At 57.0% G+C, this 250474-nt stretch overlaps 73 protein-coding genes and 1 non-coding gene across 74 annotated transcripts; 39 read left to right on the top strand and 35 right to left on the bottom strand.

Moving 5' to 3' along the window:
• Nucleotides 1-9691: 9691 nt before the first annotated feature.
• Nucleotides 9692-10668, bottom strand: N0V96_003497 (uncharacterized protein; the record flags this gene model as incomplete). The annotated part of the gene is made up of 2 exons (XM_053196124.1): nt 9692-9980; nt 10067-10668. 2 exons carry the CDS (start codon nt 10666-10668, stop codon nt 9692-9694), a joined length of 891 nt encoding a protein of 296 aa, XP_053046548.1.
• Nucleotides 10669-13716: 3048 nt separating this feature from the next.
• N0V96_003496 (uncharacterized protein) lies at nt 13717-14937 on the bottom strand (the record flags this gene model as incomplete). The annotated part of the gene is given in 3 exon segments (XM_053196126.2): nt 13717-14747; nt 14764-14770; nt 14929-14937. 3 exon segments carry the CDS (start codon nt 14935-14937, stop codon nt 13717-13719), a joined length of 1047 nt encoding a protein of 348 aa, XP_053046550.2.
• A 2008-nt stretch (nt 14938-16945) lies between these two features.
• Nucleotides 16946-19049, top strand: N0V96_003495 (uncharacterized protein; the record flags this gene model as incomplete). The annotated part of the gene is made up of 9 exons (XM_065756855.1): nt 16946-16983; nt 17049-17213; nt 17404-17425; nt 17671-17731; nt 17829-17916; nt 17987-18095; nt 18220-18781; nt 18847-18918; nt 18970-19049. 9 exons carry the CDS (start codon nt 16946-16948, stop codon nt 19047-19049), a joined length of 1197 nt encoding a protein of 398 aa, XP_065614622.1.
• Nucleotides 19050-20152: 1103 nt separating this feature from the next.
• On the top strand, nt 20153-21185 carry SOU1 (Sorbose reductase sou1; the record flags this gene model as incomplete). The annotated part of the gene is made up of 4 exons (XM_053196129.2): nt 20153-20396; nt 20452-20835; nt 20885-21017; nt 21071-21185. The coding sequence occupies 4 exons, from the start codon at nt 20153-20155 to the stop codon at nt 21183-21185; spliced, it is 876 nt and encodes a 291-aa protein (XP_053046553.2).
• A 1425-nt stretch (nt 21186-22610) lies between these two features.
• CNA1 (3',5'-cyclic-nucleotide phosphodiesterase (PDEase) (3':5'-CNP)) lies at nt 22611-24550 on the top strand (the record flags this gene model as incomplete). The annotated part of the gene is made up of 4 exons (XM_053196130.2): nt 22611-22779; nt 22911-23500; nt 23557-24473; nt 24526-24550. The coding sequence occupies 4 exons, from the start codon at nt 22611-22613 to the stop codon at nt 24548-24550; spliced, it is 1701 nt and encodes a 566-aa protein (XP_053046554.2).
• Nucleotides 24551-25088: 538 nt separating this feature from the next.
• N0V96_003492 (uncharacterized protein) lies at nt 25089-26572 on the bottom strand (the record flags this gene model as incomplete). Its single annotated transcript, XM_053196131.2, has 4 exons — nt 25089-25342; nt 25541-25723; nt 25852-26111; nt 26283-26572. The coding sequence occupies 4 exons, from the start codon at nt 26570-26572 to the stop codon at nt 25089-25091; spliced, it is 987 nt and encodes a 328-aa protein (XP_053046555.1).
• Nucleotides 26573-27140: 568 nt separating this feature from the next.
• N0V96_003491 (uncharacterized protein) lies at nt 27141-29168 on the bottom strand (the record flags this gene model as incomplete). Its single annotated transcript, XM_053196132.1, has 4 exons — nt 27141-27324; nt 27372-28951; nt 29023-29034; nt 29094-29168. The coding sequence occupies 4 exons, from the start codon at nt 29166-29168 to the stop codon at nt 27141-27143; spliced, it is 1851 nt and encodes a 616-aa protein (XP_053046556.1).
• Nucleotides 29169-29821: 653 nt separating this feature from the next.
• Nucleotides 29822-30569, top strand: N0V96_003490 (uncharacterized protein; the record flags this gene model as incomplete). The annotated part of the gene is made up of 3 exons (XM_053196133.1): nt 29822-29974; nt 30031-30219; nt 30279-30569. The coding sequence occupies 3 exons, from the start codon at nt 29822-29824 to the stop codon at nt 30567-30569; spliced, it is 633 nt and encodes a 210-aa protein (XP_053046557.1).
• An 842-nt stretch (nt 30570-31411) lies between these two features.
• N0V96_003489 (uncharacterized protein) lies at nt 31412-35820 on the top strand (the record flags this gene model as incomplete). Its single annotated transcript, XM_065756854.1, has 5 exons — nt 31412-31588; nt 31641-32328; nt 32611-34676; nt 34725-34886; nt 34939-35820. 5 exons carry the CDS (start codon nt 31412-31414, stop codon nt 35818-35820), a joined length of 3975 nt encoding a protein of 1324 aa, XP_065614621.1.
• Nucleotides 35821-36518: 698 nt separating this feature from the next.
• Nucleotides 36519-37492, bottom strand: COX6 (Cytochrome c oxidase subunit 6; the record flags this gene model as incomplete). Its single annotated transcript, XM_053196135.1, has 4 exons — nt 36519-36640; nt 36778-36895; nt 37006-37051; nt 37290-37492. 4 exons carry the CDS (start codon nt 37490-37492, stop codon nt 36519-36521), a joined length of 489 nt encoding a protein of 162 aa, XP_053046559.1.
• A 2270-nt stretch (nt 37493-39762) lies between these two features.
• ELO2_2 (Fatty acyl-CoA elongase/Polyunsaturated fatty acid specific elongation enzyme) lies at nt 39763-40948 on the top strand (the record flags this gene model as incomplete). Its single annotated transcript, XM_053196136.1, has 4 exons — nt 39763-40188; nt 40237-40306; nt 40358-40570; nt 40617-40948. The coding sequence occupies 4 exons, from the start codon at nt 39763-39765 to the stop codon at nt 40946-40948; spliced, it is 1041 nt and encodes a 346-aa protein (XP_053046560.1).
• Nucleotides 40949-44285: 3337 nt separating this feature from the next.
• On the bottom strand, nt 44286-44975 carry N0V96_003486 (uncharacterized protein; the record flags this gene model as incomplete). The annotated part of the gene is made up of 2 exons (XM_065756853.1): nt 44286-44566; nt 44690-44975. The coding sequence occupies 2 exons, from the start codon at nt 44973-44975 to the stop codon at nt 44286-44288; spliced, it is 567 nt and encodes a 188-aa protein (XP_065614620.1).
• Nucleotides 44976-46369: 1394 nt separating this feature from the next.
• HEM3 (porphobilinogen deaminase) lies at nt 46370-47428 on the top strand (the record flags this gene model as incomplete). Its single annotated transcript, XM_053196138.2, has 1 exon — nt 46370-47428. One exon carries the CDS (start codon nt 46370-46372, stop codon nt 47426-47428), a length of 1059 nt encoding a protein of 352 aa, XP_053046562.1.
• A 248-nt stretch (nt 47429-47676) lies between these two features.
• On the bottom strand, nt 47677-48306 carry GCV3 (glycine cleavage system H-protein subunit; the record flags this gene model as incomplete). Its single annotated transcript, XM_065756852.1, has 2 exons — nt 47677-48080; nt 48219-48306. 2 exons carry the CDS (start codon nt 48304-48306, stop codon nt 47677-47679), a joined length of 492 nt encoding a protein of 163 aa, XP_065614619.1.
• A 3439-nt stretch (nt 48307-51745) lies between these two features.
• TEM1 (Ras GTPase tem1) lies at nt 51746-52748 on the top strand (the record flags this gene model as incomplete). The annotated part of the gene is made up of 3 exons (XM_053196139.2): nt 51746-52480; nt 52528-52602; nt 52650-52748. 3 exons carry the CDS (start codon nt 51746-51748, stop codon nt 52746-52748), a joined length of 909 nt encoding a protein of 302 aa, XP_053046563.2.
• A 2188-nt stretch (nt 52749-54936) lies between these two features.
• On the bottom strand, nt 54937-58637 carry N0V96_003482 (uncharacterized protein; the record flags this gene model as incomplete). The annotated part of the gene is made up of 6 exons (XM_065756851.1): nt 54937-54971; nt 55047-55121; nt 55186-56712; nt 56761-57027; nt 57078-57212; nt 57266-58637. The coding sequence occupies 6 exons, from the start codon at nt 58635-58637 to the stop codon at nt 54937-54939; spliced, it is 3411 nt and encodes a 1136-aa protein (XP_065614618.1).
• Nucleotides 58638-61295: 2658 nt separating this feature from the next.
• N0V96_003481 (uncharacterized protein) lies at nt 61296-64124 on the bottom strand (the record flags this gene model as incomplete). Its single annotated transcript, XM_065756850.1, has 7 exons — nt 61296-61857; nt 61937-62172; nt 62258-62737; nt 62787-63088; nt 63146-63683; nt 63951-63974; nt 64038-64124. The coding sequence occupies 7 exons, from the start codon at nt 64122-64124 to the stop codon at nt 61296-61298; spliced, it is 2229 nt and encodes a 742-aa protein (XP_065614617.1).
• Nucleotides 64125-66072: 1948 nt separating this feature from the next.
• N0V96_003480 (uncharacterized protein) lies at nt 66073-70280 on the top strand (the record flags this gene model as incomplete). Its single annotated transcript, XM_053198481.2, has 8 exons — nt 66073-66180; nt 66232-66419; nt 66472-67128; nt 67181-67607; nt 67655-69135; nt 69186-69301; nt 69352-69539; nt 69603-70280. 8 exons carry the CDS (start codon nt 66073-66075, stop codon nt 70278-70280), a joined length of 3843 nt encoding a protein of 1280 aa, XP_053044017.1.
• Nucleotides 70281-72290: 2010 nt separating this feature from the next.
• On the top strand, nt 72291-74554 carry N0V96_003479 (uncharacterized protein; the record flags this gene model as incomplete). Its single annotated transcript, XM_065756849.1, has 6 exons — nt 72291-72816; nt 72867-72889; nt 72938-73122; nt 73171-73249; nt 73298-73971; nt 74020-74554. The coding sequence occupies 6 exons, from the start codon at nt 72291-72293 to the stop codon at nt 74552-74554; spliced, it is 2022 nt and encodes a 673-aa protein (XP_065614616.1).
• Nucleotides 74555-75930: 1376 nt separating this feature from the next.
• Nucleotides 75931-76626, bottom strand: N0V96_003478 (uncharacterized protein; the record flags this gene model as incomplete). The annotated part of the gene is made up of 1 exon (XM_053198483.2): nt 75931-76626. One exon carries the CDS (start codon nt 76624-76626, stop codon nt 75931-75933), a length of 696 nt encoding a protein of 231 aa, XP_053044019.2.
• Nucleotides 76627-77556: 930 nt separating this feature from the next.
• On the bottom strand, nt 77557-79977 carry N0V96_003477 (uncharacterized protein; the record flags this gene model as incomplete). Its single annotated transcript, XM_053198484.1, has 2 exons — nt 77557-79754; nt 79806-79977. The coding sequence occupies 2 exons, from the start codon at nt 79975-79977 to the stop codon at nt 77557-77559; spliced, it is 2370 nt and encodes a 789-aa protein (XP_053044020.1).
• A 1359-nt stretch (nt 79978-81336) lies between these two features.
• Nucleotides 81337-82087, bottom strand: N0V96_003476 (uncharacterized protein; the record flags this gene model as incomplete). Its single annotated transcript, XM_065756848.1, has 3 exons — nt 81337-81420; nt 81473-81811; nt 81866-82087. The coding sequence occupies 3 exons, from the start codon at nt 82085-82087 to the stop codon at nt 81337-81339; spliced, it is 645 nt and encodes a 214-aa protein (XP_065614615.1).
• A 372-nt stretch (nt 82088-82459) lies between these two features.
• ORC2 (Origin recognition complex subunit 2) lies at nt 82460-84329 on the top strand (the record flags this gene model as incomplete). Its single annotated transcript, XM_065756847.1, has 3 exons — nt 82460-83634; nt 83691-84161; nt 84215-84329. 3 exons carry the CDS (start codon nt 82460-82462, stop codon nt 84327-84329), a joined length of 1761 nt encoding a protein of 586 aa, XP_065614614.1.
• Nucleotides 84330-84592: 263 nt separating this feature from the next.
• Nucleotides 84593-87310, bottom strand: SEC59 (dolichol kinase; the record flags this gene model as incomplete). The annotated part of the gene is made up of 2 exons (XM_053198487.1): nt 84593-86688; nt 86737-87310. 2 exons carry the CDS (start codon nt 87308-87310, stop codon nt 84593-84595), a joined length of 2670 nt encoding a protein of 889 aa, XP_053044023.1.
• A 4298-nt stretch (nt 87311-91608) lies between these two features.
• Nucleotides 91609-93038, top strand: N0V96_003473 (uncharacterized protein; the record flags this gene model as incomplete). The annotated part of the gene is made up of 3 exons (XM_065756846.1): nt 91609-92346; nt 92566-92638; nt 92755-93038. 3 exons carry the CDS (start codon nt 91609-91611, stop codon nt 93036-93038), a joined length of 1095 nt encoding a protein of 364 aa, XP_065614613.1.
• Nucleotides 93039-94020: 982 nt separating this feature from the next.
• Nucleotides 94021-94608, bottom strand: N0V96_003472 (uncharacterized protein; the record flags this gene model as incomplete). The annotated part of the gene is made up of 2 exons (XM_053198489.1): nt 94021-94155; nt 94264-94608. 2 exons carry the CDS (start codon nt 94606-94608, stop codon nt 94021-94023), a joined length of 480 nt encoding a protein of 159 aa, XP_053044025.1.
• A 1296-nt stretch (nt 94609-95904) lies between these two features.
• On the top strand, nt 95905-97847 carry N0V96_003471 (uncharacterized protein; the record flags this gene model as incomplete). The annotated part of the gene is made up of 2 exons (XM_053198490.2): nt 95905-96939; nt 96987-97847. The coding sequence occupies 2 exons, from the start codon at nt 95905-95907 to the stop codon at nt 97845-97847; spliced, it is 1896 nt and encodes a 631-aa protein (XP_053044026.1).
• Nucleotides 97848-98762: 915 nt separating this feature from the next.
• FDH1_1 (formate dehydrogenase (NAD+)) lies at nt 98763-100460 on the bottom strand (the record flags this gene model as incomplete). Its single annotated transcript, XM_065756845.1, is given in 4 exon segments — nt 98763-98996; nt 99010-99652; nt 99702-99856; nt 100218-100460. The coding sequence occupies 4 exon segments, from the start codon at nt 100458-100460 to the stop codon at nt 98763-98765; spliced, it is 1275 nt and encodes a 424-aa protein (XP_065614612.1).
• A 2111-nt stretch (nt 100461-102571) lies between these two features.
• Nucleotides 102572-102664, top strand: N0V96_003469. Its single transcript has one exon. It is a non-coding gene; the product is annotated as a tRNA-Ala (tRNA).
• Nucleotides 102665-105621: 2957 nt separating this feature from the next.
• N0V96_003468 (uncharacterized protein) lies at nt 105622-106761 on the top strand (the record flags this gene model as incomplete). The annotated part of the gene is made up of 1 exon (XM_053198492.2): nt 105622-106761. The coding sequence occupies one exon, from the start codon at nt 105622-105624 to the stop codon at nt 106759-106761; it is 1140 nt and encodes a 379-aa protein (XP_053044028.2).
• Nucleotides 106762-108736: 1975 nt separating this feature from the next.
• Nucleotides 108737-110461, top strand: N0V96_003467 (uncharacterized protein; the record flags this gene model as incomplete). Its single annotated transcript, XM_053198493.1, has 1 exon — nt 108737-110461. One exon carries the CDS (start codon nt 108737-108739, stop codon nt 110459-110461), a length of 1725 nt encoding a protein of 574 aa, XP_053044029.1.
• A 9066-nt stretch (nt 110462-119527) lies between these two features.
• N0V96_003466 (uncharacterized protein) lies at nt 119528-121767 on the top strand (the record flags this gene model as incomplete). The annotated part of the gene is made up of 3 exons (XM_053198494.2): nt 119528-119744; nt 120064-120494; nt 120541-121767. 3 exons carry the CDS (start codon nt 119528-119530, stop codon nt 121765-121767), a joined length of 1875 nt encoding a protein of 624 aa, XP_053044030.2.
• A 2626-nt stretch (nt 121768-124393) lies between these two features.
• N0V96_003465 (uncharacterized protein) lies at nt 124394-127189 on the bottom strand (the record flags this gene model as incomplete). The annotated part of the gene is made up of 1 exon (XM_053198495.2): nt 124394-127189. One exon carries the CDS (start codon nt 127187-127189, stop codon nt 124394-124396), a length of 2796 nt encoding a protein of 931 aa, XP_053044031.2.
• A 2424-nt stretch (nt 127190-129613) lies between these two features.
• Nucleotides 129614-131032, bottom strand: FMO1_1 (monooxygenase; the record flags this gene model as incomplete). The annotated part of the gene is made up of 1 exon (XM_053198496.1): nt 129614-131032. The coding sequence occupies one exon, from the start codon at nt 131030-131032 to the stop codon at nt 129614-129616; it is 1419 nt and encodes a 472-aa protein (XP_053044032.1).
• A 680-nt stretch (nt 131033-131712) lies between these two features.
• N0V96_003463 (uncharacterized protein) lies at nt 131713-137446 on the top strand (the record flags this gene model as incomplete). Its single annotated transcript, XM_053198497.2, has 2 exons — nt 131713-132114; nt 132167-137446. 2 exons carry the CDS (start codon nt 131713-131715, stop codon nt 137444-137446), a joined length of 5682 nt encoding a protein of 1893 aa, XP_053044033.2.
• Nucleotides 137447-143740: 6294 nt separating this feature from the next.
• Nucleotides 143741-147456, top strand: CTF1BETA (Cutinase transcription factor 1 beta; the record flags this gene model as incomplete). Its single annotated transcript, XM_053198498.2, has 4 exons — nt 143741-144117; nt 144294-144652; nt 145178-145740; nt 145837-147456. 4 exons carry the CDS (start codon nt 143741-143743, stop codon nt 147454-147456), a joined length of 2919 nt encoding a protein of 972 aa, XP_053044034.2.
• A 2254-nt stretch (nt 147457-149710) lies between these two features.
• Nucleotides 149711-151228, top strand: N0V96_003461 (uncharacterized protein; the record flags this gene model as incomplete). Its single annotated transcript, XM_053198500.1, has 2 exons — nt 149711-150089; nt 150135-151228. 2 exons carry the CDS (start codon nt 149711-149713, stop codon nt 151226-151228), a joined length of 1473 nt encoding a protein of 490 aa, XP_053044036.1.
• Nucleotides 151229-152393: 1165 nt separating this feature from the next.
• Nucleotides 152394-153692, top strand: N0V96_003460 (uncharacterized protein; the record flags this gene model as incomplete). Its single annotated transcript, XM_053198501.2, has 1 exon — nt 152394-153692. The coding sequence occupies one exon, from the start codon at nt 152394-152396 to the stop codon at nt 153690-153692; it is 1299 nt and encodes a 432-aa protein (XP_053044037.2).
• A 684-nt stretch (nt 153693-154376) lies between these two features.
• N0V96_003459 (uncharacterized protein) lies at nt 154377-156119 on the bottom strand (the record flags this gene model as incomplete). Its single annotated transcript, XM_053198502.2, has 1 exon — nt 154377-156119. The coding sequence occupies one exon, from the start codon at nt 156117-156119 to the stop codon at nt 154377-154379; it is 1743 nt and encodes a 580-aa protein (XP_053044038.2).
• Nucleotides 156120-157848: 1729 nt separating this feature from the next.
• Nucleotides 157849-159111, top strand: N0V96_003458 (uncharacterized protein; the record flags this gene model as incomplete). Its single annotated transcript, XM_053198503.2, has 1 exon — nt 157849-159111. The coding sequence occupies one exon, from the start codon at nt 157849-157851 to the stop codon at nt 159109-159111; it is 1263 nt and encodes a 420-aa protein (XP_053044039.2).
• Nucleotides 159112-159578: 467 nt separating this feature from the next.
• N0V96_003457 (uncharacterized protein) lies at nt 159579-161560 on the top strand (the record flags this gene model as incomplete). The annotated part of the gene is made up of 4 exons (XM_065756844.1): nt 159579-159921; nt 160168-160482; nt 160539-161206; nt 161438-161560. 4 exons carry the CDS (start codon nt 159579-159581, stop codon nt 161558-161560), a joined length of 1449 nt encoding a protein of 482 aa, XP_065614611.1.
• A 530-nt stretch (nt 161561-162090) lies between these two features.
• N0V96_003456 (uncharacterized protein) lies at nt 162091-164412 on the top strand (the record flags this gene model as incomplete). The annotated part of the gene is made up of 5 exons (XM_053198506.2): nt 162091-162201; nt 162258-162773; nt 162818-163531; nt 163576-164208; nt 164254-164412. The coding sequence occupies 5 exons, from the start codon at nt 162091-162093 to the stop codon at nt 164410-164412; spliced, it is 2133 nt and encodes a 710-aa protein (XP_053044042.2).
• A 60-nt stretch (nt 164413-164472) lies between these two features.
• N0V96_003455 (uncharacterized protein) lies at nt 164473-166728 on the bottom strand (the record flags this gene model as incomplete). The annotated part of the gene is made up of 1 exon (XM_053198507.2): nt 164473-166728. The coding sequence occupies one exon, from the start codon at nt 166726-166728 to the stop codon at nt 164473-164475; it is 2256 nt and encodes a 751-aa protein (XP_053044043.2).
• A 409-nt stretch (nt 166729-167137) lies between these two features.
• Nucleotides 167138-167758, bottom strand: N0V96_003454 (uncharacterized protein; the record flags this gene model as incomplete). Its single annotated transcript, XM_053198508.2, has 1 exon — nt 167138-167758. The coding sequence occupies one exon, from the start codon at nt 167756-167758 to the stop codon at nt 167138-167140; it is 621 nt and encodes a 206-aa protein (XP_053044044.2).
• A 555-nt stretch (nt 167759-168313) lies between these two features.
• cut9 (anaphase-promoting complex subunit Cut9) lies at nt 168314-170229 on the bottom strand (the record flags this gene model as incomplete). Its single annotated transcript, XM_053198509.2, has 2 exons — nt 168314-170082; nt 170133-170229. The coding sequence occupies 2 exons, from the start codon at nt 170227-170229 to the stop codon at nt 168314-168316; spliced, it is 1866 nt and encodes a 621-aa protein (XP_053044045.2).
• A 1611-nt stretch (nt 170230-171840) lies between these two features.
• On the top strand, nt 171841-172986 carry N0V96_003452 (uncharacterized protein; the record flags this gene model as incomplete). Its single annotated transcript, XM_053198510.1, has 3 exons — nt 171841-171872; nt 171927-172766; nt 172815-172986. The coding sequence occupies 3 exons, from the start codon at nt 171841-171843 to the stop codon at nt 172984-172986; spliced, it is 1044 nt and encodes a 347-aa protein (XP_053044046.1).
• Nucleotides 172987-173681: 695 nt separating this feature from the next.
• ubp10 (Ubiquitin carboxyl-terminal hydrolase 10) lies at nt 173682-175322 on the bottom strand (the record flags this gene model as incomplete). The annotated part of the gene is made up of 1 exon (XM_053198511.2): nt 173682-175322. The coding sequence occupies one exon, from the start codon at nt 175320-175322 to the stop codon at nt 173682-173684; it is 1641 nt and encodes a 546-aa protein (XP_053044047.2).
• A 547-nt stretch (nt 175323-175869) lies between these two features.
• Nucleotides 175870-178640, top strand: N0V96_003450 (uncharacterized protein; the record flags this gene model as incomplete). Its single annotated transcript, XM_065756843.1, has 5 exons — nt 175870-176968; nt 177019-177166; nt 177214-177838; nt 177941-178561; nt 178611-178640. The coding sequence occupies 5 exons, from the start codon at nt 175870-175872 to the stop codon at nt 178638-178640; spliced, it is 2523 nt and encodes an 840-aa protein (XP_065614610.1).
• Nucleotides 178641-179924: 1284 nt separating this feature from the next.
• On the bottom strand, nt 179925-182694 carry utp13 (U3 small nucleolar RNA-associated protein 13; the record flags this gene model as incomplete). Its single annotated transcript, XM_065756842.1, has 2 exons — nt 179925-182392; nt 182502-182694. The coding sequence occupies 2 exons, from the start codon at nt 182692-182694 to the stop codon at nt 179925-179927; spliced, it is 2661 nt and encodes an 886-aa protein (XP_065614609.1).
• A 298-nt stretch (nt 182695-182992) lies between these two features.
• Nucleotides 182993-184621, top strand: N0V96_003448 (uncharacterized protein; the record flags this gene model as incomplete). The annotated part of the gene is made up of 2 exons (XM_053198514.2): nt 182993-183028; nt 183074-184621. The coding sequence occupies 2 exons, from the start codon at nt 182993-182995 to the stop codon at nt 184619-184621; spliced, it is 1584 nt and encodes a 527-aa protein (XP_053044050.1).
• A 199-nt stretch (nt 184622-184820) lies between these two features.
• MHF1 (MHF histone-fold complex component) lies at nt 184821-185271 on the bottom strand (the record flags this gene model as incomplete). The annotated part of the gene is made up of 3 exons (XM_053198515.1): nt 184821-184999; nt 185060-185183; nt 185239-185271. 3 exons carry the CDS (start codon nt 185269-185271, stop codon nt 184821-184823), a joined length of 336 nt encoding a protein of 111 aa, XP_053044051.1.
• Nucleotides 185272-186116: 845 nt separating this feature from the next.
• Nucleotides 186117-186569, top strand: N0V96_003446 (uncharacterized protein; the record flags this gene model as incomplete). The annotated part of the gene is made up of 1 exon (XM_053198516.2): nt 186117-186569. The coding sequence occupies one exon, from the start codon at nt 186117-186119 to the stop codon at nt 186567-186569; it is 453 nt and encodes a 150-aa protein (XP_053044052.2).
• Nucleotides 186570-187347: 778 nt separating this feature from the next.
• On the top strand, nt 187348-189686 carry N0V96_003445 (uncharacterized protein; the record flags this gene model as incomplete). The annotated part of the gene is made up of 2 exons (XM_053198517.2): nt 187348-187545; nt 187596-189686. The coding sequence occupies 2 exons, from the start codon at nt 187348-187350 to the stop codon at nt 189684-189686; spliced, it is 2289 nt and encodes a 762-aa protein (XP_053044053.2).
• A 2021-nt stretch (nt 189687-191707) lies between these two features.
• Nucleotides 191708-192870, bottom strand: N0V96_003444 (uncharacterized protein; the record flags this gene model as incomplete). Its single annotated transcript, XM_053198518.1, has 2 exons — nt 191708-191873; nt 191921-192870. 2 exons carry the CDS (start codon nt 192868-192870, stop codon nt 191708-191710), a joined length of 1116 nt encoding a protein of 371 aa, XP_053044054.1.
• Nucleotides 192871-196074: 3204 nt separating this feature from the next.
• Nucleotides 196075-197422, top strand: N0V96_003443 (uncharacterized protein; the record flags this gene model as incomplete). Its single annotated transcript, XM_065756841.1, has 5 exons — nt 196075-196142; nt 196191-196258; nt 196308-196313; nt 196362-196993; nt 197042-197422. The coding sequence occupies 5 exons, from the start codon at nt 196075-196077 to the stop codon at nt 197420-197422; spliced, it is 1155 nt and encodes a 384-aa protein (XP_065614608.1).
• Nucleotides 197423-198005: 583 nt separating this feature from the next.
• N0V96_003442 (uncharacterized protein) lies at nt 198006-198951 on the top strand (the record flags this gene model as incomplete). Its single annotated transcript, XM_065756840.1, has 2 exons — nt 198006-198607; nt 198747-198951. 2 exons carry the CDS (start codon nt 198006-198008, stop codon nt 198949-198951), a joined length of 807 nt encoding a protein of 268 aa, XP_065614607.1.
• A 199-nt stretch (nt 198952-199150) lies between these two features.
• On the bottom strand, nt 199151-201257 carry UBP1 (ubiquitin-specific protease ubp1; the record flags this gene model as incomplete). Its single annotated transcript, XM_065756839.1, has 2 exons — nt 199151-199610; nt 199636-201257. 2 exons carry the CDS (start codon nt 201255-201257, stop codon nt 199151-199153), a joined length of 2082 nt encoding a protein of 693 aa, XP_065614606.1.
• A 418-nt stretch (nt 201258-201675) lies between these two features.
• Nucleotides 201676-202303, top strand: N0V96_003440 (uncharacterized protein; the record flags this gene model as incomplete). Its single annotated transcript, XM_053198522.1, has 2 exons — nt 201676-201709; nt 201759-202303. The coding sequence occupies 2 exons, from the start codon at nt 201676-201678 to the stop codon at nt 202301-202303; spliced, it is 579 nt and encodes a 192-aa protein (XP_053044058.1).
• A 380-nt stretch (nt 202304-202683) lies between these two features.
• N0V96_003439 (uncharacterized protein) lies at nt 202684-204156 on the top strand (the record flags this gene model as incomplete). The annotated part of the gene is made up of 1 exon (XM_053198523.2): nt 202684-204156. The coding sequence occupies one exon, from the start codon at nt 202684-202686 to the stop codon at nt 204154-204156; it is 1473 nt and encodes a 490-aa protein (XP_053044059.2).
• A 147-nt stretch (nt 204157-204303) lies between these two features.
• POL12 (DNA-directed DNA polymerase alpha subunit pol12) lies at nt 204304-206379 on the bottom strand (the record flags this gene model as incomplete). The annotated part of the gene is made up of 3 exons (XM_053198524.1): nt 204304-204474; nt 204521-205841; nt 205889-206379. The coding sequence occupies 3 exons, from the start codon at nt 206377-206379 to the stop codon at nt 204304-204306; spliced, it is 1983 nt and encodes a 660-aa protein (XP_053044060.1).
• A 277-nt stretch (nt 206380-206656) lies between these two features.
• On the bottom strand, nt 206657-207852 carry N0V96_003437 (uncharacterized protein; the record flags this gene model as incomplete). Its single annotated transcript, XM_053198525.2, has 3 exons — nt 206657-207035; nt 207086-207585; nt 207634-207852. 3 exons carry the CDS (start codon nt 207850-207852, stop codon nt 206657-206659), a joined length of 1098 nt encoding a protein of 365 aa, XP_053044061.2.
• A 2343-nt stretch (nt 207853-210195) lies between these two features.
• N0V96_003436 (uncharacterized protein) lies at nt 210196-210960 on the top strand (the record flags this gene model as incomplete). Its single annotated transcript, XM_053198526.1, has 1 exon — nt 210196-210960. The coding sequence occupies one exon, from the start codon at nt 210196-210198 to the stop codon at nt 210958-210960; it is 765 nt and encodes a 254-aa protein (XP_053044062.1).
• Nucleotides 210961-211086: 126 nt separating this feature from the next.
• N0V96_003435 (uncharacterized protein) lies at nt 211087-211566 on the bottom strand (the record flags this gene model as incomplete). Its single annotated transcript, XM_065756838.1, has 1 exon — nt 211087-211566. The coding sequence occupies one exon, from the start codon at nt 211564-211566 to the stop codon at nt 211087-211089; it is 480 nt and encodes a 159-aa protein (XP_065614605.1).
• A 7-nt stretch (nt 211567-211573) lies between these two features.
• Nucleotides 211574-212137, bottom strand: N0V96_003434 (uncharacterized protein; the record flags this gene model as incomplete). Its single annotated transcript, XM_053198527.2, has 1 exon — nt 211574-212137. The coding sequence occupies one exon, from the start codon at nt 212135-212137 to the stop codon at nt 211574-211576; it is 564 nt and encodes a 187-aa protein (XP_053044063.2).
• A 642-nt stretch (nt 212138-212779) lies between these two features.
• N0V96_003433 (uncharacterized protein) lies at nt 212780-214120 on the bottom strand (the record flags this gene model as incomplete). The annotated part of the gene is made up of 1 exon (XM_053198528.2): nt 212780-214120. One exon carries the CDS (start codon nt 214118-214120, stop codon nt 212780-212782), a length of 1341 nt encoding a protein of 446 aa, XP_053044064.1.
• Nucleotides 214121-215320: 1200 nt separating this feature from the next.
• Nucleotides 215321-216990, bottom strand: N0V96_003432 (uncharacterized protein; the record flags this gene model as incomplete). Its single annotated transcript, XM_065756837.1, has 5 exons — nt 215321-215803; nt 215864-216107; nt 216153-216301; nt 216353-216624; nt 216798-216990. 5 exons carry the CDS (start codon nt 216988-216990, stop codon nt 215321-215323), a joined length of 1341 nt encoding a protein of 446 aa, XP_065614604.1.
• Nucleotides 216991-217977: 987 nt separating this feature from the next.
• On the top strand, nt 217978-221039 carry CYM1 (Mitochondrial presequence protease; the record flags this gene model as incomplete). The annotated part of the gene is made up of 2 exons (XM_053198530.2): nt 217978-218264; nt 218312-221039. The coding sequence occupies 2 exons, from the start codon at nt 217978-217980 to the stop codon at nt 221037-221039; spliced, it is 3015 nt and encodes a 1004-aa protein (XP_053044066.2).
• Nucleotides 221040-224609: 3570 nt separating this feature from the next.
• Nucleotides 224610-226019, top strand: SPE1 (Ornithine decarboxylase; the record flags this gene model as incomplete). Its single annotated transcript, XM_053198531.2, has 2 exons — nt 224610-224904; nt 224953-226019. The coding sequence occupies 2 exons, from the start codon at nt 224610-224612 to the stop codon at nt 226017-226019; spliced, it is 1362 nt and encodes a 453-aa protein (XP_053044067.1).
• A 1276-nt stretch (nt 226020-227295) lies between these two features.
• Nucleotides 227296-230916, bottom strand: N0V96_003429 (uncharacterized protein; the record flags this gene model as incomplete). Its single annotated transcript, XM_065756836.1, has 1 exon — nt 227296-230916. The coding sequence occupies one exon, from the start codon at nt 230914-230916 to the stop codon at nt 227296-227298; it is 3621 nt and encodes a 1206-aa protein (XP_065614603.1).
• Nucleotides 230917-232782: 1866 nt separating this feature from the next.
• Nucleotides 232783-233344, top strand: N0V96_003428 (uncharacterized protein; the record flags this gene model as incomplete). The annotated part of the gene is made up of 4 exons (XM_053198533.2): nt 232783-232791; nt 232857-232870; nt 232948-232973; nt 233028-233344. The coding sequence occupies 4 exons, from the start codon at nt 232783-232785 to the stop codon at nt 233342-233344; spliced, it is 366 nt and encodes a 121-aa protein (XP_053044069.2).
• A 676-nt stretch (nt 233345-234020) lies between these two features.
• Nucleotides 234021-235838, top strand: N0V96_003427 (uncharacterized protein; the record flags this gene model as incomplete). The annotated part of the gene is made up of 3 exons (XM_065756835.1): nt 234021-234170; nt 234289-235180; nt 235534-235838. The coding sequence occupies 3 exons, from the start codon at nt 234021-234023 to the stop codon at nt 235836-235838; spliced, it is 1347 nt and encodes a 448-aa protein (XP_065614602.1).
• Nucleotides 235839-236663: 825 nt separating this feature from the next.
• RTS1 (serine/threonine-protein phosphatase 2A 56 kDa regulatory subunit delta isoform) lies at nt 236664-239026 on the bottom strand (the record flags this gene model as incomplete). Its single annotated transcript, XM_065756834.1, has 6 exons — nt 236664-236714; nt 236838-237165; nt 237214-237512; nt 237559-238515; nt 238579-238929; nt 239003-239026. 6 exons carry the CDS (start codon nt 239024-239026, stop codon nt 236664-236666), a joined length of 2010 nt encoding a protein of 669 aa, XP_065614601.1.
• Nucleotides 239027-241499: 2473 nt separating this feature from the next.
• On the top strand, nt 241500-243717 carry TFC1 (tau 95 subunit of transcription factor TFIIIC; the record flags this gene model as incomplete). The annotated part of the gene is made up of 4 exons (XM_053198536.2): nt 241500-241745; nt 241796-242132; nt 242183-242260; nt 242315-243717. The coding sequence occupies 4 exons, from the start codon at nt 241500-241502 to the stop codon at nt 243715-243717; spliced, it is 2064 nt and encodes a 687-aa protein (XP_053044072.2).
• A 300-nt stretch (nt 243718-244017) lies between these two features.
• Nucleotides 244018-246121, bottom strand: N0V96_003424 (uncharacterized protein; the record flags this gene model as incomplete). The annotated part of the gene is made up of 4 exons (XM_065756833.1): nt 244018-244511; nt 244549-244887; nt 244941-245526; nt 245579-246121. The coding sequence occupies 4 exons, from the start codon at nt 246119-246121 to the stop codon at nt 244018-244020; spliced, it is 1962 nt and encodes a 653-aa protein (XP_065614600.1).
• Nucleotides 246122-250474: the final 4353 nt, after the last annotated feature.

The following is a 250474-nucleotide window of genomic DNA, read 5'->3' as shown; positions in this document are numbered from 1 at the left end:
ACCGAGTTCTAGGCTTCCCGGTCGTCGGAGCCATGTGGGTTGAACTCTGGGAACATCGTGGCAAAAAAAAGAAAAAAAACATGAAACCGCAAGAACCTTGGTATTGGTGTAGGTTGACGAACTTGCGGCTGAGATGGTTATCCACAAACCACTTTACACATTCCTGCACTGTCTTTTGGGCTTTCCTCATGAACTAGGTTCCGCGTTTTTGAAGCCTTTGCACGTCTAAAATTCGGGCCCAAAACAGTGTTTACAAACAGTAGTCTATTCCAGACAGACGGCGCTTAGTTTGGCATTGTAAGTGCCTGGGATTACCTAAGGTCAGGACCAAGCTATGGGGGCATATGCCAACACGAGCCTTTGTTTGAAGTTGAGCAGAACAACTCAGAGTCATATTGGATACTTGGTACCGCGCACTATACACGAAGCTGCCAGCTCGGCTACGGCGCCGGACACGACGTGAGGCTAAGGTTGCGCTTACACGCACCCCTGGTCTATTCTTTACCCTACCGTTCGGTGCTGCTTGTTCATGCGGTGTAAGTCTGCAGAACGTTGTGCGACTCTAAAACGTCATTGGCTTGTTGAACGTCAGCATTCTTTTTATTCCCCTTTTCGGGAAAAAAAGACCCTTCATGTAATGTCTTGCAGATCCCGTTGCGAGCGAGAAATTGATGACGTTGGACAGAAACCGGACCGAAAAATTCTGACCATGCCGAATGGGTTGCAAACAGACGGAACACCGACCACCGGCCCGGACGACTGCTACGGGTACTGTCTGACTGCCGTTGCCGGAAGGCTGGTCACGCAAGCCCGGAGATGGTGATGATCGGCCCCTCCTCAACCTGATGGTTCACACCCCTCCTCCGCCAATCTGGCAAATCTTGGAGTTCGCAACTTCGCATGCACGTTTGTGCGACGGTGGCTTTTTCTTAGCGCGGCTTTTCTTGGTTCATCACCATTACCTTCGTCACGTCGCGAGCAAACTACCGCTAAAGTAGTGAATCCGGGGACCTGCCTGTTACCTTTTTGATTGTTGCTTCCGGGATGATGGTTGGGGTTTTTGTGAGCACTGTGAAGACTACCAAGGACGATCCCAGCTGTGAAGGATAGGCTTTGGGGCTCCAAGGAAATTGGTTTACTGTCTTTTCTGGCGCAGATGTTTAATCAATCATAGAGCAGCTCCGGCCATCACAGGTTGGACTTTCGATCTGGCATTCCCTGGTGTCACCAAAATAGATCGAGACAACCAGTGACTAAATTGACCGTGTATTCCGTTTGCGTTCATTATGCGAGCGGGGCGAACGAACAACGTTGGGCGATTTTTGATGATGCCATCACCCATGGAAAGGAAGGGGGTGTGTGTGTCTTGGGACCAGGTATTAGAGTGATTGACTGACGTTTTGATAGGCGACACCGAACAAAGTCACGCGGATTTTAAGCTTTCGAAATGTATCTCAAACATTTTGGCGATCTTTCTTTAGAAGATTTGCAATCTGCAGATACGACGCTGCGCTTGTTCCTCGTTGGATTACATAAACAAAAGGACTAACATACCTTACTGTGTAGATAGGTACCTACTCGCGCACTTACACCCCCTCCGCACCGAGGTGGGAAATTCACGACTCGAGCTTCGGCTTCGCAAATTTGGGCAGACAAAGACTACAAACCGCGCCGAGGCTCGCGATAATATAGATATAGAGACATTACAAGATTCGTGCCATCTTGCTATTTCCGACGCTTCCTAAACAAAAAAGTCAATTGAGGATAGACTGATGGAGTTTCCGTAGAGTTCATAAAAAAGAAGAAGCGTCGCCAAGCAGAACCACCGAGTCTTGATTGAAAGTTCTTGGCCTCCCTCGGTTTGCCCGCAAATTTAACTAGGGCCGCAGGAACTATCCTATTCCTGAATCCTAGCTTCGGGCCAACCCCACATCCTATCTATGCAATCAATCTGAAGCAGCAAGAATCAAAATCACCAACACCTGTAGCACAGTAGCACGTCTGGGTCCCCGTTCAAGCTAATCAGATTATATCAGCGTTCGGTGCTGGGGGCTTCCCGGGAGGACGACAAGCACCAACAAGACTCGATCACGCGATTCCCAAAGAGGAATCCTGCAGAACGAACCACCGCGAAGCCACCTACGAGACTACTCGTCTGAAAAGTCACGGGCCGTTTCGCCGCAATTTCTCGTGATGGCGAATTAGGCTAGAAGCCTGCTAGGCTTTCTAGCTAGTCGACGATAGATATATTGTACGAACTTTAGCGGCGTAACAGAAAAAGAGCCTCACCGTCCACCAAGTGATGGAAGCCTCGGGACGAAGGCACTATCTCGCCGTCTGAGATTGCGAACGCGTCTTGGCGTCGTGCGAGGTAGATTCCGATCCGCGGGCGGAGCTGGGGGTGTTCGTTTGCCTCTCTCTCTCTCTCGGTCCAAGATTCAAGCACCTCAACTTCTCAACACCAGTGGGAGCTGTGAAATGAGGTTCCATTCGGAAACCCTGGGGATGGCAGATAGCCATCGCTCATGATCCCAGCCTAGTGTGGCTCTGGGTGTGGTGTGGCTCCGTTGATCCCGTCCTCCGTGCCATTGCCACCATCTTTTTCCTACCCCCTTCACCGCCGCCTCCCCGCGATTCTTTAACATTGCGATGTTCATGAGTCCGAGTGTGATGGCGTACTTTGCCGTGCGACGCAAGGCGAGAGAACCCTCACCCCTCCAAAAAGACCCTGACTTGTCATATCATCGTCGTCGGGATGTCGCGGCTGTTGATCTCTGTGTGAGAGGCAAGGTAAGGCAAGGTAAGGCAAGGTCAGGCAAAGCAAGGCAAGCTGTAATTCTCTCGCGCTTTGACCCGGTGGAACTACTAACAAGACCCTCTCTTCATCATGGGGAATTTCACGGTGATCTGTCTACTTCAATGTCGCGTTTGCTCTCTGCTCATACGAATCCTTAGTCAGAGTTCAGAGTCGAAGAGGACCCAGGAACCCAACCCCGAGTCAAGAAACAAAACACGGACCGTCAGCTGGGGAGCGTTCGTTTCGTTTGGCATCCCGTCATCTCAGCACTGGGCAACCCAGAGTCAGTGAGCCTTGCCTGCGGGTGTTGTGCATCTCTAGCGGCGATTGAATGTGCGCGTGTGTATCCGTACGTGCCCCTTGCGTCCTATGTCTGTGTGCGAAATGTGAGGGTAAGAGTTTTAAGATCTCTGGGGAAGAGAGAGAGAGAGAGAGAGGAGACTCGAGTATTGATTCTCGGTGAGGCTTCAGCCAACGGGCTTACACCGATTGCTACGAGCCTCTTGAGCCTGTGTCCGGTACCCAGCAACAAGAAATGGGGAGCCCCTAACATGAGCGGTCTGCACTGCAATTCTGCAGAGCCTTTTTCGAGCGTGAATGTAAACGTCAACGGATCACATTTCCGACGCGTTTACACTACCATTTGCGTTTCTTCCCGCTCCATGCTCAGTACGAAGTACAGTCTATCCATTCAACACACCCCTCCCATGTCGTTGTTCATGGCCTCCCCCAAAGTCAAGAAAAAAATCAGCTTCCCCTTGTCGTGCCGCCCGATTTCCTCGCCATTTCTTTTTCCATCAGCCCGTCAAAACGTCGTTACCGCAGATACATGAGTCCCCTATCCTTGCGCCCGTGTGGGGAGCGAAAAGAACAAGAGCGACAGAGAAGAAGAGAGACAGAGAGACAGAGCTTACTGTGTATCCATATAGAGGAGCCCACACAGTGAAGAAGGCTAAGAAGACCTCGGGCGGACGAACCCAGGCACGACAGGGGATTAGGGGACCAGGGGGGGGAACCATGAGATCTCCATACAGTGCCTCTCGCTTCGTGTCGCTCACCGACTTGCAGATCTACGATTTCCTCCGTCTTCCGCTCTTGAGAAAGCTCTAGGAGTGGCTGAAGCCTGGAGGTCAAGAGGGCGATGGGTGGCAGGTTGCTTGGCGGTGTGCTCCCCTGGTGTGTCTGCTCATTTCGCTTTGCTCTCTGAACAGAGCTAGGTGGACTGGGGTTCTGGCGTCGCAGGTTGAGCAGTCCACATGGGGAGAGGTAACTCAACACTGGAGGAATTATACGCTGCATTGCATTGTGGGGTCCAAGACATGTCCAAAGTCAGGTCAGCCGCCTTGGATGGGGACCCCTGGATCTATTCTCTTCCGTTCGTCTCTTGTTCTTCCCGCGCCCCATCTCCAATTCTGATGGTGGTTTGTGGCCCCCGCAACACGAACATTGGCCGGCTTGACCGTGGGCGGGAGGAGATGGGATGGCATGGCATGGTGGTAATGGATATATCAAGAAACTGATCAGTCATCCAGCAGACGTCGGACGACAACGACTTGGCACTACAGATGCGGGAGAGTGGCACACGCACAGATTGACAGGTTTCGAATCGCCAAGCTATGTTCGTACTCTATATCCGTAGTCTACGGAGACAGCATCAAGAGCAGCGTCGCAACCGTACTTGGCCGAGCCTGTACCTGCAGAACGCGCCATGCACGCTGCACCCGCCCTCCACTCATTTAGAACTCCCCGTCGTTTTCCCCTCCCCATCTTCGGAATACCCCAGTCGACGTCGTGTTTCATCTTCATCTTTTCGTCGTTCGACTCTATCTATCGTGATGGCTCAAAAGAGTAACTCGACTTTGGTGGACCTGTTCAACGGTGATGGAGAAGCCGAGCAGCGAGGTCCATCCACCCATCTGCACGACATTGCAGGAACAAGGAAACTTTTTTCCCTTCCGCCCACCCCGAATAATGACACGACTTTTCTGAATGATGCCCACACAGTCTGCTGTCTTGTTCAATGTTTCGTTTGATTTGATTTTGGGTTGACTTGACTCTCGGGCGCTCCATCATACGAACTCGGCCGAGGTCCCCTCATCCTCCAAGGATCATTGTGCAGTTCTTCGTGGAGAAATCTGTCAAATGTAACCGTACTGAATGGAGACTCTGGAGCCAAAGAGGCATGCTCTCTTTCACAATCGAAAGATGCGGGATAGCATCAGCCAATGTCGACGTTTGCCTCACATAGACTCGCCCACCGGGGGGAGCCACCAATCATTTCCCAACAAGCAGGGCCCTTCGGCTTTTCCCTCTCGCTACCCTCGCATCACATCTCATTGCCGTCGCGTCGTACGGAGTAGTCGTCGTCGTTATCATCTCAGCCTTGCATTGCATCGCATCCATGATCCGCACATCCACCGACGACTGCGACAATGACAAGGACTGTCAAATGGAATGGCCAGAATACCTTGCCTTACTCCGTACAACCCTTACAGCGCCATGTCATTGTTGTTAGATCAGGTCTTGAGAAGGGAAAGCCTTTCTCCAAGCCCTTGAGCCTCTATGTCTTGGCCCCCTTTGGCCCCCTTCCAGCGCGTCGGCCTCTGTATCCCCATCCGGACCTGCATCTCCTTCGAGCCCCCTGCAAACGGTCAGAAAAGGCGCCCATGCCTCCACAGCCCAAAGAAGGTAGGTAGACAGGCACAAAAGGGCAAGAAAAAGAAAGAAATAAGGGGATGGATGCAAAGTCACGCATACATCGAAGAAAAAGGGGGTATGCATTCGGTTGCAACAGTAGCGAGCCAACAACTGCGTTTCTCCCACCCGTTCCCCAGACCTATCTGCTTCAGCTTCCCTGAGAAGGGAAACTTAATACGTGCCCGTTAAGATCGTCTTCAGGTTCTCTCGCCCCCCACGGCGGCGTAGAGTCGCACCGGCCAACGGGATAGGTCAGTTTGCACCTTTTCCCCCTCGTGCTCCTCCACCCCTCCGGCTCGTCCACTTGCACCTATCAGCGTCCGCACCGTCCTCCGCACCCGTACCGGCCAACCGCCGAACCAAGGAGGATTAGTGGGTCCCCCCGTCTCCCGTCCCCGATCTCTCGTCCTCTCCTTTCGGTGCCCCTTTTCCTACCTCACGCTTAAGATGCTTGCGATATTGTGTGACAACGGTCACGCATCAGCGCACCCGCGCTACAGAGCCGGCTACCTCTTAGCTCCATTGCGACCGCCAGCCAACAAGCTCCTCATGAAGCCATGGGAGATGGGGTACATGCCCTTAAGTGCGTGTACTGTGCCTTAGCATGCTCATCTGTACACCACGACGGGAGGCTAAGAGCCCGCTAGCCTCACGCCCGTCACCATTTGCGACGCTGGCGCACATTGGAAGGCGTGGTCACGAAGAGCGAGAGAGAGAGAGAGATGGAGAAAAGCCACCAGCCGCCGCCAAAAAAGATTGTGCGACGCAAGCGTCCTGAGCTTCCCAGCTCAGCGCCATCACGCCCCCAGGTTGGTTCAGCCAAACAACTTGGAGCTGTCTTTACCGTTCGTAACCTTTTTTTTTTCCTGCTGCTCGCCCGTTGCTCCTATCCGGCAGCTCGGAAAGCTCTAAATTGCTGGTTGCGGGGGGCGCAGAAGCAACCCCAAGCTAAAGTCTTTGGTCTCCCAGCCAGCATCTCTGCCCAGTGGGAGAAAAGGGTGGTGGTGGCTCTTCTAGCTGAAGCCTTCTCTTCCTTCCACGCGTTCGAATCCGTCGCGACTCAGTTGGGTCGTCGGGCCAGAACCCTGCATTAGCCGCGATTTGTCTCCGTCTCTTGTTCAACTCTCAATGTGCACCACATGTCGTGGCTGGCATGGCTGGGAGTCTTGCGTGATGCCGGGACAGTTGTTGTGTGACCTGATGGCTGGGAGCAGGCAACACGGGGACCTTGTGCCCGTGATCCTTTGATGTGCTCGTGCGAGACATGGCAGTTTGGCTTCCACTTTTACCAACTTCTCGTTCCCAGAACACCGGATTCTGGGAAAGGAGGCGTGAATGGCAACGCCTGACTCAAAACGGGACTTTACAACCCTCTACCAGTCACTCATTGCTGCACAGGCGTTGGACGGATTACGCGGGCGGAGATTTGAGCCAGAAAGCACACGCCGTGGAGATGAGGAACGATTGTATAGTAGCGAACCGGTCCTCACTGTCCAGAGGCCGTCCCCGTCACCAGCCCACGCCTCCGGGTCCGAGCCCAGTATAAGTCCGGGCTCTCTCTCGTTCTCCTTTCGTAACTTTGCCCACCACCCCCCTCGTGCTCCCCTTTTGCGGCCGAGCACTACCGCTAGCCACTGTGTTTAATCAAAAGTTGGGATGGCACCTCTCAAGGCTGCCAGATTGCCATGCCCACAAGGCGGCTTGTTAGCGCGCGCAAAGACGCCGCGCCACGAGACGAGAGAGGCGGCCTTCTGCCCATCGTGGCGCGGCGTGGATGGGAAGGGGGAGCTGTCTAAGTAACGAAATCCTCAAGTTGGCTGTCGTCCGAGCAAATGAAGAGATGAGAGAGGGCTTAATTTCTTACGAAGGATGAAAAATCGGATCCGGGAGATCAGTCAGGCAAGCGGGCGCCGAATCGACGGACGGATGCGAGTGATCTCTTTCGGGCGTCCGCGGAGATGGGAGGAGATCGGGAAGCAAGTTTCACGAACATCTCTTTGGCCCTTTTGCTAGATGTGGCTTTTCCCGTCCGAGAGTCGACGGGGGTGGGTTGGAAAGCGTTATGCCTTGTAGTAAAGAAACACTGCATCGCGATAACCTCATCTCATCGTGGGAAAGGCGTTCGCCTCCGACAAGGGCCTACTCGTGGCTTTTGCATCCTTCCGATCAGTGGAGAAGATCTCAAACAAGCCACCACCCCGATGGGTCGGGTCCTTGGACTCGAATTTCGAAACATGTCCTGGTCCGCCTCCCGTCGTCTTGAGGTATGGACAAGCGCCCGCCGATGATGAACGGTGGGATCCAGCCACGGGATTCAGCCTTGCGACAGTGTGAACGTTCAAAAATTGAAGATGGGCCAGTATCCGATGCTGTGGCTTTTCTCGATGGAAACGATCGCTCCAGGTCATACACTTGGACCCCTGTAAAGAGGCTCTTTTTCTCAAACCCCGATGTTGTCCATCATTCAGCCTCATGACGATTTACCAACTTTGGATATTGCCCGCTATGAGACTCAATGACTTCCTTAGTAAGGTACTTCCATGTCAGCACAACCCGTCTCTTCCTTCTCCGTATGACACAAACCGCCTATGGCGCCAGACTCGCAGCACAGATATCTCCCAAAGCCCAGACTTTGAGCATGTCTGACAAGTCTCTACCTCAAGCTGGCATCTTCCCGCCGGGATCCATTGCCCGGCTCCCACGACGCCCGCGATACCGCCCAGACCGCGAGAACCTCGGACGCACGCACGTACACAGTCAGAGGGGGGGCAATATTCTGTCATTGTGAGCGCCTAGCCGGGAGATGAACAGCGCAATGATCTCGAATGCTCACGGCCGTTCTTGTCATGCAAAAGACTTCACCGGCACTGACGCCTTTCAACTCATGCGCTGGCTTGGTTGGCATTTCGACGGGTGTCCGGGAGGTCCGAGTTTCCCCCCCTCCCAATCCTTCGTTATCCGCGAGACTCGGGAGGAGAGGAACTTTGACCACCTGCTATATCAACTTTGGCTGTGTTGTCATTTGCGGGCTCTCGGACTGGTGAGGTTTTGCACTGACGCTTTTTGAGTTGCGCGGTTTTTCCCCTCCCTCGCACCTCCTCTAGGCTCCCTCCTCTCTCTCTGGCATGGCTGGTAAGTTATGAGGGCATATTGTGACCTGCGGTCAGTAATTTGAAGTGCCAGGTAGCTAAAGAGAGCACGGTGGGAAAGTTAAGCTAATAGGAAGGGGACGTGCGACTTGACTCTTGTCTATGGGAATTGGTCCGGCGCGGCAAGTCCATATGGTTTCTCGTCACACCCTGTATTGCATGGGCTTCTCGATCGCCGGCCTCCCGGAGATGTCTAGTTGTCATGAGCGGTGTCTAACAACCGGGCTGCCGCATTGTTTTCGTGATGGAAGCCGACTTAGGACCCGGACCTCCTGGACAACGGAACCGGGATTATGATACTGGCTGCTGTCGCCGCCTTCTTCCGGCCCGAAGTGTTTTCCTAAAAGTCCTGATACCTGATGGATCGAACGGCAGTCGAGATTCTGAGCAACATGGAATTTGGAGCAAGAGGCCTATCGACTGCATTGGTTGGAAGGCGGCACTCCACAGACGACCATGGTTTGGTCTGCTGCTTTGACAGCTCTGCTCTGTTTCTGTCCATGTGACTCGGCCCTGGGACCTTACTGTCGGCCTAGACTCATCCTCGCTCTTCGTAGATACCTTGATGAATACGCTGTTGTCAATGGGGAAGCGCATGAAGAAGGTCTGCTTGAGGTTGAAATTGCATCCAGCTATAACTTAGTTCTATGCCTAGCACATTGATAGCAAGAAGATGTGCCGATCGCTGCCGGAGACGTCTGAATCTGCGCTTTCATGGGCAGGCTGAACGGCCAGGCGACCAATCCCACATTGTCGCTTTTGGGACGTTGAACATACCCTTGCCGAAAGATGGGAGCTTGTTAAGATCGAAATACTGTATGTCACCGACTGGCCGCCTGGACACACATCTTGCTCTTGCACGCAGACTTGACATGGCAGTTCACCATCGATCAAGCTGGATATACTCAGCCTTAGACCAGCCTACACAGCACACCTCGCGAACAACGTCCAGGAACTTTCTGAAACACTGATAAGCAGAGTCATAGAGATGAAGGCGTAGCCTATCTTTGATAAGTAAATAAAGGGCTGTAAGATAGACCCAAGCTGATCAAGCTCGCTGTCCCCAGTTCCACACGAAATCAAAGCCAACTCGACACCCCTTCTCCTCCACATCACGCCTCAACTCCGCCTCGATGCGACTGACATCCTCCATCGTCTTGACCGTCTCCTCCCCGCCGTCTTCTACTATGGACGCCAACGAAGGTCGAATGAGACGCATGATCCCCGAGGTGGCTTCATCTCGAACGGAATCATCTGCGGCCCACGAGTTGAAGATCCTTTGCTCGCAGTTCTGAAACCCAAGCTTTCGAAGCTTCTTGAGCAGGCCCATCGGCATTCTAGTAGAAGTGTGAGCAGTGCTTCTCCCCACGACTGGAGGCGCAAAAAGGGGCAAAGCAACGTAAGGGCGGTGGGAACCACTCACAGTCTATCCCTCCCAACCTTCGCATCGTGCTGCATAGTCACCCACCAAAACTCCTCATACGCCCTGCTCAGCGGATAAAACCTAATGAGCAGGTCACTCATATCCTCCCATAGAAGCCACCCGCCCGGCACCAGCAACTCTCGCATGTTCCCAACAGCGACATCCCAGTCGTCCTTCTTCAGCCCCAGCGCGAGTAGTCTTACATGGACGAAGTCGAACGTACCCCTGAGCTCTACCGGAAACGGCTTGAGAATGTCGTGCTCCATGAAGTTGAACGACATTTCTGATCTATGCGAATGGGGCATTTTGAGCCCGTCGAGATCAAAGCCATAGAGCTCCGAGCCCTGCGGGACGATCTGAGCAAGGGATGCCAGCCAGACGCCGCTTCCCGTTGCCACGTCTGCGATGCGAGGGGCTCGGTCTCTGTTGTGGGGTTCGAGAGATGAGAGGATGTGCCGAGGGAGGAGGTCGACGGTGAGGGGTAGCCAGACTTTGAAGTGGTTGTCGGCTAGGCGCTCGCGCTCGCCGTCAACGTCCCCGCGGTTGAGGTTGTAGACTGTATTGGTCCATGAGGCCTTGTTGGATGCCTGTCGTTCTGCCATGTTGAGCGTTCATCCGTAGGTGATGTGTGCAACAATCGCGTGCTCTTCTCTAGGCTGAGTTGTGAGATATGTTCCTCTAGGTAGCTGGACGTACTATATTAGTCATTCCGTGGTCTCCGAATACTCCTTCGTCTTCTGGTCTGCCTGGTGCACGCTTCATGCATGCCATGCAATTGGATTTGGAAATCTATTGGACATCGAATCTTGATAGGTGGACGGAACCCAATGTGGTGTGATGCTCTGAGCTTCATCCTGGAGCTCCGGGTATCCATCTACCCCTCATTCACAGCTGGCAACTCAAATCTCCAACAACTGAACACTCGCTGCGTGGTTGATCCCTCTCTCAACTGTCTTAACTCAGACGGAGACGGTGAACGATCCGGGGAAGAGACTACGGAGCATCTGACCTAGCATGAACCCTAATCAAGGATTCAAGATATGGTAGCTAAGAAATCAAAAAGCGCGTACATCTTCCATGTGAACAAGATCAATAGATAACAAGACTCTCCTACGAAACATGTCTATTTCGCAACATCACTATCGGTCTCATTGGGTGATTCTGTAAGCTCTACAAGCTTGATAAGCCACTGCCCCGCGTCGTCCGAACTGCAGACCATAACGACATCACCTCTATCCTCAAGCTCCTCCCCAGATGCCACCTTCTCTTCGTCTCCCTCGCAATGCCCCAGGAAAGGAAGAGTACCATACTCGTGACTTGTGTGGTCGAGAGGCTGAGTGCCCGTAAAGTTGTAGTCTGGCATGAAGAAGACATTGGTCTGAAAGTCCGTCATAAGACTACGAGGTTTCCCACGGCTGTCAGAATCGCTGGCACGAGAGTCAGTGAAAGAACGACGCATGAAGTTGCCAAAGTCGGAAACAGATTGACGGGCGTTTTCATACAATGTTAGTTCGCGTCCCGGGGGGATCCCCATCTCATCAAAGGTTTTACTACCGCGGGCTGACAGGGCAGGGGAAGAGGGAGGAGGACGCGAAGGAGACGAAGAAGAGGATGCATCAGCACGGATAGATTGATCACGTACCTCGCCTTGAGCGGGTTGAATGGGAGTTGCGGGCTCGTTCGGTGGCGTTGGAGCCACCTCGCGAATAGTTGGTCCCCTGTTTTTGGCAACGGTCTGGCCTCGCGCTCCTCGAATCAGGGGTTCAGATTCGAGCCGGTCGGATCGTCGACTTACAAGACAGGCGTGATTCTCGGTAGCTCTTGATCCCTCGATCGATATTTCATCTCCGAGTGGTGGCCTGTCTCCTTGCGCAATGTTCAAGGGAGCGGGCTGGTCTGAGTCAGCCCAAGAGGGACTCTCACAATTTTCACGAGCCGCATTCACCTTCAAAGATGCCCGCGTAGCAGAGTCCAAGCTCGTCGATCTGATTGAAGCAGACCTAGGTTCTGGCTCGATGTCTTGGTGTTGATCTGGACGGCTGCGATCTACCCGTGAACGACCTCGCTCATCGATAACCTTAGAGGCGTCTCCAGAACGACTACCCCGAGCAGGTCTGAGAAGATTCGATGCTCCCCTCGATAGCTGGTCAGGCCGGTTAACCCGCGAACTACTCAAGCTCGAGCTGCGCTGCCTTCGAGACGACGTTTCAGGGACCGAGTTCCGGAGGCTGGATACGCGCTCAGGGGGTTCGGGTGGTTTCCCTATCATAGTCCTGGGTCCCTTCGGCCGCTGTCTTTGCTGAACAGGGCCGGGGACTGTTACGGGAGCAGGCTGGTTCTCGGGAACGCCTGGTCGTTTCTTCCATACGTTCTCTAGAGGCCCAGATATCTCGCGTCCTTGCTGTTGCTTCTCTACCTGTTGCTGCCTACGTTGATCTTTTCGTTGCTGCGCTAGCTTCTTGGGTTCTTCCTGTGGCCCCCCTTGATATGCTCCAGGGGGCGATTCGGGATAAGGCGGCTCTTTAACGTATGGTTCATGGTCTGTTAGTCTTTGATGGGACTCTTGCTTTCTCTGTTCCTCCTGCTTGTATTGCACTGGGGCTTGGGCTTCTGCTTGTTGACCTCGCTGCCGATCCCCGTGTTGCCGGTTCTGCTGTTCTTGCTGTGGTGATAGTACCTGCCGGTAAGACTGATCCTGCGGTTGTGAGTGAAGTTGAAGTTGCGGGGGAAAACCTTGCGGCGGCTGATACTCTTGATATTGATTGTTCTGCGGCCGGTAAACCCGTTGATGCTGCTGCTGCTGCGGCTGATGAAGATGGACCGCGGGGGGCACCACCACATCAACAGCCGCCTGCGGAACCTGCGCCTGTGGCATAGCCATCGTCGTTGCCCCGACCCCAGTCGCGATCCCCGTCAGAGGAAGAGGCATAGCCAGAGGCGGGGGCGTGACAGCCTGCGCGCCGCGGCAGTACATGACGAGGTGTCCCAACAGCCACAGCCCCGAGACACCAAAGACGATGCCGGCAAAGGCAACGGCGGCGTCCCGGGGCACGGCGGCCTTTTCGCCGATGCTGTAGACCAAGACAACGACAGTGAAGATGACGAGGGTGAGGATCATTGTCGTGGGGAGGATCTTTGCGGTGTAGTCGTGGATGACCCTGTCTGTTGTCGGACGAGGCATATTAAAGGGGGCCAAGGGGGAAGGTTGGCCCTTCTTCTCTACGTTTCGAGCTGGTGCTGAATCTAGTTTTTAAAGATGTTCGAGGTGACTGGAGTTGTACAATTTGGATTTTAGCAGGCTGGTGTAGTTACTACAGCTTCTCCTGAGACTGATATAACGACAGGGGAATCTTGGATCACTCTCATGATGGACCTTGCTATATCAACAAAATGCATGAAAGACCCGAGAAGACTTTGGCCCATACTCGCAGGCAGACGAACTCATGATCAGATTCTAGATTTTCTCCCCCCACATCTCCTAGTAGTGTACAGAAAACGTGTCTCATATCTGTCGTAACAGGTTGTTTGCTCGACAAGCGCAAGCATTTCAACACAAAGAAAAACGGTAGAACAATTTTTGGTCTATCAAAAGAGCAAAATACGAACCGCCCAAGACAAAAATAAGTCTTCCAAAAGAAAGACATTCCAAGTTATGAAGGACGCCGGTAAGGTTCATAGTGAGACCGCGGCCTCGTCGCCTCCCCTTCCTCCCGAACATGCCACTGGCTAAAGGAAACCGGCGTGGCGGGCAACTCGACAGCGAGGGCAAGCGCAACAGAAACAGGGACAGGGACGCTGCCGTCGTCTTGGTCATCATAACGACGGCTGTCGTAGCGGTCGCGGCCAAAGGAGTCCGGACTGTAGTGTTTCCACGTATAGGGCTTCGTCAACGGCGGCTTCATCTCCACGGCGTACGCCGGCGGCGGGGAGTTGTACCGCGGCAGCGACGAGACGTCCTGTTCTGAGCCGTTTTGGCGTAGTTGTTGCCAGGGGCGGGGGAAAGGGAATTTTGCGGAGCCGACGCTTTCTGAGAGGGAGCGTCTCTTGAACCAGAGGAGGCAGGTTAGGCCTGCTACCGAGGCAATGGCTGCGACGGTGGTGCCTGCGATGATGCCGCCCGAGGTTGAGTTTCTCGGGGAGGCGGCTGCTGCGGCGGCGGGGGTCTCAGTTTCTGAGGGGGATGTTACTGCTGATGGGGTAGGGGGGAGCTCGTCGCCTGGGTTTGCGGATGGCGTCGACGAGGCAGGTGGAACTGTCTCGACGGCTGCCGTCGTCGTCGTCGTCGTCGTCGTCGTCGCTGCCTGGGTAGCCGTCGTCGGTGTCGTACTTGTAGCGGTTCTTGTCTTTGTTTTTGTACTAGATGATACTGACGTGCTAGAAGTCTGAGACCCCTCCTCCTCCTGGCCGTCGTCCAAGACACAGGCAGAACCGCCTCTACAGGTGTACCCAAACGGACAGCACTTGCTTCCACACTGCGGCAGAGACTCTTTCAGTCTAGTGGTATGAATCGGGCTCGTCGGGTTCTCGACTACGTCTTGTAAGGTAACGTCGCAGGTGATGGGCGAGATCGTCTCGCACGAAGACCCCTTTGGACAGCACAGGGCGGTGGTCTTCTCGGCGAGGACCATGCATGTCGTTTCGCTGGGACAGCAAAAGTAGTCTGCCATGCCGTTGCCGCAGGCTGTGTAGCCTTTTACGGGACAGCTGGCGTCGGCTCGTAATGTTGATTTTGGTATAAGTTGGTTGTTGGCATTATGAGGGTAAGATGTTGGCAGCGAGAGTGGTGTGATTTGCAATCCGGAGACGCAGGCTTCGGTGTAGAGGAGCCAGGTTATTATGCATAGCCTCCGCCAGCTTCTTACTGGGGCCATGTTGTGTATGAAGAGATTAGAAATGTGTATCCAAAGAAGAGCGGTTGTGCAGAACGAAAGAGATATAGAATGGTAGATAGATCGTAATATCAAAGGAAATCCAACCAAGACAGAGACCAATAACTCAGGGAAAAGCCACTCGGCCGGAACGTGTACGCAGAGGACATCGTGGTATATCAATACCTCGTCTACAACAGACAAGAAGAAGCAAACCAAAAAGACGCCGTTGGTTCCAACCAACGATCGAGCCAACCGCAGAACATGCTCTGCCGCGATGACCGGGGGGTTTCGACGTTCGGCCCTCGTCGTCGCCAAGCGCGACCAATCAGACGAGCCGTCTACGCGCGAACACTTTACAATCCCAACGCCGCTCCAACAGCAGCAAACGCCAACCTGCAGGAGACGGACACAGCAAATAAAGAGGGTATAGCTTCCAATTTACCGTTCTATCGGCGCCGTCTTGGTCATGTGAGTGGACGGCCATGAGGGTCTGCTGCAAGTTGTACCCTGCAACGTCTCATAGCACGGCCAGAACGGGCAAGAAGGTTGATGTGAAGGACGATCGTGGCACCTGGCGCTTGTTGTTCCTTGTCCTTTTCTTGAGAGGGGTCTGGGTACAGGACCCGGGTGCCACGATGGTGACAACAGGACCCGAAAATCGGGTGGTTGTCGATGAGGCTGGTGAGAATAGGTGTCCCGGGAGAACGGTCACGGCGGCTATGGTGTTTGTGCGCCCCTGTCAAATCCCACCTGTCCGGGTTTTGAAAGGCGTGTAACCTGTAAGAGAGGGCCTCGAAAGACGGTCTGGATGAAGAGGGATCAAACGCGCTTGGGCGTAGCGAGGCATACTTTTGACGACGTGGCGAGATTTTCTGGCAGTAGTAATGCTGAAGGTGGTATGCCAGGAAGACGAAGCAAGTTGTGCCGTTGATCAGGGGAGCCGAAATGTTGGGCTATGCCCATGAGCGTCTGCGAGGTTGTGGCATGGCGGCGGACTGGAAAGACCGGGCACCATCCCAACACTGTCCAAAAATGACGGACTTTTCCCCGGTGGACAGCCTCTCCTGGGAGGTTACACTGCCGAGTGGAGGCTGCTCCGATCCTCCGGACCTCGCCTCTCGGGAGCGGAAGCGGGAGCCGGAGTCGAGGCCGGAGTCTGTCGCAAGCTGCACACGGCTCACAAGGGGACCATCGGACGAATTGGTCTTGGAGCATTCCTGCCGCTTAGAACGTAGCTAGAGGGGATGGCGCATAGAACATTCTGAGATCAAGCGTCAATCCAGATCAAGCCATGTTGCTGTGACTGCCTACTAACATTAGTGACTAACCTGACCCTTATCGAGGGAGTACGTGAGGAGTCTTTTGATCAATGGAGGTTCAAGTGATGGCATGATGTAGCCCATCATAACACGCGAAAGAGCATAGGCCCACCAAGAGAACACAAGACGTCATGATATATTCCCCATGAGGAACTCTAGCCAGGGCTCTTGCACCTGTTCCTCAACACAATTCAGCTGAAGTGTGCACTTTGGACCATCCAGGCCATTGTCTAACGTACAGTCAGACCGAGGCACAATCCGTCCTCAGGGCATGGCAACAAAGGACTGGGCAGGGGTACGGCAAGTACGGAGGGGCAATCAGCTGATGTCAGTGCCAAAACCACAGCATCTCTAGCGGTAGCGGTACTAATCCCGCCTGTTCTCGGCTTTCTCAGCTTTCCCCAGAGGCCAGAGCCCTCCCGATTCCCCGCGACATCCCGCCCCCCCGTCGCATTTCTCAAACGACGACCCAAAATATCCCGGTTTCCAAAATTCCCATCCGTTTCTCAGAGTTCATTCTCTCCAACTCTACCATTACCTTATCCTACATCTTCTCTCCCACCCTCCTCTCGGCCCGTTATCAGAGTTCCACCCGACAGGAACTGAACCTCACCACCCAATTGGGCTCTACAGTGCTTCTGTCCCCCCCCTTCAGTTCGTCTGGTAAGGGTACTAGGTAACTCTCCAAAATGCTCCCCTGGCGAACCATCGCACCCCGAGCCGCGAGGTATGTAGTACAGTCATCCATCACACACATGTGTGACACGTGAAGGTCTCACTCCCCCGTTCTAGGCGTGCCTCTGCATTCGGAGCAGCACAAGCACCCCGCATCACCTTCGGATCCGCGAGTAGACACCTCTCCGCAACCGCCGCCGCCCGCCAGCTCAACGCAAAAGTCGTCACCGACGGCGTGCAATTCGAGGGGCTGACGGGCTCATCTACCCGTAGATCAACGCTGTAAGTGCCCGGTCTTGAACCCCCGTGCCCGCTGCTTTCCCCGCCAAACCCTCCGATCCCCCCGTTCCCCCGTTCTCCATCCCCTACCCCGGCTCGTAGCTCCGGCTCCGGTCGCCCGGCTTATCACGAAATGGCATGCGCATATACTTCATACAACACGTTAATTAACACGAACTCTCCCATCTCGCAGCCCCCATTTCTGGCTAAGGTACGTTTTCGCCAACCGCATCAACAAAGCGCAGTACCAGATATCCATCACCTCGTCCGAAATTAACACAACCTCTGCATCAGAGATAACTGTCGATGCAGTCAATGCGTGAACCAAGACACCACGCAACGAAACTTTGACACATACGCCGTAAGCCCTCTGCCTGCCCCTCGTATCATGAACCATACACGCCTGCCAAAAGACCCTCCTGATAAAGCAGTGCCGTCTCCAAACTAAAAAAAATTGTAGATTAGCCAAGACATCCGACCTTCCGAAATCAAGTCTGAAGAAAAGGGTATCAAGTTGACATGTAAGTGCAACAACCCAGCTCACCCTCCCTTTCTCACACTTGTAAAAAAAAAAAAAAAAAAAAGAAAACACCAAGTTTAACAGTGACGCGCAACTAGGGGAGCAAGACGGCCACGAGAGCTTCTACCCCTGGCACTTTATCAAGCACTACCTGCAAAATGACCACCGCAGTCCGGAACAAGTCAAGTAAGGGAGCAATCTCACCAGCGCCCCTTTACCATCACACCACACCAGTTCACTGACCTTCCACGCAAAGCTACCACTTCTGGGGCTCCGATGTAGGTGAAAGGCGCCCTGTCGTCGAGTACGACCACCTCATGACCGACAAGGACGACTCGGGCGTCGCAAAGTTGACAAACCTCATTGTAAGCAAACTCCATCCTCTGCTACCACGGGGCGAGGCGACGATGAACTGATCGACACCCCGCAGCGCGAGTACGGTTTCGCCTTCGTCGACGGAACCCTTACGACACCCCGGCCCCGACGCAGCGCGTGCTCGAGAGAATCGCCTTCATCCGCGAGACGCACTATGGCGGCTTCTACGACTTCGTCCCGGACCTCGCCATGGCCGACACGGCCTACACCAACATCGCCCTGCCGGCGCACACGGACACGACCTATTTTACGGATCCGGCCGGCCTGCAGGCCTTCCACATGCTCTCCCACGAGGCCCCACCAGGACAGCAGTTACCAGAAGACGGCAAGCTCGGAGGCGAATCGCTCCTCGTGGACGCTTTTTACGCGGCGCAGATCCTGCAAAAGGAGGACCCGGCCGCCTACGAGATCCTCTCCAAGGTGCGCCTGCCCTGGCACGCGAGCGGCAACGAAGGGATCACCATCTCGCCCGACAAGCGGTACCCCGTGCTCGAGGTTGACCCGCAGACGCGGACGCTGCACCGGGTGCGGTGGAACAACGACGACCGCGGCGTGGTGCCCTTTACCGACGACGTTTCGCCGACCGAGTGGTACGCGGCGGCCCGCAAGTGGGATGCCATTCTCCGGAGATCCGACGTTGAGTTTTGGTGGCAACTGAAGCCTGGCCAGGTTTTGAGTGAGTGGTGCCATGTCTTGCCTTGAAACGAGACGGGAATGGGACAAATGCTAACCAGTGTCCAGTTTTTGACAACTGGCGTGTGATGCACGGTAGGAGTGCGTTTGAGGGCAGGAGACGCATCGCCGGTGCCTATAGTGAGTATTTCGACTTCGAAACCCACCGTCGAACGCGACTAACACCGATAGTCAACCGTGACGACTTTGTCTCCCGCTGGAGAAATACAAACTTCCCCCACGAACAGGTCCTGAACCAGGTTGTTGGCTAGACGGGTCACGGAACGCATGACAGGGTGTCAAAGGTTTTGGACAGAGTTGCATTGGCATGTGAAGGAGCAAATGGTTCGCGAGTAAAGGCGCAAAGAGGAAACAGTTGATATCATCTCATCCCGTCAATCGCTGCGTTTTGGCCGATGACCCGCGCCGGTTTGGCTTCGTTTCGTTTCTGGCAGCCCGGGTCTCGTGTCATTGTGTGCCCCCGCGATGTCCCCTGTACCTATTGCAAAGCGGCTGTAGTATAGAAGCGCGCCAGTCGAGTCAAGGCGGGGGATGTGCGTTTTAGCCCCGATGGCCCCGCGATTCATGCCCTTGGCCCATTGAGCAAACCCGCCGTGGACACTGGGAATTGACATTTCGCATCTCTGGAGACTTGGACACGGCCCAGTTCAGGAACATTGCGACCCGAATAGCCCCGAAGGCCGGGACCCCATGGCACCAGGTTCCCCCCACAAGAACCTGGAAGTTCTGGAACCACCCCGGCAACGACCGAGGATGAAGAAGACTTGAGACATGCAGCAGAAGCCTGGAAGGGAATGTTGCGACGACGGCAGCCATGCATAGGCATATCCCTAGTGGCCGTCTTCAGGGTCAATGACGGCTTTGAGACACCTCATTGACCCCTCCACCCGTCCTAGCGTGAAGCGACACAGCGTGGAGCAAGACAGCTTCCCCCTCCGGAAACCTCCCCATGAGCCCCACAGCGTCACCTCGCTGTCGATTGTTCCGGCGCATGAGCCAGGGACTCATTGCCGCGGCGCGCCGGCCATACTAGTATTAGTATTAGCTCCTCCCTCGAAGGGGCCGCTTCGTGGGACATCGTCGAGTGGAATCCTCAATATCTTTAGAGCGCGGTGAAGCTTTCTCCCTAGAACCTTGTTTGAGTGAATTAGCAAAAGAAAAAAGAGACCCTCTTGCGGCAATATTCCTCCCTGTCCTGTCGAGTCGACGCTTGTTAAATATGTTCCGCCACGCCCTTCGCGCTGCGGTCTCGCGGCCCCGAGTCCTTTGTGTTCCTCGTGCCGCAGTCGCCAGCAACAGTAGCAGCAACAGCAGCCCCGCGAGATTCCAGCCCTTTTCCACGACAGTCGCAAGAATGGCCGACATGAAGGACGGTGCTTTCAAGCACGATGCCACGGCGGCCCCGCAAAGCACTCGTGTGCTGCCTCTCTTCTCTCTCAAGGGCAAGACGGCTATTGTCTCTGGAGCTGGTGCTGGCATTGGATTGCAGATCGCCCATGCCTACGCCGAGGCGGGTGCCAATGTCGCCATCTGGTACAACAGCAACAAAAAGGCCCTGGACCGTGCTGCTGAGATTGAGAAGGAGTACGGCGTCAAGTGTGCGTGGATGCGCCATAGAAAGACATCCGAGTCGTGTTGCTAATCGTTCCGCAGGCAAGGCGTACCCGGTGAACGTCACCTCCCACCAAGCTATCCAGGAGTCGATCCAGCAGATTGTGTCCGAGTTCAACGGCCGTCTCGACATCTTTGTCGCCAACTCGGGCATCGCATGGGAAGAGGGTCCTTTGATCGACGGGCCCATGGACGTTGCCGACAGGGTCATGGCTGTCAATGTCAATGGCACCGTGTACTGCGCTCAAGTTGCTGGCGAGCACTTCCGCAGACAAAAGAAGGAGGGCACAACGCTCGACGGCAAGAAGCTCGAAGGCTTCACCACCGGCAGCTTTATCGCTACCGCCAGCATGAGCGCTCACGTCGTCAACATTCCGCAGGCGCAAGCCGTGTACAACGCGTCCAAGGCGGCCGTCGTTCACCTCTGTAGGTGCTGTAGTTGTGGAGGAACCAAATGGGGCTGACCAGTGCACAGGCAAGAGCTTGGCTGTTGAATGGGTTGATTTTGCCCGCGTCAACACGGTGTCGCCCGGATACATCAAGACTGAGATTACCGCTTTTGTCGACGAAGAGTCCAAGAAGCAGTGGAGGAACAAGACGCCAATGGAGTAAGCTGACGAGATGCATCATGTGTGAGTCTGTAGGCTGACTTGACAAACAGACGCGAGGGAGAACCCAGCGAGCTCAAGGGCGCATACTTGTACCTGGCATCGGATGCCGCCTCGTACACCACCGGATCCGATCTTGTCGTCGACGGAGGCTACTGCTTGCCGTAAGAAGCGGAAGAGAATGATACCCATGAGGATGCCGTAGAGATGGAAAATTACGATGACGGAGCTGGAGGAAACAATGGCCGGCGAGCAAGGGGGTCGGAGGCTGCATGATGAGCCGATAAGCCGAGCCGGAGCTTGCTTCCGTCTCGAGGTCACTGGCTCGAGTGCTGTAGCGATAGCAGGCTGTGAGCACCTTCAAGGTCGAGTCTCAGGGATGCCATGCCGATAGACAAACGTGCAGCCGATAGATTGGATAGAAGTAGAACGCAAGCCAGCGCAGAGGGCTGCAAATGATGACAGACTCTAAGACAATTGGGGCCGTGTCCGTGTGGTGAGAAAACGCGGAGGAGGGGCAGGCGAGCGGATTGCGTCCAATGCGCGTCGTGATATTGCACTTTTGGCTGGCCAAGTCCGAGGTGAACCGTGCTGCAGGCTGCGTGCACTGCAATTGGAGGCGAACCGAAGTGGAAAAAGTGCTGGTGCTTTTTTGCTGTGGTGCTGTGGTGCTGTGCTGTGGATGAGGGGGAGGGGAAATGGAAGGGAACGAAAAAGGGTCTACAGTACGGAGTAAGAACCTAAGGTACCTAGGTAGGTAGGTAAGCTGCGAAGCATCATCCAAAGTAGGTACGTACCGGTACGTTCTTCTCCTGGCGGAAGGAAGTGGGGGGAAGAAGGGGCAGAAAAGGCAACTTAGGTGGGCGCCTGTGGCTGCCTCTCGTTGCCTCTCGCCACGGAAGAGAGGGGTTAAGTTGAGGTACTTCTCTCCTCACCCAATTTAGCTCCGGGTGGGATGTATACGCAGCTTCAATGTCCCGCCGTCCGCGGGCATTTGGCGTCTGCCACCTGCCAATTCGTCTGAGGTAATGAAGGTGATGTGTGCGTGTTCCCCAGCTCCCAGCTTACCTGAGCCACGAGCGATAGGTAGCACCAGCACCCCGAATGCCCTGGATTGATAAGGTAGGCATCACTGATCAATGGAGGGCGCCTCCCGTGGTACCTAACGTTAGTAAAGTGCCCGCCTGCGTAGCGAGCCAGAAACTGGAGACTGACAACCAAGTCTCTGCCAGACACTGGACTGAACTGACCTGGCCAAGTGCATCCCATCCGTCCCAATTCCCTTCACCCAACTCCCCCTTCTCAGCCCTATCTTTCTCACCTCAATTTTTACCCCTCGCATCGCATCGCAAAGCCTGGCCTCGTCTCTTGCCGTCTCGTGCCCAACGACCTCGCTCCAACCCAGCTCGCCTCTTTGTAGGCCCCCTTTCCCATCGCGACTTGATCCAGAGCTGGTTCTCGCCTAACCGTTCCCCTTCACCGCTCTGTTCTCTGCCACCCGAGTACCCTCGTATCCATCATAGATACCCCCCCGGCCGATTAGTACCCCTTTCGATTTCGCCGCTTCAATCTTCACACACATCACCAGCAATCATGGACCCCGAGGGAGCCAGCACGCCTGGCGAGGGCAGCCGCACCCAGCAGCAGGTCGACAATGCCATCCGCGCCATTCGCGAGAAGAAGCCCCTGCCCGAGATTGATTTCACGATTCATACCATGGAAGATGGCACCCAGGTCAACACCATGGAGCGAGTCTGCAAAGGTACGCTTGATACTCTATCTACGCTGTTGCCAGCCTCGTCCTCATTGCGAGTCTCGAGCGCCATGAATACCCTCGTCTCGAGACTACTCAATCAACAACCCTTTGGGCGCTAACCTATTTCCTTGCCACAGATGTTCAGGCCCCCGCCATGTTCACGCCCTCTGACGAGCAGTTCTTCGAGGACGAAACCCACACAAAGCCCAACATCAACTTCCTCAAGCAGCACTTCTACCGCGAGGGTCGCTTGACCGAGGAGCAGGCTCTATGGATCCTCAAGACCTGTACCGAGGTCCTCCGCGCCGAGCCCAACCTGCTCGAGATGGATGCGCCCATCACCGTCTGCGGTGACGTCCACGGCCAGTACTACGATCTTATGAAGCTGTTCGAAGTCGGAGGCGACCCCTCCGAGACGCGCTATCTCTTCCTCGGCGACTACGTCGACAGAGGCTACTTCTCCATCGAGTGCGTCCTGTATCTCTGGTGCTTGAAGATCCACTACCCCAAGACTCTTTGGCTGCTTCGCGGCAACCACGAGTGTCGCCACTTGACCGACTACTTCACCTTCAAGCTCGAGTGCAAGCACAAGTACTCCGAGGCCATCTACGAGGCCTGCATGGAGTCCTTCTGCTGTCTGCCCCTGGCTGCTGTCATGAACAAGCAGTTCCTGTGCATTCACGGTGGTCTGAGCCCGGAGCTTCACACTCTCGACGACTTGCGCAGCGTGAGTACTGCTCTCGCCTTTGCGTGCAACTATCAGCTAACGATGTGCCTTCGCAGATTGACCGTTTCCGCGAGCCTCCCACCCAGGGCCTCATGTGCGACATCCTCTGGGCCGACCCTCTCGAGGACTTTGGCCAAGAAAAGACAAGCGACTACTTCTTGCACAACCACGTCCGCGGATGCTCCTACTTCTTCTCATACCCTGCCGCATGCGCATTCCTCGAGAAGAATAACCTTCTTTCCGTCATTCGTGCCCACGAGGCGCAAGACGCCGGCTACCGCATGTACCGCAAGACTCGCACCACGGGTTTCCCCAGTGTCATGACCATCTTCTCCGCGCCGAATTACCTCGATGTCTACAACAACAAGGCTGCCGTGCTAAAGTACGAGAACAACGTCATGAACATTCGCCAATTCAACTGCACGCCCCACCCCTACTGGCTGCCCAACTTCATGGACGTCTTCACCTGGTCGCTCCCCTTTGTCGGTGAAAAGATTACCGATATGCTCATCGCCATCCTAAGCACGTGCTCGGAGGAGGAGCTCAAGGAGGACGCCACCCCGTCGTCCACATCCCCCGGCCCTATGTCGCCGCCCCTCTCCGGCGCCTCGCAAGACCCCGAGTCGATCGAGTACAAGAGACGGGCTATCAAGAACAAGATTCTGGCCATCGGCCGTCTCTCGCGTGTATTCCAGGTGTTGCGCGAAGAGTCAGAGCGTGTCACTGAGTTGAAGACCGTCTCCGGTGGCAGATTGCCTGCCGGTACCCTGATGCTGGGTGCCGAGGGTATCAAGAACGCCATCAACACATTCGAGGATGCTCGCAAGGTCGATTTGCAGAACGAGAGACTTCCCCCTAGCCACGACGAGGTTGTGAAGCAGCAGGATGAGGACCGGAAGCAGGCGTTGGAGAAGGCGGCCGAGGATGCGGCCAACGACAAGAAGCTGCAGCAACTGTCTAGGAGATTGAGCACGTGAGTTGTTGTGCATCGCCCCTTGAAGTTTCTTTGACTGACATATTAGCAGCGACCGTAAGAGTCACAAGGGATGAGACGGCACTTTCTCGGGGTAGAGGTGTTGGCGATAGAAGGCCCGCGGCGGATGATAGCACACTAGGGCGTCAAGGCTTGGTTTGTTTCAACAAATTAGCTCAGCTAGGAAAGCTGGCATACGAATACAATTAAAGCATTTCAACTTCACGAGGGGTCTCTGGGGGCGTATCGGGGCCGTGTTCTTGATTATGTGCTAAGGCGTAGGCTATCGTGTACAGTGTAGGTTGATGATGGACAGCGTACGTCTGGGCTTTTGGGTGACCATGTTGATTATTTTACCACAGACACCCTGGACAATCTTCCTTCTCAAGCTGGCGGCAAACATTGCACCTCCACCTCATTCATGTTCTTCAGAGTGTTTTTACATTGGCTTATATCAGACAAATTTGTGTACGGTGTGTCAGGGGGCCAGGGAGCTAGGGAACTCGATCCTGCTTTCAAAAGATGGCCAGAATATTGGGCGGGCTTATACACCATGTTAGCCAAAAGCAACGCAGACTCAACACAAGTCAAACAGGGAGACCTTTTGAATCTTTCTTACCTCGCAACACCGCCAGGAACATTACACGGCTCGCTCACGACGAAGAAGCTCCACCTCTTTTCGCGCTTACACTGCGCTGCCAGCGCCTCGAGGTCGAACAGCTCGCCGATGGGCATGCCCCAGCCGGCGAGGAGGACCTCGTGCATCCAGTGCGCCGGGTCGCGGTGCGGCCAGCACTCGAAGGACGGTTGGTCGCCTGCCACGGCGGAGAAGTTGGACCAGACCCAGCGGAGGGTCTCTTCGGATTGGGCTACGCCGGAAAAAGTTTGTGGGCTGGCCGCGAGGTGGGTGGTTAGGGTTTCGGGGGAGGGAGGCGTGTGTTGCTGTGAAGCCTGCGGTTTTTGTTGGTGAGTTATGTGCTGGTGAGATGGGGAGTAAGGGATAGGGGGTTAGGGGAGGGAGAGAAGAAGGAAGACAGAAGAGAGAGAGAGAGAGGAGGGAGAGATACCTGTGCGGGTGATGAGTATATCGCCAAACTTGACCTCGGTGCCCTGCGCCTTGAGACAGGCCTGGAGGTCCGCGACGGGGATGGAGTCGCGCGCAAAGGGGTCGTAGGGCATGTTTTGCTCGAGGCGCCAGGTGTGGTAGTCTACGAGGATGCCTCTGCCGACGATGCCGTGCTTTTGCCAGGCTTTTCGAGGCTGTCAGTAAACTGATTGGAATCTAGGCACAACGAGGTGGACACACGAGGTGGACTCGACAGAGGAAGATGTTGTGGTAAAAGGGGGGAGAACAGAGGGGACAAAGGGGCTGGCTCACCTTGAATCCCATTTACGGTCGACCGCCTCCCATCCTCGTCCACGGCGTGGACCTCGTCCATGGAGACGCCGTTGTAAAACTTTTCTTCTTTCTGGTACCCAAAGTGCCGGAGGCCGTCCCACTGCGACGACGACTGCGAATTAAAGGTCCACTCGTCGTCGTTTACGAAGCGCGGGTGCTTGCGGTAGAGGTCGTGGTGGAAGGCGCGGCGGTTGAAGAAGGGGGCGGTTTGGGCTGTCAGGGGCCAGTTTAGGGAGACTCTGTGTGTGTGATGTTGTCTTTAGTTAGTTTCCATGATTCGCCTTTTTGAATCCCATTGATTTGCTTCATTACATGGTTTCAGAGCTTGAGTATTCTGAACTTCACACCAGGATCGGGACGGTGATGATGTCGTTAGAGTAAAGACTCAACGTGAGAATTGTCAATTTTACCTCGCGCCCGTCTTAATCTCCTCCCTCGCAGCAGCAGCGACGCGCTCGTCCGTCAACCTGTTCAACGTCCCCAGCTCGTCCTTGTCGCCGTAGAGGCCCCAGGCCGAGAAGCGCGGGTCGTCTTTGCCGAGGGGCAGAGACTCGAACGGCGGGATGCCGTTTTCGTTGAGGGCGAATTTGGAGTCTGCGGGTGCCATTGTCTCTGCGTCTGGTTTGGAGGAGGAGGAGGAGGAGGAGGAGGAGGTCTGTGTGAGCTGGTTGCCGAGTTGTTGTAGGCGCTTCATTGCCATTGCTCTTGTGTTTTATACCTTCCTAATTCAAAGTCTGAAGTTTTGCAAGATTTGATGATGCTCAGAGACACACGCTCTCTGTGGAAAGACGAGTAGTTCATTTATTCGATGGGGGTAAGTTATGTTATCTTGGCTTGGAGCTCATGCAGGTGCTTCTCCGCACTTTTTGGTGTGAGGCAGTCAGTCCGATGTCATTGAGGAGTTGCGTAGTAGACCGTCATCCGGTCTCTTATTCCCGGGCCTGGACAACATCGTCCGGGAGAGGGGGTGCCGTAGCGCAGCGCAGGACGCATGCCGGTGTTGGCCAAACGTTGCCCCTGCGATTGGCCAGCGGTGATGATGCGAGGAATTTGATGTTCCTGAGAATAAAGTCTGCGACAGCACCAGTGGGGTTTACACAATGGTGAACGAGAAACGCCGGGACGCAACGGTTCTATAATGCTTCCTAGCCGGTGCGGATGAAAAACCTGCGCCAGAAACGAAACAGGGACTGTTTATGCTTGAAATGATGTGTGATTCAAATTCTGATGCTGGAGACCATATCACCTCCTCTATCTACCCGTTTATCCTAGTTTCCCTTCAACTTATCCCAAAACGAGCTGGGGGTCTTCTCGACCGGGGGTGACAGGATGATCGTATTCCAAACGATCTCGCCGTCAATGTATAGGTTGTACTTGAGAGAGCTCTGCTCGCCCTCCGCCAGGTTCTCAATGGTCAAAGAGCCGAACTTGGAGTTGCCAGAGTGGATGTACCTAAGACTGTTAGTATCGTACCTCTGGTTTCCAGCGACTGCACTTACTTGAGAGACACATCCTCATTATCGGTTTGTCTGTAGCTGGGCAACGGCGATGCGAATTGGTTCAGCGGACTGCACGAGAACTCGTACGCGGCGGCGCTCTCTTGCCATCTTCCATCGGCGGGAGGGGGGAACTTGGTGGCCGCAAACTCGTGACGGTCGCCAGAGACGACGACAACACCAACACCCCTGGCACCAGCATCCCACATGGCCTCGAGAATCTTGCGCCGCTCCACCAGGAAACCTCCCCACGTATCCTTGCGGTTGATGGGCCAATTCTTGGTCAGAGGAATCGACGAGGCAACAATCTTCCACTTGACGCCCTTGGGCTCAGGCCGATTCAGCCACGCGAGGAAGTCCTCCAACTGCTCAGCACCCAGCATCGTCTTCTCCGGGCTGTCGGAGGGAACGTCATTGTCGGATCGGTACGAGCGCGTGTCGAGCATGAAGAAGCTCGCGGGGCCCTGGACAAACTCAAAGTAGGTGGCGCCCTGTCTCCGGAGGTTCGTGGTCCCCGCAACGCGAGCAGGAGGGGGGTTGGCCAGCTCCTGGTAATGGTGCCACGGCTCGATTGCGGCCCGGTACACGCCAGTGGTGTTTGACGACCAGTCGTTGCCAATCTCATGGTCATCGAGAACGTGAATCCAGCTGAGGTTCTGTCCTACGGGTGCCCAGTCTGGAGAGGCATAGACGTGGCGATACTTTTGGCGGTAGTCCTCCTCGTTCTTGCCTTGGCGTTTGGGTACGTCAATGTAGATGAAGTCGCCCAAGAAGAGCATGAACTGCGCCTGCAGACTAGGTAAAACTTTTGCCAAATGGCGCATGCCGGGAATCGCCAGGGCGTGCTCCAAGGGGTTGTACGGGAAGCGTGGGAGGATGCACGAAGTCGACAAGAAGGTGAACTTGTTGTCATTGAAGGTCGACATCTGCCCAGCTCTAGGCGGGGCCACGAACTCGCCGCTGTGGTTGTTGGACGTGCGCCATTCATAGACTCTCTGCTGGGAGTGCTTCAGAGGCACGGTCAAGGTGGTCGCAAAGTCGGTCGTGTTGTCGGTGAACCTCAACCCGCCACCAAGCTGCCACATGGGGTTGTCAAAGGGCGGCTGCGGATCCTTGATGTGAATTTCGAGCGTGACGGGCATCTTGGCTTGGTCGGGTTCGCGAACGACGAATTTGGCCTCTGTCGGGGAGACATAGCCAAGGCGCACAAAGGAGAGGTCGTCGACCGGGTGGTACTGTCGAACACGGAACAAGAAGTCGGCCGTCATTGCAACCAAGGCCAAGTTAATCAGGAAGGTCAAGATGGAAAGAATGGGGCTGGTTGAGCTCGGTGTTCCGGCAAGAAGCGTCTTCAACGGGCTGGACTTGTCCTTGACGACGATGGTCTCTTCGATTTGGATCTCCTCGGCGACGACATGGCCGTTTGTGCCTGCCGCGCCGTGGACATCCTCTGTGATGGTTTCTTTGACCGTCACGTCAACGTCGTCCTCCACTACATCGTACTTTGGCTCATTGATGTAGCCAGATACGAAGGAAGGCACGAAGACTGCAAAGAGTGCGAATATGCTCATGGGCACAGCAGCCTAAACCCAGCATGATCAGCACGATGCGCCAAGCCTGGACAGTCAAACGCTCGGGAATAAGTGGAACTTACTGGGCCAGGAAACTAGAGTTGCATCCAATGATTAGCGACCAATTGCTAAAAGAGAACGTTGAAGCACTTACCCATCGCAGAAAGAGGTACGAGACCACTCTCAACGCGATTGAGGATGTGGTTGCAATGCGCGTCTGAACCGCCATGACGCCGAGAGCTCCGTAGTGGGTAGATGTGAAGTGGAAATTGCAGGTTGTAGATGAGAAAGATTGAACTTGAACTGGTGGAGGATTAAATAGTTTGCAGGGATTGTCTGTCAAAGAAAGAAAAGAAAAAAAGACAAGAGCTGCTCCCCTTGCAGCTGGGTATTGGAGAGAAAGAACGAGACAATGGAAGAAGGTTTGATAGAAGGTGGTCGTCCGTGAATCTGAGGTGATGCCTGCCCTGTCAGAGGTGGTAGCTCAGCCAGACGTGACGTGACAGCTGAGCTGACCTCTGAAGAGATGAGGTCACTGATTAATGAAAAGCCCCGTACGCGCTGAAACACCGATAATAAGCCACCTCCCGTCTGCATGTGAGCGTGGCTGGTGAGGGAGCTCAAGCTGCTGCTGTGGGGACAGTGGACTGGAGGTGCAAAGGTGCCACCTTGCTCTCCCGCAGAACAGGTGTAGTCGCTGCTGTTGGCCCGTGCATGCTTCCTAGGGGCGTAGCGGCGCCAATTTTCCGCGCCGAACTTTCAATCGTGGCCCGTTCTAAGTGACCCTTTTGGCGACAGCTTGTCCAGAATCCCCTGCTTCACGAGTCGACGAGAGATACCCTCACGCGCCCACCTAGGACTCTCCCCACGCAACAACACATCATGAGGGTGTCCGCCATCGCCTGCGGGCTTTTCGCCTGCTTCGTTTCCCAGGTCGCTGCCACTGCATTGACCTACAAGCTCCACGCCAACGAGAAGGCCTGCTTCTACGCCAAGACCCAGAAGGATAACGAGAAGATTGCCTTTTACTTTGCCGTGCGTCCACACCCGCGCCATCACCGCTGCAGTAAGCTAACAACGATGCGTAACAGGTCCAATCCGGTGGTTCTTTCGATGTCGACTACACCGTCACCGGCCCGGGCAACAAGATGATCCTCGATGGAGCCAAGGAGCGCCAGGGCGACTTTGTCTTCACGGCCCAGCAGATGGGCGACTACGAGTTCTGCTTCAATAACGAGATGAGTACCTTTGCCGAGAAGTTTGTCGACTTTGAAATTGCCGTACGCCCCCCTGATGACTCCCCAACCCAAACAACATTGCTGACCCCTTGTGAACCCAGGTCGAGAACGAGGTTCGCGCTCAGCTTCCCGCCAAGCAGGGCGCCTCTCCCGAACAGCACTCCACCCTCGAGGAGACCATCTTCAAGCTCTCCGGCCAGCTCTCGACCATCTCGAGAGGCCAAAAGTACTTCCGCACCAGAGAGAACCGCAACTTCAGCACCGTCCGCAGCACCGAAGGCCGCATCATCAACTTCAGCATGATCCAGTGCGCCCTTATCGTGCTGATGGGAGCTCTGCAGGTGTTTATCGTTCGCTTCTTCTTCCAGGGCGCGCGCAAGGGCTACGTATGAACGGCGCAACGAAACAAAAAAGTTATTCTGGATTTCATCGCGGCGCGGGGTAAAAGGAGTCACCAGGGACTCGTGTATATCACAAGTAAAAAGAGACTTGATGTGGTTCACGGTATGAGATATCTACGACGATCAAAATTCAGCGCTGTTGTCATGAAAAGGGGAGTCCGGGGCCCGTCGCTAGGGGCATCCCTCTTGGAGCACATGTAGCACCGGTACCGCTAGTGGACTTGATGAATGGTTTAATGAGTGTTCTCCCTAGAGTCGAGGTTCTTTGTGACAAGGCAGTGGCCTCCATGATGTTGCCCCGAAAGTGTCGAAGCCGAGAGCTCGAATGTAACCGACGGACCAGATACAAGGACTAGGCGTAAGGTTCCTCGCAGACCGCAGATATTCAAATGCCATCTGCTGCCTTTCCTCGCATACTCCTCTTGCACCAACTTCCGCACCTTGAAACGTCGCAATTGTGCCGGAGACATTGATAATCGGCATCTTCCTCCCACTGCCTCTCTGAGTTAGAGGTGAGCTGTCGGCGACATCTGATTGGCTGAGACTGTGGCTCGTGCACTAGCCACGGCAGGCTGCAGGTGGACCCGCTGTGGTCTTCCCATCTCGGGCGGCTTGAGCTTCACGAGCTGCGATAGCAACGGCAGCCTCGCGTGCGACCCGTGTAGGTCCGTTCTAGCGATTTTGCTCAGACAAATCACACCTTGACGCGCGAATTCTCCCAAGAACAGCGATACTTATGGACCCGAAACCGCATACGCAAGCTCAATCCGCCGCGCCAACGGGCAACACCAAAACAACACACCACCTCTATTGAGGTGGATCGCGACTCGTCAATGCTGAGGGACTCACGCCGCAGCTCCAAACACCAAAAGAAGCACAAGGAACAGCCAAAGGAGGAATGGTACATCATTAAGGATATCCTACAAGAAAGGCGAAACGGCTCAAATATCGAATACCTCGTCGATTGGGAAGACAACCCGGAAACCGGCGAGCGATACCGTCCCACGTGGGTAAGTCTAAGTGCCCCCCTTGTTTATCGGAGCAATTGTTAACTCCAACCAGGCCCCCAGCAAGGACGTCACTTCGAAAGCGATATTCGATTGGAGAAGGAAACTCGACTTGGTCTATCAGGAGGACCATCCCGGGCCAGCAGGAGAATCTGTTTTGCGAGACGTCCGAAGTGTAGTACAGCAGGGCTCACCGGCACGTACTCCGTCCACCAGGTCGATCGACAGCAGCCAGCCCGTGCAGACGGCAAACAGACGCAGGAGACCACAGTCTAGGCAGTCAGAAGACCTGCAGGATCCAGACTCGGACAACGACTCGAACCCACCCCAGCAGAAGCGATACCCTAGTGAGGTTCCTTCCTTGCTGTCGTCGGCTTCAGAGGTTGATACCGACGCTGCCTCGGATGTTGCATACAACAACACCACGACCAGCTTCTTCGTGGCGATCCCCTCCAAAGTAGATCGCGATTTCTCAGAATACATTAGTATTTCGGATTCGCAGGGGTCAACCTCGCTCGGCTCCCAGCCCATCTCAGCCCTTGAAGACGAGGACAGCCAAGTGGTGATCACCGAGGGCCTCAGCCAAAGGACGATCCCCGACTCTCAAGAGTACTCGGCACTCGATACCCAGGACTCGCCGTTCTCTGGAAGACAAGAAGCCTCGACAAGCAACAAAGGGGACGCCTGTACCGAGCGTGAGGTACCGGATTCGCAAAAGCAGTCCAGCCTCAGGACCTCCGCGAGTAAGTCAACGGATTCCCAGGCCCGACTCCTCAGTGCGCCAGATCACCGTTCACACTTCTTTGTGCGTCGGACACCCTTGGAGTCACCTCGTCCGGCATCGTCTCAAGATCAGCCAGTGTCGTCGGGTTACATCCCTTTGACGCAGAACAGCCCTGAACCAAGCCAGGGCCCAAGCTCTGACCTCGACCAAGCCTCACCTTTCCATCGGCATTCCATTGCAGAGCCTGCAGCATCGCAGCCACCTCGACGCGCCTCGCGTGAACACGACTCCCTTCCCTCAGTCTCTGATAGGTCAATTCCATCTCATCAGGTCGACGAGCTGCGCGCAGTTGAGCAGGCTGAAAACTCCGCCATTGGAGACTATCCCCAGGACTCGCAGCTTACCAGGACGCCTATTTTCCACACACAGCCTGCCTTTGATTTCGACACGTCGACTTCTCAGGCAACTTCATCGGCGAAGAGCGCCTCCAGCAAGTCACAACAACACACCAACAACCAGGAGTGGGCGACTGAGCAAATCATTTCCTGCTCTGATTCACGCCCCAGCCAGAACACGCAAGCTGCTCAAGTCGTTGAACCTCTCCCAGGCATTTCCGCAAGCCAGAGTTCCACGGACGAGCCTGTGGTCCCTGACACCGTCCGTCGAAGACCGCGCACGATACGCTTCAGTGGCACAGTTGCTAGCTCAGAGTCGCCCCCTTTTGCTTTTCCCCAGGCAATCGCCGCTGCACCATCGCAACGCGACGAGGACGACGTTTCCGAGGCCGACAGCTTTCAGACTTGCTTCGAAAGACGGTCACTCCCTCCTCATCCCTCATCGTCCAACAAGTCTCAGGACTCTGATCGGCCGCTGAGTCTACCTCCAGCCATGGACACCTCCGGCGACGAACCACTCTCGGCGATAGAGGAGCTGATGAGGATTCAAGAAGCTGCATTGCAAGGCACATTAGGCGAGGCAGGATTGACAAGTCCGACGACCGACTCGGCTCAGATTCGTCACGATGGCCCCTCGATGGACGCAGACCTTGCGTTCTCGGCACCCATGGACCATCCATCCATCCAAATCAACTCGCAGCCGCCTCTCACAGGAGACTGGACGATGGGAGAGCCAGTGACGTCGTCTGCAGATATGCCCGGACTTGTCGGCGCCCCGGTCGAGCCAACGATGGAGCCTCTGATCCACGAAGAGCACCAAACAGCCAGCATGGGAGACATCTTCCCGAGCAATCTTATGCCGCCTGAATCAGTCGAACAGTTGCCCATCACCATATCCCCCTCAGACATTAGCAGATCAGTTGAGCCCGAAGAGACTTCGAACACACTTCCTCAGCCCGAGGACCATCCTATGGACATGCTGCCGGAAGACCAGACCACCGCGGGCGACCAGAGCACGGTCACTTCGCCGGACATTGAAGAGCCATACCTTTCAGGTCCCCCTACGACCGTGGACCAGAGTGAATACTTGGTTACGCTCTCGTTCCCGGCCAACATTCGTCCCTTGTATCGGAGCACCATCAAGTCCTATCGCAATGTGATTGAGCAGTTCACCAAGGACATGCAGTCCGAGGAAGACGTCGTCGATAAGAACACGGTGGAGTCTATTGGCCAAATGCTCAACGAGCTTCGCGACATTTGCGACATGCCTGCGCCTCTCGACGGTGCTTCGATTGATGCCTTGTCCGCAGAAGACCTCAAGAAGCATGCCATGGGCACCAATAGCAAATTCTTCTTTGTGGGCAGATTCCTCGAGCGACTCCAGACAAGCCACAAGAAGATACTCATTGTCGCGCGTGACCTCAACGTCATCGGGTACCTCGAGGCTATGGTCGGGACCGGGGAAATGGCGTATTCTCTAAAGGGTCTGCATGAGCTGGAAAGCCAGGATGAGCATTCGCTGCTCGTCGTTCTCGTGCACTCCGAGCAGGCTCTCGTCGACGACCTGAGCGACTTTGACGTTGTCATTGGATTCGACAACGGCATTTTGCAGACAGACCTCCTCGACCAATGGGGCAAAATGAACGGGAAGAAGCCAATGCTGCTAAGGCTCACGACGACGTGCTCTATCGAACATCTCGAGCTGCTGTTGCCGGCGGAATTCCAGGGCTTGGTGCGTCAGAATGCGCTATGCATCGCCGTGTGTCAGTCAAGAAAGATGAGCTATCTTGACGAAAGAGATAACCAGGGGGTAATGATTGATCACTACGCAGTATCCTTTGCCAACCAGGCAATCCTTCCCGACCCCAGCTTCGACTGGGACCCCGAGCTTATCCCCTCGTCTGTTCTCGACTTGTATTCCAGCAGCCAACCCGAGAGCCAGGTGGAGGAGCCGACCCGCAAGCGCAAGACTGTGAGTTGCCCTTTTGTCTTGCAAAACCAGTGCTAATCGGGAGTTTAGGATGGCGAGCAGCTGCAAGCTGTCAAACGCCTTCGGGTCAGCCCTCCCCCTGGACAAGAGCCGGGAGATATTGACGCGGCGGTTCGCAGCCAGCTGAACCCTCAACCGTCACAGCTGCACATCCAAACGACACAGCAGCATCTGAACGCTCTGACGGATAAGGTAGCAAGTGTTGGCCCGGCTCAACATGGCAAAAGTGCTAACGAGTGATTAGGTATCCGAACTGGAGCATCAGCTGGAGGAGAAGAACACCATGGAATCCAATCTCCAAAAACAGGTCACCAATCTTTCCAAGAGGGTTAAGAGCTATGACGAGACCACCAATTCCATCCAGGCGGCGCACATGGCGTCGCTTCGGGAACGAGCCAGGTTCGAGGCTGAGCGAGATGAAGCAAAGAGAAAGGAGGAACATGCCCTGGAGAAGAGCCGTGAGTGGCAAGACAAGGCACAGGCTTTTGAAGAGAAGTTGAAGGCCACGAGCGCCACTCTCGAAGAAGCCCTCGTCAACGCCGGCTCCGTCGCGACGGAGACTTTCAAAGAGAAGACGGCAGAACTCGAAAAGGCCTTGGCCAAGGTGGCGGAGCTCGAGAAGAAGCTTGAGAGCCGGGACGGCGAGCTAAGCTACGCAAGAGACGCGTATCAAACGGCCAACCATTCCAACAGCGAGCTCTCCCGCGAGAACCGCGAACTCAAGGAACAGGTTGCCGCGATGCAATCGTCGGCCCCGGGCAACCTGGCGCAAGTCCTCAACGTCACGGCCAATGCCGGACAGCAGGTCAAGGAGATGCAGAGGCAGATTGCCGAGACCAAGGCCATCACCAAGGACCGCGAGAGGGAGCTCGCGCGCGTGGAGAAGGAGCTGCGAGCGCTCAAGAATGGACGCAGGGAGACGAGGCAGCAGAGCGTACCCCGAAGCCCGCGGCTGAGCGTCATGAGCCCTAGAACGGGACGCGCTGCTGGTGGCGGTGGTAATGGTGGTTCGGCTAGCCGAGGGACGTCGCCTACGCCGCACGAGTCTGGCGGCGGTACACCTGTTGCGGGTCTGCAGTTTTTTAACAATTCGGCCAACAACAGGTGGCCCCATTTGCGGGATTGAGGGTCTGGTGAGTTTGAAGACTGCGAGCAGAGTCTAGAGATGTCAGGGGAGGACATTGTACTGATTTGATGTGTACCGTGTTACCGAGAGCTCGGTGATGGTTCCCTTACCCTTAGAGAAAGATACCATTGAGGTTTCGCTGTGTTTCGATGCCTTGGCTCTGAGAGGTTGCGATTGAGCTGGACAGTTAATAGATGGCTATATGCTCCAAGAACGTCTTGCTATCTCGTTGGTGATGATGAAAGTCGTCGCTTGGCAACCTGTGACTAGATGCATCGAGGCGTTGCATTCCCGAGACGTTTGGAATGCAGGTCCCAGTTGTTCCCCACTGAATTGGCTCAATTGCCTGCCCAACGTCCACGACTGCCCAGAGGCACGATAGGCAGAGTAGGGTCTGATGGACAGGTTGAACATATGAGATTGAGAAGAGGCTCTAAGATGGTACATGGGACTTTGATTGGGAAAATCACACTACCAAGAAAAACTCCCCTCCCGTTCTATCGGACTTCTCCTACAGACACAAACACACGCGGCAAGCAGACTTTGTCGGGTTTTTGCTCCTTTCTTTCCTTTCTTCTTCTTTGCTCCTGTAGAAATATACAAGTTGGTTTGATCGTTTTACCGGGCCCTGGTTCATGGATCGATGGCGCTTTCGTTTTAACCCTTCTTTTCGTTTGCTGGATTCGAGGGGTTTAAACTTAGTTCTTCTCCTCGGGGTAGATGTCCTCCTTGAGAGGGACGCCGAGCTCTTCCCTCAGGGGCTTGAGCTCCTCGAGGTACTGCTCGTACTGGCCCTTGTTCTCGACCTTGGCCTTGACGCCTGTTTTGGGTTGTGTCAGTTACAAAGTCGGTTCAATTGTGCACGGCATCCAAAATATTGCTCGGGCCTGCGGAAGACGGGAAACCGGGTGCACGTTGCACAGCTGCGACGACTTGGGGGAGAGGGGGAATGCATACCCTCGAAGATGCGGACGGCGGTAGCAAAGTCGTTGACACGACGGGCGGCCTTCAGAGCGGCGGCGACGACGGAGGGGGAGGGAACCAAGTCGTAGGCGAAGGCGTTGTTGAGGTTACGCTGTTGTTGCGGGAAAAAAAGAGTCAGCCTCGCCCCATCAGACCACTTCTCTGCCGGGGGTAGTAGGGGACTAGGTTCAGATCCCGAGGGCATAGTATCAGAGGCCGTACCTGAAGCTCGAAAACGTCCTGGACGCCATCGAATTCCTTCTCGAATCTGTGGTGCAAAAGTTAGCGGTGCCAATTGAGAAGCGAGTCCGAGGGTCGAGGAGGGTCAATGGCTTTGTCGCGCGGATGGGAGGGATGGAGATGGTGGCATGATGGTTGGCGGGTACAAAAAAAGGCCCAATCCTTCCAACATCCCTATCGTCCCTCTCGCCCGAAGAGTTTCCCTCCAACCCGCACGACCCCCCCTTCGAAACCACCCAATCCCAAGATGTCGAATTGTAGCTCACCTCGCGCTGAACTCCTCAAAGGTCTCCTCGGCGTGGTCGCCGGAGCGGAGGCGGGCGCTGGTGCTGAAGTTGCTGGCGGCCGGGACACCCGCGACGATGGGCAGGAGCATGCCGGAGCGGGCGACGAGAGGCTGGCGGATGGGGTTCGCGCGGAAGAAGCTAGTCGAGCCGCGGGCGGCGACGCGGAGGATAGAGGCAGACATTTTGTTGTTCGGTTAAGAGAGGAGAGTGTGGTAGCGGGTCGACCGAGAGGAGAGGCGAAGGCGGGAGGTTGTTGCGTCGGTGACGTTTGGGAGGATTATTTTTTTTTGTTCGCGAAAGCTACGGGCGTTTCGTTCGGGATTGAGTCGGATGATGTGGTTGGAGTTTGGTAGGCACGAAAAAGGATTGGATTCTGCGAGATTTTGATTGGATGACTAAGCCGTAGCTTTGGGCCAAAGAGCTGCAGCTCCAGGCCGTGTGAATTGTGTTTCGGTTGCGGCTACCAGACGTGTAAATCACCAGTGGATGAACACAGTGTTGACGCTGTTCGCACGTGTGTCCATCATCAGGCCACTGTGGACGATTGTTCCCCCGAATCTGGAAATGGTCATACTCATCCTCCAGGCTCTCACTGGTTCCCCAGAAACCCTGGAAAAGTTGTATGGTGTTTTGGGTGCTTCTTCAACCTTTCCCCCCCGGGGATGTGACAGCCCATTGGGACACGCGAACCACGGGGGTTTTGTTCAGATCTCGTAAGGCTCCCCCCGCCGGGGTTCCCGCAATGGACACAAAGCACCAATTCCCCGGGCCGGAGTTGGGAGCAAAATCGAGGCTCCGTTGCACCGACCGTCCCATTCTCACAAGTACGCATGCTGCACGGCTTCTCTTCCATTCAAGGGGGGAAGGCTGATTGGGACGGAAGGGGGGAGTAGACACGGGGCCGGAGGTGGCCGGACCAAGAAGCCGGAGATTGTGACGGCATCCAGCACGTCCCCCATCGAGATTCGATGATCGTGGGAGACAGCTGATTAGTCTCTGCTACAAGTGCAAGGTCAATTGGGTGCCGAGGCACAATTCTCTTTATTGACCCTCTTTCTGCTTGCATAGGCAATCTTGTATGGATACGGGATGCAGTCTACAGATAGTACAGACGAAAAGACCTGACTCTCTGTCCAAGGTCTACGCTGTGCAATTGGCAACGTAGCCTAAACTTCCGAGATTGCAATGTGCATCACGAGCAGTCGAGGTACTCGGTACATGCGGCCGTGACGGTTGTTTTGGGGCTAGGTCGAGTTGGCAGTGGGTTAGCCCGACGGCTAACTGGACCTTGTTCAGCGTAACCCAAGACTCCCGTCTCCAAGAGTAAGACCTCTCCAAACATGGAACGCATGGAACCAACCTGCAAGGTCTCCAAGACTGGGTTGCAACGGCCCGCGTCGTCTGGCAGCTGACGGTATGCTCGTCGTCTGCAGGAAGTTTTGTGGTGTTGCCAAGGGTCGAACAGGCATTGGGAAACCGCAGTATCCGAACGACGTAAGCCTACCGGAGCATCTGTCCAGTCAATCAGGACGGTGAATAAGAAACAAAGATCCGGCCTTTGACGGCATCTTGTTCCCCATACTTTGCCTACCTTAGGTACCTCAAGGTTCCCTACGTCCACTGTACTTAGTCAGGCGGTGACATAGCTGGGTCACGTGTTTGCGTACTGTGGGCAGTGTCAGTTCCTTGGAAACCTAAGGTAGGTACTCCGAACCTACGTCGAGTGGGTACGCTGGAGTCGCTGGACGACCAGGTACCCAAATGAGCATAGGCCCAGGCACGGCCCATGATTGGCTACGCTAGGGCCTGACAGCGAATCACATGCTGCACGATCAAATGAGGGCCGCGAAAAAGGCTGCGCGACAAGTACAGGGTACCTTGACCTTCTGGATCGGAATTTTCCCCTTTTGACTATCTTAACAACTTTTCGCATCGCCGCCTGTTGCTGCTGCTGCTGCTTGCTCCATTGCTCGTGTCCTTCCCCGTCCGTCCTCCTTTTTTTCTTCCCTCTCCTCATAAACCAACTCGTGCCCGTGGCGTTTTCCCATTGTCTGATCACCTCCCTTCCGACCCCTCCCCGCGTCTCAATTCTCCAGACTCTCATCGGGTGTCTTGCGGCGGGTAGCGAGAGAGAGAGAGAGAGAGCGCGTTTCTGCAATTCTTCTTTTCTTCCCTCCATTATTTGTCGTCACTCCTTAGGCTTCTGCCTCTTTTCTGGGTCGTGTCCATCGAACCGCTTTGCCGCCGCCGCTGCTGCTTTGCTGAGTAGAACACACTTATATCCTCCATCCCATCAATCCGCGTCTTCCGTGTCGAGTCCCCATCGAAAGACCCACGGTAACCGAATACCTTGTCGCAAATCTTCGCAAGTAGATAATCGCGCCACAACACGTCTTTCTCGTCTACTCCTTCTCCCACCGAGCTCGACGGAAAAAACACACCAACCACCAAGATGGCGGCCACTCAAGCACCTTCCTCGTTCTACGAGCAACTGCCTCTCCCTACGCTCGACCGCCCCTTTGGCATCCACCTATGGCCTCTTCTCGACAAGGTCTGGACTCCCATCGTGGGCTACCCCGTGAGCGAGTTCAGATTCCAGCCTGGCGTCACGCCCATGTCGACCATCAAGTCGGCCGGCATCTTCGTCATCATCTACTACACCATCATCTTTGGAGGACGCGAGTGGATGCGCAACCGCGAGCCTTACAAGCTCAAGGGTCTTTTCCTCGCCCACAACTTGATCCTCACCCTCATCAGCGCCGGTCTCCTCGCTCTCTACATTGAGGAGCTCCTGCCCACTGTTGTTCGCAAGGGCATCTTCCACTCCATCTGCCATGCCGACGGCGGCTGGACCCAGCCTCTCGTTGTCCTCTACTACGTACGTTCCATCGACTCGCGCGTCCTTGACACCATCTGACAAGCCTAGATGACCTACCTCACCAAGTACATGGAGCTGCTCGACACCGTCTTCCTCTTCCTCAAGAAGAAGCCTCTGAGTATGCGCACCTCCCCTACATTGTGTAACCCTCAAGACTAACACTCTACAGCCTTCCTCCACTGCTACCACCACGGCGCGACTGCTCTCCTCTGCTACACCCAGCTGATTGGCTCCACTGCCGTCTCCTGGGTTCCCATCACCCTCAACCTCGGCGTCCACGTCGTCATGTACTGGTACTACTTCCAGAGTGCCCGCGGTGTCCGCATCTGGTGGAAGGAGTGGGTCACTCGTTTCCAGATCATCCAGTTCATCATCGATCTCGGTAAGTTGCACTCAGCCCGTCTATCAACAAATACTGACCGTCCCAGGCTTCGTCTACTTCGCCTCCTACACCTACTTCACCTCGACCTACTTCCCCTGGATGCCCAATGCGGGCGAGTGTGCCGGTGAGGAATTTGCCGCCTTTGCTGGTATCGGTATCCTCAGCTCCTACCTCGTCCTCTTCATCTCCTTCTACCTCGCAACCTACAAGAAGGGCGGCAAGTCCCAGACCCGCAAGTCTCTCCGCCGCATGAGCCAGGCTCCCCTCCCCGACCCTCACGCCGTTGCCTCGGCTGTCGCCGGCCACTCCAACGGCAGCGCCAAGGCTAGCGGAGCCAAGACCAACGGCTCCTCTACTCCTCGATCCCGCAAGGCGTAAACCCCTCGCCAATCTTGGTGCCGTCCACCCTGTGGAGTGTATATACGCGGGTGACCGTACAGGCATCTGAGGGTCTTTGTTTGCCGATATGTCAACGGCTTAACGCGTTTGGATGTGGCGAGACACCTATTCTTTGGCTTGACGGCCTGCTGGGCCGCGCGAACACGACTTTTTTTCCAAGGCGTGGCCTTTTCTTCACAACTGTGTATTACTGCATCGTTCCCTCGCTACTGGCGAGGCAACACTTTGAAAACGAAAAAAGGAACCCTGCTGTGACCAGCAGTGGGTCTACAGTCGGACGTGTATGACGACCTGGGAGGCTGACGACGTTTGTATGTTTGTGCCTTTGGCGAACTGGGGGGGGTTGGGCATCATTGCAGAAAAAGACGAAATGATCTTCTTGGGCGACTGCAGCAAAGGGGCTTCACGCTCTCTCGCCCGGGGGAGGAACCAACTTAGAACATTTGTAATTTTCCTTGTGTTTCTTTGTGTGTCATAGATGGGAGTGGGCCGTCGCCTCGGCTTTTTGGGGACGACGGCTACTCAATGATACTAATAACTCTTTCACCACAATGCAGACCTGTCTCTGGCTGGTGTGAAGTCTGGGCTGTTGGTTGGCATCTGGCAAGGATTCCCCCTTTGGAGGACTTGGGACGGTGTGGCTACTCACACCTGGCCGTATGGTCTTTCTGAATGGTATGTTTCTCTTTTTTCTTTTTTGTCTTTTCTCTCCCCCTCCCTTCCTCCCTCCAAAATGATGAGTCCTACACGTTACCCAGCTCACTCAGACGCACCAATGTGCGGTTGCTGAGAAAACGTTTGATCACGTCTGATTTTATTGGACATGTCGCCTTATTCTATCGAGATTACTGATCTTGAACCGAGAAGCTGACTTTGTCTTTTTCCAGGGGTAAATGCGCCAAGGTGTGCGGAACATGGGCTCGGCTTTGATGAATGGGATGTAATAGGTAGAAGAATACGATAAAGATTTTACCGACTTTTGTGCTGCTGTGCCCTAGTGATGTTGACTTGGTAAACGAAGGGATCTTGGAGAGTTGCTGAGGAGGAAAGCTTGACCTGGGTTGATCAAAGGCTGGCTGACTCCCTAGTGATATATCGTCTGGAAGGGGGAAGGGTAGATTCGAGACATCTGTGGTTTTGATGTTGCTCTCCTCAAAAAACTGTCTGTCTCGTGTTTGGGGTCTTGTTCACCATTTACGAAGGTTCCTCTATGGCAAGGTAGGCTTTGGTGTTGGGGTGCCGTTGACCTTTGCCCAAGATTGACGGGGTAGATTCAAGGGGCATACTCTTACCTACTAACCCAAATCAAAAGAGAAGGGACAGCTTCTACAGTTTGACAGAAGATCGATTTCCTCGTGGCTTGGTTTCCAGGTGGGCAAGGGATCAGTGGCTGGAGGATGCTTCGGGTCGATCTTGTTCGATTTCGGGAGGGGGCAGGTGCAGCAAGATGGCGATCAAAGTACTGGAAGTCGACTTTGAAAAGGCTCTTCAGTACTTCAAGCTGAAACATGGGGATTGGAATATCGTCCTTATATGCTCAGCCTGACGCTCCGAGTGCAAAAAAAAAAGGGGGCCAGTCTCCCAAGGCCCTCACCACCACTCGCACCATCACCATCGTCACCACGAGGTTCGAATCCCGCAATCGTCTCTTGTCCATCATCTTTAGCCCATCATTACACCATCAAATAAATATCAAATACAGCCAAAAAAAAAAAAAAGAATGTTCGACGCTCAATCTCGCCCCTTTCGGGGGGAGACCCCGCGCTACCCGAGCTTTACCGCCGCAACCACAAGGCAGCATAGGACTCGAACCCCGTCGGTGGGTTATTTGGTAGTATTTGTGATCCTATGACTACGACAAGCCTGTCGCTTTTACCATTGAGCCATCGGGTGGCTCGGTCAACTTGTGGTTGGGAGGTGTTACGGTCCTCTCGCCTAAGGACCTTCCTCCATGGCGCGGTGGATGGGATATCTTGAGGGAAGAAGCCGACCGGGTTGTGTGAGGATTGCGTGATGGATGGGCACGCGAAAACAGGGCGAGGACGGGAGGAGTGTGGATCGTGGCGGTGGCTGGCTCACGTTGTGGGTGGCATGGCATGGCTCGGACGCTGCTGGATGCGATGAGGTGTCTTTTCCGCATGAGAGACAACAGTACCTTTGAGCAGTGGGTGATGCCATCGCCAGCAAGCGATGCTCTCCAAATGCCGCTCAACGCACCATCAGCGCTATATGAATGGAAAAGGGGTGGTTCAAGCATTGTTGATCTCGAGTTCTTGGCCGGTATCTTAACCCTGACAAAGCTGCTGGCCATCGAATATTGTCCCACGACTGTGAGCTGCATTCCAAGCCGTCAACCACCCCCTTCTCCCCCAGCTTCTCACATCGAACAATGACCGAATCGAAGCTTGCTCCGACCACCGATCCCTCGCCCTTGGAGCTCAAGCCATCAGGATATCGGAATTCGTTTGCGAGCCGTCTTTCCGAATCAGAGAGATGATGATGTGTGCCCCCTGGAGTGCTCTGAGACTCTAGATGCCTTCGACGGTGTGGCATCGAAGCGATACCTAGCCACAGTACTAACACAATCCGAACTTGGCGATTGATAAACAGTCGGTTCAGGGGTAAGAGGTTTTCCCACGAGAAAAGACTACTCTTGCAAGATGATGTTGCCTCTTCTTTACTTTATGATGATGCGGCCCGCGGGCAGTCAGTCAGTCAGCCTACGTTGATTCGAGGTCTCTTGAGGCTTGCCTTTGCCATCCTCCCAGGAAATTGGATCCGAGTTAGGAAGTAGGTGTAGCCCTTGAGATGTCGGTTTGATGACTCACTAGTCACAGCCGTTCTTCACGAGCCAACTAGCACGAATCTACCCCGCTTGGATTCCCTTTCCGAGAGAGATTCGGTCCATCATGATGAGCAAGGCAAGATGTTTTCCCTTGGGTCTGATCGATGAATCTGACACAATCACAAGTCCATGTCATAAAGCAAAAGACTTTGGATCCTGCTCAATCAAACTTTGAATGAATGTCCGGTATCTAGATCCGGAAGGAGAGAGACTAGTAACCCAAGACAGCACGCCTATTTGTCACGATCTCCCCCCTTTCTCCCGATCAAGCTGGAAAAGAGCGTGGAACTCAGACCCTTCATGGGGTGCTGAATTATGACAAACCCTATCTCGGTCATTGTTGACCTGCAACAAAGACGCAGAGAAATTTTGATCAAGAACAAAAAAAAAAGGGAGATAATAGGGACACGCCCGCAAATTCGTAGGACAACCCAATCAAAACTGAGCCCCAACAGCAACGGACAGAGAACACTACGACCGTCTCCTCCCAGCAGCAGGAGGCGCGGCTGGGATGGCAGAGGCACTAGCACTCGGCACCGACGGCGCAGCAGAAGCAGGAGCGGGAGCACATCCAAGGTTGCAGGGCGTCTCGCAGCGGCCGATAAAGTCGGGCTCGTCGTTCTTGCAGCGGCCCTGGCAGGGGCAGATGAGCTCGATGGCGGAGCCCGTCTTTTGCCCGGGAGGGCAGATGCAGACGAAGAGGGTGTTTTCGAGGGACTCGACGGCCGGCGCCGCGGCGGCGCAGTTTGTACCTGGGGTTGCGCAATAGCCCTGGCCTACTTGTTCGGTGGTGTAGCCTACATGGGGTGTTAGGGTTTGGGAGGGTCATATCATGGGAGAAGGGAAGTGAGAGGAGGGGGGACTGTGGACGTTACCTTGGAACCCGACGAGGACTTTGCCGCAGTAGGTTGCGCCGCAGACGCAGTGGGCGCCGCCGGGAGCGGGTGCCGGCTGTGCTGGGCCTGAGGGAGCGGGAGCAGGGACGGGGGCAGGAGCCGGGTCCGGACCGGGGTTGTTTGGGATGGGCTCGGTGGGCGCGGGCGGCTGGCCGTTGACGGTGATTGTCGTGATGGAGGTCGAGACTGGTGGCACTTGGGGGTCTTGTGGCGCGGCAGAGGCCCAGGTCAGGAGGGTGGCCAGCGATATGATGTTCAACTTCATGTCTGCGTGATGATGGGGGAGGCTCGGGAGAGTTTATATCTTGGTTATGCGAAGAGATGATTGCGGCTACTCTGGCGTTTTTGGTGATGAGAAGAACGGGATTGCGTGATTGACTGCTCGCTTTATATACACTGTCGACATTCAACTTCTTCGTCAGGATGTGATGTTTGGGCGAGAGGACTTGGAGGACATTGGACATTGTCTGCCGTTTCTTCTCGTGGACTCGGCTGATGTAGCTTACACGTTGTCCGTTGCACCCGTCACGAAGGTGATACCGCAGTTTTTATGGACGTAGAGCCAAGTCATTTCACGGTTCGAGTTGGATAAGATTGAATTTGATCTGGCCCAGTTGGTCAAAGAACCGTCGGCGAAGACATGCTTGCTTCAATAGACACCCGATTCTACCACGACTGCATACGCTGTCAACTCAAATGATGCTAGACTCATGCCGTATTGACAGCTGCATATGTTCCGCGTCATCGTGCCTCGACACTTGCCGCAATCCGACCTCGCGAGGCACAAAAACAACCCGTCACGGCGCGGGTGCAACAGGACTCGACGGCGAGGGAGGGAGAGCATGCCGACCACGTCAAGACCCAAAGCAACGGACTATCGTCACAAGTCGAGGTCGCCCAGAAAGAAAGAACACGAATTCGGTGTTCCTCCCGTGCCTCTCGATCCCCACCCAAGCTTGCTCACGTCGGGCATCACCGAGACAGCTTCCCCTGAGCGTGACGACCAGGAAACTACCTTATGTCGCAGCGTGTTGTCTCAAGGAGGTTAGGGAAATAGGAACAACTCAAAAATCATCAACATCATGGTCGTATCGTGTTCTGTGCCTCGACACGTCAGATGTGTTTGCCCTGCACGATGGCGGATGCTCCCACGCACACCCAGAGCTCTGTGTGATTTCAGGTGTTGAGGAAGGGGGTCTGCAGAGACACGATGGAGCCGATGCCGACTTTGAAAATGCCGAAGCCGAACTGGTCATGGTTTCTCCATTTGCATAGAACTAGGCTATGACGTCTGATTCGAGAAAAGACAAAAAGTTCGGCTTGAAGCTGACGGGATGCAGTCGGAGGCTCGGAGATGCGGCGGCGGAGGTGGGTCCCCGGGCCCTGAAGACACAGTGTCGGCTACAGTCCCGTCACAGTACCGAACTTGTGGTTGCTCTCGTGCTACCCCTCCATCCCCGCCATCGCTCCTACCTGCCTGCCGAGTACTCCAACTTGCCAAACTCCGAAGCCAAAATTCAATTCTCGAGTTCGACGACACACCTCACGCCAGCCCAATAACCCGCAATTGACCTCGCTCAAACCGGCAAAGAACCGTCGATTGCACAGAGAGACGAATCTTCAATCCAAACATACACACACCCCATACCACCCGTCACAATGGCCGCCGCACCCGAGAACGGCACCCCCATCCACGTCGGCACGCGCAGGTCGGCGCTGGCGATGAAGCAGACCGAGATCGTGGTGGAAGGCCTCTCGAAAGCCCGCCCCGACGCCACTTTCGAGATCCACAGCATGCAGACCCTCGGCGACAAGGACCAGATCACGGCACTCTACAACTTTGGCGGCAAGGGCTTGTGGACCAACGAACTCGAGGCAAAACTCGTCGCCAAGGAGCTCGACATCATCGTCCACTCCCTCAAGGACATGCCAACCACCTTACCCGACGGCTGCACCCTCGGCTGTGTCACCAAGCGTGAAGACCCGCGCGACGTCGTCGTCTTCAAGGCCGGCCTCGCCGAACAGCACGGCTGGAAGACGCTGGGCGACCTGCCCGCGGGCAGCGTCATCGGCACCAGCAGCATCCGCCGCATCGCGCAGCTGAAGCGCCGCCACCCGGGTCTGAAATTCGCCGACGTCCGCGGCAACATTGAGACGCGCCTGCGCAAGTGCGACGACCCCGAGGGCCCCTTTTCGGCTATTATTCTCGCCGCTGCGGGCCTGCTGCGCATGGACTACGGCGCGCGCATCTCGCAGTACCTCGACTCGGAGAACGGCGGCACGCTGCACGCCGTCGGACAGGGCGCGCTGGGGATCGAGGCGAGGGCGGGCGACGAGAGGGTGCTGAGCGTGCTGAGGGAGCTCGAGGACGAGCCCACGATGCTGGCGTGCGTCGCGGAGCGGAGCGTCATGCGCACGCTCGAGGGCGGGTGCAGCGTGCCGATTGGCGTGGAGACGAGCTGGGTCGAGGCCGGCGAGGGCAGCAAGAAGCTGCGTCTCAAGGCGACGGTGGTGCACGTTGACGGCACGCAGGGCGTGGACGCGGAGAGGACCGAGACGATTGCGACGCGGGAGGAGGCCGACGACTTTGGCAAGCTCGTGGCGCAGGACCTGGTGGATGGGGGCGCGCAGAGGATCCTCGACGACATCAACCAGGCGCGGCCGGGTGACCAGATTGCGACGGCGGAGACTGCGGCGGCGGCCAATGCTGCTGCGTAACGAAGTTTTTATGACACAAGGACAAAAAAAGACTTGGACTGTTCCTACTGGGACTACTTGATGACCATCATCTCTCATTGCTCTACGTTGGTGGCTACCACGTTGTTGAACCGCAAACCCCGAAAGTGAATACCCGCTTTGGCGTCGGTGTATAGTACAGACACACACACACTCTGCCCCGGTTGAAACTGCCGGCTACCTATATCTAAACCCAAATCCTCTCTTCCCTCTGCAAAATCATCACAACCCTAGTGATCCTCGGAAGCGGTGAAGGCCTTGTACTCCTCCTCGCTCATGAGGGCCTCGAGCTCCTGGACGCCCGCCTCGTCGACCTCGACCTTGGCGATCCAGCCGCCGCCGTGGGAGTCGTCCTCGGGCACCTTGTTGATGGTGCCGGGCTTCTCCTCGAGGCCGAGGTTGACCTGCGTGACCTTGCAGCTGATGGGCGCGTTGATGTCGGCGGCGCTCTTGACGGACTCGACGGCGCCGATGGCGTCGCCCTGGGCGACCTCTGCGCCCTCCTCGGGGAGCTCGACGTAGACGACGTCGCCCAGCGCCTCGGCAGCGTACTCGGAGATGCCGACGACGCCCGTCTTCTTGTCGGCGTTGAGGTCAATCCACTCGTGGTCCTTTGTGTACTTGCGTATTAAGCCTGTTTGTCGAGGGTTCGGAAGCAGGTCCGAGGGGTCAGTCTGGGTGGTGTTTGATACCTTCGGGTGGGGAGCCGAAGCTTGGGATTGGGGGAGAGCTCACTGCTGGGGGGTTGTAGAGAAGCTGCGCTGCGCGGGACGGGGGAAAAAAGGCGCGGGAGCGGCCTTTGTGAATTGGGAGAGGGCGGAGGGGCGGACTGCCCTCATGCTGCGTGCAATTGAGGCCATTTTGAGGTTTTTGGTCTTTTCGTGAGAGATGTGGAAGAGTGGTGGTAGGTTTTTGGAGTTTGAGAATGAGGTCAGAACGGCCGACTTTAGAGCTTCCGGGGGAATTTGGGGCCTGGGCGGCTGATAGGTTATCGTCAGGTACGTACCGCCCTACCGAGACCGGGAACTCTTCCATCAAACACCAAGCTGGTGGGCCAATCAGGAAACAGGTTTCTCGAGCCGCCGTCGCCTTAGTCATGAATGGTCGAGCGGACTACCATCGGCCCGGGGCCGCAAGAGCCAACTTGGGGTCATTGGATGCAGGGCGATAAGAGACCGCGCTGGGTTGGAGGAAGAGCGATAGGAGGGGAAGCCGAGAGCGCCCTCTCTCGAAGTTCTCCCTCCAGTCTCGGTCTGTCTGCTGCCAGTTTCTCTGCTGTCAGTCTCTCTGCTGTCAGTCTCTCTGCGCACCAAAGGCGGTCACCAATGTGTCAAGTCACAGGGAAGCCCCGCGGTCAGGAAGCCAGAGACGACGTAGAGAGAGCCGGGCATGAACCCAAGGGCTCGGACGGAGCGGGCCAGGAGTCCGTTGCGAGGCTATCCGGGAGTGTCCCGTCTCTTTTGGTCTGGGACTCTGGTTATTTTTCGGGACGGGTGCCAGGTGGACTGGGCGGACGTGGTCGACCCGTGGTGGGCTATTACAACGGCTTCATGCCGTTTGCATGAATTCCCCATTTCGTGCCAGCGAAATTGCATGGCGGAAATGTCCTAGTCTCGATCTCATCGGTCTTGCATCGATTGCCTTTTCTCCCCCCTTGTGGACAGTTACTTTTTTTTCCTCCTTTCTCTTTTCCTGATTCCTGGTGGGGGGGGTTCTTCTTCTTTTTCTTTCCCTCTGGTCTCTACAGTGGGAAAGATGAAGTCAGTATGGACATCCCTCGTGCGCCCTGCAATTGAGGTCGGGATCTGCTTCCAAGGCGGAGATAAAGTTGGCAATAGCCTCATTCTAGAATTGCGGTCAGAGGCCTGGCTTGTTTGCTGAGCGGGAGCCCGAGGTTCGAGTCTGGGCCCAGGACACCGTGCATCGTCCCATGTCGCGTGCGCTGGGCTTAAGTAATGGGAACCTGAGCGTGATGGGGTGGTTGTTGACTTTTGGGCAAGTTTTCTATTGACATTGGGGCGCTGTGCTTTTTCTACTGCGCACCGGACAACGAGCTGCAGCTGCACGAATTCATCGGCCAATGTCACGTCGCAGACGGCAACGATTCTAATTGTCAACATTGCAGGCGCTGGCAACAACAGTGGTGTTGTTCAAGCATAGACATTGATAGATGTGATTCTGTACATTAACGACTGACAACTGACGACATGAGGCTCACCGCCCTCGAAAGTTGTGCCTTGTTTGGTGAGGCTCGGCTGGTCCGTTTGAACGTTTTTGTCTCAGTGCCTTGCCCGCGCTACGGAGGCTCGCTCGTACGGTGCGTCCACCGTCGAATGTGTCCCTGTCGAGTCCCACTGACTGGTGGGTTCTTGGGCTTCTTTCAGCTTCGCCTGAAGTCAGTGGGACCTGAACAACAGGAAGAGAAAAAATGGAAGAAAATTGGCACGTATTAATAAACAAGGAGGAGTTGTGTGCGTGTGCGTGTCGATTCCATATGCCGTCGCCCGTGATGCATCATCATCCATAATCCTCGAAAGCAATAGCACCAAATCTCCCGTCACAAGGTGCTAGAGGTTGTTAGTGCACGAAAGGGAGAGATGCGCCTGTGGTGCGTGGGGCGGCTGAACAAACATTACGGACCTTGGATACTGGAGGGTACTGGAGCCTGGAGGTGCGCACTTTGTACGCAGTATTGTGTGCATAAAACGCGTCCGTCTCGCGTCTTCTCCACACAACCGTGGCCTGGTATGCAGTACTTCGTAAGGTAGTTGTTCAAATTTGGCGTCATTGCCAGTGCACGAAATGTACCAGAGTATCCATCCTGGCCATCTGACTGGCTGCTTTCTTTCCCCTTGGCCCCCTGTCGCACCTCCCTTCCTCGATCTGCCATAAGCGCCACGGCCTGGGGATGGCCCTGACTTGCCGTTTCCCTGGGCTTTCCTGCGCTGGCGTGCCTCACTAAGCGTACCTAATGCTCCGCTAAATCACCTAAGCCAAAAAGTCGCTTGCTTCCCTTTACTGGCTGTGCCCCTTCACTGGTCCAAGTTGTGCGGCGTGCCTGTCCCTGGTGGGTACGTACTCCCGCAATGTTATGTTGCACTGACATCCCATCTCCCCCCCCCTCCCTTCCCCCCCTCTCTTGCACCAAAACACGACAACGGGGGGCAGCACAGCACAACAAAGTCGCACAAGCATTTCCTCAGCATCCCGTCTATCCATACACTATCCGTACTCCGTACACAATCCGCCATCTCAAAGTGCACCCAGCACCCCCGACGCGCACAACTTCCCTGGCGCTTGACATTGACATATCCACGGGTGCTTGGTGCTTGGTGCTTGGCCTTGCCTGGATCTCCGCTACTCCATCCCCATACCCTGACTCCCTCCCCCTGGGCCCGTTTCGGTACATTCCATGACCGTCACCTCCAGCTCCTCCTGCCATCGAGTATCCGTACCGCACCGCCGCATCTCATCGCCATCCCGTCCCGTCGTTGTCGATACCTGATCCTTTCTGTCTTTCGCCCGCCTTGTCTTGCCTCACCGTCTACCGCAACCTGGCACCTTTCCACCTCGTCTCTTCGCCAGGACCACCCACCAAAACGAGGGCTTCCTGTTGTCGTCAAGCTTCAGCCCGGCTCTTGCAACTCGGTCACCCGTCGTCTGTCGATACTATACAGTACACACTGCCGGTACGTTCGTCAGGCCCATTCCCATTGCTCAGCTCGAGGTGGGCAACCCCTGCTTCAACTCGTCGTCCAATCCCCTCTCTTGTTCCCGCACCGCACCGTCTCGAGGTCCCGTACCGTCCACACCACGCTCCTGTCCCTCCTCTCTTCCTCTGGACTTGCGTGTGTGGAGAGGCTAGATGAGACATCTTTGCCTGAACACTCATTCCCTCTCTCCCACCTCACCTGTTCACCTCCACGAGTTGCGTCGACGTCGCCAATCCTAATCAGCGACAGATACCATCTCGAATAGCCCGGTTTCGACTCGGTCTTCTGCTACCCCATCGATCGCCGCGCCGCCGCCCTGGCAAGCGCTCCATGAAGCCATCGTCGGGCCTGAACTGAAACCTGCCGCCCACCCCTCCCCCGGCCCTCTCCTCGACCTTCCTCTGGGACTCGGCGCCGACTGTCACTTGTCCTCGCTCATCGGCAAGCCGGTAAACTCCAGCATCGTCATCTTTCCGGCCCCTTGCTCGACACTGAGCCTCCCGTCCCGCACCTTCGAATCTCCACGCTGGATTCTTCAACACTTTCCGCGGGGTCACCGGCCCAGTTCCACGACGCAGTCGACACCATGGACCACGACCACTTGGCTGCGCAGCCTCACCCCGACGACACCATCGGTGCCTTCGATGCTTCTCCCCAGGTGGCCCAGAATAACGGCTACGACCACCCAGAGCCCCAGCGTCATCAATCAAGTCAGTCCCTCGACCATGGCCTCCCACAATCCCCGCGACCCGAAGAGCAGCACTCGGATCGGTACAACACACCACCACTTCCCATGAACGCCCCTTCCATCTCTAGGCCTGCTTCTGGACTCTCCGGCGCCGGCGCGCAACAAGGCTACGCCGACCATGCGTCGCGCAGCAGCGCCGGTGCGGAAGCCGCCGCCAGCAACGGTCGCAACCATGTCGTCATCAAGGTCGGCATGGTGGGAGATGCGCAAATCGGCAAGACCAGTCTCATGGTCAAGTACGTGGAAGGAAGCTGGGACGAGGACTACATCCAGACGCTAGGCGTCAACTTTATGGAGAAGACCATTTCCATCCGGAATACGGAAATCACCTTTTCCATCTGGGATTTGGGCGGCCAGCGCGAGTTCGTCAACATGCTTCCGCTGGTCTGCAACGACGCCGTCGCCATTCTCTTCATGTTCGACCTGACACGGAAGAGCACCCTCAACAGCATCAAGGAGTGGTACAGGCAAGGCAGGGGCTTCAACAAGACGGCCATCCCCATCTTGGTGGGCACCAAGTATGACCACTTTGTCAACTTTCCGCGAGAGGATCAAGAAGAGATCTCGAACCAGGTAGGTCGTCACAGAGTCTCTCTCGTACCTCGGCGCTAATAGAATAGGCTCGCCGGTTCGCCAAGGCAATGCGCGCTGCGTTGATCTTCTCTAGCACGAGCCATAGTATCAACGTGCAAAAGGTGAGTCCCTTTCAAGATCAACTCGCACTCTGACTGACCACCTACAGATCTTCAAGATTGTGCTGTCCAAGGCATTTGACCTCAAGTGCACCATTCCCGAAATCGAAAATGTCGGAGAGCCGCTACTGTTGTATCAGTCCTGCTGATTGCTGTCAGCGGTCTGGTGTGGTGTACGCCAACCTCGCTTGGCCTCGCGCCAACTACAATCGTCTCGGCCGCCCATCACGAATGGATCATGACCCATTACGTCCTTATGACCTTCGATATCCATGCTGGCATCCATCAGCCGAGCAGCTACCAAAAAAGTCATCTCAGGCGACAACAACGCAAAATTCGAGTGACTACACAGAGCACCCCACACGGCTCTCCCTGGCATAATTCAGCCCCCTAAAACAAACCGACTCGCTTCTTTCTTTTGTTACCAACATGGCCACCACGGCCTGATCACAGCGCTTTTCAGTGTCACCAGTCTGGTTAATCGCGCACACATCACATACACACACACACACACACACACACACACACACACAAACACATCCCTCACTCTCTGATTGCAATCGGCGTTGCATATCTCTTCAACCTTTACTTCTCAAGATTGGTAGGGACACGGCGGATTGGCTGGAGGCGGGATGAGATGCATTTTAGGACTACGGTCTGGCGGTGGGCCTCGCTCGCTTGATCGATCCCCTCTCACAACGAAAAAAAGGAGATTGGGTGCTGAGACAGAGCAGTGCCCACCGTCTTGTTTCCAGGCGTAACGGCCGTTGCGAAACTGTTCCAGAGAGAAATCTTGGGCAGCAAAACTTGCTTTTTTCCCCATCACAATTTTTTTTGTCGAATTCTTGACACTACTAAACCAAACACACACCCACACAGTTGTTGTTTTTTTCATCTGGGTTGGTCTCTGGAGATGGGAGCGAGGGACGAACGAACCTGATACAAGAAAGTAAGAGACCATACCATGTAACAAGTAATTCCACCCACGCGTGCTTTTTACTTTGAAGGGCCCCCCTTTTTTTTTCTCTCTACCATGCGGACTATCTCCTCTTGGAGGAGACTGGGGCAAGACGGCATTTCGAATAGGGGAACGAGATGGAGGAGGATGGGGAGGGGGAAGAGAAAAAACCATGTAATGAATACTGTGAAAGGACCCTTTTTTCGCCGTTTGAGGCAAGGTCGCCAATGGAATAAAATTCCAGATGTCCGTTGAAGAGATATTTGCCTCGATTTCTACGTTCTGATATGTCGTGCTGTGACAAGTAAGGTGTCAACGTCCCGCTGACATTGCTCGTTATCAGTGCTGAACTGCCTGTTTGGGGGGGCTGTGAGATGGGTGCTCTTTTTGTCGATGCGTGTTTTCTCATCTTCTGGATTTTATCCGTCTCGCCTGCTTTGTTCGGGTCCGTTTTCTGTTGGAGCTTTCGGTTGGCGAGTCTTTTTTTGCCTGGGGAAGGAGGGGGGGGCCGGGCTGCATTGACTACTATACTTTACCCCAAGGCTTTGGAGAGAGAGGTCTGAAAAGTGTGGCGACTCTGAAAGGGAAAAACGGTGATTGTGGTTTTTGGTTTCTGGGATTTAGTGAGGAGTAACGAGCCTAGGGCGGTGTTCTTTGGTTGGGGTATCGTGCTCTGTCTGTTTCTGTCTGTCTTCCACTCGATTTGAGACCGAGGATGATGCTTAGGTTGGATGTATGACGTACAGCAATTTTGGACCTGTAGTGGGATTGGTTTTTCTTTTTCTACGGGGAGATTTTGTTGACCAAGGGCTACGTTGTGGCTTGGGGGGATTATATCGAGGCTGGATGGAGTCTACTGCTGCGGTGTGCGTTCGATGGGCTTCGAGATAGGATATCTGTCCCCGTGAAATCAGAAGTAGAAGTAGAAGTAGAAGCAGAAGCGTAATTTTGAGTCTCTGGTCGTCAAAGGGCCTCTCAATGTCTCTCTCTGTGCTATTTGACAGTTCTCCCTCCCCGCTACGGTTTGATACCATCACAGCCATTTCTCTCCCAAGTCTATCACATGTCATGTCACTTGAGTTCTTTGGCGCTTCTATTTTGATAGACCATGTATTGTAGTTCATACTTTGGCTCATACAAAACTACCGCTGCGTTCTTGGAATCACAGCATATACAAAGCGCGCTGAACTAGAAGGAAAGAAGCGAAAAGGTGGGGAGAACCGAAATAGCCAAGAGATATGTTGTTTGATGATGAAGAGCTCCTTTGTAGATGCAGCGCCTCTAGGGGAAAGATGAGATGCTTCCCGCACCAAAAAAAGATAGTTGGTAACCGCCAGAGATTGTGTTTCTTTCGCGCGATACGGAGATCTCTCTAGAATCTATGTTGCTCGGGTCTCGACGGCTGCTTTGATTGCTGTGAATGGGGTATAATTAGTACGCCGTGTCCGGTCAACAAAGGAGGTATGGAAAAGAAGGGGGAGCTACGAACCGTCGCAAGTCACTTTGGCGTCTCCAAACAGCATGCGTGTTCCGGGCATGTAGAACATGGGATTCGGCACGTCGGCTGTTTCTCGCGGGTCAGTCGGATGTCTCTATGCAAATCTCTCAATGCCTTCCCGAGAACTCACCATATCCACTGGCCATGCCCCTCTTCATCACGATAACCTGCTTGCTCTTCCACGCCTGGAGCACAGGCATCCCCGCAATCGGGCTACCGGGCTCCAGCGCGATGGGATTCACCGTATCATTCGCGCCAATCACGAGCGTCACGTCCGTCTCGCCGAAATCGTCATTGATCTCGTCCATCTCGAGCACGATATCGTAGGGCACGCTCGCCTCCGCCAGGAGCACGTTGCACTGGCCCGGCATGCGGCCGGCGACGGGGTGGATGGCGAAGCGGACGTTGATACCCTTGGACCGCAGCATGCCCGTGATCTCGCTGATGGCGTACTGCGCCTTGGCGACGGCCATGCCGTAGCCGACGACGATGATTACGTTTTCCGCGTTGACGAGCGCCTCGGCCGTGTCTTCGACGTTTGTCTGCGTCACGACGCCTTCCATTTTGTAGTCTGTTGTTGCGGGCGTCGAGGATATGCCGCCAAAGAGGACGTTTGTGAGGGAGCGGTTCATGGCGACGCACATGATGTACGAGAGGATGGAGCCGGATACCCCGATTAAGGCGCCGACGGTCGTGAGGAGGGGGTTGTCGAGCATGAAGCCTTCCGCGACGAGGGCGAAGCCCGAGTAGGCGTTGAGCACGGTGATGACGACGGGCATGTCTGCGCCGCCGATCGCGGCCGTGGTGGTGTACCCCTTTGCGAAGGAGAGGATCGTGTTGGCGGAGAGAGCCATGGCGGCGATCATGGGGGACCCGGGGGCGAGGGTGACGAAGGCGCCCATGGTGCCGATGTTGGCGGCCAGCATGCCCGAGTTGAGCAGGTGTTTGCCGGGGAGGACGAGGGGCTTCGAGGACATTTTGCCGGCGAGCTTGAGGAAGGCGACGATGGAGCCGGTGAAGGTGATGCCGCCGATGAGGACGCCGAGGTAGCCCGTGACGAGGTGCAGCGTGGAGATGTCGTCAATATGCGCCATGACGCTGCCGATGGAGGTCAGCACGGCGGCGAGGCCGACGACGGAGTGTAGTGCGGCGACGGTCTGCGGGAGGTCGGTGGGCGTGATGCGTTTGCCGATGACGAGACCCGCGATGCCGCCCAGGGCCGCGAGGCCGGCAAACTGCGTGAGCACTTCCGGGGAGAAGCCGACGGCCAACAACGAAGCCAGCACGCCGGAGCCGACGCCGAGCATGCCGAGCATGTTGCCCATGCGGGCGGTCGCCTGGGAGGCGAGGCTGGAGAGGGAGCTGATGCAGAGGACGGAGGAGACGGCGTAGCCGGCCTGAACGAGGCCCGCGACGCCGGTGGCGGCGGCGGCGATGTAGCCTCCGCCGAAGAGGGCTGCCGGCACGGCGTAGAGCCAGGGGTATTCGGGCGGGTCGGTGGGGCGTTTGAACATGTCGAGCATGCGCTTGGTCAAGACGAAGCCGCCCGAGACGTTGACGAAGGCGAGGAGGACGGAGGCGGCGCCGAGTGCTTGGGGGATCGTTTGGGGGAGGTAGCCTCCGCCTAGGATGAAGAGGCCGCCGATGCCGACCATGCCTGTGGAATGTTAGCTACGAAATTCGCTTTTCCCACGAGACCACTGACCTGAGATGGCGTTGGTGACGCTCATGAGGGGCGAGTGAAGCGCAGGCGTGACGCCCCAGACGACGCGGTAGCCGATCAACGAGGCCAGCGCGAACGTGAAGGCGTTGCCCATGAACAGCGGGCCCGTCATCTTGCCCAGGGCTAGCGCGGTGCCCATGCCGGCCGTGACGGTAGCGACCTCGCGGGAGGTCTTCTGGAATGGGGTCAGGGCGACGGCCTCGGCTTCGGGCGCGATGGTGGGCGGCGGCGGCGGGGCCGGGGGCGGGGCTTTTCGGGGCGGCGGGGAAGGACGTCGCCCTTGAGGGTGACGACGGCACCGCGGACGACCTCGTCGGCGAGGTCGATGCCGAACTCCTTGTCCTTTGGCGCCATGGACAGCAGGAACTTTGTCACGTTGTTGGAGTAGAGCGTCGAGGACTGCGTTGGCAGTCTGGAGGGGAGGTCGGTATAGCCTAGGTGTGTAAGTCACTTTCCATCCCCCGAGGTTCGGTGCCTCCCAACTTACCAATGATCTTGACGTCCTTGTACACGTACAGCTCGCCAGGCTTCGTCTTCTCGCAGTTCCCGCCGGCCTCGGCCGCCAGATCAACAACCACGGACCCGGGCTTCATGGCCTCGAGCATCGACTTCGTAATCAGCTTGGGCGCGGGCTTACCCGGGATCAGGGCGGTGGTGACGATGATGTCGACCTCGCGCGCTTGCTCGTAAAAGAGCTTCATCTCGGCCTCGATGAACTCCTTAGACATCTCCTTGGCGTACCCTCCCGCGCCGGACCCGTCCTCCTTGATGTCCACCTCGATGAACTCGGCGCCGAGCGACTGCACCTGCTCCCTCGCGGCAGGACGCGTGTCAAAGCCGCGCACAATGGCGCCCAGCCGCCGCGCCGTCGCAATGGCGCTGAGACCGGCCACGCCGGCGCCGATGACGAGCACTTTACACGGCGGGATCTTGCCTGCGGCCGTCACCTGGCCTGTGAGAAAGCGGCCAAAGTTGTTGGAGGCCTCGAGGACGGCCTTATAGCCGGCAATATTAGCCATGGAGCTGAGGGCGTCAAACACCTGCGCGCGGGAGATGCGCGGGATGAGGTCCATGGCGAAGGAGGTGGCTTTTGCGGCGGCGAGCTTGTCGACGATCGGCTTGTTCTGCGCGGGTTGCAGGAACGAGATGACGGTCTGGTGCGCCTTCATGAGGTCGATCTCGGACGGGATCGGGCTGCGGACCTTGAGCACGACGTCGGCGCCGGACCAGACCAGTTCGGGTCGGTCGACGAGCGTCGCGCCGGCGCGGTCGTAGGCCTCGTCTGGGAAATCGGCGGAGGCGCCGGCGCCGCGCTCGACGAGGACCTTTGCGAAGCCCTTTTTGAGGAGGAGCGCCACGTTTTGCGGGGTCAGTGCGACGCGGCGCTCGTTGAGGTAGCTTTCCTTTGGCACACCGACGGTGAGCTGCGCATAGGGGACGGACTGCGGTTCTGCGGCTGTTGAGTAGGTTGCGGCCGGTGTAGCCGTGGGGCCGGAGCTGGAGCTGGAGCCCGCTGAAACTACCGACGCATGGCGGATGAGCTGGAGAGGCCGGGACGAGACGGCCGGGACGAGAGCTTTCGTCTGGCGGCGGGCTCGCGCGTGGGTGGATTGCCACTTGCCGGCGACGACGACAGATGCCGGTGCTACGGCTGTATGCGGGGGGAACGAGTAGACTGCGTTAGCCAAAGCAATTGGGCGAGTTTCTTCTTCTTGGTGCTCCTGCGAGGGCCGAGAACTCGGTAGCTTACCTGCTAGACCATTCCGCCACGCGCGGGAGCCGACGAGCCGGCCGGACGAAGCACGGGAGGAGCACACGTTGTAGGCCAGAGTCGGCCTTAGGACGGAGAGGTTCGCCATTGCAGCGGCGAGGCTTCGAGCATCCAGGCTAACGAAGCCGGGGCGACGAGGATGTCGGGCAGGGCCTTTTCATCTGCTCGCGACCACTGCCTGAGGTCGACAAGGTCGTGTGGCAGGGAAGGGGAACAGCTCCAAGCTACCGTGTCGATTTGTGACAAAAGGAAGGCGACGTTACGCAATGGGGAGAGGTGAAGATGGAGGAAGATGGGAGGAAGAAGAGAAGAAGAGGAAGTTGGAAGATGTGAACTGGATAGAGTTGGGATTGACTTTTTGCGACCAGAGAAGAGAACAACGAGACAACGGGCTTGTAGGTACGGTACTGTGTCACGTTTTGGTCGGCCGTTGGACTTGTTCCATGCGCGTCCTCGTCTTCGTCACTACTCTGAGGTGATGGCTGCTGCCCCCCCCTCGTCCATCACCCGCGCATCCGGATCCTTGTTCTCTCCCCCAGGTTCGTTGCATCCCAAGACGGGAAGTGCAGAATCGGTTCAGGCGTGTCGCAGATGTCGCAGCGCGAGCTCCAAGCTCCTCAATCACTACCCGACGTGGAAGTTGTTTGGAGTAGTCTGCGTGGTCTGCCAAGTTGGCTTTACCCCCTTCCGCAGCTGTGTCCCAAGGTTCCCCTCATTGGCATGTGCGGTACGAAAATGCGGTACTTTCTGGGAGAGCAGCTGAGGGACAATTCAGGAAAGACAATGTCGCAGACGCTAGGTAGAGTACATCCTTTGTAATAGTCCAAAGGCATTGGAGAGGTACCTTTCGACGGATGTGGTCATTGGTGGTGTGAGGTGTTGGTGGAAGTGGCCTGGTGCATGCTTCCGTGCAGGGAAAGGAGCTGCAGCTTGGCCCCGTACCCCGTATGTACTCGGCCCCCCTTTTTTTCCCTTCTTCTCCAGTCTTACAGTGCGGGGTGTGGGGCTGCGGGCACTAAACAAGGCGCTAAAACACGGGGGACAGTCTTATCCCCCGCCATTTCGAGCTCGCGATAAGTCGATAAGGCCCGATAAGCCTGCAACCTGATGCTTCCAGGCCCATTGCAGGTGCTCTCCCCAAGTGCCTTTTGCCATTTTATCCACCGGGACCAGTCTTCCTTTTTCGTCCGATGGGAGATTGATAAAGCACTGATAAACTTCATGGAATCGCTGATTAATGCTCGCCCATACGGAGGCCGAGCACCCCTGGCCCATGTTTCTGTCCCGTGTTTGTTTCCCACGTCTCAGTGACCATGGAACATGCAGCTTCTTGTCTTGGGGAGTTCCCGCCTCTTCCGGGCTCTGATGTAGACGACTTCTGGCGGGTATCTATTGTTCCTGGCTGGCAAATGTGATGCCTCAAATCCTCTTCCAGTATCGTGGCAATCCAAGACTCGAGTATAGATAGATCAATATCAACATCTTCCCATCATCACTTGATCGCATATCAAAGTGTCCAAAAAGTCAAGACGAACGTGTCACATGCACGAAACACGAGGACTCTATCCGCGACTTTGCATTGCATGGCATGCATGTAGCGCACAGAAGGGAAGGCAGAGCAGACAGACGTGCATCGGCTGGTTCGGAGCGACGAAGCAGAGAGAGAGAGAGAGCCAGTGCAGATTCGGCAGGCAGATGGAACAGACAGACGACCAATAAGGCCCGACTTCCCTAGGGGGGTAGAAGATGGTTTGAACCGGTTAGTCATTGGTCAGTTGGGTGTTATAATGCTCGACACCATTTGTATCATTTGGCATCTTCTAGAGGGAAACGATCGTTCGGCAGCGTTGAAGAGAATTCCAAGCAAGCTCAATTATAACTTCTGGTATATTACTAACATCCAAATGCTATCTGCTAATATGACTGTTAGTTTTTCAATTGATAGAGTGGAATTGGTGTAGTTGCTGTTGGACTCAAATCCCATAGTCTTATAGATCTCCTAGCCGCAACCTAGCGTCAGCTGAAGTATTCTCATTTCCCCAAGAAAATTTGTGAGCCTCTTCGAATTATTGGAAGGGCTCAATTCCACTAATTGCAAATTATTCGGCGGCGTCAGATGGTAGAAATCTCGTCGACAAGTGAGTAGGGCGTTCCAAGCTGACGATGGCAGACAATCAGATCAACCAGCCGACACAACCAACTCAATTGCAATCCAAAACACAAGGGACAAAATGCAATAAAGTGCAAAAAAAAAGGAGTAGCCTGAAAGTGAAGTCGAACTCAAGGGGTCGAGGTCCATCTCCTTGGAGATATGTGGAAATCCCCCGTCCCCAGCTGAGTGTTCCACTGGGCCACAGCGCCCGAGGGAGTTGGACCCCCGTTTGCTGGTGGGATGAGGGGGATGCGTTGGTCATGAAGGCTGTGCTTGCTCGCCGTCGATGGTCGTCGAGGTTGTTGTTGGCGCTGGCCGTCGAGGTAGATGAGGCTGACCTGGATGGTGATGAGGCGAGGGAGGGGGGTGACCGGGACGGGTTGACGATGTTATGTGAGTGGGCTGGGTCTATTCCCTGCCGCACTGTATGGTATTCTTTCTCTAGTTCCACTCCAGATTGACCTTTTCCCACTGTACCCTTTTTTGAACATGATTCTTTCCTTCCGTTGGCCATGATGCCCCATCACAAAACCCAGTGTCTATCGCCATGTCCAACCCCTTGCCATTGCCAAATATGTCTGCATCCAAGACGGCTCACTGCAAAAACGAATCATCGTCCTCAACAAGCCCCATCATCTGCTGATTACTATAAAACCAGTCCTCCAGCTGCGCCGCGTTCCCCATCCACATCATCTGGTTCAGCGCCCCGGATCCCGCCCCTGCACCGTTCATCCCGTCCTCTGCTCCGCCGCTCGTCATCCCGGACATCTGCTCCGACCCCACGTCCGACGATTGCTGTGCATGCTGCTGCGGATGCCCAGATGCCGGCGGGAACCCGAGCGCCGTGAGGTACTTGTCCATCTCCTGGCCCTGCTCCTCCGATTGCTGCTGCTGCTGGTGGTTGTTGTTGTTCCCGCTGCTGCTGCCGCCACCGCCGCCACCACTGCCCTGGCTCCGCATCTCAACGTACCGGAACGCGACATTATAAAGCACCTGAAAGAGGCGGCACAGCCGTGCCGACGCCTCGGTGAACTCTTTTGCGCCCTGGATCGAGGCGACGAAGCCCTGGAGGCGGGCGAGGTCCGAGGTGTCGCTTGTTTCGATTACCTGGCAGAAGATTACGATGAAGGGGACAAAGGGGGAGAAGAGGATGGTCCTAAGCATCGCCAGTGTGAGTGCAAGATTCCGCGGAAGATGGGAAAGGGGGGGTTTGCTAGAGTGTGTTGGGAACGCACCAGTTCATGTACATGGGAAACAGGTAGTACGCATCCTTCGCCATGATGGCCATGCAATCCTCGTGCCGCTGCAGCGTCGCCCTCGCGGCGTTGATGCACTCCGTCCCAAACGTCGTCGCGGACCCGGGGGGCGAGGGGACGGCGCGGTAGATGATGGTCAGCAGGGACAGTCGCAGGACCTCATCCGACACGTTGAAGAACTCCATCGTGTTCTCTCCCACGGCCTCGATGGCCGACTTTAAATACTGTGACTGTTGGTTCACGGCATGTTAGCATTCAATTAAAAACCACCTGACAGGGATAGAAAAGAAAAAAACTTACATGCGTCTCCTGCGTCCGGTCCGTAACCCTCCTCAACTCCGCCGCCAAACCCCTCGCCCTCGCCTCCCGCACGGCGCTCGGCTGCGCAATCGCCTCGGGGCTGTACAGCTGCTCGTACGTTTTCCCCTGGATGCGCGAGACAATGACCCACAGGCAAAAGTAGCTCATGAGGGCGCCGTGCATCTTGCTGGCGCTCGAGGGATAGGGGGCCGTGACGTCGTAGTCCTGGATGGTCGAGGGGCGGCCGAGGCGGAGGGAGAGGGACTTGTCGATGAAGTAGACGGACCAGAAGAGGAAGATTTTGTATTCCTCGTCGTCTGGGTTCGTGGTGGTTGGGCCTGTTGCCGTGCCTGTTGTCGAGGAGGAAGAAGATGAGGAGGATGATGCGCGGTGGTAGCCTAGGGTTTGGCAGAGTTGGGCCGAGGCTACGTTGAGGGTCCAGGCGAGGCTTGGTTTTGCTACTTCCATTGCGTGGTAGGCCTGACGATGTTAGCTACAGACGTAAGAAGAGTGCGAGAGAGAACCTTACACCAAACAAAAGGGCCACAATCATGTCCATCGTGGCCGGGAGGTGCAGAGGCAGGTTGGCGAGGGCGGTCTGGAGGTTCCCCCGGCAGAGGGTGCCCATCTTGGCGCACTCCTCCCTGAGCTGCGCGCTCGCCGTCTTGGATTGCGTCATGTCGTTGTACAGGCTCTCGAGGCCGGCGTTGACGATGATGAACTCGGCCTCGTTGAACTCTGTCGGTGCAAAGTAGACCTTGAGGACCAGGTCCGTAAAGTGGTCCGGGTGGAGGAACGTCGTCACCCACTCGAGGCCCAGCGTCTTTTGAGCTATTTGAGACAGTCAGTGATGTTTCCTTGGCTGTATAGTGACTTTAGACTACGCACCCTTTGCTTCGCGGATGATGTTGACGGCGGACTGCACGGGCGGCATCTCGCACTCGCCAAACGCCGGCCGGGCCACGGGCTTCGCCTGCGGGTACGTCAGCTCGTGCGACGCGGGCTGGTGCCGGAGCGCCTCGACGAGCGAGTGCAGGGCGTCGAGGGTCTCGCGCATCTCGAGCACCGAGGACCCGTCGCCGACGGTCTTGCGGAGGAAGTCGTGGGCGAAGATGGACTGGGCCGTCATGGAGGACTCGCCCTCGACCATGGGGTCCGTCGTGTGCTGCTGCTGCGTGGAAGTGCTGGCTGGTGTTGTCGACATGGATGTTGAAGCCACGGTCTTGAGCTGGATGGGTGCCGGCGGGCCCCCTGATACTCCTCCTCCTGCTCCACCTCCTGCTCCTCCGCCGGGGGTGGCGGTTGATCCCGCGACCGACGGTGCTGTTGATGGTGCTGCTGATGGTGCTTGGAGGGGGAACTGGAGTTTAAGGTCCTCGAGGAGGCGGACTACGCCGTCGAGGCGGCGGTCTATTAAGTCGATCTTCTTTTCACTGGGTCATGTGTGAGTTGTGAACGGGGGACAAGTGCGTGAGGAGCGAGACTGACTATTGAGGGGTGATGAGGATGCGGGTTCTCTTCTCTTTGGGTTTCAGCCCCGATGTATTTTTACACTCGATACCGGCGTGCTGGCAGTGAGCACATGGTTCCTCTCTATCACAGCGAATCTTGGAAGCACACAGTCAGCGCTACGTCCAATGGATGGTGTCGGGTGACACGATGACACGGGCCAATGAAGAGTAAGACAACGTACTTTACGGGCACGACAAGCATCACACTAAACGTGTATGTTAGTTTCGGCGTGGTTTACAACGACGGGGTATTATGAGGGTCTACTTACCGCTCGTTTGATGGGAAGGTTGGCGCCGCCCACGCCGCCAGCAGCGGAGAGACCCGCACCAGCCCCGGCAGAAGATCCGGTGTCCATTGCGGCTCGGCTAGATATTTCCAAATTTGACCAGATAGCTTCACTTTAAGGGCAGGTCGTACCCGAGGAGCAAGGGTCCAAGACTCTCGGAGGGGGGGTCCGGCGGGGCGGGATCGGTGAGATCCGAAATCTAGAATTGTCGTTGTACAGAGAAGAGATGCCAAGCGAGACGTTGTGTCCGGGGCTGGGTGAATTCGGGGCCCGAACGAGGACGGGATCACGAGAAAGCAAGCGGGCGTAGATGGTTCGGAACCTCAACACAACTTTCGCGGCGGGATGAGGTCGCGGCCCGGGGGCAACTAAGAAGGACGGGAACGGCGCGCGCGGGTTCCGCTTCCGGCGGATTTTATGGAGCAAGAGGGCGGCCCCTGTGGCTGTGACCGTGGCTGTAACGCCGCCGCTAGCAGATTCCGCAGTTGAGGCTGGAGAATTTGGTCACCTTTACGGGTACGACGATGTGCATGCGCGATAGGATATATTTTGAAAGGGAAAAGAGAGAGAAAAGAAGGGATTCTAGCACCCATATGAGGTGTGGGATCAAAGGCACCTGTTGCAGAACGCATGCACGATTTTTTAGTAATTCAGATCCCCGTGCTCAACCCCCTGGCGATGGGCCCTTTCAGGGGTCCGGGTGACGGCACATCTCTGCGATTCAGGGCTCATCCAGGAGCAGACGCGGTGGTTCGCGCCGGATAGGCCGCTGTAGAGACGCATCTGAACTGGGGTCACCGGCTTTAGGTAGAAACCAACTAGGGGACACGTAGAGCTATGATTCGCCGGTAGGAAGTGTGCCGATCACGGAATCGCAGTCTTGTCACGTTCTAGCGCCGCCGTTGTAGTCTATTCAAACGTATCCCACCGGCAACGCCAGGGCCACATCGCCGGCATGGACGCATTTGGATCTGTGAATGCCCGTGATAGGTAGGGAGAGGCATGGACCAGCATCTCTGACGGGGACGGAGTAAGGATGGAGTCTTTCCCATCGTTCGGCGTCCGCTGGTCCTTCCGGCTTGCGGCTTCAGACGTCAGGTTGACTCCGGGCAGGACTATATGGAGGGTATCTGCCGCAATGTTCTTTTGATTCGAGCATGGCCACCTTTGAGATCAGGCGAATGAAGACGGCAACAAGGTAGCAGGAAGCCAATCTGACTGCTCAACCTAGCGCACTGCTGGTGTGGTCAGTCACGGCGACATGCTGTCCACAGATACCGTCTTTGTGGCAACTGCCCGGTGACTCGAAAGTAGCTCGCCCCGGAGCAGCGCTCCCACATATCGGCGCGGCGCCGTGGCGTCTCAGATATCCGCCGCGCCGCCCGGCGAAAGAGTCATCGGCATCATCGACGTCGGACTCGGCCAAACCAAACCATCCTGCTGACACCTCATCGCACATCAATCGGAAGGGGGACTCGTTTAGCCTTTAATGGTTTGGGATGAAGGGAAATCTGGACAATGTCTGACACCTCGCGCCCCGAGAGCACCGCGCGCCGAGCAAAGCAGCGCAGTGGGCGTCCGGGCGTGATGAACCCGCGGCCCCCGCTGCGAGCCTGCCAAGCTGGAGTCGAACCAATCGCACTGGTTCCTGCACCGAAGCGGGGGGTCCACTCTACCGGAGAGTGGGGCGCTCTCGCTTCCATGACGGCGGTCCGCGGGAGAAGCCAAGGGCCCAAGGGCCTCGCAGTAGCAGCTTCAATGACGGAAACTCTGCGACGTTGGCGATCCGTCATCTCGCGTGTGCGTGTTCCATTTTCCGAATTTCAAATGTCGACATGCGCGTTTGAAAAGGTTCTTCAGGTGCACCGCATCATATAACCTGCTCCGTCTGGTTTTCTCCATCTCATCTACAAGAGAAACCAACCCGCCGGCTCATATCTCTTGATCGCACGAACTCCCCACGCGACACAGACGAACAGCTCAGGTTTTAGGGTGAACCGCCCATCAGCCGCACAATATGGGGGCCGAAAAGAAGGAGCACACTCCGGCTGAGGATACCGTCGCCGCCATCGCTTCGCCAAACGAGGCTGTCAAGGCAGAGGGCGGCGCGTTCAAGGCCTACCTGGTATGATTGCCGCCAACTCTCACTTTTTGTAAACATGCTAACGTCTCCAAGAGGATCTTTTCCTTTGGAGGACCCTTTGAAAAGCTCTTGCAAGTTGTCGCGATAGTATGCGCCCTGGGCGCCGGCGCCGGTGTGGCCCTGCAAAACTTGATCTTTGGCAGCTTCGTCACCACCATCCAGGACTTCACCACCGGCCAGTCCACCCCTCAATACTTTCGTAATGAAGTCTCAAAGCTGGCGTAAGTCTACATCTCGCCATCCGTCCATCACATACCAAGCTAACACCCCCAGGCTCTACTTTGTCTACCTCGGCATCGCGCGCTTCGTCCTCGCCTACGGCTACATCTCCCTGACAACCTTCTCCGCCTACCGCGTCACGCGAAACATCCGCCATGCCTACCTCCACGCCGCCCTTCGCCAGGAAGTCGCCTTTTACGACATCGGCTCCGGTGGCTCCATCGCCACCCAGGCCATCTCCAACGGCCGTCTCATCCAGGTCGGCATCGCCGAGAAGCTCGCCCTGACCTTCCAGGGGCTCGCCGTCTTCGTCACCGCGTTTGTTATCGCTTTCGTCACGCAGTGGAAGCTGACGCTCATCGTGTGCTGCATCGCGCCCCTGATTTTGGTCGTGATGGGCGTCGTCTCCACCATCGAGGCCGGCCTCGAGACAAAGATCCTCGACATCTACGCCCAGGCGGGCTCCTTTTCCGAGGGCATCCTCTCGAGCGCGCGCACCGTCCACGCCTTTGAGATCAGGTCGCGCCTGGTGGAAAAGTTTGACAGGTTCCTCGAGGACGCTCACCGCATCGGCAACAAGAAGTCGGCCCTGTTTGGCGTGCTCTTTTCGTTCGAGTACTTTGTCATCTACGCCGGCTTCGCCCTGGCTTTCTGGCAGGGCATCCACATGCTGAACCGTGGCGAGATCACCGAGTCTGGAGACATTTTTACGTGAGTGGCAGTCCGTCAAATCTCTCAGAAGCACCAGCTAACAAGGCTGTAGGGTCCTCCTGTCCGTGGTCATTGGTGCAACGAGCTTGACCATGCTGGCGCCCTACATCATCGAGTTCACCCGCGCCGCCTCCGCCGCCGCCCAGCTCTTCAAGCTCATCGACCGCGTCTCCGAAATTGATCCCTTTGACAAGTCGGGCCACCAGCCCACCGAGACGGTCGGCGTCGTCGACCTCGAGAACGTCTCCTTTGAGTACCCGACGCGCCCCGGCGTCACGGTGCTCGACAACTACTCGCTCCACGTGCCTGCGGGCAAGGTGACGGCGCTCGTGGGATCGAGCGGCTCCGGCAAGAGCACAATCATTGGGCTGATTGAGCGGTGGTACAATCCAAAGTCGGGCACCATCAAGCTCGACGGCCAGCCGATCAACGAGCTGAACCTCAACTGGCTCAGGAAGAATGTCCGGCTCGTGCAGCAGGTGAGATTGGAAGCACCTAGATTTTGAACCAACGCTGAAAACCGCAGGAACCCGTCCTCTTCCAGGGAACAGTCTTTGACAACATTGCCAACGGCCTCGTCGGAACCCCGTGGGAGTCCTCTTCCCGCGAGGAGCAACTCCGCCGCGTCCAGGACGCCGCCAAGATCGCCTTTGCCCACGACTTCGTCTCCCAGCTGCCTGAGGGCTACGATACAATGATTGGCGAGCGCGGCGGCCTCTTGTCGGGCGGCCAGAAGCAGCGCGTCGCCATTGCGCGCAGCATCATCTCAGAACCCAAAGTCCTACTCCTCGACGAGGCCACCAGCGCGCTGGACCCGCACGCCGAGGGCGTCGTGCAGCAGGCGCTAGACAAGGCCGCCGAGGGCCGCACGACCATCGTCATTGCCCACAAGCTCGCCACCATCCGCAAGGCGGACAACATTGTCGTCATGAACAAGGGCGCGATTGTCGAGCAGGGGACGCACGAGGGGCTGTTGGCGCAGGGCGGTGCGTATACCCGTCTCGTGAGGGCGCAGAACTTGAATGTGGCCGAGGAAGGGTCCATTACCGAGACGGAGGAGGATGACGACGAAGCGGTGACGGCGGCGGCGGCGACTTCCGGGAAGGAGGGTATTGAGCTCACGAAAACCATGAGCCGGTACCGCACGACGGACCAGACGCGGATGGAGGCGCAGAAGGAGCGCGACAACTTTGATCACTACAAGCCCATCGGCCTCATCAGCGTCGTTATTCGCATGGTGCGCGAGACGCCTGAGCTGAAGTGGGCGTACCTCGCGACCTTACTGGCCGTGATAGTCGCCGCCGGCGCTTTCCCCGGCCAATCCCTCGTCATCGCCAACCTCGTCGACGTCTTCACGATGACGGGCTCCGAGATGATCACCAAGGGCAACTTCTACTCCCTCATGTTCTTCGTCCTCGCCCTCGGCGTGCTCTGCTGCTACTTCGTCATGGGCTGGGCCACAAACGTCATCGCCCAAGGGCTCAACCACAAGCTGCGCCGCCAATCCCTCAACGACTTCCTCCGCCAGGACCTGCAGTTCTTTGACCGCGTCGAGAACAACACGGGCGCGCTCGCAAGCCGCCTCGAGTCGAACCCGCAGGCCATCCTCGAGCTCATGGGCTTCAACATTGGCCTCATTCTGATTTCGTCGCTGAATGTCATCGCGTGCGGCATCCTGGCCATCGCCACCACCTGGAAGCTGGGCCTCGTCGTCGTGCTCGCGGGTATGCCGCCGCTTGTCAGCTCAGGTTACATCAAAGTCAGGCTCGACTCGCGGCTCGATACAAAGACGTCGAAGCGGTACTCTGCCAGCGCGGCGATCGCGTCCGAGTCCGTGACGGCGATCAGGACTGTTTCGTCTCTCGCTATTGAGGAGTCGGTGTTGAAGAGGTACACTGATGAGCTCGACAACGCCGTGAGGGCTTCGACTGGCCCCCTTTTCGTCATGACTGTTGCGTTTGGACTGACCCAGGCCATTGAGTACTTTTTCATGGCCCTCGGGTTCTGGTAAGTTTTGGATGCTGCTCATGTCCATCTCGATGCTGACATTCAACTAGGTACGGCTGCCGGCTGCTCTCGTTCAATGAGATCACAATGTACCAGTTCTTCGTCGCCTTCATGGGCACCTTCTTCTCTGGACAGGCCGCGTCGCAGCTGTTCCAGTACTCGAGTAGTAAGTCGAGTCCCCCTTTTTCATGAAATCCAGCTGCTGACTCTTCCCAGGCATGACCAAGGGCATCAACGCCGCAAATTACCTCTTCTGGCTACATGACCTCCAGCCGTCTATCCAGGAGACGCCCCAGAACCGCGACGCCGCGCCAAAGGCCGGCGCCTCGGTCGACTTCCAGCAGCTCCGCTTCTCGTACCCTCTACGACCCGATGCGCATGTCCTCCGCGCTGTCGATCTCGAGGTGAGTTCTCGCTTACCATACTCCAGTGCCTCGATAACCATCATGCCTAACACACACACCTAGATCAAAAAGGGCCAGTTCGTCGCCCTGGTAGGCGCCTCAGGCTGCGGCAAATCCACAATGATCGCCATGCTCGAACGCTTCTACGACCCAACAACAGGCAGCATCCGCATCGACGGCGACGCCGCCCTATCGGACCTCAACCCCCGCCTCTACCGCCACATCGTCGCCCTGGTCCAGCAAGAGCCCACCCTCTTCCAGGGCTCCATTCGCGAGAACATCTCGTTGGGAATCGACGCAGAGTCCCTCGACGAAATCGTCCCCGATACCCAAATCGAAGCGGCCTGCCGCGCAGCCAACGCGTGGGACTTTGTCTCCTCTCTACCCGAAGGTCTCGCGACCCCCTGCGGCAGCAGCGGGATGCAGCTGTCGGGAGGACAGAGGCAGCGCATTGCCATCGCGCGAGCGCTGATCCGGCAGCCCAAGATACTGCTGCTCGACGAGGCGACGAGCGCGCTCGACACCGAGTCGGAGAAGATTGTGCAGCGCGCGCTGGAGGAGGCCGCGCGGGACGGGGAGAGGATCACGGTTGCTGTTGCGCACCGGTTGTCGACGGTCAAGGATGCCGATGTGATTTGTGTGTTTTATGGCGGGAGGATCGTGGAGAGGGGCACGCATACGCAGCTTGTTGCCAAGGGGGGCATGTACAAGCAGATGTGCGAGGCGCAGAATCTCGAGTGAGAAGGAAAAGTTGAAGAGGTTGAAGAGTGTCGGAAATGAGAGATACCTCGTCCTAGTTGAACTGTTACATTTCGGCCTGGGAGTTGAGCGCTTGACTCCTCCTATAGAGCACGGCGTTTGGAAAAGGGGATTCCTGTATGATTATCTGACTCGCAACTGCGCAACTCAGTCGTTCACATTTGTCCTAGAGACATTTAGATTCGTAATGTTTAGACTCAAAGAGACCACTCTCATACTCTGTGAGCACGGGCACCATTGTCTTGGGAGCTGCTCTCCTCGTGATGATGTGCGATGGGCCTACCGAAGTCGGAAGCCTTTGTCACCCTCCCATCGCCGGCCCCGAAGCTCCTGTATCTCTCTCCCACGTGGTCTGGTTGGAGCCCGCGCGGCCTAGCCCGGCCAGATCATCCAGACCTAAGGGGGAAAAGTCCACTGGGCACTTTTCAGCTGCTGCATCTTGGGACGAAATCTCCATGGACCCCAGAGCCCGAGGCACCGATTGACCAGGCTGGATCACCGATTCGACGATGCCAAAGTTCGATCGTGCAGTCATTCTCGAAACGACAATGTGCTTTCTCTGGTTTGGCCAACTTCATGACGAACGATTGGCTCCTCCTACCATAGGGAACGGGTGATCACGTTTGATGTTCTTCGCGAAAGCTATTCCGCCCAAGCAGGCTGACGACGTGCCTCTCAAGCAACATACGACCCGGAACAGGAGGATAACGATCCATTGAAAAGCCAAGGAAAGCTTCTTCACATCGTGGCGAAGTTTTGGGGGTCTATCGGAGCTCGTGCCGTCGTCGTGCCGTCGTCGTGCTTGGCGTTTGCGCAAAACATCACCCAGGACACGTTCCGTCAGCACACGCCCTTCTTCAAGGATCATCTTGGGCTCATGCGATTAACCAAAAGTCTGTAAAATGAAATGGTAAGCTTGTTCCCCCAAGGCACCAAAGACATCGACACCACCAAGACCAACACCCCCCGCCGTCAACCCTGGTTCCCCGACTTACACGGGGATCGAACAGCCAATCAGAGACGCCAATCCACCCACGGGGTCGGACCCAACGGCCACGGTCAACTCTCATCTCTTGCCGGGAACACAAACTTCTCGACCGACGACAACCCGGCCGGGATTGACGAATAGCAACGAGGTTCTCAACCAGGTTCGGGAAGCTCAGCAAGCTTAGAAAGCTCATGATCCCTTCTCGACCTGCAGCGCCAAGCCAACGCCACATGACGCCGTTCATCTCTTCTGCCTTCTGGCAACCCACCCCACGCAGCGCTCGCAGGCTTCATCCCCCAATCCGCAGACCGAACACGCCCAGCTTCCAGCTTCGGAGCTTCTTCCTTCTTGCTTGCCCTAGGGCCTAGCATGATTAGCCATCATCTCCGCTTCGCCGTCAAATAACAAGCGTCTTGGCGTTGGGAAGCCCGAGATGGCCCCGACTCACCACCTCAAAGTTCGCGCAGAGACACGTGCCTCTGTCGCTCAAAACGAGCCGTGAAGTTACATTCAGCTTGCTATCCCATCCGACCCAGCACGCCGTCATGATATCGGTCTAGCCGTCTTTCTGCCCCCTCCTGCGCGGGCCAATCGTACATCAATATTGATGCTCTCGGTGCAGACGGAATCCTACCCATTACGTTGGACTAACGTTCTGCGCAGGCTGGGATGATGCGCCGCGCAATCTGCAGCTCTCTCTCACCCGGGGCTGTCTTCAAAGTATGGAACCCGCGAATGCGAGGATCCGCGAACCGACAGAATGTTTTTGTCATGCAGTAGACAGGGAACTTTTGGCGGGGGAATTAGCCTTCCCATCTCTAAAGAGACATGGGATGACTTTTCGTCCCCTAGCTGAACTTATTGGTATATAAGCTCCCGAGCCGCAGGAAAGCTTCTGCTCCAGCGTCCCGGTCAAGCTTGTTGTGCCTCGTCTTCTCATCCCACGCTTCATTGTGCTCTTTGGCTTCGCTCTGCAGCCAATTCACCCAGAGGACACACAAAAGATGGTCAAGCTCAACCCCCTCGCCGCCGTCCTGGCCGCGGCTTCGCTGTCGTCCCTCGCCTCGGCGCAGACCTACCAGCGCCTCGGGACGTGCCCGGACCTCGGCTGCGTCCTCCCGCCCGACCAGTCCGACTTCCTCCCCGGCCAGACCTTTGACCTCCGCGTCGAGGTCCACGCGCCCGTCAACGGCTCCGAGGCGTTCAACAACGGCGTCCCCGATGAGGCCTTCACGGCAACCATTGCCAAGGAGGGCGGTGCCGTCAAGAGCTTGACCGAGTTCTTCGGCCTCGAGGAGCCCAAGCTCGAGAAGTGGTCGTTTGGGTGGTACGAGGACCTCTTTGCCGAGGACGCCAAGCAGAAGAGCGTCGTCAACGTGGCGTCCAAGATTTGGCGCCGCCTCGCGCTCTATGAGCCTGGCAACTACGTCGTCACCCTCACGTACTACGACGGCAAGAAGACCACCGCCAACTGGGTCGTGCGACCTCTGGCGACGGAGAAGAAGGCCAAGAATGTCATCTTCTTTATTGGTATGTTCTCTGTGGTTGTGATGATTGTGCCCGTGCTAACTTGGACTCAGGCGACGGAATGACCACCAACATGGTATTGACCGCGAACTCGCATCTCTTGACACCATACTGACACCCACAGGTCACTGCCGCCCGTCTTCTCGGTCACAAGAGCATCAATGGAAAGTACCAGACCAGCTTGGCTCTCGACAAGTTCCCCGTCATTGGTCACCAGATGACCCATTCCATTGACAGCTACATTACCGACTCTGCCAACTCGGCGTCTGCGCTGTACTCTGGTCACAAGAGCACCGTGAACGCCATGGGGTAGGTGAACGATGATGAACTGCTAGGGTGCTCGCTGACATGTGCCAGTGTCTACGTCGACTCTTCCCCCGACGCCTTTGACGACCCCAAGGTCGAGACTATTGTCGAGCTGATCCACCGTATCTGGGTATGTCAGAAGTCCCTGGCCGCTCAGAAATCGTACTGACAAACGCAGGGCTCCGCCTGGGGCGCCGTCTCCACGGCCTTCATCGCCGACGCGACACCCATCGCCCTGACGGCGCACACCCGCGCCCGGTCCCTGTACGGGCCCCTGATCGACCAGGCCCTCAACGGCATCACAAACTACACCTGGACAAAGATGACCGGCCCGGACGTCTACCTCGGCGGCGGCGCCGAGCAGTTCTACCCGGGCAAGGGCTCCTACCAGGGCAAGGACTACTATGCCGCCTTCGCCGACAAGGGCTACAGCGTCGCCCTCAACAAGACGTCGCTCGAAGCCGCCGACCCCAACGAGCGCATCCTCGGCATCTTTACTCAGGGCAACCTCCCCGTCTGGCTCGACCGTAATGTCCTCACGGAGAACCTGGCCAAGCTGAGCAACGATCCCACGGGCAATAAGAGCGCCGCCGCCGATGTTCCCGGGCTCAAGGAGATGACGCTCAAGGCCGTCGAGACGCTGCACAACCGCGGAGGCGAGCGGGGCTTCTTCTTGATGTCCGAGGCCGCGTCCATCGATAAGCAGATGCACGCCCTCGACTACGACCGCGCGCTGGGCGACCTGCTCGAGCTCGACGACACCGTCAAGGCTACGCTGGAGAAGCTCGAGGAGCTCGGCATTCTTGAAGAGACCCTCGTCGTCGTTTCGTCCGACCACGGCCACGGCTTTGAGTGAGTACTCGTCAACATCTACTACAGTCTCGATACTGACATTAGCAGCGTCTTTGGCAACGCCGACACAAAGTACCTAGCTGAGCAAAAAGACGACCGCACAAAGCGCAAGGCCGTCGGCGTCTACGCAAACTCGGGCCTGTCGCAGTACACCGTCGAGCAGCCCGGCGTCTCGTACAACACGGGGCCCAACTTCCCGCTCAACTGGTCCCCGCGCTACGCCATCGCCGCGGGCTTCGGCGCCAACCCGGACCGCCGCGAGGACTACAAGGTCCACGCCGACGGCGCGCGCACCCCGGCCGTTGCGGCGACGAATACCACGGACTACTACGCCAACCCCAAGGACGCCGTCGACGGGTTCGTCGTGAATGGCACGCTGCCTACTAACGAGGCGCAGGGCGTGCACTCGTTGACGGACGTTGCTGTGTGGGCGAGGGGACCCTGCCAGGAGACGTTTGGTGGGACGTATAGCAACATTGATGTTTTCTACAAGATGGCGAATTGTCTTGGTCTCGCGCAGCCTAGGAACGCGACGGCGCCTGGGACTGGGTGTGCGAGGAAGGCTAGGGCTCTCCATGCTTGAGGATGGAGGTTACGTTGAAAAAAAGAAAAAAAAAAGAGGTTTTGAGACTTTGGTATAGCATGGCGAGCGGGTGTTGAGGCGGTTGATGTTTGGGTGTGGGATGGCGTATTTGCAGAGGCTGGAGAGGCTCTCTCGTAATGAAACTCGTTGTTAAAGTATAGAACTAATACTACGTTGGTCAAGAAAATTATCTTCGCCTATCACCAGCCTGAAGAGTCTGAAGTACTGATCGGTTTGCTCTGGTGTTCGTAGAGATGAACAGTCAGATGGACGGATGGAAACGCTCCCTCTCTGCTCGTCACCATGTAAGTCTCCCATGAACTCTTTTGAAGGCCCGCTTCAAGGCTATCTTCATGTACGAAATTGCACACCATTCTCTGACATTGAAAGCACCGTAGAAGGCTCGTGCTACGTCAAGAGTATAGTCTCGTGAAGTTGTTTATGCATCGGTGCCCCAAAATCAAGTCGAAGAGATTGTGCACGATACCTCAAGCAGCAGTACGAACACAAAAGAGAATCCTGATCTATGATTTCATTGATCTTTCACACCAAGGACTCTCAAAACTTGTCCGATGCGAGTCTAGGCCACAGTGCCACTCGGTGATGTTACAATGAACCCCCGGGCTCCATTCGCTCGGGCCCATCATCGGCCGATGAACTGACCATGATCCACTTTCCGTCGTCCGTTTTGTCCCCCTCTGTCAGCCCACGATGGACGGGATCAATTTACCCTCTCTGGTCGTATTGTCCACGGGCAGAGAATCTGTTCGCTTTTTCAAGGAACTAGATGGGCTAGGACGAGGGTACCGGGAAAAAGGAATAAACAGATGACCTCTGCCTTTGCCAACCTGGGTGAGCCGCAAAGCATGGTTACATCCCGGAAGACAGGCGAGGCAAGCGAGGCAGAAAGATCAGACCGCGCAGGTGTCAACTGATGTAGCTATGTCGTGCATTGTTCGTTTCTTGTTTAGATTGCTGCCCCCGTTCGGATCTCTTGCGAAGGGGGGTACAGTTCGTGTGGTAAGCAGGGTCGATCTCCCGCGCGGTCCGACTCTGTGGGGTTTGACTCGTAACCCGAGTGGATGCAGAACACCAAGAATCACAAAGATGCCACTCAGCAATCATAACCCGTGAGAACTTCACTGCTTCTTTGAAATGTTCGCAACCTGATATCGAATATGCGACCCGCACTATCTACACTAACTCCCACGGCAATCTACCCAAAACCCTAGAAAGAAAGAATTAAATTCACCTCTCAGCAAGCCTCTCCATAATCCCCATCGCCTCCTCATCATCAACCTCTCCCTCGGCACACTTGCCTGTAAAACAACTCGAGTGCGCCCAGACACGGGCCCCTCAAACCCGTCAACCGCCCCTCAACATTCTCCTTCCTCACCCCGCCGCCGATAATAACCTCCAGTCCCTTTCCCGTCCCCTTTGCCAGCGGCCCCCGACGACGCCGCCTCCCGCACAACAACCTCCAGCGCGGCCCGGTTCTCCGCCGCGTTTCCCGGCCCGCCGGACGTAAGCACCCCCTCAAACCCGCAGCCCACCAAATCCCTCACCCCCTTCGTAATCGTCTCGGCTCTTCCATCGCGAATAACCTCGTCAAAAGCCCGGTGGAAAGAACACGCAAGTCCGCCAGCGGCCTCCACCAGCCTCCGATTCCTCTCGACATCAACCACAACCCCACCATCATCACCAACATTCCTCCTCTCCAAAACCCCAAACACAAACCCATCCCCCCTCTCTCCTCTCAACACGCCCCGAAACCTCTCCACATCCCTCACCATCATCTCAAACTCGTCATCATCGTACACAAAGTCCACCTCATCTTCAGGGCGCTTCCCCCGCGGCCGGATCATGATCCGCACGGGCACCATGAGCCAGTTATTCACGCCCTCGAGGTCCGCGAGCGCGGGCGTCGTGCCGCCGACGGCGTAGCTCCCGCGCGCGTTGAGCTCGATGCGCTGCGCGCCGATGGCTTGGGCGTGCAGCGCCGAGGAAGGGGAGAAGACTGGTATCTCGAGGTGGATTGGCATCGTGGGCGGCGATTGCTTTGTGACTGTCATTTGGGTGGTTGTTTGGTGGGTGATGTTCGTTGTTTGATAAAGTCCTTGGGGTAAGGTAGGATGGATTGGATAGTCGATTGGATAATCCGTTGATGTGATAGGTTCAATCGAATTAAGGTAGCGGGAAAAAGTAACGACAACCCTGCAAGTTTCGCTCAACGTTGGTTTGACTTTAAAGAATCGAGGATGAAAGACACAATCCAGAACGAACACCAGAAAGTCAATTGCAAGACGGCCGCGTTTTAAAGACTTGACTATTCCTATGATATTTCTTGTTTATTTGCCTCTCGTCGCCCTTCTGTCCTTATCAGCCTTGCTTTTGCCCCTTCGCTCGGACGGCACTTTTAATATCAGATCATGCCACCCTTCCTTGCTTGCTGTTCGTGTCAGTTACCCCACCGGCGACATGGAGTCTTGGAGACCTGGATTCAAAAAAGTCGTTCGAGTTGACCCCCTCGGCTGGCTTAGTCATTGTGCACATCTTATTAAACCTGAGACGTGGGATAAAGGGGGGCACAATCGAAGGATGGGGAAGCTATGAATGATTGATGCTCAATTCCTATGAAGACTATGGGGAACTATCTCGCGGGGTCCTGAACGACTAGGGTCTATCCATCTCCCACTGTCTGCATCCCGAAAGCCATGATGGGTATATTTGCCATTAACCTCATCCCGACGCCTAAACCAAGGCTCGAATCCGGCCACAATGCTCAATGCCAATGTCGAAACTCGATTGTTTCTTCCGGACGCCGCCAAAACGCCCAATGCCAATGTGAAAGCCTCCAAATCCGTGATAGAGTGGTGATGTCTTCGTAATCGCTGCGTCTGTGCTTGTCGCGGGCGGGTCTACAAAGCAACTGAATGCCACTGTCACCCTGACGAAAGTCGCAATGTCCTGACCTGGAGAGCAGAGAGTACAGCGTAAGAAGCTCACTCGTTGCGCTGAGCGGACGCAGCCTCAAAGGCTTGGAACATCTCTGGCTCGTACTGAGGCACATGGGCATTCCTCGAGCCGCCGCCCTGATCGTTGCTGTGCTCGGCGAGGTCCTGACGAGGAGGGTAGGGAGAGACGTAGGGGCGAGGGAACCGCTCGTCCTTGGTCTGTCCACGGTCGTGCATGTAGCCGTTCTGAGGGTCGTACTCGGCAGGGTTCTGAGGGAGCGAGGCAGAAGAGGCAGCAGGGTGGTGGGACTGCGCGTGCTCTTCGCGGTTGTTGATGTGGGCTCCCTGGCGGCTGTAGTCCTCGGCGGCATGCTGACGAGCGGTCGAAGAGAAAGATGGAGCCTGGAACAGCTCTTTCTCAGGCTCGTAGGCTCCCTGGCGGTGCTGATCCTCGTTGGAAGGCTGACGAACAGGGGCAGAGGAAGAAGGGCGCTGCAACTGCTCGTTCTGAGGCGCGCGACTAGCAATCTGAGCTCCCTGGCGATGATGATCCTCGTTGGCCTGCTGGTGAGCAGAAGGACGGCGAGAGGGCTGCTGGTGACCAGAGCTGGCTGTGGAGGGGCGCTGAGTGTAGTCCGGAATGGTCGAAGGATGGCCAACGTAGCTGGGAGAAGGCGCGGCACTATGCTGCGCGGAAGTGTCGTAGCTGGGCGTCATCGCAACTGAGCTGCGGCGAGAGGACATCGAGACTGGATGATCCGAGTAGCGAGGCATGGCATGAGGATCAGGGCGCGCCGAGGTGGGTCGGTTTCCGACAGCGTAGTCAGAGTAGCCCATGTTCGACTGCTGCGACTGGGGGTACGGAGGGTCCTGGCCGTACTGCATGGCAGGTTGGTGACCGTAGCTCGTGGAGGGAGCACTCTGGTGCTGGCCAGTGTTATACGCTGCGTTAGCGTGGTGTCCCTGGTTGCCGGGGGCATGCTGGTTGCGGCTCTGATCGTAGCCCTGGTTGGCGTGGTTCTGATCGTAGGCACGGTTCTGGTTGGAGCTCTGGATGCTGCGGTTCTGGTTGTAGTAGCCCTGGGTAGCGTGGTTCTGCTCGTAGCCGCCGTTCTCGTAGTTCTGGGAGCCCTCGACGCGGTTCTGGTCGTGGTAGCCCTGAGTGGCCTGGTTCTGGTCGTAGCCAGGATCGTAGCCCCGGTTCTCGTGATTCTGGCCCTCGACGCTGCGGTTCTGATCGTAGGCACGGCTGCTAGAGCTCTGACCGTGGTAGCCCCGGCTGTCGTCACTTCGACCCTGGCACTGGTTGATGTACTGTTGACACTGGGCGGCGTACTCCCGCTCGTAGTATTCACGGTTCTTGGCGCTCTGATCCCAGTAGGTCTCGGAGTTGGGGCCATTATCAAATTCTTGGGGGTTGGCGGTCTGGCCGTAGTACTCGCGCCCTTGGTTGTAGTGGCCCTGGTAGCCAGAGTTCTGATCGTACGAAGTCTGGGCTCTGGGGCCCTGATCGTAGTAGCCGTGGCTACCAGAATCCTGTCCGTAGTGGCCCTGCATTCTGGGACCCTGGTCATAGAAAGGCTGACGGCTGGATTGCTGTCCGTAATAAGCCTGGTGGGTTCTGGGGCCCTGGTCATAGTAGCCGTTGGTCCCGAGAGGAGTCGTCATTCGAGCGCGTTCCTGGTGCGGCTGCCGACCACGCTGAGAGAGCCTGGGGCTGTCGTACGGGTGAGCACGGAAGTCGCGGTTCCGCGTGACAGCCTTGGGAGGGCGAGGGGGCAGCGTCGAGCGCTCCTGCGACATGTTGCGCTGGGGCACCAAGCCGGGGTCGTGAGGGTTCATGTCAGCCACAGGGGCCGAGAGAGTAGGTCGCTGACCTGCAGCACGCTTGACAGCGCGAGTAGCAGTCTCAATCTGCTGGTCCCGAGCAAAGGTGCGAAGGTCGTTGTCAACATCGACAACATCGTCATCCTCTGCCTCGGCGTCTTCGTCACCTCCATCATCAATGTAGTCTCCGTCGTTGTGGTCGGTTCCCTCAGAGAAGATGGTCTCGTTCTCTTCGTCAGTGGTCTCGCCGGTATGCTTGTCGAAGCTGTCCTGAACCTGGGCATCCTGGGAAGGAACAGACGCCTCACCCTGCGACTGACTCTTCTTGAGCAAGGCTATGGCCCTCTTCGCCTCGTGTACGTATGGAGCTGCAAAGGGTGAGAAACGCATCTTGTCGTGATTCTGGAAGAAATGCTCCACTGTCTGATTGTTAGCATGGCAAGTATGTCGACGAAATGTGCTGAACGTACCAAGACTGAGATGAGTGTATTGGCGCTTGGCATTGGGGCCCATCTCCCGCTGCATAATGACGGCCAGCTCTTCCCAAGATCTGGGCGAGCCACCAACCCCTTTCGCCGAAAGAGGGACGATGGAACGCCAGAAGACGCGCTCTTCCTCTTTGCTCCACGCTTTGCCGGGCATGTTGGCGTGGTGCAGGATTGTCGCGATGGGCGGGTGCTGTAGTGGTAGAAAGCTCTCGGGGGGATTCTCGCGAGATGGCAATTCTTGCCAGATGGAGGGCTTCTCTTCGTCTGGTGTGTGATTTTCAGGAAGGAACGGCCGCCAAGTCACAGATGATGGCGGTCTGTCGAAAAGAAGAATGATGCTGTGGGTTGGATATCCGGAATTATTTTTTCGGAAGAATTTTGTGCGGCAAGAAGTAAAAGCGAGTCAAGTACGTGCTCGCGTCGAATGTAGGAAGGAATAAGTATGCCCTGAGGAAGTAGGAGTGGCCGGACTCCTGTAGGCGGGTGGTAGGTTGATATTTATATTGTGGGCGGTTGAGGTGGCCGTGATGGGCGAGGTGACCCAAAGGTAGTGAATAGGTGATGCGGTGGAATCATGATGCGGTCGAAAGGTGATGAGACGGAAGGGTGATGGGACGGTAGGCCACCTTTTCCACCCAAAGCAACTCTTCTGGTCGTGATGCGACGAAATCCCAAGAGGTTGCGGTGAATTGGTGATGCGGTAGAAACATGATGCGACGGAAGGGCGATGTGGTCGAAAGGTGATGTGGTGGAAGGGTTTTGCGACGGAAAGGTGATGCAATAGAAGGGCTATGCGACAGAAGACTGATGCGATAGAGTGATGATGCGGTCAAGAGTCGATGCGGTGAATAGGTTGTGCGATGGATTGGTGATGCGACGAAAGGTGAGTGCGATGAAAGATTGGACGAGTGATGGCGTGCTGGGAAGGAGCAACGGAGACGAGGTCCGGTATCATGGCCGTATTCGAGCAGGACAAGTCCATCACAAACGATGGAACCATGGACAGATCTTCAGGAGACGAAAGCAAGCATCCATGTACAGAGTCGAGGCCTTGGGTGTGGATGGTGACCCAAAGGTGGCTGTGAGGATTTTGAATCGGCGAAATGTTCAGCATCCATCAAAATGTGCAATTGGGACAACCGAGTGTGCTTCAAGCCATCCTGAGCAAGCAGAGATTTGGGACTCCAACCGGTTCTCGGATACGCCAAAGACAACCCAGCAGACGGCCCTGCCGCTGAGTTAACCGAATTCCATCTGTTGCTGAACCATCTGCTGAACCGTCTTCGGCATGCTGCCATTCGAACAGGTGCATCGAGCTACCCTCGGCAGATCGTAAGAACGAAGCTATTCTGCTGCTCACAGGACCCGTTGGCACATCAAAGTCGTCAGCAAAGGGCCTGTGGAAAGTTGAAGCTGAACTCTCTTTGAAGTTGCAGAACTTCGACTGAGACGAGCAGCACAACGCCGCACTGAGCTCTTTGAACCCAGATCGAAGGTCCAATTGGAAAATAGCCTACTCAAAAGGGCTCTGAGGGTCTGCTGCTTTGTACCCCCTGGCAGTCAATGCTGCTGCCAGCCGCCATTCAAGTCTCGAGAGCTGTCACCAAGTTAGAAACCCATTGCCTGACTAAAAGGGGGCGAATACCAACAATGCTCTTCTTCTCGGGAGCAACAACACCCTCTCTGATCCAGAATCCCCAGCCGCCCATCATGTTGGCCAGCATCATGTCCGTGGTCAAGCGATCGCCGACGACGGCAACCTGCGACGGATGGGAGACGCCCGTTTCGGGGTGCTTGCGGAAGTACTCCATGATCTCGGAGCCACAGCCGGGCTTCTTCGTCTTGTGAGGCAAGACGGTAATGCCGGTGGCCTCTTCGAGCTCCCTGGCCAGCATGAGCGAGCTGTCATAGGACGTCGCTCCGGCCGTATTGGAGACGATAACCAGCCGGCGGCCGGGATACGCGGCCTTGAGCTGCTCGAAGCGCTCCTTGATGATGATTCAGCGGGCTGGAAAGCTTGGGTGAAGCAAGCAGTGACATACCTTGTAAGGCTTGTGGACCTCATTTGTGTGGGGAACCGCGAAGCAGTCGTCCTTGTCGAGCACCACGGCCCTGATGTCGCATTTCCGATTCTGGCCCTCAAAGGCTTTTTCGAACGGGATGGGGAGGTCGTTGAACGTCGCGACCGTATGCTGCGGCAGACACAGCGTGGGCTTGAACAGAAGCTTGAATACGTTCACCGTGCCAGAGAGGTTGAGATTCATCTTGGTGATGGGCCCTTGGGGTAGGATGGGATTTGGGGGGAAGGAGGTGAAGTTCTTGGTTGGACAGAGGAAGGGCCGGAGAGATTTGGACCATGCGGGGAGCTTGGGCCACCTGCAGAATGCGCAACAGCTACCCCTGTCCGTATGATAAGATAAGCACCACGGGCCCCACCGTAGTGACACCGGACAACTCAATTAGACACCCGGGACCCACTCGGCCGCCTCCCTGTCCGACTGCACATTTTCGCGTCCCCAGCGCGTCGTCTCCGGTTGCCGTGCCGTCGAAAGCCGCAAAAATATTGACCACCACCCACGCCCATTGAACCAGCACGTCAGCAAAAGCAACGACAGCAAACCAAGAGACGCAACACAATGTCCAGGAAAAGACCGCAAGAAGCAGACGTGGGCGATTCCCCCAGCAGCAGACTGAGCCAGAAGCGCTCCCGCCAACAGCTGCATGACGGAGCCGACGACGAGCCCATCAACGGGACCCCCTCGAAGCGGAGGCGCCAGGCAGCGGACCCTTACGAAGTGCCCTCTGACAGCGATGCCGCCGATGGTGATGATGGCGAAGCTTCAGCGGCAACGGCAGCAGCAGCAGCAGCAGACCCCGAATCCGAACCCGAAGAACACACCCCGAAAAAGAAACGAGGCCGCCCACCGAAATCAGCAACGCCTCAAGGCAGCGGTGCCGTCACGCCCTCGAAGCTGCGCCGGGTGAACACGCTGGTGACGCCCGTCAAGGCCGCCATCACACCGCGGCGGCGCCAGGCCGCGGACCGCTCCGCACGGAGGAAGAGCGCCAGGGCTCTGATCCAGAGCATTGTCGCCGACGAGGACAGCGACGAGGACGAGGGTCTAGCACGCGAGATTTACGAGTCGAGCGAGGAGGAGGAAGAGGAGGAAGAGGCCGAGGAACAGAGGACACCGCGGGCAAAGACGACAACATCGGCGACGAAACCATCCACAACATCAGCACCAGCATCAACATCACAACCCCCCGAGCCAGAAACACCATCAGCAACGACCCCCGCCGCCGCGGCCGCCCGCGCAAGCTCCCGCCCCCTGAAATCGCCCACCCCTGCCCCGCGAACTGCCCCCCACGAAATCTACTTTGAGCACAACAAGCCCGGCCGCGCAAAGACGTCCCACAACACCCTCGCCTCCCTCAACCTCCTCACGCACGAAGAGTACTTTGACCTCCTGCGTGCGTCCGCCGAAAGCCAAAAAGACCCCCATGCAGACGACCTCGTCTACCTCGAGTCCCTCCACGAATCCTCCTTTCCGCAGTGGCGCTTCGAGCTCGCACAAGGCTTCAGCCTCTGCCTGTACGGCCAGGGCTCCAAACGCAGCCTCGTCGCCAAACTCGCGGCGCACCTCTACGCCGCGGACCCGGAGGCGCCCATCGTCGTGGTCAACGGCCACGTGCGCTCTCTAACAGCCCGCGAAGTCTTTTCCACCGTCGCGGCGGCGCTCGATCCGGCGCTGAAACTACCCGCCCAGACGACGGCCATGGTCCAGGCCCTCTCCTCGGCCCTCACATCTCGGTCTACATCAGCATCACAAAATCGCAAACCCATAACAATCCTCCTCCACTCCATAGACGCCCACCCCCTCCGCAAACAAGCAACCCAACAACTCCTCTCCCAACTCGCCTCCCTCCCCACATCCGCCTCGTCGCAACAGCAGACACGCCCTCCTTCCCCCTCCTCTGGGACGCCGCCCAGCGCACATCCTTCAACTTCCTCTTCCACGACGCCACCACCCTCCAACCCCTACAGGATGTCGAACTCGACCCCGTAGATGAGGTCCACGAGCTCCTCGGCCGCAAGGACCGGCGCGTCAACGGCAAAGACGGCGTCGTCTTTGTGCTGCGCTCGTTGCCCGAGAACGCAAAGAAGCTGTTCGAGTTGCTCGTCATCGAGGTCCTGTCCGCCATGGACGATGACGGCGGTGGTGGTGGGCAGCAGTATGGGGCGGAGAATCCGGGTGTCGAGTATCGGATGGTGTATAATAAGGCCGTGGAGGATTTCATTTGCAGTTCCGAGATGGCGTTCCGGACGCTGCTGAAGGAGTATGGCCCCCTATCTTTGGTGCATATGTGAAGCAGAAAGCTAACGTGAACAGGTTCCACGACCATCAAATCATTGAGAGCAGGAAGGACGCTCTCGGCACGGAGCTCTTGAGTATCCCCTTTAGGCGGGAGGAGCTCGAGGCCATTCTCGAGGACTTGATGTCATGAGTTGGCCGTTACATACTTATAAATCATTGTACATCTAAAGCATTCAGGAGGGCAAAAGCATACTGGCGTTATCTGACATCTGTAGCTCCTCCGGGACGATTCACGCAAATCACATAGCACATAGACAGGCATGAGAATCAAGGCGTTGCATTCATAATCATGATCACCCATGTTCTAGGAGTATTTTGTAAAGAAGAAATACCAAACCCATCTCGTGAAACCCTGGACCCCCTTGAAAACGCCAGCCCATAACAACCCCCTCCCTACACCCCGATACTTTTAACACACGTCCAGAGGACCACCGGCACAATAACGTTATCGTTTCCACCGGTCAAGACTGCCTCCGTCAAGCTCGCCATGCTGGCGCAAAAGCCGGCGTTCCGCGCCGACGTGGGCCACCCCACATGCTGCTCCGCTGCGACGGACCACCCGCCAACCCGAAGCCAGGTCGTTGCCGCCATGAGCCCAAGGAACACGGCCACCGCGAACGCGACGCTTCCCTCGAGACTCTTGCCGCCGCCCCAGACCCATTTCCTGTGCCCGTACCGCCTGCCAATAAGAGACGCTGCCGCGTCGCCGAGGCCGACGCAGATGACGCCCGCCACCATACTAACTTCGCGCGTGGGCACCTCCCACCCGGTCAAGTAGCTGCTGCCAGAGCGCGGAAGGGTGGCGAGGGACAGCCAGAGAGGGATGGCGCACCCGATGAGCAGAAACAGATGGGAGATGACGACGGGCCCCTTGTGGTCTCGGCCATCCACGTATGGCGTGAGGAAGGAGGCGATGGGCCGCGACAGCGGTGGGAGTTGACTCGCCCGCAAGAGGTCGAGAATGAGAAAGATGGCGAGGACGAGCGACAGTGCCAAGGCCGCAAAGACGGGGTCGACAAAGGTCGCAGGGAGGAACATGCCGACCATCATGAAGTGGAACACCTTTCGCCTCGTGTCCACCTCGTACTTGGGGTCCAGGCGGATGACCACAGTCAAGCCTACAATAACAATGGCAAGCCAGTACGCTGCCATCAAGAGCCGCGTGTTGGCTTCACCAAAGTCGGAGAGCCGAATGTGCTGCACCCAGCCCTGGTGGCAGGACGCCTTTGCAGCGTCCTCGCCCAGGCGTGCAGGTAGGCAAATCCATCTCTCGAGGTTCGCTTCGACCACTTTGAACCTAAACCACGGCAGCTCGCCAAAGAGATACCCCAACGCCCAACCGACGGGCTCGTTACCCAGCAGAGCATGGCGACCAATGTACTCTCGCACAGGCACCAAAATGATGAGCACAATACAAGTGTAGACGTACGTCGCGTACGACCACTTTCTCATAGTTGCTTGCGCTTCTGTCAACTTGAAGAATGAGCGAACGGTAGTCGAAGCGGTGCGTTTCCTTCGGCCCGCTGACGTGTGTGTCAGAGACCGCCTCGGCCGCTGCAAAGCATACGGAAACGTGTTGCGTCGTCCGGCGGCGAACCCGTCTGGTGATGCTGGGGCTTTGCCATCGGGAGAGGCGCTCATCTTGCGCTCTCCCCGGGAAGGCATATCGGCCATGCCAAACGTCCGGACTCTCATGGGCTTCGCAAAGGGTCCGTTTATGATTTCCTCTTCTGAATCGCCCAGTTCAGATGCCGACTCCTCCAATGATGAGCCCAGCAGCTCGTGCTTGAAGCGCCGCATAGAGAGCCCCTCGGAGAGGAACCCAAAGACGGATGACTTTTTTGACGGGTTCACAACGCGCCTGAAGCGCAGCCTTGGAACCCTAGCCAAGGCGATCCCCCATCGAATCACCGGTCCGCAGACGACGAGCACGCCCACGCCGCCTCCCCAGAGCAGCGCTTGTAGAATGGTGACCTGCGGCGAGTGGGCGAGGAGGAGCACATTGATCAGGGCGATGGAGAGCAGCTGCAGCTCAGCCGTGAGCAGGCTCGTCGTAGTAAGATAGTGCAGCACTTCCAGCAGCGTCTGGTGCAGCGGGTACAGGAGAACAGCCGTCTCTGGGCTGATGCTTGGTCTGGATAGTGTCGCTCCCGGGTGTTGCTGCGAAAGCCACATGGGAAAGCAGGACAGAACCCATTGCAGGGGGTTGATGGCTTCGTGAGCGCGAGCCGTCGGGATTAAGTATTTGGGTATCGAAGAAATGCTCAGAATAATGTTTGTAAGGACGACCGCCTGGTTGTCCGGAGATATTAATAACGCCACGAGGAGCGTCACAGACGGCGGATACAAAATGGGCGCAGGGTCAAAGACGGTGGGCACGGCAATGGCTGGCTTTTTGGAGGAAGGCCTGTGGCGGGTTGACCATGCGAAGAGTCGGATCGGATAGAGGATCATGAGAGAGGTGATAAGCGTGGCTGGGAAGCGCAATTCTGTACATGTGAGTTTTGCGTTCCAAGACCTGGGATCTGATAGCATACCTCTGCTCCACGCGGTGAAGAGTGGCTTCACCAACGCATTCGAGCGAACCACTGCAAAGAGCGAACCGACAATGATGAACTCTGACACGCGCCGGATGAGCTCCTTTGTACGGCGGTAGTTGCGCTCGTTGAGGAACCTGCGGGCCTCTTTCCGATCCTCCTTTTCCTTTTGCTTCCGCAGAGCATCTTCCTCCTGGTCTGGAGAGAAGAGGGGCGTCGACGAGCCCGAGAGCACCTCGTTCCGGCCCCTCAGCCCCTTGTGCAGGCGGACCTTGGGCGCCGGCAGCCCCTTGAGAAAGTGCTCATCGTCGGCCTCGGTACCACTGTCGCTACCCTGGGAAGAGTCCTTGGCAAACGATGGAAAGGGAGACGGGGTTCGGCTCGAGTCTGTTGATGATGTCCTCGGCGGCGTCGGTGCGGAATTGGGCGGCTTATAGACTAGACGGTGGGCGGGATGAGGGAGCTCGGTATTGAGGTGGTGATAGGGATGCGGGGAGCGGCTGAGAGATCGGATTTCATCGTTTGCTTCTGTATCGTGGCCGAAGAGAGCGTTCGGTTCGAGATGCGCGGGCATGGCGGAGCTATCGCATTGGAGACGAGTACCAGCATTCGTTTACTGGGGATCGGGAATCACTTTGTTGGCGATGCTGGGCAACATGGAATTGGGACGCAGGGCTGTCGCGGGGGTGATTGGGGGGCGTCGCAACGATGATGGTGTTTCTTTCACGTCAGGCCGCGAGTGACAGAGGCTGGGGAACAAGTTGACGGCGAGGCGGCGGTTGTGGGGAGCTCCATCACATGAAAGATGCGAATTGGCAGCTGTGTTGTCATCTGGGAGACTGGGCTGGCTGGGGTTAGTGGGCTGTCTGCCAGCGTCAGTCTCTGTTGGGAAAGCGGTCCATCAGCCGCGCGGCGCCAGGGAGGAATGCGCCAACGCGAGTGGACAGCGGGTGCAGGCAGTGACAGCGACAGACAGCAGACAGATCCCACCGCATTTCACAAGGCGCACGAGCCACAGGGCCAAACAGCACAGCCTGTCACCTCCTGTGGCTGAGCGAGCTTCTCTTGCGATTGCTTCTCTTGGCGGGGCACTCGGGGGTCGCAAGCGTGTCTTCCGGGTACCGAACGTCGGCTTACCTAAGGTACTTACAGCCATGTATTCGGCCTCCAAGGTGAGGTACCTGAGGATGTCTCCCGCCCCGGGACCGAAGGCGAGAATCAAAAGCCGTCGACCATCTTTCTTCCACAAGTATGAAGAGGCTGACGAGAGACACACCGCGATCAAGCTCACCATCATCAAACGCGCCCACCTCAGGGACGTTCCAGACGTGATCCCAGACGTCGGTGACCTCATTTCCCGACACTCAACCATGGTAGCCTCCATTCGGGAGCCTCTATGCGGCGGACATTGCCAGATCCTGCAGGCATGGCCTGGCCTGACGCCTCGAGAAAAGAGCAATGTTGACGTCGCAGTGTCATTCTTAAGTAATCTCAACCACAAACAAGACAAACGCGCGACACGGCACAGGCCAAGCCAGAGTGGAATCAGCCTTCAGCCCTTCACGAGATGAAAAAAAGTCAATTGGACCTGTCAGGCCAGCCGCCAGCCGTGCCAACCTGGTGCCGTCGGCTCGGACATGCTGTGGTGGACTTGTAGTGACGCCAGGCTCTATCAATCTGCTGCTCGCGACCTCACGATGATGCACATGTAGTCCACCCGCGGAGAGAAAGGGCAGGCACGCAGGCTGCGACGTTGCGATATGGTGGGCTACTGACATAATCGACGTCTCCAGTCTCCAGACCAAAATTGGAGCATCCCAGGTGGGTGCTGTTCGCATCTCAACGTCGGTCTGCAGCATCGCCCTAGATCGTCGACATCGCATCTGATGGTCCTCACACTTGTTGGGCGTCGCAAGCCTACACGGTACTGCTGCAGCACTGCTACTAAACAATGCCAAAAATAACAATCAATCGGAGAATCAACAGGCAAGCCACAAACCACCAGATCGTGGGGCACCGCTGACCGTTTCCCAATCCGGACGCCACCATCTTTATTTTGTCCCGTCAGTGCCCGTCAAACGTACGAATAGCGAGTTGGTACATCTGCCTCAGCCTCCTCGCCTCCCGCTAGCATCCGGATGCTCTAGCGGGCCACGAAGCCTGCATCGGCATCGACGAGTGCGAAAAAGGGTTGAGGCCCCGGCACTCGGCTGCCCGACCGCCCCAGCACCCGTCATTCGAGAGTCTCGAGGATGAGGGCCGCATCTCGTATTACCTGGTCCCTGCAGCGGGTCGAGGATTGGCTGGCAGGGACTGGGGACATGCTGTAGAGACAGCTGCACTGGGCCGCTCCCCCAAACCGGACGCTGGGCAGAAAAAAAAGTCAAAAATACGAGTCGATCAGTCACTCGATTGTGGACAGCGACTACGGAGTCTTCACCGCGAATAGGGACGAGAGGGTCTGATAGGTGACGGCTCGCTGTTTCAAACGCACGCAAACAGAACGTCAAACGGGTCAGACGGGCTAGGAAACCCATACGGGCGGCTTCAGGTGCGCAACGCTCCAAACGGGCGACCATCACAGCCACCTCCACGTACTCCGTACCGGTCTTGTAGACTCCCAGAGGTAACACAAACGAAAATCTCCAGATCAGGCGGAGTGAGCCCGCACACGTTGTACAGTTGCACCTCGCCGTTTGACGTGTTCCACACCAAATTCAGGTGCGACGAAGTTCAGGGGAGATGGCTCTCTTATGCAAAGAGGTTCTATCGAGCAATGGACGACAGGCGGACCACAAAGACAGACGCAGAGGGGGTGATATTGAGGCTCTATTGACGGGAGAGGCAAGCGAAAAGCAAAGATGGTCTTATCAGCTCCCTTAGGGCACCATGCCTGCAAAGCTGACCGGACCGGCAGTGGGTTCGTAATCGACCTGCATGCAGTGCCAGCGCGGTGGGTGTCGCAAAGATGCTGCAGCACACCGCACCAAGTTTCCAAGACCCCCGGACACTCGCTAGGGCGGCTGGGTGCAGGCCCCGACAGTCAGCTTCCCCCTCCCCTCCCAGGAGCCAACGATGCGAGGATGGAGGCAATTGGACGAGAAACCCCCATGGTCTGACTGATCACCAAAAGTCTTGCATGTGTGGATGGCGCGAAAGTCACCGAGTGCGGCACCATCGCGGGGCATCTGAAGTTGGCAAACACCAGACGCTCGTATCGCGGCGTAGCGTAGGCTGCGTAGCACACGTTGTACACATTTACGCAACACCTACTCCAGTCGCTGCCTCGCCCAGCATGTGCAAATGTGTGGGACAATGAATCAGACTGGCGATGGGCTCGGAGACGATACGAGACGCCGCTGCTCTCCTGCTATTGGTGATGTCACAATCCACTCGACGGCAGCACCGGGCTGACTCTTTGGAAAAAAAAAAACATGAGCCAAGTGGCTTTTGGGCCAGTGGATATCAGGGAACGGAAAGACATTGCCTAGCGCAGAGGCCACGCCCGGAGGAATTAATGGGCTTTGGACATTCCCGGCCAAAATTGGGACAAGAGGAGCAAAATATTATTCAATATCGACTGGAGCCGAGGATGGACGCTGCGCCTGACGATCCCTGTGCGGCGAGCTGCTGCAGACTACAGTCTCCAAAGGCTGTCCCGGCACGCCGCAGACGCGATGGACACCAGTGACGAGCGACAGCGATGCAAGATGGAGATGGACTGATGAAATGGGAAGCTCGCTTTTGGTTCACAGCGGAGAGGGTTACACTGGGCCTTGTCGACCGGGGCTCGGCTCGTCACTGTTCAGTCCACAGTCGACAGTCCACAATGACAGCTACGCCGTCAGCTAGAACGGATCCATGGAAGCAATGGGACGGATAGCTCGAGTTGGGCCGACAGGACAGGGGTACGTCGTTGGGGCGGCGAAACAGGGAATCTTTATATGCACAAAGATGTGTTGCCCCCAGCCGACTGGGCGACGCCAATGTGCATTCTGCCTGGGACGATCTTCAACAGGTTTAAACGTCAATCCCCTTTGCTCGCTCGCCTCTGCCAGTTCTCATCTGACCATCCTCCGGTCACTGTTCTACTACGACGCTCGCTCGCCTTTGCTGCTGTCCATCGCCACCTACAACACGGTAGACTCTCGTCACCCCAGCTTGTTCAGAGTTGTTCACATTCCAAGCACAAGTCTCAGGCTCGTGAAATTGGCGGGACTGCGCAACAATCTACACACATACCTATCGCCCAGTGTCAGCTTCGATCCATTGGACGGGTACGCAGTAGTTTCCCGCTTCCGTCCATTCTCAAACGATAAACATTCAGCAGCAAGGTTTTTTCTTTGCTTTTGATACCGAACCCCGGGGACCGCAAAAGAAGCGCGCGGCGTGCCTCAAGCCGACCCTCACCTCCCAAAAGCTGTTAGCTCGACGGGTCTCACTACGCAGAAAACTCCATCCTTGGCCTCACACCCCCAACCACCCACCAGACAAAAGTGTTTCGGCCGGCCAGGTACCACCGCTCATCCAACCTTTTAGATCGCCTCTCGCCCCTCTTCTTCACATCAGAAACGGAGGCCGCTTGCGACCTATACATTACCTGCAAGCCTTCTCTTTGAACCTGTTGAGCCATTGGATCTTTCCCCCCCTCTCTTCCATCTTTCGCCGCCTTTTGCTGCAGCCGGGATACTAAACAGACCCTCACTCGCTGTGTGTTACTTCACACTTGGTCCCCTGCACACCTACTTCCGCGTCCATCCATTGGACATTCACAGCTGTCGTTTCCGTCCTGCCGTCTTGGGTGTTTGTAACCTTCCTGGCCTCTTGGTCCTGTCTATAAACAACCCGGAGCACCTCACACATCTCGCCATCATGACTTTCAACACAAAGTACGACCAACACCTAGAAGAGGGATTGCTGCCCGTTGCTGTCAACGAAAAGGGGACCACGACGACACCATCATCACACAGGACGCCAACCAAAATGACTGCTGCACGCCGTCTTCTGCTCACCGTCTTGGTGTGCGGATTGATGACACTCAGTCTCGCCTCGGCCATTGGTCACCGGGCAAGACCTTGCACGAGAGATCATCAGGAACAGGTCCTGGTGGCAGAGGGCGAGGTCAAGGACGCCGCCAAAGTGGATCTCATTCACAGGCTCCTCCACGCCTACTTCCCCGACCGCTACCAGGATGGTGTCTATGCCTCGGACAAGGAAGCCATTGCTGCTTTCCAGGCGGACGACGCGGAGCTGGCTTCTGCTCTCGGTCAGCTAGAGAAGCGTCAGGACAATGGCACCTCGAGCGCTGCTCCGGCTGCCACTCCTACGCCCTCCGCCTCCGAGGCTTCCACGCCCTCCGCCTCGTCCGCGCCGCCGGCCAGTGACACTCCGACCCCGACCCCGACCCCGACTCCAACCCCGACACCGTCTACTCCGGCCACCACCTCCGCTGCTCCCCGGCGTCCTCCTCCGCCGAGGTCCAGCAGTCCTCCAGCGCGCCGCAGCAGACTTCGGCAGCGCAGACCACGCCCCAGCAGTCATCGCAACAACCCGCCGCCTCAAGCACCCCCACGACGCAACAGACCTCAGCAGCAGCAGCCCCTACTTCTGGTACGTCTCAATCGGAGCCGCAGCAAGCATCTCCCTCTTCTACTCCTGTTGGGCCGTCCACCGTCTCTACTGAGTCTCCTCCGACGACCAGTGGGTCTCCTCCCTCTTCTTCTTCTTCTCCCCCTCCCCTTCTTCTGCCCCTCGTCCGCTCCCACCACGGTCTCCCCGGGGTCTTCGAGTGCGTCCGCGCCGGGTACGTCTGCTTCCCCTTCTCCTGAGACTACTACGGTCGTGACAACCTCGTCCCCCACGGTGTCCACCGAGCCCGCTTCGTCGACTGTGTCTGTATCTGGTATGTTTGGTTTTGTAGCGCTCGATCATGTTAGCCCGGGATTTCGTTTGAACTTTTCAATAGCTTCGCATCATTTTCTTTCATCCATTTGCATCCAGCTGCTAACAAACCATCAGGCACCACCCGCCAAGGCACCACCACCACACGCAGCACGCCCCGGACCACCTCGTACAGCGAGGTCAAGTCCACCTTCACGTCGACCGCCTCCAACGGCGACGTTGTCCTCGTGACTGCCACGTCCTTTGTCGCCGTCGATCCCGAAGCCGCCGCCACCTCGGCCGGTTCCAGCGGCAGCAGCGGCAGTGGCGGTCTGCAAAACGTTGCCGTACCCATCGGCAGCATCTCCGTCCTGCCCATTGGTCTCGCCGCGTTTGTAGCCGGCGCCATGCTCTTGCTGTAATACGGCCGGACAACGTTCAGCACGACTCGAACGTCTACAGCGTTCATCATCGTCCGTGTTGACGACTTTCTGTTTAAATATTTAATCCATTCCCTTTTTTTTTTTTTGGGCAGCGGGTTCGGTTGGTCGGGCGGCACACACACACATACACATCAGCATCAACACTTACTTACGACGTTTTAACGGTCTATTCACTCCTTGCATACAAAACTGGTGGGCACAGCACAACAATCGACTCAAACGACACATAGACTACGCGCGGCCAATGGCGCCGAACTTTTGATTTTTTTTCGATGGGAGAGGGGTAATAGAATGGGAGGCACACTGAGAAACATCGTGGCCTCGGCAGCAGAGGAGGGTGCCAAGGGAGAAGAAGCGGAAGCGGAAGAAAACAGGCCATCATCACGATGGGGTAAACCTGAAATGTTAGTACAGTTGCTTGACGGCCATCAAAGGGCTGGAGAAACAGACAACACAAGAAGAATTTCGTGCAAAAAAGAATGAAAACAAAGCATTTGACACGCACTTACATTTTGCGTTGAGACATGGTCCCCGCATTCCATCACACGTTCGAGAGTTTGTTTTCGCCTACCGTGTTTGATTGCGGGACCTACCGCATTCCAACGTAGTCTTGGCGGGGTGTGTTTGATCATTTGCTGCTCAGATGCCAGGTGTCAGATGGGTAATTTGTGTTTTGCTGGTGTCTTGGTTGTTTCCGCGGTGTCATCTCTTTGCATCAAGGGAGGGTGACTCTGTGGCAGCATGACAATTATGTAGCACCGGCACCAGCAGCACCAGCAGCAACAGCAGCAACGCGAAATGATGGATGTGTTGCAATTTCCCATATTTTGGAAAGGGTATATACAATTAACGCCAAAATCAAAACTCCGTTTTCCCAGTCCATCCATCCATCCATCCATCCATCCAGGAAGCAAAGACCCAAGCAACACAAAAGCCCCCTTTCTCGACGGAGCAAAGGGTCTTAACCGGGTCCGATCTTGGGCATATCGTGATGCTCACTCAGCTTCGACAAGTATGTATTCAGCTCCTCGACGCGTTCCTTGTGCGTCTTGAGGAGCTCGGGGCGGGAGCTTGATGATTCTGCGAGTTCGAGGAGCTGTGTGTTTGGGCACAAGATGTCAGAATGGTTGATTGAATTTGGCCAACGAGGGCACATCTTGCCCAGGAAGAAACAAGGCAGGAAAAAAAGAAAAAAGAAACATACCCTCTTGCGCTTCCTCTCCTCATATCGCCTCTCCGCCTCCGTCTTTTGCACGACCCGGCCACTGCCCTGGTCGTCATCGTCGTCGTTATCCCGGTCCTCTTCGGGATCTTTGCTGTTCTTTTTCGATTTGGACTTTGATTTCGACGTATTCTCGTTGTCGTCGCCGGTTGATTCTTCGCGGTGCTTCACCAGCGCAGTACTGCTGCCATCATCGTCGCCGCCCGTCTCGAGGTTCTTTTCGAGGTCGGTCTTGTCGCGTCTCTTCTTCTTTTTCGGTTTGGTTACTTTGGCGCCCTTGAGCTTGAGGCCGCCGCCAACGGCGGATGCGTAGTCATCGAGCGGCATCGTGGGCACCGGGGCTGTCGGATGCGGTGGTGGTGGTGTTTGTGGTGGTGGTGGTGGTGATGGACTCCCGCGTATTGCAGGTGGGACGGCGACGCGGATCCGAGCTTCCTTTTCCTTATGCCCCCGTCTGTCGGAGGCTTTCAGCTCTTCAAGGCCTCTTTGCCCCACTATCCCTTTGGATCCCCCCCCTGGCACTGCAGTCAGTGGCTTTGGTGGCTTTTTGTTCGTCGTGGAGCGGCTCAAAGAATTTCGGCTGCTTTGCCAAGTTGCGTGGTTGCTAATAAGGGGGCCCCCTGTCCCAAAGTCTTTGCGCCCCATACTCTTAAACCGGTGGCAGGCGCCAAGATGTGATTCGCTCTGCCCGTGCCGCGGATCTCGATGGGGGGCCAATCAAGGGTTGATCCGCGTACTTTTTGCTCGTGGGCCCGTGCGGGTGCGAAACAGCTGCTGTGGTGCTGTGCTGCTGTGCTGCTGTGGTACTGTAGTGCTGGCGGTGGAAGTCAACAATGTGGAAGCGCAGCCAAATTGCAGTAAAACTGCCCCCTTTGAATCAAAAGATACTTCCCGGTCTGGTAGAGTGGAAAGGTGACTTGGCTGATGCTTGACTTGACTTGACTTGACTTGACTCGAATAGTTCGTCACTGGAACCCTTGATTCTGCCGTCCACAACCCAGTCTTGCCAGTTCAGACTCCCACTCCCAGGGGCCATTGTTGCATCTGGATGCCACCTTGTTCTCGGCGCAACTCAATCTTTCTTTCTTCCCTCTTTTGTTCATCCGCCTCAACCTTAATCCGCACAACTCCCGTCACCAGCACTTTCTACCGATACGTACGACCCCGGACACCACATCTCCTCACCCAACCCCCATTTGTTCCGTTCACCAATCTTATTCGGACATCAACCACAACCAAGCATACCGACACCAGCTGGATGTTTACTTTCCTCTCCGCTTCTTCCCCCCTGGATCGTTAGTCTGTTTCGGTTTCCGCGTGTAGGGAAGTGGGTATAGAGAGCCCTGAAGAGAGAGAGAGAGAGAGAGAGAGCGCGCAAGAGACGGGCCCGGCGCAACTTTGTCACGACTCCTTTAAACGAAACGTATATGCCAACGACGTCACGAAATTCCCTAAAGACACCGCTACTCTAATACCCACAATACTCGAGGGCACCCGATCACGTACACTCCATTGGACTCCCACATTGGCCGCTGCAACATGCGATAGCCCCCGAACGCTCGAACGCTCGAACAAAATCCAGGTCGAGAGTGCTCCCTCGACACCCCCATTCAAACACCCACCATGCCGCCCTACGCTAATGTCCAATCCCATCGCGACTCCCTCGAGCTCGCCTCCCTCGCCTCCTCCTCCCGCGCCGACTCCATCGCCTCAGAGATCCCCTCCTCACGGCCCTCCATCTCCTCCTCCCGCAAGCTCTCCTTTGACGCCGAAGACCCCCTAGACGCCGCGAACCCGGCCGCCGCCGCCTCCTCAGGGAGACCGAACCGCCATGATCGCTCCTACTCTGTCTCCTCGGGCTTCGACTTCGCCGCGAACCTCTTCCCCCTGAGCTCCACAGCCGGCGCGGGCGGCGCGGGCGGCTACGCACCCATCGGCGCGCCCACCTCGACCGCGATACAAAACGGCGGCCTCGGCGGCGGCAGCTTGGAGAAGCACAAGACGCTCACCTACCTCAACGGCCTGAGTCTCATCGTGGGCCTCATCATAGGGAGCGGTATCTTTTCGAGCCCGAGCCAGGTGAGCTCAAAAGTCGGCTCGCCCGGCGCCGCGCTCGTCGTCTGGGTCATTGCCGGCGTGCTGGCCTGGACAGGTGCGGCGAGCTACGCGGAGCTCGGCGGCGCGATACCTCTAAACGGCGGCGCGCAGGTCTACCTCGCCAAGATCATGGGCGAGATGGCCGGCTTCCTCTTCACCTGGGTGGCCGTGCTGGTGCTGAAGCCGGGCAGCGCCGCCATCATCGCCATCATCATGGGCGAGTACCTCGTGCGCGCGGCCATTGGCGCCGAGGCCGAGAGCCTCAGCCCCTGGGTCAACAAGGCCGTCGCCATGGTCGCCCTCGTCTCCGTCACGCTACTCAATTGCGTCTCGACAAAGCTCGGCACAAAAGTCAACGACTGGCTCATGTTTCTCAAGTTTATTGCGTTGCTGGGCGTCACTGTCACCGGCATCGTCGTCGCCATCACTGGCAAGACCGTCACGGGCAAGGCCAACATGGAGTGGAAGTCGCACGAGTGGTTCGAGGGCACCTCTACCGACCTCTCCGCCTGGGCCGTCGCCCTGTACGCGGGACTCTGGGCCTACGACGGCTGGGATAATGTAAGTTTTTTTTGTCCCGAGATTCTGGGCGCCGCTGACAGTTGCAGACAAACTACGTCGTCGGCGAGTTCCGTAACCCGAGCCGCGACCTCCCCCGCGTCATCCACACCGCCATGCCCCTCGTCATCCTCTCCTACGTCCTCGCCAACATTGCCTACTTCCTCGTCCTCCCCCTCGCGGCCGTCAACGCCTCCAACACGATCGCCGTCCAGTTCGGCGCAAAAGTCTTTGGCCCCGTCGGCTCCCTTGTCCTCGCCCTCGTCGTCTCGGCATCCTGCTTCGGCGCCCTCAACTCATCGACCTTTACCTCGTCGCGGCTGGTGTATGTGGCCGGCAAAGAGGGCTACATCCCGTCCGTCTTTGGCAGCATCGGCCTCTCCCGCAACGGCAACAGCAGCGGCGGTCACTCTGTCACCACATCCCGCACCTCCCGCAGCCGCCTCGCAAACCTCTTGATCCGCGCCCTCGGCGACGACGACATGGGCCTCTTCTACACTCCCGTCTGGGCCCTCGTGCTTAACGGCCTGCTGACGGCAGCCTACATCATTGTCGGCGAATTCGGCACCCTGCTGACCTTTTACGGCGTCGCCGGGTACACGTTTTACTTTATCACGGTGCTGGGCCTCATCATCCTGCGCGTGCGCGAGCCGCAACTCGACAGGCCGTACCGGACGTGGATCACGACGCCCATCATTTTCTGTTGCGTTTCGCTGTTTCTGTTGAGCCGCGCCGTATTCGCGCAGCCGCTGCAGACGGTGACGGTGGTGCTGTTTGTGGTGGCGGGCGTGCCGGTCTACTTTTGGCGGATCCGCGGGCGGGATCAGCAGGTTGTTAAGAGGGAGGTGAGGCATCGTGGGTACGATGAGGAGGGGGAGAGGTCGTGGTGGCAGTTTTGGAAGAGGTCATGATGCGAGCCCGGAGGGCGAGCAAGGTCATTGAAAGAGAGGGGGAGAGAGAGAAACAGAAGCCATGGCTTGGAAGTGAACGCTCCTGCTTCTGGGTACATGTCCAAGAGGTCCTTTTTATCAATTTTGCATATCGCCGCCATACGGCGAATGGCGCGCGTATTGGGGGGGATGATGGGGATTCCCGTCCCGAGGAGTTTTTTTGTTTTTTTTTGGATTCGAAAAAAGAAGAGATATGCGGCGTCGGACGGGCCTGCTCGAGTCACGGCAGCCAAAGGCTTTCTGGCATCAAAAAAGAGTATTTCTAGAGCGTGGAGGATCATGGCAGCCGTTTTCAGTTGGGAACAGAACAGCGTGGAGAGAGAGCCAACAAAGCGCGCAGCCTCGTGGGGAAAGATTCGTGGCAGAGTCGAAACGATGAAGATTAGAGCCACGAAAGTAACTTATGGTCCCCCCTTCTGGAATAGAAACAAATGTACAAGCAACTTCCTCAGGACCAAGTTCTGCGTGTGACTGCCGACGGCTCTCACACGATCGCGGCCAAAGTTGCAAAGTCGAGTAGTCTTGAGCCCACTCGCCCGCGCCAGAGAGGTGTCCAAGGGCAAGACGTTTGCCCGCAAGGCTAGATTCTGCCAATGTCAAGTGGCCCGAAGCTCTCTTGCACTGACAGCCGAGAGCATCTGAAGCAGGCAGACAGGTCAATCAACTCAATCGATGCCAAGGGAGACAGATTTGCATCGCATCAGGTTATATTCCTATGTACGGCTAACCTAGGCTTCAAAAACACTACATGAAGCCCCTAAAATGCAAAATGCTGATGCTCAAAGAAAAACTACTAAAACAAACGCTAGATTTCCTTCACACACAACCTTTCATTGGGGGGTATGGTTTCCACTCCAAGCGAGACTTTCGGCTCGCTCACTTCTTCTCGCGCTGGCCGTACGCCTTGGTAGCGTAGTCGCCCTTGTGCACAATGAGATCCTCGGGCTTGTAGTCCTCGCGACCGCTCAGGTAGCTGTCGATGATGGCCTTTGTGCCGTCGGCGTAGCGCTTCTGCGCGTCGAGCGAGGTGCCCGACATGTGGGGCACCATGGCATTGCCGCCGCCGAAGGGGTTCTTGGCCGTGCGGAGGGGGTGGTCGCCGGGGGCGGGCTGGGAACCAGACGTCGCCGCCGTAGCCGGCGAGGTGGCCAGACTTGAGGGCGTCGGCGACGTCCTCCTTGACGATGATGGCGCCGCGGGCCGTGTTGATGAGGTAGGAGCCCTTCTTCATCTTGGCGATGAGGTCCTTGTTGAAGAGGCCGCGGGTCTTCTCGTGCAGGGGCGCGTTGATGGTGACGACGTCGCACTGGGCGAGCATCTCCTCGAGGTTCTCGACGCGGCGGCAGCCGATCTCGGCCTCCTTCTCGGCGGACAGGGGCTGGTAGTCGTAGTAGAGGAGCTCCTTGCAGTCAAAGGCCTTGAGACGGCGGAGGACGCGCTCGCCGATGCGGCCGATGGCGACGGTGCCGACGGTCTTGCCCTCGAGGTCGTACTCCTGCTTGGCGACGGCGGCGACGTCCCAGTCGCCGCGCTCAATCTGCTCGTGGGCGGGGACGAAGTTGCGGATGAGGACGAGGATGGTCATGACGACGTGCTCGGCGACGGAGACGACGTTGGAGCCGGTGACCTCGGCGACGGTGACGCCGCCGTTGGTCTTGTTGGCGGCATTGAGGTCGACGTGGTCGGAGCCGATGCCGGCGGTGACGGCGAGCTTGAGGTTCTTTGCCTTTGCGAGGCGCTCGGCGGTGAGGTAGCCGGGGTGGAAGCTGCCATTGTTTAGTCCTTAATCAGACATGCGTGGGTCAAGGGACTTACGGAGTGGTGATGATGATCTCGGCGTCGACGAGCTCCTGGTCAAACTTTGAGTTCTCACCCTCCTTGTCCGAGGTGGTGACCAGAGTGTGGCCCTGATCCTCGAGCCATTTGCGGATGCCGAGCTCGTTCTCGGTGGTTCCCAAAAGGCCGGGGACCTATCGTTGGTTCGTCAAGTCAGCGATCATTGTCTTGCAGGATAGATGCCATGTCTTCCAGGGATTGATGCCATGCACCCCGCATTGGGAGTTTCGAGCTGCGCATCGCCAAGAAGTTGGGGGAGGAGGGGGGGATGCTGGATGACGGGAGGGGTTGCGCAAGGGCTGGGGAGGATGCCGATGTATCTGCGATCGACCTCCGAGCCCCGCACCTTCCCGTCATCCCCGCACTAAGCTCAGCCAAACGGCGGGGCAAAGCTCCGCCGGGAAGCTATCATGGTGACGTTCCTGGCGGGTGTGGATGCGGTTGTCCGGAGGTGGCGGCCAAAAGGTGACAGTAAACAGGAAATAGACAACTCACGTCTTTGGCGTGCTGACCGCCGTCGTAGAGGACTGCAAGGACCTTGACCTGGTTTTGGCGAGTAGTTGTTAGTGTGCGGATCGAATTGAGTTGACCAGGCAGTTTGCGAGGGAGAGTCGAGGATGCTGGGGAGGCCCGGCTGAATGCGGGTCGAGCAGCGAGGAAAGATGCCTTTGAGGACGTGGAAAGTCCTCGAGAGGCCAGAGGGGCAACGGAGCGGATGTGACGAGAGAGCAATACCATTGTGACTGATTTAGGGGGTTTGAGTTGGTGATGTTCGAAGAGACTATAGCTCGGAGGGAGGGAGGTTCGTTATATAGAAGTAAATCTAGATGGGAAATCCGGAAGTTCGGAGATCTGTAGAAGAGGTAGATGAAGATGTTTGTTGTGTGTGATGGAGTGGAAAGGCAGGTCGACGGAAAACCGGCCAGGGGAGGTTGTATTTATGTCTTGTAAGAGGCGTCGATGCATTGCTGCATCGATACATCGCCGGCTGACCGGGACTTCAGACTCGCAGCTAGGGCCAGGGCGGGGAACAACGAATGGAGTACATGGACGTCAGAAAGAGGCAAGACAATCCGGCTCCGCGAGTCTGCCGTTGTCTGGCTTTGCTGGGTCCTGGGTCTGGGTCTGGGCTGGTTCGATGGAATCGATACATCGAACGTGATGGCTGCCTCCTCTCCTCTTTTCGTGCCTCTTTCCCGCGGCCCATTTGCCTCACGTTCTCCCACTTCCTCCACCTTCCCGAGATACCATGCCCCTCCTTTCCAGAGTATCTCCTTGGAGCCAGTCAGATATCGGACAGGTATCGGCAAGGTTCGAGACGGCAGCGAGGCTGGGCGACAAAGGTGCGCAAAGGTAGACTCGGAAAGCTCTGAAAGCTACCTCTGGCTCGGCATCTCCAAATTAGTCTCACCCAAGGCCAATGGTCTTTTTTTGCCTGGTAACTATATGGGGAAAGCTCCCAGGCGTCCCATCATTGGCTGCGTGGTTCGTCTGCCCTCCACCCGAACGAGAGCTTCCCTCGCCCGCTTCAGTTGGCAGCACCGCCCATGGCACGATGAAACGCCGCGTCCAACCCGACCCCGGCAAATCTTCAACCCCCAAGGCCGCAGACAGCACCTCTACTGTGCAGCTAGACTAGGAGCTACCATCCATCTCGTCTTCTGGCGACCAGGTGGCGGAGCCAATTCCCGTTGATCAAAAACCCCATGCAATGCAGAGCGTGCAGTCGCGACAATCAGCAACAGCGCGCATCCTATCAAGCATCACGGTGCAGAGTGAGGGGTAACAAACCACCTTCCAAGACCGCCATCATACGCGCGCCGTTCCATCATCCAAAGCGAAAGCGGCTTGGGTTGTGTGTACTATGTGTTCTCATCACCTAATCCCTTCTACGACGCTCTCCAATCGTTCTCCGCCGTGGACAGTCGATCGTCTGTTTCGGTTACACACGACCGGGCCTGGTATCAGACGGACCGCAGCAGATCCATGGACTTTGAGTCTTTGAACTGCGGAGAAACAATGGCATGGGCGCTTCTAGCTAGCCCATGTACAGCATGCACGAACCAATCCCTCATGCGCCGCTGGGTTGGAACGCGGAGATTTGTCGTCAAGCTTTCGAGAGAGACCCCTCCGGAGGTGGTTCGGCGTTCTGTCGGGGTTCCCTTTGGTGCGTGAGGGGTGGTTGAACTTCGGCGTCAAAACCATCGCACGACATTCCCGTCTGCTTGCTTTGCTTTGCTTTGCCCGCTCGTAACCTTGAGGGGCCTAGCTGACCCAGCAACGTAAGCAGTGCAAGCAAGGCATAGGAGGCAAGCAAGCAAGCACATCGGCATCCGTCCCGGCGCCCAGCTGATAGTCGCCCATTGATGATTGCACCTCTCGGGATCGATTGCGGCATTGGGGCGGGGGCGGATACGGTACGACGGCGAGCCGCTCGTCTTTGAGCTTACCTCCGAGCTTGCCTACCCAGCCTGGCCACCATTTCTCGGCGTTTCGCTGTGCGCACGAAAGAAACATCGTGAGCCCCATCGACGGAGTCTTCTGTCGTCAGCTGTGGATATCCGAGAATCGTCCACAGAGCCAGGACACGTCGACAAGTCTTCTCGACAGTCGACACAATCGTGACGGAATACCGGATCGCAGTGTGCCGCGGTTTCCGGCAAGGGATTCCGTCATCGATGCCGCATCGTGGCCCCGCGCGACCCTCTTCTTCCCTTGCCTTGCTGTCCGGCCCCGTTGGGGAGCTCATGCCGGTCCACTGTCGGGAGGGCGGCTGGAGGTTAGCGAAGGCGGGCGGGGGTTGGCGCAAGTATTCATAAACCCACTTTTGAGCTTACTCTCCCATCAACGGGCGCTTGGTCTAGGGGTATGATTTTCGCTTCGCACTTCCGTCAGGAACGCGCCTTTGTGAAAGGTCGTGGGTTCAATTCCCACAGTGTCCATTTTTGAACCCCGAAGGCTTTTCTTTCATACATTGTTTTTTGATGTTTTGCATCGTCAGTCGCCGTTTTGTTGGAAAGCGTGACCAAAGTGACGGTTTTGTGAAGGAGATGCCAGCCAGGGTGCAGCAAAGTCTACCCCGAAGATGGGCCATCTGAAGTTCGGCACAACTAACTTTATGCCAATGGATCTGCCTACCAACTCGCAACTGTACTTAAAGCCAAACTCAATTGAATCAGACTTTGAAACCGCCTTGGAAAGATCCCCCCATTCTGATCGAGTCCAGGGACGATCCCTACCTGTCGTCGCTCGTGCACAAGCAAAGTCTAACTCTACTGACGTTGACCTCTTGGGTGACGCTACGTGCCGCCACCTCTGCACTGTCAACGATCTGCGCCTCTGTTCTTGAGACTGGCGTAGTCGGAATACTTATTTCTGCGAGGCATCAACTTATCAGGAGCAGAGACTCCTCCCACATCTAAGATCCATGGGGTTGACTGGCCCCAGCAGGCGTTGCAAGAGTCGATGATGGCCAACTAAACCAGTAACAATTCTTGGCTTTTTTTTTTTTTTTTGGAAAGGAGATGGAAGTCCAAGGCCCCTTTTCTTGCTTTGGAGCTCCAGTTCTGAAAGCACATCTCGCCGCTCTCTGTCTTGTGGCTCGGGTCATGTATGGACGCGATGCCTGACGGTGAGTGTTTCTTTCTGTGCCAGTCTTTGCGGATGGATTGTGGTCAAGCACCCACTGAGCTCCTCGCGCGTTTTCAGGATGGGCAGCGGGCTGTTTATTGGCAAGGCGGTGGGCGCTTCTACAGATCGATGGCGGCCAGGGATGCTTGATGGATAGCTTCATATCCTAGACTGGTTCTGGGGGTTGGATGAAGCATGGCTCGGCATCTGTATGGCCAAGCTCGAAGGGCTTGTAGAATAGCATTCCCGAATCAGCACGCAGCCCTTTGACACCGTGACTAGGTATTGGTTCGACGGGGTTGAGGCGCTTGATCTGGCTGGATGGTCTTCCCTGGAGAGCCGCGGAGACACCTGAGTAAATGCCTTGGCTGATTTGATAGACGGTGATGCCCCGAGGTCCCTTCTCGTCTGGTACGTTGGGCGTCCTTGGCGTACCCATCACAGGCCCTGGCGAGTCTTTTCCCTCTGTCGTCTGTCTCGATGGATGCTGTTTTCCATCCAAAGCTTCTTGGTGGCGTGGATCTTGCGTGAGAGCAGTAGGTAACGTGATTCCGTAGCGTGAAAATCGCGCCGTCTTCCCATACCAGTGCTACAGTTCCGCCGCGCTTCAAGGATCGATGGTCTCGTGGGCGAGTGTGTTCCTAGAGAAGAGATAGGAGGAGGGCGCGGTGGTGATCGCTTCGGGAACTGTGTAGACGTAAGGCGATGTTTGCAACGTGATGTCGGCATCTTGAACGTCTGAGAGTTGTGCCGTCGTTCCCGTGGATGCGACTCTTGGAGGACAAGGGGGTTGATGTACTCCTGAACGCCGCGCAGAAACAAGGGGAGGCTGACGCAACTTCAGTGCTGCGATGATCCGGAGGACAATCTTTTGTTTCTGTAAGCTACCTATCTTGTGGGAGTGCTTCGACTCGTCTGACATGCGTCTCGTCTGACATGCGTCTCGTTTGGCTTTCCAAAAGTCGTTCTCCGCTTTGAGATTGTGGCAGATAGGGGTAGCTAGCCTACAGTCGTTTTGGGGGACGAGAGGATGTATGAGCCGCAAAGTTCTCCTTGGTCAATCGATCCGCGGATGATCGAGCCTGGCGAGGAGCCTCGCGAGCGCCAGATACATTCAGATGGTACTCCCGTCGTCTCTGCCACAATGACAAGACGACCTCGGCAGAGGATTCAAAAACGTGACCGAGAACCAAAGGGAGGGCTTCAGAATCCCACCGATATACGGCTACAACAGTCGCAGCAAGAACGCCAGTTCAGCTCAAAATCCCACGGTTTCCTCATTTTGGGCACAGGGTTCTAGCAATTCTACATCCATCACACGTGATCAAAAACAAAAGAGTTCACCCCCCCCGGTGGCGAATGGGGGCTACACCTCTGGTGCTCATGCTGGGATTCGAACCTATGACCCTAGTGTAGGCTAAGCCAGTTGAACCAGCTCGCCCGTAACCATCCCGCCAAACGGCAGTTTGACCTGACCTCACAGGTCTGTGAGGCGCCTGCTGCCGTTGGTGACGGAATTGGACTTGAGGGGGGGTAAATAGGCTTCTGTCGTGTATACCGGGTGAATATACACATGGTGATTCACTGATACCTGGGGCTGAGGTGGGCCCTCTTCCCGGTTCGAACGGACTGACAGCGGCATTGCAGAATCGTCCAAGACGAGATGACCAAGTCCACTGTCAGTTTACGCTGCCTGTGAACTGCAAGCACCATTTGCCTTCCGACCACTTCCGTTCCAAGTTTGCCGGCCTTGATCTCGGACGATACGGTGCGAGCTGAAGCAAGTATGGCAATCTAGATGAAAAGCCCCATCACGTCTATGATGCCTTGCAAAGCCGTATGCCGTCACCTCCGGCACGAAGACGCATCTGAAAGCAGAGTCACAGCTTCCATCAGGGTTCAGTCTCGAGGTGTCGCAACCCAATATACGCCACCCGAGACGCCCACTCGTGCATCCGGTAGCCCTGGTGAACTTTGGGAACCTGGCATGATGACTGATGCCTTGCATTCTACGACTTGTGCACCAAAAGCCAGATGGTGCAAGCACGATCGATGTGCTCGATGAGCTGCAGACGGCTTCCTCAACTAGTCGTGGCGTCTTGATGCTGTCATGCACTTCCAGACTCGGCATCAAGGTGCCTTCCATAGATCTCGTATAGTCGACGACATCTTATAAACGCATTGTTCTCGCAAGATGACAAGAAGAGGAAGTAAAACACATCCATCACCAGCTCGCTTCATCAGCACTTACACTTACACTAAGCCCACCATGGTGTCCAGCAAGGCTCCCATCGCCGCAGCCGTAGCTCTGCTGGCACAGATCTGTCGGGCCAGAGACCACCTGGTCTTCCGCAACGTCTCAGACAGTCCGCCCCGGACGGTCACCGGCGAGCAGGGGTGCTACACGGACTTTGGCCGGGACTACCGGGGCAGCGTTTCGACTTTCTCCCGGTTGTACTCGTACACGTTCCCCGTCACCGCGTACAGCTACTTTATCCCCTCTACCAGCACCATCACCGTGACGCCCACCGTCTCCGGAGGCGGAGGAGGCGGCGGCGGCGGCGGAGGAGGAGGAGGGTCAGTGACGGGTCCTATCACTTCAACATCGACCGTCACCACAACCACACACGTCACCTCCTTCGGCACCGCGACAACCATCACAGCCGGGCCTCGCTTCACGCCCCTCGCCTCCGCCCTCAACCACAGGCGACCAGAGGGCTGCAGACCCCAGGTTCAAGACTCGGACTACAGAGCAAACGACGACAGCCTCGTCCTCGGCGTCGACAAGGCCGGCCTCGCCAAAGCCGACCCGCCCCTCTTCCCACAAGCCGTCGTCTGCGAGAAAGTCATCCGCGTCTTCACGACCAGCACGTCAACCATCACGGCGTCCTACGCAGCGACGATAACAATCACCCTCCCGGCGCCCAACGCCACCACCACAACAACAGCACCAGTACAAAACGCCACGACGGCAACGACGACGACGACGGTGACGTCCACCATCACCGACGAGGTGGCCAACCCCACGCAGACCGTCTACCAGGCCTGCCAGGCCAACAACCTGGTGTCGGGCCACGGCGCGCCGCAGACGTACTTTGTCGAGGCAATCCACAGCTGGCACGTCGTGCGGGAGCAGCGCATCGCCGAGACGGCGGAGAACTGCTGTATCGCGTGCCAAGGGGAGGCGGACTGCGGCGGGAGCCTGTATCACATGTTTTCGGGCATCTGCTACACGTTTAGGACCGGGGGCGAAGGTCACGGTCACGGAGGTAACCCCGGGGGTCATGGGGGCCAGTGTAGGGCACCGGGCGAGCTGCGGTCTACCGCTAATGTTGCTTATGGGGCGGTTTTCGTCGCGAGTAACGGGCAGTGCGGTGGGTGGTGGGTTTCGGACGAGGTGCCGATCTAAGCTGCTGGAGATGTAATTCGTATGAAGTAGTCAATCAAAAGGAACATTGTGCTCTGCATCTGTTGATCCGTGGCAGCGGGAAGGTGGAAATGCTGATTTGCCCCACTCTCGCCGGGCCCATCCGAATAATGTCGGAGGAGGTTGAATTGTCCCGGGCCGGGCCGTCGTGGGTCTCCGGTGGAAGGTTGGTTGGGTGGAGTGTGGAGGACGTGAGGAAGGAGCGATCGGATGACGCTTGCTGCACGCACTGTCCAGAGGCAAACGGTCCCAACAGCATCTCGGGTTTTCATCACGCATCACCAACATCACCCAACATCACTTTGACATCGCAGGTGCCGCGGAAGCCATTTCAGACATCTTTTCAGGACCGATCGATGCAGCCTGGGGTCATCTAGGGGATGATGCTGCCATCGTCACCGTGTCCGCAGTAGTCTGATGGCCAAGGAGAGTACGGACTTGCGATCCGCCAGCAACGCAGAGACCCGTCAAGGAAACATCCATTCATCTTCGGCACCGTCGATTGACGAATCTCTACTGGCCATCCCATCATCAGTAACAACCACTCGAGAAGTGCTGGCCCGTTGAGTCCCCGAGCAAGCCCGACAGCTTCATCAATCTGTCCACTCGATCTCGGCGAGACATCGTGGGAAACCTCGCGACAGCTCGCAACATGATGGTCTGTCCATGCCACCAGTCGATACTAAAGACATGCCGCCTTGTCGCGATACCTGTTGTCGGACCGTAGATCGCCGTCTGCGGCAGACCCTCCGAATCCTGCGACTATTAGCTGGTCGGCTCAGGTTCCACCACATCAGAACACCGCAATCAGATGCGCTGTGCAGCATTGCGAGTCCGAAGAGCACTGCCATGCTACTCGCCACCAAGGTCCCAAGCTCATGGCGAACTCATCGACTTAAGTAGGAGACGTGAGCCCCGCGACAGTCGATGCCAGGGGTCAACCAACAGGCAGCCGTTTAGGAGAATTTGGTGCGGCTAAAATGACAGCAGGATGAATTTCGCCTTACCCGCCACCCCATTCAACCTCATTCTTGGGACTAAAGACCGGTTTGCCGGGGCGCAATCGTGCAATCGTGCGGGTAGCTCGACGCTTGACATGGCGTCTTACCTCTCCCGCTCTCCACTGCCAGGGCGATCAACCAGCCTGCGCTTCCTTCGAGCTTTCCAGCCCCTGCGCCTACATCGTCCCATCGCCAACCCATTGCGAGACTTGTTCCAGAATACTGCCACCTGAATGGACGGGTGCCATGGGTGCGTCCCGCCAAGTGGCTTGCGGCTGGAGCCTTTGACACACTTCCCCAAGAGCGCTTCGTTGCGCTGGTGCCCGAAATAAGCGCCAAAAGTCAGCCCTGCCGCACCGCGCCAAACGACGGACGAATGGCCATCTGCCCCAACGGCAATGTCTTTAATCGCGAGCGAGTCTGCGTCTCTGCAATCGATAGCGAGCAGTTGTCAGACCTTAGCAATGTCTCGCGTCGCCAAATGGGCAGCGAGAGTTGGAACAGCCCCCCCCAAAGCCCCTGGATTTGTGCAGTGATCCTTGTTCTTTGGTGGCTTTCTATAATTGCACTTTCAGCTTAGCCCATCGCCACGCGCTGGACTGCGGGTCCAGACGTTGCATCGCCCGGTACATAGATTGCTCTTGGCGATCCTTCTGAGCAGTTATTGTCCTTTTCCGCGCAGAACGTCTCCACGGTGTGCGGCATCCGGGCCCGCTGCGACCACTCGCACCCCTGCGATGTCATTTCTTCCAGGCCCAGGGCAACCATGCGCTCGCAGACCGTCGATTGAACAAAAACATTCCCCGTCCTCTTTTGCTGCTTGCAGCGGTACCCGGCGTCATCTGCCCGCCGTGCTCACCCACACCCCCCTTCTTTCGGCCTTGTTTCGACGACGACGACGACGATTATCCTCTGGCGACGAGAGGAACAACCTTCGTCGCGCGATCGCTTCCACGATGGCGGAACTGGACTCCAATGCGTGGTATCGCCTATCGGAAACGCGCGTCGACAACAGCACCGGACCATTCGCTCTCAACCTCCAGCTTCGAGATGTCGGCCTCCGAGTGCATCCCGTGACCGACGGCACCGCGGCGTGGCAGTTTCAACCTTTTGGCGACGTCAAAGGCCGCTACCTTATGCGCCTCGACCAGGCAGGAGTCAAGCAGCAGCTGGGAGTCTGCTACGATGCAAAGGAACCGGCGACCGGAAACACCGTGGCCTGTCTGCAGGAGTCGTCAGTGGACGAGTCTCAGATTTGGGAGGTTTCGGTATGGGACGGGAAGACGGGGGAATACAAGTTTATCAACGTGGCCAACGGGACTGCTTACGTGCTCGACGTGCATCCGAAATCGAACCTATTCATGAACAGCAATGTCGAGGGTTCGGCGAGCGCGACAGACACACAACCGGCGCAGCACTGGGTCATGACAAGCGTCAGTGCCGTCAACGACGGAGCATACTCGACAATCTATTCAGGGAATGTGGCGGTCAGCACGAACTCGGCGACGCTCTCCTCAACAACGAAGACTACAACGACTACGAAATCCACAACAACCACATCAGGGGCCACAGCCACCGCCGCATCACAAACGGCTGCCTCGACAGCAACCAGCACAGCTGCGGCGATACCAACAACGACGGGAATATCACCGGGGGCTGGAGCGGGAATCGGCGTCGGCGTCGCCATCGGTGTTGTCGGCTTGATCGGGGCCATTGCGTTCTTCTGGTGGCGGCGCAAGCAACCGAAAACTGCACAATACAGCGAGGTCGAGCCAAAGAATGGCGGGAGTCTCGAGAGAGGGTCATCATCACTCGCGGGGTCTCCGGCCGTCGGAGGATACACAGCCCCGTACGGGGCGCATCCGGGGACAGGGAGCTACCCGTCATACAATCAAGGGTCACCGGCGACGATGAGCTATCCCGTGCCCCTCGATAGGGGGTCTCCCAATACCATGACCTACCCGATCCCCATGCACACGTCGTCGCCGTCGTCTGAGCCTAACCTATCCTCCTGGCACTATCCACAAACCGTGTCAACAAGCGCGCTTGCCGTACCTGCTGCTGTGCCCCGTCACCAGTTTGACCATCCTGCCATCCATAACGAGTTCGCGCCGGCTGCGTCAAACCCTTCCTTTGAATCAACATCTCGCTTTGGCTTTGCGTCGACTGCGGCGTCTTCCCAAGCCAACTCTACAACAAATCTTAACGACCCCGACCCGGTCCCTAGCGCGCACGAGCTCGAAGTTGCCGTCCGAGACGTGCCGCGACGACAGCACGAACTCGGCGAATTCCACCACGGGCCCGGTTTCGACCTTTCACAGCCGACGGCGACGACGACAGCGACGATAACGGCACCCTCGGCAGAGCTGAGCGCGTTCCAGCACGGCCCGGATACCTTTACGCAGAGCCACGAGGCCAAAATGCTTGGTGTGCCTACGGCGGAGCTCGGCTCGCACCAGCATGGCCCCGATACCTTTGGCGACGGCCACGAAGACAAGATGCTCGGCGGCTTTCCGCCAGGGGCCGAGAAGTATCAGCCGGAGCGGGAGGACAAAGTGCTGGGTAACCTGCATGACCTAATGAGGCCGGTTGCAGGGCAGAGCGGTAGAAGTCGTCGGACGGATGCCACAGACGCCACGGGGTGGCAGTCGTACGAGATGCAGTCGTTTCCGCCAAGGTGACCACTGACAGTAGGAGGCGGCGATGGACAGCATCTTTGCCCGCAGCCACCCAACCGAACCAACACCGAGAGGGCCTCTAGGCGGAGCGGCCGACGTGGATGAACACAATGATACCCGAGTAACGAAAGGCCCGCCCTGCCTTTGTCTCACCCTTGCAGCTTCCTATATGTCCGCCTAACGCATTTGCCGGCACTATTTATCTACACCTGGCCTTTACACCTGGCCAACATGACTGGCCATTTACACCGACCCAAAAGTAATCGAGCTGGACAACGTCACCAGACGGAAAAGCATAGATCCTGGATTTGGACCTCGGAAGAAGCTCATGAAGCCTGGAGGACGTCGGAAAGGACCGCCCGATCCTCAGCCGCATTATGGAGCTCGGGAAGGACACCCAGGGTCCACCGAGATGATGCACAAAATCCAAAGAGGGCCCAACGGCACAAATCAGGAGCCGGAACCCTGGAGATGGTTCGTCCGGGAGATCTTAGACCCCTGCGCCTAAACATTCCCCCCCACCGGAAAGTGAATGTGAATCCTAGGGAGAAGCACTCTGCCACCCTGGTGATGCCGGGACAGAGACGGCGACCGAATGTTGAACGCCGAAATTCAACTGTATATAAAAGAACCAACAGATTTAGATTAGACTTCTAATCCATGAATAACGACGGCCAGAGTGCCTTATCATTTTACAGATTTGTTTTCTGGCGTCGTAGGATTGCCAACCATGGATCGATTCTTCTGCGCCAGGCGATGTCGACGCTCGAAGAGAGCCAGTGCAAGTGCCTTCGAGCCTTCCCAGTCCGTCAGCTGTTGCATGGAACGACTACTCCCGTCACTTTGCTCATGTTCGATGATGATGGAGAAGCCCTAAGCCGCAAGCCGCTTTTCCGAGGCGAAGTATATAAATCTCTCGGGCATCTCGGACCCCCCCTCACCCATCTTGGAAAATGGAGACGGGATAGTTGTGTTGACTAATGTCTTGCAGTGTTTCACGAACCCTGAGTAGAGGTAAAGCGCGGCTCTGGCTTTCAACATCATCGAGAAGAAGAAGGTGGTGGATGCTCTTCGCCGCCAGAGAATAACCCAAAGGAGGAGAAGAATGATTATCTGTTGGCAATCAGGGAACTTTGGCCCCTTAACTTATGACGAACGAGGCTACACGCTGCACACGAGAATAGTCACACCAGCTCAGGTTTGAACGTGTCGAGCGATGGACGCTTCGATGATGAGGTTACGGATCATCAAGGGGAAGGGGCGGCTTCTAGCTTCCCATCGACACGAATCTCCCAAGTGCGTTCCAACGCAATACAGTGTCTACCAACACCAGTGGAAAAAGCCACAGGGACTTTCTCTCCACCGTGCCCGGAAATCGTCGAACATCGATCCTGACGGCGATACGGAGCGGACCAGAAAAAAAGGAGCGAGGACGTCTGACTTTTCAGTTTGCTCAGGGCCAGGTCACCCATCCATCCCACCCACCCCACCAAAGCAACAGGTCTGTTGACGCCGTCGAGGCGCGAGAGACGTAATGATGCTCAAAGTCACTGCGAGACTGTGGCCAGGTACTCAACAACAGAGAATGGCCAAAGATCCGTCACCGTCCAGGGACGTCCGATATCACTCAACCCCCGTCTTCTTAGCCCCTCGCCTCTGAGCAAAGTCTCTTGTCCATCTTACTTCGTCTGAGAGCGTAGACGGATGGCCCCGCCCCTCCTTCTACATAATCAGTGGGAGGCTGAAAAATATGCGGCACGACAGATGCAGTCCCTCGCGTTGTCTCACTGTTCCTTTTTGAACTTTCAATGTGAGCAAGGGAGCTAAGCTGGGACTTGATCCCGCTCTCGACAGACCTGGCAGTGGAGCACGGGGTCTGCAAGAAGTGACTGGCTACTACGACTGCTATGAGGCGATATCCCGGAAGACATGGTCGAGCAACGAAATCCTTCGTCTCGACCCAGGCGTGGTGGCATGACGGGACAAACGCCAATGCCACCGCACTCGGCATCGCACCGGACACGGATCCGGGACCTCCAGGCCCCGACGGCGGATGCGAGCCCACATAAGTGGAGGTCTCCCGGGACCGACTCTTATTCCCGTTCGAGTGTCGATAATCCCCGGATTTCGGCGTGGATGCAACGACACGCTGCTCAACGGCGTTCTGTCGCCTCAGCTCGGGGATAAGAATCACGGTCTGGCGTCGTGTAACACGCAGACAAGTCATCGTACAAGATGGCGATACCTCGGCTTCAAAATCATTAGCAAAGGGGAGCCTCCGTCGGCTGATGGCTTTGAGGCACAACCTGCCGCAACGTCGGGCGACTCAACCTCTCCGAGGCATCGAGGCTTGGAACGGCACAGCGATGATGCCCTCGGAATGTACAGTCACATGCCTCGAACCGATAGCATCTTCATGATGTCGATTGCAAGAGCCTATCGCGCGTTTAACGAAAGATTGACATGCGGTAGCATTGGGAGACGCAAGTCATCGACCGCCATCAAGTCAATGTCGACTTTCCGACGAACAGTCTGGGTGGCCGTCGCGAGGGCGTTGGTCTATCAGAACAGAAGTCTCTGGGACGGGATGTTGCATTGCAGATTCCTGACAAAACACCATTGCTTCCACATGTCATTCAGAGCGATGGCGGCGCAATTTGCATGTGGTTGACGTTGCCCACGGCTCACAGTGATAGACGGCCAGCAACATCCCTCGCAACGTGGACCATAAACCCCAACGCCTAGGAGAAAACTTGACGCCCGCATACCCATGTGACGGCCTTCGAATTGGAGAAATCAGGCGAGCTTGGAAAGAAATCGGGTGAAGCAGGAACTGTGTAAGTCCATTGGTTTGCTCCATGGCCGATGTCGCTTCGCCAACATAACTCCCGCGCCGGAAAACTTGCACGATCGTCGATTCGAGCTATATACCATTATGAGTAGACCGGCGTGAATTTCTCAATTGCGGATTTGTGGGTTTTGCTGCCCTCGTAGGCCACGATATACGACGCGAAGCATCAATTCCTCCTTGCGTCCCTTGGATGCTGGAAGCTATACGGACTAGCTTCTGCCCCTCGGGAGGACTCGGGAACCCCGACACGCGCCCTCTCCGAGTCTTTCCTCCGCCGTGGGGCGTGATTGTCGTGGTGAGGGTTGGTGTGGGGGATCTGGACGAGGCTGTGGACGCACAAAACTCTAAGCGTCAGTACGACAATCCCATGGCGGACTCGGGCAATGTCCGAAAGCCTTTCCCCAGAGAAGAGCTTGCTGCAGAGGGAGGCCCAATCAGGGGGGGCAATCTCTAGATGATCTTGCATCTGGCGGCACCTCGTTGGTGCCCGAGAGGTGGAAACCGGGGGAGGATGCCTCCATATCTGGAATCTATACATTACCATGCAGCATGCTCCATGGACGCATGGAGACGTCAACGAGCACGGCAAAGAGCATGAAAAAAAAAATGGTTGGCGCGTCAGAGGAACCGGTTCCGAAATACGGAGACCAACGGAGCTTGTCGGAAGCGTGACAGCTCCAAAGTTGCATCGTGCGGGGTGCGACGCCCCCGTCTTTAGCTCCATGCGGGGCCGGGGAGGTTTGAAAGCTCTAGCCTCTAGCTTGAAAGAGCCGCCAGTGGAGCGGGCTAGCGATGCCGGGCCAGGTTCTGGAGGTGCGGGATGGCTGACATTTGGGCAAGACGGCAATCGTCCGCTGGGCGCTGGCCGGCGTTTACCCGCATCGACTCCGCAGGTTCAACTCCACGAAAAGACACCCAGCTAGACGACAAGAGAGGATGAAACATGTCGATTTTGTCAGCAGCTTGTTGACGGCTCAACCGTGACGGTCGAGCTCTCGAGATATGCAGAGCAAGATTGCCATTAGGTAATGTTAGGTAAGATATATTGCAGACGACGTCAGGTGCCTGGTCAGGTGCCCGGTGAACGGCCATGGCCCAAGCGGTGAGCCAGAGCCAAAGTGTTGGGTTAAGGTTGACGCGTCTGATCGTTGTTGACAAGAAGCTTGGCGGCGTTTGTCCAGACGCCAAGGTTGCCAAGGCGAGAGCAGGATCGCGGGTGAAGAAGGTTGTCTCAGCACGTGTGGGAAGTCTGGGGAATCAAGATAAGCTGCTGTTGCAACTCCGTACACTGCTACGGTGTCTCGGGGATCGAGAGATGTTGCTGTTGACAATGAACGGCGGTCCAAATCCGGTGTTGTCTAGAGTTCACCAAGTCGCCAAAGTCAAAGTGCGTGGAGGACGAAAAAGTCCCGACTTCAAACTTTGAAATCGCCCACTTCAACATCGAAGCCCGGACGGACCTCCAGAACGCCCCGGCCATCGCCTAGCTCGCGATGCAGAAACCGAAGCTGACATGGCGCCGAGACGAACGCCATGCGCAATCGCAAGTACCGTGAACTTGGTCGACCAGCGGCAGGCATTGCAACCTGACGTCCATTTAACGTGGTTTCGTCTGAAGTTTCGATCTCAAGTACCATCAACAACAGACCCTGTCTTGCCCAGTGGACGGTGGGAGCAACCCTCGGGCATGACTTGTTGTGCGTGCTTCAAAACGGCCGAAACTGTGATTTGCAAGCAGAGTCGTGTTTGAGACGGGTGGGGGACGGGCGTCGAGAGGAGAGACTAGACTGGACGCGTGGAAGTCCTTGTTTCAATCCGCAGAAGATCCTCATCGAGTGTGATGAACGTCCAGGAGAAGGGGGAGTTCTCTCGAGTCTCAGCGACGAGCCTTGGACTCTCGAGTCCTCGAGTGGGAGGGAGCCACGACCAGGGGGTGAAAAGTTTTGGAGCCAGGCCTGGCATTCGGTACTGGTGGGTCTGCCGTCAGCGTGCGGTGTGGGTTCGCCTTGTTGTGGCTTGCCGCTAAGCGGAACCCCTGTGGAGGGATCGGGCAAAATCGGGAGGTCGTCGTGTCTGAGGCTTGTAGGGACTCAGGGAGAGTCATGCTCGGTATGCAGATGTCGACGTCTGTTGTTCGCTTTGCTTATCTTGATGAGTTGGAGATTTGGGGGCACCGGTCCACCTCGCTCACGGGATGGTGGGAAGATGATGGGCAGCAAACGGCGCCGTATCGGGCGTTGAACACGAGTTCAGACCGCGGGATATCGCAGTGCCTCCCGCGGGAGGCTTGATTCTGACGTGCTTGAGCATTTGATAGGGCGGGATATCGCCTGATGAATCTTTAACCCGATATCCCGCCGACTGCCCTCCGTCATTTCGTATCCATTGGGGAAATCGAATTCGCGAGCGTCGTCTATTCAGGCCCTGGGTCTTCAGTCATATTCCAGAAGGGGACCCGGAATTTGCCAAGGGGCGAAAAGTACCTGCAGGCACCACAGTGTCGCATTAAAGACTGCATGGATTTGAATTCCGACGGCCGACCCGGATCCAAGTACCTACGCAGTAGAGGCTAGAGCTTGTGGAAGGCCCGGAGGCTCGCCCGGCCCAGTGAATGCAACACACACTCCGTCAATGTTCACAGACTGGAGGACAACGGTTCGGGACGCTGTGACAGAGACTAGCCAGAAGAGGAGGCTGGCCAACAAATATGATGGCCGTCATTGGCTGACGATTGGAGATATCCCCCGTCGCTTTTGGTTCCCTCCGTTTCAATAGTAGTTGTTGATTTGTTAGACTTTGGACATTGCGTTGGCCGGCCAAGCCCCTGGTTTTTGCTTTTCACCAAGCAATAGTGCGACGGACAAGATGGAAACATGGAACGAAGGAACTGTTGGCGTTCACGGATCGGGGGGGCGTCTTTCTGCAAAGCTTCGTTCGTCCCTTGTCTGCTGAGCACGTCAGCGAGACGGATGGGGAATGCGACGTGAGAGGCATTGGCCAGGCTGAACTGTCGCGTGCGCACGGAGAGAGCAGTGTATTCGTAGTTTGTTCGCAGTACGGACAGAGGCCGTAGCGGTCCCGGGGACCGTCGGAGGGCGGATTCGAGATTGTAGGTTGGAAGAGGCCCGGGACGGTTGCTTGCTAGGTACAGCTAGCGTCGGCGAGATGTCCGGCCGGTGATGGAGAAGGAGGAGGACGTTCCATGGACCTTGGGATCCAACTTTGACGGTTCCACCTCGCGAGGGAAGCCCAAGTGGATGTTCTCCTGTTCTTCCGGTGGAGTTGGCTCAAGGGTCGACGTCTTTGGGTGTGAGGGGGGGGCAGGCCGCAGGCGGGAATGGGATGCAGGTGCAAGTGCAGCAAGGCTTGACAGGGTCGAGGGCTCGAGTGCGAAGACAACGTACATTGGGCTGCATGGCTGACGACCTTTTGGGGGTTGAAAGTGCCGACGGTTGACACATTGTGCCGTATTTGTCGGGGATTTCTGGCGTTTGTGCCGACGTCGCACCTCTCTTTTCTCACCGGTTGGAGGTTTTTGAGAGGCGGGAGGGATCAGACATCCCAACAAAAAGACGTGCCTTTGGGGTACAGTCAGGCAGGCCGCAGTACAGCTTAGCCGCAGCTAGATGAAGCTTGGGTGCGTTTAGGTGCCGTGGATGATGACTGTACGTAAGACGTCTGCACGAGAGTCCGTGGACGTTTGCTGCGGGCGTCTGACCTTGGACTCCCGAGCGAGAATTGTGAGATGTGTTGCCGTGTCTCACTGGGGCGGAAGAGTCGATGGGCATTGGGACAGGGCGCAAGGGGAGGGACGATGGTCGCCAGGTCAGGGGAAGAAAAAATAAAATAAAAAACCGTGGTAAACCAAACAGAGAAAAGAATGTGGAGTGACCCAAGCACGAGGAAAGCCGTAAACAATCATGGTCGGGGGGGCAGGGCCGATTGGCAGCGACGATGACTCCGCGAAATGTCCTTTTTCTGCGCATGTTCCATTCCTTTGATTTGGTGAGATTCAGCGCGCCATTTTCAAAAGCTGCCTGGGTACCCTACGGAGTACCTTAGGTAGTTGCCCTATGACTCTGCATCGTCAATGAACATGGCAGGACCGATCCCGTAGTCGGAGCTGCCTTCCGTGAATCAAGTGTAGAAATAGCAGGAAGGACCTGGGCACGTAGGAAGCCACGCACTTGCCCTGCCTTATCTTAGGTAAACTTCCAATTGCTTCTTTTCTTTCTGAAGCCATCCAGGGGAAACAGAATCAACACTCAAGTTGACATCGCCAGGTCTTTACGAAACCGAACTGGATCAATGTGCATCGCTCGGAAAGAAACACCACTCCACGCACATCTATACGGATAGCCCGACTCCACTCGCCGCCGGACAGACTGCCGCTGCGCCGCTGGCAACTTGCGGGCTAACATCCCACGCCTCCTACGCTCACGCTCACGCCCACGCCCACGAACACCCTCCCACGTCGACGAAGCGAAGCTAAATCTTCCGCATTCCGTCAGCTCACCATATCCGCTGTGTACACTATTTCGAGTGACGGACACCAGGCCATCTCCACTGCAGCTCGTTTCCCAGGTAGGCAGGCCCCTTTCCTGGCCCTTCGTCAGCTTCCATGCCTACTGCGGTACTCCATCGCGGCATCCAAATGCATAGACCAAGATAGCATCACCACCGTCTACGCCATTGTGAGCTGACGAGAACGGGCCGTCCACAAGCACCACTGTGTAGTTCTCTAGACTAATTACCCGTTTGCTACGCAGAAGTGGGATTCGCGAATCACCTCCTGAGTCTTGGACTTTGTACTGCGTCTCCGGAAACACCGTCCCGGCGTCACCACGTCTTCACCTTGCCGCCCTCCCGTCGCCTCACCGACGCCCCTCTCGGCCCCGACCATTGGCTTTTGTACACGCCCCCGTCCTTGTGTCCCGTATACGGAGAACCTGACGAGGTACCCAGTTACCCCAACTTGAAAATTTTCATCGGCCTTCTCCAACTCTGCGAATTCAGCCAGAATTGGGCACGAAATCGGAAAAAAACGACCATCAACAAGAAAGGAAGAAAAAAAAGAAATTGCCAATTCCTAGGATCGGGTCTGGCTTCCGTCTTCTCCCACCCTCCACACCAACACCCCCGTCTCAACCCTTAACCACCCCGGTCGTCGACGGACCCTCGTCGCCCCCGTTATTCAACCACCCTGGTCTCCCGGCTCCACGCTGCACACCCTGCCACGACCTGCAGCGAACCCTCTGCACAATCAACCCCGATTCATCGTTCGGGTACCAGTCTCCCTACTCTGAACGGATACGCCTGGGCGGAAACCTTGGAAGCACATCATACAGTTGGATTCGAATCAAAGCTTGGAGCTCCAGCGCACGCTCGACTTGCTACGCAGTCCGCACGCCACAACGCACAGTCACAGAGCACTCCCTTGTCCCGCCATCCCATCTTCTGCGCCGTCCCATCCCTCCATCACTTTCCCAATTCTCGTTCCTCGTCCGCCCGTCTCCCGTCCCCCCGTCCCCAGGCTTCGCTCGTCCGTCATCCAGGCAAGTACCCGGTACCTCGACGCCTCTGCCGGCGCCTGGCCTTGCTGCCATCCCTCCTTTGTGAAACTGCCTTGAAACCCCCTTCTCCCTATCATTCTCAGATCCTCCGTGGCCATGGGTCTAAGTCGCTGTACCTGGCCGGGCAAGCCTCCATCGAGGACCGGACCAGTTCACAAGGTTTTAAACCGACTTTTCCTCGTCCGCGATCCAGTTGCAGGGAACACAACGCCCTTCCCCTCTGTTGGTCCATCCAATGCGACTCTTGCGACTCCACGCTCTCACCATACTCTAAATTGCCTTCCTGCGCCTTCTCCGAAAGCTGGTCTCTTGCTGCGTCCTCCTCATCAACGACTAATATCACGTTCCGGCCGGTCCCATTACACCACACGCACCACACGCACCACACGCACCACTACCCATCACGCTCGTCTGCTTCGCCTCGGAGCTCCAACAACTACTAATTGCCTCGTTCCGTCGCCCACTCCCGCCTCCTCTTTCTTCTCCGCATCTCTCCCACCGACACATGCGCCGGTAATGTCAATGGCGTCGTATCCCTTCAGTTCAGCCAGCTCCTCAGACATCTCTACGCCCCGGTCCTCTTCGCCTTCGCCATCGTCCGTCGCCTCTGCCCGCTCCTCCCGCTCCTCTATATCTAACAAGCGCATGTCCATGTCCAGTCGCAGAATGACAGACTTCAACCCCATGTCTTCCGTCGACATCTCCGTCATTGAAGACAAGATGAGAATGGCCTCCCTCGACCAGCACCGTGGCTACTCCCAGAACACTTTTGGCGAGGTTCAGCAATACCGCAACACGGAATACGTGCCCAAGACCCAGGCCACCGCTTTCCAAATCCTGCGCGAGCCCCTCTGGAATAAAGGTGAGTTGATGGCAGCAGCTACCGTCTCCCCCCCACTTACACCGTCCTTCGTGCGTCCGCGTCCGCACTGAACCTTACTGCACTCTGCACGCACCGGCTTCCCCCAACATGGCGTATCCCTTCAGTTTGCACCCTTCTATATAGCCTCCCTCCTTTTTCCCTCCCACAACATCTCCAACTTCTTGCTGCACCACTCCCATGGCTTCTTCACTCACTGGGCGCGCTCGTCGTCTTCCCTCACCACTGCCTCGCCTGCTCAATCCTGTGCCTCGTGCTCCTATCCACTCGTCCTCCAAACTAACCGCCATGGTCGAATCAGGTCTCTCTTTCACGCCCGAAGAGCGCGTGACCAGAAACCTCACCGGCCTCATCCCTCACACCATGGAGAGCCTTCAGACGCAATGCCAGCGGGCCATGAAGATGATCAACACCCGCCAGACCGACGTTGACAAGTACCTCTACCTGTCCTCGCTCAAGGCCCAAAACTTTGACCTCTTCTACCGCCTGCTCATTGACAACGTCCGCGAGCTCATGCCCTTGGTCTACACCCCCACCATTGGCGATGTCTGCCTGCAATACTCTACCCTCTACACCCGCCCCGAGGCTCTGTACATTTCGATTAAGCAGCGAAAGTCCATCCGCACCATGCTCCGCAACTGGCCCTACCCCAACCCCCAGATCTGCGTCGTCACCGACGGTTCCCGCATTCTGGGTCTTGGCGACTTGGGTGTCAACGGTGTCGGTATCTCTGTAGGTCTCCCGTCCAATCGTGTCTGACGACAACTAACAACCCCAGATTGGCAAGCTTGCTCTGTACACTGGTGCCGCCGGTATCCACCCCGAAAACACCCTGCCCATTGTCCTCGACACCGGCACCAACAACGAGACCAACCTCAAGGACCCCTTCTACCTGGGTATCCGCTCCAAGCGTGTGTCTGTCGCCGAGCAGCAGGCGTTCATGGACGAGTTCATGGAGGCCGTCACCGAGGTCTACCCCGAGATGACTGTCCAATTCGAAGACTTTGAGTCCGAAAAGGCTTTCAACTACCTCGACCGCTACCGCAACAAGTACCGCTGCTTCAACGACGACATCCAGGGAACTGGTGCCGTCGTTCTTGCCGGTTACATCAACGCCGTCGAGCTCTCTGGCGTCCCCCTCGAGGAGCAGCGCCTGGTCTTCATGGGCGCCGGTTCCGCCGGTGTTGGTGTCGCCAAGCAGCTCGTCGAGTACTACACCAAGCGTGGTCTCAGCGAGCAGGTCGCCAGGGACAAGTTCTGGCTGGTCGACACCAAGGGTCTCGTCACCAAGGACCGCGGTGACAAGCTCGCCGAGCACAAGAAATACTTTGCCCGCACCGACAACAACGGCCACCAGTTCCGCACCCTCGAGGAGGTCATTGAGTACGTCAAGCCCACCGCTCTCGTCGGTCTCACCGCCACCTTTGGCGTCTTCACCGAGTCCGTCGTCCGCGCCCTCAAGGCCTCTGTCGACTCTGGCGGTCTTGGCCGCCGCCCTGTCCTCTTCCCCCTCAGCAACCCCCTCACCAAGGCCGAGTGTACTTTCGAGCAGGCCGTCCAGTGGACCGATGGCACCGTCATCTTCGCCTCCGGCTCCCCCTTCTCCCCCTTCACCATGAAGAGCCCCGACGGCCAGGCCATCACCTACCACCCCAACCAGGGCAACAACGTCTACGTCTTCCCCGGTCTCGGTCTCGGTGCCATCCTCGCCAAGGCCTCCAAGGTCACCGACGACATGGTCTACACCTCGGCTGCCGCTCTCGCCGCGTCTCTCAACGTCGACGAGATCCACAAGGGTCTCATCTACCCCCGCATCGAGCGTGTCCGTGACGCCAGCGTCATCGTTGCCCGCGAGGTCATGAAGTCCGCCCGCAGAGCCGGCGTCTCCAAGCTTCCCGAGTCACAGTGGGTCGAGTGGGAGGAGTGGGGTGACGTTGCCTTGGACGCCTGGATCAAGGAGCGCGTCTACGACCCCGTCAGCTTCTCCGAGAAGAGCCGAATTTGAACCACACACCCCTAAAAGATTGTGCGATGGATTGACTTGCATTTACGGATCAAAAGGGCTTGGACAGGGAATACCTGAGACGTTCTCAGAGAGCGAAATTGGTTTTTTTTTCGGCGTTGGGGTAGGCATCAAGGGCCTTGGCTTTCCAATCTTGCCGAGATTTGAGCGAAGGGAAACACAGACACATTTTCATCGTCACTAAAAGGACGACGACGCTTTTTTTTTACTACGAGTACGCCCTATGTGGCCATCGTCTCCGTGACGCCTGTTCGCGTCGGAGTTTTTGAGTTTAGAGTAGAGGATGTTGTGGGGGAGACAGGTTTCGCGGTAATACTTCCTGATGGAGCTACGTGGGCTACATGGAAACGCGATTTAGAAATAGACTTGGATGCCTGTACTACTATGCTACTTTGTGTGTACGTGACTGTGATCCTGTGACTCTGGAGTGGACATTGTTCTTTGAACTCTGGACAGCTTGCCGAGCTTCGCAGGGCAAGGAGCGGAGGTGCCTCGGCTTGGAAGCTTGAGCTTGAACCCAAAAACCTGGACGACGTTGAACCAACCGTCCCCAACTTTTGCTAGGGGGGTTAAGGGGGTAGCGTAGATCCCCCCAAATTTTCTCTCTCTCCGCATAAGGACGAACCCCACCCGCCACTCCAAAATAGCTCTGCCCCAAAAAAAAGAGCACGTTCTCCAACTGGTGAACTCCGTCTGAAGTGTGTTGGGGGGAGATAGCTCGGAAGGTGTTGGGAGGGGAAGGGGGTTCACAAGTCCGAACTAGACCGGACTAGGTAGGACAGCGCATGCTTTGTTTGTGTTCTGCTTGTTCGGGTGTTTTTTGCTCGGGTGCTTTTTTCTACACGGCTGTTGATGGAGAGTAGATACGATTCGTGCGCATGATGGGCAATCTGAACCTATGTCTGCGTGTACGATTCTAGAGTCTCAGAACGAGACAATTGACGAAGTAAACCCGGGTTCTAGAGGATGACGCTAGGGATTTTGGGCAATGAGACAACGCGTGCGTGGCTTAGGGGGTGTTGCGTTGGCTTTTGGTTCTACTGCATAGTACGTCGTTGTGTCGTGGGCTGGGGGTTGGAAATCCAATCAATGTCATACGCGGTCGCGTTCGATGGAAGTCAGATAGAGAGAGACGGCTACCTATCGTCGGTTTCGCGTTGACATGTCACATCCGACGCCCTCCCCATCCCAAAACCCTTCCTCCTCATCCACCCCCGGAGCTGGACAGGATGGCGAGGAGCCCACTGGATAAGGTTATGCCTCGGCGAAGGAACGGAGGTTCAACGGTGTCGTCTACCTCCCTCCTTTCCCCCGTCTCCGTCCCCTGCGGCTGCAGCTTCAGATTGTCAAAGGTGTTCGGGTGAAGAAAGTAGACAATACATCCAGCAGAATCACCCACAACGACAAGAACAACCAAACTTTCCGCTGTCGAAGAGAAAACATCGGATGGTCAAAAGGCATCGACGCTCTATACCACACACACACAGAGCTCCATTCGGTCCCGCCTCGGGATTTACTCCACGGACACCCCCCCCTAGCTCCGCCCCCGCGGCACCGTTTCTTACCTCAGATCAGGACCCTCGGCCGGTTCAACTCACCGCGCCGGTGCCTCGGCCTGAATGTTGAGAGAGAGAGAGAGAGAGAGAGAGAGAGAGCTGTGCCGTTATCCCTGTAGGGGTTGAGGAGAGGTCACTCACTACATGGTAAGAAACCGAGAACCCCAGTCCGTTTCCTCCCCACACACACCCTCCATCGGCGAAGCTTGATTACGCCGCCCGGCCCCGGTCTTTGTCTGGGGGAGGAACGGAGGCATGGAGGATGGAGCGGGCGCGGGCGTGGAGTATGGTGCATGCAAGGTAAAGTTGTGGATGGCCCTCCATAGTGTTGAAGTAACCTAGGTCAGATGGCTCACGGCGTGGATGAGTGGTAAGGCGGACAGGGGGTGGGTGAGGTGGATGGATGGAGGATCTGCCGTCATGCCCGTGATCCTCCGCACTTGCGTTAGTCCGGGGGACGTTCTATTTGGGCCGGGGGTGGAACGACGCTCCTCCTCCCATGTGTGCGGTACTACCTCATGTCATGCCCCGGCCCCCACGCGGGACCATACCCGGAGCTGCACCCTTTTCTCCCGACCTCCTCCGACTGCCGACGGAACTTTGAATCCGATGCGACCCCAACGTCCATCTTCACCTTCACGCAACACCTCGGTAATGTAAAATGGTTTGTGGTATTTCAACTATCTGACTCTCTATGCCTAGCACATGCCCGAGCACATGCATCAAAGGCAAGGCAAAAAAGGGGGTATTCGTACGAAGAATGACGGGACAGGCAAAAGGAAATCCTGCTATGAAGGGTGACGACAACCGGGTAAGGAAATGTGGAAAAAACCAGGCCATGCTATGCCGTTGTGATGAAGCGTTCCCCCCTGCCTCGATATGATGTAATGAAATGTTTCCGTCATGGTATGCTTTCGACTCGTGGCGCAAAAGACATAGCTCCCAACTCCATGCTCTATGCGATGCAAGTTCGCTTGGCCTCCGTCCCACCGTGTCGATATCTCTTAGCACCCCAAGTCGCTGTAAACGCCAATTCAAAGCCCAGCCCCAGCCTAGCCCTTCCGAAACACACGCTTCGTGCCGCCGACCTTGCCCATATCGCCAAATTCCGAAATCTTGCGCGTCTCGCCGCTAGCGGCACGCACCTTTTCCTTGACACTCTCCACCCACGCCCGGTTCTCCTCGCTCATCTCAACCTTGCGGCCAGTGGGTCCTGCCAGGCCAAGGAACGAACTCTCGTCCTCTTCCCAGCTGATGTGGGAGCTCGACCGAGATCGATTGGAGTCTTCCGAGGACGGCGTCGGCGTGAATTTGTCCGGGATCGGCGGGACGGCAGGCGTGTTGGGGAGAAGCCGGGGCACCGATGAGTCGCCGGCGCCAAAAGATTTTCTAGACTTTCGTACGTTGAGCGGCGTCATGGGTGACATTTCCAGCGCGGAGGCTGGTCGACTCGGCGGGCTCGAGTTCGCGGCGCGGCTGCTCGCACGCGGCAAGTCCTGGACCTTGATCTCGGCCGTCTCCACCGGACCGGCCGAGCGCCGGCCGTGATGCGAGGCGTATTCCTTGAGGTACTCGCCGAGGTCAGCCCATCCACCCCCAACACGCACCATGACGCGCTCGCCGTGCTCACCGACGCAGCGGATGAGAAGCTTGATGGGCGCTTCGCCGGTGGACCGCGAGAGGTGATAGACTCTGACGTCTTGTCCGCTCTGAGGGCGTCTGGGTCTGGGGTTCTTGGCGTAGGCGGGAGCAAGCGTCAGCCACGGCGTCGTCGCCCGCGAAGATGTCCGCGATGTCGTCGACATAGCAGAGACGCTCCTCCGCATGGTCTCGCGCGACGGCTTCTTAAGCCTCTTGGCGGGCATCGTGGGCAGATCGGGCGGCGGCGGATTCAAGTCCACCTTGGGCGTCGCTCTGGCCAGCTTGATGTTGGCGGGGATGGACTCCAGAATGTCGCTGATTTGCTTTCGGAGGTGGTCATCTTCCTTGTTGCCGGTCTCTCGCGGCGTTCCCATGCTGATGAAGGAGTGATCGAAGTCGTCCTCGTTGAATGACGACTCCAGAGGGAGAGCCGGCAGGAGACCCTCATCTTGGGGTCTCACCATGGGGCTCACGCTGTCTTCTCTGTAGCTCGGCCGGAACGGGGGAGAGCTGGGAGGGCTCATGCTCATGAAGCGGTCAGCAGCCGATTTGCGGCTCAGCGTCTCGGCACGCTTCTGGCGTGGCAAGGGAGGCGATGCTGAGACTTCGGGCATATCACTCGAGGCATCTGCCAGCAGGCTCGTATGGCCGTGGATGATTGTGGACGAGTCCGAAGCGTCACTTCCGCGTCGGTCTGGTCGGATCAGCGGTGGCAGCTGCACCTCTTCGTCGTCGGGCAGAATCTCGTCCGCGTCGTCAGAGCTGGACCTGGCGTTGCTTTCAAAGACTGCTCTCAGTTTCGACACAACAGATTCTTTGGTGTCTTTGGGCGCACCCAACACCTTTCTTTTGGTGTTTTCTTCGTTTTGCACTTCGCCCAATGGCGTCCGCTTGGGCTTTGCACCCTCGCTGGAGCCGTCAAGGCCAGCGACTGGCTGCGTCTTCTTCTGCGCTTGCAATGGCGAGGGAGACAGTTCGATTGTGTTGTCCTCGGACCCGTCAGACTGCTCCGGAGTGGCCTCATCATCAGGGGCAGGCTGGCTGTCCTCTTCCGGTGGGTTAATGGTGATGGGCACTGGCAAAGTGACAGTCCTCACATCATCGTCTACAACAGGCAGGCCACTTGTTTTGGTGGGTTCGGCCTCGACCTCCTCTTTGATCACTGGTGGCAGCGCTTTCTGTTGACGAACGCAAGCCCAGTCCCCTTGTCGGATCCTCTGCTCACCAGATGTCACCCAGTCGGCGTAATTACGCTCAACGGCCTCCATACGGTCGAGCCAGGCGTCGGGCAGTGTATCCTGCAACCCCTCGAGACTGTCGAGCATGAAATCGAGGCTGCGTCCGGATTTCGTGATTTGCGTCTCCAGCACCGACTTGACAACAGTGACGGCGTGTTTGAGTTGAGAGAGGCCGTCTTGGGCTCCCTCTTCAGCGGATGGCGTTCCCGCCGGAGATGACAGCACGTTCCATGCGGACTCGAGCGCATACTCTGCCTCTGCAATGCCAGACAGCAAATCGGGTATGCGACGGAGGACAGAGAGGCGTATGTGCCAGACTTTGAGTAGTCGGCAGAGCTTGGATAGGTTCGGCAGCGCCTGGACGATGATTGCTGTGAGGAGAGCCGTCAAGTCGTCCATTCGGTTGTAGGAAAGTGTCCCGCCTCCAATGGGCCGCGTCGGGGACAGCGGCGTTCCGGGTCTCGAAAGCGGTATGATGTGGGTATGCATGACGTGGGTCTTGATTTCTTCAATGTGCAGCTCGTCCATGTCGTGAGAGATGCCGTCTACGCGCTGCTCGTACTGGGCGACGCTCTCGGCGGGTAAGCTCCCGAGGTACACCGACTCGTCGGCATCCTCGTCAAGTTTCGTCTGCTTTGCATCTGGCATCTCGAAGCCGGCTGAGCCGCTGGTGGAAGGCCAGGGCCAATCGGAAAGCTCCTCGAGCCATTCGTAAATCTTCCGGCTGGCCACGGCGGCGCGCATGGCGAATTCCTGTTCGTTGACGGTAGAGTTGTCGAGGCATTGTTTTAGTTCAGTGTTTGGTGTTTGGAGCATCTCGACGGCGGTCATGGGGGTAAGGCGGCTCAAAAGGTCGTCGTTGGTTCGGGCACGGGTGGGCGAGTGCTCGTCGGAGTGGCGGTACTGGCGCCTGGCCGGGCGTAGCTGGTGGCCCGGCCCCGGGGTGATGGGCGGCGGAGGATCGGTCATGATGTTGATTGCTGAATAGTTGTTGTCGATTGTCGAACGAGCGGTTGATCTGTCGAGTAGGCAGGCATGACCTTTGCTTCTATGAACCTGGGAAAAAGACGTCTTGGATGCGTATGGCCATGTCGTGGATCATCGGTGGTGTTTGTTGACAATCATGGACGTCCCTATCCGGCTGACTGGTGTCTCGGTGGTGTCTCGCGTTCCTGGCCCTGATCTCTGGAGGTTGCTGGAAAGACGTCGATTGCTCTGTTCGTTCGGGTGGTTGCAGGATGTTCCAGATGGCAGACGTCAGTGGTTGTGGGCGCGGCGCGGTTCCCGGAGATGCAAGGGAGCGCAGGGGTTCAAAGGCAGCTGCGTTGCTGAAGAATAAGAAAGAACGGATAGGTGAGGTCGCTGGTGAGGATTCAAGGAGAGAAGCGGATCAAAGGAAGGTCGGTGGGTGAAAGAACGAGGATTTTTCGCAAAGTTACAGAATTGAAGCTGGCGCGACGAGACGACAGATGACACTGGGGATGGAAGAAGGGAAGGGCAAGGCGCAAAGGCAAAGGAGCAGTCGGCAAAAGGAGATTAGGTGTCTGGCGTTGTCGAAAGAAAGAGGAGATTTATTAATGAGATTTGATGGATATTGGCTGCCGCATACGGGGATGGCCAGGGACCTTGTAGTCCTTGTGCTGGGCCATCCACCATGTCCAGTGGGAATGCGGACGAAAGTCAGGTACCCGAAGGCAGGGACAAACAGTGGGCGAGGTACCCTTCGCCTGGCCTGCCACCTGAAAAGAACCTGGGCGTCGAAGTGGTCCACCAATGCGGCGATGCGTGTGGGTGATGGGGTGGAGTGGGCGCTGTTCTGGGTTAATAGGCCTCCAGAGCACCCCCGTCATGCAAACGCGCTTTCGCGGCTTTCGCCAGCCAGTCCAGTCCAGTTGGTCTCGACAATCCAACACACGCTCCTAATAATATCACAACTATCGATTCGGCCACCGACAACTCTCCACGTTCATCCGCATCGTCCGCGTCGTCGTCGTCGTCGTCTGCATCTCATCGTCCGTGTCCTCCAGGCTTCCCTCCAGCAAAGCTCCAACTGCCACGGCAACTCGTCTCTAGCACCGCACATCTTGACGTGTTACGAGACGGGCTTTGCGCCGTTCGCATTGGGGGCGCGTTAGAAAGACACCGGACTGCGCGTCGCTGAAGACCCTAGTGCTATCCGCATCCTGCATGACTGCAGAGAACATCCATGCCCTAGAGTGGTGCTATGTGATGCGTCCGCCGCATCTTGACGTCTTTCCGTGCCCGTCATGCTGGGAATTCGATGGGTGTCCCTGTCTCGACTTGATGCAGCCACCGCCTGGGCCAGCATGCTGCCCGGGAGTCCTTGACAGACTTTGGTCATTGATGGGCTCTGATTCTGCATTCGCGATATTCTCGCGTTCCCAGCTAGGTTGACGTGAACACACATTGACCATCTTCCAGACACCACTCCATCCCCTCGCACGTTCTCTCCACGACATGAGATGGCAGGCTGCACGACACTGTCACTCGACGCTCGGATGCAGAGAGTTTCCCTGCCAGATGTGCATGTTTTGACACGGTAACATGGCCCACGGCCGTGGTCACGGACGGCGAATGTTAACCTAGACTGCTAGAGAGCTCTGAAAGCTGTCGGCAAGCTTTATCACTAGTGGCGAGCTGGCAAACCCAAGGCGCAGACTTTGCAGCTTGATCAGCCACGCCAGGCGGACAAAGTCAGAGCGTGGCGCCAGCCCATCGGCTGCTTCCATCGCTTCCGGCGATCATCATCCCCCCACTGCGGTGACCTTATTTGCCCTGCTATCACGCATCCAGCTGGGGGACGCGGAATGATTGGACAAAGACGCATCGCCAGCCGTCGAACCGTGGGATACTTGCATGCCTGGGAGCCTCCTCGACCTCGATTCCTACGGACGCACCATCAGATCGCGACACGTCACCAAAGTTCATTCCATCGCAAGAGAGCTGGCCACTAGACAGCCAAGACGCGACTGACTCCAGCGTACGGAGTCCGGTTCTGCTCATTTCCTCAGATTGTCCACCGAAAAAAAAAGTGTCCCACCCGTCGTCATTAAACAGTCGCTCGCTGGCCCGGAAACGCGCTCGGTACCATTTCGCCTGACAGCTCCCCCTGTCCCGCTACCCTGCATTCGGTTACCTCATCCTTGGAGCTCTCAGATTGAACACGAGGGGTCGTTTGAGCTTGACTCTCAAGGGAGCTCCAGACTGCGGTGCGGATACTGTCAAGGGAGCTCTGGACCTCCCATGTCACTGGAGTGACAGCGTTTGGACGTTGCGCCATTGTCTCGCGATCGCAGCCAGTCATCATCCTGTTCTGCCTGGATATCGTGAAGTCTTGCATTCGCTAATTCTAGATTCTATGCTTGTGGCCCATCAAAGCTTCGGCGCAACGTGCCGCCATTTCCCTATGCCGGGGTACACGAAGCCAAGCTCCCGAAGCGTCGTCGCGCTCCCTCCTCGCTTCTCAAACTCTTGCTTGCTCGGCCAGTAGATACCGCGCTCCCAAAACTGCTCGTCGTGCCAGTATGGCGGTTCTTTGCCTCTCTGGGATGACTCCGCCACCCAGTCGTGCAACATGTTGAGGTGGCGGCCGTCATCTCCGTCGTCGAGCAGCACGTGAATGTTCTTGTCGCCGCGCCTCTTGAACAAGTCGAGCTCCCACCGTTCCTGCTCTTCCACAGGCGGCAGCTTCAACCCGTTGGACCACACCGCACCGAGAGCCGCCGCCTGGTTCTCCGCGACCGGCCATGGCACAGTCTTGACCAGCAGCCCAGCAAAGGCCAGAGTGGGGTGCTTGATGAGGAACAGGTGCTGGTACAGACCCCTGACGCCTTTGCCGGTCGTCAAGAGGTTGGGTTTGAGGAACTCGGGCAGGAACGGGAAGCTGAAGAAGAAGCCGGTGCAGTAGATGACGGCGTCGACGCCCTCTGCCACCGTCCCGTCCTTGTAGACGACGGCCCTTTTCTCTGGCCAATACTCCACAATCTCTGGAACCTCCGTCACCCCAATGTGCTCAACCTTGTCCGGCGGAGTCGCATGTCGTACAGATAGATACACCCTGTCCGAGACCGGGCTGAGCTGGCGGGCTATATCCAAGCCCGAGGGCCCGTTGCCGACGACGATAACCTTTTTGCCCGAAAAGGGTTCTGGCACGCGGTAGTTCTTGGAGTGCAGGATTGCCGACGGGTGCGCCTCGTGAAAGGCCTTGATGCCCTTGACGTCTGGAATAAATGGTATGTCGTAGTGTCCGTTGGCAATGACCACGGCGTCGTACGTGTCGCTGAACGTCCGGCCGGTGATGGTGCACGCGGCCGCGAGGTCCCACTTGTCTCGGCCGTCCTCCTGTCGGAGCTCGAGCGCCGTGACCTGGTGCGAGAACTTGATGAAGTGGCGGACGTCCTTGGCGTATTCGACCAGATAGTTGTAAATGGACTGCCGCGAGGGGAAGACCCAGGCGTCGTCCGGGAACGGCGTGTTATTGTAGTTCATTGTCGTCTTGACGGTATTGGCGTGCAGCGTGCCGTACATTGGTGTGGGGAAAACGGGAGGCGCGCCGGGCTTGCCCGGCCGGAGCGCAGGATCCTGCGAGCAAAAGGGGTCCGTCTGCGGCACATGGCGAGACGTGGTCGGGTGCGGGCTATAGTTCCAGACGCCGCCCACCTCAGCCTGCTGCTCAAACACGACGACAGAGTCAAAGGCTCCTTGCGCCGTGAGGTACCGAGCGGCTGCGAGACCCGTCGGCCCCGCGCCGATGACGGCGATCTTCTTGACGTTGAACGGAACTGCGCTCATGGTCTATGAGACATGGATGACCTTAGTGGTGCTATGCAAGGGAACAGTGGCCGTCTTTAAACCACAAATAGCAAATCTGGGACCCACGAGGTGCCAACGCGTTATATCGGCGGGAAATCACCTAATCGGTTCCTTTTCGGACAGAGTGGTGGACACCGGGCGGGTAAAACGGGGACTCCCTCCGCTCCCCTACATCAACGTCGCAAAGCCGACACAATCGGATGCTTGGACGAGAGAGAGAAAGCAATAATGACATATCTGCCATGGCCTACCTCTTCTGGTCCGGAGTGAATGCCTAAAAGCTTAATTTACACAAGGTCGACCCATGGCAGGTCGTCAGGTGACTCGGGGACGATCCGGAAGGCCAGCCGGCTCCGAAGCCCCAGTTATCGATAAGGAACCATCCGGCAGTCATTGCACACCGCCTACCTTTTTCTGCCACAAAAGGTGTGGGGCCTTCCCGCGCAATTCGTGCAGCTCAAGCAGGAGCTTCCCTTGTTCCACATTCCATCCACACCACGACCATGCGGTGCTACCGAATCGACCTTTGCGACCGTTTCCATCCCACATTCATTTAGCACAACCACAACCTCGACACGGCAAAGACACCCCGCTGATGCTCGACATCTCCGACTACATACCCGTTAGCTCCGCCGCGTCCGCCTCAAACTCATGACGCGATGTCTGGGGTCCCGCAACCCGCAGCGCAGCAGCCGCAGCCGCAGCAGCTCGAAGCCGCCGAGGCTATCGCGATCGCGCAATTGAGCCCCGCGCTCCAGGACCCCAAGACGCGCGTCGTCCGGGGTGTCGTGACAATCACGTGGCCCTACAGCATCGTCAGGAAAAACATTGCCTTTCTCCTCGCCGAGGCCGACTTCCGCCTGCGTCGCGCCAAGGGCCAGGTGCGCGTCGAGTTTGCCGGCTCGAGCGCTAAAGCGATTGCGGATGCGGCTCTGGGGAGCGGCGACGAGATTGCGCTGTCGCTGGACGGGGTCGAGCTCGTTGCGGATGACTCCAAGACGCGCGTTCCGGGTACGAGTTTGGAGTGGCAGCTGAGGTTTACGGAGAGGGTGCTTCTCCAGGTAGGTTGAGCGTGTGGTTTGGAAAGGGGGTCTTTGCTGAAGAGATCAAAAGGCCAAAATTAGCGATTCCGAAGAGGTCAAGATTATCGATGTCGACCACCCCGCACAACCCGAACCAGAGCCCGAAGAGGTACCGGTGTCCATCCTTGAGTCGTTCCAGGATGTCGAGGAGACCCCGGTGCCGATAGCGACACCCGCGAAAACACCTCTGAGCAAGAGACCCGCCGACCAGAGCCTTGGCGCCGATGAGTTTGCGTCCCCCGCGTTCCTCAAGCGCGCCAGGGTTTCGTACGGATCGCTATTCGATGGAGGCCTCGACATCTTTGATGAGGCAGACGACGGAGCAAAGGCCCGGGCGAAGAAGAAGCCAAAGACGGGCAGGTACAGCAGCGTTTGGACGTACGCCAGTCGAACTCCGAGCCCCGAGCCGGAAGCACCCGAGGAAGAAGACACATCCATGGTTGAGGAGCAGCCGACGATTGCCACGCCGTCACGGCCTACGATGGTGGACGGTGCCTGCCAGACAGTGGAGCAAGAGACGAGCCCCCCGAGAGATGTCCAGGTTGCGGCAGAGGCGCGGCAGGACCCTTCGTACTGGCAGACGCCGTCGAAGTCGACAATGATCGATTCAGGGGTCCAGTCTGATCTGCCTCCCAGCCCCAATATTGGGTTGACTCCGCTCGGATTTGGACCACCACCGCCTATGCCGATATTCACGTCCGCCCACGAGCAGTATCCGCCGGCCTTTCAGCAGCCGCCTCTCGATCCGGTCTTTGGCCACGACATGGAGCCGCACTACGGCGCCGAAGGGTCATTCCACGAACACCCTAGCGCGTACCCAGAGGCAGGGCTTGATCACTCGCCTATGCACGGCCACTACCCCGCGACGTTCCTCGATGAGCCGCACTTTGGTCCAGGGGGCGTCGTCACGTCACAGCCACTATCGGAGCCGATACCCGCGTACCAGGACCACCCGCAGCAACACGATCTTGAGGCACAGCCCCACCACACAGTCATGGTTGACGGGGTCGCCGAGCCTCAGCAAATACCATGGGGTCTCACGTCGGCGCACTACTCGAGATCGCCCGCGAAGCCTGCAGAGTCTGGTGAATTGCACGAGAATCGGGCGTCTAGCCCTCAGGACGCCGATGGCGAGACATGGGAAGAAGACCGCGAGCGCGATGTGCGAGACGACCCTGAGGACGAAGAAGAGGCACTCAGAGTAGAGGAGGACCAAATGTCGGAAGACCAAGACGGCCCCGAGGAGAACTTTCCATCGAGAACGTACGCCGAGAGACGCCTTGAGCGAGGTGAAGAAGCCGCAAGCATAGAAAAGGAGAGCAGTTCCGTGGGCAGTGGTAGCAGCAGCGAGAGCAGCGAAGAGAGCGATGAGGAAGCCGAGCACGAGGCCGACGATACCGGCGGGGATTACGACATTACACACTTCCGCAATCTTAGCAATAATCAGGATGACGACGCGGGAACAGACCTAGAGTCAGACTACGGACAAGAAGAAGAGGACGAAATACTGGACCCCGAAGATGACGAGGAGGGCGAAGAATCCGAAGACTACGATGAGGAGGGCTACGATGAGGGGGACTATGACGAAGACGAGGACCAGGAGAATCAACCGCCGCCTGCTGCACCGCGAGGAGGACCACCGGTAGTCATCGATTTGCTCTCGGATTCCGAGGATGAGGATGAAGCCCCGCCGCCACCGCCCGCCGCGGCTCCTCAGCGACGGATACCGCAGTACGATGGCTCTGCCGATGAGATGGAAGACGAGGACATGGACGATCAAGAAAGCCAAGAAGGAAGCGTCAGGAACGAGGTCAGTCAGCAAGGCTCGTCGCCTCAGCCGTCTGATGCGGAGAGTGAAGAGGAGGAGGAGGCGTCGCAAGTCGGCACACCCACGCCGAAGCCCCGTCAGGCGGCAGTGTTTTCCGCCCCGGAGCTGACAACGGGGACGATTGGCGACGACTTTGAGACGATGAGCCCGGTGAAGCTGCCGCACATGGCGGGTGTTCCGAATAGTTCGTCCCGGCCTACCTCGCGAGGCGAGTCAGATGATCTCGAGGCGGAGCTCGAAAAGGAGTTGGAGGAGGAGATTGCGGCGGATGATGCCGGGAGTGACCGTCAGACACCGGCTCCATCTCAGGGTAAGGCGGGAGAAGCCCTTGAAGACGCGGGGCCTCTGCCGTCGAGTCCGTTTAATGAGGACGTTGGTCATGCAACGCCGAAGCAGGCGGCATCCAGTCCTTTCAACGAGGATCCTGCTGGCGATGTAACGCTGAAGCGGGCCGTGTCCAGCCCAGTGAGGACCGATGTCGAGGATTCTGAGGTGCTGGGAGAGGATACGCTCACTGTGGAGTCTCCTGTGGCTGAGGAATCCAGCCCGGTTCGACCTGTCTCAGCTGTTAAGGCTCTGGCTGAGGAATCTAGTCCGGTCCGACCCGTTGCGAAGGGTCCGGCTGTTAAGTCGATGGCTGGGGAATCCAGCCCGGTTCGGCCTGTCCCGGCTGTCGAGGAGGAACTCGCCGTTGAGTCTCCCGTGGCTGAATCCAGCCCCGTTCGGCCCGTCGCCGCTACTAAGAAGGAAGCTGCCGTCAAGTTCCCTGTGGCTGAAGAATCCAGCCCCGTTCGGCCTGTCCTGGCAATTGGAGAGGACTCTAGCCCGGTTCGACCTGTCTCGGCTACTGAGGAAGCTGCCGTTGAGGCTCTGGCTGGAGAATCTAGCCCCGCTCGGCCTGTTCCAGCTATTGAGGAGTCACCGGAGCCAGAGACAGAGGCTGCCGACGTCCAAGTTGCGCCAGAAGAGAAGGAGGCTGTTGAGCCTGAAGAACTGGTCACAGAGGAAGATGAGGATCAGCCGGAGCCGGATCAATCAGAAGCTCTCGCTACAGAAACTCTCCAGGCAAGAGTAGAGGATGCAGACACAGTCGAGACCGAAGCCGCCCAAGCAGAGGATGAAATTGCCCAGCCCGAAGTTCCTGCCGAGGATGTCAACCGACAGACACCAGAATTAGAAGCCAGCAATGTCGAAGCGCCCGGGCAAACGGAAGAAATGGAACAAGTCGACCCTGGCGACAAAGTCATTGCCGAAGAGCAATCACCGGAACCCACCGAGGTCACTGTGGCCGAAGTTTCTGAAGCAGTGGAAGAGACAGTCTCTGTCGAAGCAACAGTACACACCCCACCTAAGGAGGACACGCCGGACCGTATCGAGATCAAAGAAACAGAGATCACCAGAATGGAAGTGGAAGAGATGCAGCCTCCATCTGACGATGAAGACATGGAAGTCTCACTGATTCCTGATGAGACCACAGTCCAGGACGTCGAAGAAGCTACAGTCGAGGTGCACATGGAATCTGACGACGAGGGCTCTGTCGAGCCAGCGGACGTTGACATGGGCGATCCGGACGACATGTCGGTCGACGACGAAGTCAGCAGCAACGCGAGAGACTCGGATATGGAACTCGACGACTTGACCCAGGACCAGCTCATCCAGAGCCAGCTGTACGAGGAGTCGATGATGTACGAAGAAGACCAGACGGTTACGACTTCCATCACCACGACGCAGGTGGTCGAGGAGCGGCCAGTCTCTCAAGGAGACGATGCCGCCGACGACGCTCACCCCGAGACTGAAGTTATTGAAACGTCACGGGTGACTGTTGAGACGACCATCACAGAGCCCCTGGAGACGACGGAGCACGCGCAACAGGCACAGGTCGAGGACGACGCAATGGACGTGGACGAGCTGGAGGACGCCAAGTCTACACAGATGGCATCGCCGACGCCGACTCCCCAATCGTTTGAGGAGAAGATGGGCGAAACAGAAACCTCACAAGTTGACGAACAGTTGACACCGCGCGCCACACAAACCGTCGAATCCTTCTCACAGTCGTTCGTCGAGACACAGGCCACCGAGGTGACTGTACCAGACGATGTTGAACCACAGACGGAGCAATCAGCGGAGCATCTCGACGAGAAACGCCCCGCTCAGTCCCCCGCAGCGGCCCCAGTCCAACCCCACGAACCGCTGCTGGACGATGAGGAGGAGGTGGAGAGGGAGAAGGAAGCGTTCACTCACCACGAAGCTGATGCAGATGCGACCTCACCTATCAACGAAGAGTCATCACAAATCCGAGACTCGTCGGCGCAACCGTCGGAAGCGCAATCGTCTCTTATCGCCGAGGACCCATCGGAGGAAGTCGTTTCCGCCGCGCAGCAGCAGCCAACTCCGAAGCGAGGTGGTCGCGGCCAGCAGCACCGCGGAACCAACAGCAAGGATCAGGATCCCAGCGTCAAGCTGGCCCGTGCGTCGGTTGCTTCTCGACGGTCGACGCGCCTATCAGATCGCACGACGCCTGATATTCACAGCAGCGCCGCTGCCGCTCCCGTTCGAGGGACGACGGCAACGGCAGCGGCAGCGGCAGTGGCAGCTACGACGACGAGCCGAGGTAGGTCGGCGAGCCTGGCGCTCAAGAGCGATTCGCCTGATGCGGACGCGGAGGAGAATACGGGGGTGCAGCCCGCTAGGGCCGCGATCAAGTCACCATCGCGAGCACCCAAGGCCGCCAAGGAGAGTGTCACCAAGGGGGCCAAGGAGAGTGTTTCCAAAGACGCCAAGGGTAAAGAACCAAAGGCCAAGGAGACCTCGAAAGAGGTTGGCGCAGCATCATCAACGACATCAGCACCACCACAACCAACAGAACAGTCCTCCGCAGCCCTCAAAGCCCAACTCACCAAATCCCTCCGCGCCGACGTGCCGGACTGCATCTCCCTTAAAGTCCTCCGAAGCCACCCGGGCCGCACGGTCGACGTGCTCGCCGTCGCCACCACGAACCCGCCCGAAGCCAAGCGTGCAAAGGGCGGGCCCCGCGGCATCATGCTGGCGTTTAACGTGACCGACCACTCCATCGCGCCCGCGCAGACGGTCGCCGTGCAGATTTTCCGGCCGCACAAGGCCGCGCTTCCCGTGATTCACCAGGGCGACGCGGTGTTGTTACGGAACTTTAGTGTCATGGTGCTTACGCGGAGCGGGTTCGGGTTGAGGGCGAATGATGGGTCTAGCTGGGCTGTTTTTGAGACGAGACGGCACGCGGGGCAGGCCCATGGAGGCGGGGACGGTGGGAGCAGTGGTGACGCGGACGGCGGTGATGATTTGCCGCAGATTCGGGGTCCGCCTGTGGAGCTCTCTGAGGGGGAGACGGGGTATGCGGCTCTGCTTAGGCGGTGGTACGCCGGGCTGGACGCCAAGTCGCTCGCGAGGTTGGACAAGGCTAACGAGGCGGCGCCGGCTGTTGGGAATGTTGGTAAGGAGGGCAAGTGAATGTGCTGCAGCAGCAGCAGCAGTCACTATAGTGTAGTGTGGATGATACGCAGAGATGGAGGGGTATTACGTGTTAGGTGAAGCATTTGACTAGATTGCGCATGGGGTTCTGGCATGGGAAAGGCGTAGCACGTGTAGCCTGTAGGTATCACGGCAGAGATATCACGATAGTCGGCAATGCATTGTACAAACAACTATGTTGTTGACTGGCCCACCTGGTGTAGGAAGTGCGCAAAGTGGACAATGGTGAGCAAGGCGGAATGTGTTTCATGCCGCCGCCAGTTTAATCAATCAATCACTCAAGCGGCGGAACAATGGACGACGGACGCTGAATGCGCAGAAAAATGGATCACTAATACACAAGTCCGAGTGGGAGTCAAGACTAGTGTATCAGACGACGGAAAGCCAAGCTTCAGCAGATCGTGGAGTTGAGCCTTGGAGGTCCCGCGTTTCCCCATGGGAAAAGGCAACGCAGAGCGGCAAGCGGCAGCGGAAGCGGAAGCGCAGTCAGAAGAGTAAAAAAAAGAGGCCACCAACCCAGGCAGGTTTCCGTACGGATACCGTCCGCGCGGGCTAACCCCGTTTTGTTGCCGTGCCTTGCCTTGCGCGCGTTCGCGTCGTGTGTCCACTCTGACTGTCCGCTGTATTCTTGATCCGCCCGCATTCAAAAGTGCGGCCCCAACCATTCGTGATGCAGGCATTGTGGCATTGTAAGCAGCAAGCGGAGACCTCTCTCCTGGCCTGCCCATCAGTGTTCCGAACGGAATCACACTCGTTATCTACGCAGTATCTGACTTGTCATCCAGCCCCGTCTTGCCCCTCTTTCCTCTGCCGTGCTTCTTTCCCCTGATTTGCCTTGATTTACAAAAAGAGGAGCCGTGGTCCATGCCGGTGAGTTGTGGAGCACACGTCAGGACGGAAAGAGAAAGTCGCTGGAGATTTGACAAGCGATGGTGTGGGTGAGCTAACGGCTTGGTGGAGGAGCTTGGGAGGGCTGCAAGCAAGGGTGAATTCGGACATCAGGATCGGAGCAGGTCGGCGACCCCACCCTTCGCCGGCCGGGTGGAGATTTCGCAGCTAGATGGGGCACGTTACCGGCGTCGTCGTTGATTGGACGGCTATGCTTTCCCACGGTTTCCCTCCACATGTGTGGGGGAGCTGTCTTGCTCCTCGTGTCCCGTGCGGCTTGCCCCGGGACTTGTCAACGGATGCTAGATTTTGCGCCGATTGTCTTGTCGTCGCGATGGCAGTGCCTGCGAATGCTCCGTGGCAAGGCTGCCGATCCGGCCGCGTGCCGTGTCGATGGGAGGCACGGTATCTGGCGGAACTCTCGCGGCCGTTGTTTGCCGTTGCATTATCGTAAAGTCATGGATGACCAACTAGCCATGCGGTTCCGATACAAGTGCGATGAGTGAGGCTCAGAAGCGCCCCTAATTTTGGGTCGACTTCCAGGATGGTCTGGCCGGCTGGTACGGAGGCGGTCTGAACCATTGGATACGGCATTCGTCATACTCCGTACCAAGAGGCACGCACGCCCGGCAAGTGGTATCGGAGCAAAGGGAGTGCGTGTTTCGTCAGGTGGATTTACTGGGGCTCCTGGGTCTAGCGGACAATGGATATTAGGACCTGCGACGGTGGACAAGATGGCTGTACCAGACACAGCAATTGAACGAGACGAGACGGCGCTGCAGATCTTCTGCAAAACGCCCATTGGACTCGTCGGCTTTTTGGCTTAATCTTGATGCGTCACATCTGCTGGCCATTTTTACTTGCCGTCAAGGTTTGGACGGAGTCAGGACAGGCTTTTTTTGAGATGGATGGCCGGGATGTAGGGACGGGAATTGCACGGTTGTACAGTACGTACAGACGTCGGCATGCATGGACGCGGTGCCGTCGAGTCGGCGCCAGGGACCTTCGGCCGGGAGAAGGTTTTGGACGGACAGGACGCAGGGGTGGAACGTTGACCGAAACATTGCGCCCACCGGGGTTCAGGGCTGCACAGTCTGCACTTGGGTGAATATTCCACCAGTATTTCCCATTCATCCAAACCGTTCATTGCTCGCAGTGTTTGGGACGTGGAAACGGATCGTGATCGCGTCTGTTGTGTGTCAAGAGTGGACGACCTCTGTGTGTAGGAAGTACTGGCAACAGGGGTAATCCACTACCAGTCCCGACTGTTGCCGAATCCAGCTGGGCGAATGGAGATATTTCCAGGTGTGGAATGGGACGTGATTGGGCGCCCGCCGGTGCAAGGGCATCGATTTTGATTACGGGAGCGATTGAATCGGGAACTGTGCATCTTGTTCTTTCGGACTAAAGGGCATGTGTCGTGTGTCGATCCAACGAGACGACGAAACCCTGATGGATTGGGGCAAGCGAGAGCGAAGGGGGTGGCCTTTGAGAAGCCGACTTGGTGAAGAAGCCGACTTGTACGGCTTCTCCTGGCTGCCTTTTGCGGGCCACCTTCTGCTCGCAATTTACTGCGTACTGACAGCGACGGGTGATTCATGATGCTGCGGTTGTGCAGAATTATGACAGAACCATGAGGCTGGAGTGGTGTCCTCAGACAGTCACAAAAACGCCAGACACGCCGCCCATCGCTTGAGGCTGGAAGCGCTTGACTGCCTTGGGACACCTGCCCAGAATGCCGCATCGGCCACGGTCCGTTGGTGGTGAGCGACGAGTGACGAGTGGTGACTAAGGGTAGGCGCAATTGACCCAATGGCACGGGTGCAGTTTGAGATGAGGTGTGAAAAATTGCAGAGCGGCTCGTGATGCTTTAAAGTTGGAGGGGGCCACTGGGGGAATGAGGGTTACGATAGGCTAAGGATTATGTAGGCGTCTGTGGTTGGATGCTGCGGTGAGCGGAGGTGGACTGCCTGTGGTGGTGCCTGTGTCTGGGCGTGATCCTGGGAGCCCACACCGGAGCTGACTCGATTGGACCTGACTCGCGAGGCTGGCGCTGGTTAGTGATGTTGGACTCTGGTAAATAGTGACCCGGGAGGACGAGGTACCTACGGGCTACCGAGGGCGGCGCTCCAAGGACTCCAAGGAGTACTTCGTACTTCTTCCAGCCCTGGGGCAGCCAACGGCACGGCTGCAGGTTGGTGATTGGCGGCTGGCCGTTCTCCACAAGGTGTGAGTGATGAGAGATGGGGTCAAGGGCCTGGGTTGCTGCGTTCAGGTGGAGGCCGTGGAGGAAGAGGTCATGATCCCTGAATGACGATTCGTCCTCCCTAAGCCCTTGGATTCCAGGAACTCTACACTACTCCGTCGCGACTGGGACTGGGACTGAGACTGGAGACTGGAGTACCAAGGTTCCCAAGAACCCAAGCCTCCTCAAGCCAAGGCTTTGCCTATTTCCTGCTGTCGTCCGGGCCTCGTCTTGACACATACGGGATTGGGGAGAAATGGATCTGGCGGAGAAGGTCAGTCGGATACGGGGCCGCGGGAGGTGGACTGCGGACTGTGGACTCCCTACCTAGTACGGAGTATAGAAGGCTAGCGAGTCTCTAGCGACAACAAGGTCGGTGTTTTGCGGTGAAGAAGATCGGTCTGCTGGTCTGTTTGTTGTTTTTTGGGGCCGGGTGAGCTTTCTGGAGTTGGTCAAGTTCTAGGCTGTGGCATGGAGGTACGTATCTGTAGTATGGCGGCATGGCAAGGAGCTAGCGTCGATGCGGTAAGGTCGACGTGTTGCAGCTGCTGAGACACATCACACTACGCAGCAGATATGGCAGGCATGGGTCCATTGATAACACGAAATGGTAGGAGCACTGGAGACGCTGGACTTTGGACTCTGGAGGCAAGTGGTAACGAACAAAGAGGCCGCCTTCCCATCGTGTCTGCCCATCGTGTCTGGGCCCAGGAAGGAAGGACGCAACAACTGTCATTTGTTTCGAGCAAGTGCGGGTGGATTAACGGGAAAGAGAGGGTTTCCTACAGAGTACGTAGCTTAGGGTAGAGGGGATCGGGGCAGGATCGGCCGGGGTGCGGCGCCAGTTGCATACGGGCGGGAAAATCAGGTATTGCCTCATGTACGAGACCGCAAACTGCAAGTCGACAGCAATCTCGAATGAATGCAGGCCGGCGGGTGTTGTCACGATGGGGCTTGATGGTTGACGGGCGCAGTAGAGCTTGGGTCCTTGGGTCCATTGACTCTGTGCTCGAGATGACTTGCCTCGACGATCTGTGATAACCTGCCCAGTGAGAAAGGCAGGCACCCCACTATGGAAGCCGCGGCGCCCCTCATGTTCAACCCCTCCCGAGCCCCCAGAGATTCGCAGTTGCTCCGTAGTGTACTGCGTCCCAAACGGCCAACCCCAAAGATGCAAGCTTGGCTGGAAGGAGGCAGGGATGGTGGGAGTTGCGATTACGACATCTGCAGTTGGCTTCACATGCAATGATGCCGAAGCAAGCCAGCGGGCGCGGCGGCTGTTTGGTTGTAGGTTGTCTGCTGATGCGCTGGACTGGTGTCAAAGATGAGGTCAGGAAGTGATAGAGTTGGAGGTTGTGAGATTTCGTTTTGCCAGGTTCGGCGCAATGGTTGGCTCGACCGGATGGATGGAAGGTGGCACAAAGGATATATGGGATGGGGACACCACCACCACCACCACCACCACCACCACCACCACCAGGAGAAGCACACGCGAGCTTCGCCGTGGCGGACGGGGAGGCGCTGGATGAAGAATCCCATGGCGTCTGTCAGTCTGTAGTCTCGACTCTGCAGGCCGTGGCACCGTGAGGTAAGCAGTCAGTGGCCGTCACCAATGGAACATTCAGATGCAGAACTATGTAAGAGCGCCCTGACATTGCGCAGCGATTGCGCAGTGCGGCTTGGTTCCACGCTTCCCTCTCTTGGCCAATCCCGGTCAAGGTCCAACGGCAGGCCTGAAAAACGCAACAACGTCCCGTGGTCTCTGTGTCACTGCGCTCGATGCAGGTCACGGGTCATCGGACAAGACAGATTTGACAGCTCGAGGGCGTCGAGGTCATGGCGTGGAATGGGAGGGAATGCAAGCAGACAACAATCTCGGTGGGAAAGTGCTTCGTGGCGTGGCATCGTGAAGACGTGAGGACTGGAGACCTTGAGGTGAGGGAAGGTGAGGTATTTCGTGTGGAGTACGTACTATCTCCCCGATACGTACTCTGTCTCTACTGTGGTACATACTTTGTAAGGAAGGTACTGCAGCACCGCAGGAAACTTCAAAGTCTGGCGCTCCGTCTCATCCAGCATCCTTGTCTCAAGCCTGACTAACTCTTGTCCACTTCTCCATATTTTACTGCTTTGCACTTGTTCTTGCTAATGCTAGCTTCGTTTCCCCATAATTCGGGGTACGCAGAGATCCACGTCGTGCTGTGGTCGAAGTGGTCCTGCTTTAATTATTACCCTCTGCCTTTTTCCTGACCTTGCCAGGTGTAGAATGGTGCAGCTGGGCAGCTGGGGAGGAGCAGGGGTGTTCCGCCTCCCTCGTTTCTTCGCCCGGCCTAGTCTCGTCAATGGATCGGAGAGTGAAAGGAGCCAAAAAGAGGAGGGGGCCGCCGACCGGGGTGTATGGTAAGGAGGGCAAAGGGGGGTACACACAGTAAAGGATACCTCGTGGGAATTCCAGACGAAAGAAAGAGAGTCCGTTCCCAGTTTCTCTCTCTGTCCAGCCTGTCTGTTGCAAAAAGATTGATCCCATTGGAATAATATAATACCTCGCCCATCCCCTTTGCACCCTTGGACCCCACATTCCCGCTTCTCCTTTGCTGCCCTTTTCCCACCTCGAGCATTTGCCCGTAGCTCCGGCTTTTCTAAACAATTCGAGCTTGATGTTGCCTCGTCCTTTGCATCTCCAATTCCAGACCTTGCCCAACACAGCATCGACCATCAAATCACGGGACACACGCCCCAGACACACCACACACAAGGTCTCTAACCAAAGGGTCGTCCGCACTCATAGCAGCAGCAACATTTAGTATCAGGCTTGGAAACATTCAATGCTCATCTCAACGCAGCCTCGTTCCGCCTTGTTCTCTTGTTTACGTTTGTGTCCCGCCTCAAGACGAGCATCTACCGCCCCAGCTTTGACGACGTCTACGCAAAGCTCATCCGCCGCCCGTATATGCGAGCCCCTTACATCCGCAAGTCGCTTCCATACGTATTGAGTTCTCTGGTCCGGACCATCACAGACGATTCTTGATCTATAATCTTGGCCATTTCCCGAGACTGACGACACCTTCTCGTCTACTTTATCCTTTGGCATATTCAGCGAGCAGTCTCTAAATAGGGGAGACTGCTTGAGTGCCGCGACAATGGCGACCGAAACCACCACCACTACTACCACCGCCCCCGAGGCAACGCCCGCCCCCGAGCCGGCCACCGATCTATCGGCGCTGACCATGGCGACCACGGAAGAGCCCGCCGAGGCAGCCGAGGCTGCCGAGGACCCGAAAAACGACGACGCCAACGACACCTCCTCGGATCAGGAGCAGAGCAAGAAGCGCTCTTCATCAGACGCCGACCTGAAGGACGGAGCGCCCCCGACCAAGATTACGAAACGCAGAGCCGCCCGCGCCTGTGTGAGCTGTCGCGCGCGCAAGGTCCGCTGCGACGTGGTTGAAGGCGCGCCCTGCGGCAACTGCCGATGGGACAATGTCGAGTGCGTTGTCCAGGAGAGCCGCCGACGAAAGTGAGTTCCACCGTCTCCGTTTCTTCGTCTATGAGAGACCGAAGTCCGGTATCTTGCAACTCGCCGGTGCCTCGGCACGATGCAGGCGGACAATTGGGGATGCACGACATGACGCCCATGGGGAAATCCCCAATCCCGCAAAGTTGACCCCGGCTGACTTCTTGGCGCGTTTGTAGGAAGAACTTGTTGACTGCCAGCACGGCGGGGCACCATGGTGTGGGAGCCGAGGCACAGTTGCGCTCCAAGGGCGCAAACCCAATCAACATTCACAGCAGCGCGGAACTGCGCCGACCCAGCAATGCCTCGGTGGCCTCGGTCAACGGCTCCATCGCCGCGAACCCCGTTCCCGCATCCTCCGGCGTGCCCCTGAATGCGACGTCTGGCCTTGGTGCCGGCGTTGCTGCTGCTGCTGCTGGATCAGGATCTGCAGGAGGAAACGGAATCGGAGTTGGAATTGGCCCTGGTGTTCTCGGGGGCCTGTCGGTACCCGGCGGCTCCTCAGACGGAATCGAGGGTCACGTTCCGCACATGATCTGTAAGTTTTGCCTTCGTTTCTGTCGCACAATTTTTTTTTGTTGGCCCTGCAACGCTCGTTTCTTGGGACACTTGTTTTTCTGGAACACAATTTTTCTTAGCGTGGGATCTTTGTCAATTCCGCACCGCACATCCAAATTGCGCCCCCTGTTTGTTGTGTCTTCTTTTTTGTTCCTGGTTTTGCCCATCGCTGCCCAGTCCGGGGGGCTCAGACTGGGGAGGGACGGAACGGGGGTAAAGTGTGGAGGGGCGGTCTTGGACTTTTCCTACCCCGTGACCTGGGGCCTTTCTCCGCCTTTCCTCGTCCAGTCAAGTCTCTCCTGATTCTTCAGCATACCCCCCCTCCGTTCCGCACTCCGTCCGCGGCCCCAGCTCCGTCCCTCCCACGTCCCTTAGCCTCACACACGTAATCCACATTCACATGCCAGCCTTCGTCTCCAGTCGTTATCATCATCCAACGCACCCCAGACCAAAGCGGTCAATGTTTTGGGACGACTCGCTGACCACGGGACCTTGTGAATCTTAGATCAACGATCGGGCTACCGTCATGACAGCGCAGCGCTGCTCACCAAGCTGCAGTCTGCTGCGGCCGCAGCGTCAGCAGATGGCAACTCTCGTCGCCTGTTGTCCAACCTGCTCGCCCAGGCCTCTCTCTTTGGCGGCATGGGCGGTGCAGGCGGCGCCGGCGGTGCTGGCGACGGGCGAACGAGTCAATTCCTCGCCTCCCTCGAGGAGCCCGACCTCCACGGCCAGCTCCCGGCCTTTGTGAAACCGCTACCCGCCAAGATCGCCCAGGAGGATGTCACCTATCTGCACGCAAAGGGCGCCCTGACTCTGCCTGCGCTGCCGTTGCAGAACGCTCTGCTCCAGTCCTACGTCGAATACGTTCATCCATACATGCCGCTGCTCGAGCTGTACGACTTTCTGGCCATCATCAACGCCCAGGATGGGCTATGCGGTCAGATCAGCCTGTTCTTGTATCAGGCCGTCATGTTTTCCGCCACCGCCTTTGTCGACATGAAGGTCCTTCGCGAGGCGGGATACCCGACGCGGAAAGCCGCCAGGAAGGCTTTCTTCCAGAAGACGAGGGTAAGTGGCCCGTCCCTGAACTTTCTTTGACGCCGCGCTAGCGACAGGGGTTACCCCCACGCTCAACCCTTTCACATGCTAAACGTTCGTCTGCAGCTGCTTTACGACTTTGACTACGAGTCGGATCGCCTCGTCCTCGTCCAGGCTTTGCTTCTGATGACGTACTGGTACGAGACCCCCGACGACCAAAAGGACACATGGCACTGGATGGGCGTTGCCATTTCGCTGGCCCACACCATTGGCCTGCACCGCGACCCAGCCGCGACGAGCATGCCGGTTCGCAAACAGAAGCTGTGGAAGCGCATCTGGTGGTCCTGTTTCATGCGCGACCGCCTCATCGCCCTGGGCATGCGCAGGCCCACCCGCATCAAGGATGAGGACTTTGACGTGCCGATGCTGCAGGAGAACGACTTTGAGCTGGAGATCCTGCCCGAGGAGAACAAGATCATGCCCGCCGAGTGTATGCTGCTCCGCGACGTCTCGATGCAGCGGGAGTTGGCCGCGCTGTGCATCTCCAAAGCGCAGTTGTGCATCTGCATCAGCCACATGCTCAAGGCCCAGTACTCCGTCCTCATCCGCGATAAGATGCGCCCGGAGAACACCGTCAACAGCACCATGATGCTGTTTCCGAATAAGAAGCTCGACAACGTCGAGAGTGTGACTTCGGTGGACCTGGAGCTCATGGCCTGGGCCGACACCTTGCCCGCCATCTGCCAGTACCGGCCCCTGACGCCCCTCGATGTCAAGAACGGGCGGTCGACCGTCGCGGTCCAGCGCACTCTGCTGCACATGGTGTACTACACCACCATCTCGGCCTTGCATCGCCCGCAGTTCCTGCCGTCGTCTCCGGTCCACGCACCGACGACGTCCCGGCAGGTGCAGGAGATGTCCCGGCTCCGGGTCCGCGACGCCGCGATGCACGTCACCCGGATGGCGGCCGAGCTCCACCAGCTCCGCCTCGAGAGGTGTCTCCCCACCACCGGCGTCACCGTCATCCTGCCGGCCATGATTATTCATCTTCTGGAAATGAAGAACCCCGTCTCGCAGTCCAGGGACCGCGCCACTCGTGGCTTCCGCCAGTGCATGCGCGTCATGGAGAAGCTGCGCGAGATCTACGCCGCCGCCGACTACGCCACCGGGTTCCTCGATGCGGCCCTCCGCAAGGCCGCCATTGACATTAACCTCCAGCAGACCACCGCGCCCATGACGCAGCAGAATCTCAAGCTCGCCGAGCCGACTTTTGGCGCGCAGACGCCCCCGCCCGATAACATCCCCTACATGACGACCGGCGAGGCCCTCTTCGCCAACAAGCCGAACCCCCAGCGCGAGTTTCTGCCGCAGACCATCAACGCCGCAGCGCTTGACTTGTCGGCGCAGAGCCCGCCGCCTACCGAGAAGGATCACGAGTCTTCGCTTGAGGCCATGACGCCCAGCGCCAATGGCAGCTTCGGCAGCACCGAGGAGCCCGGCCCGCTCGACCTCGAGTTCCTGCAGACCCAAGAGGAGATTGACTGGAACGCCATGACGGGCACAGAGTTTGACGTCGATCAATGGCTCCAGTTCCCGCCAGAGGGCGTCAACAACACGGATGACGGGTTCATGGCCAACGTATTTGGGGAAGATGGCATGAACGACGCCATGAACTGGGCGGCGGCCGGTGTGGACACGACTACGAAGGACGGCGACGGTGCAGCTGAAATTGCCACCCTCGCCTAACGCGCATGACCTCACGTTTTGCGCTCTTGCATTTTACATTCGCATATAGACTCCTTTGGGAGCATCTTTGCAGATTCACGATGGGATTTTTCTGGTTGGAAGCATACTTTGCACTACATGGAGTCGGGATAGAGCAAAACAAAAAGGGAGGCTCATGGTTTCGTGTGTGTGTTAATGAAACGGCGTTTTCGGCCGGATGGTTTTCCTCGGGCTTCGGAGGGGCTCATTGGAGTAGGGGGGTTTGCTTGGATACCCTCATGCGGCGCCTGGTATTTGTTCAACTATGTAGTGGTGTAATGATGGCTTGAATGAGAACATGAGTTGAAAGAAGTGGTATTTGCATGTGACTGCGGTGTTCGTGGGGGTCGACTCGGTGTGACAATGTCCGAAATAACGGATGCACCGGCTGATGGGGGTCATTCGGACGTCTCGGGCTTTCGGGCCCAAATAGCGCGACTACAATACGTCAGTCTTGCTGCCACCATCCCCAACTCCATCAGCGGTCAGTCAACTCACAGTGGCCAGTACGCGTGATTCCCACGATCAGCGAGGTCCCTCCGCACCTCGGCGGCAAAGACGTGCACCTCCTCCTCCGTCCACCCGTGCACCCGCGTCATGGGCGCCATAATCATGCCGGCCGTGTTGGAGGCGAGGTTCTCGCGCGTCCAGGACCCGAGCTCCTTGAGGTGCGGATCGCGCGGCCAGCTGTTGAGGGGCCAGATGAAGCGGCGGTCTTGGACGTCGCTGAAGCCCGTGGTGGAGACGAGGGTCGCGAGGTCGTCGAGGGGGACAAAGGGGCACCCAAAGACTTTTAGGGCCGAGGAGACGTAGGCGAGGGACCTGGAAAAGGCATCGCTCGTGGATGTCGAGCTATCTGCGCGGATGATTGTCTCTTCTACTTCTTGGAGCTCGATGTAGCCGCCGGGGTTGAGGTTGCTGCGCTGATGTTAGCACAGCATCAATGCGTTTAGCTGGCGGGTTGACGAGATTAGGCATACTCGTAGCACTTTCTGAGGAGTTCGGGCCAATTGCGCACGCTTCCTGACATGCCGCGGATGTGGATGTAGTCAAAGTGCCTCGAGTAGATCCACTCGTTGTCGAGGTCGTCTACTTCGAACTGAACGTTGGGCGGGACGCTGAGAGTCGCTGTTAGCTATGTCGCCAGAACGGACTTCGCAACGCACAACTCTGGCTGCGTGGCCGACAGATCGAAGCCGAGGACGTCAGCATTGGGATGCTCGTCGCCAAAGTCGATGCACCAGATGCCGGTGCCAGTCCCAACGTCGAGCACGCGGCCGCCGTTCCACTCGGGATCATTCGGAGGCGCGAATCCCAGCCTGTTGTCGAATGTGAGAAGGAACAGGTGGTGTTGCAGGTCTAGCCGATCGGTTTCCAGCTCGTCGTTCGGCCCAAAGTATTCTAAGGGCTGTTTAGGGCGGGGATCCCGGAGGTCATGGGTTCGCGACTCACTGCCTTCTTTGTAACGATGATATGTTCTGCCATTCTCGACGCGGTAGTCTACGATGGAGCTTCGGAGGCTCGTCGTAGCAGAGAAATCATCCTATTATACCGTGAGTAGAGGGCTCAACAGGCATGAAACCTTGCGTACACTCCCAATCGTCGAATCCGTGTCGCTCTACACGGGTGTCAGTCATGTTCTGCAGTCTCAGATGTAATCTCTGGCCACGCACCGGCACGTCAGGCTCAGGAGCGAGGTCATCTTCGGAATTCTCTAGAGACATGTTTTCTCGTGGGATGTAAAGGCATGGTGTTGCTCTCCCAGAAACTGCAGCCCCTCATCCGAAAGTCCGTCGCCTCGGATTCGGAAAGCATGTTAGTTGGAGGATACGACGGATACGACCCAGCGAGTCAAGGCACCCCCAGCCGAGCGGGCCCGGAGTCCTAAACTCGCCGCAAGGCGGTTGGGATGGCAGTTGCTCTGATGTGTTCCCCAGACTCTGTCCTGACCCACAGACCTGACGTCTACTGTCGTCGTCGAGAGTCAATGGCCTCGGGAAGTCGAGCTCACATCCCTGCACCATCGTCGGTCTGCTTATCTAATCTCGGTGACCATCCCCGCACCTCAACACGGAGCCCCTTATCTCCCCCGATAATGCGGACCGGCGTCTTCGGCGTCAAGTCGGAGGACACTTTTGTTGGAACCTGCATCTTTCATCAAGTCAGTCGTCCGAGCATGATCTCATGGCTCTCCCACCAGGCCATGACCACGTCGTAGACCCACCTATCAAGAAACATGGCCGGCAACGGGACCCGGAGCCGAACCGGATGTCTGGACTGTCGGCGGCGAAAGCGGAGGTGCGATGAAGGGAAGCCAAAGTGCGCCAGCTGTCGCAGGCACGGCGTCGCGTGTGTGTACGTCAAGTCGAGCCAGTCTTCGCCGTCCAAGTTTCTCCTCTCCGTGGCATCTGGCCACTTCATTGCGCCGTTGGAGTCGCCGGCGAGCGATTCCTTTGTGAACCTTCGAAGCGATGAGTTGGCTCTCGTTTGTCAGCAGTACGCGGATGGTCCCAGGTTGTTTCCATCGTCTCAAGAGCAGCTCATGCCGGCTCTGAGCTGGCTGCCAAAGTCGAGCACGCTCGCCGGCGGACGAGAAAGCATGATGGTTCAGTACTGTAAGTAGTCGAGGTCTACGCCAGACAGCCGCTCTGACAAGACAGACTTTGAGGTCATTAGCAACAGCAGGGTGTATGTCCCTAGCGAGAGGAACCTCTTCCGGACGTGCGTCATGCCCATCCTCCTCAGCAGCAGCGGCCCTCTCTTTTCTACCGTCCTGGCACTAAGCGCGGCCGAAATGGTTCGGAGGACCCCGCAAGACGGGGTAGACTATGCCGGGGCAGCTATCCGGTACAAGATCAACGCCTTGACACAGCTGCAGTCGAAGCTCGACACCGCTCTCGAGGCGGAGGAGAACCTCCTGACGTGTGTGCTGCAGGCCTCCCTGGAGATAGCCGAGGGGTCTCGCCCGTCGTGGTTGAGGCATCTGCGGGGTGCACTAGCCATTATGGATGCCCACGGCGACTGGATCACGCCCGAGTGCGCCGCGCTCGTTCTGCAGTATTTTCGATTTCGATACATCTTGATGAAGACGACCGGATGCACAGCATCGCGTTCCGATGGACAGACCGACGACTGTGACGAGGCCATCCAACGCCTCGAACGGCTTCTGCCAGGCCAAGGGACGTTCCAGACCATTGACCCCCAGATCGGCTGTTCGATGGAGCTGGTTCAGTTGATTAGCATGGTCTCAGCAGGTGCTCAAAAGGATGGCGGGTACTCGGAAGAGGGATCACGTCTCGAGAGACGCATTCGGGAGTTGGACTTTTCTGCCGAGAGCACGCACGACGACTACCTCGTCAAGAGCGCCGAGTGCTTCCGGTCCGCTGCTCTGATATACCTCCAGCTGACGGTGTACGGCGCTACCGTACGGTCTCGGGCGATTCCGCAGCTGTTGCAGACGCTGTTGGATCGTCTTGGCGAGGTGATTGTCGAGGACCAGCCGAGGCGATCATTCCCCATGTGGCCGCTGTTCATCGCCGGGTGTGTCAGTTCCAGTGACGAACACCGCAAGGCTGTTCTTGATCTGTTTAACATGCTGGACAGCAAATGGCCCATCAGCAACATCTCGACGGTGAAGAGGGTCGTCTGGACAATCTGGCAGACAAGGGATTTTGACGGCGGTGGTGCAACGTCTACGGATCAAGACTGGCAGGAGATTATTGATAAGTTTGGATGGAAACTTTCCTTGTCGTAGTGGGGCTGGGGGATAAGGTCTCGACTGGACGTTGACGAAGTGAGGTTCAAAATGGGATGTTGAATACGTGGACAACAGTTGTGGCTGTTTTATGCAGCTGGTGAAGCAGTCGCATTGGCCGAGGGAAGGTGGCCTACGACACCTCGCCTTCCCAAGACCGTGGTGAATCCTCAATACGGGAAGAACCACACAGCTCCTGCTCCTGCCTCCCTTCCTGCCGACTTTGCCTTTCCGCACAACTCCTTCACGCAACTTCTGCTTGCATCAATTCTTTCCCACTACATCCGTCACCACCAAGCGTCTCAAGATGGATGGAAACTCGACTCAAGATGGTGGAGAGCACCAGGGAGAGAACTCTAGGCCCGGAAATACAGGTCGGTTAGTGAAAGCTGTCACAGATAGTGGCGGAGCTGGCCCGGGAGAATGCAGAGCTGATGGAAGAAAACGCGACCCCCAAAGCCCCCCAGCGCTTCTGACCGCAGCGACGACATGTCGGCGTATGGAAATCCTGTCGATTGAGTAGTTCATGGGCACTGGTGCGTTGGTAGCAGCCTAGTCGTCAGTGGGTGTCGTGGGTTTGGTCTTTCTCGCAGCGACCCTTCCTAAAGTAGGTATGTTGCTGCAACAACTCAAGTGGAAGAGTTAGGTAGGTTGAAAGCATGAGGACGGAGAACAAAGCATGCCCTTCTCATAGCGACCCTCCCCGTATCGCTCCTTTCTATATCGACCCGTCCTACATCGCTCCTTCCTGGTTCGCTCCTTGATAGTAGACCTTTCGTGGTCCAGAAGGAAGCACCGAGTTGTCCGGCAGTGGGCAAAGACGATATTCTGCCCTCCCATGGATGGCTGTAGGGAATTGTTCCGGGGCGTACATGCAGACTGAGAATACCTACGATGGCGGTCAATGATTTGTGGGTACCTGCCCAAAGTAGCTGCTTGCAAGCCTAGCAGCCTTGGTGTCACAATTGCCTGCCTCTTTCACCTTCCACCGTCCCCAAGGTCCTCTGGCCCTTACCTCGCATTCAGCTTCACCCGACTTCTTTTCTCCTACCACTACCCTCTCAACGACCCAATCTTCAGAGGATCCCCTTCTCTATTTCGCGGCATACATGAAAATCCCATACCTCACGACATCGTCACTGGGCAGGTTACTGAGTCGCCCATCATGTCCACGTCCGAAGACGAAAAGGATCTGCGAAAGATCATGTATGAAGACGACACCCCATTCTCTGGACAGCGCAACCTCCGCCACCGTTGGCCCAAGGAGATTGGTCCAGACGACTCTGGCATCAACTGTCTCATGATGCTCACTCGACAGTTCAATATTCAGCTTGGCGCTCCAGCAGAGTGGAAGGCTTCCAACCCAGACCGCCGAGCGGAAGAAAAGGCCAACCCCGTGCTCAAGGACGCTTGGAAGGTGGCGCCATTGCAAACCGCAGAGTCACACAGACAGCTGCAGTTGCAACTCAAGAAGCTTGGCGCTGGAGGTGTGACTGTATTTGCAGACCTAGAAGACAGCAGCCTAATGAGTTCGACTCTTTGGTCGCGCCGCCGTTTCGCACTGTTGAGAACCGTGACGAGCGATGGCAAGACTGCTTGGATGGAGGAAGAGTGGGAGAAAGACAACAGGGCTAGGTTCGACGTCATTGTAATCAACAATGCCGAGAACCAAGGGACGGGCATAGACATTCCCAGTGCCATCAGAGCCCGTTGCGGTGTGAAAAACTTTGTAACGCCCACGACAACTCTGCGCCGAATCATAGCGCGCTACCCCATGTACATCAGGGTCCGCTTCACACCGTCCGATAGCGATACTGAGACACTAGAGTCGCTCTCGACGTTTGTCATGGAGCTTCCTTACGGCCTGGAGATTGAAGGAAAATCGAATCGCCGATACAACCTGGCAGCTGCAGTGAGACTCAGAACTGCTGTCCCTGGCGACGCTGATTGCATTCGGCTGTTTGACGAACAGGGCTTCAATGTTGTTCCAGACATTGAAGGGTTTGTCTGTAATGACCTCTCATGGGAGATTGGCGCCGCGGGCCATACCTACTACTTGTACTATCTCGCATGCGACAAGGAGTGGCTTGCTACCAAAGAAACTCGAGCTGCCCACACAAGGGACTTCAAACAACCGGGAACACTCTCCGAGACCTGGCAAAAAGGCTTTGCGCTGATGCAGGCCGCCATGAGAAAAGTGAAGTCGGAAGCGGAACAGAGAAAGACAACCAGTCTCGATCATACGCAAACAGCGTCTGAGGAGTCGATTCGTCCGTCTTTAGAGAGTGGCAACGACGTCGCCGGTGGTCAGTCAACTCAGCCTTCCCAACGAATGAATAAGCGAACCCCGGGACATGACGCGACGGCTACCCCCTTGAACACCAAGAGACCTCGTCGACGTGCGCTGGAAGAGATCAGGTCGACACCCGAGTCACCTGACAGGCAAGAACAATCGCGTCCATAGCCAAACGGCCTCGATCAAACAGAGCATCAGTCGGCACTGGTCCTCGGAGAGAACGAAAGGGATCCACGCCTTCGTCACGAGACATTCAGTCCGGACTTGTCCACGCCTCGAGATACTACAGCTCCAGGTCCCGTTAAGCAGGAGACTGAGGAGACTAGTACGTCCTACTAAGCCGGAGCTACCATTTCTACTACGCCAGCGCAACCAAAGGGGGCTACATAGGCTGTTGCCAAGAATCAAAGAGACTAGCTGCGATAGTAAGTGAGCTGCATCGCGGCTCATTGAGGACTGTGGACACGGAGCGCCCCAGAGACACTGACGGCCCAAGCTCAGAGACTTGAAAGGTCACACGATGCTGAAGAAGGAATTAGAATTAGGGTTGGTAGGAATTGCAGCATGTTCTCGAACAGTGACCTTGGTGTGAACATTGATGTTGATGTGACTTCTGATTGGCCCGTCTTACGGGAGGCTTCGAATGCGGTAGGTATCCCTGGTGAAACAATCAATGCTAAAAGCTAATACGGGAGCCATTTCGAGGAGTTACGGGTGTTCCTATCACAATTCGAGAACTGGGTTGCAGAGACATAGAGAGTGGTTAATTGAAAAACATCCGAGCTTCTACCTAGACAGGCCTCTTCATGAAAGCCTGCGTGACGAAGGTGTGATTTTCAACTCTGAAGCCCTCTAGTAGCGACCCGAAAGGAAATCAACAGCTGGCTGAGGGCCTGGATCATCTGAAGACCTTCCAACATGACTTGTTGGATTGCCAGGAGTCTCGTTTTCAGAGCTGTGGCCCGTATTGTCACCTCCTAATCCAGCGTCGGAAAAGTCGAAACCATCCCCAAATCCATCATCGCCAAAAGACCGACTGTGTACAGTCGAGCCCCTTGCGGAACTGTTGTCATTCAGCCTCTGAATCTCTGCTTCGAGTTCTGCGATTCGCATGCCATCACGAGTACTTCTCGTCTCGGCTGCGTCGATCTTTGCGGCCATGGAATCCTTCTCCTGTGCGATTCGGGTACACTTCGCCTCGGCTTCTTTGATTCTTTCTCGCAAGATGCCGACCGCGAGATCCGAATCCGACTCTTCATGTTCCTGGTCACTGTCTGTGCCCAGTCGCTGCGCCCTCCTCTTGGCCTTTTCTCGGTGTCGCCAAACGGCAATGAGCGATCGTTTCAAGTACGGTATTTGCTCCGACCTCTTTGGAGGATTCTCGCGCTCGCGTGTGTCGCGGGTGATTGTGTATGACTTGTACATGGGAGTGTCACGAAACACTGGCATCCCTGTTGTAGAAACCATGTTCGTAGCCTGCACGAGGAGGTTAGCCTCACCGTTTCCCACCATGTACACCAAGGGGACAACACTGTTGGAGATGGTGCTACCCGAAGTAGGGGTTCGGAGTTCCTCAAGCCTCAACATGAACTCAGAAAACAGCGGGATTGTATATCCCCCGTCCTTGAGTCGTTTCCGCACCTCCTTGTGTATCTTTGCTGGATCTCTGTCTATGCCCTTGTACTTCTTGATAACCTGGCCGAGTACCACGAAGAAGGGATCCCTGCTGGGGAGCGAGATCGGCCAAGTCCTGCGATCGTTCTTGAGCATCATGCTTGCATACTGCAGCGCAAGAACCAGAAGCTTGTAGTTCTTGTCAAAGAGTGGATGAGTTGCCAACTCAGACAACCTCTTACAGAAGACGGCAGTCCACCGGTGTTTCCTTTCATTGCTCTTGCCCCGGCTTTGGTCCCATTCGAGGTGGTAGATGACCGAAATGAATTCCATCGGTGACCTGCGAAAGTATCTGAATGCGACCTTCACAAACGCCGGGAAAGCTGAAGCGTCCTGGTCGAGTAGCAGCTGCTGACCGCGGTCCTGCTCCCAATCCTGTAAAAGCTTCTTCTCATCTTCGGCGGACCAGTCTTCGTCATAATCAGGCTCCTCTGGGAGAATCTGATCCATTTCCTCCAAGGTGATCGGCGGAACATCTCTGTCGAGAGCTCCGAAGATTTCTTGATGCGTTCGACTGTGAACTTCCTGATGGAATTTCCTTTCATCGTCTACCCACTGCAGGTCGGTAGTTTTGAACATGGAAACTCTGTCCTCGACCGCCCTCGCCTTGCCCGAGCCCTTGCCTTTGCCTGTTGTTTTGGTTGTTTTGGTCGCGGTAGTCTTGGACTTCTTCCGCGGCGGAGCGTCATCGCTACTGCTGATGTCTTCATCGTCGTCGCTGCTGCTAACATCTGTAGATGTCTGACCTCTGCGACTCTTGGTGGACTTTGTTTTGCCGGCCTTGGTGTATTTGGTCGTCTGGGGCCGTCTCCGACGTTGAGAAACCTCGTCTTCCTCCTCTTCGCTTTCTCCAGAGGATATGTCAACAGGTGCGCTCCTCTTAGAGCCTGCGCGATCCTTGCAGCCTTTTTCGGGTGCCATCGTCGGGTTTGGCGCATCTGATGGTGGATAAAAGGTGTTGGGTGGTCAAGGATGGAAGGTGACCTTAGCGACGGGAAGAGAAAATAGTTGATTACCTAGGTAGGTTTGGTTGGATACCTCGCTCTTTCCCACTCAATGAACAGATCCACCTCACCGAGTGATAGCCGTTACGCACCTAGTATGTTAGCGATCCGCACCAAGCTGCCTGTTCATCTTCCAGAACAGGATTACGATTGTGGTGCTGGCACACATTTGCCACGTTGTCAAGGTCCGGTCTTTGTAAGAGACTCTTTACTTCTGGAAAGTCGAGTTAGCGTCAATCGTGCCTTACATCGAGACCCTACGGTTGCCAGTGCTAACGTCTCGTTTTGCGCCATGATGCATTCAGTGATGACAGGCAATGATCCAATGTAGTCAACTTTGCATTCCATTACCTAAGGTACCTTACCGAGGTAGCGCCTGGACCTAGCCGTAGGAGTCCGTGCGGTGCCGGAAGTGTTTGTCCAGTCGGATGCGCTCCGTGCTTGCAGAGATTGCCTCTTTCGGTACCTGCCTTATATGGGGCTGCACTAACGCAGGTCCAAGAAATACCATATGACGATGTTCTGGTTCTGCCAAATTCGTCGGCCCAGCTGTCGTATGGGCAGGCCATCGCGATGGCTTACTACGGTGGTTTCTTGCCGAATTCGAATGGAAAGAGAGGATCATTTGCAATGTGTGGTGTGAACGGGTCGGCAGGTGGAACGAAATGCACAGAGTCGGCCTCGCCCCGGGTCTCATGAAAGTCGGCCCTATCCTTCCCGGGAGCTGGGCCAATCAGTGGAAGGGGTTTACCGACTCGACAACGACATACCATTGGGGTCGAGGGCTCCCGGCGCTGCTTACAACACTGCAAATGACCTGAAAGATACGGATGCATGAGCGTGACCTCGTCCGATATCGTTCTGGTTACCTGTTGCCCTTCTGTATAGCATCCAGCGAGGCTCTTGAAGGAGAAATTACTGTATCATCAGAAGGCTGAAATGTCTCGTCTTGAGAGCTAGCTAATGTTGATCACCTATGGAGCGGTTCCTTATGCTAGATCGATAGATCTGGCCATGGCCCTGACGCGATAAAACAAAGTCTAAGGCTGAAGGCCGTTAAGACAGGCCAGGGGTGTCCTCACTCGATCTACAACGTGAGTCTCTTCACCGCCCCCCTCCTCTCAAAAAATAGGATGCCTGCCCAGGATCACGAGCGTCTCTTGGGCTGCCTACTTGAAGAAAAATAAATCGTCACGTCACGTGAGCGGGTGTGCTATCTCACCACTGGCTGCCTGGACTTGTTGAGGATTTTGAGCCTGCATGCACAGATTGTAGGAGAATATTGGCCTCTTGCCCCTGATAATCTGTGACGTGAAGGAAATTTCTGTGACCAGTAGGCGATAGAAAACAGAATGCTGAAGAAAAGGTGCCGCAATGACGGCATGAGGCCTCAGAGGCCGACAACCCAACGCACGTAGATAGAATTCGACACCGCTCTCCTGAAATGTTGAAGTAATGTGGCGCAGCCTGCCCAGTCTGCCCCAACTTCCTATATTTTCCTGGGTGGCTCAGCGGATTCTGCCTCACTTTCTCGACTGCCGATTCCACTCACAAGCCCTTCTTCTATCCACACCGCCCTCCAACCTTACTCCAACTTCCACTCAACCTCATCTTCACATTCGCGCATCTTATCAGAGGAGCCCAAGATGCCACCCAAAGGCAAGGGGAAGAAGAAAGCGCCCACTGCGGCAGAACTGGCAGAAGCAAGAACAACAGCAGCCATAGTCCCCTGCCGCGCCAGCGAGAAAGAAGACGACACTTGGTCGCAATTCGAGGAGCGCATCCAGGGTATATCCAAAACGGCAATCAGGGAGAATTTCGACAACGCGGTTCCCGTGCTCACAAAGGAGGACCTCGAAGCCATTCTCCCCGAGACCCTCCCAGACTCGGCATTCAACGACGGCTGGACCAGAGAGGATGAGGCGGCCTTGCAGCAAGCATGGCCCAGCGATCCACGTTACAGCGATCCACGTTACAGCGACCCATTGAGAGGCCAGGGCAAGGATGGAAGCATGTTGAGAGGCTTCAAGCTCATTGTGCGCATGTTCAGAATGTCCCCTCTCGAGATTATCTCGCCAAAGTACCGGCTGGAATGGGACACGGCGGCCAGAGACGTCGGACCCCACTGGACAGCCATGTTCACGAACAGATTGGTCAATGTCGCGATGTATCTGCTCTGGGAGCGAGACGTCAAGCTCTTTACGACTGCGCTACAATACGCGGTCATTCTGCGGACTGAGGACACTCGCCCCTGGCTGTTCAAGAAGCCAGTCAATACCCCATTCTTCACCACCTTCCAAGAGGTCATTGGAGAGCTGAAGGACAAGCCAATCTCAGAGGTCCACGAAGAGGTCAGGAGCCGGTTGAAGAGATGTGGCCACCAAATCCCAATCTTCTCCGAGTTCCTCCTCAGTCTCGAGTCCGTGGTGGAAATTCAGCCAAAAACGGCCATTCACGATCGATCAAAGAAGATGTACCCTGTGGGCCTGGTCGACATCAAAGCCGTCATAGAAGCGCTCGACGCGACCGACAACTTTGGATTTCCGGCCTTCCTTCCGCTCGATTTCACGGCCACCAAGGTGTTTGAAAAGCGACTTCGCTCCGAGTTTGACCCCCCGTCGTCGAGAGACTTCGCAGAGTACATGAGGCGCGCGTGGCTGGGATATCGCAGAATCGAGGCTCAGTTCAACAAGGGCGAGCATTGGGAAGAATCCCGTCCTGCGCAAGTCACGGGTCAAGATCAGTCTCAACAAGAGAATGTAGCCCTCAGGGCAAAAGTACGACAGCTGGAGGCACAGCTAGAGGCACAGCTAGAGGAACAGCTGGAGGCCGCGAAACGGGAACAAGAACGGGTTGACCAACAGCTCAAGGTCGCGAATCAGGAGCGGGAGCAAATTCTTCGTCACTAATTACAAGAGGCACAACAAGAGCTTCAAGATCTTCAGGGTGCCCAGTACTAGCCTCAGGGGCGTGATTACGATGACGACCGGGATGAGGTGGATATGGGTATTCAAGGGCAAGAGCCGGAGGTGGATATTGGTCTTGGAACGCAGGAGGTCTTGATTCCCTCGATTCAAGAATTGGAAGCTCCCGATCCCATTCAGGATGTGCGGCCGCTGCAGAACATCACGTCTATAGTTGTCTCACCTTCCCGAAATACATACTCAATCCCATTTGTCTTCCTTATTCGTATTTTTCCATTTGTTTCCCCGAGTCTCTAGGCCTTTTCGCATCGGAGATCCACTTGAAGTTCATTGGAAGCCGATGCAGAGAAGAATGTTCGATTTCACCAAGTTATCACCATGGACGACGACGAGATTGGCGCGCTCGACCAATTTGTGAGCCAGCTCGAGGCAAAGCCTTTATCTTCAGCAAGATGGATATTCCTCAGCTTCCCAGTCTAGTGAATTCTACCCTCGAAGTCGCGAAGAGTGTGGAAGCCGAGTCGGAGGACAAGGGTAGAGTGGTGAGGAAGATACATGAGATTAACAAAGACCTCAAGGCATCCATCGTAAACTTTGACAGCACCAATGCATTTTCCCGCATCATTGGTGATGTTCCGAACACTGTGATTTCAATCAACGAGGTCATCAGGCTGCCTACGAGCGAACAGATGCTGCTGCGACTAGCGATCGACCGCTTTGGCGAGACATCCAAGTCCATCGAGGAAGCTTTGGATCAAATCTCCGAAAGGAACAGGCAGCTGCAGTCGGACATCAGTGAGATGGGCGAGACATCCAAGGCCAAAGACCCCCAGGTAGCAAGACGATGAAGCTTAGTTATGGTGCTGAATATACGGATTCACGTGACGTATCGAGTCCGGTATTCGTCAAGGAGGGCTTAGAAACAAAAGACCTGGCAATAAGAAGCCCACAAGTCACCTCGGTTTGCCCGCCTCTAGTCGCTCTTCCACTCGCTCTCGTTCATAGCACACACAGACAAACACCATCCCTCAACAACCTTAGTTATGGAACTGGCCTCCGGCAACCCCGTGCCTGATGCAGCATCAGGCGGCGCAGCTCAAAGACTCACACGCGCAGAAGACTGGATACCGTCCTTGGGCGACGTGGATCTACAAGATGAAAACGGAGATCCGACCAGTAAGGTCCTCATTCTCATCACTGGCGGTCAGACCGCCGAACTCCAAAGAATCGGCATCGACCGAGGTTGGAAGTCTGTGGTGCGCCAACTGTACCCGTATGTCCAGAAGGAGGACAGACCTTGGATCGGCACGAATGCCCTCAAGTTCGCGACTATGGGGGAGATCTATAGACTGTCCGGTGAGTCTCATGGATGTGACGTGTGTGATGCCTCAAATGGCTGACAATTTCATTAGACCATGAAAGGACGAGACCTTTCGAGACCCTGAACTTTCGCCCACCACTTGAACCGATCGAGGACCTCGACGAGGGATATTCAGACTATCTCAAGGCCAACCATTCCGACTATTACAAGGCCAACACACATAGAATCCCCCAGAAGCACGCTCCGGTGGCCTCGCCTGCGATTGAAGCAGCAGAAGCATCCGAAGAGAGTCACTTCGCAGGAAGGAAGGACATCAAAGAGTACTTCGATGCATGCGGTTACGATCACAAAGCCCTCGACAAAGATGGTTATCCCTTCGAAGTACGAGTTCCTGACGAACTGAGCTCATCCATGGCAGAGCGCACCTACCGCAACGAAGATCAGGTGACCAAGGTCAATGATTTGCTCGACCCGAGGCTCCATCTCCAAGTCATTGACCACGACAATGCAACTTTCCTGCTCCTTGTCAAGAACAACCCCTCAGTCAACTACTGCGACATCGGTTCGTACCAGCCATATTGGCGTGCTCTTAAGATGTGGGCCCGAAGTGCTCTGCGTGGTCGGGTGGCTATCCTCAGCGACTACATTCAAGGTCAGCAAGACAAGACTAGATTGAAGACTGCCGCGCAAGATATGGAACACTTTGCGTTGAAGAGTCGAAGCCAGGCAGAAGAAAAGCAAGATGAGATGCTGGCGTCGGTTCGTCGAGGAACCAAGGAAGCACAGCTGACGATGCTCCGCTCAACAGCCTGGCAGAATCTTTCCAGCAGCATGTTCATGAGAACGGCACGATGGACGATGATGACCGACTCCTACCTGAATGGGGAACACATAACGCGTCATCCAGACCAGCCTTCGTCGAGCCTCTCGATTGATGAAATCCGAACGTGCATTCAGGATACTTGATCTGCCTATAATGGTGATGGTCAGATGGGAGAAAATGCCCGAGAAGCTACGGAGTGGGCGTGGAAGCTCAGGAAGGATTTCGAACAAGAGGACATCTTCTCCTTGAGTACGCGTCAGGTCATGGAGAAATTCGGACTAGCGGAGTAGCCAAGTCGTAAGGACGGGATTGTGCCAACAGAGGCTTGACAGGGGAAGACAGACTTGTGTAAATCGAAGTGCTGTGTGACAGGCTCGCGGTCAAGCGATATTACTATTAGGATGCGCGAGGCTGAATCAACACGTTCTTCCCAAAAGCGGAAGGATCATTTTACGCAATTAGAGTAGACGTTATGCAATACAGATTATTTTTCTGGAGGAGGTAAATGTGAAGAGTGATAGCTATCTGGATGTAAGGACGTTGATCGGCATTCCGTCAAGCTCCCCCCAAACAGGCCGGATCGGCCCCTCTCGGCATGTTAGCTCGGGCCGCCAACCCCGCATTCCCCGTAAGTCCACAACCCGAGGCAAGTCCACCCTGGGCGTTGGGGAAGCGCGCCAAACTCCCCGATATACCCCAACCTCCCCACAGACCCATCTTCCCTGGTCGTCCCTCCCTCATCTCATCCACCCAACTCCGAACGACAGCTCTTGTCCCAACATCACACCTTCAATTCAACACAAGATAGGGAACAAACATCATGGACACCCACGAGATCCCCAGCAAGCTCTGGGAGCACCCAGACCCCAAGAGCACACAAATGTACCAATACCTACAATCGGTTAATTCCAAGTTCAACCTCCAGCTCAAGGTCAGTAGTCCCCGAACGTCCCCCCAATGTTAGTCCGTCTGCTTACACGATTTCAGACCTTCAATGACCTCCACAACTGGACAGTCGCCAACCGCGCCACATTTTACGGCCATCTCTTTGACTACGCCAATTTGATCCACGAAGGGCGTCCAACGTCTGTTGTGGACGAATCGCTCACGATAGACGCCATTCCCAAGTGGTTCCCCGGGGTGCGTCTCAATTGGGCCGAGAACCTCCTCTTCACGCGAGGTTCGTCCGATGCGGCTGACCACCACGGCACCGAGGGTAAGGAAGACGACAAAGTTGCCGTCACCGAGATCCGTGAAGGTAACCGCGGTGATGTACGCAACCTCACCTGGGGCGAGCTCCGTCGTGACGCAGGCCGTCTGGCAGCAGCTCTGAAAGCAAGGGGCGTCAAGGAGGGAGACCGCGTCGTTCTCGTCGGTGCCAACTCTATCGAGACGCTGCTGGTGTTTGCGGCGACGACATGGTTGGGTGGCATCTTTAGCAGCTCGTCCACGGATATGGGCGTCAAGGGCATTCTGCAAAGGACCACGCAGGTCGATCCCAAGGTATGTCACCCCCCACCTCCTAGAACTGCACTCACACACGCCAGTTCATCTTCTTTGACGACGCCACGGTGTACAACGGCAAGACGGCCGACCTGCGAGACAAGATGGCCGAGGTCGTCTCGGGCATGGGCTCGTGTCCCTCCTTCTCCGGTCTTGTCTCGATCCCACGCTTCTCCAAGCCCTACAACGTCTCCTCGATCTCCAAGACCGAGACGTGGTCCAAGTTTCTTAGCTCCTCCACCTCAGCAGCACCGTCATTCACACGCATTCCCTTCCACGCACCGTTCCTCATCTACTACTCGTCTGGCACCACGGGTATCCCCAAGGCTATCGTGCACACTGTCGGCGGCGTCATGCTCAACAGTTTCAAAGAAGGCCGCCTGCACGAGTCAATGTCCCCTGAGTCCGTCACTCTGCAGTACACCACGACCGGCTGGATCATGTACCTCGCCAACGTTGCGGCGCTGCTATCGGGAGCCCGTGTCGTAATGTACGATGGCTCGCCTTTCGTCCCCGACCTCAAGTCATTCATCCGCATCCTCGGCGAGCAGCGCGTGACAAAACTGGGCATCAGCCCGAGGTGGATGTTTGAGGTCGCCAAGAACAAGATCAGTCCGCGGGAGGTGACGGATCTTAGCTCGCTCAAGATTGTCACCAGCACAGGCATGGTTCTTTCTGACCAGTTGTTTGAATGGTTCTACGATGCAGGGTTCCCGAAACATGTCCATCTTGCCAACATTTCTGGTGGCACCGACATTGTAAGTGACCCACACATGCCAAACTTCTTTGCTGACACTTGCAGGCCGGCTGCTTTGGTATGGAGAACCCCCTTGATCCCGTATATGTGGGCGGCACGCAGGGCCCATCCCTTGGCGTCCCAATAGCCATCTACGAAGCCCAGTTGCCCGACGGACCTGGTGAGGCCGTGCCAAACGGAACACCCGGTGAACTCGTCGCCACCGCCGCCTTCCCCAATATCCCATGCTTCCTCTGGGGCGACTCGGCACCCCCGAAATTGTCACCGAGCTCGCCCAACTTCGCATCTGCCGCCCCGGGCTCCAAATACCACTCGGCATACTTTGCTCGCTTCGATAACGTTTGGGCACACGGCGACTTCTGCTCCATCCACCCAAAGACGGGCAACATTTCCTTCCTCGGCCGTGCCGACGGTGTGCTGAACCCCAGCGGTGTTCGCTTTGGCAGTGCCGAGATCTACGCAGTCATTGAGCGCAACTTTTCAAACAAGGTCGTCGACAGTCTGTGTGTTGGGCAGAGGCGTCCCACTGACAACGACGAGAGCGTCATGCTCTTCCTGATGATGCGCGAGGGCGAAAAGTTTGACCGCCAGCTGGTCGGGGAAGTCAAGGACAAGATTCAGAAAGAGTTGACCAAGCGACATGTGCCCAAGTACATCTTTCAGACGCCGGAGATACCAGTAAGCCCAGCGGTCCCCTGCCTACGAACTGCGCTAACAAAACAGACAACGGTCAATCTCAAAAAGGTCGAACTTCCGGTGAAGCAGATTGTCTCGGGCCAGACTATCAAGCCAAGTGGCACGCTCCTCAATCCGCAGAGTCTGGACTTTTACTACCAGTTCGCCAAGATTGAGGAGCTGCTCGCCGGTAAGGAGAAGTTGTAAGATGACATGTACAGAAGACATTGGATCTAGAGCATTATAGGATACCAGATAGAGTACAGCTCACCCCAGAATCAAAGACACATCCTCTAGAGGCAATCTCTCCCACGCGGTCTTGTCAACATGGCCACTCGCGAGGCGGTACGCGACCCCGTCGATCCACTCCACCCACAGCACGCTATACACCTCTGAGGCCGTGAACGGGTGCGTGTAGCGTTTGATCGTCTCATCAAAGGTCTTTTCGTAGTTACGCACACGGGAGATGGCAACCAACTCGACCTCCTTCGCAGCAGCCCAGCCGGCATCCAGCTGGGGGAAGCTTTTGAGTTGACCCTTATTGTGCAATCGCAACCCCCCAATCTTTCTCTCTTCACTATAGAGCGAGACGTCATTCTGTTCGTCTATCTGAAAAGCAAACACGCGGGCGCCGCGGGTGTCGCAGCTAATGTACAGCGTCTGTTCCGGCATGAACGGCTGAGTCGATTCCTGAATGTCCGGCACGGGGAAAGGCCAGTACCACGGGTGCTCATCGTCATGGTCAGACATGCTACTGTGTCTAAAGGTATACTTGTCGCACCCATCGGGGTAAAGCAGTATGTCCCCTTCCTCGCCATGTCTTGGACCAGGAATCTCTTGTCGAGTCCACCCTGTAGGCAAGGGCCGAGTAAAGTCCTTGTACGCCTGGCGATTCTCGAACCAGGAGGGTTTGATTTTTCTTCTCTGCGCTGATGTCGGTGTGTCGCAGGCGTACCACGTGGTGATGGGGATTGTCTCTCTGATTGAGTAAACCCGAGGATTCGCTGAACCGGCTTCATTGCGCCCGAGAGAAACGAGACCTTCCCAACCCACCCACGACCAAGACGGAAGACCACATGGACCGAGCTGGCTCGCGGTGGGGCGATCAGAGACTGTCCGTCGTCGGAGATCGGTGTGGCTCCAGTACGGCGTCCAACCGAGTGCCGCTTCGAAGTACATCTCCGGGATGCCATAGAGGAAGCCGCCCGAGAAGCACCGACTGATGACATTTAATAGACCGCTGATGCTGGGCAGGGCATCTTCGTCGTATGTCAGAGCTCTCGGGTTGTAGTCTGCAATCATGTTGGCCAAGGAGTCGAGGTTTGGCATCCCGCGCATGATCTCGCCTAAGCGGGGATCAATATACTTGCCAGCCTCAACGCCAAGGTGAAGCTGCTCCTCCCATACGCTGCACTGACACATCCAGTGCAGAGAACGATTACTGACGATGAGGCGCCGTGGGGACATCTTGAACTCTTGGTATGTCCACGCGCGCTCGTGATAGGCTCCCCAGTGACTAAAGCTGAAAATGTTGTTCTGGTCGCGGATGAACTGCTCGTCGCCAAAGGGTATTGGGCTCCAATCTTCGTCTTCGCCCTCTTGGGTTTTGGGGCATGATACGCCCCGCAGACCGGGAAAGCCGTCCTCGGCATCACCATCAAGTGCGACGATGGTGAGTGAAGCGTTTGCGAAGATGGCGGCCATAAGCTGGAGCTGCTGAGTGCTCTCTTCTGCCCGGTCATGGTTGATGCAGAGGGTGTCGACCCAGAGGTACCGCTCGCCAATGACAGATGTAAGGTGCACGGCGTGAAGTACCATAGGTGCGAGCTGGGAAGCGATAACAGGGTCGTCAATGGCGCCAGGCGACTGGAGCTTGGAGATTGTATCGCCGAGGATGTGCAATCCGGGTGTCTTGCCCCAGCGGTAGCTCAGCGTGACGTACGGTTCGCAACCGTCTCCTGGGACGATGCATCGCTTCTCGGTGTCTACCACCCAGGCTGGACGAATCGGCCAGATCTTGACGGGATTGGCGCATTTGGGGCCGTGGGAGGACGCGCATTGCTGCTTCCAGGATGTCACGACGCTGGTATCGATCCATTCTGGGTCTAGAATGCGAGCGATACCCGGGTGGCTCGAAATGGAGTCCCTCCTTACAAGCAAGAGGTCGGCGTATCGGCCGCCGGTCTTGATATTTTCTGTGAACTGGAGCGCACCTGTTCGAGGGAATCTGATGCCCACATTAGCAGAGTCGAGGCTTTCGAGTTGCCTTGATTTACTGCAGAGCTCGTGGAACATCTTGACAATGGGTACATGTCTGCTGCATTTCGAGGAGAGGGCTTCTTCGAAGGAGCCTAGGTTGACAGTATCGTGGTATTTGCCGCTAGGAGGCGCCGTGAGACGGGTCCAGATTTGGTGGCAGATTTCGCAGGCTGAAATGTCATTAGACTGCGCGGTGCTTGACACAGTCTGCGAGGGGGTTGAGCTGGATTCGTCAGTCTTGATATACAGCGGCGTTTGAGCCATCCTGACCTTTCAGCCATCATGTCACAGGCTCGAGATCTCTAGCCGGTAAAGCTCGATCACTTGGTTGAAGACACTCGCTGACACTTCTTAGACTTGTCAAGGAGCTTACGAGCTGCTACTTAAGGGGGTCCGTCTTTTACACACTGGGATCGCCACCGAACCCCTCATCACTAACTAGGCACCAGCTTCGTCCAGACTGTACCACGGCGGAGTCCACCAGCACAAAAAAACACGCTTGTCAGCAGCGAACCAATCGAAGTTGTCCGCCATGTCACAAAGTCAGCCGGCCGCTTTGCAACACTGATACACATTGCCAAGATGTTGCGGCATAGTCCAGGTAAGCAATTCCATTGGGGTATTGATCTAAAGTACAGGCCTCACAGCAATCAATCGTCACACCACTAGAATCTCACACCCTCGACAACGCAACCTCGGGACCGACATACTCGGGAAACTTGCCTCCATGCACGCCATACCTCCAAACCATATACCCAACCGTGCCCGCAAGGCTCCCCAGCCCAGCAGCACCAGCAACGACCCTCACACCGAGCGCACTCCCCTTCACGCCCGCCGCCCTCGCGACCCCAAGCGCCGCAATGCCCGCCGCCGCACCACCATACGTCCAGTCATCCACTTCCAGCTGACTACGGCTCTCCATCAGCCTCCACGCGCGGTCGCGCCACTCAATGTCCTCGCGGCCGTACATCCTCGCCAGCATGGCGACGCCGGTGAGGCCTAGACCGATGGCGCTGGCGGTGCCTGATTTGCGGAGGAAGGCGTGTAATCCTGACGATCGGAATGCTGCCGTTGATGGTGTCGTTGCTGATGTGGGGAACAGGGAAGCGGCGACGGCGGTGGCTGGCACGGGCTTTGTGCCGCGGATACGGCGGGCGACTCCACTCGCGGCCGCGACGCCGAGACCCACTACCGTGCCGGTTGTGTAGCCGCGCGTGAGAACGTGGACTGTGAGGATCGTGCCGGCGAGGGGCTGGTCTTCTGCGTAGGCCGTGTGGGGGAAGTAGCGAGACATGGTGCCTTTGGTCTTTTTGTTTTGAGATGATGGTTTGGAGTTGACAGGCTGATGACTGACTCCAGGGAGAACTTTGCCGGCACACGCACTGGATCGCAATGGGATGCAAGAAGTCAAGAGATGGAGACCGATGGTCAATGGTTGTCTTCTTCCTACCTTCGAGAGCAAGCCGGCACCTTATATCACAACTCGCGCAAGCCACCAGCCTTCATGCGGCCGCATGTCCCGATTTTGCGGAACGCGGTCGGCATGGGACGATAGCAATCCCCCCGACTCTGTCAGCACGCCGGGGTATCGTCCCGCCGCGGAGTCCCACGCTAGCGAGCGAATGCGAGGCACCGCCGACGAATAGGGTCAATCGCATTCGTCACGGCGCCAGACTAACCCACAGTGGCATGACTCCCAAAGCCACGTTGCTTAGCTGAACTCACCACCAAACGCTTCACCAGAGCTGATCGAGATTCACGGGTTGGTATTCATAGGTTTGTTGTCATTAACCGATATCTATGCTGGCGGCTGACCCCACGCCAGATAACAGTACTGTGCCGCGCCGGGCTAATCATCATCAGTCATCTCCATCATGCTTTCGCCTTTTTCGTCCTCGTCCATGAGCACCCGCGGCCGGCCGACCTTGGCCTTGCCTTTGGCATCCCGCCGTAGCTTCGGGAGCTTGTTGGACATGCGCTCCCTGGCGGCCGCCTTGCCCATCTCGAGCTCCTGCTCAAACGCCTCCAGCTCGTCGCCCTCGGCAACGTCAATCATGGACGTCTCTTCCAGGGCCTTGTTCAGTAGCTCCGTAGCTATGCTGTCTTGTGGGTTAATCGCGAGCGCCTCGTGCAACGGCACGACGGCTTTTTCTGGGCGTCCCTCTTCAAGATAGATGAGCGCTTTCGCGCAGAATATTGTCGCGTCCTTGCCGCCCTGTCGCAGGACCTCGTCAAACTCCATGTGTGCGTCCTTCCAGAGCCGCAGGCGACGGTACGCGTGTGCCAGGTTCGTCCTCGGCGCCAGCCACGCTTGCGGGTCGGAATCGATGTCGGCGGCAATCTTGAGTGCCGCCCGGAAAAATTGGACAGCCTCTTGCGGCTTGTCCTGGTGATATTTGACGACGCCCATCTCGTTCAATAGAAGGGGGTCCGTCTTGCATAGACCGTAGGCCGTCTTGAGGAACTCCTCGGCCAGTGTCATGTTGTTGAGTGCGTGGTTCTGCATGCCCAAAAAGACTTGTGGCAAATGCGTTCCCATGAAGAGCCTTGCTGCTGTGGAGTAGGCTGAAATGGCCTGGTCGTGCTCGCCCTCGGCGGCGAAGGTGTGTGCGAAGCCGATCCACGCAGGGCCAAAGTGCGCATCCATCATGCTGGCCTTGCTGAAATACCGACGGGCTTCCGCAATCTTGTCAATCGAAAAGTAGTATATGCCCACGGCCAACCACGAGCAGGGCTCCTCGGGGTGGTTGTCCGCCAGGTCATGAGAAACCAAGAAGAGCGCATTCTTCATCTTGATCTGATATAAACACGCCAGATGCAGAGGGTGGACGCTAAAGTTGTACTTGTCGTCCTGCAGAATGGATTCCGTAATGGCGAGGGCGTCTCTATATCGGCACTGCGTGTAGAGAAGGTCGGCCTTGGCGAGGAGGAGGTCTGGGTTGTCCGCCAGACGGTAGTGCGTCGACAGAGAGTCGCACGCCGCGGTGAATGCCGAGGGTTCCCTATACTTTGACAGTCGCGTGGTGTACAGCATCTTTGTGAACTCTGCCGCCTCTTGCGACGAGGATACGTCCCCGGAAACGCTAATGGCGTCAAAGTCGAGCGACTCGAGAAACGCCCACTCCTCGTCGGGCGACAGCAGAGCGTTGGTCATGAGCTGCTGGAAGGCCTCGAAGCACTGCACGTCGATCCGCACGGCGTCCTTGTAGCACTCCTTGGCCCGGTCAAAAGCGTTCTGCTTGGCGTAGCAGATGCCTCGCAGGTAGCACATGGCAGCTTCGTATTTTCGGTTCGTGGCTTCTTCTTCTGCCGCCTCGTCGCGGGCGTGTCTGTCTCTTGAGCTGCCCTTGGGGTGGCCGACTGCGCGACCTAATGGCGCTGCATTCTGTTGCTTCCGCTTGTTGCTCGCATTGTTGATGAGGTGCGTCGGGTTCCGCTCGCCCAGGATAGCCAGGGCTTCGTCGAATCTCGACTGCTTGACGAGGCAGTGTGCTGCTAGGTACCGACAGGAGACATTGCGGGCGACGAGGTCCTGTTTTGCGAGAAAGGTCTGCGCTCGTGTGTAGTTGCCGGTAGCAAAGTGGACTTGAGCCAGCCAGAAGGCGTCCTTATCGTCGTCTGTCCACGTTAGACAGGCAGAGCGGGCTAATGAGTGCCATCTCACGTACTGGTCAGGGCTAGCAGCTTGTCGCCGATGAAGATGGCGGAATCGTACTGGGCCTTGTTCAGGGCATCCTGCCTCCATTCCCGCAGGAACTTTTCCATGGCGCGACGGTGGAAGTGCTAGATCGTGGGCATGGCCAGTTGTATTTGTGACGGAGAGAGACAGTGGTGGAGGTTGACGTCGGATGCCGATCAACGGGGTGAGGTAAGCGCGTCGTGGGCTGGGCTCAGGCGCGACGGGAATCTGCACTTTCTTTTCTTTGGATGACGGGCAGGAATTGGAGGGGACGTGGATGCACTGTGCACCGGGCGCCGTCAGGGGTGTGGGCCGAGTAAATGGCGGGGTAGGCCAACCAGAGGGCGTCGTTGCGTCTCTCCCAGGCACACCACGTGGTTGTCGTTGATGTTTAGTTGCGTCTGACAGCGTTGTGATGATCCATTGATATCTGTGTCATGGCATCTTGTCTTTGGTGTTGTCTGGAGATGGGCATCTGTGGTGTCTTGTCTGTAGGCCGTCTTGCATCTTGTCTGGTCGTTGTTGTGAGGCTCTGGCGCTTAGACGGCACGGCGCTGCAAAAATAGCACGTCAACCGCCAAAGCCAGAGCTCCTCGCTGACCGTCACTGCAACTTCATCTATGACTCCATTGTGGCCAATGCTAGGCAGCTGGGCAGCTGGGTCAGCCGGCAATTGTTTCAGGCCATGCACGCTCTGCGCTTCCCCATCCGACCGTTGTGCTTTTGACGTCCATCCCAAGTGCCGGGGCAGATAATGCTCGTCAGTGATGCTAGGTATCTTGGACGGGACTATGCGAGTAAAGGCATGTCCGCCTAATCCGAGAAATGCAAATGGTGAAATAAGAGGTTGGGTGCTTTTTCGCTGGCGCTGCCCTACCAAAAAGCTATGCGCGCCCAATGCTTGGTACGGACGGCGGGCGTCTCCAGCCCCGAGGCTCCAAGGACACCTCGCTGTGACCTCACTGCACCTCACTGTGGTGCGCCGTTCCAGCGTCCTTTTGGGTCTCCCTATTGGTCTGCGATGCCCAGTGGACCCATCAGGGGTAAGGCTAACCTGGGCTAAGCGAGGCGCTATCGCTCTATCCGCCATCGATAACAAGGTGACGACTAAGGTCGAGGAGAATGGGGCATCAGTATCCGTACTCCGTATTATTTTTTTTCTCTTCAAGCTGTTCATTGTTCCCCATCAGTCGATAATCCATTCGCCTTTCCCACTCCCGCCTCACAACATCGCTCAAACACTGCAGAAAAAAAATCCCCAACCAACGTCTGTAATACCCACCACACACAAACAGACCTCCCTCGAGATACCACACCGACGCTACCTTACCTTGCCTCTCTCTCCAAACGAAAGAACCTCCTCACCTAACCCCCCGGTCAACTTCACCCCCGCCGAAGCTCTCGCACGCCGCCATCTCTCCATCTCTCCAACGGCCATCGTCTCCTCTCCTCTCTGTGCCTCTCCGTCTCCAAACCCGCCCCTGCAGCAGGCCCTCGTCAACCGCCTCTGCCCGCAACGCCCGCCGCCGCCGCCATCCCGACCTCATCGTATCCCAACGCCATCTTGCCCTGTCCCAGCCGTCACAACTGCGACCATTAACCACAAAACCAAGGTGCCGCCGCCCTTGACGTTTTGAGGGATTGACGAGACCAAGCCAAATTCACCCCTCCCCCGGAAGCCGTCGAAAGCAGTCCTAATGGATAACAACCTATGGACCCGCCGCACAAAGTGAGCCTTTCGTCCCTCTGCCCCCCCTGCACGTCATGACACTAACGAACGCAGCTCTGGCAAGCTTTCACTCTCGACAAATGGTAGTCCCGCGCCGGGCGGTGACGCCAACCGAAACGGCTCCTTTGCCAAACGATTCGGCGGCGATACGTCCTCACACGGCGGCAAATCAAATCCATTCAACAACGTAACGACCCCCGGCGCGGGCGGCATGGCGTCGCCCACCACCGCCGGCGCGGCCAACGCCTTTGGCCTGGGCTCCGGCGCCTTCGCCTCCTTCGGCTCCGCCAAGACGCCCAAGTCCCCCGGCAACCCGTTCGACCTCGCCATGGGCAAGATGGGCGGCGCCAAGGCGGCGTCGCAGCACGACCCCGCGGCCAAGGTTCCCTCCATCGCCCCGATCCCCGAGAAGAAGGCCCTGGGCTCCCAGCCCGCCTCGACCCGGACGTCCTCGGAGCAGCTGCGCGTCCACCCCCTCAAGTACGAGTGGGTGACGTGGTGCCGGCCGCCCCAGCCAAAGGGCCAGCCGTACCAGGAGTACGCCAAATCGCTGACGCCAATGATCCACTGCAACTCGGTGGAGGAGTTCTGGGTCGGCTACCCCCACCTCAAGCGGCCCTCTGAGCTGTCCGTGGGCTGGGAATACCACTTCTTCAAGCGGGGTATCCGTCCAATCTGGGAGGACGAGGAGAACAGAAGCGGCGGCAAGTGGGTGCTTCGTCTCAAGAAGGGCATCGTCGACCGGTACTGGGAGGATACCGTGTTTGCGCTCCTCGGCGAGGCCTTTATCGACGCCAGCGAGGAGGTCTGTGGCGGTGTGGTGAGCGTCCGCAACGGCGAGGATATCATCAGTATCTGGACCCGCTCGACCGGTGGACGCGTGCTGAGGATTCGGTAAGCATCTCAGGTCCCAAATTTTTGAGGCAAAGCTAACACCCGCAGTGAAACGTGGAAGTCGTACCTCAAGTGCCCGCCCAACACGCAGTTCGAGTTCAAGTCCCACGACGAGAGCATTCAGCACCGAGCCGCCATCGAGGAGTCCCGCCGCGAGAAGCAGCACGACAAACGCGGCAACAAACAGGCCACCGAAGAGCAGAAGCCCGCCGCTTCGTGAGTGGAGCATTCACACTACCCCCGAAAGCAACGACCCTCCTCGCCGGGAAAACGCCACGCCGACAACCTTGATGCATTTTTGTTTTGTTTCTCTCTCCAAAGCCATCTTTGATGTTTATTTGTACACTATTGGATCCATTACCCCCCTACGACGGATCTTCATAGCATTCGGGGTTTCGTGAAAGCTCCCGACAAAAAATACACCTATATGGGGGAAAATGAGGAAGCAGGTTTGGAAACATTGGAGACGGATGTGCTGTTTTTTCACCAGCTCCTTGATGAAGGGAGGATTGAAATCCCCCCTTTTGGAATTTACGATCAATCTTTTTCGATCTCGGAAACGGGACTCGGCAAAGAGGTTTGTGAGGAGGAAGGGAAATGGAAACGGGGGGTCAGCGGTCAAACGTTTAGCGGTTACGTTTGTTTTATGGGTTTGCAAACCAGGCGGCAGGTCATGGATCAAATTCCCCAATCTCATCATCTTTTTCGGGAGGTGTAACACTAACCTGCGATGCGAGTGTCGCATGCTTCGGTATGCTTTTGCTGGGCTGCTGAACGCGCGGTCTGAAAGGCATGGGCCTAATGGATAGTCCCAAATGACTACGAAATGAGCTCACTCTGGACCATCACTGACACGAACGTGAACTGAATGCATGCGTGACATGGGACTAACGCATCCCGCGATATCATTACAATCTACGCTTTCCTCGGCGTCCTCCGCCTCTCCCACACCTGCAGATACGTCTCGCCGAGGTACAACAGCTCGCTCTGCACCTTTTCCACAAACAGATCCTGGCACGACACCCACTCGTCGCGGCCCTTATCCTTGAGCTGCACCTTCCACGTCTTGCGCTCCTCCCCGCTATCAGCAACATCCTCCTTGGCGCGCACGGCCTCGTGGACGACGTTGGCGACGAGGTCGTACCAGATGGGTTCTCCCGGGGGCCACTCGCCCGGATTCGGCTCCACGTAGGGGCTCACGTCGAGGCCGCGCGGGTCAAATGTGACAATCGTCGGGTTGCGCTCCGACACGAACTTGTTCTGGCTGAAGCGCTTGACGTGGAGGACGAGGTAGGGGGGTAGGGGGTGCAACAAACGATACCGCTTGCGCTGGGCGAGGTGCTCTTGCGCGTGGATGCCGTCGTATTTGGAGAGGATGGTCGTGAGGGGCACTTGCGGAATGATGTCTTTTTCGAGCTCGTCTTGGAAGAGGGGCGCCGCGGGGAGGTCGAGGGTGAGGAACATGAAGCGGGATGAGGTGACTGATACGGCGGCGTCTTCGAAGCGCAGGCGGTCGCCCGCGTCGGCGCGCGCTGTGATGGCCTGCGACTCGACTTTGAGTTTTCCCTGGAAGATGCGCTGCACGACGGAGCTGCCGGGTTTTGTTTTCGATCCGCCGAGCCCCAAATGTAGATTGTTCAGGAACCATGACAGAAACTCGACGGGGTCGGACTGCGCCGTCAGGGTGAAGCGCTTATTCGACAGCAGGGAGATTTCCTGGAGCAGCTCGTGGGGGGAGACGTGGGCTTTGAAGGCGCGCGGGTTCCAGATCTTGCGGACGAGGATGCCGAAGCGCTTGGCGAGCTCGGAACGGGATGAGAGGTCCTCGAGGAGGCAGAAGTTGCGCAGGGGCGCGACGTGTGCCAGAGCCTGGACCACAACGTTAAGGTAGTCGTTCTCCTTCAAGTTGTTCATGCCCACGAAGCCGGGTGCGTATTCCCTCCCCGCGAGCGTAAAGGATGCGCGAAGCGGCGTGCGATCGAGGGCAGCCACTTCGGGTTTCGTGTACCGCGGATCCGAGACGAACTTGATGTCGTCGAGCGACTTTGACTTGACCTCGTACCCCTCGGGAAGGACGTAGACCTTTTGCGTCTGCATGTTGATGAAGACGTGGTGGTTCTCATCGAGGGCGTGGAAGTAGGCGTGCGATTTCGGGCCGCGGCCCTGGTAGTAGCGGCCGCAGACGAGGCACGCGTAGACGTTGATGTTGGACAGGCTGACGGAGCAGAGCTTTTCGAAATCAAAGTCGAGCACGTTGCGGTCTATCGTGTCGAGGTAGAGGTCGTCGTAGCCGTCCGTCGGCGCCGATTGGCGGATGGGGACATGTACCGGCGCGTCTTCCTCTATTTCGCTGTCGCTGTCGTCATAATCTTGTGGTATTTCGGCCGCGCCGTTTGTGGGTGTTGCGTCGTCCGTCGTCGTCGCTGTGTCGTGCCCGTTTTCGAGCGAGCCGTTGGAGATGAGGGAGTCGACGGTTCGTGAGCGTTTCGACGCCGGCGAGTCCATCCCTGCAATTTCGTCGAGGGGGTCCTCAGCGTGACGTTTCCTGTGCGCCATGATGTGTGTGTGGTCTATGGAGGGGTATCGAGCGGTGTTGGTGATTCACTTGCGAGTGCGAGGCTGAAGTCGCAGGTATGGATTGGTGGTTCCTGATTGCAGGCGTGGAAAAAGTCGCCAGTCTTTCGCTCTAGGTGCACGCCCCCACCGTCGGTAGCCACGCCCAGAGCTTCTAACAACCTCATCCAGGCATCATCTGTGACTACACGGCCACAGACGACATCAACTGACGGGTGATGGAATACACCAATCCCGGGCATATCGGGCTTCCCAGTCGTCATCAGAGCTCCTCTAGAATGTTAGCGCATGCAGCGCATGCATGATGGACCAGTCAGCGTCGCTGCGTTATGATCCAATGGCATTATCCCAGGAAGCGCCTGGCGAGATGTCAGCCGCAGCCTGATCTAGAAATGAGGGGCTACGTCCCCGTTTTCCGCAGCTTGTCAGGACTCGCTGACGTCTATCTGGCGACTGCTTCGCATGAGCACTACCCCGTCGAGTCAATATTCGTTCGTTCGTCCGTCGTCGACGACGACAGAAATGCGCCATGGCCACTCTCCCGCCACGCCGCCGCGAAGACTTCACTGTCGCAGTCATTTGCGCCCTTCCACTGGAGTTCAACGCCGCAGAGCTGGCCCTCGATGTGTTGTGGGACGGCCTCGAGCATGATCTCGGCAAGGCTGCAGGTGATGCAAACACCTACACGCTGGGTCGAATCGGCAAGCACAATGCCGTCCTCGTTCTCCTTTCCGGCATGGGGAAAGTGAGTGCAGCAAGCGCAAGTGCCAGCCTTCGGTCGAGTTTTGGGGGTCTCAGATTAGCTCTCCTATGTGGCATATGCGGCGGCGTGCCCAATGCCAACGGCGATGGGGAGATGCTGCTCGGAGACGTCATCATCAGCAAAAGTGTCGTTCAGTATGATCTGGGGCGGCTATTTCCAGGCCAGTTTGAGCCGAAAGACACCATACACGACACTCTGGGTAGACCGATCAAAGAGATTCGGTCCCTGCTCGTTGCATTCGAAACTCATAGGCAAAAGCAGCGGCTGCAAAAGGAGATCTCCAAAGGTCTGACGGAAATCCAGAACAAAGCAGTCGAAGAGAGCTACGATGTCGACTATCGTAGACCACCACACGAAGACGTGCTCTTCGAGCCAGACTACACCCACAGGCATCGGAAAGACGTACAGTGCAGCTGTAGTGAAACACAGACCTGTGAGCAGGCGACGAAAGCGACATGCGAGGAGCTCGGTTGTGACTTTGGGTACCGAGTGTCTCGAAGACGCCTCGAGAATCAGCGAGCTGGGCAAGAAAAAACCTCTGCGAAGCATCAGCCTCATGTGTTTCTTGGCTCGATTGGATCAGGAGACACTGTCATGAAGTCCGGGAAGGACCGCGACCAGATTGCGAGAGAACACAGCCTCGTCGCCTTTGAAATGGAGGGCGCTGGAGTTTGGGACGAAATCCCCTGCATCATCGTCAAGGGCGTATGCGACTATGCCGACAGTCACAAGAACAAGACTTGGCAGCACTATGCTGCGGCAATAGCTGCGGCGGCAGCGAAGGCACTTCTCGATCGTTATGTACCGGCAGCCGGCCTAGTTGAGCGGGTTAAGCAAGTCGAGACGATGGCCTTCTCGCCAAAGTGTAAGCGTGTTTCCTACCTGGTCCACCGATGTCATGCTGAGAGAGCACAGTTTTGGTACCATATGTCAAAAACCCCGAGTTTGTTGGCCGAGAAGAGATCTTCAACCGTATCGCGCATCTATTCGGGGACACGCAGACTGGTCTGGCCACTGCGAAACTACGGTCAAGAGTAGCACTCTATGGGCTCGGCGGTGTTGGGTAAGACGGACTTTGCATCGCTTTAAAGCAAGGCTAACGTCAACAAGTAAGACGCAAATCGCGTTGGCCTATGCCTATTGGCTACGTGAGACTTCTCCTGAAGTCTCCGTCTTCTGGGTCCACGCCAGCAACCGCCAACGCTTTCGCCAGGCTTTCACATCGATCGCTCAAGTATGTGGCATCCCGGGCTACGACGGAAAGAAGGCCGATACACTTCTTCTTGTGAAGCAGTGGCTCGAGAGCGATAAGAGCGGTCCTTGGTTACTGATTATCGATAACGCAGACGACAAGGACGTTTTCTTTACGGACTCTAGAGAAGACGTCGTCGGCGTAAATGCCTCGTCGCCCGTATCTGAAGAGAGGCTAGGCCGCTTTATCCCAGAGTGTCTCCATGGATCCGTTCTTATAACGACAAGGGATATGCAGACAGGTCTCAGGATGACAGCTGGAGCAGGTCCAATCGAGGTCAATAAGATGGGCGATGACGAGGCCGTTGAGCTGCTACAGTCCTTGCTCCCGAACCACAACTTTTCTCCCTCGGAGGCAATCGCGTTAGCATTTCGACTTGAGTACTTGCCACTGGCTTTGGCACAAGCAGCCTCCTTCATCCTCAAAAACTTCATGTCCATCAACGACTATGTCCAAATACTGAACAAGAGCGACACAAGTTTGGTGCGTCAGCTGAGTGAGCCTTTCGCATCCATAGGGCGGGACTCGGAGACTCCTCATGCCCTGACGGCCACTTGGTTGATTTCTTTTCGCCAAATCGAACAGCGGCATCCCTTGGCTGGCAACTTGCTATCTTTCATGAGCATGTTTGATCGCCAGGCTATTCCAAAAGACCTTGTCGAAGAGTACTGCCATGAGCAGCTACGCGATAAGTCAGACTCTGTCGTCGAGGTGGATGGCCATTTTGAAGGGGATTCCGGCATTGGCTCCGACTATAATTCTGATTCAGAAACCGCCAGTGCCGGTTCCGATGCTAGTTCCGATGCCGGCTCTGAGACGACGTTGGAAGTCGCAAACGCCTTGGGGATTCTCCAAGCATTTTCCTTCATCTCCCAGGCGCGCAATGACACTTACGACATGCATAGACTCGTGCATCTAGTCACGCGAAAACGTCTTCTGCAGGAGACAACGATGCTGCACTTCACAAGCGAGGCTCTCAAAATTATAGCACGTACTTTTCCGCTTGGTCAATTTGAGAACCGAGTAGCATGTCTCACATATCTACCCCATGCCCTCGCCCTTTTGGTACGCTTCAACCCCCAATCTGACGAGGCAAAGATCCAAACCGGAAAGCTACTGTACAATGTGGCCGGATACTTTGAGTACTTGGGGCAAGATTTGGAGACAGAGAAGCACCTGAAACGAGCTTTGGATCTTCGAAGAGCGGTATTTGGGCAGGATCATCCTGCAACTCTTAACACGATGAGCGCTTTAGCGTCGTGCCACAAACGTCAAAATCATGTAGAGGTAGCAGTCAAGTTGCTTCTTCCTACGTTAGAGGCCCAGAAGAAGTTGTTGAAGGAAAGCGACACAGACGTAATATACACACGCCGGCAACTTGCAGGTGCGTATTTACAACAAGGTCGGCTTGGAGAGGCAGAGAAGCTGTATTTAGAAGCACTCGAGATTTGTAAGAAGGCCGGGGAGGAAAGAAGAAGGATGACAAACGTCTTAGGCGAGCTTTCAGCTGTGTACTTTGAGCAGAGGCGGTATGAGGAGGCAGAGAAGCTGCAACTGAAAGTATTGGAGAGAGATATTTACGCATTTGGGGAGGACTCTGAGGAAACACTTTGGACCATGAGGAAGCTAGGGCTTACGTATTCGAGGCAGGGCCGCCTACCAGAGGCAGAGGACATGCTCTCACGTACGCTGATTCGAAGCCGAACGTTGATGGGTGAGGAGCATCCTACTACGGTTAAGCTCATGATGCATTTGGGACTTCTCTATCTGGAGCAAGGTCGTTTGACGGCGGCGGAAGAACTCCAATCAAAGGTGCTATACTTCCGGAAATCATCGATGGGCGAGGAGCACGAAGACACAGTATGGGCTATGGTAGATTTAGGGAACATCTACCAGAAACAGGGTCGTCGAGTGGAGGCAGAGAAGCTATTTTTGAAGGTGTTAGAAATACGGAAGACCATATTAGGCGAGGAGCATGAGAGCACAGCATTGATCATGGGGGATTTGGCGCTCTTATATTCTGATCAAGACAGACTAGTAGAAGCGGAGGAGCTACAACAACGAGTGTTGAAATTGAGAAAAAAGATTTCAGGGGAGGACCACATCGAGACTTTAACGCAGGAGAATAACTTGGCCTGGACGTGGTGGGACCAAGGGCGAAAAGAGGAAGCGATTCAGCTGATGCGTAAGTGCGCCGAGAGTCGAGAATCCGTTCTTGGTCGAGATCATAAACACACAAACAGCTCCCTCAAAGCATTGTTTAGATGGGAGAAAGAGGTGGAGACGGAAAACAGCAGCGAAAATGAGTCGGGGAGCGCGAGTGAAGATTCCAGCGGGGATGGGGAAGACGCATATGTACATGTGGGATCCGACGACGAGTCGGACGATGGCGAGGGAGTACGCCTATAGAGACTCGATACCCAGAGCCGTAGCGAACATTGATTGCAACACCCGCTCTGCCCAAGTCGGCGGAAACGCTGACATCAAAGGCGAAGTCACATCGCACCATGTCAATAGCATAAGGCCAAGAAAATCATTCTATTTTAAACTCCTACATCTACTCCTCACATCACACCATTATGACATCCGCCGCGGCATCCTCCATGGCCACATCATCCTCTATCGCGGGGGGCGCGAGACTGTCCATCTCCCGCAGGGTATATTCCACCAGGTAACTCTCATCCACGAGCTCGTCCGTCCGCCTGTAGTGCCGCTCGGTGTACACGCGAAGCGCGTTGAGCACCTCCTTGAGGCTGCGCTGGCCCCGCGCGCCCTTGACCGAGAGGTTGGAGAACTTGGACGCCGGGTAGCTGCGGACGAGCGTCCAGAGGATGCGCTGCGCGACGGCGGCCGTCCGCGCGTTGGTGTTCCAGTCGCGCAGGCGGAGGAGCAGCGTGAAGAGCTGCTCGTCGGAGAGCGTGGCGAGGACCTGATCGACGGCTTTGAGGCCGCAGAGGCTGCCGGGTTCCGGGGTGGAGGTGACGACTGAGGTGAAGAGGCTGAGGAGGCGGCCGGGGTGGTTGAGCTGGAGGGCAAGGACGATGGCTTCGCGGTAGGAGCCGTGGTGGATGTGGTTTTGCAGTTCCTGCTCTTGCTCGATGAGCTTCTGGGCGGCTTCGGTGGCGGCGGCCTGAGATTCGGCGGTGGTGTCCTTCCAGAAGGTGACGAGGGCGTCGCCGTCGCCCGAGACGACGGTGTTGTCGACCGGGTGGATGGCGAGGGCCCAGATGCGGTCCTCGTGGTTGTCGAGCGTCGTCTCAGCCTCGCCCGAGTTGGCGTCCCAGACCTTGACGAGACCGTCGCTGCCGGCGCTGGCAAACTGGACCTGTTTCTTGCCCTTGCCCTCGGGCTTGGGCATGTTGAGCCAGGCGACCTTAAGGACGCTATTGGAGTGGCCCTCGAATGTGCGGATGCACGAGTAGTCATTAAGGCTCCAGAGCTTGACCGTCTTGTCGGCGCTGCCGGTGAGGACGACGCCCTTGCCGGCGACCTGGCCCTCGTCGCCCTGGATCGCGGGGCATCCGGCGGGGGCAAACTTGACGGACCACACGCCGCGCCTGTGGCCGCGGAGGATGCCCTGGACCTCGCCCTCGGCGACGGACCAAATCTTGACCATTTTGTCCTGGGAGGAGGAGGCGAAGAGCTGGCTGGCCGGGTGGACGTCCATGGCGTTAATGTCCTTGTCGTGGGCTTTGCGGGTGAAGACGGCGCGGGAGCCGCCTTTGCGGGTTTGCTGGGGTTCACGGGGGATCTCCCACTTCTTCACAGTCTGGTCCTGGGAGCCGGTGAAGAGGTATGGCGGGGGGTGGCTCAGGGGGTCCTTGAACTGTGCTGATGATTCTTGCGGGGGTTGCTTCGGGAGTGCCACGGCGCCGACCGACTCCGTGTGGCCGGTGAAGGTGGCGTAGCATGTGTATGAGTTATTGGCGGGGTCGACGCGCCAGAGACGGGCGGTGTTGTCCTTTGCGCCGGTGGCGATCCAGTATCCGGACCAGTCTACGTCCAAAGACACGATGATGTCGTCGTGGCCCTTGAGCAGCGCGATATCCTGGCCAAAGTACGTCGCATCTTCTGAGGAGTCCTTGACCGAGACGATGCGAATGTCCTCGGCGTTGGTCGCCAGCGCAAGCAGGGAGCGGTCGGGCAAGAGGTAGTTGAGATCGATGATGGAGTCGTGGGTTCCGGAGATTCGTCGGAAGGGCTCCATGACCGATCCCTCAACGGCATCCTTCTCCGGCACCTTGTATAGCGCCAGGGTGTGGTCGACCTGGACGCATAGGATAAAGGGGAGCTCGGGGTGCGACACGGCGCTGACGACGCCCTCGGCCTCGGCCTTCTCCGGCTGGTCCTTTGTGAGCTCGCGGCCCGTGTCGGTGTCCCAGATTCGGAGGCAGCCCTTGGCGCCGGCGGAATACGTCAGGCGGCCGCCATCGACGAACCCAACTGCCTCGACGAGCTCCAAGCACGGCACGACCTTTCTAATCTTCCACGACCGCGCATCCCACCAGATGATTGTCTTGTCTCTGCTAGCCGAGACGATGGCCTGCTGTTCCGGGGAGTAGTCGAGTCCCTGGACGTTGGAGACGTGCGAGTCGAGGCTGGCGACGGCGGCGCGCTTGTGCAGATCCCACACCCGTACTTTTCCGTCCTGACTGCCGGATACCAGACGCCAATTCGTTGTTGTCGACGTTGTCTCCTCAATCTGTGTCGCCTTCTTCCCCTTCTTGCTTGCGTCCTCGTTCGATCGCGCCGCCACTTCGAAAAAGTGCAGAGCCGAGACGAGCACGCTCGGTCCGCGGAAGGTGTGCGTGACGTATCCGCCGGCAATGTCCCAGACCTTGATCGCTCCGTCGGTGCCTCCGGTCGCGAGGAGAGTGCTCGTTCGGTCGACGGCGAGAACGACGACGGGGGTTCCGTGGGGTTTCAGCGAGCGGGTCAGCTTCGCCTCTATCGTTCCGTCTTCGGTGGTCTTGAGGGCGTAGATCTTCATCGCGAGGGATCGGGAGCAGATGATGAGGTGCGAGCCGGAGGGGGTCACTGTAGCTGTTAGATGGTGGGTTCCGTCGGGTACAGAGTAGACATACGGGTCAGCGTCGAGATCGTTTCGCCATCCTGACACTACGATTAGCTGTGCATCTCTACAAACATTCCGGGGCGCATACTCCTTCAATCTTTGCCAGATGCTTCCCGTTGGAGGGGTTCGTGAGGATGGCGTCCTCGCCGAGGGGCGTTGCGAGAATCTTGGCGCCATTGTCCAATGCGACGGAGCCGCCGGTGAAGATGGGCCGTATGACCCGTTCGGGCTCGAATGTTGTCTTGAGGGGCTGTTTGCTCGCCATCTTGTCGGTCTATCGAAGCGGTGCAATCGGTCGCGACATGCGGCAAACAGCGGTTCGTCCCAGATTATTTTTTTTCTCTGGCGGGATGATGCTTATCGATAGCGCTATCTTATCGGACCCGCTTTCGTGCAGGAGCTCCCGTCTCCCAGACCACTTCAAGCGCCTGGACTCTGGAGCTTGGAATCATTTGCGATTGCAGACTTGCATCTTCAACCTGTGAATTAATTCCAATCTACGATCTTTGGTAATCATTCAACCCGTTCGACACGCCCATGTGGCCATCCACTCACCACTCAACATGACGAGACTCGGTCCATTGACCGCGCAGGCCTTGGTACGATTGTCCCCAACCCACCCCAAACCTCACTAACGCCCCCAGGGCCGCTCGCCATTTGACGATGTGGTTGACGGCGAAGGCGAAGACGACCCGCATGCGCCGACCCAGCAGTACGATAACCGAGGACGACCAGTCAACCCCGAGACAAAACGGATGAACCGCGACATGGTGCGATCCCACAACGAGGTGATGCAGGTCATTGGCGTCGCCGAGCCGGACAACACGCCCTCCACCGCCGAGGTCGATTCCGTGCGACGATACTTCAACTACGAGGATGCGGTGGGCACGCGGCTGCTGCGATTCGGGCGTGCGCTGGAGATTGCCGGCGTTTGGGGTATTAACGGCATGCGACTGCGCATTCTCCTGTACAGGCGGTACGCCGACATTTCCTTCTTTGAGCTCTTCCAGCACGAGCGGAGCCAGCGGTCGATATCGTCGGCTCTCCTGACGGGTCTGCCGACGTTCCTCGGCGGCCACGTCTTCAAGATGGCCACCTACTGGTTCTACCCGTACCCGAGGAAGAACAAGTTTGTCAACACGACTCTGTCGTACATCCGGGTGCACCTACAGCTGTATGTGTTCCTGCAGAGGCTGGACATCATCCCCTCGGCGAGATGGTTCCCCTCGTTGAGCTTCTTCATCCCGGGCTCGCCCTCGTCGCCCATCGCAGCGCCGGCGCCACCAAAGGACTTTAGCCCATCGTCGCTGGTGCAGTATGCCGGCGCGTGGTGTGTCAACTCGATCCCCTTTGTTTCGTACGTCATCTGGGGCCAGATCTGGACGGAAGTCACTGGCCACCTGTGGCAAGAGTTCTACGGACGACTGCCGAATACCGTGCACCACCGCAAGCCTCCGCCGCCTCCGCCTCCACTACCGCCGGTAACAATCCCGGAGACCCCGGAGCCGGTGCCCGACGTAGACCGTTCGCAGCCCGAGCCTCTCTCTGAGCTAAGGAGTGAGGACATCCTAGAGGACATTCCCCCGGAAGCGGAACCTAGCGACACACCACCCGTCCAGGCAGTCCGCCGGCCAAGCGCCTTCTCAGCCCGGGGAGAAGACTACGGCAGCGACGACGAAGAAGACGGAGGCATCAGCGCGACGCTCATCAGTTTCGACGTGGAAGCGACAGACTCGACCGATGCGCCTCCCGGGCTCTGGTCCGCCGAATTGCGGCCAAGCACGGGTCCCGAAGGTTCCGGATACGGCGCCACGATCCAGTACATGGACACCATGCTGACCAGGCTGCCGGCGTGTCTAGCGTCAGACATCTTCACCGTGATCTCGGGCTACGTCCTGGTCTCGCCGTACGAAGCCGTTGCGCTTCGCCTGGTGGCACGATCCTACCGCGAGAGGATGGGCCTGCCCACCTTTGACATCCACGACACCAACATCTTTAGCGGCATGACGCTACGGGGCGTGACCAACTTCCTCGGGCTGGAGTTCTTGCACCTGGTGATTGCGGGTGAGCTGTGGGCTCTCATCACGGGCCTCGCGCAGTGGTTCCACATCACGGAAGAGGAGTGGAAGCTGTGGAACGAGATCGAGGAGGCCGAGGCTGCGGAGGAGCGGAGGCGTCAGGGGCAGATTTGAGGGTGTGAGTTGGCGTTTGTGTAATGTCATTGGGATGGTTTGGCGTCTGGCGTATGCAAAACAAGATACCTCAAGCACAGTAGTCTTTTCAACAGGAGTGTTCGTAACGTTCGTCAAATCTGGGTATCAACACTGCACCGACATGTTCTTCGCCGCTACCGGTCCTCACTTCGCGAGGCTTCACCCGTCCACAACTGCATCATCTCTTCTGCTTGCCTTTCCCCTTCCTGAGCTTCTCCGCCTTTTGCTCCTCGACGAAACCGCGGACAATGTCGAGCAAGTCCGGGTTCTTGCGGGCCAGCAGGACAACGTCCTCAGTGTGGACCGTCGTTCTCCGCGCATGCCGACTGAAGCTCTCTAGGTCGGTGGCGACAGACTCTGGTCTGGTCAGCATAGGGCGTGCGAGGAAGGAAAAGATACAACATGGCAAAGACTGACCAATCTGTGCCCAGACCATTTCGGTCAGCGCGCCAATGTACTGCGGTGTGGCGTTGCAGTTCTGCTTGATGGACTCCTCGTCGACGATCTTGCCGACTGCGAACCAGAGGGCGGCCTTGAGACGCTTGGCATGATTGTTAGTGATGCTACGTTTTGGGGTGAACAGGGGAGATGAGTACCTCGCGCTCGTCTTCGTTGGACATGTCGGCCATCTTGACTTTCCCACTTTACGCGACGGACGCGTCGCGGGGTTCTTCAGGGTATGGGGAGGCTGAGGAGAATCAAAAATCACTTGGCCAGGTAGGAGAGACACGGGAGATCGACAGGCAAGCTCAAGTAAGTTACTGGCGAGGCAATTGGTCCAACCATCTGTCGACGATGGCGATATACTGCTCTGGGGACCCGGACATGTCGTCGGGGATCGGGAGAATCACATGATGTCGCGCCGCTTTCGTGAGGTTGATGACTAAGCTTCCTGGGCTGGAAGCCTAGCAACGGCCTCCGATAGCATCAGGGACATGGGAAGGCTGCCATTCGTAATGTCGCGCCGATAGTCACATATCGAAGCCCATGGATGGCAATCAAGGTACCTGCTGCAAAGAAAAGGCCTCTTAGTCACTAGTAAATTGGCGCTGACAGAGTGCTCTGAAGCCGTCTGCGAATCTTTGGGGGATCACTAACGGAACGCGCTCTGACATCACTGGACGAGCCCCCTGTAGGACCCTGGACCGACCGCTGAGCCTCCACTGTCCAGCGAGCTTCTCCATTGTCGTGCTGTCAATTGGCCAAAGTTAGCGGGCTCCTTCAGGTGGGGTCTGCGCAATTTTGACGCCGTGCGGGCCGATCAGTTCGACGTCGCGATATTTTCTTTCGGCCGCGACCATCTTCGTCTCTGATTCTTTCTGTCGTCGTCCCTTCGAACGCCTCATCAGAGATAAACTATCCTACGTCCTCAGTCAATCACCCTACGTTCGAGCATCCAAACGAGCGCACCAGGCGCATCCTCCAATCTCCAACCAAACGACAGACCTACGGAAACCACCCCACCACCGCCAAAATGTCTGCCGTCGTCAACCTCCTCAACACAATCTGGACGCGCTTCAACACCAACCTGCGCGGCACCCTCGAGGGCATGTCCGCAGAGAAGTGGATCCGCCTCGTCATCATCGTCGGCGCCTACTGCCTGCTGCGGCCGTACCTGATGAAGCTGGCCGGCAGCTCGCAGATGAAGCAGCACGAGACCAAGCCCGAGGACGAGTTCGACGGCCCCAAGGCAAAAGTGCAGCCAAACACGTTGCGCGGGCAGGTGGATATCCCCGAGGACAGCGACGATGATGAAGGCACCAGCCAGGCCACGGGCGCGACGACATCTACCGACTGGGGAAAGAAGGCGCGCAAGAGGCAGCGCGACGTGCTCAAGAAGATGATTGATGCCGAGGAGAAGAGGCTCGCTGAGCTGCAGGAGGATGACGAGGACAAGGATATTGAGGAGTTCTTGGTGAAGGAGTAGGGGGTTTGATGGTTTGGAGCGGCTGGGGATGGCGTTTGGGCTCTTGACGGTTGATAGCATCATTAATACCAAGGTGCTGGTCTGTCTATGCAACACGTCGCCGTGATGTGGGCTTTGGAATGGTCGTTGATCACAATCATCGTGGGAGGGATCCTGGAACCTGAACACGAGATGATGCGATGCCATACGATGTCTCTCGCCTGTCGATTCGACGATTCGGGCCCAGAAACCCCAAAGGATCGTGCCCAAGAATGGACCTATGAATGCTATCACATCCCACGCCTTCGCCAGTGACACCGTGCTTGACCTTCCAGTGCCCGATTCCATGTCTTCTAAGTCATCCCGTTCGCGCAGTCATCAGAGATCCACCTCCCTGATCAGCTTCATTACCAACGCTGGAGAGCCTCGTCAATCTGGCGACCTTGCTGACCACAGCCACGCTAGGACCAGCTGTGCAAGACAGGGATGACAGTTCCACTAAACTTTCGTTTCCTGTGGCCTTCACTTAACCAATGCACCTCTGAACTGCACCTGCTCCGAGAAATCGACTTTCCAAACGCGTCCCACGGATCAAGATCCAAGAATCGTTCTTGATCATCACCAGCATTCTTTTGGCCCAGTTTCGCCCCTTCGATGGCAATTGCGGCACCAGTGACGATATTTAATTGATCACCCCTCGCTGAGCGCTTGATTGCACTGGCTCGACAACGCATGCGAGGAACCGATTGCGACAAACGCCAGGCGCAACTGCGAGATGGCTTCCGCACTCCCAGCCGCCATGGCTGCCGCCTCATCCATCGACCCGGCCGCGACGACGTCGACCGACTCCCCTCCTGCCTCTAAGAAGTTCAAGGCTTCCGACCTCCCCCTACCATCCGCGACCCGAGCCGCCATCGAATCCCTGGCGCACAGCTTCAAGAAGAAGGGCGGATACGACGCCATTCGCAAGGAGGTCTGGGACAAGTTTGCAGCGAGTGTGAGTCTTTTCTGGCATATCGCCACACAACAAATGACTGACCCGCGCAGGATTACGAAGCCCAAGTCACGAAAGCCATCCTCGAGGTGGCCGAACAGGAAGTCGAACGCAACCCCGGCCAGCTCCTTACCCTCGACCGAGGCAAAGCCGCCGCGCTGATTGACGGCGCTCTCGAGCGATCCGGCGTGTACCAAAAGGCCGAACAGGTCATTACGCAACTTATCGACAGGGCGTCCATCGAGGAGCGCATGCGACAGCTGCGCCGCGCCGATATTGGCGAAGACGAGGCTGCGGCAGAGCAGGAGCGGGGAGCCAAGACGGACGAAGACTACCACGCAGAGACGTTGGCAAAACAAGCTGAGCGCGAAAGAGTTCGGGAGGAACTGAGACAAAAGGAGGCTGCCATCGAAGAGGAGAAACGCAAGATTGCACGGGAAGAGCGCAAAAAGGTCGAAAAGGAACGCGAAAAGGCCGAGGAGAAACGCAAAGCCGAACGAGACGCCAGGCGGGCTGCCCGAGAGAAGCTTCAAGCAGAACGCGAGGCCGAAAGAGAAGAGCGCCGCCGCCAACGAGACAAGGAGCGGAGTCGGGAAAGAGAGCGCGACCGTGACCGAAGCCGGAGCCGTAGCCGCAGCCGCCGCAGGGATAGAGATCGCGACAGAGACCGTGATCGGGACCGCGACGAGCGCGACCGCGACCGTCGGGAAGAGCGAGATCGCAAGCGCAAGGAGCGGCACGAAGAGACCGAAGAAGCCAAGCAGAAGCTTTCCCAGGAGCAGCTCGAGAGACTCGAACAGGAAGCCCTTGCGGACCTCCTTCGAGAGAGCAAGCGCAGCACGGCAAAGCAACCCGAACTGGAGATTGACGAAGCGCTGGCACCACCTCCTAGGAAACTGGCTCCCGCGTCTGCCATCATGCCCTTTAAGAAGGTTGCCTCCTCGCGAGACTCGCAAAAGGCCGCAGAGCCGAAGAAGGCGGTAGAGGTGAAGAACGAAGCACGCGATGCCAGCGTCGCCGCGACGCCAAAAGCTGATGCACCGGTTGTCAAGGCTAGAAGCCGCAGCCGGTCACAGGTGACTGGCAAGGACCGCGAGAAGGACAAGGATGGCGATGATGATAGACGGCGTACACGAGACGACGACGATCGTCGCAGACGTGATCGTCGGTCCAGGTCTCCTCGACCGCGTGATCGATCACGCGACAGACGTGACAGGTCACGGTCAAGAACCCGACGCGACCGCAGCAGGTCTCGTCGACCCGAAAGGCGGGAGAGGACCCCCTCGCGCACTCGATCCAAGACGCGCCGTGACCGAAGCAGATCTCGCACACGTCACGACCGCCGCGACAGGAGTCGCTCTCGGTCTCGCGATCGGAGAGACCGTGTTCGCTCCGACAGGCGAGATCACAGTCGCTCACGCCGCCGCGAGAGGAGCCGTTCACGGGCTCGCAACGATCGCAGAGACCGCAGCCGTTCTCGTGTGAGGGCCGACCGTCGAGACAAGTCACGATCCCGCTCCAGGACCCGCCGAAGCAGGTCTCCACGGCCAGACCGGCGCGAGTCGATCCGCCGTGACCGCAGCCGCTCTCGCCCCCGCCGGGATCGTTCTTCTGACCGAAAGCCCTCTGAGCGCGATCGCAAGAGTCGGTCTCGCTCAAGACACCTTTCTCCTGTGGTGCGATCGACTCCCCGGCTGGAACGCGACAAGGACGAAAAGGAGGCCACCAAGATGGTCGAGGTCCGCAAGCGCGAAAAGGAAGCCAAGGCGTATCTTGCCGCGCAGCGCGAGGCTCGGGAGAAGGGCATGCCGGTCCCCGGGATTGACGATAAGAGAAGCACAGGGGATCGCTCGCCCGAGGCCAAACGCAGGCGCGATCTGGATGAAATTGATCGGTACGTGCCCCCCGGCAGAGACCGAGAGCGGCCTCACGATCTGGCACGGGATGACGAGCGGCGTCGGAGTCGCTCGCGCAGTAAAGATCGCGAGCGGGACAAGGACAGAGACCGCGTCAGGGATAGGGATCGCGATCGTGATAGGGACAGGGACCGAGACCGGAGAGACAGAGACCGCGATAGGGATCGGTCGAGAGATCGCTCTAGAGATCGACGAGACCGGGAGAGGGCCAGGTCGAGGAGATCGTGATCGCGATATGGATCGTGACCGTGACCGTGACCGCCGCAGCCGGAGAGACCGCAGCGTCTCGTCGCGGAGGGATAGACGCGATCGAGACCGGAGCCGGAGCCGTCGAAGGAGCAGGAGTCGCTAGTTGCCTCTGCGCCCGGCTGGTTTGGTTGTTCGTTTGGCCAAGGAGGGTTAATAGGATGGGAGTGTGTAAAATCGGGAGGGTACGGCATCGGGTCGTCTCGTGTGAATAGGGGTTATGCAACATCATCACATGGCTTCCTATGGCATAGGGCTGGGACGAAGGCATCGGTAGCATCAGTAGCATCAATCACACAGTGATAGCTCACGGGAGTTGCATTTCAGAGTGAAGCTTGACTCTGCTGTGGAAGCTTGCTACTGTGGCGATGGAGATTAGGCCGGACGTACTCTGCTCTCTCCGATGCGACCGCCGACTATCCACAACTCTCCGTGAAAACACCGCCGAACGTACTCCATAAAAAGCGGCTCCGGCCCGGACAAGCGACCGCAAATCCGGAAGCAACAGGGATCCCAATTTCCAGACCGCCCACGCGGCGCATAGCTGTCATGGACTCACGGGGATGGAAACGCGACGGGCGGTGTATCCGAGAGACCTGGAACCCTGCACCATCCTGCCTATGTACAGTACAGCTCACGCCGAAGGCAACGCCCACTTCTATACTATAGGTCGGAGGCAGAGACCTATGGACGCGAATGCCGTCTCTTTCCCACCCCTTCCTCTTTGAATCCTGACTATATTTTCTCCGACAGGTTGACGAGCCCAATCTTCTTTTTTTTTTCAATTTCTTTTTTTAACAGATTCCAACTGAGACAAAAGACAAGGTGTTCGGATGACAGCGATCCCACTAGCATGACTCAAAGACTCTGCGCACAGTCTGCCCATTCTGCCCATTGTAAGATTCGGGCAGAAGTTTTCGCTTTCGCGAAAGCCCCATTGTCTACAGAGTACAGCTGCGTGAGGCCGTAGAAGAATTCAAAGTTTCATGCCGCAAATTGACACCCCATTCCCAATAAACCCCGTCGGCAAACTTACAACGACGTGGCATGAAGGGTAAGAACGCCATTCTGGCATTCCCAAACGTGCCAGACGCTTTCATCCGCGGCTGTTTCGAATATATCCCGTAGGTTTATAGCTCTCTCCAGTTCACTATGGCCTTTCCTTCTATGCTCCTCTGCAACTCTGCGACTCTCTAACCCCCCAAAGATAGAGACTACAAAACTCTGATAAGGTAACCCAGCTTCCCAATCGGTTCGGCGTAGTGATCATTCCCGGTCCCTTGGGCCTCAGCAGCCTGGCTCTCTCACATCGCAATAAGGTTTTCCTAAACACACTATAGCAAGCATCCTCTTCCCTGAATAGAATCACGCTGCCACGCATCACAATGAACAAACGTCCAGGGTCCAGCCTTGCTATCATACACCCGTTGGCCCCGTTTGACACCCAATAGTGTGTGCCGGTGGGCGGCCCTGCGCAGATTACAAAGATCTAATGCATGTGGGCAAACGATTTGACAAGCCAGCCAGCCAAACCAAGCCCCCGCCAAAACCACGTCTCAGAAATGGTCCCGGCGGTTCCGTCTGGGGAAACTCTATTCTGGCTTCGTGCAAGTCGCAACGTTCCCCCATCTGAACTTTGTTCTACGGAGTGCTCCGGTTTCTTTGCGCAAAGTTGCCGGCGGACACGCAATTTTGCTATGCAGTCCGCTGTGCGCGTGCAGCTGTACTATTCTCACTTGGAGCTCTTGGCATGCCGCGTAGAGGGGCCAAACCGAGGATGGCGCCACGCATACTATATCCTTCAAGGCAGGTAAGATGGCTTCAAAGTTTGATGAAGCTGGGCGGCCGAATAAATTGGAATGCCGCGAAATTAATAGTACAAAAGAAGAAAAGACGGAAAGAAAAAAAAAAAGGTCTCTGTAGGTCCCTCCCACGGGAACACAGGTATCCAACGCCCCAAACGCCTGTAGTCCAAAGTCCTGCCCACCCAACCACATAGCAAATCAAGCCGCGGGCGTTGAGGTGGCCTTGGGAGTGTAGTCCCTAAAGTTGGCATTGAGAGGATCGCGGTCCAGCAGGTACTTGAACTTGTCCGAGTTCTTCTTGACGTAGTCTGGCACGTCGTGGTTCTCCTCGATGCGGTCAAAGTTGGACTCGCCTCGGCCGAAGCTGTGTAGTGTTAGTCAGATTCACAAAAGGTCAGAGACACCACTTACATGTCGTGACCGCGGCGGGCCACAGAAACAATCCAGTCGGGGTCCTTGAACTCGGGCTTGTTGAGCTCGGCGTGGGAGAAGGAGTTGATCTTCTGGGCCATCTCCTCGACGGTGCTGAAGCAGTAGCTGCAGTGCCAGCCGCCCTGGTTGAAGTGGTGGTCGTTTGCGTTGTGGCGGAGGTCGTGGGGGAGGACGGTGTCGACGCCGCGGTAGACGGTGGCCTGGGGGTGGTTCCAGTCGTTGCGGGAGAGCCACTGGTAGGAGTAGTAGTAGATCTTGGAGTGGATGGAGACGCGGGGCGGGATCTCGCAGTTGCGCAGGGCGCGTAGGACTTCGGGCTTGGGGATCTCGTCCACGTCGGAGACGATGAGAATGTCATCGATAGAAGCCTGCTGCTCGCCCTCGAGCGTGGGGATGACCTGCTCGTACATGGCGTTGCGGCTCTTGGCCTCGCGGTCCCAGGTGCTGCTCTCCTTGAGGGCCTCGAGGTCCATTTCGCGGAGAATCATCTTGTGGTGCCACGGCTTGAAGAGGTCCCAGTTCTCCTTGATGTACAGCGGCTTCTGGTTGTCGGTGAAGGTCAGGGACGACTCGAGAATGACAAAGTAGTCGACGTAGGGAGCCATCTGGCCGAGGCGGACCTCGAGCATCTCGACCTCGGTGTTGATGAGGAGCAGGTCGTACACCTTGCGCTTGCGGACCAGCTCCGTGTTGGCCGGCTTCAGGCGGAAGTGGTCACAGTACTCGACAGCCTTTGCAGGAGGGAGGACCTCGCTGTTGCCGGCTTTGGCGAGGCCATCGTACGGCGTGCTGTTGGGGTGTGTGATCTTGCGGGCATGCTCGGCCACCTCTGAGTGAAGATCGAGACGCCAGACGAGCCAGATGAAAACGAGGGAAGCCACCACGGCCAGATACTTGATCTGGTGACCTGATGTTGGTTTGTTCATCATGTTTGTGGGTATAAGTGACTGGGAATCGACCGGGAAGAAGATGAAAGGAAAGGATGCCCCGAGGAAAACCGCTCAAACCTTGAGCTGCAAGATGAACAAGACGACAGAGAAGAGGAGATGGGGAACGGCAAACTATCGGCCAAATCTTGCGAGCAGTGAAATAGAAAATGGGCGAGGTGAGGGGTACAAGCTGAACCTGTTGAACTCTGCGAGGGACACAAAGTCGGTTGGCGGCTGGCCTGAGCTCTCTCAAGGTTCAGACTGAGTCGTCGGTCTCGAACATTTCAGAGGACAATCCTATAAGTGTCTCGCCTCCGCTAAAAGGCGTCGTATGTCGAGCCTGTACATTTCTAAGCCCGCCGAGCTGAGGCCCGCCCTTTGATAGACAGGGGTGGGCGTTATTTGCTATGTTGGAACCCTTTGGGCCCTTGGGGGCCATGCAATTCGAGAACGTGATGGCGGGAATGTAATCACCGAATGCAGTGCCCGTGGCGGACAAGGCGATGCCGCGATTGACGCCGAGTTGGAACCAACAGACAGCCGCAGGAACGTGTAGACCCGCGATGGCACGAGACTATCACGACAGTATCCATTCGTAGACGGGACCTTGGGGACGGCTAAAGGGAGATTGACGTGCATCAGACCCTGGATGGGTGTTGGGACGAGCATCTTTGGGGGGCACTGGCACGCAGATGCTATTCGCACGCATACTTCCGGCAGGGAGGCCGCGCCGCTGCAGTGTGAATGTCCTCATCCAAAGCCGATGCAGGGGGCGGCCATGCCAGCTTGGCGCAAAGATAACGACGGTCGACACTTGTCAAAGATCCCTTGATCTGCCCTAGCACGCCTAGCCTTCCAGTCGTCTGGGTATGGTTTGTGGACCATTGCCTGTGGTCCATGGACCGAGCCCTGTGGTTGCAAGCGGGACGGTACGGGATCCTCGGGGAGCGAGTACCCCTGTCCGAGGTCTTGAGTCTTTGGAAAGCTCGCCGTGAGCAGATGTGGGCTTGCAGCTGGAGAGCAAAAGAAAGAGAGGCGGCGAGTCACAGGCCAGTGTGGTAGACTGGGCTTGCAGGATGGCGGGCACGCTTTGTGACGATTTGGTGTTGTTTTCTGAACACATTTCGGCGGAGGCCCGAGATGTCTTGACTGACGTTCCGCTAGTCTTATGATGGACATGGATTGAGCCTCACTACGGCCTTGATGGCGTCTCCAACGCGGTGGACAAGTACCACGCGACGACAGCCCACAGACCCAGAAGGATATTGCGAACAAGGCCGGTTTGACAAAGAGATGATGGCTTGTAGTGCAAAGCAATCGAAAGCGTCGTCGGCATTGGGTTTCCCTTGGGTTTCCCCTGGAGTTACACAGCACGCGTTGGATGTCTGTCCTGGATCCGAGAACCGGGTCGAGTTCTGGTGGCAGCCAAGGGAGTTGAGTTTTTTTCCCCCCCGCATTCCGTGACGGTGGACTAGTGTTGGAATGCGGATACCGAGCGATGAAGCATCACATCGTGGTTGATGATGGTGTTGATGGGCGAGAAGCCATGGGTGATGCAAGGGAGCGTGGGGGAGATGAGGCCACTAGAGAGCTTAGCGGACGCCTGAACAAGCCACAGGCGATCCCTTGGTTACACGAATCGGTTATGCAGAAAGTGGAGGTAGGGTGAAAGCGGTGCACAAGACATCCCGCGTGTGCCGTCTTTGTGCAACCTCGCTTGTTTGTGCTTAGCTAAGGTGATGACCTAGGGTGTACTTGTGTCATGTACCTCTGGAGGCGGGCACCATAGCACCACGGCACCAATGCAGGAGATGAAGAGCCAAGTTTTATGCTTCCCCTGGCCTCTGAGCTTAATTAAAACATGACAGGCTGCGGGCAGCAATAGACGGCCAACGGCACAGGCAGCGCCCCAGCACTAGGTCGTCAATCCGCTGCATCGCGGGGCCGAGCCAACAAACTTTCCCCTTGATCATTGCCTTTTGTCAATTCCATGTGTACGCAGTACGGACTAAAGAGCAGAGACTAGAGGTGTTTCCCCTTCCCTCGCGTTACACGACCCCCCTTGGCTCGCCGTTGTGTCTTGCATTGTGCCTTTGTCTCGCCTTGAGTCCGTCGGCACTCATCTCAAGCTCTCGCTCCTTGACTTCTCCCCTTCCTCTGATCATCACCACAACTCCCGCTGTCCAACTCTCCTTTCCTCATCCGAACACCTCCACTCTCCCTTGGTCCCCTGAAAGCCTCGAGGCAAATTGCCCGCCACAAGGTTCATTTGCAAATTCCATCGTTGCACGACACGTTGCGCTTTCGAGGTTTCTCTGCGGTCTGCCTCTACTGAGTACAGTCCAACGACCAAGGACCCATCAGTCCGGACACAACATCTCTCCGGACAATCAGCAACTCGTTCAGTGAACCGGCCGCGATTGTGGCATCTATAGCTCCATCTACTCTGCAGACACCAGACTATCAGACTGCCAGACTGCAACCAACATCTCCAAACTGTCAGACTGCAACCAACATCAACTCTTGCAACTCCAACACTCCAACAACTAAAGACAAAAGACAGGGGTCACTCCCTCCACGTGCCGGCCGCCCGACTTTAGCGCCTCCTCCCCAAAAAAACCCCCTTCTCCGCCAGCCTTCTTCAGGCCCAGTTACGGCCAGTGGTCAGCCCAGTCCAATAAGGTGCCGTCCTATTTCGTACCATCGCCAGGTACATTGCAGCCAGCAGAAAATACGAGAAAACCCACGCTGCAGAAGGGGGCTCATTCGGCTTCCCAAAGGACCTTACGGTACCGCAGGCACCAGTTCAGCAAACGGCGCAGCGCTTCAAACATCCGCCTGCCGCCACACACCTTGCAGTCTTGACTTCTCTTCCTTCGTTTCTTCTCCGTGCCACTCTCGCTCTCACCCTTTTGTCACCTTGTTGACCTGCAAGGTGGTTCACATTCTGCATCCTCCTCTCTTCCATCTTTTCTTCCCGTCTTTCCTTGTCGCTCTTCTGTCGCGTCGCTGCACTGCATCTCTCATGCCTTCCGTCTGACAGCAGCAACCCTCATCCTTTCCTTCCCCCCGACGAACCCGGCCCACCACCGACTCCAGTCCCGTCGTCCACCGCCGTCTCCGTCGCCGTACCCTCCGATCACCCGCCGTCGCTTGGCTTCTTGACTTCGTTGCTCGTTACCCCTGTCACAACAAAACGCAATCATGAGCGAGCTGCCAACCACTGAGAAGCCCGTGGGCTCCAAGGCTCTTCACCCAGCCTTCTTCATCGCGTGAGTATCCATCCTCAGCCTCGCCGGGCGTCACTAACACTCCCACAGGAGCTGGATCTTCTTCTCCAACTTGACCATCCTCTTCAACAAGTGGCTGCTTGACACAGCCGGCTTCAGTAAGCACACCCTGGTCCCATCACGTTGACCGTCACTAACCATGCACAGAATACCGTACGTCTCACCAACTGACCCTCACTGCTCCCCACTAACATGTCCCAGCCGTGATCCTCACTTTTTGGCATCTCGTCTTCTCCACCCTGGCAACCCAGGTGCTGGCGCGCTTCACCTCCCTCCTCGATGGCCGCCACAAGGTCAAGATGACGGGCCGCGTCTACCTGCGCGCCATCATGCCCATCGGCGTCCTCTACTCGGGCTCCCTCGTCTGCTCCAACCTGGTCTACCTCTACCTCTCCGTCTCCTTCATCCAGATGCTCAAGGCCGCCGCCCCAGTCGCCGTCCTCTTCACCAGCTGGATCTGGGGCGTCGCCGACCCCTCCATGAAGACCTTTTACAACATCCTCCTCATCGTCGGCGGCGTCGGCCTCGCCTCCTTTGGCGAGATCGAGTTCTCCTGGATCGGCTTCATCTTCCAGATGGGCGGCATCATCTTCGAGGCCATCCGCCTCGTCATGATCCAGGTCCTCCTCAAGGGCGACGAGAACGCCCAAAAGATGGACCCCCTCGTCAGCCTCTACTACTACGCCCCCGTCTGCGCCGTCATGAACTTCTTCGTCGCCTGGTTCAGCGAGTTTGGCAAGTTCAACGTCGAGGACTTTAACAAGGTCGGCTTCACCATGCTGCTCCTTAACGCTAGCGTCGCCTTTGCCCTCAACATCTCCAGCGTGTTCCTCGTAAGTGCCGTCTCTATACTCCATCGACCCCTTACTGACAGAAAGCAGATCGGCAAGACGTCAGGCCTCGTCATGACCCTCACCGGCATCCTGAAAAACATTCTCCTCATCGTCGTCTCCGTCCTCATCTGGCACACCAGCATCACAGCCCTGCAGTTCATCGGCTACGCCGTCGCCCTCTTCGGCCTCGTCATCTACTCCACCGGCTGGGACCAGCTCAAGGCCTCGAGCGCCGGCGCCGTCGCGTGGTCCCGCGGCGTCTGGAACTCCCACGCCCTCGACGAGGGACGCCTCTCGCCCCTCCTCCGCCGCGCCATCTTCTTTGGCCTGCTCACACTCATCACCCTCATGGTCGTCATGGGCTTCGCCTACAAGGGCGCCGCGGCACCGGCCGACTGGTTTGCCAAGGTTGGCGCCGTCAGTGCCTAGATGTGTTGCATTTTTTTCCCTTTTTTTTTTTTTTTTCCTTCCATCATCAAAGCCTGGAGTTTTGGGATAGCGCGTTGTGTATAAAGAGACATTGGAATCAGAAAAATCTGTGACATTGGGTGGAGGGAGGGAGTGTTGGCTGGCTTTTCAAACGCGCGAGGGTTTTGGGTGGTCTTTGGGTCTAGGCCGCCCGGTGTTGTAATATTGTATATCACGAGCAGCATGCATCACAGGCACAGCTTTAGAATACATGATCTGAACGACGTGTCCCTCTCTTTGATCCTCAAGCCTGAACCCCCTCCCCCAAGCCTCTGAATCCCGAAGACGAGTAGCGTTTGCTGACCAGGACCGACATCAGGATCCATTGACCTATCACAAGGTTCGTAACCTGCAGCCAAGGCTTACTAAACTATGGAGATCCATCCCAACGACCGCCCATCTCTTGTAGATCGCGTGTCATTGAAATCGCGCGCAGTCCCAAGCAGCGAGAAAACCCCCTTTTTTTCTTGACAACATCCAGAGACAGAAGTGAACCCAGCCAAGCCCCACACCTTCAAGTCTCAAGACTAGTCTCTCTCTCAAGATGACCTTCACAACCAACCTCCTCACCACCCACAAAGCCCTCTACCACGCCTCCACGACCTCCGCGTTCCTCGCCGCCGCCGCGCTCGGCCAAGTACCCAAACCGATCCTGGGCCGCTGGCTCGCAAACGACAGGCTCTACATCCACGCCTACATCAAAGGCGCGGGCCGGTTCCTCGCGCTGCTGGATCTCCCGGACGTTGTCGAGTCCGCGTCTCGTCACGATAATTCTGGTCACGATGCTGGCTCTGCCACCGCTGTGACGGAGGACGGAGCGGCAGACAGAGCAACGACAACCGTGACGGAACGACTCCTCCACTGGCTTATCGACGCGCTCGTCAACGTCCGCCGCGAAGAGAAATTCTTCATCGACGTCGCCGCCCGCTTCGGTATCAATGTAAACTTGCCCGCTGAGCCCACCTCCCAGAGCGGCAGTAGTACCAACCGGCGGGTGAGCAACGAGAACAAAAACGCAGGCCTCCTTGCCTTCGAACGCCTCTTCACCTCCATCAACACCACCCCTCCTCGCGGTGGACTTCTCCTCCCCTGGCTCGCCCCCGCCGTCCTCTTCTGGGCAACGGAGAAGTGCTACCTCGAAGCATGGTCCGGGTGCTAAAGACATGCTTCCTTCGTCTGGCTCTGCTACATCTGCCTCTGGTGTCTCTGGTTCCTCTGGCAAAGACACAGCAACAGACTTGGACGGCGGCGCCCTACGAACAGAATTCATCCCCAACTGGAGCAGCCTGGCCTTTCGAACCTTCGTAGACGAGCTAGCCTCCATCATCGACGACGGCGTAGACGAGGCGGTCCAACGACACGGCGAGGAGGCCGTCAGGAACGAACTTGATCAGGCTATGGTGATGTGGGAGAGGGTCCTTTTGGCTGAGAATGACTTTTGGCCTAGGGAGATGGAGGAGGGTGGTCTGCGGAGGGTCCGCATCAACTGATGTCACGGTGTTCATCAAAAGTTCAACTGCGCAGTGAATTAACTATGCCATTACCCGATCCCGTGAACTTAGTAGCCAGAGCATCCCCCAGCTCAGTATCCGCGCCGCGAGCGCATGGTATTACCGCGGAATCCCAACGCCTATCGCTATGCTATAAAACGACCAAGAGCAACAGTATTTCTTACACAGAACCAAGCACTCAGACGGCAATCATCTGCGGTCCTCGCTCGGTCTGATTCTCTCCCAACTCGTCGTCTCCGTCTCCTGGCAGCGGCACAGACCGCGCCTGTGAGACATCTCCCTCGGCGACCGCCACCATAGTACCGGCCACCGGCATCTCATCATCATCATCCTCCTCCGAGACCTCCTTCACCGTGCATGTAAAGGCGGGCTTCTCCACCTTGGGCGTCTCCTCGTCCTCTGCGTCCATCGCGTCTGCGTCCTGGGCCGCCACAGCCTCTACGGCAGTAACCTCGGACGAGGGGATAATGTTGGGGTCGACACAGTCGTAGAATAGCATAAAGACATTACCCTGCGCCAGCAACTCCTCTTCGTCAACCTTGCGGAGCGTGTCGTCACTGAGACGCCACCAGTCCATGTCCGCATCGGGGTCGTCGTCCAGAGGCTCCGACTTGGGCGAGACAACCTCCTCGCCATCACTCGGCGGCGAGTGTCGAGGGGAACTTGCGGTAACAGACGTAGTGCCCGTTTTCGTGACGGCCATAGTGCGTGACGACGGCCCGCAGCTCGTAGATCGGCCCGGTAATGTACGACTTGCGCTTGTCGCCGGCAATCATCGAGGACCGCGGATCCAACAGCCACTGCTCCTCGTCCTCCAAGCCGTCAGTGGAACCCGTTTTGCTGGCACTACCCAAACACCACGGTCCGAGGTCCAACGTCAGGGGGAACCGGATCCCCGACGAGTTCTTGTACATCATGCCAGTGTTCTCGTCAAACACGGACCTGTTCATGTGAACGGCGAGACTCTGCGGCGGGCGTGCAATGACGGCCTGTTTCGTCTTTGTCGACGAGACCTTGAAGTTGGGGGGGAACTTGCACTTTTCCGTCAACGTCTTGTCCTCGAAGTCGTCCTCTTCCAGGGCCTCCTCAACGGCCGCCAGCCGCGACTTTGGTTCCTTGAGCTTCTGCTCGTCAGTGTACGACGCTTCCGCTCTCTCAACGAGGAGGGTTAGCAGTCTCTTGGCTTTTAGGAGCGTGCATTTTCCACACTCAACGCCCTCAATCGATTCAATGTGGGCGTACGCGTCTAGAAGCTCGTACAAATCGTGATCATTGCCGCCCACATTCAAACTGAGCGTGAGGCAATTGAAGGGGATCATGGAAAGGCCGTCAGAGTGCCCACACTCCACGCAGGCCACCCGCTGAGCAACGAGCCCCTCGAGGGGGTTTCTCAGAGACTTGGAGGCCGCGCTGATCTTGGAAGCCGTCGACAAACTCTGGTAGCCGCTGTCGTCGCTGTGCTGGCTCGTGGCAGTGTCGTCGTTGGCGCACTCGGACTCGAAGCCCGACGACTTGATGGTTGCCTTGGCCACCTTTGAAATCTCCCTGTCCACCTCGTCGAGCAGCTTTGAGAAGTATTCCTGCGCATCCTGCTGCTGCCACGTGCTCATGTTCTTGAGCGAGCCTGGCGTCCACAGCGTCTTGCCGTAGTTCCGAGCGCTGTTGAGGTCTTCAATCAGGTTCCGCAGCGTGTCGACGGCCTCGACTTTCCGGCGGTCAATCTCGGGGTCCTGGACGGGGTCGGCCAGGTACTTTGGAAAAGGCTTGAGCGAGGCCAGCCCTTGGAGGATGCTGTTCTGGTAGCACGAGTTATCGAGGTTCCCCAGGCCCGGCGGGTAGTTGCTGGAGCCCTTGAGGCTCATCATGGTCCCGGAGACGGACGACAGCCCTCGAATGCCGGCTTGCGAGACCGTCCCCATGATGCCTCCCTGTCTGTCCATGCCGAGAATCTTCTTCAGGAGCGCACTCTTGGTCGCATGTGTTCTGGCTTGGTTCTGGAGCATCGGTCGCGGAACGAGCGGCGGATGCAGCCAGGCTTCCAGAAGGGTCAAGGCGTCGTGGGGGATAAGCCAGACGATTACGTCCCAGAGGGTCCGAGAGGCGTGCGAGAGTAGGGTGGTCGGAAGGGAAGCGCCGAAAACAGAGACGAGCGCTGTGAGGACGAGTGCAAAGAGGGACACGACGACGCTCGGCTCCGTCAGCCTCGTCCAAATGGTCTCGTCGGCGTGAAGTCGTCGGTGGTAGTCGGGTCCGCCGTAGGAGTGCTTGAATGCGGGAGAATTCATAGTGCTGTGTTACGGGTGCTTGTGGAAGTGGGAGCTTCAGGCGAGCTTCTGCAATGCTATATCGGAGAGGCCACGCGCTGCCATGTCGAGGAGGCGATTCGAGAGGTGTCCAGTCGTGGCGATGCTCGCTGATTAAGTGGTTGTGGGTGAGTAAGGCTCTGGAATGTCTGCACGGATGGTGTTGAGGTGTCGCGGCAGTGCTCGAAGGAAAGATGCCAAAGTTGAGCGGGACCAGGGGTTCCACAGGGGCAACGCTGCGACAAGGATTGGTCAGAGTGCGGCCCCAAGGCTTGTGATCGCCCCGCTTATCGTGATAAGATAGCATGCAGGTCGATAAGGAATTTTATATCCCCCACATTGCGGGCGAGTCTGGCGGTGCAGTCTACACCACCCAGAACTCGACAAATCGATCGCAAAGATGGCGAAACCGGGCGTATCCAAGAAGAACAGACGTAAGACCATTGCTTCTATTGTACAGGGGAATCTGACTAACACAAACAGAACCCTCGCTCCACTCGAGAGCCGCAAGGCGGGCGACGGACGTCGACATCGACACCGACAAGTCTCTCAAGGAAGTCAAGGCCCCGGCCGCCGCGACCGACTTTCGGCCGTCGGTTCTCAACGCCCAGCACAACTCTGGCGTGTCCAAGAAGACCAAGAACCGCAAGGCGCAGATGAGCGCCAAGGCCAAGGAGAGGAAAGAAAGGGCGGCGGACCGTGCCGAGGCCATCATGGGGAGGACGTCGACCAAGACGGAGAAGAGCAAAGACAAGGCGCGGAGGGTCCAGACGCGGAGCAAGCAGTGGGAGGACATTAACAAGGGGGCCATTGCGGCCAAGAAGTTCCCCGACGAGGAGGATCTCGAGGTGGAGCAGAGGCAGACGAAGAGCAGGACCGTCGAGGTGGCTGCTGGCAAGGACTGGGAGACGGACGAGGAGATGGACGGCGCCGACGATGATGTCGCTGCGCCTGCGCCTGCGCCCGCTGCTGCTGCTGTGTCGGCGCCTCCCCCGGCAAACGACGATTTCGACGAGGAGATTTTGTAGTCCGTTGTCAGTTTCGGTTCATGTTGCCCCGAGAGGTGGTCCTCGGGCTATGAGACTCATGATAGATACCCAATGATGACCATTCTGCATGCAGGTCCTTGAAAGTTTTTGAAAGCCTTGACGCAAAGTACATTCCACGCCCATCTCTGCTCCTCCGCCTCCAGTCGGTCACAAACTTGGACGTCTTGGAGGGGCCAAAAGCTCTGCGGCGGCGCCAGGTCCACTAAAAACGCTAAACTTACAGGGCCACCCAGCGGGGAAACACTTGTGCAGTTCCGCCCCAAATCCGCCAGGGGACCTGAGGTACCGTACCTTGCAGCCTCGATTTTCAGCCGGACGTCACTCAGTTCACCATCCACGACATCCACACAAACCACAAGATGCCACCCAAGCGCATGACCGCGAATCCGGTCAAGCCGGGACGCTATTTCCCCGGCAAGGCCGTCCCCCAAGGGAATTCATCAGACTCGGACGCGAGCGATGACGAAGAAAAGGCAAACGACGACACAACAAAGGCCCGCGCGATCAAGCCGCCGCCAAAGGCATCGAGCGCCGCCAAGATCGCCAGTAACCTCAGCAAAGTCAACCTCGATGAACGGAGGCGCGAGGCGCAGGACAAGGAGAACCAGAGGATAGCGCGCGAAAAGGCGGAGCGGCTCGCCGCGGAAGAGGGTTTCGTGACAGAAGAGGAGGAAGAAGAGGGAGAAGATGATGAGGAAGGCGAAGAAGAGAGCTCTAGCGAGGAGGAAAGCAGCAGCGAAGAAGAAGCCCCCCGCCGCCTCATGATCCGACCCAAATTCATCCCAAAGAACCAGCGCAATGCCGCCAGAGGAGGACAATCCTCCACCCCGGCCCCCAAAGACGACGAGACGCGCCAAGCAGAAGAAGAAGCTCGCCGCAAAGCCGCCGCCGACGCCCTCGTCGAAGAACAAATCGCAAAGGACCTCGCCGCCCGCGCCGCCGGTAAGAAACACTGGGACGACGACGAGGCCTCGGGCTCCGACGTCGACACGACAGACGACCTCGACCCGGAAGCCGAACTCGCAGCCTGGCGCCTCCGCGAGCTCAAACGCGTGAAGCGCGAGCGCGACCGCATCGCCGAGCAGGAGGCAGAGTACGCCGAGCGCGAGCGGCGGCAGAACCTCACACAAGAGGAGCGCGACGCCGAGGACGCGGACAAGATTGCCGCGCAGCAGGACGAAAAGGACGCCAAGGGCAAGATGTCGTATCTGCAAAAGTACTATCACAAGGGCGCGTTCTACAGCGAGGAAGCCAAGGCGTACGGGCTCGACAAGCGCGACCTCATGGGCATGCGCATCGCGGACGATGTCAAGGACCGCAGCGCGCTGCCGGAATACCTCCAGAAGCGCGACATGACGAAGCTGGGACGCAAGGGCGGGACAAAGTACAAGGATCTCAAGAGCGAGGATACGGGACGATGGGGCGAGTTTGATGACCGGCGTGGCGGCGGGGGTGGTGGCGGTGACCGGAGGAGAGGCGGCTTCGACAGGCACGATGTGGACGAGCGGTTCCGGCCGGATAACGACCGTGAGGTCAACGGTGCCAACGCCATTCCTTTGGGTGATCGCAAGGCGCCTTCAGGTGGTGGCAGAAGTGATCGTGACAGGTACCGCGATGATGACCGGCGCGGAGGCGACAGAGACGACCGGCGCGGAGGCGACAGAGACGACCGGCGCAGAGATAGGGACGACTACCGCCGTCGCGATCGGTCGAGGTCGAGATCACCGCGCCGCGACTCGCGGGACGACTACAGGGACAGACGGAAGCGCAGCCCGTCGCGCGAGAGGGAGCGCTACGACAGCGACAAGCGGAGGCGCGTGGACTCTAGATAAAAGCCAGTGGTCGTCATTTCAAAAATGTATTAAGAAGCGTATCCTAACCAGGCTCACTACGAGCGCATGCTGAATATACCCTCCCCACCGAACTCCGAGGCCCTGAAAGAAAACCCTTTGCCATCGTAAACGTCATATAGGTGCGCTTCAAATCTTCTTAATCTCCACCCTTGCGCGCTCGAACACGCCGTGGCTCACCATGGCCCCGGACTGGCCCACGTCGGCCTTGGGAGGGAACAGCGTCAGGCGGGCGTACGTGCCGGCGCCACGTCTCTTGGAGAGGTAGCCCGGGTTGATCACGAGGACACTCTCGACGACCTGCTTTTGTTAGTCAAGTACTTGGAACGAAGACGACGGGACTCACCTTGGCAAACGGAGGCAAAAAGCTGGGCGCCACAAGCACATCCGGTCGAACATTGACCATCTCGCCCAGCTTCAGATAACTAAGATCCAGCATGGCACCGGGCGGGATCCCCTCCTCGGTTCCCGTCTTGGGCAGCTTCTGGCGTTCCGTCGGCGGGAAGAGCGGGAAAAAGTGCCTCTGCTCCAACAGGTACCTGCTAAGCCTCGACAACAGCGACGAATCCGCGGGGCGGCCGCCGACGAGCTCCTCGTGCCGCAGCTGCCAGAGGATATCCTGCGACGATATCCCCATGACCATCTCGTTGACGGACAGCGTCATCGGGTTGGTGACGATCCTCGCCGTCTTGGGGAGGCCGAGCTCCTTCTTCAGGACCGAGTCCTGCGGCCACGAGACGTGTTTGTCGATGACGTCGCGCACCGAGGGGACGAGGAGGATGGTAATGCTGGGGTTGGCGGACACGAGGCGGTTCAGCGCCGGGGAGAACATGTACTTAAAGACGGTCGACATCGTGGCCGTGTCCGGCTCGATGACGGCTTCCTCCGGGAGGTCAAAGTCGCCCATCGCAATCAGAGGATGCTCGCTGTCGATGAAGGGCCCCGTCAGCACCAACGCGTCCGCGTACGTGTCGGCGGCTTGGTCGCACAGAGCGTGCAGCGGTTCAAAGTCGAGGTTGTCGTCCGCCGTGTACGGCCCGGAAGCGTAGAGAATGTTGAGGGGCGCCGGGTCCGAGTCGGTGTCCATGGCGTCGGGGTCGCCTCGCAGTTTCTCGCGGTGCGCAGCCAGTGCGGCCGGCGTCGATGCCGCGTTTGGCAGCAGAGGCACCTCGAGCACGTCCTCGACGACAAACTCGTTGCCCGAGGTGTTGATGCCCTTGAGGGCCACAATTTGGCCGGGGAAGAAGCTGTACCCCTTGTTACGCATGTTCAGGGGCGCCCGCAGACCACCGCCCACCCGCCTCGACATCTCCAGCACCAGCGACGCCGCGTTCAGCTTTCCCTCTGGCGCATCCGAGGCGATGCGTCCCACAGCAATCACCTCTGTCGTGCTCTGGCTCGCCGCGTTGCCGAACTCTGAAAAGTCCAGCTTGTGGTAGTCCTGGATGATGTGCATGAACTCGTCTATCCTGTCGTCGAGGATCTCCGACGCCTCTGACAGCTTCATCGCCAGGGGCTTGTACGCCAGCTTCTTTTGGTCTGATGCCGCCGTCAACTTGATGCGGGGTTCGGGGTATGGGCAAATCGGCGGCTCGGGAGCGTTGAGGTGGTCGTTGAGCACTTCCACCGTCTCGCCGGCGTTCTGTCGGTCGTTGAACGAGCTGGGTCTGCTATCGTTAGTGTCTGGGAAGGCGAATGCGGTCCAAGTCCTTACAGTGACATTGCGTTGAGTTGTTCCTCCATCTTGGAGGCCCCCTTGTAGTCTGGCGAGCTCGAGGGGATCTCGGCCTTGACCCGCGACATTGTCGGCGTCTCGTGCGTCTTCTTTCGCAGACTGCTCGGCTTGTTCAGCCTCCCTGACGCCGGCGTGCTGGGCACCAGTCCATCCAACATGCCAAAGACGTCGCCGCCGCCCCTGCCGGCTCGTGGAGTACCGTGACTACGCTTCTCCGTCTTGATGTGCGTCTGCTGGCGGTTGCTCTTTTCCAGTGCGTCCTGGATGTCCTTTTTGAAGTTTCGCACGTGCACAATATCGGGGTCCATGGCGTCCATGTCCATCTTGATGCAGAAGGACTCCCATTTGTAAAAGAGGTCCTCGGCGGACAGGTCGTGCAGACGCAATAGGGATTGCAGTTCGGTGAGAACTTCAGGCTCGAGGCCCTTGTCTCCCGAGGTGAAGAACTCCTTCAATTCCGCTTCCGCCATTGTTTCGCCTGGTGGTGTTGTGTGCCGTGAAGTTGAGTGCCGGGAAGTTTGACGACGGAACATTTAGGTGGGACGCGACGAGCGCGTCTTGGTGGGATGGCGCGTAAAGTGTTGGCGGGGCATACAGTGTGTGGGAAGTGGGCACGGTCTTGCAACGACACCTCCTTGACAGGAGCTTCTCGTGCCTGCTAGACTCCATTGGATTCGATTATTCTACTTGGATACCTAACCATGCTTCGCTAACCACTCGCTCGTGACGTACGTTCCTATGACACCCCTACCAGACGATATTGTTGCGAGCCCATTCCTCCTGACGGTCGGCCTCCTGTTGTGCCATGTAGTCCTCCGTGGCCGTCCTGGCCATCCGAGACGGAGCAAACTTGACGACGGCCTCCGTGCTGACCTCATACTTAATAGTGCCGTCCTCGTGCTTGTTGCCGAGGTCCGCCATGCCTCCGGTGAGCTGGTCGAGGTAGGCGCGGTAGTTTTCGGACTTGCGGATGCTGCACCGGGTCGACTCCGACTCGGAGTGGGCGGTCAAGGACGACGCATCCCTGAAGTAGCGCAGACAGCCGGGGCACTGCAGCTTGGCATTATAGTGCGAGGCCGCCGACTTCATGTGGGTGATGAGGGCGCCGCTGCTGGGAAAAGTCTTCCTGTTCTGCTGTCAGTATCTTGCCATGCAGATATGGAAGGGGCTACGAACTTGCAGGACGGCTGAGGACACTTGTACTTGTGCGTGAGGGTATTGTAGTACTTTCTGGGGTCAAAGAGCCGGTGAGACGGATTGTTCACGTCGTCCACTTTCTCTTTGCCATTATCCGATTGCTGAATGCTATCCAGGCTCTCGGTGACCTCCTTCACGTTGGGAAAGTCGTTGGGCTTGAAGAAGGACGGATGAGCCATGTAGGCCTTGTCTTCGAACTCGGACTGCGCGTCCACGGTGGACATGGCATCAAGGTTGGATTGCGCCTCGAAGGCGGACTGGACGCTGGGGTGGGACACGGGGAAGTAGTCTCCGAACTGGGAGCCGCTGCGCTTCTCGAGCTCGTGGGAGAAGGTGAGCTTCTGTGCGCGGATCTGGTCGACGTCTGCGCGGCGAATCCTAGGGCACTCGTTGTGCTCGAGATGTCTCATCCATCCAGCCAACCGGACAAACTTCTTCTGACAGCCTGGGCAGGTGAGGTTCTGCTCCTGCGGGTGTGCCTGTTGTCGTTAGTCCATGTCGAGTGCTGGAGACTTGATAGCACTCACCTCCAGAAGATGCTTGTTCAGGGCGTCCTGGCTGTTGAAGTCGCGGGTGCACACGGCGCAGTGGATGTGGGTTCCCTCGGTCAGCATCGCCATGCGCTTGTGTCCCATCAGCTCCTCGAAGCTGGGGAACCTCCTGCTGCAGACGCTACAGAAGACGGCCTCATGGGGGGCCGGCTTGCGGATCAGAGGCCTGCTGGACGTGCCGCTGGTGACAGACATGGTGATGTTTTGGAGCGGCGATGATTTGGAACGGGGAGTGATTTCCAACGGTGTGATTTGCTGAGACGAAGGTGGCCCGTCTTGTAACGAAGAATGGATCGCTGAATATTTTCTTTGACGGAGAGAAAAGATGGAACAAATTCCGATGCCGCCGGTGGATTTTACAAGCGAGAGGGTTTGGCTGCGCTTTGAAAAGGAAGGAGGAACGTAGGCAGAGGGAAGGAACGAGTCACTCTTGGCCCCCTATTCAATTGCGGCTGCGAATCTGTTCCGTCTCCTATAAATGTGTCTACTTTTATGGCCGGGGCCAAACGCAAATGTCCCCTCTACAGGTCAAAGTTGCCAATGTCGGTTGTCAAGAGACACCGCGAGTGTTCGGCAGCCATTGTCGTCAATGTGTATGGTTGTCTGGGGCCCATCTCTCGGCAAAGAACTGGGAGTATTTCGCCATCACAAGACACGCCCACTTTGGATTATCAGGCGTCGTTTGGCTATTCTCGTTACGAATAAGCCAGGAATATGGCCAAGCAGAGCCGAGTGGTGATATCACGGAGACTTTAGCCCTTCCATCAACAGGCATAACATAGATCTTCAGGAAATGGTAGCAGACCGACCCTCGTCAACAGAGAACAAGGCGTCCTCAAACATCTCAACAAAAGACTCTATGGAGAAAGGGGTTCGAGCAGTTGATGGAATTCCCGTGGGATATATGTAGGAGCCTCGACCGAACCTCTTGCAGCTGGATCTTTCGTACATCTTGTGGCCAGAGCCCAGGGCAACGAGGAAACTAACGCAAGATGGAGAACGCTGTCCACTGGAACGATCAAAGATGGTACAGCTTTTTGGAGGCTTAGGTGCGTGCAATCCTAATGCCCCTATTCTGTGTCTCGTTCTGGCTAGTCTTCGTGGGCATCTCCAGAGCCCAAACCTGAACCACAAGCTTCTGCTTTGGTCGTCATCACTTTGAAACCGGTTTCTGAGTAGGCCACGGGAATCTCGACCATGGGACAAGTTGAAAGGCAGTGTGCGGTGCGTCCAAACAGCCTCGACCGGCCAGTCAAGCATTCTGCCATCTGACGGTAGATCAGGAGAACATCCGTCTTCACCAAGGTATCCGAGAGACCCTGCAAGAGCATTCAGTCGCCTCGAAGCACATCTGCCCCTTTTCACACCAGATTCGTCCCACAGTCCCAAACTCGCCTTGGAAGTCTACGCCTTCACATGCTTCGTGGCATCGAAACCGAAGATGCGACCCTGGCACAAATGTCTCGAACAGCCAAGCTTTGGAATTGCCATGCGTCGTTGGACTGGAATGCCGATGATGCTGAACGTGTCTCGGGTGACTCAGATATAGGCCGTTTGAACCGCTCCCTGGGGTCTGCGTTCCCAGCCAGCCAACCACCAAGATCTAGTCAGCTGCAACGGTGAGACAGGAATTCCTGAGACAGTCTGACGTTTCTTTGGCGTGACCTTTGCCATCCAGGCAAGTGAACCCCTCCACCTCACCCAGAATCCCATGGTGACCATCGAATACAGGGTTGCCACGGAGGCGTTCTTCAGGATGGCGGCGGTTCTGCTACGGACCTTTCATGCCGGACGCAGGCAACGGACGAGACTCCCATACATCGAAGCAGACGTCGAGAAACGCCACAGTGATGGCGTGAGTTGACGTGTAACCAAGCCTTCCGCGCCTCCCCGTGTAAGTGCCCAGATCGCATCGATCTACTGCTACACCATCCATCCCATCCGAGACACTGCAGCACCATCAGTCAACTGAGGAATACAAATAGGACTCTCGTCACCTCGGTATCGCTCACCAGCGCGCGCATCATCCACCGACCAAAGATTGCAAAATCTCTGCCGCCCATTCAGTGACCATCTCCACCAGAACAAAGAAAAAGCCGCACACCAGCCTCCAGCACTAACTTGGTCTGGACATACTTGATTCAAAGAACGAGCCGGCCAGCCACTCGCTCTCACAGTTTCTGCGGGACGACAACGACCGGATACCCAGATCTAGACCGGAACCCGCCAAGGTAGCGTATCGCCGTTTGGCTATCCCTCTTGGTGGCTTGATTCCGCGCCGGCAGCACCGCAGCCCTGGGATCATGAGACAAAGCCACCGGATCGCTTTCCAAACAAAGTCGGCGATCTCTCTACCCGCCCGCCATTGATGTTTTAATCTGCCGGTTTGAAGAGTCTTAAGACGAGGGTCCGCCCCCTTTTTCGCGCTGACGACCCAACCGCGAGGACCACATACGAAAATAGGAGGTCGGAAACGTCAGAGCCCTTATTCCAACATACAAATACCAACTTCACGACAAACCCGCATTCCCACCCACCATGTCCCTCGCGCAAAAGCTCAAACGGGAGGCAATAAGCCGTCCCACCTGCGAAATGCCTATCCCCTTCCTCCCCTTCGTCTTCCTCGCCCACTTCACCCAGACAATAACCTCCGTCCTCACCAACGAGGCCCACCGCACAACCGCGAACCTCACCCACCACCTCGAGGGCCTCCGCCTCCAGGTCCGCGGGCCCGAGCACACCTTCCACCCCTTCTCCCGCTTGCCAGCTGAACTCCGCCTCAAAATCTGGCAGCACGCCTGCGACACGCCGCGGACCTTGCTCGCAACCCACGCGCCGAACCCTGCTTTGCTTGCCGTGAACCGCGAGGCACGGTACGAGGCCCTGCGGCGGTATACCCTCGTCCGGCTCAACACCTGGGGCGACAGGCGGATTTACATCGACTTTTTGCGGGACACCATCGCCGTTGTGGAGGGCAAGGGCGGCGGCGGGTTCCCTGTCCGCGGGGCGCGGCATGTCATTGTCGTGTGCGAAGAGCCGTTTCGGAACCCAGGGTCGTGGCTAAAGTGTCGGTACCGGGCTGGGTTGGAGACTTTAACGCTGGTGTTGAGTGGGACGAAGACAGGCAGCAGGATTCCTGCGCCGCTTCCTGAGATCCGGGAGCTGTGTACGCCCGAGGAGGTTCAGCTGAGGCTTGGGTACTCGAAGGAGGAGGCCGAGAGGATAGGGGAGGAGGTGAGAGAGTTGGCTGAGGGCTGGGGGTATACGCAGATTCGCGTAGGGGAGTTTATTGGAAGTTCGTAGGGGCAGAGACGAAGACGAAGGCGGAGGAGGAAGCGTAATGATCTATGGACACGACATCACAATACCCATTTCACATGTAGCCAATCTTCTTAATTCTCAACTCGTACAACATTATACACCAATCTTTCAAAGCTTACTCCGTCCAAGATAAACCTCCCCAAGCCGCAACTGCTCAGCCGCCTCCTTGACCATCTCCTCCACAATCTCCCCCGCCGGCTGAATCCTATCAATCGCACCAGCAACCTGCCCCATCAAATGCGGAATCTCAATATCCTCCCGCCCCTGCTCGAAATCATGCTCAATCGGCACCGTCCCGCCCTCCGTCAACCTCTTAATCTCCTCCGGTCTCGCATGCCACCCCCTGATGTACTCATTCGTCTTCATCCTTAACGGCCGCCCGCTAATCACCAACGTCCTCTCCGTCCCCTCGAACCCGCACGACACAACCTCCTCCTTGTGCTCCTGGCTACACCCGGCCTCCACGCTCGCCACGAACCGCGTGCCAACCCACACGCCCACGGCTCCCTGCATCAGCGAACTCGCGAGACTCCGTCCGTTATACATCCCGCCTGCGGCAATCACCAGCGCAGTAGACCCCTTGAGCATGGGCGGCTTATACCGCCTCGCGACGTCCACCACCGCGGGGATCAGCACCGAATTCGCCACGTCCCCCGTATGCCCGCCCTTCCCCGCCCTGCGCGCAGATGATATCGACGCCCAGATCCAGCGCCTTCACAGCGTGCTTCGGATGCCCGACCATATTCATCACATAGATCCCCGCCCCGTGCAACCTCTCAATCACTTCTTTGGGGGGGACCCCCACCGCGCTCACAAACAACCGCGCGCCAGACGCAATCGTAATATCGATGAGCTCGTCGAGCTTGCCGCCCGTGTAATCGTGGTTCGTTTTGCGCGCGTTCCCGCCGACCTGCGGCAGCGCGAGGTCGACGCCAAAGGGGAGGTCGGGGGCCTTGAAATTCGCCTTCATCTCGGCAATGATCTCGCGGAGTTGGTCGGGGGTGTACTGGAAGCCGCCGATGACGCCTAGCCCCCCCGCGTTGGAGACGGCTGCCGCCAAGGGACCGCCTGACGTGCGGGCCATGCCGGCGAGGAGGATCGGGTGCTGGATGCCCAGGAGCTGGGTTATGGGTGTTGTGATGGGGCCGGAGGGTGCCATCTTTGTCTTTGTCTGTCTGTCTGTCTTACACTGGTCTTGGCGTGCTAGTAGTCGTCTTTGGGGTGGTACTCTAGGCGGGAGATGATATACAGTAGAAGCGTATGTGCAGTTCAAGAAAGCGCAACAAAAGGCCAAGAGGCTGGGAATAAAAGGGAGCTCAATGACACGCTTGGAGCTAGCCGTCGAGGAGTCGTGCCGAAGCACCTAGGTAAATCCGGGGTGAAGAGTGTGGGGTTGGGGGGAGCTCTTTGCGGGGAATTCACACCGAGGCAATTGCCTTGTTGGGACAGCAGCTCGCCCGCCCGTGACCCCGACCCCCAGCTCCGGAGCGGCCTGAAACGGGCAACCACAGCGGCATGTGAGTCGGCCATTCTCTGCCCCGTCCCCCGTCTGACCGTCCGACCGTCATGGACAGTACGTCTTCACACGTTCACACGGGCTACCAAGTCACGACATCACGACGCGAAGGGGGAAAAAAAAAGGTCAAACTGACGAGCGCCGCGCCATGCACCGCTTCTATTGAAATGCTTGCCCTCATCTCCCTGCATTGGTATCGTTATGACATGATTATCGTTGGCGTCGGCCCAAGTAGTATACAATTAAAACACTCCCCACAAGACATACATTCACCACGACTCTGGTCTATCGAAAGCTCGGTAGACGCGCCGGGACGAATTCCTCGGTGCGTATGTACTGCTCTTGCGTGGTGGACCGAATGACCGGCGCGTCGTCGTCGCCGTGCGTAGACCTCGGCGGCGATCTTTGACTCGGAGAGTCTGACACGTAATCCACCTCATCGGCTTTGGCGTAGTCCGCCTCGGACGCTGGCTCCTCGGACGTCGGCTCGTCGCCGGCGTCGTGCAGACCCCGTTCCGATGCAAGCTGCAGCGCCGCTTGTCGCTTGCGCTCGACCTCGTCGTCCTCCTCTCTCCTGATGCGCTCCTCCTCCCTTTGCAGCTCCTCCATCGAGGCCTCCATGGACGGCGCGACCGGCGTATCCGGCGTCGTGGGCCCGCTCGTTGAGCTCCGCCGCACGCTGGGACTGAGCATGGAATGGCTGGAATCGATCGTCGCCCTCGATACCGTCCGCGACATGGGCCGTCCGTCGGCCCGCCGCTTGCCCTTGCTCGCCTTTGTCCTGCTGCTGCTGCGGTCGTCCCGGACCTTGTCCAGGACCATGAACTCGTCGTCAAACGGCACGGCGTCCTCCTCGCCTTCGCCATCGCTGGGGAACAAGTCGCCCCGTGACCGGTATGAATCTGACGACACCCCGGACCCCGTCGTCCCGCTGCGATTCCTAGTCTTGGCGATCCGGCTCTGGAAGACGTCGTCGTGGCCGTCGTCATCATCATCATCGTCGGAGTCGTGCGTGAGGAGCGGCTCCGTCTCGCCCATGCCCATTTCGCCGTGCTGCCGCGGGTGATCCTGCAAGTCCGCCGCGCTCGGCTTGTAGCGGAGCGTCTTGCCCAGCTTCCACGGCAGCTTGCCCAAGAACCCAATCGGCTGCGTGCTGGGGATCACCGTCGGATCGGACTCGAGCGCCTTGCTCCCCCTGCCCCGCGTGCCGTAGCTCATACCGCGTTTTCGTTTAGGTTGGTCCTGCTGCACATCACCACCCCCCGTATTATTCTTCTGCTGAGACCCCGTGCCCGCGAGCAGACGGTCCCAGTCGTCGTTGCCCCAGCCGCCCAAAAACCCGCCGTCCTGGTCCTCGGCGTACCAGTCGTCGTAAAAGTCGAAGCTGTATTCCGCCCTCCCGCCCGCTCGGTCTCGTTCCCGTCGCCTCCTCGCCCGCTCCTCGCGGTCGCCGAGACACGGGTTGGCGCATTGCTCCAGGGAGGCGGCGAGGGAGGCGAGGCACGGATTGATGTAGTGGTGCTGGAAGCTCCAGATGCCGGCGGCGGCGTTCTCCGTCACCTCGCCGGCGTTGTGGGAGATTTGGTTCCATCGCTGGCGCAGCCGCGGGTCCTCCAAGAAGGCCATGTTGGTGATGGCTGCTGCAGGGTATCGAGGGATGACGTCGCGGGCATCAAGAAGGGAACCAAAGGAAAGGAAGTGGAGTTTGGGATGTTTTTTCAAACGATCGGCGCGGCCTCGACCTGGGGTGCAAGCAAAAAGAGCAAATGTCGAGGCCCTCGTATCGAATTGCTGATGATGGAAATTCAGGTAAAGAAAAGTCCAGAGGCGAAGGGAGCCATGGGACGTGGATTGGGCGAGTAACGGTTGGTTTCAAGTGCGCCGGAAACAAAAGGCAGCCTCACCTCAGCTGTCAAAAGTTGGGCTCAACATTCCGCTGGTTGCAGCAGGCGGGCGCGGGCGCAGGCAGTCAGGGTGGCAGGCAGGCGGCACTCCTCTTGGGGGGCCCTTGGGGTTGGGGTCCTTGGGGTTCGCTGCAGCTGCGGGTGCGGGTGCGGGTGCTGATGCGAGCCCAGTGCAGTCGACTTGGACTTTCGGATTGTCAAGGCCCATGGCACGTGCGTCGGCACTGTCTGTGGCTGGTGGCTCTCTTATCGCAGACTTTCCGGACGGATAAGGCACCTCTACTCTGGAGGTTGGGTGGGATTGACTTTGTGGATCCGGGGAAATTGCAGACCTCCCGCCAGGTTGCTGACCAACTGTGGCTTAGCCTATGGTGAGACCCCTGGAGATCGACGTCACCCCTTCAAGGTATCGGAAATGCATCGTCATTTATAAACTTTGGGCCTCGCAACGTTTAACTTTGGGGTACAGTCCCCGAGACTTGATAAACTCTGCCGAACAAACGAAAGCAAACGAAAGCACGTGGAGATTTGATTGTATTCCGAACCACTACAGACGCCGAACGCTGCTACTCTAGACAGAGCTTGCCAAGGACCATCGTCATCTTAACCCCTGTGCTTGTTTGCTCGTAGAAACCATGACGGCAACGCCCCTCGTGCCAGCCAAACCCATTGAAAGAGGTCAATGAGTGCCAGGCCAAGAATGCAAAGCACAAAGGTCCTAAGAGAAGACCGACAACAGCGCATTCATCTTTGCCTGACAGAACTGTCCGACACGTGAAAGAACACGGCCAGTCTTCTGCTTGAACGACATATGCTTCTTCTTGTGATGCCACATGGGCAAGATGGCAGCCGTCTCGCTGGTGGACTGAGCATCCAACGCAGGCCCAACCGGTGTAGCCCCCGAAACTCTCTGTCCGGATTCCTAGTGGCCGTTCGTTGCAGCTTGGGGTACTGGTGGTCTCTCTGGGCCGTAGGGTCTGGGGGGTTCTGGCTCTCCAGGCTGGGGCTCCTCCTCCGTGTCATCGTCAAACTCGCTCGGATCCTCCTCGCCCTCCTCCTCCTCGTCGTCCGAGTAGTCGCTGCCGTCCCCGTCCATGTGCCCGTTGCTGTCCGAATAGCAACTCTCCAGCGTCGCCGCCGCTCCGGGCGGAACCTTGCGGCCCTGCTGCTGCATCTGTTCAATGATGCTTCTGAGCTTCTCGGCCCTCTTGATCGCCTCGGCCGCTTTCTTGCGCCAGTCCTCGCGCTCCTCGGCCATGCGGATGATGTTGGCATTCGTCGCCTCGTGCTTGCGTTTCATCGTCTCGTTCTCCTTCTCCAGCCGCTTCGTCTTCTTGGACATGTCCTCCATTTCCTTCCGAAACGTGAGAAAGAGATCGTTGCTGTTGTTGAGCGTGTCCTCAACCTTGATCTGTCAGCAAAAAGCTCAGCCTAAACCTCTGCAACTTTTTGTCAGTCATCATACCTGCTTAAACTTGTCAACATAGACGTTGAGTTGATTCCGAAGCTCCGTCTCCGTCTTGGTAAAGGTCTGGACCTGCGCCTGGAGATTCCGCGCTCTCGTCGACTCGGCCTCCGCGAGCTTCTTCTCTCGTTCGTAGCGCGCCATGTTGTATTGCACCTCCAGCTCCTTGGTGCGCATCGTGGAGTGGAAGTGCAACTCACGCAACTCGTACTGCTCGATGAAGGACTTGAACCGGTTCTTGAATCTGTAGGGGGTTAGTCCAGCGCAACAACGACGGCATGTGACATACAAGGTGTCGACGCTCATATCCACAACCTGCTTCCGCGGATGGTCCTTTTCTTCTTGGATTCCCTCCAGCTTGGCCAGCAGGGCCGCATGCTTCTCGTCGTACGCAGAGCTGTTGTGCTTCAGGTTGTCCTGGAGGGTCTTGTTCTCGTTCTAGGTACACAAAGTCAGCCGTGTCCCGTCCTTTGATGAAGGACCGCAAACCTTGTACTTGTTGTTGTCCCGTTGCAGTTCGCGACAGAGCTTCTCGAGCTTCTCCTTCAGGCCGACCGTCTTGCTGAGCTCGGTGCGATTCGCATCCTTTTCCTTTTGCAGGGCGTCCCCGCGTTTCTTGTTCTTCTGGTTCTCGCGCTCTACACGGCGCATGTCGGCTAACAGTTCGCTGGATCGGCGGGTGAGGTGCTCAATCTTTTGCAGATCGCTCATCTTTGCCACCTGCTGGGCCAGATCGCGGTTCGCACGCTTCACCTCGCGCTCTGTTGCCGTTAGCCCCGCCACTGTAGAAATGAAACCCCACGAACCGACAGCACGAGAGGCTCCCGCCCTGTGCCTGATCATGATCATGACCATGACCTTCGCAGGCTTGGGCAAACACACACGACTCGGCCCCTCCGGGAGGGGTAAGGGCATGATGGGAGGCGGTACGCACCAATCTCAGCTTCCTGATCCTTCTCTCCAGCTGATTCTTGCTCTAGCTGCGAGATGCGTTGCGCGAGTAGCTTTGCAGACTCGTTCGAGTCGACTGCTTTCTTCTGCTTTCCCTTCTTCAGAGACGCCGCCGGCGGGTGGGCGTGACCATCTTGACCGTTGGACATGTCGGCGTCGGCCTGGCTGAGGGGCATTTACTCGGCGGGCAGGAGGGGTAGTGGTTGTATGTGTTCCTTCCGTGTCGTCGCCGACGAATTCGCATCCGTGTTCGATCGATCGAGCGGGTCGGTGTCGGTGTCGCAAAATCGAGTGGTCGTGGGCGTCGAGTCGAGAGTCCCTATTTCCCCGCGGCAGTCTCAACCGCAATGTTCGGAGCCAGCAGTCGGTTTGTGTGCTCTCGTCGTCGCTTTCCCCTTCATGGACCTCCTTTGCGGATTTCCGACGTTGGACGGAACGACGGGCTAGGGCGAGGTGCCGTAGGGTGAGGTAGGTAGCGTGGTGTCTGCGTGGTTCAGGCGTGCGCATTAGAAATGCCACTGTACTCGAGAAAAACGGGTGGAGGAGAGACTTGCTGCAGGCCTCGTTCGTGCCTACCCGTCTAGTACCTCTTTTGGGTCCGGGCCGGGGAAACTCTGCGGTCCAGGTACGAATAATCTATCCGGATGCCAATAGACCGGGATGAGTACGCAGTAAGAGAATGAATTGCCCACGATCCCACTGGTCGCCTTTTGGAATTCGCGATTTCCCAATTTCCGTTGGCGGGCGTGGAAGGGAGGAGAATAAAGTGCATCTGGAGAAAGGGCGACAGAGAAGGTACTTGCCTAGCGGACGACGTGCCATTCTACCGGGCGGCGTCGCTGTTGTCGGTTGCACCGTGTTAGCTGCTCGTTAATGCGTTACGCAGGCCCAGGCCCACTGACCCGGTAGTGCCTCAGAGAGCGTTTTGGTGAATACGGACCCCACATGCCCTGTGTGATGACGAATAGCGGCGGACCAGCGCCGACCACGCCTAAAAATTTCCAGCCAGAAGTCAGCCGAAGCTGCGAATCGCCTCCTACTCCACAGTGGCTCCTCGACCGTAGGCCATTCAGTCACCCTCGAAACGAACGAAGCCTTCTCCTTCCGACTCTCCCTCCGGAATGAGGCTCTGATCCCTCTGCAAACAACTCTCATCCGCCAACATGCTGCGCAACGCCGTCAACACGGCCAAGAAAGCCGTGACCGAGCTCTCCCAATATCCCAAGCCCGGCGACAAGCTCCATGGCTTCACACTGCTAAGGACGAAGCACGTGCCGGAGCTGGAACTGACTGCTCTTCACCTGCAACACGACAAGACCGGCGCAGACTACCTACACATTGCCCGCGACGACAGCAACAATGTCTTCTCCATCGGCTTCAAGACAAACCCTCCCGACGACACGGGTGTGCCCCATATCCTGGAGCACACCACGCTGTGCGGCAGTCAGAGGTGTGTTCACCTGTGACCTATCCGCCTTGCCCTACTAACTTGACCAGATACCCCATCCGCGATCCCTTCTTCAAGATGCTGCCGAGGACACTGTCCAACTTTATGAACGCCTTCACGGCCTCGGACCACACCTTTTACCCGTTTGCGACGACCAACTCCCAGGACTTCAAAAACCTCATGTCGGTATACATGGACGCGACGCTGCACCCTCTGCTCAAGGAGTCCGACTACACGCAGGAGGGATGGCGCATCGGACCAGAGAACCCGCAGGCCGCCAACGGCGAGAAGAGCGATCTCGTCTTCAAGGGCGTCGTCTACAACGAGATGAAGGGCCAGATGTCGGATGCCGGCTACCTCTTTTACATTCGGTTCCAGGACCACATCTTCCCCGACATCAACAACTCTGGCGGCGACCCGCAAAAGATTACCGACCTGACGTACGAGCAGCTGCGTAAGTTCCACGCGGAGCACTACCACCCGAGCAACGCCAAGCTCTTCACGTACGGAGACATGCCCCTGTCGGACCACCTGCAAGAGGTCAACGCCCAGCTCAGCGCGTTCGAGAGGATACAGGAGGACAAGACGATTCACCAGCCGATCAACCTGGCTTCTGGGCCTAGGGAAGTTACCGTAAAGGGCCCCCTCGATCCCCTGGTGGACCCCGACAGGCAGTACAAGACGTCCGTCTCGTGGATCATGGGAGACTCGTCCGACGTTGTCGAGTCCTTTTCCCTGGCGCTGCTCTCTACTCTGTTAATGGACGGCTACGGGTCTCCCTTGTACCGTGGACTGATCGAGGCCGGTCTCGGGACAGACTTCAGCCCCAACGCCGGCTACGATAGCTCCGCCAAGCTGGGCATCTTCTCCATCGGCTTGACTGGCGTCCAGGAGGCCGACGTGCCCAAGCTCAAGGCCGAGGTCCAGCGCATCCTCCAGGAGGTCCGGCAAAAGGGGTTCGACAGAACAAAGATTGACGGATCTCTCCACCAGTTGGAGCTGGCGCTGAAGCACAAGACGGCCAACTTTGGCATGTCGATGCTCCACCGACTCAAGCCCAAGTGGTTCACGGGCGTCGACCCATTTGACTCGCTGGCGTGGAACGACACCATTTCGGCCTTTGAGACTGCGCTCGCCAAGGGCGGGTACCTGGAAAGCCTCATTGACAAGTACCTGCTGAACGACAACACCCTGTCCTTCACCATGTCGCCGTCAACCACGTTTAGCGAAGACCTCGCTCGCGAGGAGAAGGAGAGGCTGGCGTCCAAGATCAAGCAGGCGTCTCAGGACGCCGGCGGCGACGAGGCGGCGCGCAAAAAGTTTGAGCAGCGCGAGCTGGACCTCCTTGTCGAGCAGGGCAAGTCCAACACGGAAGACCTGAGCTGTCTGCCGACGGTCCACGTCAAGGACATTCCCCGGAGCAAGGAACCCGTGGTTGTGCGCGACGAGACGGCCAACGGCGTCAAGATCCAGTGGCGTGAGGCCCCGACCAACGGTCTCACCTACTTCAGAGCCATCAACAGCCTGGAGAATCTGCCAGACGAGCTCAGAGAGTTGATTCCCCTCTTCTCCGACAGCATCATGCGCCTCGGCACCAAGGACATGTCCATGGAGCAGCTCGAGGACCTGATCAAGCTCAAGACGGGAGGTGTGTCTGTTGGGTACCACTCTACGCCTTCGCCCACCGACTTCCACCAAGCGAGCGAGGGGCTGATGTTTACGGGCATGGCGCTGGACAGAAACGTCCCCGTCATGTTTGACATTTTGCGCAAACTCGTGCAAGACACGGATTTCGACAGCTCGGAGGCCGCCCTGCGCATCAGACAGCTCCTCCAGGCGTCTGCCGACGGTGTGGTCAACGATATTGCCTCATCGGGCCACCAGTACGCCCGCGGCTTCGCGGAGGCCGGGCTCACGCGGAACGCCTGGTTCAGACAGCAGATTGGCGGCCTCTCGCAGGTCAAGCTCGTCACGTCGCTTGCCAATCGTCCCGAAACGGATGGTCTGGCGGACGTCATTGACAAGCTCAAGCAGATCCAGAAAATCGCGCTCGCCGGTGGTAACTTCCGCACCGCACTCACCTGCGGGGCAGAGAGCACGGGCGCCAACCTCAACGCCCTGACTAGCTTCATGTCGACCCTCCCCAAGGACCTGCCCCTGCCGTCGGCCTCCCAGCCAGCGACGCTGCAGAAGAACATCAAGTCCTTCTTCCCGCTACCGTACCAGGTCTATTACGGTTCGCTGGCGGTGCCCACCGTCTCGTACACGTCTGCGGACGGCGCGCCGCTGCAGATCCTGGCGCAGCTCCTCACGCATAAGCACCTCCATCACGAGATCCGCGAAAAGGGCGGCGCTTACGGCGGCGGGGCGTACTCGAGGGGACTGGACGGCCTCTTTGGGTTCTACTCGTACCGCGACCCCAACCCGCAGAACACGCTCTCCATCATGCGCAACGCCGGCCGGTGGGCCGCGGACAAGGCGTGGGCGGACCGCGACCTCGAGGAGGCCAAGATCTCCGTGTTCCAGGGTGTCGACGCGCCCCAGTCGGTCAACTCGGAGGGCATGGGCCGGTTCACGTCCGGCATTACGGAGGAGATGAAGCAGACGCGCCGCGAGCAGCTGCTCGACGTCTCCAAGGACCAGGTGCGCGAGGTGGCGCAAAAGTACATTGTCGACGCCCTCGCCAAGGAGGAGGAGAGAGTCGCCTTCTTGGGCGAGAAGCGCCCGTGGGTGGACGGCACCTGGAAGATTCACGAGATGGACATTGGTTCCGAGTGAGCCATGCGCGACCGGTTTGTACCATAGAGACCGTAGAAAGGGGGCAATCCCTTCCGGTCAGATCTGTAACCATATCTGTACAGCACCCCATGTTGTAACATTATACCCACCTCCTGAATAGAAGCAATTGTATGAGGTCTTTTCTTCTGTCTTTCTTCTTCTAGTCTAGACACCTACCGACGCGTTCAGATACGATACGTCTTCCTGCCACTCTCAATGGCTTGGAGACCACTAGACAACGCAAGACGAAGGAAACGATTCTTGAGCCAGGGTAGCCTATACAGGATAACCGGCTCAAGAGAAAGGCTCGTGCTATCAGACCCAACATCCTCAGCTTTGGATCGTTGGACTAAGGCGCAGAGTACATGCGACGTTGTTGATCTTGCTGGTGAGTACTCGTTCGGTATGCGGCGACGGAGAGAGATGGAGAACCAATCAAGTGCGGCCAATTACAAGCCGGCAAATCTAGGCTGAGGGACTAAAAGGGGAGATGCTCGGGATGGAATTTGTGGAAAAAAGTAAATAGAAAAAAAAGAAGAAAAGAATGGCATGGAATGTAATTGGGAGAGACAGTGCCCCGCATACGTCACCTTCAAGGCACAGCGCCACAACTGTATTGTCTTTTTTCCTCGAGATTCTTGTGCTACCGTGTGACTTTGAATTTCGACTTCGGCACTGCGGCTCGTGAAAAGGCTTGGGGGACGCCGAGGGGCATCCCGAGTGGATGTTTAACGGGAGGCAGCCCAGAGACAACTTCTGTTAGGACTTGGGGGGAAGAGCAGTGCCGTGACTATGCGCCAGTGAGATTTAGAATGTGGTGGTGTGGGAAAGGGCACATGCTTCTGGCACCCCAATAGGTGCCGGTTGGCCATGATTTCCGTCTTAAGTGATGCGGCCGTTGGGAGACGGACAGAGTGCCATCGACAGTCAGCGAATTTGTGACAGAAGCTAAACCGGCTGCCCGTACATGGGCTGCTTGGGACGAGTGGCATGGGAAGAATCAGGCTAATTCTGGTAACTGTCCGAGTGGAACACTGCGTTGAGGGAATTTCTTTCCCTTCAGTAAGGAGACAAGTAGCCCTTCTTGCAAGCGAGGCATAGGCGGCGGCGGTCTGGACGGGACAGGCCTCGTTACTCTTGCCAACACGGGTGAGGTGTTCCGTTTCGTCAAGCAGCTGCCAAACTTGGTGTCGTTGTCCTCATGGTCTTTGGACTCTGATGGAGAAATGCGACGTTTGAAACGGTATAGTTAGGGTTGGTTGTCTCCATCACACCCACGAGTCACAAGTGTGGACAACTACAACCAACTCCGAGTCTCCTCAAGTCTCGGGAAACTTGGAAGAAACACCGGGTACTAGCGACTAAGGCCGTCAAGTTGACAGCAGGCGTTAAAAGGCTAAAGCTAGTGAAAGCTGGGGCAAGGGAAATGGAATTGGAACCGGAGGGGCGGGCGGGCGAGGATGACAGCGAGACTACGGAGTACTGGTGTCCAAGGCTCCAAACTGGTGCTTCTCGAACTGGGAAACGCGTCAAGTTGCGGTCTGGGAAATTTACCGATGGGTCAGCGTGATCGTGATGGGGGGACTATCTGGTACGGGCACGCGAGGCGTGTGAGCTGCAACACGGTCCTGCATGAGATTGACAGAGAGAAGAAGATCAGAGACGGTCAAACAGGTACTGGGCCATTGGCGCATGGGATATGGAACTTGGGAAGAGCAGCTGGTTGGCGGTGGTGGGCTGCGGTGAATCGTGATGCATGGCAGATGGAGCTGCAAGAAAGCAAAGACGGCAGCAGTAGCAGCAACGAATTCGTAATGGTGGAGGAATTCCCAGCCATAGCCAACCCTCCAAGTTGAGGCCTTCCACATCCACCTGCTGGGATCTGTGCTTCAGAGACTCTAGGAGGTTTTCCCGATGGAAGCACTGCAGAGCGATGGTCCTGGGACTTGCTGGGGGAGAGAGCACATCCACTGCGGTACCTCGTTCTGCATGTTCCGGTGTCTGAGCTGCAGGGGTGACAACGTGACGGAGGGGGATGTACTCCATACATGACCTCACGCTGAAGAATGGGCAAACGAGAAGGTATCCAGACTCTGGAGGCCGGACTCTGGAGCTTTGGTGGGATCAAATGGAGACGGCATCCGTACTGGGCATGCTGCTGCAGTGCTGGTCCCCCTGGACAGTTGGACCGGGTACAATTTGGAACTTGCTGTGCTCGAGGCTTGACTTTTCGGACCGTTGTTTGTTGGGTACGAACTTTGAAGTAGAAACTTGAGATTGCCAGCTTCAGGCTTTAGGCTTCAGGCAACTTGTTTGAATGGGACGGATATTGAAACTGGGTACGACGGGTACTTGGCGGGCGAGCATCATTATGGAGACGGCTTGAACCTTGCCGCGAGGTACCTTGCCTTACATCAGCACATCAGCACTCCCTCTCTCCCAGTGTGAGCGCAGCATGGCTGTGAAGCTGACAGGGGAAAATTTTGAAAAATTGTGGGCAGGTTGTGCTGTTGATGGTCGTGAACTGTGGGTGGCCAACCTCGCATCCCGGCTCCACTACTAAGGTACCAAAAAGAACCTGAGGAAGACAGACGAAACCCTCCTCCAGGCTCCGGGACCTCCACGGCCGTCGCAATAAAAAACAGTTCCCCCCCGCCACACACTTACCTCCCAGGACACCAACCCAAAGGTTCATCGTCAACCCGCACCACGCAACAGCTCCCGCTATTCGCAACATTGCAATTGTTATCCAGATACAGCTGCCTGGACTTTTTGGTTTCGACCCTTTCGTCCGGTTTCTTTGTCTACTTGGTGAGTCAAGTCCCGACTGTTTTAAACGGATCCCGCGCGGTGGCGCATCTTCCCGAGCAATCACATGGCATCGTCATCGCCAGCTTTTTTGCACCGCCAGCTTTGGGAAAAACCTACCACGCATTTGGCCCAAAACCACCACACAAAATAAAATCGCTCTCACAACAAGCCGCATCTCCCCCTTTCAGTACCACAACCACCACAACCGCATAAACCGCGCATACAAGGAATCCTTTGCTAACCAAGTGCATCGTCTGCCCAGATCTATAAGATCAACCCCTTTCACCGCCAGACTTAGCCTTTGGTCAACTCAAAGGCACCACAGCCCAACACGGCTTCTCTGGCCGTGAGCTTCGTCAGTGACCAAGATTTCAGCGTACGAAAGACTCGACACATTGTCAACGCCATCCCCCCTCCACCGCCTGCAGTCGTCTAAGCAGAAGCTCGAGTTCTACCTCCTCGACGGTTTGCTTCACCAGACGCCCCCGTCCAACCCCACCCCCAACCAGCTGCCGCATAAGACGGGCTCTGCAGCTCTTCCTCTCGCCGAGGGGGAGTCGAGAAGACCTCGTCAGATCACTGAGGGATCTGTCTGCTACCGCTTTCGACCACCCTAGAACTCTCGTGTTGTTCTAGCTTTTTACCAACCCAGGGACAGTATCAAGACTTTGATTCTGCCCACGCGTCGAAACACAGACCGACCACCCACCCACACACCTCTCTTCAACTTACCACCACCACCCCGTCAACCGCTTGGATATGGTTATGGCAACAGCCGCGATCGAGCACTTTGCACCAGCTACTATCAATTATGCTAGTACCTACCACCAGCCGATCCTCAAAACATCGCACTTTGCCGATCACCCCGTCAAACATGGAGTGATCAACCCCAAGCAGCTGATTGGCGATGCTCTCCGCCAGCGTGTCGAGAGCATCGACCATGAGATTTGTGAACCAGGCGACGAAGACACCTTCTTCGTCGGTGATCTCGGCGAGGTCTACCGCCAGCACATGCGCTGGAAGCTCAACCTGCCGCGCGTCAAGCCCTTTTATGGTGAGTCCTGTGATAACCCCCCGTATCAAACCACACTAACAAGTGCAGCCGTCAAGTGTAACCCCGACCCCAAGGTCCTGCAGCTCCTCGCTGCCCTCGGCACCGGCTTCGACTGCGCCTCCAAGACGGAGATTGACCAGGTCCTCAGCATGGGCACCGCCCCCGAGCGCATCATCTACGCCCAGCCCTGCAAGACCAATTCGTACGTCCGCCACGTCAAGGCCATGGGCGTCAAGCAAATGACCTTTGACAACGCCGACGAGCTGCGCAAGATTGCCAAGCTCTTCCCCGAGGCCGAGCTGTACCTCCGCATCATGACCGACGACGAGTCGAGCCTGTGCCGCCTGAGCATGAAGTTCGGCGCCGCCAAGGAGGCCACCAACGAGCTGCTCGGCGTCGCAAAGGACCTCGGCCTCAACGTCGTCGGCGTCAGCTTCCACGTCGGCTCCGGCGCCTCCGACCCCATGGCCTTTTACAAGGCCGTCTACGACGCCTACGAGGTCTTTGAGCAAGCGCGCGCCTACGGCTTCGAGATGAAGACGCTCGACATTGGCGGCGGCTTCTGCGGCGACACCTTTGAGGACATGGCCGCCGTCCTCCGCGGCGCCCTCGACGAGTACTTCCCCGCCAGCAGCAACGTCAACATCATTGCCGAGCCGGGTCGCTACTACGTGTCGGCCGCCTTCACCATTGCCTGCAACATCATTGCCCGCCGCACCGTCGACGACCCGTCCCTGGGCGAGAAGCGCTACATGGTCTACGTCAACGACGGCCTCTACGGCAACTTTTCCAGCATCATGTTTGACCACCAGCACCCCGTCGCCAAAGTCCTCCGCGCCGGTCCCCAGACCATGTACGACACCAGCGCCGCCAACGCGTGCCCGGACGGCGAGGGCATCCGCTACTCCGTCTGGGGCCCCACCTGCGACGGCATCGACCGCATCACCGAGACAATCTCGTTTGAGCACGAGCTCGACGTCGGCGACTGGCTCTACTTTGAGGACATGGGCGCCTACACCAAATGCTCCGCCACAAAGTTCAACGGCTTCCCCGACTCGCACGACGTCCTATACGTCTGCAGCGAGCCCGGCGCCAAGGCCCTGCTCAACATGTAGGGTTGCCAAGTGTGTTCGGAACGTTGTCGTCTTTGGTTTTTGGAATTCGAGACTAGGAAACGGAAAAAAATGGAGAGAGAAAAGGGAAAAAACGAAAAAAAAACATAGACTTGGAGAGACCACAAAAAAAAGAAACTCCGGCCCAACAGCACGCATTGTAGAAATGTAGTCCATTCACTTCGCCTGTCAGTTTGATAGAAAAATATGCTTGGGAATAATACAGCTTTTTTGATCACGGGCCCATAATGCGTTGCCAAACTCTTCGTCCGTGTGCCATGTATCTCGCTCGTCAATGTATCACCAAAAGCTTAAACGTCGTGACATACCTAACGTCCAAGACTTCCAACGTCGTGATCGGCAACACAACCCAAAAGCCCCCCTTCCCCCTGACTCGCCAGTACTCATGCAAATCCCCCAACGTCAGGATGAAGAGCTCTTATGCAAGGTACGAAACACAACCTCGCCGCACTCGTGCTGGCAGCCTTAGCCGCAGGCCGCAGCCAGTGATCTGGGGTCTAAATTTGCATGGCGGGATGGGGAGGGTTAGGAGTTGTGGCCCCCAAAAAGTCTTGGCCAAAGGTCATTCTACAGTCTAAAGCATCAACGACCCTCGTGCAAGCGAAATCTTGGATTCATCTTTTTTTTTCTTCTCTTTCTCATTACCGCTTTTATCTGATTCGATGCCCGTCGCCCGTCACCGATTCAAACCCCCTTTCCCCCCTTTATCTACTCGGTGGCCAGCACACGCTACGATTTTGCACCAAAGAAGGTTCTCTCCATGAATGCCCTCTTCAGTTTCCAGCTTTGCCGACGTCGTAGCGGAATGGGTGATGGGTGCAAACCCCCAAAAGCTCCTCTTGGTCTCTCTGTCTCTCTCTGTCTAAGCTACGCCATTAAATGCCAAAATGAAAAAAAAGTCGTGGGACGCTTCAAGAGTGTGTTTTTTGTTTTGCATCATGCGATCCATCCGCTCCGTTCGTGATTCCCTTTTTTTCCGGCCTCCAGGCCCATTCGTTTCGTTAAAAATGTCTTCCAAGGCCATACCACCATTCATGAACCTTGTGTTTCATCCGACTTCATGCTGATCTCGTCATCTAATAAACCCTTCTTGGCTCGAGAGTAGTCGTCTGTACGTCGTGTGTGGTCAGCAGCTCACGCGGCCGCTTCAGGATGGATGATGCTTCGTGCCGTGGCTTCGTCATAGCCAATGACATTTACCAAGTATGCCATCCTAGACCAGTCAGTACAAAATCCACCCTCCCAAGTCCAACATCACTCACTTGTCATTGTCGACCTCGGTCCATTTGAGGTCCTCGAACCTCTGTTGGCAGTCCATCCACGCCATCGCCCGCGCCTTGGGCTGGATCTTCTTGACGGTAAACTTAAATCTGCCGGTGACGGGTCGGTGGTCAGAGACGCGAACTTCGTGTCGTTTGTAGTCCACCTGCTTGATCCTACCACCGCCGCGGTAGAGCAGCCGATCGCACCACGCGGGGGAACGCTTCTTCTCGCTCGTGTCGTAATTGTCCGTTCCGACGTCGTACTTGTACGTCGGTGCAAAAGTGATTGGCATCTCTTCAAAAGCGCGGAGCTTAAAGGCAGGGTTGCGCCGCCTGGCCACTAGAAGCTGGTCTCGCTCGAGAAGCTTGGCGAGATTATTCTGCTTCACTGCGATGACGACCGTGTCGCGCGACATGGTGTCAATGCGGTAGTTCAGGTCGCCGTTGAGCAGACACAGCTCGTGGTCCAATATCATGGTGCCGTCTCCGCCGCCGACATAGCTGTCGAGGCGAGCGCTGGGGTCTCGCTCGGGCGGCAGAATTTGCGCTTCGAGAATGGCGGCAATGTCGTTATGGCGACTGTTGGCCTGCGACTGACCGGCGGCCAAGTGACAGTTGATGAAGCACATGGACGAGTCGTCCACCATGAATCGCACGACGATGGCGCCCTTGTTACCGTGAAGACCTCCCATGCCTCGCTTAACCTCTGCCGCGCTGAGGTTCTGGATCCGATCTCTAAGCGTCGACTTGACAAAGATGCAAGTGAACAGCCCAACCAGCGTGGCAGTATGGAGCAGGTGATACAGACAGTCCGGAGGCATGTAGTCGTCGAGGCTCTTGAGGAGGAAGTCTCTCCAGTCGCGGTACTGATGGCTCATGCGCTCCTGGTCCGAGCCCTCCTTCTTCTTCACCTTGAGGAAGCGTTCTTCTGCGGTTAGCTTGATTTCTGCTTGGAAAAGGGGTGACCTACTGGCTGTTGCGGTTTTGTCTTCCAGGTCCACCAGCTCCTGGAACCCAAATATTAGAATGTCTGGCGAGCTGTTGGACGTGAGCAGGCTCTTGATGAACTCGGCATCCTCTTGCGCGTATCGCAGGCTGTGGGGTGTTGAAGCACCCGCGTTCCACGTCATGCACAGCACCTTGAGATCTTGGAACTCGCAGTACTGCGTGTCCATGGCCTTCATCTCGGCCTCGTGCCAGTCGTCCTGCAGCAAGCCGTCCCAAACGCGGAGCATGTTGTCGGCGCCGAGAGAGATGACCTGGTGGCGATCCAGCCTGTAACAACTCGATGCATCCGAGACGAGCTTTACGACGGGGTTCTTTTCGTGAGCCTGCCAGTCCTTCTTCTGTGCCCAGGGCGTGGGCTCCATGTCATAGACACCAATCTTGCCAGTGTTGAAGCCTGCCCAGAGGTGATCGCCAACCCCCGCAAGAGAGTTGATCTTCCACGAACTCAAGTTGACGATGCCCAGACACGAAAAGTCTTGCGTGTTGTAAATGGATACCTTTCCATCGGCGTGGCCAAAGAATACCTTGTTCGGCTGTGACCGCACTTGCGTTCCCGAAGTCACCTCACCCGCCGTATCCTGTGCCAGAGCGCGGACCAACACTTGGAATTGAGTTTGTCCGTCTGAAGATGGCGCAAAGACGCGGATCTCTTTGCCCGTCGCGTGCCATAGCTCGTCCCCGACAATCATGGAGAACGAATGGCCCTTGGGTAGGCGGAACGCTTGGTGTGCATTGTTGGTCAGATTCGGCGTCCCCGTTTCCTCGTCCGGGGCCCAAACGAGCAAGCCGCCATTCTCATCCAACGACCACATCTCGTTGAAGTGGCGGTAAATCTTGACAACCTCGTGCCGGCCGTGAGCCCCTGGCTTGTTCGCGACCACACTTTGCGTCGCAATGTCGGCTTCCATCAATTCGCCAAAGTTGTTTCCAATCCATAGTCTCTTTCCTTCCTCGTCCACATTCAAGCCAGGCTTGAAAGCCACAGTCGTGGCCTTGATGCCTTCGCCGTGAGCAAAACTCATCAACAACTCGCCGTCTCGGAGGTTCCACACTCGTGTGAGGTGGCCCGTCGTGCAGATGAGATCGCCGCACACGTCAAACGTTCGCGGATCGTATTTGGTCTGGATTTCGTGCATGCCGTGTTTTATGTAGGGCGGTCGTCGATTAACGTTTGCAGGATCCGGGAAATTTGGTATGTTGCCGTTGATCTCGACCTTTGACGTATTGCTGGAGGGAATCAGAGAGACAGTCGGCTCAGGTGGCGGTGGAGGCTGCACCGGCTGGACATGCTGCACTGGCTGAGGTGGTTGAGGAGGCGGCGGGCGCGGTGACGTGCGGTCCGTGACTGTATTCGCACGCCCCGGTAGCCGTGATGGTGGCGGAAGATGTGTTGTTGTCGGCGTCGAGACGATTCGCTTGGGCGGGGGCTGGAAGTCGACAGAATGGCTGACGGAGTGGCTGACGACGTGGGTGTTGACGCCGCCTGCTCTTGGAGGCCGCGGAGGCGGTTTCATCGTGACCGGCGGTCGCGGCGGAGGCTCCGCAACGGTCTGCGGTCTTGCGGGAAGAGCGGGTACACTGGGCCGGTCACCCGTAATCTGCGGAGTGATCTGACCCCTGATGAACCCATTCGTCTCCTGCTCCCGCTGGCTCCTCTTGGTCATGATGGAATGATGAACGGGGGGCGGCGCGAACCCGACATCGATCGGTCTGCCTCTCTGGGGCGGCGGTGGTTCCGTCAGCGTTGCGAGCGCCTTTGGCCTGGTGGGGAGCGTTGGAGGGGCCGGTTCGTGGATACTATCGGGACTTCCAGGCGGGCTGCTAAAGGGAGACGTCTCTTCCCTGAGCTTGCCCCTGATTTCGGTAGCCCCGATTTGGTGATCTGCGTAGTAGGGGGCCTTTGGCTGGTCTCGCATCGACGGCTTTTCGGCACGGTTGATTGGCGGGGGCACAGCGGGCTTGTTGTCCCTCCGTATCTCGCCAGATCGTCTCGGCGGCGGTGGTGAAGGCGGCTGTGAAGCAGACAACCTCGGTGAACGTCGCGGATCGAGCGAAGGGGTGTGCGGCCGACTTGGGATCTTGAAGGCTCGCGAGGTGGTTGGCGTGGTGGGGGTGGAAGAGCCGGAGTCGGCGGCGTTTAAAAAGGCCGGTGCCTCGGCGATGGAGAACCTCGAGATGGAGTTCTTGGGCGGTGACTGAGGCGGTTCTACCAGGACCGAAGGAGCCTTGATCGGCTCCGGTTTCAAGGTGGGAGGAACCCCGAGAGAGCGGCCGGGCGAGCGAGGGACGGGCTCGTGCAGAGGAGGCGGGAGTGACGGTGCCGAGATGCTCGCGCGCTCACGGGGTCTCGGGGGGATTGGGAGGCTTTGGAGGCTTTCGGAGGAGGCTTTCGCATCTCGAAGGAACTCTGGCTTCGGGGCCGGAGAGATGGTTCGGGGCGGGGAGGGACCAGGCGCGGCGGCAGATTCGCCATTCTTGTTCATGTTCTCGAACTTGGCCCTCAGCGACGAGACGGGTTTCTGGATACGTTCAGCATTGTAACAAGACAAAAAGACAGGGCGGCGTACAAGTGATGAGCCATCAGGCCCGTTCTGAGCGGGAGGAGCCATGGTTGTAGCAGAAACGACAGCGGGAGCCTAGGGTGCCGATACCCATTACACCCACGGCTGCAAGTGTATCGTCATGAGCCCTCCAACGGCGTGTGGTCTGTCGCCGGCTTAGCCAAGCAGAGTAGGTTGCTGGTCGTGGATTGACGAGGTCGTCGAGTGTCGTCGCAAGGATGCGTAAGCGGGCGTGAGAGCGAGAGTTTGTTGCGCGCGTGTAGTCGGGGAGATTCTGACAAGTGGGATGGACGGCCGTGCAAGAGGGCTGAGGAGCATAATGATGCTGGGCGGATGTTTCGAAGCTAGCGAGATGCGAAGGGGAGCATGGCTAGGTTGCCGTCACGATGGGCGCGTGGGAGGTGAGAGGGAAAGCAAGCTTCGGGTGTTTTTCTGGAGCAGTGGCAGTAGGCAAGGTGCGGGAGGTTGTGATTGACGACGAAGTGGCATTGCAATGGCCCCTTGGAGCAATAAGATTCCCTCCGTAAGGTACTGCGTAGCCGTTTTGCTGGGACGGCAGTGTGTGGATGGTGTACCTGATTCGCCGGTACCTGTGTTGGCGCACCAGTCTGGGGGATGGAGGGAAGTACCGCTCTCCGAGATGAGGCAGGGCAGGTGGGCAGGTGGGTAGGCACGGCAGGGAAGGGGAGGGGAGAAAAGGGAAACGTATGCTAGGCACGTAGGCCGCAGTAGTGCTTTGCGGCGCCGTGCACACCAGAACAAGCGTCTGTAGGTACCTTGAGGTAAGGCAAAGGGTGGGTGGTAACCGACACTGACAGACAGACAGAGGAGGGGGAGCGGTACGTGGTGGGATGTACGTAAGGTTTGAGGGGACTCGCCATCCAAACACTGCCGTCAATTACGACTTGCGCTGCGACCTGCCGTCGTGCCTGTCCCGCCGCAGCATTATGGCCCGTCTGGGTTTAGCAGTCCCCGTAATGACATATGACCCTGCCAAGCAAGCGTCTCCATCTCTGTCAGCCTCACCAGTTGGGCCCAGGGTTGAAAGCCCAGTTGCGGGACTCTGGGCGAGCTCAATACGGAGTACTTTGTCGAGAATTCGAGATGCGGATTACGGAGGCCCTCAGCCACAAGGTACTTGGGGACATGTACCTCGCGGCTGGGGGAGACGATGAGACCAGGGCCGCCGCCGTTGGCCTTGCCGCCTTGGTTCCTGAGGAACTTCAAGGTTTGGACACTAGTCGTTCCGTAATTAGGCGACTTCACAGGCTGAAGGCACCCCTTGTAAACTACGCAGTACGTTCCTCGCAGGCGTGGCAGGCACGCACAGCACAGCGGTCGTTGAGTCCGGCGCACCTGTCCCGTGTCTGGGGTCTGGGACCACGTACCTGCTTACCTCAGCTTGAAGCCGTGAGCCGACGAAGCTGGCACCTTGGGCTGAAGCATCTCCTGCCGTTCCTCAGCCCTGGGTTCCCTTTCCTAGTAGAGAAATGTTTCAACCACCATCACAGGTACACGGTACTACTTAGGACTCTCTAGTCTTTTCTTAAGAATTTCCAGCCTGGCTACAATATAGGTGCAACCCAAGATGTTCTGTCAGTTGGTCAGTGACTGAAGTGTGGCTAACCTCTTTCATCTTTCGGGGTCCACAGCTCGCGTGCACGGTGCAAAAGGCCAAGCAATCGGGGATTCTCGAGCTCCATCATCAGACCATCCCACTTTCTACAGTGCGTCCTCATTGCTCAGTGGTAGCTTGCGCTCCGATCGACCGGGTTCCCAATCGTCCTTGAGCCAGCAGACAGGGCTACATTTTTTCTTTCTTTCTTTGGTTGTTCAGACCAAACAACACAGCTATCTCAACTGCAACAAGACCGACCTGTCCAAATCCTCAAACTCTCACGTCCCACCGCAAACATGAACACCGTAAGTTCCTCGCCAGCCGTCGCACATGGTTTCAAGTTCTTGGCTGACATCAAGCCTAATCCTAGGTCAAATCATTCTGGTAGGCTTGACTCGTCGTCCTGGTCGCAAACCGCTCTCCTCGTCGATCAACAACACTGACACTCTTTCGTCTCGCAGGCTCGGATGGGGCTCCCTCTGCGCAGGTACTTCGTTGTTGTCACTTGAATACTTTTCCGAGCGCAGCTAACGTGTCGCAGCCGGCGGAGCTGCCTACTACTTTGCCAAGCAGAGCATCAACGCCGATCGTGCAGCCCGCTTCGAGGAGCAGCGCCAGAAGAAGGCGATGGTCCAGTCTCTTGAGTACGGCGACAACGTCCCCTCCCAGCCCGGCTCCGCGTCCGCCATGGCCGGGGCCGCGCGCACCGATACCGCCGGCTCCCCCAGCCAGGAGTCCAGCTCCGATCCCGCCCCAACCCGCCACGCCCCGGTGACCGAAGCCCAGAGAGTGACGGAGAAGAGCAAATACGAAAGTAGTGTGCCGTTCAAGAGTCCAAAGGGAGATCGGTTCTCATAGCCACGGGGCCAAGGCGGTGGATGGATTGGCCCAAAGCTCGTGTAGTATAATTGTTTGCTCGGCCGGTTCTGGCTGTACATTGTATCATTGAGGACGACACGAAGAAACGATGCCCTATTTCTTGCGTTTGCATCTTTCGGGCTTCGCGTTGGTGATTTGAAAAAGCAGTATCTGGGTTTGGGGCTTGTCAATGATTCATTACATCTCGAGCATGCTTCGACGTCTCCATTGGTGAATTCACGCAATGCACCACTCTCGACAGCAATGCCTCCATCGTTTAAAGAGCCTCTCAATCACCCGCATACGATTGATCGCTCTGTATCGGCAAGGTGTGCGCAATTGCCTCAATGCCAACACCTCAATCTTGTTGACTTCAAGCACGAGGTGGCCGATCGGCTCAAACCGCTAAGAGGCGAGCCACTGTTCGCACTGGGCAGATGGGTCCTTCCGGAAGATGCCGCAGAACCCTCGATTCTGCCCTCCAGCCTCAAATCCGAGCTAAGCCACTTTGGCCCTAAGCACCCAGCTGTCGCGGCCGTTGCAGCTTGTGGCGGCACGTCGTCCTTTTGCTCAGCTCTAGCTCGACCTCGACATCCCACTTCAACCTCACCTCAAAGTCTGTCACTTTCCGCCTGCTACCCCCAATCCCACCCAGCAGGCATGCGACCGGGTCACAATGGCGAACCCTGAGCTAGCGATAGCCAAGGCCTCCTTCAGCGCCATCCTCTTCCGCAAAGAACCCGTCTCGCTCACCAGGCCCGAGATCGAGAGCTTCCACACCCTCCTTCACGACGCGATACACCAGTGCTCGCCGACCAACGTTCAGGTTTGACGCCCTCCAGCGGCCTCTACTATTGCCGCTGTTCTCTCCATCTCTACACATCTCTGTGTGCGCTCCTCTGTGTGGTTGCAAGGTCGACTAAACTCCCGCCGCCTCTCTCTAGAAATGCAAGCGCTGGATCCTCAAGAACCTGGTCCCCTCGCCGGCGCGCGTCAGCGCTGTCGGCAAGTACCTGGCCGCCCTCTCCAACTCGTTTCCCGATGACGGCAAGACGAAGCCCTCGACGCGGAGGAAGCGTCTGCACATTCTCTACCTCATCAACGACGTCCTCTACCACGTCGCAGTGCGGGATCGGGATGCGCGCTTCGCGACCGCCATAGAGGCCAGTCTGACGCCCTTACTCCACGGCACCGCCAAGTTTCCAAACTACCCCAAACACGCAAAAAAGCTCGAGGATCTGCTGGCGCTGTGGGAAACGCAAAAGTACTTTCCGGCGATCGTCATCGATGACCTCCGCGAGACCGTCAAAGAAGCTCCTCACGGCGGCAAGGTGGCAAAGGGAGAACAGGGCCAGACGGGGTCGAATCTCGGCTCGAGGCCCGCCAAAGATGCGCCATACATGATCCCCTCAATCCACGGCGACCCGAACACGCCCTGGTTCGACCTCCCGGCCGCGAACTGGCTGCCGCACCTCACGCCAAACTCGACAAAGGCCATGAACCCAGACATGATCAAGCCGCTGCAGCTCGCCCCAGGGCCGGCGGACAAGGCCCTCGCCAAGGCGGTCAAGGACTTGCTTGCGGACGTCGAAAGGCTCTACAATCCAGGCGCGGCCCCGCAAGATGATCAGCAGCAGAACACCGGCCTCAGCGAGATGGGTGAGCGGGTCGTTCTCGACGAGATCACGGGCGAGGTCATTGACGGGGAGACGTACTACGGATGGTCCCGCAGGTTCTGCGAGAAGATGAAGCAGCGGAAGAAAAAGGCCAAGGGGGGAGCACCCGACCGCGGCCGTGGGCGGTCCGACTCGAGGAGCCGTTCTCGGAGCTCCTCCCGTAGCCGATCCAGCAGGAGCGACTCTCCGCCGGCCTTTAAACGACGCAGAGTGTCGCCGGGCTCGCGGACGCCCAGCCGCAGTCGGAGCCGGGGTCGCGGGCGAGGCAACCGTTACGATTCGAGAGACTACAGCAGGTCCAGGTCAAGATCAAGATCAAGATCCCGGTCGAGGTCGCGTCCTCGGTACAGATCAAGATCAACGTCGCGCGACCATGGCCCAGCAAGAGATAGAGATAGGGACAGGGGCCGCGCCAACGCGAGCAGGTCACCATTTCCACCACCCGATCGCAATCGTCACCACAACCCTCCAGACTTTGGGGCAGGAGGGCACACCACCACCGGCTGGGGACAGCAGCAGCCGCCGCCGCCGCCGCCGCCGCCCCTCCGTCGAGCTACAACTCGCAACAAGCCTTCCCTGCCGTACCCCCGCCCCTACCACAGGCGCCAGGCGGCTTTGGTCGCTTCCCTCCGCCGCCGCCACCGCCTCCGCAAGGCTATCAGGGTCAATGGCCACCGCCGCCTCCTCCACCACCTCATCTAGGCGGGCCCCTCCTCGCACGGCTGGGCTCCTCCGCCACCGGGCCCAGGGGTCCCGTCACCGCACATGGGCGGGTGGGCGGCACCTCCTCCACCGCAGCAGCCGCAGCAGCAGCATAATCACTATCAGCAGTACGGAAGAGGGAACGGCGGCGGGTACCGTGGACGCGGGGGGGACGGGGCGGGGGCTCTGATCGCGGCAGAGGAGGGTGGTGAGGTCATCCGAGATCATAGCACAGAACCTGCAGATTAGCAAAAAGATACACGCCATTAAACATGACAAGTAACGCTCAAAGTACAGTTCTGCGTAAGCCGTTTTTTTTGTTACCCAAGTCTAAAATTGTGGCGGAATCACACGCCAGTACTCATTCATCGTCCAAGACAGAAAATCAAGGAGGTTAAAAAAACACCATCACCATTCCCCTTCCCCTCGATTCCTCGCGAGCCCCCCTTCTTTCGTCCGCTCCCCCGGTTCGGGTTGCAGCAAACAGGAGGCTCGCGCAGAAAAAGAAGGAGAAAAGCATCGTCTGTCTTCCCTCCCTGAATCTCGTCCTTTGTACGCCAGTCCCATCTTTCTCGTTCGTCCACGCCTTCTTGTGCTCTCACAATAACGTTTTTCTTTTCGCGAACCCCTCACCAAGTCTCTGTCACCCCAAAAAAAAACGGCGGGCGGGAGAAACAACTCGATCTCGAGTCGAGTCTGTATTCCACGCAAAAAAGAGAAAACAAAAGAAGTGACATCATGAAAATTAAGTATGTTCCCGGGGGCTGCGAGGCCCCATCCCTAGCGCACGGAAACCTTTCTTTCCCCTCCGCACCAAAGTCGTTTCCTGGGTGATCCTCTGAATCATTCCCTCCAGCATACAACTCATGCATGAGTTTCCCCTTTTTGAAAATCACCCCTCAACCGGTTGAAGGCATATCATTCAGTGATGTCGGTCCCCGTCATGACTCCTCGTCCGCCTCGGCCTTGACTTCGCCGTTCTCTTCCGCGTCCTAGAATCCGTCATGTTAATCGATGGTCCGTGATGCGCATCAAGTCAAACAGAAAGTAGCGCAAAGGCACGCCGAGCAGGAACAAATGACAGTAAAATCATGCGTGCTGTGGGCTGATCATACCGAGTCTTGTTGCTCTTGCCGACGATCCCTGCGATCTCCATCCTGCAGCTTAAGAGAATCTAGTCGCTTCTGGTTGTCCTCGGTGCCGTCAACCTCGTCGACGCGGGAAAGAGATCCGGCGTGGGCTCTACCCGCGGTCGGTGCGCCGTTTGCTGATCGCCTTTGCTCGGCCTGGTCTGAGATGGAAGCCCATTTCCTCTCGCGCAAGGCTTCCCTGGCCGCGGCGCTGTTCTGCTGCTCGGTGTAGTCATGAGAGCAGTCGTCGAATAGTTGGGGGTTAATTTCCATGAACAGCTTCATGGCGTTGTACACCATGCCGTGAATGGTGCTGTCTTTGGTCAGCGGGTCCTGGGATCTGTCGAGCATCTGTACTCACCGGTTCCAGTGGCCCTTTGAGTTCTCATAGAGCGGCGCAAACATGATGGGCAGGATAATCTCAACATTATCGCTGACCAGGTTGCAAAAGTACTCGTTGTTCCAAAAATAGAGCGCTCGCTCTGCGACCTGGAAGTGAGGGCTGGCTACAGACTTGGCAAGCTGGTGGAACAAAGGCTCCTGCACCTTGGCAAATTCGGCTGGATCCATAACTTCGAAGATGTCTTCGACCTCGTTAAGGAACATAACCTCTTTTGTGCTGTTGACCTTGGGCCAGTATCGCAAGAGGCCGAGGACGACCTGTACACGTTAGCTCAGTCTACGACAGAGACACAAGACAACTCACCTCTTCCGTCAGCGACGCGTCCTTTTCGAGGAACTGGACAATGCAGTATGCCAACTGCGGGTGGTACATGCTCAGACTCTTGACTTTGTGCAATGGTATCAGCACCCTTGTCAAGAAGGTCTTGTGCTCCTCCTTCAGCGGCAGGGCAAATCCGTTGATAATGGAACCCAGAATCTCCAAAAGCTCGGCGATGCCGTTGAATCTTTCCGTTTCGTATGTGAACTGGAAAAAGACGTTGTTGATGGAGCGGCGGATGAAGGAGCGGAGGTTGAGGAATTTGCCGTAGATTCGGTGCAGGGTTGTCTTGAGGAAGTCCCTCTCGCGCGGGTCCTCGGAGTCGAAGAGCTCCAGCAGCTGGAGGACGAAGCTGTGGTCAATGTAGGCTTTGGCAATGTTGGTGTTGAAGTCTTGGCTCTCGATGAATCGGAGGAAGAATTCGTAGACGACCTGAATATGGGGCCATGCAACCTCCAGGACGGGCTCGTCTTCCTCGGGATCGAACGCTTCGCCCTGGGGATTCATCGGCGGAGGGATAGGTCGGAAGAGGTTCTTGGCGAACATTTCGACGACTCTGGGGTACATGGGTTCCGTAATGACTTGGCGGTTGTTAGCTACGTAGTCGAGCAGCTCGTGGAGCGCCAGTCGCTTGATCTCCTTGGACTTCATGTCACCGCTGGCATCGTTAAAGTCAAAGATGACGTTGCACTGGTCAATCTTTTGCATAAACAGCTCCTGGCGGCGATTAGGGGGCACCTCATGGAAGCCGGGGAGCTTCTCGAGCTCGCGGTGGGCCGAGATGTCGAATCGTGAAGAGTGCTGTCGCTTGGGTGTCCTGAGACCCTCGGGGACGTCCTTGGGAGTCTGGTGGAGGCGATCGAACATGAGCGACTTGGTGCCGGCCTTGGGGGGCGCGAGATCGTGCGGCATGGTCTCTGCGGCACCGGGAGGTGGGACATGCTGGAGTGGAAGTGTCAACGATCAGCGATCAGCAACGTAAAAGATGTCTGCCACAAGACTTACCGGAGCACTGGGGCTGATGATGACGGTAGGCGGCAAAGTTCCATGACGGCCTGGAGAACCTCCACCGTTAGCACCTTGGGCAGCACCCGCAGAGCCGAAGCGGTCGGCACCTTGCTGGTTGCTCAATGGAGAGGGCTGGTTCGCGGTGCCGTGCTCTCCGCCGGCATTGTTAGGAGGCAGGGGCTTGTTACGGGCGTCGGCGAGGTTCGTGGTGGAGGACGAGGGTGTCGGGTTGGGTGACTGGTTGGCATCTCGGCCTGAGCCAGCACCGCCGGGGGATGCGGTGCCATCTTTGGCGTCCTTGTTCTTCTTAGGCTTATTGGGGTCTTTGCCGCGCGAGAGCTGAGCATGCTGGGTTGTCAATATCGTGTTCAGCAGCGGGATTGGGCTTCAGGGGCAACGGGTATTGACGGAGACAACTCACCACCCTCTGGCTGAAGCGCTTCATTGTGGACGTCACTGTAGTGTTCCCTCTCTCCGTGGGGTGACAGACTCGCCGACTCGAAAGCTGCAACTAGAGACAGTAAACCGCAATGGACGCAGGTCCAACGATTCGGGATATGGAGGAGCGCAGGGCGGACGGTCGAGGTGCAGGTGGTGGTGCTGCTGCTGCAGGGGGTTCAATATCGGCCGGGTGTCGTCGAATGTGGGCAGGCGATGCGGGCGGATTGGTAGACGGCCCGGATGGCGAGCTGCGCAGTTGAATGAAGGGTGATGCGTGGTCGCGGTGGGTGTCTAGGTGGCAGCGAGCGCGTCGGCAGATCGATGTCGACGTGATGATGAAAGGAGGGCGTTGCTTTCGCTGCCGCTGCCGCTGTCGCTGTCGCTGTTGCTCGGCGAGGGCTGGGGTTGGGTTGTCAGGAAAGCGTCGCTTTTGGATGCGAAGAGCAGGGGGTGGAAGCTAGAGTCGGGGATTGGCGGGTGAGTTGCGACAAGGTAACGACGCATCAAAGGTTGGCAGATGAAGAAAAAAGGTATGAGCGATCGGGCAGCGAAAGAAGAGAGCCAGACGCGAGAGGTTGAAGGTAGATGGGGGGTGGAATCTCTGGATCGTCGGTAAAGCTGAAGTTGTTTGCGGGGCCCAGGTGTGAAGTGTGAGACGACGACGCGGGACCAGGAAGCCGACCTCCCCTAACGTGCTAGCGGCGGTGCAAATATTAAGGTAGAGAGAGCGGTGCTTTGGGAGTCTGGACAGCTGGAGACGGCCCCAGCGGTGCGGCGGCAGCCAGCCAGGAACAGGCCTTGACACTGTTGACAGTGGGAGGCGCTGTTGACGCGGGAGTTGGGGCTTGGATAGAAAGGTTTAGATAAAGCAAATTCGACAGTCGGTCAATGACAGAATGGGTTTGGAGGAAGAAGAAGAAGTGGTGTTGAAGATGCGCATTGGGACTCCAGAGAGGCACGCAGACGGCATATGGTCGTTGTTGTAAGAGGGGGATGAGGTTGACGGGTGGAGGTTTGAGGCAGTGGCAGTGGCAGTGGACAGTGGACAGTGGAAGGTGTGGTCTGGTGCTTCTCGCCTGCATCATCAACCCAACTGGACAGACTGCAATCGCACCGACTGTGCAGGAATTGGGTGGGCACGCCGTACCACCTGTGGGTTTTGGGCTGTTGAACTGGAGACGCAGTACCTCACAGTCGCTGCGAGGACCACAACAGGACACCACGAAGTAGCAGGCCGGCGGCGGCAGGCGTGCAGGCGCAGGTGCTATGCAGAACGGATGGGGTAGAGGGACTTTGGTACCTCCCGTGGACGACAACTGTCACCGACTGCCAGAGACTGGTGGCTGAGCACGGATCCTTCTGGGATTAGGTAAGATAAGTTGCCCTCGTCTGGTTGGACAGCTGGGGTCACTGCTTCTTGAACTTTGGCAGCTGTGATTGGCGGGGTGGAAGCTGGACCCTGGAGCTCAATTTCTCCTGACGGGCATAGTGTTATTCCGGAGCATTTTGACGGGTCCGGGTCGGGTCACTGCACCACTGCAGCCCCCCCCTGGCCCCCACAGACCATCTCCACACAAAGACATCAGAATGCACACAGAGACCATGACAGCACACTGCCAAGCCACGCAACGAAACTGAAGAAAAGGGTCCCATTTCGTTTGATCCGTGTCATTTCAACCCAGACACACACTGTGATAACATCACCGATACTATACGATCTAGCAGCAAGAGTGCTGCAAGTCACCTGCTAGCCCTTGCAGGGACCTCTCCTTGGGACGCATTCCGCGCCATGTGGGCATCATCACATCACCATTGGGCCCAAGCTACACCTCAGAATCAACCGTCGCCCAGTTCTTCGGGAACAATTCTACGAGTGAGCAACATTGGACGAAAAAGAAGAAAAAAAGGACCAGCTGAGCCATCTGAAACGCGAATACGTCCGTCTCTGTTTCTTTGAGACTCTGCATCGCTGTAAATAGAGTTGACGGGGATTCTTGATGGGAGAATCGTCACGTGTCTATCATGTCCTTAACCCGTGTCTAAGACGAAATTCATCTGATGTCTCTTCGGTGATGCCATATTGGATCTACGGCGTAGCAAAGAGAAAGTTGGTGACAATTTTTCGTCGATTTCCATCGCGCCTGCCGCTGCGCGAGCTGTACAGTGCAAGGACTACATGCGGCCCAGAGCACCCGCTGAAAATGCAGTGACCATCGGGGACGGGCAACACTTCGCACCGTGCATCAAATCCATCTCAGTCGCTCGGAACGGCATCACAATTCCAGTGACAGCCACGGGGTGACCAAAACGGCATTCGGCCTGGATCGCAGTCTCACCAAGCGCCCCCGCTGAGACACTGTCCATTACACGCGCTTCCACAGCTTCCAAGTCGGAAGCAGCCAGTCGATTGGCTCCGACTGACCACCACTGAATCTCGAACCAAGTGTGTCGAACCACACCAACAGTAAGCCGTCGCCATGGACACCCAGGTCGAACCGGTCAATGATGGGACGGCGGAAGAAGGCGTCGAGAGCGTCGAAGGTGTCAATAAGGATGACTCCGCCCCAAAAGACACCCATGGCCCATCACCACCCAAAGACAGCAACTCGGCACCCCGGTTCCCGATCCCCAAGAGGACCATGGGCGCTGTCGAAATCCCCATGATTGTCATGAACCTGGATCGGACGGAAAAGGCGTTTGGCAACGTCTCGTCTTTCCGAAATGTGTGTATCGCGGCGTCTGAGTCTCTATCCGATACTGACGCCAGGTCCAGATCCTCGACAGTGAGCGCAACACAATCCCATTCTATCTCAACCCAGAGAGCCCTTTCCGCAGACCCATCATGTCTCACAGCGCTACGAGCCACAATGTGGTCTTGAAGGTCACGGTCCCGAAGCGGACCGGCAGGAAAAGGAAGAGAGGGACCGACGGGCCGTGGGAAGGTGAAGTCGACATGCGGGATGTACCCAGGGCCAGCCCAGGCGCCGAGCCCATTTACTCTAGATCAAGGCTGGACAATCCAAAGCTTCTGCGGCGGAAAATGCGAGACAATGTCGACAGGTACAGCGTAAAAGCCGTCGGCGTCATCAAGCACACCCACCGCTTCCGAGGTGAGGACATGCGCACATCAAACTCGCCTACCCCAACTGACAAGAGACAGGCATGGCGGATTTCCACTGGGGCCTCGAGCAGTCCCCCTTCATTTCGAGATTCATGAACCAGGTCATGCCTGGCGATAGTAAGTCAAGCTCTCATGCTGGTAGCCTAGCCGAGCCGATCTAACACGCCACAGTCACCAAGATGAGGGACTTCAAGTTCATTGACGGCGTCGACAAGGGGCCAAACGTCGACATTGTGCCGCCGCCCGTGTGGACGCCAATGACGCTTCCCTTCATCTACAACTACTCCCAAAACCCATATGTCCGCACAGAGCTCGACCAGACGGGCCAGGCGCAGCTCATCAACACCCAGCTGCCCACCCTCATCGGCTACTTCCTCAAAGCAGACCAGTATCCCATTCCGCCAGGCCCGCAGACCCCGTACGACGGCTCCGACGAGGAGGTCACGTACTGCATAGCCCGCATGCTGGAAGCGATGGAGGAGCGGCCCATCTGGACACGCCGGTCCCTGATGAACAAGCTCGGGTCCGTTGTCCGCAACGCCAACGTCATGAAGCGTTGCGTCGGCTACGTTGGCTACCAGTTCCGTGGCGGGCCCTGGCGCGATGCCATCATCAAGTATGGCGTCGACCCGCGCACCGATCCCTCCTTCAGGACGTACCAGACAATGATCTTCAACATGCGCAAGCTCCAGGCTGGGCACATTGGTGAGACATGGCACGCTATCCGCAGCCTGCGCACCGAGCAGCGCCAGCCCCAGGGCGACAATCACGAGTCCCACGTCTTTGACGGCAAGTCGTACTGGACCGACGGCAAGGTCTGGCAGATTTGCGACATCACGGATCCCCTGATTGCAAACATCTTTGCAACGGCACCGCAGCGTCCCGAGGTCGACATTTACAATAGCGGCTGGTACCACCAGGGCACGTGGGCCAAGGTCAAGGGCATCATGAAGACCAAGATGATTGCGATCCAGTTTGGGCGCAAGCTCACGGACGACGACTTTGCCGGCATCTACGAGGTGCGTGACACGACGCCGCCGCCGGGCTCCTCGAGCGTCCACGTGCCGCTGCCGGATCTCGAGCTCACCGACGCCGAGAAGCGCGTGCTGTACGGCCGCCGCTTCAAGGAACCCAAGAAGAAGCGCAAGGGCACCGCGTACCGCGTCACTAAGTCTAACGGGCCGCGGGGCGTTGCTGCCGCCGCCGCTGCAGGGCTCAAGGCTGCTGGCAAGCAAGACTCTGGTGCGGAGGATAGTGATGAGGATGAAAGCGAGGATGACATTGACTACCTCAACGATGAAGATTACGAGCCCAAGAGGCGGGTCTTTGCACCCGTGCCTGGTCTTGATGAGGGCATGGAGGAGGAGGAAGAGGAAGAAGAGGGGCTCGAGGAGTACGGCGATGAGGATGATGATGGAGAGGGCTACGGGTACGACGACGACGGCGAGAGATATGATGAGTATGATGAGTCGCTCGTCTATGATGCTCCTGAGCGGCGTGGCGTTCGCTTCGCAGACGATCAGGGAGGTGAGACAGACGTGGATGCGGCGTACCCCTCGGAAGTACTGCCTTGATGTGAATAGGGCATGCCGATGCCACTCTGCCCAGGGATCATCACAGATTCGCTCGGAGTGGAAGCAGAGAATTACTGGCGTCGAAAGGGTTCGCATTATGCTCTGTTTACAAACTAGACCGAATTCCCTCGGATATATATCCCATGCCCGTCTCTCATGCTACCAGATTCCGTTGCCTACCCTCAAAGTCTAAAAATAGGACAAATGCTGAGACGCGGCAATAAAAGCCGCACAAAACGTATGTGTCAAAGGCACCATGAGGGAAGGAGGCGAGAGGGAAACACAAAGAGAGAGAGAGCCTCACTGCACCCTAAGCACCTTGGTCTTGTTCTCCTTCTGCTGCCGCATCCCCTCCACCCACGCCGCCGTCTCCCGCAGCGCCCGCCGGGGATCCTTTTTCCGCTTCAGCAGGAACCCCTGGATCTCGGCCGGGCTGAAGAGGCCGTCGGGAATCAGGGCGCCAAACTCGTCGGCGATACGTCCCAGCTCCTCGCCGTCGAATTCATGGTGGCGCGCCTTCCTCTTCTCTTCGCCTTCTGCTGCTGCCGCGGCGTCCGTCTCTGGCGATGATGATGATGATGGGGAGGAGACTTTCTCTGTTGAAGGGGTGAAGGAAGACTGTGAAGGCAACGGAGTCGACGGAGAAGACGAAGAAGAAGAAGAAGAGGCAACAGAAGAACCGGCGTTCCCATTCACAAGAATAGGTGGCGCGGGATTCGTCGGCGGCGCAACGTGCCCGTCGACCCTCTTGGCCGGGCTCGCCCCGTCGGCCTCGTACATGCGCTGGAACAGCTCTGTCGCCTGCGCGGGCGTGGCGTTGGTGAAGCCGACCTGTAGGTCGACGCGTCCGGGCCGGATCAAGGCCTCGTCGAGGGGATTCGGGCTTGTTGGTCGTCATGACGAGGATGCGGCCTTCTTGGGACGCGACGCCGTCGATGGCGTTGAGGAGGCCCGAGAGGGAGATGCCCTTTTTGTCGTCCTTTGATTCCTTTTTGAGGGCGCGGGCGAGGTCCGAGACTTTCCAGTCGTCTTTGTTTGTTGTTGTCGAGGTCTTTTTGCTGCTGCTTTCGTCCTTGGAGTCGTTTTTCTTGTTGTGGCTGTTGGATTTGTCGTCGCCGTCTTTGGTGCCATTGGAGGCAGCACCATCAGCAGCGGCGGCATCAGTCTCGTCTTCGACGCGAGCGAGGCCCGCGGTGTCGATATCCTCCAGCAGAACCACGCACCGGCGCGGCAGGAATTGAACAGCGTGCCCAGATCCTCCTCCGTCAGCGTCGGCTCCAGCAGCGAAATCACAAAGATGTCAAGCCCGAACACGCCAGCGAGCGCAAACGACAACGAAGTCTTGCCCGTCCCCGGCGGTCCGTAAAACAGGTACCCCCTCCGCAGCGGGATCCCGCGGTTCGCGTACCACCGCGGCGTCGCCGGGTGGAGGTACTCGTTCATGTCGGCCATGACCTGGGCCTTTTGCCTGGGGTCGAGCACGACGGTGCGCATGGGGCGTACGGGCCGGTTGGCGACCTGGCTCCAGTTGTACCGCCCTCCGTAGCGGCGCATGGGCGCCGGGCTGGGCCGCTTGATGGTCGTGCGGGCGTAGTGGTCCTGGTAGTAGAACTCTTTCACGAAGCGGAGGAGCTCCTTGATGGGTTCCGGGTTGCGGCCGAAGCACGAGACGATGAGGTCCTCTTCCTTACGGAAGGTGCCGTAGTTGGACTCGCCGTCGAAGACGGACTGCTGTTTGCGGTGGAGGCGGAAGTAGCGCTTCTTGTACCAGAAGCCGTGGACGCCGACGGCGGGGACGTATCGCGGGGGCTATTCAGTGTTAGTGACATCTGGAAACAATGATAAGAGGGGAGAGACATACAGCTTTGGCTTCTTGGTTGGAAAAGTTGAGAAACTCGGTCGCGCCGCTCCCGCTCCCGGCAATCGTCCTCGTCTGCAGGGCCTCGAGCTCCTCCTCCTCCTCCCAGGCCGTCTTGCTCACCGTCTCGGCCGTCAGCGAGCGCGAGCTCGCCATCAGCGGCTGGAGCGCCAACCATTTCATCATGTGCGTGTAAATCTCGTCGGTGCTCGAGACGTGGATGGAGCTCATGAAGTTGTCCTGGATCAGGCGGAAGACGGCGCCGTAGACCTGGCGGACGACGCGGTTCGCGGCCCAGAAGAAGCCCGCGAGCGTCAGGATCAGCGTCGGGTCGATGCCCAGGTTGGAGCCGATCATCTGGTACAGGAGCATCAGGGAGCGCACGACGGGGTTGAACTGTCCGCCCAGCATCGGCAGCAGGCTCTCCATCATCTTGTTGCTGTTGCCCGCTCCGTAACCTCCCCGGCCGCCCGTCATGTTCTCCGCCATGGCGGTCAGGTTGCCCTTGAAGAGGGTTGAGAAGTCCATCTTGCCCAGGTCTATCATCTTGGTGGCGATGGGGTAGGGAACGATAAGGTAGATGCAGACACCTGCTTCTTTATATAGACACCCAAACCTAAGACCAAATGGCAGAAGCAGTGAATGGTGGGTTGAAATAAGAATCAGATGAAATTGAGGCAACCCGGCTTGAATGAGCCGCGTCTCTAGCTAGGCGATCGTTGCCTTCGTGCCTAATGTCAGATACAAACTCAAGAGAAAAGGACTAGGCATAATAGACCAACTAAGAGTACGCGCCACTGTAGCCTTGCAGTCGACTCTGCTCCGACTAAATCGTATTCCGAGGTCAGCAGAGTTGCCTGGAGTGGCGAATGAATCTACGGCCTCTGCCATGAGCGCGGCAACAGGAACTAAGAACTAAAGAGATTTGCGGCTCTGTGATTGCACCGTTGCGACAGCTCTAGCCTGGTGACTACCGGTACGAGTGTAACGAAAGAGAAGAGTGTGGGGGAGTGTACGTTGGTGTGTCAACGTCATCAGTAGGTCCATCACCGTCAGCTTGTCAGGCTCGGGTGGGAATCGATTGGTTCAGCCGCATGTCAAAGACGATCCACGCTCGCGGCAGGCAGTGAAAGAAAAGTGCTTGCATTCCTGGGTTGCACTTGCAGTTGCCGCGTTGTCTAGATTCGCCAGGATGGTGACTTGCAGAGAGATATCAAGGTTGCATGTGACTCATGGGATCTAGATCTTCGCAGAGACTGAGACACAACATCCCAACAACTACCGGTACAGTGACTCTTCATCAGAGTTGGGATGGCAAAAAGGGTCGGCTCCGAGGGACTCCCCAGTTCAAGACCGAGTTGCATTGTCTCTCAGTTGACGCTAAGAAGGGGGGCGAAAGATGCGCAGAGAAGTTGTAAGACTCAACGTTGAACGGGTGCAGCACCTGGGAACAACGCTCGCGCAGTGGCGGGCTTGGACTCTTGAGGCCGCCGCAGTTCCACGCCCGTGTGGCCAAGTGCGCTGGGCCGCTTCTGGCCGCCACTGCATGCTTCTGGCAGTGGAGGCCTCAGGCAGGTGCCGTCTTATCCGGGTAACAGTATCCACCGCGGCCGGGCATGGTCCACTTTACTCGGTGACAACGACTGCCGCGTCCGGTTCGGGCTTCGTCGGCCCTCCGGCCACCAGAGAATGGACAACTCGCAGGAATCAGACTCAGTCTATGGCAGCCTTGATACTTGACTTGTTGTACCTAAACTCTTATCTTTTCGCCATAGGATCCATGAGCACAAGCAACCGTCTAAACGCTTCCCAATGCCAAGTCCAATTGTCTTTCCCAAGCCCCTAATCCCTCCTGCTCGCCCCCTTCCGTCAACTTGACACCCCTTGGCTCGCCAGACTTCCTTGGACTCACGCTTCACTTGAGATAGCACTGCAGGGCGCGTCTATCGCCACCCCAGTTGTTGCTAACGTGCTTAAACTTGCCCCCCTCGTTCCTCCCAGCCCGCGCGCAGGGCATGTCACAGTCCGAGTCCTTGCAGGGATCGGTGCCGCCATTGGTGTCGTTGCAGTTGAACCAGGCATCGACGCTGAGCTTCTCGTACTTTCACAGCGGGGCTTCGCTGATGAGTTCCATCGACTAGACGGCGACGACACCGAGAGCAAAGATGCCGGTGGTGAACTTCATGTTGGTCAAGAGCGGAGACGGGGTAACGTAGAGATAGAGTTCCTTAGGTTTCGGATGTAGAGTAGTAAGTCTTGAGTCTAACTTGCTATTTTCCGCGAATCGAAGCATTTTATATGAACCTGTCTGCTTCGGGTTGCTCCCACTTTCCATCGTCAACTCACCGCAACCGCAGTTACGTAGATAACAACTACGTCTTTCAAACTTAATAGACTGCACTGGTATGCGTAGTTGATCGTGAACTCCCCTACAGCTACACGTGGCTATGTTCCGTATTGTCAAGGGGCCAGTCAAAGAACATCAGCTGCTTACAGGGACAACTTCAAGGGCAAGGCATACGCAAGTCGTGTCTGATCTTTCGGGTGGAACTTTACAGCACCTAGACGACCCTCGAGACCCTGAAGTGGCCTAAGCATGATCCAGAGACATCGACAAGCGCGTGATTTCCGCCTGACAATAGATCTCGGACTCTGCTTGACTAAATATTGTGACAACCAACGTGTCATTGCGAGTGCTTGACCGCGGGCAAGTTCCACTCTCTGCTGAGGACTTCACAACGAATACGGCAATGATGATCCCACGGAACATTCCACCTCGGATCACTCCGCCGCAGAGACAAGCATGAATCGAAAGATAGTGTAGCTTATGAAGCTAAAGAGATACGGGGTTCAAACATGTATGTCGACGAGTGAATACTGTGCCTGGGGTCTATGTATCATTTGCAGGCTAGCGATGGGTTGAATCAGGTGAGCTATGGCGATATCTCTGTGGTTTTTTTCTTGGAGATGTCAGAAAGGCGGGTGATTATCGTTCTTTCTAAACTTGTTCGAGTACGCCCCGGCTCCTAACCAGGGCGATCTGACGGCATTCTTCATACATGGGCATAACGATTGGGAACGTAGGTCAACGAGAGTATATTGAGCGGATAGTCTCATTCGGCAGTCTCAGCATCTTTGGCCTCTAGGCTTCCTTACACCCCAAACCTTTGACAAACGTTTCTGGAAACATTATATTGACTTTACATCTTTCATGCGCTATTCCTAGAGCTCTTGAATGTGTGATAACAAAGATCAAGCTCTGTGTTCTGCCTACTGTTGTCAGAGCTTCCTTTGCTGCCATCTTTTCAACTGAAACCTGAGTTCGCTGCAACTATGTCGATGTCGTTGTCAACTCGAGACTAGCGCAGGCAACTCCAGACAGAACGATACGAACGTCTTTGAACTAGTTGGCCGTTGGGACGGGAGTTGAGTAGCCTGCTTAATGTCCACATAGGTGGCGGGGCGAAAAACAAAGTCTTCGCATATGGTTGCAAGCCTCTGACACTCTGGTAAATTTGGAAAGGCAACTTTGATGAACAACTGTCTCTTCGCCCACTATAAATGGAAGGGTCTGGGAGACCCGCACCATCGCGTATCTCACGAAAAGCCCGGTGTTCAGCTAGGCAACATCCAAGTATCTTTTAAGCAGGTCAACAGTAGTCACATAGTCCCTATTGACCTATGGGTGGACGGCAGTACAGGAAAATCAGCACAAAAGTCGATTGCATTTCTTTTCGTTGTATTCTAGCTTGATAGTCGAGGGCTAACAATTGTGTAGGCTGACCTTGAAGCTTGATGTATAGCCGCGTTGAGAGGAGCTTCAGTGCTCGGAGCTTTTGCAAGGCTGAACTGGAATCTTCGTAGATCCGCCGCTTTGGTTCTGAGTAGGTTCTGCATAGCCTAGAGAGCGATAGCTAGCTGTCATCAGCTACACTATCAAAGAGACTCCGTTATTCAAGGTACTCGTAGAGACTTTGTTGCCTTTGCGATGGTGACGTTCAGATTGGAAATTGGAGACTTGACCAAATACCACGTCGCCCTCGAGCAATCACTGACACAGGTAGTGAACTCTGTGATATCTGGATACTAGATCCTACCATGGATTCATCTTTCCTACCATTCGCATATCTTCTGGAAGCTCAAGTCAGACGACACCTTTCCTAGCTTGCTGGACAGAACGCCATCGAGATTCTCGTGCTTCTATCTCTAGTCCGCGACGTGTCGTGCATTGATCACCACTACGGGTGACTGTCCTCAGCCCAGATCTAGGATGGCACAGCCTGGTCTTTGGCATTTCTTGACATACTAGAAGAGAGTCTCGGGACTATGATTCTTGACCGTACTGGATTCGGAGTACATAGCGAGTGGCTGGGAACCAAGGAGTTGCCTATTTAGAGAGCATGACCACATCGTCACAGCTAACTCTACACCAACCATCGACCATGCCAGGGGATTCAACGTAATCTGTGCAGTGCTGGAGCTGAACACAACGTCAGACACGCTTTCCTCTACAGTACGTCCGTGGTTATGGGATTAACACCTGCCATCATGATGATGAAGAAGGCGTCAAGGAAAAGAAAAAGTAATCGGGAAATGGCTGAAGTTTGGAGGACTAGTGACTGTCAGCTATGTCTCCCTATGTATCTGGAGGTCTCCCTTCTCTGCCTGGTATTCAACAAAGTATAAGTACGAAAGGGAGGTATAGAGTGCGAAGCAACTTCATATGCGCCTGCTTAGGAAGTGTAAAGAAGCCATTCATCGATATCACAAAGGCAGACACTGGAGCTCCGCATCCAAGGCACTTGCAGCCTCAGATTGACCAACAATTGGCCCCTTCGGTCCGAAGGAAGCGTCTAGCAGACCGAGCCCTTGGAGCCGAGAGATCAAAGCAGCCACGAG

This window comes from Colletotrichum fioriniae (assembly GCF_027942845.1).
Source record: "Colletotrichum fioriniae strain IMI 355084 chromosome Unknown scaffold_3, whole genome shotgun sequence".
NCBI lineage: Eukaryota > Fungi > Ascomycota > Sordariomycetes > Glomerellales > Glomerellaceae > Colletotrichum > Colletotrichum fioriniae.
Note: the sequence above shows the minus strand (reverse complement) of the source record. Positions and strands in the feature narration are given on the sequence as shown.